This window comes from Tamandua tetradactyla, chromosome 16 (assembly GCF_023851605.1).
Source record: "Tamandua tetradactyla isolate mTamTet1 chromosome 16, mTamTet1.pri, whole genome shotgun sequence".
NCBI lineage: Eukaryota > Metazoa > Chordata > Mammalia > Pilosa > Myrmecophagidae > Tamandua > Tamandua tetradactyla.
Window position 1 is genome coordinate 10,842,977 of NC_135342.1, and position 284,603 is coordinate 11,127,579.

Consider the following 284,603-nt stretch of genomic DNA (forward strand, 5'->3'; position numbering starts at 1 on the left):
GCTTCCTATGAAACAGAGCTTGAACGATATTAAGGAATGGTGAGAAAGAAAGAAAGAAAGCCAGAAAGAAAGAAAGAGACAGACGGGTTCAGGGGGTCTGAAGCTTAGCCATAGCAGACAACAGACAACTTTATTCTTAACTAGTTCCTGCTTATATACTGCAGGGTTTAGGTGACTAAAAGCATGCATACATTTCATGAAAAAACCGAGTGCCTACTTATCAGTATATTACTCCCTACATACAAGAGATAGCTAACGAGATCTTGGGGCTTAAGAAAAAACAAACATTCTCTCCCTCTCAGACTGTCCTCCAATTCAGCAGATAGCAGTCTCCACAGTTTACTGCCAATGCCACTCTGAAGCCAGTTGCGCCCAATAAATTCCACAGATTTTCCATTAACCCTGGTTCCTACATCTCCCCCTTTTTATTTTATAAGCCAGGGTGACCGTGCCTGTCTTAGGTTGCCCTTAGGCTCTGAAGTAAGGGTCTTACCCGTCATTGGCTACCAGTGAAGCTCTCTGACTTTGATTCGGGAGGGAGCCAAGGGCTTTCGCCAGAAGCACAGTGTTAGCGCGGCTCTGCTTAGTGGCGCGGCTTGCTACTTTGAACACTTGTTGTTTGACACAGCTGAGGAGGAAGAGAAAGAGTATAAACAGCCCCAAACCTAAGCCTATAGTATTCAAAAAATGATGTGATTTCCACCAGTAAATAGGATTAAGATTTTTTAGCTCTTGGGTAAGTGATTGTATAACATCATCTCTGTTAGTTATATGTAAATTACTTTGAGATATTTCTAAAACCCGCTTTTGTAATTTTAAAATACCAAGACTTAAACTACCTGAATGCCCCCAAAGATGCCTCTTTATCTTTTCCCATTCTGTTTCAGAATGATTATATCTTAAAGGGATAATACAAAAATTGCTCTCATTCCAGTCACATTTTAAACTTCATAAAAAATGTAAATTATACATTTGATCTCCAATATGAACCAATGCTGTCTCTATATCATTTAGTCTATTATTAATTTGCTCATCAATATGAGATTGACTATGCCACAGTTCACTGGTGTTTTTATGCCATCCTTTAGCATAATGCTGCATCTGTAGAGTTTGATGCAATGCAGTTCCAGCGACCACAGTCACTGTGATAATTCCAATGATTTTAATAACAGCTGCAATAATGAGTCCAATTAGTCTCTTAGTCCTTTTCAGATATTCTTTTGCCAAATGGATCAGGATCTGTGTTTCTGGAGAGGATTGCAAAGATCTTGACATCTGCACCAGCAGCCAAACACCTCTTCTTCTCCTTGCCGCTGTAATCGTCTCATTTTCCTGTAACATAAATGCTTGGAGACAAGTGAATAGACAACAATTCTCACAATTAAAAGTTTTATTTCTTATATGCATATGACTTTTAACAAATACCTATGTATCTCTAGTACATATTTGCAAATAATGTTTATGGCTGCTATTTAAAGAGAAGTTATAGTTATTAGAATTTGCTATAAAAATTCATCCCAGTCCTAGGAAAATTTTCCATAAATTTCTCTGATTAATGTTATATTTATCATCCCATGGATTTGGCACAAATCGTCCTCTGTGTATTAAACTCTGATTTAGCTTGCCTGTCCATATAGTCTCAGTTATCTTCAAGTTAGAGATGGGAGGCCCCACAGGGGCTGCATCTCTTACAATTCCAGAGGAATCATTAATTATGATAACTGCTCAATCCATATGACATAACTGCCATCCATTCCAACTTTCTTTCCCATCTAACAGGCAAGTATCATTTGATTCCATAGAGTTAAAAGAGGAATATACATATAGGTAATTATGAGAATCATTCTGAATCTTAAACCATGTAGTTTAATTACTTATTGTCATACACAGTAATTCATTACCTATGCATATGGGTCTTTCTAAAAATGGAAGAGTTAAATTTGACACCATTTTTCCTTCTTAAGTAGTTTTGGAAGCATTACTGGACCTGGGAATCCTAAATTAGTATTCAGATATATTGGTAAAGTTGGATCTGCCCATGTTAGGGCCCATAGCAGAGGTGGGTTAGGAATATAAGCCCAATCAGTATAATTATGTCCCTGCCCTTCAGCAATTAAAATTATATGTTCTATAATGTACATTACCCATTTAGTTCTTTTCATCAGAGTCGACATGCCTGGGTTTTATTCTTCTCTAGGGAATGCAAACCGAGGTTCTGTCATCTGTAATGATAAGAGCAAATCCCCTACCCACACCTTTATCGTGCCTGGTTTCCATAGATCATCCTTAACATCTTTGCAATAGATTGGCTGCATCTGCAGTTCTGTTTGAGTCCTATCACTTTTCTTTTCCAAATTACTAAAATGTTGTTCTGCAGAAGTCTGTGATGAATTATTATAAATGTTTAAAAAATTTAAAGTAAACAATGCTTTTGCTAATTGATCTTTAGGTGTACTTATTTTCACAACATCATCCTCCTGATCATCATCTCCCCCTTTTTATTTTATAAGCGTAGACTTTAGCATCCGGTTTGTTCATTCAATAATTTATTGCCCAGAGGGATTATGCAGAATTCCTGATATGTGTAATATGAAAAGTAGTATAAAAAATTTATGAAATTGCTTTCATAAATTAAATAAACAGGACCATTGTCCATTTTATTAGATTGAGGGCATCCCATAACAGCAAAAGCATTAAGTAAATGTGATTAATCACGACAGAAACATTTTCCAGATTGTGCCGTAGCCCAGATGAAATGAGAAAAGGGATTTATAATAACATGTACACATATTGCATCTTACCAAAATGTGAAGTCTGAGTAACATCCATTTGCCATAATTTATTTGCTTTTTGACCTCAAGGATTAACCCCTGATGCAAATGGGAGTGCATTTAAACCTTCACATGTTAGACAAGTCTTAATAACTTCTTGAGCTTGCCATTTAGATAAAGGTGTAAATTTCTTTCTTAGCCCTTTGCTATTAATATGAGTTAATTTGTAAAATGTTGTGGGATCCTGAATTATTCCCACAAGAGTATCTGCTTGATGATTTTGTAATGACAAAGACCTTTAAGATTAGTATGAGCTCTTACATGCATGATAAAAAGAGGAGTAATTTGACTTTTGGCTAATGTTTGTAAATGTAAAAACATTTGGGACAATTCATTTCCTTTAAACAAAGAAGCTTTTTTAATGTGAGTAACTGGCAGACATACTCAGGATTAGAAACAATTTTAAGAGATTGCGGAAAATTTTTTAATATTTGAATTACAGCTGCTAATTCAGTGCACTGGGCTCAGGTGTAAGGTGTTTTTTATCTTTTGTTTTTTCTTGGGGTGACACATGTAACCTGCCTATTATTGCTACTATTAGTAAAGATGGTAATGGCTCTCTCTAGTGGGGAGGCACTAACTATTTTAGGCAAAATACATTGTGTTCTTTTTAGAAATTGTAAAAGTTTTATTCATTTATTTATTTATTTATTTATATTTATTTATTTTTAAGAAACTTAACAAACGAACAAAAACATTTCTAACATATCATTATTCCATTCTATATATAATCAGTAATTCACAATATCATCACATAGTTGCATATTCATCATCATGATTAAGAAATTATAAAAGTTTTGACACAGGTAAATGATTATCAATTTGTCCTTTAAAATTACTTAATGCTATTTGCCAAGAGCTATTGAAGATAAATAGACTTTGAACCTCTTCCTTTGCGAGATCACACATTATATGATTAGGATCATTTCCTTTTACTTGATAATATCTTTGGCGACCTTTGGCTAGTAAAGAAATGATTTTTTGCAAATACGTATCTAAACATTTTTGTTGATTGTTTGGTAAAAAAAATCTATTTTAAAATACCATCTTGCCAAAATAGGCCTGTGGGAGATTGCAAGGTAAAGAAAATAATAAAATCAACAGGTTTTTCTAAATCTATTTGAATAAGCTGTCCTTCCTGGATGCATTGTTCAACTAATTGTAATTCTTGTTCAGCTGCAGCTGTTAACTGCCTTTCGCTTAATAAATCAGAATTTCTTTGTAAAATATCAAACAGGTTCTGTAACATATAATCTAGAATCCCTAAATTGGCAGGTAGCAAAAGTGAAAGCAGAGTGTCAATAGTGACATGTACCCATAGTAAATGACTAGATTTTGTAAAATGGATTCATTGGATTGATTGAAAAAAGAATGCAGGAATGAGGATTTTTTATATTTGGCTGTGCATTTTTGGTAATTTTAAATTTATTGCATGCAGTTTTTATGATATTTTCCCTTAAAAGTGGTCAAATTCCAATTTGCTTACATGACCAGGCCCAGTTGGGTCCTCTGGGAACTGGCTAGGGACCAAGAGGAGCTTCCTGGGACCTAGATATCTTGATTAAAGTACACCTCCTTCTGGGGGGATAGCCAGTCCTCCCAGCTAGAGTGCACGTTTTAATTGTTTCTTACCAAGGTCATGTGATAGCAATATTAGGTGAACAGAACAGACTCCACAAGTAAATTTTTTCTTGCATTCAGCTCTTAAATTTGATTTGCTCCCAACATAAGCCGTGGTCATTTGGGGATAAATTTAGTTTATACATATGTAGTTTATATAAACACTGAACAAAGCATTAAAATATTTTGGCTTGAAGGAATTTAGGTATTTATATGATTTAAATATTATTTAGCCAGTAATAGATTCATTTACAGCAATATTACTTAGATTAATAGATTGAGCCACCTGGTTTAGGGCAAGAAAAGAAACAGTTTTTTGCCAGTATAATGATACTTAGGAGAAAATCAGTTCCTTTATACAGATAACGACACGATAAAAGTTAATATAAGTTATTGTTGATAAAACACAGACTCTTTGCTTTTTACACTGATTATTTAGAAAAGAGATTTTTAAAAAATCTTTTGATTAGAACAGGCTAAGAGTCCAAGAAAACATTGTCATTTTAGACTCATTAAATCTTTCTTGATTTTGACCATAATTTCCATTTTTACAAACTCTTAGCAATTATTATATTAGTCTAAGCTTTGTCCTATATTTTTCTCATTTTGTAACAGTCATTCATTTTATCTTAGGATAAAATGTTTTTTATTGTTTTTCTATTAATAAAAATACATCTTTCATATTTTTCATACTTAAATCATTATTTTAAACAAATATTTTACCACATATAATTATCAATTAAATTTGTTAAAATAATGTTAAATACTTAAAATACTTTAGTTATTAATACATATTTGAAGCATCAACATACAGTTTTTAACAAGAATTTTCAGTTTTAAAGTTCTGAAAATATATTTCCTTTTTAAATATGAATAGGAGCTAAACTCATGGTCAGTTTCTAAACTGCTGTTTGTCGAGGATCTAAGTTAACAAAAGGAGATGGGGCTGCCATTCCCATTCCTTGTCACAAGATTTTATTTGTAGCATTGGTATAAATTTCAGTAGAATAATTATTTAGATTAAACCAAGGTAACTTAACAGAACACTTTGAGTCAGAACTACAATCCTGAATTACATAACTTTTAGGAAACCAATCTGTTATAATTTTATAGGATCCATTAATGAGTACTGACTGTTGTTTGGCATGACATTGTTTTTATGGAATATTTTCTGACTCAGGTGTATATGAATTTTTATATAAAGGCAGCTCATTATGAACAAGCTCAGAAACTAATTTTTCTTTAATCTTGCTCTGCTAAATGTATGGTAAAGGAGCAATTTTTAAGATCTATTATAATAATAGAGCAGTTTTTAGGAATTATAACTGGTGTGGGCAAGCCAGGCTGTTATGACTCTATAGGTTGAATTACAGCATTAACTTTTATCAAATCAGTTAACATTCTCCCATTCCTTGATTTCTTTTTTATAATAAATACTGGAGAATTCCAGGGACTATGAGATTTTTCTATATGTCCTGCTTTAAACTGTTCTTGAACTAACTGAGTTAGAGCCTCTAACTTTTCTGTAGATAAGGGCCACTGCTCAACCCACAAAGGCTCATTTGTAGTATTTGTAGTGGACGTCCCTGGAGAGTCTCCTCACTTTATGCTTTAAGACCCTTTATCCCTATCAGACCCTTGTCTGGACACCAATTGTCAAGTCCAGCTCAAGCAACTGTCCAAACAAGGTTAGAAGGGACAGTGGGAGATTGAGAAAAAGCACAACTCAGAGTTTAAGAGAAAGCGAGGGCTAAGTGGTTCATTGCCTGACTGAACACAATGACCAAATAGAAACAGGAATATCTTCCCCGTTTGGTTATGCTCGCTGCAAAGCCTTCATAACTAATTTCCATTACTTAAGATTTAAAACATTACGGCCTTAAGGCTGAAACCAATAACAATGCTTTTGAATGAGATCAAATAAGCTTAATAATTCAGATGTTTTAACAGGCACCCCAGTAGCTTCTAACAATGTTTTCCATACACACACATACTCCTCCAGCCGCCTATTGTGATTACCCGTTACCCTGATGCTCCAAGGAAAATGCTTACTTTATCAATATGACTTACTTTACCAATATGACTCGAGTCCTCTTCTATCGGCTGGACATATGTCCCTCTAATGGAGACTTTTCCTTGGTTACTTAATATTGTTTTGGAGTCTTCTTTTTCTTCTTCGAGCCCCACATTGGGCGCCAGATGTTGCTTCCTATGAAAGGGAGCTCGAACGATATTAAGGAATGATGAGAAAGAAAGAAAGAGACAGACAGGTTCAGGGGGTCTGAAGCTTAGCCATAACAGACAACAGACAACTTTATTCTTAACTAGTTCCTGCTTATATAGTGCAGGGTTTAGGTGACTAAAAGCATGCATACATTTCATGAAAAAACAGAGTGCCTACTTATCAGTATATTACTCCCTACATACGAGAGATAGCTAACAAGATCTTGGGGCTTAAGAAAAAACATTCTCTCCCTCTCAGACTGTCCTCCAATTAAGCAGATAGCAGTCTCCACAGTTTACTGCCGACGCCACTCTGAAGCCAGTTGCGCCCAATAAATTCCGCAGGTTTTCCATTAACCCTGGCTCCTACAGGCCACCAAGGGAGTTTGGGGACGACCAGAATTCCCCGGCCAGGCTGTTAGTCTTCCTGCAGGAAGGCCACAGGACGGTTAGGATTTCATAAGGAAAAGGAGAGCCATTAGGCTGCTGTGACCATCACATGGCCACACTTAGAAGCTGCATGTTCAGCTATGGAAGAGGTCCTGGCTGCTAAAGCTGCAGTTTGCCACCTAGAAGAAGAACTGTAGTTAGAAAGGGATTTGCGTCTAGGCTAAGATTTGAAGATTGCATTGAATGAGAGGCTATGCCATGTAGATGAGGGTTTTAAAATACTGGCATGCTGGTATGTTAGAGTAAGAGAGTGTAAACTGCCCATGGGGCAAACGAGGCAAATCCTGACTTCCCCTAGCCGGGATCCAAGAATATGGGACCCTGTTGATTTGTCTTCAGATGATGATGAGCCCCAGTCTAACTGAGGCTAAGGAGGAAATGGGAAAAGGAAGCTTGTTTATCCACTGGTCCAACACATTTCATCAGAACATATTCAGCGCCTTCCTCACCACCACCAGTGGGGGAGGATAATGCTGAGGGGTCCCCAGCACCCCCCTAACCAAAGGATCTTAGTTACCCTGTGGGACTATACCACGGCTGAATTATGAGAAATTGGGAATCGATACAGACAACGGCCTAAAGAAGTTCTGCTAAATTGGCTACCATGGCTTTGGGACACTGATGCGGAGGGAGTGTTACTTTCAGGAAGAGAAATTAGCAAATTAACTTCAATTACTAGGCATCCCTTCCTCCACCAATGTGTATATATTCTGGCTGCCAGGCCAGAATCCAGTTTGTTGCTAAACTGGCTTATAATTCAATGTAGAGAAACTTGGCCCAACCTGGGAGATGCATTACATTCTGCTCCCAACTAGAATATGCTAGATGAATTGTAAGATGTACGGAGGGGGCTATGAATGAATCATGCCATTTATGCTGTTAGTTTTTTTTTGTTGTTGTTGTTTTTTATTAATTAAAAAAAGAATTAACAAAACAATTAGAAATCATTCCAATCTACATGTACAATCAGTAATTCTTAATAACATCACATAGTTGCATATTCATCATTTCTTAGTACATTTGCATCGATTTAGAAAAAGAAATAAAAAGACAACAGAATAAGAATTAAAACAATAATAGAAAGAAAAAAAACAAAAAAAAACAAAAACAAAAAACCTATACCTCACATGCAGCTTCATTCAGTGTTTTAACATAATTGCATTACAATTGGGTAGTATTGTGCTGTCCATTTCTGAGTTTTTATATCCAGTCCCGTTGTACAGTCTGTATCCCTTCATCTCCAATTATCCCTTCTCTTTTTTTTTTTAATTAACGGAAAAAAAGAAATTAACCCAACATTTAGAGGTCATACCATTCTACACATGCAATCATTAATTCTTAACATCATCACATAGATGCATGATCATCATTTCTTAGTACATTTGCATTGGTTTAGAAGAACTAGCAACATAACCGAAAAAGATATAGAATGTTAATATAGAGAAAAAAATAAAAGTAATAATAGTAAAATCAAAACAAAACAACACAAAACAAAACAAAAACCTATAGCTCAGATGCAGCTTCATTCAGTGTTTTAACATGATTACTTTACAATTAGGTATTATTGTGCTGTCCATTTTTGAGTTTTTGTATCTAGTCCTGTTGCACAGTCTGTATCCCTTCAGCTTCAATTACCCATTGTCTTACCCTGTTTCTAACTCCTGCTGAACTCTGTTACCAATGACATATTTCAAGTTTATTCTCGAATGTCTGTTCACATCAGTGGGACCATACAGTATTTGTCCTTTAGTTTTTGGCTGGATTCACTCAGCATAATATTCTCTAGGTCCATCCATGTTATTACATGGTTCATAAGTTTATCTTGTCTTAAAGCTGCATAATATTCCATCGTATGTATATACCACAGTTTGTTTAGCCACTCTTCTGTTGATGGAGATTTTGGCTGTTTCCATCTCTTTGCAATTGTAAATAATGCTGCTATAAACATTGGTGTGCAAATGTCCGTTTGTGTCTTTGCCCTTAAGTCCTTTGAGTAGATACCTAGCAATGGTATTGCTGGGTCATATGGCAGTTCTATATTCAGCTTTTTGAGGAACCGCCAAACTGCCTTCCACAGTGGTTGCACCCTTTGACATTCCCACCAACAGTGGATAAGTGTGCCTCTTTCTCCGCATCCTCTCCAGCACTTGTCATTTTCTGTTTTGTTGATAATGGCCATTCTGGTGGGTGTGAGATGATATCTCATTGTGGTTTTGATTTGCATTTCTCTAATGGCCAGGGACATTGAGCATCTCTTCATGTGCCTCTTGGCCATCCGTATTTCCTCTTCTGAGAGGTGTCTGTTCAAGTCTTTTTCCCATTTTGTAATTGGGTTGGCTGTCTTTTTGTTGTTGAGATGAACAATCTCTTTATAAATTCTGGATACTAGACCTTTATCTGATATATCATTTCCAAATATTGTCTCCCATTGTGAAGGCTGTCTTTCTACTTTCTTGATGAAGTTCTTTGATGCACAAAAGTGTTTAATTTTGAGGAGTTCCCATTTATTTATTTCCTTCTTCAGTGCTCTTGCTTTAGGTTTAAGGTCCATAAAACCGCCTCCAGTTGTAAGATCCATAAGATGTCTCCCAACATTTTCCTCTAACTGTTTTATGGTCTTAGACCTAATGTTTAGATCTTTGATCCATTTTGAGTTAACTTTTGTATAGGGTGTGAGAGATGGGTCTTCTTTCATTCTTTTGCATATGGATATCCAGTTCTCTAGGCACCATTTATTGAAGAGACTGCTCTGTCCCAGGTGAGTTGGCTTGACTGCCTTATCAAAGATCAAATGTCCATAGATGAGAGGGTCTATATCTGAGCACTCTATTCGATTCCATTGGTCGATATATCTATCTTTATGCCAATACCATGCTGTTTTGACCACTGTGGCTTCATAATATGCCTTAAAGTCAGGCAGCGCGAGACCTCCAGCTTCGTTTTTTTTCCTCAAGATGTTTTTAGCAATTCGGGGCACCCTGCCCTTCCAGATAAATTTGCTAATTGGTTTTTCTATTTCTGAAAAATAAGTTGTTGGGATTTTGATTGGTATTGCATTGAATCTGTAAATCAATTTAGGTAGGATTGACATCTTAACTATATTTAGTCTTCCAATCCATGAACACGGTATGCCCTTCCATCTATTTAGGTCTTCTGTGATTTCTTCTAGCAGTTTTTTGTAGTTTTCTTTATATAGGTTTTTTGTCTCTTTAGTTAAATTTATTCCTAGGTATTTTATTCTTTTAGTTGCAATTGTAAATGGGATTCGTTTCTTGATTTCCCCCTCAGCTTGTTCATTACTAGTGTATAGAAATGCTACAGATTTTTGAATGTTGATCTTGTAACCTGCTACTTTGCTGTACTCATTTATTAGCTCTAGTAGTTTTGTTGTGGATTTTTCCGGGTTTTCGACGTATAGTATCATATCGTCTGCAAACAGTGATAGTTTTACTTCTTCCTTTCCAATTTTGATGCCTTGTATTTCTTTTTCTTGTCTAATTGCTCTGGCTAGAACCTCCAACACAATGTTGAATAATAGTGGTGATAGTGGACATCCTTGTCTTGTTCCTGATCTTAGGGGGAAAGTTTTCAATTTTTCCCCATTGAGGATGATATTAGCTGTGGGTTTTTCATATATTCCCTCTATCATTTTAAGGAAGTTCCCTTGTATTCCTATCTTTTGAAGTGTTTTCAACAGGAAAGGATGTTGAATCTTGTCAAATGCCTTCTCTGCATCAATTGAGATGATCATGTGATTTTTCTGCTTTGATTTGTTGATATGGTGTATTACATTAATTGATTTTCTTATGTTGAACCATCCTTGCATACCTGGGATGAATCCTACTTGGTCATGATGTATAATTCTTTTAATGTGCTGTTGGATACGATTTGCTAGAATTTTATTGAGGATTTTTGCATCTGTATTCATTAGAGAGATTGGTCTGTAGTTTTCTTTTTTTGTAATATCTTTGCCTGGTTTTGGTATGAGGGTGATGTTGGCTTCATAGAATGAATTAGGTAGTTTTCCCTCCACTTCGATTTTTTTGAAGAGTTTGAAGAGAATTGGTACTAATTCTTTCTGGAACGTTTGGTAGAATTCACATGTGAAGCCATCTGGTCCTGGACTTTTCTTTTTAGGAAGCTTTTGAATGACTAATTCAATTTCTTTACTTGTGATTGGTTTGTTGAGGTCATCTATGTCTTCTTGAGTCAAAGTTGGTTGTTCATGTCTTTCCAGGAACCCGTCCATTTCCTCTAAATTGTTGTATTTATTAGCGTAAAGTTGTTCATAGTATCCTGTTATTACCTCCTTTATTTCTGTGAGGTCAGTAGTTATGTCTCCTCTTCCATTTCTGATCTTATTTATTTGCATCCTCTCTCTTCTTCTTTTTGTCAATCTTGCTAAGGGCCCATCAATCTTATTGATTTTCTCATAGAACCAACTTCTGGCCTTATTGATTTTCTCTATTGTTTTCATGTTTTCAATTTCATTTATTTGTGCTCTAATCTTTGTTATTTCTTTCCTTTTGCTTGCTTTGGGGTTAGCTTGCTGTTCTTTCTCCAGTTCTTCCAAATGGATAGTTAATTCCTGAATTTTTGCCTTTTCTTCTTTTCTGATATAGGCATTTAGAGCAATAAATTTCCCTCTTAGCACTGCCTTTGCTGCGTCCCATAAGTTTTGATATGTTGTGTTTTCATTTTCATTCGCCTCGAGGTATTTGCTAATTTCCCTTGCAATTTCTTCTTTGACCCAGTCGTTGTTTAGGAGTGTGTTGTTGAGCCTCCACGTATTTGTGAATTTTCTGGCACTCTGCCTATTATTGATTTCCAACATCATTCCTTTATGGTCCGAGAAAGTGTTGTGTAAGATTTCAATCTTTTTAAATTTGTTAAGACTTGCTTTGTGACCCAGCATATGGTCTATCTTTGAGAATGATCCATGAGCACTTGAGAAAAAGGTGTATCCTGCTGTTGTGGGATGTAATGTCCTATAAATGTCTATTAAGTCTAGTTCATTTATAGTAATATTCAGATTCTCTATTTCTTTGTTGATCCTCTGTCTAGATGTTCTGTCCCTTGATGAGAGTGGTGAGTTGAAGTCTCCAACTATTATGGTATATGAGTCTATTTCCCTTTTCAATGTTTGCAGTATATTCCTCACGTATTTTGGGGCATTCTGATTCGGTGCGTAAATATTTATGATTGTTATGTCTTCTTGTTTAATTGTTCCTTTTATTAGTATATAGTGTCCTTCTTTGTCTCTTTTAACTGTTTTACATTTGAAGTCTAATTTGTTGGATATTAGTATAGCCACTCCTGCTCTTTTCTGGTTGTTATTTGCATGAAATATCTTTTCCCAACCTTTCACTTTCAACCTATGTTTATCTTTGGGTCTAAGATATGTTTCCTGTAGACAGCATATAGAAGGATCCTGTTTTTTAATCCATTCTGCCAATCTATGTCTTTTGATTGGGGAATTCAGTCCATTGACATTTAGTGTTATTACTGTTTGGATAATATTTTCCTCTAACATTTTGCCTTTTGTATTATATATATCATATCTGATTTTCCTTCTTTCTACACTCTTTTCCATATCTCTCTCTTCTGTCTTTTTGTATCTGACTCTAGTGCTCCCTTTAGTATTTCTTGCAGAGCTGGTCTCTTGGTCACAAATTCTTTCAGTGACTTTTTGTCTGAGAATGTTTTAATTTCTCCCTCATTTTTGAAGGATAATTTTGCTGGATATAGGAGTCTTGGTTGGCAGTTTTTCTCTTTTAGTATTTTAAATATATCATCCCACTGTCTTCTAGCTTCCATGGTTTCTGCTGAGAAATCTACACAAAATCTTATTGGGTTTCCCTTGTATGTAATGGATTGTTTTTCTCTTGCTGCTTTCAAGATCTTCTCTTTCTCTTTGACCTCTGACATTCTAACTAGTAAGTGTCTTGGAGAACGCCTATTTGGGTCTAATCTCTTTGGGGTGCGCTGCACTTCTTGGATCTGTAATTTTAGGTCTTTCATAAGAGTTGGGAAATTTTCAGTGATAATTTCTTCCATTAGTTTTTCTCCTCCTTTTCCCTTCTCTTCTCCTTCTGGGACACCCACAACACGTATATTTGTGCGGTTCATATTGTCCTTGAGTTCCCTGATACCCTGTTCAAATTTTTCCATTCTTTTCCCTATAGTTTCTGTTTCTTTTTGGAATTCAGATGTTCCATCCTCCAAATCACTAATTCTATCTTCTGTCTCTTTAAATCTATCATTGTAGCTATCCATTATTTTTTCTATGTTTGCTACTTTATCCTTCACTTCCATAAGTTCTGCGATTTGTTTTTTCAGTTTTTCTATTTCTTCTTTATGTTCAGCCCATGTCCTCTTCATGTCCTCCCTCAATTTATCGATTTCATTTTTGAAGAGGTTTTCCATTTCTGTTCGTATATTCAGCATTAGTTGTCTCAGCTCTTGTGTCTCATTTGAGCTATTGGTTTGTTCCTTTGACTGAGCCATATTCTCAATCTTTTGAGCGTGGACAGTTATCTTCTGCTGCTGGCGTCTGGGCATTTATTCAGATTTCTCTTGGTGTTGGACCCAGCAAGGTTGTAATATTTTTCTGTGAAATCTCTGGGTTCTGTTTTTCTTATCCTGCCCAGTAGGTGGCGCTCGTGGCACCCGTTTGTCTGCGGGTCCCACCAGTAAAAGGTGCTGTGGGACCTTAAACTTTGGAAAACTCTCGCCGTCCTGGGGGTTCGCTAGCCGAAGCGGCTTGAGCCGGCCCGGGGTCCGAACGCAGGGAGGGTTGCTGGTCGCCGCAGCCAGGGAAAGAGCCCGTCCGAATTTCCTAGTCGGCCCTGGGCAACAAGCATGGCGGGAGGGCGCCAGCGGCAGCGGCCCGCCCGAGAGAGTGCACGTTCCCCGGGAGTCACGGGTTTGGAAGGGGCCTCCCCCACCCGTCACTGTTCTCCGCGGCCTGGGGGTTTCCGATCCAATTCTCTCAGTTGGTCCGGGGGCTGCGCGTGGTGTGGGCGCCAGCCGTCTTTGTTTCAGGGGACCGCCTCTCCAATTCTCCCAGCCGGCCCGGGAAGGTGGAAGGGAGTAACTCCGGCCGCTTGCCACCCCGCCCGGTAAGGCCCGCGCGCCTCGGCGATCTCACCCGAGCTGCTTCTCTCAGCCAGCCAGTCGTTCCAGGATGGGGTACGCTGTCTTTTTTATCTCTGTTGTGGCTTTGGGTGCTTTCTGTATCGTTTCTACTCCCCTAGTAGGTGTCCTGGAGAAGAAACTAAGATCCGCGCGTCTTACTAAGCCGCCATCTTCCAGGAAGTCCTATGCTGTTAGTTTTGTTGGGCCAGATAAAGAAACCTTCAGAACAGGCATAAAGGACACTATCCTTCACAGTGTCCTCAATCAGTGGTATGTAACTTTTAGTTTGCAAGCTGTCAGATTGCAATATACCAGAACTGAAACAGCTTTTTGAAAGAGGAATTTATTAAGTTGCAAGCGTATGTTCTAAGGCCATGAAAATGTCCAAATTAAGGTTAAAGCTATAAAAATGTCCAAATTAAGGCATCCAGGGAAAGATACCTTTCCAGAAGATTGATGATGTTTGGGGCTTCTTCCTCAGCAAGAAAGGCAAATGGCAACATCTGCTAGCTTTGACTCCTCGTTTCATAAGGCTTCTTCAATAGCTACCCTGGGGCTCTGTCCGTTCTGTTGGCTCTGTTGGTTCTGGTGGCTCTAAAGCTTTTCCCAAAACAATTCCCCCTTAAAGGACTCCAGAAAGCAACCCACCTGGAATGGGTGGGGACACATCTCCCTGGAAATCATCTAATCAAAAGTTACCACCCACAATTGGTTTGGTCATATCTCCATGGAAACAATAAAAAAAATTCCATCCAGCAATACTGAATGAGGATTAAAGGACACAGCTTTTCTGGAGTACATAAAAGCTTCAAACCAGGATAGTAACCTTTGTATCCACTCTTAGCCCAATAGTAGGGCAACCCATTTCAAGAACCACCCAAATTATGGCCGATTTAAGAGAGTCAGATCACCTGAGGCACACAAAAGTCGAAGTAAGAGCTACAGGTTATGCTTTAAGGGGCATGATGGTCCAAGATAAAAGTCTCTTGCAGGCAATAACAAAATGGAAAGCTCCTTAAGTGCAAAATGCATGATATCCTGAGACCACTTTCCTATATGGAGGAACAACACCTGCCGATCCTCCGAGGTGGCTGTCTCTCTGGCCACCGTCGATGGATGTGGCAGGATACCTGAGTCTTCTTGGTAAAGGTAAACTGATGAAGCAGCACACAGAGAGCCTGCCACCTGGACGGCAGCAGCTGTGCAACCTAGTATGGACCTATGTGGTGGGGAACCGAGACTAGGCAAAGCAGCCAATGGGCTGAATAAGGGCTACATGGAAAGTTACTGTTCAGGAACCAGGAGATGTGTTACCCATTTGTGCTGACAACTGGGCAGTGTGGATGACCACATGGAAACAAGGACAATAATGGACTGCTGTCACCCACTCCTTATGGGGAAAAGAAATGCGGGAAGACATCTGGACTACCTGTCACAAGCAAAAGGTAACAAGGTTTCGTGTCTCTGCCCATGACACTGATTCTTTACCTGGCAGATGCTTTAGCAAGAACTCATAGCCTAAAGCCCACATTGCACAAGGTTGCTGAAAGGTTGAATAGAAAGACCGGAGACCAATGCTGCAATGTGGTCACATCAGGTGCAAGCAGATTCTGGTCACCAGGTAGCAGGTAGATTATACTGGGCCCCTTCCCTTATCCAAAGATGCAAAATAGGCCTTTACAACCATAGATATGGCCACTGGGCTGTTGCTGGCCTGCCCAGTAGGGAAAGCTAACCAAAAAGCTACACTATATAGCTCAGAAAAGCTAAGTGCATTTTTTGGGGTCCCCACACATGTGGACATGATAGAGGGACCCCCTTTACGAAACTAACCCAAGCCTGGGTTACTGAACGTGATGCTCTATGGATATTCTATTTTCTTTACTACCGCACAGCAGCGAGGTTATTAAAAGAATGAATGAGCTTTTAAAGGGGTGGTTGGAAGATAATAAGCAATCTCTGCAGCAGCGGAAATACCAGTTATATCCAGCCCCCACCAGCTTTGAGTCACAACCCCGAGCAGCTGTTCCCGCCCTTGTTGAACCAGTAACTATGGGGCCCATGCAGGCAGGCCCTGAGAATTCAGGTAAAAAGACCAGCTATGCTCACAATGAGGTAATGAAAATACTTGCTCTTGCTTGTGCCACAAGCATTAGGAATTGGGGAAAATAAGGTCAACTGACCGTGGTCCTGGCTGATGCAGCTGCCTGCATCCTGAGCCCGTGGGGTATTAAGGTGGCCCAAAATTTAAATCCAAAAGTTGGAAATGTAACCAATCGGGGACACACACACACACATATACACACACACCATATCTCAAAACACAGTATGTGTGACTCTGTGGACACTTATTACGCCCAGGCTAACTGTGGATTTGATTCCAGAATGCTCCCTGCAATTGCAGGGAAGAGGTGTGTTATCTAAACCCCACCTCATACACACCTCATCCAGGGACACTTTTGTCTACTAATGGAAATTGTGCTTGTGCTCTTGTAAATCAACAAGATTTGTCTCTCATAGTTGTCCGTAATGTCTCTCTTTTTACTCTTAGCATCGTATCAAATATCTATGTGCACAATAAATGTGCACAATAAATCTCATTGCTGAGTGTGCACAGAACTGCCACCGTCAGGTGCCACCAACCTGCCTTGAACTGTGACCCTGTGAACTGGACTGCATGGAGTACCCTGCCAGCCCGGCAGAAATCAGCACATCGAAAAATAGTAATAACACTTACCTGAAAAAAAAACTTCTCATTTAAGACTCAAATAATAGGTTTTATCAAGTATCAATAGACTGGTTTAATCCCCTTTCTTGCCCATTGAGGCATCATTTGGGGGTGTTATCTCTGTGTGAGGGATTTCCAATGACCTGTTGTCTCTTACCCTGCTGTTGTGGAACATGGATGCAACGTCTCTCCTATGGTCAGCAAACTGCACCCAGGAGTCCCAACACGCTCCCTTAGGGTAAAATGAAGCCTTAAGCACATGGCAGCCAGTGTGACCAGAGCACTGCCATTAAAGATCAACAGTCTATTAAAACTCCTCATCCCCTAATCACTATTGGTAACCAAATCTTGCAAGACTCTGTTGTAACCAAATTTCGCGAGACTCAGATGAACTTTATTTAAGTCGCTCCCTTCCTCTTGCTTCCGCTAATCACTGACTTCCATTTCCCCACCAGTTGCCACTGGGAAGTATCTTCTCATGGGTTACCTCTGCCCGGCATGTTCTTTGTGCTGTGTTGGAACACCTGCAAGTCAGATAGTTATAAACAAGTTTTTGATGGACTGTTCAGTAGAACATTTGGGGTTTCCTTATGCCCACCATCCCCAACTTTGTCCATTAACTGCCAGCAGCTACCTCCAGTTGTTGTGGAAATAAAATAATGTGAGGGAGACACCTTTGTATGGACACATGGGGGAAGGCGCTGTTTCAGGCAGGGGGAATGGCAGTGCAAAGGCCCTGAGGTAGGAATAATTTTGGCATATTTAAAGAACAGCAAGAAGGCCAGACTGGCTGGAGCTGAGTGTGTCAGCAGGATTTCATGGAGGATAAGGTCATGGAGGCAATGGGGGTCAGATCTTGATGTCTCATAGGCCAGATATAGCTGACACAGTTTGAACATTCTGAAAAAATGGTCCTGCGTCTTTGGACACACTGTTGGACTACATTTCCCAGCCACCCCTATAGTTAGGCATACCCATGTGACTGAACACCAACCAATGGGATGCTAGGAAAGTGTCATGCCCAGGACAGCCAATTCAATAGGCAAGAGCCCTTGATCTTGGGTCCTGCCCCAATGAAACTTATTCATGCAGAAGAGAAGCTAAGCCTACTTATAATTATGCCTAACAGTCACACCCAGAGAACCTCTTTCATTGCTCAGATGTGGCCTTTCTCTCTAAGCCATCTCAGCAGGTGAACTCACTGCCTTCACCCCTACGTGGGACATGACTCCCAGGGGTGTAAATCTCCCTGGCAACATGGGACAGGACTCGCTGGATGAGTCGAGACCTGGCATCAGTGGATTGAGAAAGCCTTCTTCACCAAAAGGGGGAAGAGAGAAATAAGACAAAATCAAGTTTCAATGGCTGAGAGATTTCAAACAGAGTTGAGAGGTTATCCTGGAGGTTATTCTTATGCATTATGTAGCTATCCCTTTTTATGGTGTATTGAGTGGCCAGAGGGAAGTACCTGAAACTGTGTTCCAATAGCCTTGATTTGGAAGACAATTGTATAACTATACAGCTTTTACGGTGTGATTGTGTGATTATGAAAACCTTGTGTCTGATGTACCTTTTATCCAGGGTATGGGAAGATGAGTAAAAAAATAAGGAAAAATAAATAGATAAATAATAGGAGGGGATAAGGGGTTAAAAAAAAATGGGGCAGATTCCATAGTGGTCAATGAAAGGGAAAGGTAAGGAGTCTAGAATGTATGAGTTTTTCCTTTTTTCTTTTTATTTCTTTTTTCTGGTGTGATGCAAATGTTCTAAAAATGATCACAGTGATGTATACAAAACTGTGTAATGATACTGTGAGCCATTGATTGTACATCATGTATGGACTGTATGTAGTGAGATTGCTCAATAAAAAATATTTTAAAGAGAAAAAATGTCGTGTGCAATGTGCCCTGGGTATCTGGGTGGACCCCCAGGTGCCTCAAGCCTGACAGCGGATTCAAGTCCCTTGGGCTGGGGTCGGGTCCTCTCTGCACCTCCTTATAAGACGTGGGCGATCATCACTCTCTTGCCAGGCTGCTGGATGATTAAATAAATGGGGTTTGTGTTCCCTACGTGGGATATGACACCCAGGGGTGAAGGTCTCCCTGGCGACATGGGAGATGACTCCCAGGGATGAATGCAGACCTGGCACCATGGGATCAACAATTTCATCCTGACCAAAAGGGTGAAAAGAAGTGTAACTAATAAAGTATCAGTGGCTGAGAGACTTCAGATAGCGTTGGGAGGCTACTCTGGAGGTTGCTCTTACACAAGCTTCAGATAGACCTTGCTACCTATTGTAACCTGCCAACCCCAACCCAGGACTATTCCAGCCAATCCTAAAGAACACCTAGGGTAATATATAAGATCCCACGAAGGTTCCAGGCACTGGAGTAACATTTCAGAAACCTACAACCTCCAAATGGGTTCCTGGACCGGATAAGTCTTGAAACCTAGAGGGCCCAGCTTCTACAGAACATCAGCTGTTTCCATCCCCCTACCCCATATTAGTGACAGACCCTTCCAACATGACAAAGTTAGAATGGACATAGCCCAAATACCCCTGAAGAGTGGAAGAGAAAGAATAAAGGTGATGGTGGAGTTATATAAAGAAGGTTGGGTTTAACAAATGAATATGATGGCTGAATCATTAAGTTGATATTTCTTTTAGTCTCCAGTATCTTAGAGCAGCTAGAAGTAAAAACCTAAAGCTGTGAGATTGTAACCCATACCAAGCTCTGAAATCTGTCCTACAACTAATTATTGTGCTTTGCAATTTATTGCTTTTTTGTATATATGCTATTTTTCACAAAAAAGTCAATTGTGATGATAAAAAATACGTATTTACTCCTTCTAGCCTCCGATATTCTGGAGCAGCTAGAAGGAAAAATCTAAGAGGATGTATGGTAGCCCATGACAAACTCTGCAATCTGTCCTGTAACTACTTGTTGAAGGGTGCTTTGAAAACTATTGCTTTTTTCTTTCTTTGCTTTGTTTATATGTTATATTATACAATTTTTTTAAAAAAAGGGATTTGTGAATTCCGGTGATCATTTGTCCAATTGGCAAACGGGCCTGATGGGGGGTGAGCCGGATCCGCTGGTTGCGGCCTTGGTGGGGGCGGGACACCCCAGCTAGCTTGGGCAGCCGGCGGGCTCCTCTCGCCGGCAGCTGGAGAAAGTGGGCGCCTCGGCCTTCCAGGCAGCGGGAAGCGCAGGGGTAAAAGCAGAGGGTTCGCGAGGGGCCTGGGGTGTTTCCACCGCGCGATTCGGGAGGGGTGGGGGGCGACGGACGGAAGCTGGGAACGCAGCTCCACGTCGCCCCCGTGCGGCCGCATGTGACATTGCGGGCCAGGCCTCTCGGAAAGCCCGGGAGCGGGAAGGAAAAGGCTCAAGCTGGGCTTTGATGATGGGGGAGTGGACTGGGGGCGGGAGGTGAGGTGAGGGGAGGGCGAGACAGGGTGGTCCCGCTGCCGAGACGCGCGTGCGCGCGGGTGTAGTAAGATCATCGTAGAGACACCGACTGTCTGCTGTGCAGGGGAAGCCCCCGCCCCCCCATCCTCCCCACAAATGGGGCTTTGAAATGATTTGAGTGTTTACTAGCTGCCAGGCACTGTCCGAGACGCTGGCGACACCGCGGCATATGAGACAGACAGAGGTCCCTGCCCTTATAGAGACATTTGTCTAATGGCAAAATGGATGATAATAGTAATCAGTACATTACTGGTAGAGTCTGTCACTGCTTGTTAAGATACAAGTGCCTTGGTGCTGATGACATCTCTTATATATGCATTTTTTTATTGATAAAACTTAACATACAAACATAAAACATTCTTAACATACAAACATTCCATACATGGTATACAGTCAATGGCTCACAACTGTTGATGACATCTTACGTTTAAATTAGCTGCCTCCTTTTCTTCCACGTAGTGCACAGGAGAATGGCCTGCCTAACAACTGACAGCATCTCAGAGTCAGTGAGCTAGATATGAGGGGAAACTGAGCAGCGAAAAGGAGCTTGGAAACGCTGGGGTAGATGGTAGTAAAGTTTGACAGAGTTTCCGTAGTAGGCCTCACTGAGAAGGTGACGTTTAAGCAAAGATGTGGAGGTGAAGCAATGAGGCAGTTTTCTGGAGGGAAAATGTCAGGCAGAGGGTATACAGCTTGTGCAAAGGCCCTGAGGCAGGAACCTGTCTGGATCCTGTGTTTAAGGGACAGTGAAGAGGCGAACACCACTCCCCTCTTCATTCTCACTCATTCTGCAGAAGAAAACTAGAGGCAGTGAGAAGGAAACTTCCCTCTGGTTGCACAGGAGCACACTCGGAGCTCACTGGCAGATGCACGCGTGAACTGCTGCCCCCCACCCCTGACGAGGATGGACATGCTGTACCAGGCCAACCCCCGTCTTGGTCTCTCCTCTCCCCTGCTCCAGGCTTTCCCTCCTTAATGAAAATGTTCTACAATTGATTGCAGTGGAATGCAGAACTCTGTAATTATACTAAAAGCTGCTGATTGTACCCCTTGGATGGATTGTGTGGTATGTGACTCTACCTCAATAAAACTGCTAAAAGAACAACTCAATGATATGCCATTATTTGTAATAGCAAAAGACTGCAAATATGTCCAGTGACGACGCAATAGTTGAAGAGACGGTGGCACATCCACGCAATGGTGTAACACAAAGCTGTAAAATAGAATGAGAAGCCTCTCTATGCACTCATGTGGAGGGATCTTGGGGAGGTAGTGGAAAATGCAAGATGTACAACATGCCATATGCTACCCTTGAAGTTGGAAAGGAGGGAATGTATACATTCTCTGTATTTTCTACTCTCCCAGCTTTTTTGCATGTCTGGGAATTTTCATAGTAAAAATAGCACTTGTCTCTGTGTGTGTGTGTGTGTGTGTGTGTGTGCTTGTCATGCTGCTCCATACCTGAAAATACCAGGAAACTTTAAATGAGATATCACTTGGTTCCTGAACCCACAAGTTGTCACATGTCAGCTACTGGATAATTACTGCTGTAAAACAGATATTTGTATATTTTAATATTTTGTTTTAATTAAAATAAAGTAAAAATGAAGTAAAAAAAAAAGCTTTCCCTCTTGCAGTGGTACCTTTCCTCTGCTGCATCATTATCTGTGCAACCCCGGAGCCTTTCTCCCTTTGGGGTTCCCCTTCCTAGCTCGGCCTGGGGCTTCGGGTCCACTTCTCTGCCTGGGCCTCCCCTGGAAGTCCCCTTTCCTCCAGGGTCCACCTGGGGGACTCGCCTGCTGCCGGATCTTCAAGATAACTCAAGTACTCCAGCTGGGGTCCTTCCTCTAATCCCCTTCAACAAGCAGAGGGCACCACCTTCAGTCTCGGAGAGAGATGAGCGACGAGGTCATCAGAGAGCCCGCAGGAGGGGAGGGAACTTGAAGAAGACTGAGAGAAGCCTGCGATTGGTGGAAATATCAATGATTGACAGGCAGGGGAGGGCGTTGCCAGCACGTAGAAAGGGACCTGGGGCCATAATTGACAGTTAAGGAGGTGGAGCCAGCACAGTGATTGACAGGAGCTGGGATCCTAGCCTGGGAGGGCGGGGTTTGCGCTGCCAGGCAGCATCCCTTAGAGTGTGGCAGGTGCGGCTTCACCTGGGCGGGGGCCAGCCTCAGCAGCACGGCGTCCCGGCCACGCACACGCTTTACAATAACACACGGGCATGGCGCTGGAGAGCCGGAGCTGGAGGGGCTACGGTGATGCTTTGGATCCCCAGATTCCCTATAGAAAAAATAATGGACATTTGACCACGTGGGGAACATTTTTTCTATAGGATGGTACCGGGTTGGATCGTGCCCCTCCCCCACCCATGTCCACCCAGAACCTGTGAATGTGACCTTATTTGATAATAGGGTCTTTGCAGATGTAATCAAATTAAGATGAAGTCTGAATAGATGCAAATGCTCCAAGAAATGATCATGATGATGAATATGCAAATATGTGATGATATTGTGAATTACTGAATATATATGTAGAACAGAATGATCAAAAGTTACGAATGTTTGCATTTGTTTGGTGTTTTTTTTTTGGTATTTTAAAAAAATTTAAAAATTAACAACAACAAAAAATATATACACCTATTAAGGCTTTATATAAAACAGTGGTAAAAAAATTTTAAATGCCAAAAAAAATTTTTAAGGCAAAGAAATAAAAATGACCTAAGAAGTCCTCATACAAATGACGTGGATAAAATCTTTAAATAAAAAGTAACATTTAAACAAATAAAACTCTAAACCAATTTTTAAAAACTGCAGCTTAATTTTATAAGTTAACACATTCTTGGCATTGTTCTAGTTTGTTAGCTGCCGGAATGCAATATACCAGAAACAGGATGGCTTTTTAAAAGGGGAGTTTAATAAATTGCTAGTTTACAGTTCTAAGGTTGAGAAAATGTCCCAATTGCAAAAAGTCTATAGAAATGTCCACTCTAAGGCACCCAGGGAAAGATATCTTGGTTCAAGAAGGCTGATGAAGTTCAGGGTTTCTCTCTCAAGTGAGAAGGCGTATGGCGAACACAGTCACAGTTTCTCTCTTGGCTGGAAGGGCACATGGCAAACACGGTGTCATCTGCTAGCTTGGTCTCCTGGCTTCCTGTTTCATGAAGCTCCCCGGGAGGCATTTTCCTTCTTCATCTCCAAAGGTCGCTGGCTGGTGGACTCTCTGCTTTGTGGTGCTGTAGCATTCTCTGCTCTCTCTGGATCTCCCATTCTCCAAAATGTTTCCTCTTTTATAGGACTCCAATAAACCAATCAAGATCCACCCAAATGGGTGGAGACATGTCATCACCTAATCCAGTTTAACAACCCCTCTTGACTAAATCACATCATCCAGGGAGATGATCTGATTACAGTTTCAAACATACAGTATTAAATAGGGATTATTTTACCTTTATGAAATGGGATTTTGATTAAAACATGGCTTTTCTAGGGGGCATACATCCTTTCAAAACAGCACAGGCATTATTTAGTAGTTAAAAATGTTGTTAAAAATTTAAGTTTTTGCTAAATTAAACTAAGAGTTTTAAATATAAAAAAAATTTAAGTTGAAGTCATACTGAATTAGGGTGGAGCCTAAATCCAATATGCCTGGTGTCCATAAGAAGAGGGGATACAAGATGGAGGGGAAAAGGGTGATATAAACTGGGTAGATGGAAACACTAGTGTCAATGAGAGGGAGGGGCAACTGTATGCGTTTTTCTGTTTTCTTTATATTTCTTTTTCTGGAGTGATGCAAATGCTCTAAAAAAATGATCATGGTGATGAATACACAACTACATGATGGTATCGTGGGAGCCATTGATTGTACACCATATATGGAAAGTACGAGAAGATTTTTCTCAGTAAAAAAAGAAAAAAAGAGGGGACTTTGCACACAAAGACACAGACACAGGGGAGAAGTCCACGTCAACATGGAGACTGAGATTGGGGTGATGCAGCTACAAGCCAGGGAATTCCACAGCTGGTCCTACAACCACCTTGATTTCATACTTCCAGACTCCACAGCCATAAGATGATAAATTTCTGTTGGCTTACACCGCCCAGTTTGTGTTACTTTGTTACCATGGCCATAGGAAACTAACCCAATGACTAAAACTGCCATAAATACAATTCATAACTAAGTAACAACCAGGGAGAAATTATTTGCAACACATATAACATATATTTAATGAGAGCCACATTTCAATTGGCAGCCCAGAACTTTCTCCCGAACTTGAAACCTGTATGTTTAGCTGCTGACCTCAACTTGAGGGTATCTAAAAGGCATTTCAAGCTCAACATGCCAAAACCGGGCTTTTGGGATGTCAGTTTCCACTTCAGACCCTGGCCTCCGGGTGGGCACACGTTGTGAGTCAGGGTTGAACCACGTGACCACCAGGATACCGTGAAGGTAACAGGGCTGACTACCAAGGCTCACTCATAAAGCGAAATACCCTTCCCTCTTCATCACTTGCACTTTTACTCTATGGGAAGCCAGCCACCGCCCTATGAGGACATCATGCAACCCCCATAGACATAGTCCTTGGTCACCAGCAAGCAATGTGAATGCACCATCTTGAAAGCAAATCCTTCACCCTAGGGGAAGTCTTCGGATGATTGCAGCCTCAGCCAACATCTGTCCTCAATCTCATGAACCCGGATCGCCAGCCCAGTTTCCTCCACATCCCCAATCCAGAGAAACCAAGAACGATAATAAATGATTTCTGCTGTCTAAAGTCATTCAGCCTAGGAGTGTTTGTTATGCAGCATTCGATAACGAATACATGCTCCTAAGTCTGTTCCTCTCTAGGTTTTTCCAATCCTTGTAAATGGGAATAACATTTACATAGTCGTAATAATAGAACCATGGAAAATGTCCCCATAATTTATCTCTCTATATCTTTTTATATTGTTCCAAGATAAAACTTACCATTGAGTAAAAAGTAAAAACATTAGTGCACAGCTTGATGAATTTTTACTATTTTAAAGAATACACATATGCAACCACAACTCAGATCAAGGCATAAAACATCTCCAGCACCCCTGAAGTCTCCCTTTCTTGTATCCCCTCCCATTTTGATGCCCTCGCCCAAAGGCCACCACTATTCTGACCTCATATAATGGAATCGTATGAAAGGTACTCTTTTTGTTCCTGGCCTCCTTCCTTTATCATGATTTCCATGAGAGTTACACTTGGTGAGGTGAGTCAGCAGTTCAATTCCTTCCTGTTGCTGAGAATTCTTCCATGGAATGAATACACATTCATGTTTATTTTTGTGTTGATGGAAATATAGGTTGTTTCCAGTTTGGGGCTATCATGAATAAAGCTGCCATAAAATATCCTGTGTGTGTCTTTGGTGACATAGGACTCATTTTTGTGTGTGTGCAGAAGCAGAATAGCTGGATCTCTCATACATGGCTGACGGGAATTAAAATGGTAGCTACTGTGGAAAAATGCCTGGCAGTAAAGCTGGACATTTTAATTCCCATCAGCCATGTATAAGAGTTTCAGTTGCTCCATGTCCTTTCCAGCATTTGTCATTGTCAGTTCTGTAACGTTAGCCATTCTGGTGTGATTCCAGTGCACCAGATTGTAAATTTACCAAATTGTAAATTTCATATGCATCTTCCTAATGAGAAATGACAATAAATGCTGAATACTGAGCTAGCCAAACTTATGACAGTTATACAAAAGAGGCTGTAGGGACGGGAAGCATGCATGTTAAAAGTGTGGGCAGACCTGTCTCTCACAGCCCCTCTCCCAGTTCATATACCGAGTTGTCTGGTCAAGAACTCAAGAGTATGTGAATGATGTCTCCCAATATGAGAAGGAACAGAAACAACTTTTTCTCCTGCTCCATGGCATCTTCAGTCACCCCACAAATTTCTCCCCTTCAGACAACTATGCCCCATTTCAGCCAGAATCAGTTACAGAAAACGGGCTATTGCCCCATTCCTCTATTACCAAAAAGACCAAAATGTTAGGCCTGGAGGACAGGACCCTTTCCCCCAGGATGTAACCTATCTCTGACAAATATTTCAGAAAGCCACTTTCACCCCAACCCAGCATCTCCTTTACCCTCCATCAGCTGCCCTCTTGTGATAACCTCCCATTACTCAATCTCCACCCTTCGTCAGATGCATTCTTGTGGTAAACTCCCTTTACTCACTATCTACCCACCGGCATTTACAACCCTGCATGCCCAAAGGAGCACTTAAATTTTAAACTTCCCCAATGGGAAGCTGCCAACTCCTAACTTAGCCATCTATTTCTGAAAACTAGCCAATAGAGACCTGCCTAACCCTTGCCCCAACTCCCTAATCCCAAGCCATAAAAACCCTAACCCCTGCCACCTCAGGGCAGCCGTTTCTCTCTCTCTTTTGAAATGTTGCCTGGGTGCCTGTGTTTGTCCCTGACATAAAGCCTTTGCCTGAAAAAAAAAAAAAAGTGTGGGCAGAAGGAGGAAAGAGAGCTAAATCCTTATTTTTCCTAGTGGAAAGGCAAAAGATCATATCTAAAATGGAGAAATCAAGAAGTAGCAATGCACATGCATTACGTAGAGATGTGGAAATAAATGTCAATATCATCAGCCAACAGAAATGAAAGTGGTGCCTCTTGGGAGGGGAAAAATGGGAGAAGGAGGCATGGGGTGCGACCACTGGTTTTCATAACAGGACTTTGAAGAGACTTAAAGTGTTTGTATATGTGTGTGCATATTGGCAAGAGATAAAAGAGATTCCTGAAGGAAGAAATACAAATGGAAAAAAAAGGAAGGAAGGCAGGAAGGGAAAAATTCTCAACAGCATTACTAACTGGGGCAAAGAACATATTCAACAACAATGTAAAAGCATTTCACGCCCACGAGATAGGAGGGTTATTGCTACGCCTCCTCCTGGAAGCCCTCTGGAGAACTGTCAAGAACTATCCATCAAAGTCTACCACTTAGCTATAGTCATCGCTCTAGGAATTCCAGATCCAGAAATGGGCACACGGATATGAGGCAGCAGGTGTGCAGGACGGTATTTATAAATTCTGTTACTACGGCGCTGTTTGTAACCTTGGAAAGAGGGAGCAACCTCCATAGAGAATCGGTGATATAAATAGCATAGCGCTGGTGCCCTGGAAAGCTCCGCTGCTGTGTGAGTGGAGAGGCTGACACGCGTGGGGCTGCAGAGGCCTGAGGCTGGGGCATGGAGAGAGCAGGGCCTCAGAGCCTCCAGATCTCAGTGCTGCTCACATTTTAGGAGGATCATTCCTTGGATGGGTGGGGCGTCCTGTGTGGTGTAGGACACTGAATAACAACATCTCGAACTTCTACCCACCCTGTGGCAGGAGCAACCCCTCCTACCCCCAGGTGACAACCCAAAACACCTCCAGCCATTGCCAAATGTCCCCTGGGGTGGAGGGGGGAGCAAAAGCGTGGCCTTTGAGAACCCCTGGAAAAGAGGCACGGCTAGATGGATGCGATGCAATAAAGCAGACTCAGCAGACTGCCAGTGGCAGAGTCTAGGCGGTGGACTTGTGGCTATTCGCTGCATAATTCTTATAACTTTTCTGTGTTTTTGAAATTTTTCATAATACAACGCCTGGCGCCAAAAAGAAGAGGGGAGGCCATATGTTCTGCAACATATAACAGTGAGAGACAGAAACCAGACACAAAAGGGGTCTGGCTGCGTGACTCAGGTTACATGACATTCGGAGACGAGCAAGAGGAATCAGCGGTCACGGGAGTCAGAGGCTGAGCTGCCTTCGAGGGTGGGGTGGGGTGCCGGATTTGTTGTAAACCCGATGGGGCAGTGGTTGCCTGGCCCAGGGAAACATGTTCTTAATCTTAAACCACATCCTGTGGGCGTGAAACCATCTGTATATAGGGCCTCAGAAGCTCTTATTAGTTAAGTGTGTCCAAACCAAATGAGGGTGAGCCCCCCCCCCCAATATGGCTGAGGTCCTCTAGCAGCAGGGAAATCGGCCACAGGAAAAGCAGCCCCGGGGAGCTGGTGGGAGCTGGACGCGAACAGAAAATGGAAGAGAAAGTGGACGCTACCACGTGCATCGCCACGTGATGGAAAAGCCAAGGAAGCGTGAAAGAAGCCAAGGAACGAGCCAAAAGATGCTCACCCCAGGAGGATGCAAAGCCTCCCAGCCTCTGAAACCGTGGGCCAATTAAATTCCTGTTGTTCAGCCAACCCACCCATTTTAAGACACTGATTGGGCATCTCCATAAATAAACGCCATCAAGCTGATGGTGCAAATGCTGAAGTGCTTAGGAGTGAAGAATATGATGTCTAGAACTCATTTGGTTTATGTATACCAAAAAGATGAGCTGCTGGGTGGATAAAGGGATGGGCGACAGGTTAAACGTATTATGAGGAAAATTCAGCAAACTCTGTTCATTGTAGATTCTAGCTGGTGGGTACATTGTAGGTTCGTTGGACAAGTCTTTCTACTTTCCTATTTTTATTTTTTTGGTGCATGGTCCGGGAATCGAACCCAGGTCTCCCGCATGGAAGGCGAGCATTCTTCCACTGAACCACCCTGTACATCCCTTTCTACTTTTCTGTGGTTGACAATATTCATAATAAAATGTAGGGGGAAATAGAGACATAGGGCTGTCCACTTCAGATGCGTGCACTTTATTGCATGCAAGTTATATCGAAGATTTTTTCAAGTTCAAGGTATCTGGATAAGCAAAAGAAAAAAAGTTATGCACCAGTAGGTAAAAACTTTTCATTTACTTTTTTTAAAAAATGAGGTTGCATGCTGGTATCGATATGTAAATCTAGGCTAAAAAAATTTTTTTTAAGCTTGAATGGAGTTTCTCAAAACGGGTTATCTCAAAATGCAGATTCTTGGGCCCCATCCCAGACCTTCAGAATCAGAATCTCAGAATGAGGTCCGAGAAATCTACACCGTTAACTAGCTTTTCTGATGCTTGCTCAAATGTGAGAAGTCTCCTTAGGCAGCAGGGGGAACAATGGAGAGTCAAAAAGACACTGTCAATTCTTTTCATACTTTTTCGATCTTGGTGGGACTATGGATGATTTATTTATTTTTGTGTTTTTCGGTATTTTCCGAATAAAATCATAAATGAGTCGGGGGATCCTGACACACTGGCGGTCCCACTTGGGACCCGGAGGGGGCTTCTGTTCGAGCCCTCTCCCCCTTCACCAAAGTCCCTCCCCCATGTTCAAGGAAACCCTTGTGGTTAATGAGTTTCAGAAAAGTGAAGTGAAAGTTACAAGAAAAAGCGATGGAGGTTAAGGGACGGAGCCCCCCACCCTCAAACTGGGAGTAAGGGGCGCCAGTGACACAGGGGACGCCTCTGGAGACCCTACAAACACAGTCCAAACCTCCCTCCCCAAATGCCACCCTCCTGCCCCTCCCCACGTGTGCCCTCTGAGAGGCCACATGTCCTCCCCACCTCTGAATCCCGCGGTGGGCAGTGACCAGGGTGGAGTCTGCAGGGGAAGGAAATGCAGCCGCAGGACACTGGTTTACAGACGTGGGTCCCCAGAGATGTCGCCGTCACCGCTGCTGCTGTCGCTGCTGTTGCTGCCGCTGCTGCCAGCCGTGAACCCTGCCAGAGCCACGCTGATCCGGTACTGGGACCCCAAACCTGGGACTCTACACCTCTTGCCCTTCAAGTCTTGGGCCCCCCAGTTCTGTGGCCCCTAAACCTGGGACCCCGGGATCTATAAGCGTCCTTTCATGGTGTCCCACATCCCCACCCCCGATGGATCTACCCTGACACCTCTTCAAACCCCAGTCCTTTAAGTCCAAAATCTTCTAACCCTGAGGCCTCCCGGGACCCCTTGCCCTCCTCTTGGAATAGGAGCCTCCAGGTATGAGAACCCCCAGATGTTGGAGGCTCAGATCCATGAGCATTAAACCCAGACTCCCCCAGATTCACATTCTCCAAACTGTTTAGGTCTCAACAAGTCCAGTTTTGGGGACCCCAGGGATCTCCCCTTCTGGCCTCTGGCACCCTCCCAATCTCTCCCTCACCTCTCTTCTCCTCACTCTGTGGAACTCTTGATGGGGGAGGGGCCATTCTTCCAGGAAGCCTTATCCCCACTCCACACTCTTGAGGCTGTCAGAACTGAGTCATGGGGGGCCAAAGGTGTGAGTGAGGGGGCAGGGCTCCAAGGAGCGACTGCAGGCAGGTACAGAAATATTCCTTAACGTGCTGTTTGTTAAGCTGCCTTTTAAATCTAATATCCGGTAGACATATTGTCAATGTAGGAGCAATCGTCTTCAAAGCGTTGTCCGAGGACTTGGTAGAGATGCAATGCAAATTCTCAGGCCCCATCCCAGACCCCCTAGTTAATCAGAAACTCAGAAATCTGAATTTAACGACCCTTCTAGATCAAGGGTTGGCAATTATAGCAGCTCAAGAGCCAAATCCAGCCTGCCTCGTTATTTTGCAAATACAATTTACAGAAGGGTCACCCTTTATTTACATATCATCTATGGCTTCTTCTGTGCTATAATGATTGAGTTGAGTACCTGCAAAAGAGACCATACGGCCTATGAAGGCTTTACAGAAAACTTTGCCTATCACCCTTGCTCTAGGTGTTTCCATTTCATGCTAAAACCGAGAACCACTGGCATAGAGATTCACTTCATCCTTTTTAGCCATAACAGTGGACAGCATTTGTGTTGGTTTTCTGAGCCCCAGTTGCCTGTACATGCAATAGAGAGGAATCCTGAGCTTAGACAATCCAAATATTTTATACTAGTGAGCTTGCCTGCCTTTTACCCCAGAGGAAGACCTATCTCTATCATCCAAAGCTCTTTATTAAACAAACACCCTTGAAAAAATAGTCTGGAAAAAATGCAGTCAGTGTCTCTGTTTTTGCAAGACATGCAAAAATTCAGGATATCCATGGAGAATTGTCTCCCAACACCGGGCTGTTCATATACTTATTTATTTGTAGAAACTCTTTGCATATTAGGAATACTAACTCTTTGACATACAACTTGTAAATATTTCCCACAGATTTTTGGTTTTTAACTGCACCTTTGTGTGTGTGGAGGTGGGTATTGTACAGCGGTTTAAAATCTTAGAGTCACATTCATCAATATTTTCCTTTGTGACTTCTGATCTCGATGTCAAGTTTTGAAAAGCCTTCCTCTCCCCAGAATTATTTAAACATCTTACCACCTTCTGATGCTCTCATAATTTTATATGTCATATTAAGCTTTTGATAGATCTGAAATTTATTTTGGTGTAAAAGTGAAACTGGGGTTTGGTACAACATCATGAAGATTTTTGCAAGAGCTAGATTTAACTTCAAGTCTTTGGAGAAAGTGTGAAGGTAGACTCTCTACGGATGGCTTCTTTTAAGGTCATTGGATATTCTGTTATTGCAAGGCCTCTGGGATGGTCTGTTTGGGGTGGCTTGCTCTTCTGGAATCTTTGGGGGATATTAGTCATCAGCATATTTTCTGGAAGGTCTCCTGCAAGGTTGTTATTGTAGAGTTTCTGGTAATGACATTACTGCAGTCATACAGAAATTTAACTTGCCATTATATCCTATATGGGAAAGATTGCTATAGAGGGTCTAACAGGAAGGCTAACTTCCTAACTGTCCATATGTCCTCTTCCCCCATAGGATCCCTCTTCGCCGAGTCCATCCTGCACCTAGAACCCTGAATCCACTGAGGAGATGGGTGGAGCCAGCAGGCCTCCCCAAATGGGGAACCTCAGCCACTGAGAACAAGCCCATCTTTGTGCCTCTCTCCAACTACCTGGATGTGAGTCCCTGCCCCCCACAGCCCACACACCCCTGTGTCCCCAAGTCAAGCTCTTCATTCACTTCTCTCTTTTGTCATCAGGCCCAATACTTTGGGGAAATTGGGCTGGGAACGCCCCCACAAAACTTCTCTGTTGTCTTCGACACTGGCTCCTCCAATCTCTGGGTCCCGTCAAAAAGATGCCACTTCTTCAGTGTACCCTGCTGTGAGCTTTCATGGGGGAGAATAAGACAGAATGGGGATGAAGCGAGAATGGGGGACTGGGTCCTGGCTTCCCAAAGGTTTTTGAGGCACCAGCCACTTCTGACATGGCCTCAGGGGTGAGGTCAGAGGGGCAGGAGGCACTGAGGAGATTCCTACCCCCAATGACACCTCCCTCATCTCATCTTCTGCCCTAGGGCTGCACCACCGCTTTGACCCCAATGCCTCCAGTTCCTTCCAGCCCAATGGGACCAAGTTTGCTATTCAATATGGAACTGGGCGTCTAGATGGCATCCTGAGTGAGGACAAGCTGACGGTGTGTGACCTTTGAGCCCAGGAAGGCTTGAGTCTGGGAGAGCCCCAACATTTACAATCATTTGGCCAAGGGACGGCCTGGGGGAGGCGGGCTTCCTGAGGCAACGAATGGGGCTCAAGTCGGGGTTGCGGCTTCCTGAGTAAAGGGATGGGGCTTTCCAAATAGGGAGCTAGAATTTCCTAGGCATTTGGGCTTTTTCCCAGATGCCCCCAGAGCTGGACTTCATGCCTTGGTTTGCGGGATCTCAGGGACCTGTGGGTAGGGTCCCCTCCAGAAATAACTGGCCCCATCTGAATCTACCCCTAGATTGGGGGACTCGAGGGTACATCAGTGGTTTTCGGGGAGGCCCTGTGGGAACCCAGCCTGGTGTTCACGTTTGCCCACTTTGATGGAATTTTGGGGCTCGGCTTTCCCATTCTGGCTGTGGGAGGAGTTCGGCCCCCGCTGGACGTACTGGTGGACAGAGGGCTCCTGGACAAGCCTGTCTTCTCCTTCTACCTCAACAGGTACTGGTGGGAGGGGGGACATCCTACCTATCTAGGAGTCTATCCCAAGAAGGAAGCTCTGCTGTCCTTCAGGAAGTCTCTTACCTGCTGAAGGAGGTCCCATCCTCCACTCAAGAAGTCACCCACCCAATATTAGAAACACCTGATCCCTACTCAGCTGTCCCATCCACCAACAGACAGTTTAAGACGAAGTCAAGAAACCCACCATCTATTCAAAATGCCTCATGTTTCCAACCCAAATCAGGAAATTCCATTTCCTCTTCAAGCAAACACTAAAGTTAGGAACCCTCTTTTCACCATAAAGAAAGTTCAGATTCCATCCGGGCACAGCCACCAGAAGTCAGGAATTGCCCATTTTAATCCAAGAATCCCCACCCACCTCTTAGAAAGCTCAACCTTATGCTCGGAGAGACCCACCCAACCTCCCAGGAAGTCTCCACCTTGCCCTCAGAATCCATCACCCTGAGTCAGAAAATCCTATGCCCTCTCAGTTACCCTGACATCCATCCCCTCAGGAGTTCCACCAACCTTGAGTATTTCCTGCCCTCTTTTTTGAAATTCATCTTCTGCCTTCCAGGAAGGCTCCGCCCCCTCTCCTCTTACCATGGTCAAGAGCAACTCAGGAAGTCTTACCCCTCTTGAGATTGCATGGCTGCAATTCAGATAGCCCTGCCGCCCACCAGGAAGGTGCCTCTCCACCAGGGCTGATTCAGAAACCGCACGTATTGTGACCTTCAGCTCAAGAAAATCCCCACCCGCCACGCCAAAGTTCTACCTCCCACAGCCAAGCTAGGAAGTCCCATCGCCACTTTGGGAAGCTCTCAGAGCCCCCAAATCCCATTTTCCACCAAGAACATCCCATTTTCCTTCACTTATTGCCCGGTTTCCAGACCCTGCCTACATTGCACTCCCCCCTTAGATCCTGGAAGCCACCCCAATTAGCAGGAAGTCCGGTCCCCTCAGGGCTGGCAGGGGGAGTGGAAGTGATGCCAACAGCGCTTTGCCTCTGCAGGGACCCTCAGGAAGCCTATGGAGGAGAGCTGGTGCTGGGGGGTTCAGACCCCATGCACTATATCCCACCCCTCACCTTCGTGCCAGTCACGGTCCCTGCCTACTGGCAGATCCACATGGAGCGGTGAGGGGCTGGGGTTCCCGGGTCTGAGGGGAGAGGGGCTGGGGGTCTGGACCCCTTGGTCTGAGGGGGCAGGGGCTGGGGACCTGGACTCTGGATCTGGGGGAGGAGGGGCTGGGGGACTGGACGGACTCGTGGGTCTGAGGTGGGGGGTGGGGGGGGGCTGGAGGTCTGAGCGAGGAGGCTGGAGTCGTGGACTCTTGGGACTCTGGCTTCAATGACTGCATCCTCTATTCACAGTGTGCAAGTGGCCACAGGGCTGATGCTCTGTGCCCGGGGTTGTGCTGCCATTCTGGACACAGGCACGTCCGTCATCACAGGCCCCAAGGAGGAGATCCGGGCCCTGCACAGGGCCATTGGGGGATTGCCCCTGCTGGCGGGTGAGGTGAGGGCCAGATCTCTGGAGGGTAGGGGCTGAGGAGGCCACCGGGGCGGGAGGTACACTGGGCAGGATGCAGGGCTGTCAGGTGGGCAGCAAGTGGCCGGGAGGGCAGGAGGGACAGCCTAGGGGTTAGTGGGGGGAAGCAAGGACACCTCCCACATGCCCTGAGGGACACAGTACATGGAGGAACTAGAGGAGGAACTGGTTTTGGTGGCCGGGTTGGGACATGGGAAGGAGATGACGCAGGTGGATTCAGGACTGGATGAGAGTGAGAGGCCATGAGGGGAGGTGAAGAGTGGGAGAAAATTCAGGAGTCATATTTAGGGCCCATCAGCCCTTAGAAATGAGTGATGGGGTGAGGGAGCCTCCCAGGGAGAGAGAAGAGGCCCCAGGAGCAAAGCTCATGGAACAGCTTCATCTAAAGGAAAAGGAGAAAGGGCAGGAGCAGCCAGAGGCTCAGAAGAACCTGGACAGTGTAGGTTCTCAAAAGCTGTGCAAAAGTCTCAAGAAGCATGGACTGGGTCATGACGCTGAGAGCTGCCCACGGGGCTCCCACCACAGGAGCCCTACGGGTGCCTCCGCCGGCACCGCAGTTCTGGGCAGTGGTGGGGCCTTCTCAGCCCGAAAATCCATGACCCTGACTGTGCTGACGAACACTCAGCTCTTGAGGATCCGACTCAAATATGAGCTGTGTGGTCTCGGGCAAGTCACTAAGCCTTCCTGGGCCATGCTTATGGGTTGCTACAATGACCACCTCTCCTTTCAAGAGAATAACACACTCTCTAATTCAACATAGTTCCACCATTCCTTGATGCTCAATGAGGTGATTACTGTGGGTTATAAGGAAGATAAATTTCTTGGTAGTTATTAATCATAGACTGGTATTTATGGGTATGTACTTGGGAGTGGTGGGGATTGTGGCAAACTGGAAGTACATCGGCAGCTCTTTTCCTGTGAAGGAAAAGCCTGGTTTGCTGGCAGAAACTTGAAACCATTACTTGAAACCTCCTGATTTGTACATAGCTATAGTAGTATTCATGATGCAACAGGCATGCTTCCCAGTATCACGGCATCCCTATGAGGTAAGGACTATTATCATCTGTATTCTCAGAGTGGAAACTGAGGCCCAGATAGGTTAAGTAACCTGACTGAGGTTGCACAGCAGGTAAAGTGGGAGAACCAGGATTTGAACACAAAACACAGACCCCACACCTGTACCTTTTAGACGCTGTGAAACAAATGAAGTATACCAAGGTGTAGCCCAGTTTTTGATCTACACTTAGACGAGAGGAAAAGAGGGTTTGCCTGTACGGAGCGCGGGAGGTGGGGGTGTGGGTGAGGGAAGCGATGGCAACCAAAGAAAGCGGCAGGACCGTCCGGCCGGCAGTATGGAATACCTAGCTGCGGGATTTGAGCAATGCCGGAATCCTGTTTTCACTTGTTCCTCTTCTCCTCCAGTACCTCATCCAGTGCTCAAAAATCCCAGAGCTCCCGCAAATCTCCCTTCTCCTTGGGGGAGTCTGGTTCAACCTCACTGCCCAGGACTACGTCATCCAGGTAGGTAGACGTAACATTGACGTCAGAGTGGCGTGGCGTGATCGGGGCTTGAGAGAACGGAGCTGGGAGTTGGACAGCTCCAGGACAGGACAGGGGACGCAGACGCCCAGAGGCCCACCCCCATCCCCGGTCCCTTTGCAGATTGCTCGAGGAGGCGCCCGCGTCTGCCTGTCCGGCTTCCAGGCTCTCGACATGCCTCCTCCCGTGGGGCCCCTCTGGATCCTCGGCGACGTCTTTCTGGGGGCCCACGTGGCGGTCTTCGACCGCGGGGCCAACGACATCGAGGCCCGAGTGGGGCTGGCGCGCGCTCGGCCTCGCGAGGCAGGGCGGCGGGGGAGCTGGCCCGCGCAGGCGCGGTTCTCCGAGTGAACTCCTGGCCAGCGCATGCGTACTCGGGCCCCGCCGCCTAGTAAAACCCCACTATTTCCAAGGCACCTACCTGGGTGGCTTCTTTTCTTAAATGCGTGCTTTTTTTGGAGAGAGACATAGTGTCCGGACCTCCGGAGTCGAAGAAGAGAGGAAGGGGAAGGAAGGCGCCCTTCCCCGGGGTTCACAGTGATGCGGGACTCTAGTACTACGAATCCCATGAAGCCCCTCGCCTAGGCTGCCTCTGGTCAAGGGCGCCCGGTGCCGCGGGGCATCACGGAGGTTGTAGTCCACGCCGTTTCCACGCCCCGTCGGGGGCGGGCACAGTCACAACATTCGTGGGAGGCGACAAGTCGCGACGGCGGCGACAGGTGGCATGGGGGTGGTGGCGGCTGAAATCGGTAAAGGGTTTCCCAACCTTCGATCTAAGTGGAAGGGGCACCATTCCCACGGACGTCATCTCCTCGTTCCTCATCTATCCCTTTGGGACTCCCGGACCCCGGGGTCCGCCATCGAGGCGGGGCTTGAAGCCCCCGGGTTGGGGGGAGCGGTGCTGCCCCTCCTCCGGCGGTGATGTCACTCCCCCCTCCGCAGCCTCTTGCTGCCCAGAGCTGCTGGGGCTGGGTCACCCCTCCCCCCATCGCCAGTCCCGGATTCCCCCACCCCGCCCCGCCTCGACTTGGGGTGAGTACGGGGGAGGGGGCGAAAGCTCAGGGACCGGGGGCGGTGTGGCAGCCCAAATCCCACTTTTGGAGGCGGGTGTCTCGGTAGACGGGGACCCACATTTTACCGCGGAGAGATTCCCCTAATTCTGAGCGTTGGGGGATAAGACACTTGGAGGGTCTCGAAGGACCATGGCTTGTAGGCAGGGAGTCCCCATATTTTCGGCTTTAGTATTCTAAGACCCCTTTCCTGGATTTGGAACTGATGGGAACAGGGGAGGAGGAATAAAAAAGGGATCTTAAATTCAGGGAGGAGAAGCCCCCTCCCCAATTCCAGGGCTTTAGGAAATGGGGGAGGGAGCGTTGGGAGGGGCCGCCGGGGTTGAGGGAAGTGGGAGTTTGGAATTACAGGGATTCTGTGCCATGTGAACCTCGAAAAGGATAGACTGGGTGGGGGGTGGGGGGAGGAAGGGTCTGAGGACCGGACGAACGTTGGCCTCACCCCTTCTGTTTTCCGTAGCCGATAATCGAGTCCAGTTTGCCCTAGTCTGTGCGCATGTCTGAGGGTCCCATAAACCGAGCCCCTGTCAAGCCTCCAGAAGCCCCTTCCCCTCTAAAGGATGAGTGGTGATTTCAGGCTCACAAATCCCCACGTTCCCTGGTGGAGCCTGGGGAGGGCCACGAGGGAGTGACGGCATCCAAATTCCCGGGCCCCGCGGCGGTCTGGGTCATCCGTCCACCTTTGGGCCCCAGGTTCCTAAATGACGAGTCACATCCCTTATTGGCCCCTTTTCCAGCACCACCCCCTGCAGCCCACCTCCCACACCTTCGGGCCTCCCAGAAAATGCTGGTTTGGTAACTCGAACCCTCCCCTGGCTGCTGTCTGAAGTGCCGCAGAAAAGTGGAGGGAGGTGGGGCGGGCAGAGGGGAGGTGTAAGGAAGGGTGGCAGACTTAGGTCCTTAGCCTAGCCCCCTGCTGCCAGCCCCTGTAGCTATCCAACCCCGGCTCCCGGCTCGGCCCCCACCGCGAGCCCCAGCCCCTCACCTTAGACTCACTGCTCCTGCCCTGGGGTTCACCAGAATTTAGAGCTGATAAGAATAGGAAATTCCGATTTTGTTTTTCTTCCTGCCTTCCTGGGTTCCATCCGAGGTTTGAAGTTCCTGGATGCTGGATTATGGGGAAATGGGGGAGTCCAGGGTCTGGGATGGGGGCTGTGTTACTCCCTTGATCCGCAGGACAGGCCCCACTTCTGCAACTCTCTCTGCAGTGACGTAGCGTCGAGTCATGGCCAGGATGGGGGTTAGACGGGTGATGGGGGGGCGGGCAGACAGATGTTTGAGCTAAAAAGACATAGAGACCAGGAATGGAGTAACAGATCCTGGTGGTGGTGGGGAACAGAGGCCCAGAGAGAGGGGACACAGATCCAGAAAGAGAGAGGGGGACACAGACTGGGGGGGGCAGACAGAGACCCCAGAGAGAAGGGGACACAGACCCACAGAGGGGGACGGAGGCCAGGAGGGGGGGTACAGAGACTAGAGCGGGGGTCCCCAGACCCAGAGAGGGGGATCCAGACTCAGAGGGAGGGGTCAGAGACTCAGAGAGAGGGGGACACAGACCCAGAGCATGGGGTTCAGAGACCCAGAAATAGAAAAGGCAAGACTCGGAGATCTGAGACGGGGACGGAGATGGGGCGGGCGGGGCGGGGGAGTGGAGGACAGAGACCCAAAAGTGGGCAAAGAGGCCTGCAGGGGATGGAGACCCAAAAGAGCGGGACAGAGACCTGGGGCAAACAGACTCAGAGACACCGGGAAAGAGGGGAGACAGAGACCGAAGGCAGGAGAGGAGAAAGGCAAAGGCTGAGGAGAGGAAGGGGTTCAGAGAACTGAGACACAGAGGAGGGCGGAGACCTGGAAAAGAGGGAGACTCAGAGACCGGGGGACAGAGAACAGGGAAACAAGGAGTCCGAAAGACGCAGAAACGGGAGCGGGGGTGGGAAGCACCCTGCGGCGGTGGCGGCGGCCCAGGCGCGCGAGGGCGCCCGCAGCTCCTGACCCGCCCCCTTCGCTCCCACAGGCACCGCTCCTCCCGCCGCAGCCCGGGTCGCGGCCGCCGGCCCCATCCCACCCCCTGCGCCTGCGCCCTGACGCTCGGCGGCTCAGCGGGCCGAGGGGCGGGGCGGGACCCATTCTGGGCGAGGGCGCCTGATTCTGTCCCCGCCCCTCAATCCAGCTTCTCCCGCGCGGGCCTGGCCGACACGTAGCCCCGCCCCATTCCCTATGGGCCCCGCCTTCAGATTCAGCATGGACAGCGCTTCTCCCCTCCGCTAACCGCCCTTCCTCAGCGCCCCCTCCTCTCCAGTCCTTACCCACACCTTGGTTCTCCGTTCTCTAGGCCTTCTTCCCTTTTCCCACCCGTGGCACGTCCTCGCCCGGCCCTGTAAGGCCCCACTTGCCCTTGGTCAGGGCTCTCTCTCCTCTCTGTGCAGCCCGGTGGCTGTGTGCTACAGGTCTTGTCCCTCCCGTTCCAGCCGGGACGCTTACTCTGGACCTTATTCCCCACCTCCTCTTAGCCCTGAACCGCCCGCCATAACCTGGTTGCTTTCAAGCCCCACAAATCCCCGCCCCTCGCCTAGCCTTCCCACAGTCCTTTCGAGACATTTCTACCTTTTGTAGACTCCGCCCGCCTGCCTCGCCCCGCCCCATTCAATCCGGACCCTCATTCTCCCGGCCTGATCCTGTCTAACCAGGCCAAATATGCAACTTCCTTCAATCCTTCCTTTAGCCCCGCCCCTCCCTTAGTCCTCTCCAGACGCTCTCAGATTTCCAGGTCTCGGCCGGCTCCAACCCTCCCGCCAAGCCTCCTTCTCCATTGCCCTCTCCCCCATCCCCTTACAGTTCAGCCTAGTCGCCCCATTCCGTCCAGGAGCAATCTCCACGCTCCACTCCAGTTCCCGCCGCTACATCCCGCCCCTCACACCCTGGCCAATCAGAATTGTTTACAACTCCTCCGGCCCCGCCCACACCACCCTCCGCCCCGCCCCGTCTAAGAAACATTGGGAGCCCAACCCGGTCTTCTCCACCTGGCCATCCCCACCCAGGCCCGACCGCCCGCGCTCGATTCTCCCCGTCCCTCTCAGCCAATCAAAGCGTCTTCTCCCATGTAGCCCCGCCCCTACTTCCGTTCGCCACGGCTCGTCAGGCCCCTGTAGAAAGTTTGGACTCGTCCTGTCCCTCCGTCCCGCCCCACTCTCTTTTCGACTCCATCAGGTCTCTCTCTCTCATCTAGCCCCGCCACCTCGGTCCTCCCGGTGCTGTCAAAGCAGCCTAAGTCGCCCACTCCGCCCCTTTTTATGCTCTCCCCGCCCCTCCTCTCAGAAAGACCCAATTGGCGGGTCTCACTTCGGCTCCGCCCCGTCCAGCCCGGCAGCGGTAGGGCTCCAGCAGCTGTGCTCGGGACCTCGGCCCCGCCTTCTCCTGGACCAATCTGTTCGGTTCCTCCCCGCATCCCCGCCCCCTCCGTCCCTTCGCCTCCTCCCGCCCAATCACGGCCGCCCGTCCTCCCCGCGGTCCCGCCCCATCCCTCCATAGCCTCCTCCCGCCCAATCACGGCCGCCTCTCCGTCCCGCGGCCCCTCCCCCGCGGCCCCGCCCCGCCCGCCCCGCCCCCCGTCCAATGCTGAGCTCAGTCTGCGTCTCGTCCTTCCGCGGGCGCCAGGGGGCCAGCAAGCAGCAGCCGGCGCCGCCGCCGCAGCCGCCCGAGTCCCCGCCGCCGCTGTCCCCGCCGCCGCCGCCGCAGCCTGCGCAGCCCGGCCCCGCCGCGTCCCCGGCGGGCCCCCCGGCACCCCGCGGCCCCGGGGGCCGGCGCGCCGAGCCATGCCCCGGGCTGCCGGCGGCGGCCATGGGGCGGCACGGCGGCGGCGGTGGCGACAGCGGCAAGATCGTGATCAACGTGGGCGGCGTGCGCCATGAGACGTACCGCTCGACGCTGCGCACCCTGCCGGGGACGCGGCTGGCCGGCCTGACGGAGCCCGAGGCGGCGGCGCGCTTCGACTACGACCCGGGCGCGGACGAGTTCTTCTTCGACCGGCACCCGGGTGTCTTCGCCTACGTGCTCAACTACTACCGCACCGGCAAGCTGCACTGCCCGGCCGACGTGTGCGGGCCGCTCTTCGAGGAGGAGCTCGGCTTTTGGGGCATCGACGAGACCGACGTGGAGGCCTGCTGCTGGATGACCTACCGGCAGCACCGCGACGCCGAGGAGGCGCTCGACTCCTTCGAGGCGCCGGACCCGGCGGGCGCCGCCACCGCCGCCGCCGCCGCCGCGGGCGCCCACGACGCGGGCCTGGACGATGAGGCGGGCGCGGGCGGCGGCGGCCTGGACGGCGCGGGCGGCGAGCTCAAGCGCCTCTGCTTCCAGGACGCGGGCGGCGGCGGCGGCGGGGGGCCGCCAGGGGGCGCGGGCGGCGCGGGCGGCACGTGGTGGCGCCGCTGGCAGCCGCGCGTGTGGGCGCTCTTCGAGGACCCCTACTCGTCGCGGGCCGCCAGGGTGAGCGCGCTCTCAGAGCCCCCCTTTCCCTTGCCCCCGCCTCGCCCAGGCGCCTTGCAGATCCCCAGGAGCGCCCCATCCCAACCCACGGAAGCCCTTAGGCAGGTCACAAGCCTTCCTCCTGTCTCAGCTCCCCGGTCTCTTAGAAGTCTCCCAGACTCCTCCGAACACACCCCCTAAGCCCAGGCATCTCCCCTAGATCCTCAGAACCCCCTCCAACCCACCCCACTTCTCTCAGCCACCTCGGACCCTTAGAAAGTTCGTTCCCAGCCCTGAATCCCCCCACCCCGAGCTCCTCCGAATGATCTCCGCTCCTCTCCTCTCCTAGGCCCTCAGAGGGTCCCGGACCGTGCGAAGAGCTTCCTCCACCCCCTCCAGAACCCCTGAAGCCCCCCCTCTAACCCTTCAGTCTCAGCCCCTTCGAATAGGTTTCTGAGTCTCCCTTTTCCCTTCCCACCCCCCCAAAAGATCCCTCTCTCCAAGTTTGAGTGTTCGGGATAATATTGACACCTCGCCCCCCTATTCTGCCCTTAGAGTCTCAGAAGACCCCTCTCACCCCAATCTGAGAGTATCCTGAACCTCTCTGAACTCCTAAAGTGTCTGCTTCAGTCAGGACACTTCCCACTTGCCCTCCCCCTCACTGTAACACCGAGTCCTGGGCTGCCTTCCCTGTCGGGCCCCCTCAATGCTCTTGTCTCTGCCTGTATCCTCCACCCTAGCTCCCATCCCAAGGACTTTCCCTCTAAAGTTCCAGCCTCCACCACCCCCCCCAAGCTTTTCCTACTTCTCCATGTCCCTGAATCCCCACAATAAGCCTTTCCCCTTCAGAAGCCCCCACTAATCTCAGTCCCTGGGATCCCCCCATCAAGTCACCAGCCTCAAAACTTCCTTCTCAAAATAGCTCCCAGTTCTCTCTACCCTGCCTTGGGTGCTTTCTACACTCCCCGTCCCCATCCCTGGTCTCATTTCCAAGCCCCCTGCTTTCCTCCCACCCACCCCCAGTCCAAAGCCCAGGCTTGGGACTCTTGTCTCTTCTCCCCCCAAAAACACATGAACCAAAGAGCCCCAACAATGACACTTTGCCCCGCATACTTCCCCCTAGCTTTTTGTCCTTTAAAAACACCAGATTTTCCCCCCAAATCTCCCTCCGTCTCCCCTGAAAAACTTTCCTCAAAGATCTGCAACTTCCCAGGCTAAGTGACTACCCTCGCCCTCGTACCTCCTCCCTCCTCCTAACTTCCTCCTTGTCCCCGCGACCCCGGAATGAGACTGTGCTGGATGAGAGGGACAGTTCACAATGGGGGGAATTGGAAAGAGAGAAAGAGCGGCTGTCCCGGGCCTTCCTCCGCGCTTCCTAGGGACCCAAACTCGGGGAGGAGCCGTGCCCGGCCCCCTCCCCCCACCATGCCGCGTCCCGGGCCGGGAAGGACGCGGAGCCGCAGTGCCGCATTTGCGCCCAGGGAGGGAGCGAGAGGGTGGGGGCCCCGGAGGCACCGCATAAAGTTTGGTCCCCAGGAAGCGCTGAGTTGGCAAGATTTGGGGTGGGGTGGGGGGAGGTGGCGTGGAGGAGGTGCGAAGCGACGTGGCCGCAGATGCCCCTTCAGGCCTCTGGGCGGCCCCCCTCCCCCATGGCTTGGGGCGCCCTTCCCTCCTGTGACCCCATTGAAGGGTGCTGAGGTGAGGGGAGGAGGAGGGTGGAGTCCTGTGATGCTCAGGCTAGGGGGCCGGGACATCTGCGGGGTCAGTCCTTTACTCCCACAAATGCTTTTTGGGTGTTTGTGGTTTACCAGGCACTTTTCTATCCTCCAAGTGAGAATGCTGGAGACTTGGGAGCTGAGCCCAATGCAAAGCAGAGGGTCCGGTTCTACCTTCCCCTCGCTCCCTTCCTGGTAATCTCTCCTTTCCTCCTTACAGAGACTCCACTCCATGTCCTCTTACCCCTTCTACTTTTGAACCATCTGGGGGAAGGGATTAAACCTTCCCAACCGCTATCCACTTCTGCAGCTGCGCACTGCGACGGGTGCCCACCTCCCTTCTGTGCCCTGGGAGGGAGGGAGTTAATCAAGCTCCTGGTCTGCGGCCTCCCAACGTGGAGCGGCGGCACTGCGGCTGCGCGCTGCCTGCTCGGCTCTGGCCCGGAAGGGGTGAAGGCAGCGTCCAGCTTCTGCGGCTGCGCACTGCGGCGGGGGAGCTGTCCGTGGTGCTGCCCGCCGCGCGCCCCGCCCCCTCGGCCCGGCCGGCCCGCCCCCACTGCGGTGCCGCAGCCTGCGCTGCGCGGGCTCGGAGGGGGCGGGGAGCGCCGGGCATGCGCTCTACGGCGGCCTCTGGCCTCTTAAACCACTGCGGAGAAACGGAGAGGGGGGCTGGGAGGACCGGCGCTGACCCCTGCTCACCCCAAGGACCACGGGCCTCTTTCGGCCCGGCACTGGCCTCCTTCTCTGCTCTGCACCCCTGATTAAAGTCAAGCCCTCCTGAAACCCAGACCCCGCCCCCTCACATCTGTGGGGAAAGAATGGAGATAGAGAGGGCTGGCGCTGACCCCCATCCCACCCCATGTCTAAGGTCCCTCTTGGCCCTGCTCTGCACCCTTCTCCTCTACTCATATGATCAAAGCCCACACACCAACCTCATATCAGAGCCCATTCCTTCCCCATCCCCTCAGTGCATCTGAGAAAGCACCCGGCCCTCTCTGGGTTCCTAATCTTTCCCCTTCCTCCTAAGACCTTGACCCCGGCCTCTCCGCCTTAACACTATTGTTCAGCAGGACTCTGTTTCTCACCCCTTTTTCAAAATGACTCAGGTACCCCCTCCCCCCAGTTCTCTGCACCTCTGATTAAAACCCCTTCACCTCTTTTTGGCCCTGCCCTCTCCCTCAGCGTCCAAGCCCCTGACTCCCTCTTCCTCTCCAGAGCCTTAAACCTGGCCCCTTCCCCCTTCCATATCCTCTTCCCTTTCAGCAGTCTGAACCCTTCACCTCCTCCCTGCTATAGGGCCCTGACCCCTCCTCTGTTGCTCCACCTTTGCCCTGTTCTCTGTGTGAGGTCCTCACTCATCCTTTTTCTGGCTCCCAGACTTCCCTCTCCTCTCTAAGGATTTTAAACCCTGGCCCTTCTCTGAGGCCTTGACCTTGTCCCTGCGAATAGGTGCCCCCATTCCCCAATAACAGCAGGAGCCTTCTGTGTCCTAGGCACTGACGGAGCCCTGTTGAGAACCCAGCCCTTATTGCCTGCCTCTGATTTAATCCTCACCATCATCCATGAAAAACCTGAGGTTCAGAAAGCTTAATCTCCTGGCCCAAGTTGAGGAAGGGAAAAGCTAGATTCACACCCAGGCTGTCCAACTTTGAACCACCTCACGAGTCTGCCTCCTCTCCCACCCTCTCCCCTTCCCCTTCCCTGAGCTCCAAGCTGAGACCGAAGTCTCTGAGACACAGAGAGCATCAGATCTTAGCCACCCCCTCTTCCCCAACCGCCACCACCAATCTCCTATCAGAACCCTTGGACTCTGCCTCAGAGCTCTGAGATGGGAAATGGGGGACAGGAGGGAGTGGAAGGGGAGTCCAGCAGACAGAGCAAGGGGCCACAAATTGCTGTTTCCAGGAAAGAATTTCCCCATCTGTCACTGCTGGGGCCAGCTCCTCTCCCGACTTGGGAGAGACCCGCCATCGTTCCTTTCCTTCGCTTCCCCTTTTGCCAGCCCTGGAGAGAAGAGTGGGATGCAGCTATGGGCCCAGGGTGCCCGGATTCCCCTGGGGTTTGGTGCTGAGTGGGCGGGGGGCGGGAAAAGGGGCTCTGGAAGGGCTTGCCAGAATCGCTGGTAGACCAGATGCCCGGGTCACCTCTTGCCCTCTCTCCTACCCCACCCCACAGTATGTGGCCTTCGCCTCGCTCTTCTTCATCCTCATCTCCATCACCACCTTCTGCCTGGAGACCCACGAGGGCTTCATCCACATCAGCAACAAGACGGTGACGCAGGCCTCGCCGATCCCTGGGGCGCCGCCGGAGAACATCACCAACGTGGAGGTGGAGACGGAGCCCTTCTTGACCTACGTGGAGGGCGTGTGCGTGGTTTGGTTCACCTTCGAGTTCCTGATGCGCATCACCTTCTGCCCGGACAAGGTGGAGTTCCTCAAGAGCAGCCTCAACATCATCGACTGCGTGGCCATCCTGCCCTTCTACCTGGAGGTGGGGCTCTCGGGGCTCAGCTCCAAGGCGGCCAAGGACGTGCTGGGCTTCCTGCGCGTGGTGCGCTTCGTCCGCATCCTGCGCATCTTCAAGCTGACGCGGCACTTCGTGGGGCTGCGCGTGCTGGGCCACACGCTGCGCGCCAGCACCAACGAGTTCCTGCTGCTCATCATCTTCCTGGCGCTGGGCGTGCTCATCTTCGCCACCATGATCTACTACGCCGAGCGCATTGGCGCTGACCCGGACGACATCCTGGGCTCCAACCACACCTACTTCAAGAACATCCCCATCGGCTTCTGGTGGGCCGTGGTCACCATGACGACGCTGGGCTACGGGGACATGTACCCCAAGACGTGGTCGGGGATGCTGGTCGGGGCGCTGTGTGCCCTGGCCGGCGTGCTGACCATCGCCATGCCCGTGCCCGTCATCGTCAACAACTTCGGCATGTACTACTCGCTGGCCATGGCCAAGCAGAAGCTGCCCAAGAAGAAGAACAAACACATCCCCCGGCCCCCGCAGCCCGGCTCCCCCAACTACTGCAAGCCCGGGCCGCCCCCGCCGCCCCCGCCCCACCCGCACCCCGGCAGCGGGGGTGTCAGCCCCCCACCGCCCATCACCCCGCCCGCCGTGGGGGTGACTGTGACCGGGGCCCACCCGCCGGGGCCCCACACGCACCCCGGGCTGCTCAGGGGGGGAGCGGGTGGGCTCGGGATCATGGGGCTGCCCCCTCTGCCAGCCCCCGGGGAACCGTGCCCGCTGGCTCAGGAGGAGGTGATTGAGATCAACCGGGCAGGTGAGGATGGGGGAGGCGCAGGGGTGAGGCCTGAGGGTGGGGAGGTGCCGAGGGGGGCACGGGAGGGGCGGGCTGCTGAGGCTCAGAGATGGGGTGGGAGCAATGGAGAGGGAACAGTCAGGCCCAGAGAGACAGATTTTGTGTGAAAGACGCTGTGGGGGGGAGAGACAGACTCATAACCGCTGCTCTTGGAGGGTCGGGAGAGGCACAGAAATCTGCATACAGCCTGGGAGACTCGGGAGGAGGGGGAGGTCAGGATGGGAGACCTGCGGGCACTGGGCAGGCCAGGGGCAGGCAGCAGGGACAGTTACAGCCTCCGAGTAGCTCAGAGAGTCCCCAAAAAAGTCTCAAGTGGCAGAACCTGGGGCAGGGGTCAGAAATGAAGAGACTGTCCCTCAGAGTGGAGAGAGGTGGGACTGGAGTAAGAGGAGAGGAAGAGAACAGAGACTGGGCAGCAAAGCTGGGGTCCCAGGAGTGGTGGGACCAAGAGAGGCACTTCAGGACCAACAGGCAGGGGGGCCCAGATGGCAAGGGGGCCCCATGGTAACAGGGCCATCCGCAGGCCTGAGGGGTCCAGGAAGGGTGCGGAGAAGCTGCTGAGAGGAAGAGAAGGAAGCAGGGGAGAAGAGGGGGAGAAAAAAGGTGACCATGCTGGTGTGTGTGTGTGTATATGTGCACACGCGCCTGTCCCTCCCTGCAGGGGCGTGTGTGCCTCACAGAGGCAGTGATTTGGGTGTCCGGGAGGAGGCAGGGGTTGGGGGCCCCTCCCCCAGGCCTTAAGTAGGTCAAGGAAGGGAGCTGGGCTGCCTGGCCCCCATCTTGCTCCCTCAGCCGCTGACCCAGTTTCACACCAATTAAAAATATCTCGAGTCAGAGCCTGAGGGACCCCCCTCCCCCCTTTGTCACCTTTCCAACCCTTCCCCAGTGTCCCGACCCTTTCCAGCGCCCAACACCCCTCCTCAAGCAACCACTTCGCAGCCCTTAACATCTCCCCATGCAGTCCCCTCCAAACACCCTTTCCAGGCCCTGCTCTTAGCACCTCACACCGCTCCAGCCATCTGACCAGCCCCTTCCCCCTGCGCTCGCCTCAGCCGCCTTCCCAGCATCCAACGCGCTTCCCCCAAACACCTCGCCCCCGCACCCCCTACCTGGGGTGCCCCACAACAGTTCTGCTCTTCCCAGCACCCCACGCCTGGCCCAGCCACCACTTCCTACACGCCACACCGTCCCCGCTGGCCACCTGTGCCCAGTGCCCTGCGCTGGCCACCCTCCTCTTTCCCTCCCTCCCCCAACTACCCTCTCCAACACCCCGCAGCCTCCCCCCCACCTCCTCCCCACACCCCCAGCCGTGCCCTCTCCCAGCAGCAGCCCCCCCCCCGCTCACCACCCTCCTTAATTCCCCTACCTCCAACCTCCACCATCTTCCAACTCTACCTCTCCCAGCACCCCTCGTTGCTGATCTGTGATCCCCTCCCCTGGTCCCCCACCTCACTCTGCTTTGTGTCTCTGTCCGCCCCTTCGGGATGCAGATCCCCGCCCCAATGGGGACCCAGCGGCCGCCGCGCTCGCCCACGAGGACTGCCCGGCCATCGACCAGCCCGCCATGTCCCCCGATGACAAGAGCCCCCTCACCCCCGGCAGCCGGGGCCGCTACAGCCGCGACCGGGCCTGCTTCCTCCTCACCGACTACGCCCCCTCCCCCGACGGCTCCATCCGGAAAGGTGAGGTGCCCTCCGCGGGCCGCGACCCCCCTGTGCCCCCAGTCCTGGGAGGGAGGAGAGGGCGATGGGGGAGGAGGTGCTGGGCTTCCCTCCCTCCCCCTCTGGCCCCAACTACCTCCCTCCCAGCCAACACCCCCACGCCCGCCACGTCTCCCCACCACTGACCCTTCACCTGTCTTTATTCCATCTCCATTCCCCCCACCCCACCCCGGACCCTCTGGCCTCTTCCCCCACCCCCCAGCCACCAGTGCTCCCCCACTGCCCCCCCGAGACTGGCGTAAGCCAGGGCCCCCCAGCTTCTTGCCCGACCTCAACGCCAACGCCGCGGCCTGGATATCCCCCTAATGGACGAACCCCCTTCCCCCCGGGGTAAGTAGCCCCCACCCTCCCATCTCCTCCCCCGACTCCCCGTTCCTCCTGACTAACCCCTCTGAGAACGCGCAGCACCCCCCACTGACCGAGACACCCACCCCTCACCGTGACCATCCAGCTCACCCCCAGCCCCCGACACCGTGCCCCCACCTCTCACTAACCCGCGGAACTAACCCAGTCCCCAACCCGACGCCCGACCTCCCCAGCCCTCCCTCATGACTGCCCCCCACCTCACCCCCATCCACCGCTCTCCTGCCTCCCCCTTGGCTTCGTTATTCAACCAGAAAAACGGGGGTGCACGCCCGGGGCCCGCTTCCAGATGCAGACTGGGGTGAGAAAGGCTCAGCCCTCCATCCCACAATTATTCTGCTGGGGGGGGGGGGTGCCAGGCGCGGGGAATTCAGCAGAGACCAAAACTGGCCTGTAACCCCCCAGGAACTCCCAGTTGGTAGGGGAGGAAGGTCCAGACCCAGGCAGCCTCTCTGGGGGGGTCAGTGTGGGATGGAGGTGGTCCCGGCTCTGTGAGAGGAGCACAGGGACTCCCGGGCTAGGGCGGGGCCACCGGGCCAGGGGACAGCAAGGGCGAGCAAGAGCTACCCCGGCAGAGGGGGGCAAGGAATCCCATTGGGCAGAAACGACAAAGGGGAGAGTAGACGCAAAGTTCGGGAGTCTGTCTCACTGGGGGAGAGGCATGAGGAGGCAGAGAAGCAGGGCCCATGCTGACTCTCGAGTTCCTGGAGATCTGGGGTGGGGGGCAGGTCAGAGACCCTCCGGGGCAGCATGGGGACTGGGCTGGAGGAGCGAGGTGGAGGTCAGGAGGCAGGGGTGAGGTCCAGGTAGAGAGGTTGAGGCAGAGAGAGTCAGGGTCAGGAGGGACGGCTGGGGGCCGATGGGGAGGTCGGGGTGGGGGGGTATAGAGAGATTTGGCAGGTGAACCCTTCAGCAAACATAACCAAGCACGTGCTAGGAACTCACCATATCTTCTGTAATCCCCACCACAACCCTAGCTAAACTAACCCTTGGCTCCTTCCATCCATCCATTCATTTATTTATTCATTCAGCCACTAATTCTTGAGGGCGCGGCTTTAGATCCTGGAGATTTGGCAGTGACAAAGCAAAATCCCTGCCATCCAGAGCAGGGCTCACCAAACTCTGGCAAACCTGGTGGCCAGCTGTTTTTGTGAATAAAGCTTTATTGGTACACAGCTACTGCCAAGCTACAACCGCGGAGCCGAGGAGTTGTGACTTGGACGGCATGGTCCACTAAAACCAGAAATAGTTACCGTCTAGCCCTTTACGGAAAAGGCTTGCCAATCCCTGATTGGAGGAAGCAGAAAATAAGTAAACAAAAATGAAAAAAGAAAAGAGGAAGGGAGGGAGGAAGGGGAGGAGGAAAGAGAGGAAGGAAAAAAGAGGGAAGGGGAGCAAGAGAATTGCTCTGACCCCTGAAGTTAGAGGGGCTAGCGAAGGCTTAGGGCACATGGAACCTGAGGAGTGGAAAGAGCCAGCCAGGCATGAGCAACAGTCCATGCAAAGGCCCGGAGGTGGGTGAGCTTGGTTTGTTCAGGGAACGGCCAAGACGCTGGGGCTTAGTGGCTGAGGGGCAAGGGGGTAGGTTTTGTTTAAAACAGGAGGGGAAATTACCTGTAGGTATTTGATCCATCACACATTCATTGGACAAGCATCTGTGGACTCTTTCTGAGAAACAGAGACTCATCTTAAAGAATCCCTGCCCATAGCCAAGGAGACACCATAGTGGGGCTTGGGGAGACTCCAGGAGACCTCGTGGTGCCTCTTGCCCCCACCGCCCCCTCCTCCATCTTCATTTCCATCGCCCCCTCCCACACTCCCTGCTCCCCTCCCTCCCCCTCCCTGCTGGGACCTACTCCTTTACCGTCCTATTTTCCCCAAACCCAGGTCTACAAGGGCCCTGGTGGAATGGAGAGGGAGGGGGTGGGGAGATGAGTGAGGGAGGAGTTGGGGTGGGGTGGGGGAAGAACTGCTGCTCTTGCCTACAGTGCCGATATCCATTCATTGAACTCAAATCATGGTGGAGCTGAAGGGGCTGACTGAGTCCTCTCCGGGCTTCCTGGTCCCTTCCCCCATCTTTCCCCTCTGCTCTCCCACCACCAGCCCCCTTCCTCCCCCCCTGCTCCCGTCCTTGGCCCACCACCCTACCTTCCTTCTGGCCTGAACTCCCCAGGACCCTCCCTTTTCAAACTTCCCTCACCTCCTCCAACTCCCCTTACCCAAGTCCTTTGGCCCCCACTTCCGCCCCAGCCCTCTCCCTCCTCCTGCCTCCACCCCCAGCCACCCCGGAAGCTCCTTCCATATTTGATGTCTCTGGCCGCCCCCCATTTCACTGCTCCCCTCCCCCGGAAAACACCAGAGAGGAGGAAGAGATCCCGGCGTTTCTCCGTCCCCCCAACAGTGAGGCTGTGTTGGGGGGTCCCCCTAACCACCCTCCCCCCGCCGTGACTCTGTGTATTTCTGTCCCCAGCTCTTGTCACCGCCTGAGACCTCGCGAGACCCTCGGTCCCCCCCTGCCCCTTCCCCCCAGGTTAGCAATTGGGAATGGCTGGGAGGGGGTGTCCCCAAGATACTGGACTTTGAACCCCCAGCCCCTCTTCTCCTACCACCAAGACATCTCACCCAGACAGACCCCGTAGCACCACCGAGGAAAGCCAGAGAGCTGCCCCCAGACACTTGCAGAACTTCTAAGACATTCCCAGACTTTCAGGAAACCACCCAGACTGCTCCTGGGACATGCTCTCAGGCCCCGTTAGAGCCTCTGGTCACCCGCTAGAGCCCCCATGGCTCCTTGGGTCATTCGAGATACCCTCTAGAACCTTCTGGAGAAGCTTTGTCCCTCTCACACTACTCTGAGTCTCCCCCCCCTCCTTCCGTGCTCAGTGTAACCCCCCAAGGACATGACTTTGGACTCAGCTTAGACCCCTCACCCCCCTTTCACTCTCTCCTCCGCCCCTACTGCCACACTGTCCTAGCCCATGCCCCCCTCCCAGGCACCTCCCGTGGCTGCGCCCCCCACATGCATTCCACCCCAAGCCCCCCACCCCAGCACCAGAGCTCCATGCCCTGCTGCCCACCATGCTTCCTCGCTGCCCCCCACCTCTCTGCCTCAGATGAGGGGGCCACGGGGGTGGGGGCGGGGCGGGCCGCGGTTGGGTGGGGGTGGGGAGGCGGGGGCTCGCTGGGCGCCACCCGCCTTCTAACCCTGAGTCTCTCCCCCTCCCTGATGTCTCTGACCCTTTCTCTTGATGCTGACTCTTGGATTTGTCCACCTCTTTCCACCTCCTTGACCTGCCGCTGTCCGTCTGTCTCTGTCTCTGTCCGTCTCTCCGTCTCTGGCCATCTTGTCTTCTTCATCTGTCTGTGTCTGACTCTGTGTCCCTATCTCCCTGTCCTCCTTTCTCTCTCCCTCTCTCTGTGTCCCTTGCTGTCTTCTGCTTTTTGTCTGTCTGTCCCCTCCTCTCTGAGTGCCTCTTGCCCTCTCCTTCCAACTCTGTGTTGCTTTTTTTTTTTTTAAATCTCTGGCCATGTTTCTGTCTTCCTCTGTCTTGGGGCCCTGTTTCTGGCACCCTCCCCCTGCACCCCCATCTCTGTTTCTAACCCCCTACCTCCACCCAGGTTACGAGAAATCCCGCAGCCTGAGCAGCATCGCGGGCCTGAGCGGGGTGTCTCTGCGCCTGGCGCCCCTTGCCACGCCCCCTGGTTCTCCCCGGGCCGCCCGCCGCGCTCCCCCGACCCTGCCCTCCATCCTCTAGCGCTCCCCTCCCCCCTGTGGGGGGACTCGGGGGTGACAGGGAAGGTCAAAGGAGCTGGGGGGTGCGGAAAAGGGTTTTTTTTTAAAAAAAAAAAATCAAAAAGTCATTAATAATATGCAACCGAGACGGTGACGCCAGCAGACACCCCCGGGCCCCTCACCTCCCACCTGGACCCTAGGATGGACGGGGAGGGGCCAGAGCCTCCCCCCCCCCCCCGAACTCTCCCCCCCCCCCCAAAATAAAGCCTTCTCAGGTCTCCATGAGCCATAGGACACGCCCTCCCATCAACTCGTGTAAATACGTCCAAATTATGCCAGTTACATTTGGGGCACCTCCCCCTCACTCTGCATGCCTTCTCCAATCTGACACCCCTCCCCCCACCCCCTCAGCTCACCACAGCAATATGCCGCCAGGGGCTGCATGCCAAGCATTCGAGGGGAGGGGGTTGGGGCTGACCTTGAAGCCACAGGATGGTCTCCTCACCTCCCACCCTTCACCCCAGGAAGGCAACCCATCACATGTTGATTCACCGACAAAACAAAACCAACTAAAAACTACGCCGGCCAGCTAGCGCGCTCAGCTAGTGGGAGCGGGAGGCAGCGAGTGGCTGCGAGGTCCGCCCCTGGCCTCTTCGAGGCTCTCTGGGGGGATGTTACCTCCCGTCCCACCCCCGCCCCTAAGGGTCTGCTTGCTCTATTCTAGCTGCCTGGACTCAGACCGCCCACCCCAGAATTCCTGGGCTGATCTGGCCCCAGCACACCAAATCCCCCAGATTCCCAGGACCATGAGCCCTGCACCCAGAATTCCTTAGACTTGACCCTGGCACCTGACGTCCCGCAGCCCCCTAAGCCCCCTCCCTTCACAGATGTCGCTCCCAATCCCACCGCTCCCTGGACCGCCTCCCAGCAGCTCTCAGACCTCCAAAGGCCTGAGCCGGCCCTTCCGCTCATTTCAGCTTTTGGGATGCCCCAAATCCTTCTCACAGTTCCATTTCCTGGACACCCCAAATCCCTAACATCAGACGCATCCACCTCAGGTCCCCCCCCCCCCCCCCCCCCCCCCCGCCGCTAGAATTTCCAAGACAGGCTCAACCTGCCTGCAATCCCAGGGAACCAGGCCCTCCCTGCCCTGTCCTGTGCTCAGCTCTGTCCCCCCAAAGCTGCTTCATTGCAAGGGGCGCAGGAGGTACCCTCTTCACGGACACCCACGTGTTTCCCAGAGGGTCGTATTCGCCCCCTGGCGGCGGGCTAAGGTTTCAGGCGGTACCAGGGCAAGTGCTTTTTTTGAAAAGTTTTGTGTGCGCATTTTCGCACCTCGCTCTTCCGGCTGAGGCCGCAGTTTATTTCAGTTGCAAGTGTTCTCGTTTGAAGTAGCCGGCACTGAGGCACAGCCCCCAGGGGGCACTCAGGCGCTTGGGGAGTGATACCACGCCCAGTCCCCCTTCTTCCTCTTGCCGTCACGCTGGCGGGCGGGAACACATTTCTCAAATCCCATCCTGGCTCAAGGATGCGCTACCTCCCCCGAGCCCAGAGGCCACGCCGGTCCCAGAATCCTTAGAGCACCCCCCCTTTTGGAGCTGGGGGGGGCCACGGAATTAGCAACCTCCCTTCCTCTGCTCCCATGGCCTCAGGAATCCCCCCCTCCAAGGGTTGGGGGAGCCACTGAGCACGATTCTTGATGCAACGATTCCTATGCAAGGGGCATTTTGAGCCCCACCCCCATCCTTCCCTCGGACCCCCGAACCCTGGCGAATCTGGGGTGAGGGGTGGGGCGGGTTCTGGTGGGAGTGGGGTGGGGGCGGGACAAAGGGCTAGGGGCTCCAGTCACCAGGGTATGGGGGTGGGGACTGATCATATTGCCAAAGGGTTCACCTTTATAAAGCCCCCAGGTTCCCTTGACCCCCCACCAAAGCCGAACGGGGCGGGGAAAGGGGGTGAGAGTCTTTTCCAAAGGGTACTGACCTCCTCCCAACGTCTCCCCGCTGCTCGCCAACCCGCCACACGTACCCAGCTTTTTAGTTCCGCTTTTAAAAATAACCACGATCACTATAAACCTCTACAAAACGTGATTCTCGCCACCACCGCCCTCCCCATCCCCCCAAGTCAACAGTGTGGGATAAGGGGAGGGAGGGAGAGAGCTGAAGGGACAACCTCCGAGTTCCGCTCCCCCTTTTCCCCCCGGCCGCCAGGGTGCCTGCAACTACACGCATGCGCTGCATGACGCGCCCCCCGCCCACGCATGTCGCGCCCCTCCTGCGCTCCGGGAACGCACGGACACGGGGCAGGGGCCGGGCGACCGGGGAGGAATGAACGGGGGCGGGGTCTTCCCGAGTTCAGCGGCTCCCCCTTCCCAAAATACACACACAGCAATAAGTTTTTCTCACTCAAATGTGGGCGGGGCGGGCCTGGCCTGTCGTTGTGGGGGGGCGTGGCGAGGGGGAAGCTCTCAGGGACGGGGGCGGGGGTCCGGAGTCAGCGTGGGGAGGGGGGGTCTGCAAATCGTCCAACTGGTGCTAATGGCGGGTCTTCTCAGCCCACCCCCAGGGCAGGGAGGGAAGGGCCATGTCGGCCCCTCCCCCAGGCCCCCCCACGCCCACCCTGGGTGCATGAACCGCCCCATGCAAAAGCTGCCGCATGTCACCCCCCTCCCCAAAGAAAAAGTGTCATGCCCCCTTCCCACCCGCCCTCTCGCTCCCCACCAAAATAAAAGTTCCTTTTCATTTAAAAGTTGCCATCTGTCTGCCGGGGTCTCCTGACTGCGTCGGACATTTGGGGGTGGGCAGAGGGCTTGAGTCTTCCAGTGTGTATGGGGTCTTAGACTTGCTCACTGGGCCCACCTTGTCATGGGGTAGAGGGGAGTGCAAGTGCCTGCCTCAGTTTCCCTGATGGTAAAAATGTGGATCAATACTCCGATCTGGAAAGACTGAGGGGGCCTGGGGGAGTGAGGGTCCCCTAAGTAAGGGTGGCTAGTCCCCAGGAGTTGGGTGGGCCAGGGTCCCCATGTGGGCTCAGAGGTCGAAGGCTGACCTTTGGAACTGCCAACTCTGCAGCCAGCCAGCCTAGGTTCAATCCTGATTCAGGGTCTTAGTAGCTGTGTGGTTGGGCAACTCAATCAACCTTTCTGGGCTTGAAAGAGCAGGGATGGCTGCAATCACTTACCACATGCCAGACACTCTTACGTGCTGGAAAGCACTGCGGTCCCTGCTTTAGGGGTGATGCTAAGGGTCACACAGACCTGCATCACCCACTTAGCCTAGGGCCCAGCACTCAGGACGCTCCCCCTGCTCTTGCACCTGTCACTACAGCACACACACCTGAGTCAGTCCAAGGGCAGCACCGCCTCGGTCACTCCCTGGCTGGGAGGTTCCAAGCCAGGGATATCACGGCTATAAGCCTCAGTTGCTCCTCCGTAAAGTACAATATCTCAGAGGCTGACGGGAGGGTGACAGGGCTGGCACACAGGAGTCCCTGTTGTGTCTGAGCAGCCCTGATCAGAACCACAGCCGCCCCCACCCCACCCCCACTAGAGTCCCCTGCAGGCACAAGCACAGCCCCTCTGCGGAGTCAGTTGGGGGTTGGAGTTTATTTCTGCCGGAGTCCAGGATGGGAGGGTAAGGAAGACGCCCCCCTACCCCCAAGTCCCCACAGGAGACTCCGCACCTGATCACATGGGAGCAGCCAGAACAAGAGGGCACAGATGGGGTGGGGCTGGGGGAGCCCCTGACCCCACATCTCTTTGCAAGGATCAAAGGACGCTGGAGGCCCAGGCCCGGGCTTCTCATACCCAGGAGTCCAGGGATGGGGGCAGAAATGGAGGGGGAAGAGTGGCTAAGGAGATGACAGGGAGATAGGGAGAAGGAGACAAAGAGAAACAGGCCCAGAAAGAGAAGGCAGAGACCCGGAGTGGGGGGACAGAGACACAGAGAGGTGGGGACAGAAACCTGAGAGGCAGCAGGGATGAGAGAAGGGAAGGGCAGAGCCAAGGGAAATGGAGTGAGGGCCCCAGCTGCAGTGGGGTGGGGGGAGCCCGTTACCCCTTCCTAATAGGGACCATTAACAGCCAAGGAATGGTTGGGACCGGAGTTTGCCGACCTGACCTGAATTTCCCAGAGGCGAGAGAGCCCCAGTCCTTGCCTCCCTGCCTGCCCCCCCACTCTGCGTTGGGGAATCAGCTGACCGGAAGTCTCAGGAGGTCTCAGGAGCCCAGGGTGGGGGTGGGAAGTGCCGAGGTGCCGAGGAGGGCACCGGTTCCAAAGTGCAAGAAGCTGGAAGGGCAGGGTTCCTGGGACAAGCGCCTGTCGGGGCCAGGGAGGGAGGGGCCCGGTCCCCGTCCAGTTAGCGTGGCTGGCCGGGGGCAGCGGTCACTGGGGCTGGGCTGGCGGGGGCCCGTCAGGCTCGGGGGGCGGCCCAGACCCTGGTTCGGCCTCCTGGGCCTCTTCGTCCGAGGCCACGCCCTCCTCCAGCCGGAAGACCTGCCTCACCGTGCGGGTGGTGAAGGTGAGGGGGCCGCGCCTGTGTGGGAGGAAATGGGGAAGCAGAGAGGGAGACACAGGGAAGAAATGAGATGGGGGGCGGGGGGGAGAAGATAAGATTGGCAGAAATGGCGAGTGATGGGCAAAGAGTAATGGGAGACGGAGGGCGGTGGAGGGAAGGGGGACAGAGATGGGGACAGAGGGAGAGATGGACGGACAGAACGAGAAGTGGAGGAACAGAGGAAGAAGAAGGGACAGAGGGGCAGAGATTAAGGGACACAGGAAGACAGAAGGATGGGGACGGTGACGGGGACAGCAAGAGTATGGACAGAGAAGGGGGCGCAAGGAGTAAAAAGGGGGCACAGACAGGGGACGCAGAGAAATGGGGGTGGAAAGAAAAAGAGAAGTTACCTTGGATCCAGCACCCCCCACCCGACACAGCCCTGTTTCCACACACCGCTCCCCCACCCATGGGTGCTGTCTGCCCATTTTGACGGGGGCCGTACCGGAGCCGGTTCCTGAGCGTCGTCACCTCGCGGTTCATCGACTCAGCAGACTCCGTGACATCCTCCAGCTCCCGCTGCAGCCTCCGGCGGCCTGCCTGGGCCCGCGATGCTTCCTCCTCAGCCTCCTCCAGCTGCCGCTTCAGCTGCTTCGCTCGAAGGTTCCCTTTCTCCAGCTTGGTGGGGAAGGGGAGGGAGTGGCAGGGTGCCCAGGTCATGACCCCGCCTGCCCTGTCCCTCCTGCCTGCTGTCCCCCCACATGTGGTCCCCGAGGGGCTCTCTGCACCCAGAGTGGGCCCTGCCCCTCCCCAAGGATGTTCCAGGCTCTCCAGAGCTTTCACTCTCGGCTATTTCCCTTCTCATAAACCCACTGTCTCAACCCATATTCCCAAGAGCCTCCCTAGATAGATCCTGTCTTTCCTCTCTCTCTGGGGAGGGGACACATGCAATCTGACCTCATTTCATATCGCTCAACCCCAATCCCAAAGTTTGCTATTTGTACTGAACTCACAAGCTCACTTCCTTTGCACAAGCTATTCCTTCTAGTTTAGCTCTTTCTGGCCCTTCATGTCTCAGCTCAAAGCCTTCCTAGGAAGGTCTTCCTGACCTCTCTTATCTAAAGAGGTTTCCAATCCTCTGCATTTTCTTGTTATTACCTCCTTTATTTCTGTGAGGTCAGTGGTTATGTCTCCTCTTCCATTTCTGATCTTATTTATTTGCGTCCTCTCTCTTCTTCTTTTTGTCAATCTTGCTAAGGGCCCATCAATCTTATTGATTTTCTCATAGAACCAACTTCTGGTCTTATTGATTTTCTCTATTGTTTTCATGTTTTCAATTTCATTGATTTCTGCTCTAATCTTTGTTATTTCTTTCCTTTTGCTTGCTTTGGGGTTAGTTTGCTGTTCTTTCTCCAGTTCTTCCAAGTGGACAGTTAATTCCTGAATTTTTGCCTTTTCTTCTTTTCTGATATAGGCATTTAGGGCAATAAATTTCCCTCTGAGCACTGCCTTTGCTGCATCCCATAGGTTTTGATATGTTGTGTTTTCGTTTTCATTCGCCTCGAGATATTTACTAATTTCTCTTGCAATTTCTTCCTTGACCCACTCGTTGTTTAAGAGTGTGTTGTTGAGCCTCCACGTATTTGTGAATTTTCTGGCACTCCGCCTATTATCGATTTCCAACTTCATTCCTTTATGATCCGAGAAAGTGCTGTGTATGATTTCAATCTTTTTAAATTTGTTAAGACTTGCTTTGTGACCCAGCATATGGTCTATCTTTGAGAATGATCCATGAGCACTTGAGAAAAAGGTGTATCCTGCTGTTGTGGGATGTAATGTCCTATAAATGTCTGTTAAGTCTAGCTCATTTATTGTAATATTCAAATTCTCTATTTCTTTATTGATCCTCTGTCTAGATGTTCTGTCCATTGAAGAGAGTGGTGAATTGAAGTCTCCAACTATTACGGTATATGTGTCTATTTCCCTTTTCAGTGTCTGCAGTGTATTCCTCACGTATTTTGGGGCATTCTGGTTCGGTGCATAAATATTTTCGATTGTTATGTCTTCTTGTTTAATTGTTCCTTTTATTAGTAGATAGTGTCCTTCTTTGTCTCTTTTAACTGTTTTACATTTGAAGTCTAATTTGTTGGATATTAGTATAGCTACTCCTGCTCTTTTCTGGATGTTATTTGCATGAAATCTTTTCCCAACCTTTCACTTTCAACCTATGTTTATCTTTGGGTCTAAGATGTGTTTCCTGTAGACAGCATATAGAAGGATCCTGTTTTTTAATCCATTCTGCCAGTCTATGCCTTTTGATTGGGGAATTCAGTCCATTAACATTTAGTGTTATTACTGTTTAGATAATATTTTCCTCTACCATTTTGCCTTTTGTATTATATTTATCATATCTGATTTTCCTTCTTTCTACACTCTTCTCCATACCTCTCTCTTCTGTCTTTTCATATCTGACTCTAGTGCTCCCTTTAGTATTTCTTGCAGAGCTGGTCTCTTGGTCACAAATTCTCTCAGTGACTTTTTGTCTGAAAATGTTTTAATTTCTCCCTCATTTTTGAAGGACAATTTTGCTGGATATAGAAGTCTTGGTTGGCAGTTTTTCTCTTTTAGTAATTTAAATATATCATCCCACTGTCTTCTAGCTTCCATGGTTTCTGCTGAGAAATCTACGTATAGTCTTATTGGGTTTCCTTTGTATGTGATGGATTGTTTTTCTCTTGCTGCTTTCAAGATCCTCTCTTTCTCTTTGACCTCTGACGTTCTAACTAGTAAGTGTCTGGGAGAATGCCTATTTGGGTCTATCCTTCTTGGGGTGCGCTGCACTTCTTGGATCTGTAATTTTAGGTCTTTCATAAGAGTTGGGAAATTTTCAGTGATAATTTCTTCCATTAGTTTTTCTCCTCCTTTTCCCTTCTCTTCTCCTTCTGGGACACCCACAACACGTATATTTGTGCGCTTCATATTGTCATGCAGTTCCCTGATCCCCTATTCAAATTTTTCCATTCTTTTCCCTATAGTTTCTGTTCCTTTTTGGAATTCAAATGTTCCATCCTCCAATTCACTAATTCTAGCTTCTGTCTCTTTAAATCTACCATTGTAGGTATCCATTGTTTTTTTCCATCTTTTCTACTTTGTCCTTCACTCCCATAAGTTCTGTGATTTGTTTTTTCAGTTTTTCTATTTCTTCTTTTTGTTCAGCCTATGTCTTCTTCATGTCCTCCCTCAATTTATTGATTTGGTTTTTGAAGAGGTTTTCCATTTCTGTTCGTATATTCAGCATTAGTTGTCTCAGCTCCTGTATCTCATTTGAACTATTGGTTTGTTCCTTTGACTGGGCCATATCTTCAATTTTCTGAGCGTGATCCATTATCTTCTGCTGGCGTCTGGGCATTTAATCAGATATCCCTGGGTGTGGGACCCAGCAGGTTGAAAGATTTTTCTGTGAAATCTCTGGGCTCTGTTTTTCTTATCCTGCCCAGTAGGTGGCGCTCATGGCGCTCGTCTGTCTACGGGTCCCACCAGTAAAAGATGCTGTGGCTCCTTTAACTGTGGAAAACTCTTGCTGTAGGGGAGGGTCACCAGCCGAAGTGGCTTGGGGGAGTGCCAATCTGAATCTCCCAGCTGGCCCAGGAATCCGCGCGTGGGGAGGGTCGCCGGCCTCCGCGGCTTGGGGGAGCGCCTGTCCAAATTTCCCAGCCGGCCTGGGGCGCCAAGCGTGGTGGGGGGTCGCCAGCCTCCGCGGCTTGGGGGAGCGCCTGTCCAAATTTCCCAGCCGGCCCGGGGCGCCAAGCGTGGCGGGGGGGGCCAGCCACCGCGGCTTGGGGGAGTGCCTATCCACCGTTCCCAGCCGGACCGGGAAGCCACGTGTTTGGAAAGGACCCTAGTTGCCGGTCTCTGCGGCTTGGGGGATCTCCGATCCAATTCTCCCAGCTGGCCCGGGGGGCCGCGCGTGGGGGGGGCGCCAGCCGCCGCAGCTTGAGGGGATCGCCTGTCCAATTCTCCCAGCCGGCCCAGGAAGGAGGGAGGGAGGGACTCCGGCCGCCTGCCACCCCGGCCCGGGGAAGCACACACTCCTCGGTGATCTCACCGCAGCGGGTTCTCCCAGCCAGTCAGCTGTTCCAGAATGGGGTACACTGTCTTCTTGGTCTCTGTTGTGGCTCCAGGAGCTGTTCTGTACCGTTTCTACTTCCCTAGTAGCTGTTCTGGAGGAGGAACTAAGACCCGCGCGTCTTACTAAGCCGCCATCTTCTCCGGAAGTCCCCTCTGCATTTTCTTTTACCTTTACTTTGATCGTCATCTTAGCTCTTGTCACAATCTGCTATTCCCTCTTTTCTTTTTTTTTTAACAGCCTTATTGTATCTTTTCCTATGCCGCTGAAGGCACCTCTTCTGTTGCATTCAGAACCGCATCCCCAGAGCCTGGCACGTGCCAGGTGCACAATCATTGTGGGATGACTAGCAATTACATCCCAGCTGAGCTTTTAAAGGCACGGGGGCTCCGTCTAGACTCTGTCTTCAGATGTGATCAAGACTCTGTCATCTACTAACTGTGTGATTTTGGGGAAAAGTATATTCCCCCTTAGAGTTTCACTTTCCTCACCTGTGAAATGGAGATGCAGAGAACTGACCCAGTCAATGCGTGCACGTGTATTTTTAAAAAAGCAGTTAGCATGGTACTCGGGGCACAGTACCTGCTCAATGAACAATTAAGAGCAGACTCTTGAGCCAGAGTACTGGGGTTTGAACTTGGCTGTACCTTTTACTAGCTAAATAATTTTGATCAAGTTAATTCACCTCTCTATGCCTCAGTTTCCTAACTGAATAAGAGGGAAAATAATAGTTCTTTCCTCATAGGGAGGTAAGAAAGACTAAATGACCTACATGCCTTTAGCACAGCACATAGTAAGTACACAATAAACATTATCCACTCTCAGTTTATCCCTGGTCCAGCCTCTGCGTGGGGTTTAAATTCTTCCCTCACCCTGGCTGCCTGAGCTCCTTACCAGGACCCTTCCTAAATTCCAGGATTTCTGGATTGGAAAGTCACTAATTCCAAACTGCTGCTGATGCCTGGAGCCCTGTGTGACCGCTGCACTTAGTTCTAGTCCAGCGCCCACTCACTGCCTCCAGAGATGGCTAGTGCCCACTACAGCTGCTTACCTGGTCCCGGAGCTGGTCAGCCACCCTCCGCTCCTCCTCCACCTGGAGCACCACTTCTTTGAGCCGCTTCTCAGCTCTGCGCACCAGCTTGCCTGAGAGGATGCGCTCCCTGGAGAGAGGGGTGAGGGTTCAGGTCAGGAGAGGTGCCCATCTAGGGTTGTCCCTCCACCTTGTCGGGTGGCTGCCCTGCACTTACACCAACTACAGTCCTCTTTCCCACCCCCAAAGGGCTCCCACAGTCCTTGACTTTTTGCCAGCTGTTTCCTGGGGCAAATCCAGTTTTTAATATCCCTTTTTTTTTATCAGGCAATTAGATCTTTAATCAAGAAAAATCAGATTTTGACTAAATTACCATTTCAACAAATAGAATCACTTGGTGGAACATTAACATCAAAACAAAATGCATGATTAATGGAGAACTTGAATGTTTTATTGTTATTAAATGGTTTCTTCTTTTGCTGCAAGGCTGTTGCTTCTATAAAACAGCACCAGCAGGGTGGGCCACAGTGGCTCAGCAGGTAAGAATGCTTTCCTGCCATGCCCGAGGACCTGGGTTCAATTCTCGGTGCCTGCCCATGTAAAAAAAAAAAAAGAACAAAAAAAAACAGCACCAGCAAAAGTGGTATAGTACTGCTCCTCACCTGACAGTGTACAGCTAACAAAAACTTACCTCCACTCCCGATTATTTCCATTGAAAATTTGAGGGGATTTTGACTCAAATCCAGGGATTGATGTAAGTAAGACAGAATATCATGTAAGCTTCAAGTATCAGTGTTACCCATGCATTACATAATCTTTACAAGTGGTTTTTAACCACAGATAATTTCATGAATTCTGAATATAATAACTAGATTCTAGTCTAAATCACTGAGTTTGTGAAAAAAAGATGCAAATTGTGTTTCTCTGCTATCATTAGAAAGTTAAGGAGTATTTTTTTTTTCAGTCACATAGTTGGAATGAGTAGTTTGTTTTCCTATTGATACTGCTAAAAAGTGGCAATTATAAATTTTTATCCACCAGTAATTTAAAATATTGCTGGATAAGTTATTTCAGACTAGTTTATTTAGGGGTTCCATTTTTACTCTTCAATAGATTTTATGTATTTCTCATATGCTTCTTCACCCGTTAGTTCATCAAGTTCTGAAGGGTTACTGTCATCTCGATGAGCCAACCATCTTTGTAACAAGATTTGTTGACAAGTCCTGGATTTTCTGCAAGAGCTTCATTAATTTCTGTTACTTCTCCTGATAGAGGAGAATAAAATTCACTAGCAGCTTTCACACTTTCCAAAGCACCAAACTCCTCTTGTTTGTTCAATTTTGTCCCAACCTCAGGAAGACTACAGTAAACAACATCTCCCAAAGCTTCCTGTGCACAACTGCTGATTGACACTGTTCCAGTACCATTTTCTGTGGTTATCCATTCATGTTTGTCTGTGATTTTTCGCACCGAGAGCAGAGCAGGGTGGGTGCGCAACGTCCGGATGGCGGCCGCCCGCAACCCCTAGGGCCGCCGCGGGCAGGAGGTGGCGGCCGGCCTCGGAGGCCGTGCGCAGGCTGCAGACAGCGGTCCGCACGCTCCGGACCACGTGCAGCGCCATGTTCGCAGGGGTGCGCGGGGTTGCAGTATAGCGACTCGGACAACCGGCCGGTGGGGACTGAGCGGGGAGAGCCGAGGCGGGGGGAGGATGGCTCCGGACTGGAGCAATATATCCCATTTTTATATCCAATGAAACCAGTGTCTTTCTCCAATCGATTCTCCACCTCAGGGAATTTCCCCACTGTGCATCCAGTCACCAGGCCACACCACAGGGCACTACTCTTGCCCCCTTAACCTGTCAGAACCCAAACTCTCTCCCATCTGTCCTGTGGTTCTGCCCTGTCCCCCCTCTCTGTCCCCACAGGGAGGTCCCAGTGTGGGCCCCACCTGCTTCTGTTAACCACCATCCAAGCCTCTCCCATGGTCTCCCAGCTTCCAGTCTTTCTCCTCTAGTCCGTTCCCAACTTGGGTCCAGGGGGTCTTTTGATCCCTAGAGCTGATCCTACCCCTCCCTAGATAACAGCCCTGCAGATGCTCCCCATCACCCCCAAGATCCCTCTGCAGCCTCCTGGCCTCCTCTGCTGGGTCTCAGATGCACAGAGCCAGCCGCACTGGCCCCAGCCGCCAACACCTTCTCCCAGGTGAGGCTCTGCTTGGAGCTCCACATGCCGGTGGTCTCCTCAGCCTTCCCAGGCCCAGCTCAGATACTTCCTACTTCAGGCACCCTTCCCCAACCATCCCAGTATCATGTGATTCAGCTTCTCCGTCACCCATGTCCCCCCAGCCCTTCTAGCTCAAGGGCCTTCCCTTTGTGGCCATGTCATTTTTGAGTCTTTCTCCTGGTAGGACCAGGGGACAGGTCTGGGTCTGGAATGTGCAGACACTTGGTGACAAAAGTGATTTCCGAGTCTGGCCAGGTGGGAAATCCCATAGACTGTGCGCTCTGTAGCAGCAGGGACAGGTCTAATTATTCCTCCCTGCCCCTGCCCCCACCCCACACCTAGCAGGTGGGTACCCACTACATATTTATAGAATGAATGAAGGCAAAAGGGAACCTCATACCTTTTGGATACAACACTCCTGTTTGCTAGATGATGGTCCAGACCCTGAATTTTAAGTCAGACACTGTCATCTTATTGCCCACCCCTGTACCTCAGTTTTCCTATCGAGATAATAACTGCCCCTCCCTCACATAAGGGATGCCACCCTTTGCATAAGCAGGTAGTCTAGCAGCTGTACATAATAGTTCTTCAATAAATGGGTTCTGTTATTAATACTCCAGTTGCTGTTACTGGAGAGCCCTGAGCATAAGGAAACTCTAGCATGGAAGAGTGACATGACATTTTGCTATCTGTTCGGTTCCCTTGCTTTGGTTTTCTTTTTCAGGGGCTTCGATTATCCATGTGTTAGATCTTCTTTGCCTTTCTTCAGTATTTGCTATTTTCTTGTGAAATGTGCTTTGTAATACATATTCTGTTAGCTTTGTTCGCACAGTGGTTCTCAACTGGAGCTGTCGGAAGTGGGTGTTTCTGGTTGTTCCCACTGGAGCTGGAGACAGGGGTGCTGCTGCTGTTTGGTGGGAGAGCAGCTGCTAGGCGTCCTGAAACGGTGAGCCCCACCAGTGAAGACCTGTCCCACCTCTAGCAAAAAGCAGTGTCTGTGAGACAGCGTCTGAGCAAAGACAGAGCATGAAGTGTCACTGGATCTAGGCAAAAGAATGCTGTTCAAAGGTCTTGTAGAAAAACGGACCAAATGGGGCAGAGAATGTAAAGGAGGCAGAATCTACACAAAATGAAGGGAACTCAGATTTTGACTGGCTTCACTCCAGTGGAGCAGAGAATTCAGCACTGAGCCAGAGGTAATATTGCCAGGTACCCTTGCTACAGGCCTCGCCTCAAGATAACAACGTTATGATGGGAAAAGTCGCATCCCCAGGAAGTCAGTGTGGGGCGGAGCTGCAGTGTCCATGAACCAGAAGCATGGGCACCACCTGGCTGCCTGACAGAAATACAGAATATCAAGTCCTACTTCCAAATGGCTGAACAGAAGCTGCCTTTTAACAAGACCCCTGGTGATTCCACTGCACTAGCTAATGCCACTTTTGGAGAAGGTCTAGGAACTTAGGAGGGAGCTGGGCCTGGACAAAGGGTGAGCACATGTACACGAAAAGATCCGTGCAGAGGCTTTAACTGGAGACTTTCCTGGGGACTGCGGTCCTACTCAACCCTTTTATTATTTTTTTTCAGGTGCTGGTGCTCATCTCCTGGTCTCAGAAGGGCAGGTCTGCCACAGCCCAGTACTGACCAGTGGGTCATAAAAGGAAGACTATCAGGATGAGGTCTGCTGGGAAAATGTCCTTTCCCGATAGAAAGAAGACACTCTCTCAGCCCTGCACTTTCCCTGTTTCCTGGCCTGGAACGTGGATACGTGTGGTGTGCGGCTTTGGAGCGGATGCAGTCACTGTGTGACCATGAGGAAAAGACCAAAGGAACCTCCCAGATGCTGACCCAGAGCCCTGCTATCTTTCAGCTGCCCAGCTCTGGACTTCTTATCATATCACAGAAAGAAAGTCCTCTCTGTCACAGACTGATGGACAGAATGGCCCCAGTTCTCATCACTTCCTGTAGCCATGACTTAGCAACTCCTCCCATTAAGAGGTGGAATCGCATCTATTCTTTTGAATCTGGGCCGGCCATGACTTGCTTTGGTCAACAGGACCAAACAGATGGAAGTGACATCGTACCAGTTCTGCATCTAGATCTCAAAAAGCCTTTAACACTTTTGGAATCTTGACTTTGCTGTGTTAACAATCCTGGGCTAGCCTGCTGAAGAGTGAGAGGCCACATGAAGCAGAGACAAGTTAGCTTGGTTGTTCCACCGCAAGGCCTTAGACATGTGAGAGCCCAGCAACAAGCAGCAAAACCATCCAGCCGACCCTCAGCTGATCAAAGACACGAGTGAACCCCACCAAACAGATGAGCAGAACCTACAAGCCCACCCAGAGACTCATGAGCAATTAAAAAAAAAAAGGTCATTCTAAGCCACTAAGTTTTAGACTGGTTTGTTACGCAGCAATAGCTAACTAGTATATTATTGCCTAAATCATATTTTTAGTTATTTGCAGCTCACAGCATCCTAAATAATATAGGAAATCAGCAGATATGAGTATTAGGATGCCTTCTGAATGTTTCTAAAGCCAGCTGTTTGTGGCACAGCTCCCCTTCCCCATAATGGAGCAGAATGTGGGGGTTGCCCCCCACCCCCAAACCGCACCCCCACCTACCTGCTCTCCTGCTCCAGCTGCTCCTCGGCCTGGGCCAGCTTGGACTCAAGGGCAGCAATGACCATCTTCTGGCGTGCCCGGGCCCCAGCGTCCTCCTCCCCCAGGCGCCCCCGCAGCTCCTGGATTTGCCGCTCCAGTTGCTGCCGCCCGCTCTCTGCCTTGGCCGAGAAACTGCGCTCAGCTGACAACTCTGTGGTCAGTGACTCCACCTGCAACAGGTGGGGAGGCAGGATGTCATGGGAGGGCCCAGAAGGGAGGCGGGAAGTAAATGCAGGCGCCTTCTCAGATGACGCAAGCTGATGATGACGTACATAGCACAGAGCCTGGCATGCACTGAATACTCAGCCAACGCTGACTGCTGTTTTTAGCGGCTCGCTTATCAGCCAACAACACTGCCAGCCCCGCATTTCAACCTTTTGGCAGTGCTTTTGCTATTTTAATACGTCCAGGAGACTATCACGAGCTTGTTTAATTGCTATAAATTCTACCTCTGTGAATGAAGCTATTTCAAGGATTATCACACTTCTGCTTGCAGTAGAATCACCTGGGGAGTTTGTGAAAAAAAAAAAAAAAAGGAGACTTCAGGTCCTGTCCTTCAGGGATACTGACTCAGCAGGTCTGGGATCAGTATTTTTAACAAGCATCTCTGAGGTTTTGGTAGGAAGGATGCAGGGATAACTCTGGAAAGCACTGGCTCAATAAACAGGAGTTACTACACTGTGAATGTGTGAACACACCCCTAACAGCAGTTCCTGTTTCTTTCTTCAGCTCGTGTCTGAGAGCGGTCCTGTGCTCAGGACATGAAAATGAGGCAGAGCCAGCCTGATTCATACTTTATTTCATCTCATCCTCACAGGCACACATCCTTTCCAAAAAACAAACCCCTCCAATTTTGAAATGGCAAAATACAACAAGTGCCAACAGAAGTCAAACGAATCAAATGTATGGCTTAATGGATCAATAAAAGTCAAACACCCTCAGTACTCTCCCCCAGGTCAAGAAATAGAACTTGCCCCATCCTAGGACATCCTCCTCATTCCCCTCAAAATAACACGTTGGCCTGACTTTTAGGGTTATCACTTCCTTGCTTCTCTCTGGAGTTTTGTCACTTAAAGACGCATCCCTAGACTCTTTAGTGCTGTCTTTTAAAAATGACTATAAATGTCTTTGAGGTCTCTCTTAATCTACAATGTCCCCCCACTCCTTTAATTTCCTTACAATTTATCTGTTGAAGGACAAGGACCATCTGGTCAGATTTCCTCTCCATCTGGATTTTGATGATGATATACTAATGGGGTCTGTCTTCTCCAGATTTCCTACAAATTGGCAGCTGGATTCAGGGACTTAATTCTTTCCCTTTATTTATGAGTTTTCAAGACAACCAATTGGTTCCCCATCATCCTCCAGAGGTGACTAATTAGTATTTTTTAAAATACCAGTAAGAATTCATGGATTTAAACATAATTGACAGATGTCAATCAATCGCAACTGTCGTCCTCTTGAAGCTCGAATTGGGGGAACCTCTTTAGGTTGGCTTCCGAGCCCTCTTGACATAACCGTGGCAGCTTCCTTGCTAACTGGCATGACCCGATTGACATTCCAGGCTCACTTTGTCCATTTCTTGCCCTAAATCTGGAATCAGCCTTCTTTTCTGAAGAAGCTCTGGTTTCCTTAGCGGGAACTGGTATTTCTGGATTTCAGTCCCGGCACCAGGCAGGCTCACTGCTGCAGCACTGGTTATTGTCTCAAGAACTTTTGGGAGGACAGAACTAGGATGGAGCTACAAAAAACCCCTCATGAGTGCGTGCTCTGTTGATAACCTAATTTTCTTTTCCTTATATATCACTTGATCTTTTCTGCCTGGATGCCTAAGAGATTTTTCTTTTTCCTTTAAGGTCCCATACTTTTCTAAAATCGATCTTGGCATTAGTTATTCTGGGTCAACAGTCTTAGGGACCCAGTGTGCTTTTCTAATATGTTAGCATCAGAACGTTTTTTAATTTTAGGCAAGTCTTTTTGTACTATGATTTTTGGTTTTTGCTCTGTTTCCTTGCTTTGGTTTTCTCCTTCAGGGACTCCTATCACCCATAGGTTGGATCTCCTTTCTTCAATATTTGCTGTTTTCATGTGAGTCCCTTTTTAAAGTTTCATTTTGACTTTTTAAGATAGCTTCCTTTCTGCCTTCTGTTCCTCTTAGGGCCTTAGCTGATGTGTTGACTCCCTCGAGTTTATTTTTTCAGTTCTGAAGTGATTTTTTTTCTTTTATTTCAAATTCGTTCTGAGTTTTCACCTCCTTTCTGAATTTTCCTGATTGTTGTTCTTTCATGGTTTGTATCAATTTCTTATTGTGTCCCATCTCTTTTTGAAATACCGGGTTGTGGTTTTGGTATGTTTTGTGCCCGAGTCTCTCTTTGTGCCTCCACTATCTACAGGGATGTCATTTTGTACCTTATTCTCTTTTTTGCCTTATAACTTTGTAGGAATTTGACTTTACTCAGTTGTTTTGCTGTTACTCTCTCTCTCTCTCTCTTCTTTTTTTTTTTTTTTACATGAAATAACTTTTCCTGAACTTTCAGGAGGACACATGGGTCAGGGTAGCTTCCTTTCCTGTTACGTTGTGTGTGTGGGCACTATTCAAAACATCGTGGCTTGCTTCCGACGTTTTTCTAGCTCTGTTCCCCTCCCACTCTCATATTCTGATTTTCTTTTTCCTTTCTCTTATCCCTGTTCTGCCCAACATCCAATCCTCTCCCAGCAATTTCTCTTTAGTGCAGGGCCCTGTCTGGGAAGGAGGTTAGTTCTGAGAGTCCTTGGGGGGAGAGGACTGGCCCCTCCAGCTCCGACAGAGAACCCCCTCGTGCAGTCCGTATCGGAGGGAGCACAGCCTCCCGCTTTCAGCTGCCGTTTTCAAGGGGACCTTGACGTGAGATGGGAACCAACCACCCCACATTCTGACTGTATTCCCCACTAGCCTGGGGATTCCCCATGGGCCGACCTGGGATTTCTTTCCTCTCTGGGTCCCAGAAGTTCCAGGACATGGCCCATGAGAGGCCTCAAGAAGCTGCGATGTAACAAATTAATGACATAAGGTACACGTGGTCTCATTCAGGAAATCGATCCTGATGTTGTTTGCCTAGCAAACTCCTACACTTCCCACAAGACCCCTTAAGGCACCATCTCCACCAGGGAGCTTTCCCTCAGTGTCCACAGAGTCCAGGTTGGGTCGGAAGTCCCCTGAAGGCTCCCTCAGTGTCTAGTGCTTCCTCCGTTTTTACCTACGTCCCTGCACTGGGATGGCCCATTTCCCCCATCAGACTAAGATGCCCTTGAGGGCAGAGAACTGGAATGATTCATGTCCAGGTTCCGAGCGTTACCCAGAAGAGTATCTGGGCCTCTGGAAGCCTCAAAAATATTTGTATGCAAATAAAAACATGCTTTTCTCCTTCCAGTGAGCTCCCAATTATGCTTTAAAACCCTAGCCAAATGTCCCCTCTTCCAAATGCTTTCTTTGACTCCTCCAGAAAAAGTCTTCTCTCCCTCTAGAATATGACTCTATTACTCCTCTCTCCTCCAGGGAACCTCATAGAACAAAGACCCTCATGTAATTCATCTCTGGACCCAGCCATTGAGAAGCCTCAGAAATACAAGTGAATAAATACATCATCTACCCCCACTTCCCTGCCCAGAAAACTCCTACACAACCTCCAAAACCCAAATTCAAATATCCCCTTTTTCTGTGTTCCTCCTTAGGAAAGAGGGGACCTGGGCTGATGAAAGTGAACAGGGGAGGCAGGCTGTGCTCACCTGTAGGAGCAGCTTTCGGTAGCGGTCATTGAGCAGCTCTGCATTGCTCTGCTCCTCCTCCAGCTCCTCTTCCATCTGTCCCAAGCGTCCCTCCAGCTGACGCTTCTCCTCCAGGATGGCTGCCCTAGGGAAGGTACGAAGGGTGGGGTGAGTGGACAGGATGGCCAGAGAAGGGTGACTGCCCCACACTGTCAAGGGACACTCACTTGCCAAGGCTGCCACTGGCCACCTCGTCTGCCATCTCATCCCGCTCCTGCTGGGCCTGCCGCCGGGCTCGGTCTGAGGCAGCAAGCTCCTAAGGTGGTGAGGAGGTGGAGGGTGAGCGGGAGGGTGGGGTGATCTGAGCACCAGGCTGGCCCACCCGGGCCCTCGCTTTCCAAGTCTGTGGGCCTTTTCTTTACTGTGAATTCCATGCTGTCCCTGGGTATCTCTGGGTTGAACTTCCACCTGCAGGCAGGAGTCTTCTACATTGGCCCTGAGTCCCTGACCCCTGTCCCCTCCCTGACTCCAGACCCCAACGCTGATTGTGGCCTCACTGAGCTCAGGGTCTCCTGCTGCTCCAGGCTCCTCTGCCCAGGCTCAGCACCCCAGGCTCTCTCTTCCCTGTCCCCACTCCCACCCCCCACCCCACCGCTGGCTCTGAGGTCCCCTCCTGGCCACTCCGCCTTACCTCCTGCAGCCGCAGCACCTCGGCCTCCAGCCCCTTGAGGCGCTTCTCGCTCTCACGGTTCTGAGTGAAGATCTCCTCCCGGGAGGTGCGTGACTCCTCTAGCTCACGCCACAGCTCCTTCACCTGGGTCTGCGGGCAGCGGGGCAAGGGGCGTGCTCAGCTCGGTGGGGCCTCCTCGGAAAACCAACCCGCCTCCCCAGCACGAGCCTGACCTTCAGCCTGGGGCCACTTGCTGCTTAACAAACTGGCCCTCTCTGGTCCTCCATTGGCCTGGCCGAGTCCAGAAGGCAGCTGGAGGCCTGAGTGGGCTCTGTATGGGGTCAGAACTTGGCCATAGCTGGGCTGTGTGACCTTGAGCCAGCTGCTGCCCCTCTCTGTGTCTTCACTGCCTCCTCTTTAAAAATTATTTTAATTTAAAGCAAACCTAAAGGGCCTGTCACAGTGACTAACTGGTGAAATAGCACAGGTCAGGATACACATGCCAACACTCCATCTCGATTGGTGGCAACTTCCCTCAGCCCTGCTCCGTGGGGGTGGAGTGACCGTCCCACCAAGAACAAACAATAGAAAACTGCCAGAGTCGGAATTTGAACTCAGATCATGGGGCCCACAGTCCACACATTAAACAACTTTGTTGCCTGGCCACACCACTTCCACAACGAAGCTAGAAATAACACTCCCCAACAGTGTTTAAGATAAAGGAAAATCAAAAGCAGCCTACATGTCCCACGCCAGGGTACTCGCCCCCAGCCCCTGTGCCCCTGCACACTGGGGCCGAGCATGACACAGCTAAAGAGCGAGGGAAGTGGTGGCACGGGTGCCAGGCAGGGTGGCTGTCTTCGCTGAGTTATTGTTACTATTTGCTTGGGTCCCTCCAAAGTATAAGGACTTCCCACCGTGGTGAGACAGCTGGCAAGAGCTACTTCCTACAGCAGTGCCCCGTGAGAGCAATGCAGCGCCCTGCACATATGCTATTTGAAATGTTCTAAGCCATGTTAACAAACTAATAGAAATAAGGTGAAATTAATGTGTTATATTTTATGTGACCTCATGTATTATTATTTCAATTCAAATTAGCATCAGTCTAAAAACTCTGACTGAGAGCGGTCACACCCGCCTGCACACCGGATCTGGAAAGTGAAATCAGCCTCCGCTCCGGGTGCCGCACCACAGACGCCAGCGGCCACGGGGGCTCATGGCCCTGTGGTCCCTTTTTTTTTTAAAAACAACAACCAGGTATAGCTTTCATGACCAGAAAAAACGAGAAACCTCAAGCAAAGGTAATTCTATTTCAAAAAGAAAATAAAGGGTGCAGAGGTGGTTCAGCGATAGGATGCTCGCCTTTCATGCCGGAGACCCGGGTTTGATTCCTGGACCATGCAGCCCCCCCTCAAAAAAAAAAAAGAAAATGAGGAAGTTGGATCTTTTAAATTAAGTAAATTGTATAAAAGAGCTGACAGAGACTCTGTGGCCCAGATGTTTCTGAAGTCGCTGCCTATCTAGGGGGAGACGATGCTGGGGGGCCTCCCCTTCCGCCACGCCAGCGCCTGGTCACACCCCTCCAGCGCCTGGTCACACCCCTCCCATGCCCTGCCCTTGGCCACGCCCCTCCCGTGCCCCGCCCGGCCCCGCCCTTCCCGTGCCCCGCCCCGGCCCCGCCCCGACCCAGCCACACCCCCCTCACCTGCATCCTGCGCTGCTGCTTCACAGCCTCCTCCTTGCCCTGCCCGAAGGCTGCCATCTGGGCTTTCAGCTCCTCCAGCTCGGCCTCCAGCTTCTTGCGGGCGGCCACGGCCAGGGCCCGCTGCTTCCGCTCCTCATCCCGCTCCACCTCGGTGTCCCTCAGCTGGGGACGGAGGGCGGGAGGGGCCGGGTCAGGGACAGAGCTGCCCAAATCTCAAAGCCGGTCTCTTCTGTCCCCTCCGTGCCTCTCCGTCCCCAGGGTCCAGCTCAGGCCTGGTCCTCCGCCTTCGGCCCGAGCCCCGCCCCACAGCTCCTCTCCTCCTGCCTGACGCCCCCCCCGCTCCAAAAAGGTCTTTCTACTCCCAGGGCTGCCCATCCGTCCCCCACCCCTGCCTGGGCTCCCCAGGGCTCCCCAGTACCCCAGGTCTTAGACACTCCTCCGGGGCTGCGCCCATGGGGCCGGGGGACTCAGAAACCACCCTGACACCTCAGGACTTAGGGCACCCATTTCTCTTTCCTCCCTAGCCTTGGGTTTCCGATCTCACCCCCACATGGCCCCACAGGGGTCTTTGGGACACCCAGAACTGCCCCTACCCCTGGCAAGCTCAGGACTCAGCACCCAGTCCTTGCCCACTGTACCCCATAGAAAGTTTCTTGCAAGTGAATAATGAATGACTAGAGGAGGGAGGAGAGAGAAAGAGCAAGTGAGGGAGCAGGTGAAGGAGTGAATGAATGGCAAGTAAGGAAGTGGGTGAAGGCTGGAGTAGCTGAGCTCGCAGTGCATGAATGAGCACATGGCTGGGCTGGGGGAGTGAGGGGGGGTTGATGAATAGGGAGGGGTTGGGTTAGGGAGAGGAGGCAGGTAGGGGGAGCAGATGGGGAGGAAGACGGCCAGCCCAGCATGCCTTGGGACATGTGTGTCTCAGTGGGTGGGTCCTATGCCGGTGGAGGCGAGGCCAACTGTAGGGTGGGTGGGTGAGCAGAAGCCTGGCTTGGTGGGGGGAGCCGTGGAGGCTGGAAGAGGGAGGTGGGGGCGGAGTGAGTGGCCTGGCAACGGGTAGGGGAGGAAGAGGAGGGGGAGGGCAGGCAGACTGTTCTTTGGGGGGAGGATGGTTGGTGAGTGGGTCTGAGTTAACAGCGAGTGGGGAAGACCCTCGGGCCCCCACCCCACCCCACGGGCCGTACCTGCTTGGCCAGCTGTCGCCGCCTCTCCTCGCCGACCTCCTCCCGGCCCTGCAGGTCGCGCTCATGCTGGGCCTTCAGAGCTTGCACAGTCACCTCCAGGCGCAGCTTGACGTCCTCGGCTGCTGTCAGTTCATCCTCCAGCTCCGTCACCTGCGTCCGCAGGTCGTTGGCTGCCTGTTCTGCCACCCGCTGGGCTCGTTCCAGCTCATGCACCTGGGGTGGGGGGCAGGGAGCAGATACGCTCAGCCTAGTTTGCTTATTCTTAATTCATCCCACCTTCACTGGGCATCTGCTTATCCTGTGCCTGATTCAGAGTCATCTTGAAACCTATTTTTATTAATGTTCGATGTATGATAATCCTATTATCTAAAGCTCTTGAGGGTCCAACTCAGGAGTCTGTTGGGTCAGCCATCTCTCACTCATGGTGGCTTACTTCTGTGTGAGTTTTGTAACTCTGGGCAGTGAGCTCACATCACTGGGGTGTCATCTTTGCCCGGGTGGGCGGGCAGAGGCCTGGTGGAGGGGCTGGGTGTCTCAGTGGGACTGGAAGGCCAGGTGGGGTCTCCACATGCGTGGGCAACACTCTTGAATGGAGTGTGGTCCCTGTGCCGTGCGCCGTGGTGAGCGTTCATGCTTTATACCTGTGTGAGCACGCGTGCTCAAGAGGAGCCACCCCCACACTGTGTGCACAGGTACACTGCCACGTGTTTGGCAAGAAGCCCCCATGCCCTCCGTGTGTGAACACGCGAATCCTCGGCTTCCGGGAACGTGTGTGCACGTGCGCGCGTCTGTGCGCAGCGCTCGCGGCCCGAGTGGACCCCCGCTCACGCTCTTGCCGACGTCATCCTTGCTGCTGAGCAGCGTCTCCAGTTCAGCGCGCAGCGCCCGGTTCTGCCGCTCCAGCTCGTCGCGCGCCGCCTGCTCCTCTTCCAGGGCCCGCGCCAGCGCCAGGGTCCGCGCCTCGCGCTCCCGGCCCTCGGCCTCGGCCCGCTCGCGCAACTCGACGGCCCGCAGCACAGCCGCCTTCTCCTCAGCCAGGAGCTTTAGGAGGCAGGAAGATGAGGGGAGGGTTAGCTGAAAAGAGTGTGCCAGGGGGCGGGGGAAATGGGGAAAGCTGGGACAGAGAGACAGACAGACAGAGGAACAGACACAAGAGCGGGGAGGAGGGACTGAAGCCCCTGCCTGGTCCCACACCAGCACAGCTCCTGCCTTGGAGCCCAGCGCCTCGGTCTGGGAGGGAGGGGGGCACTCTCCTCTTGGAGCTGTGGTGGAAGAATACTTAGTTTTAAAAAGTGTACTTCCTAAGACATGAATATGAGTGCTGAATCATTATGTTGATATATCTTTTATTCTCCAGTGTCTTGCAGCAGCTAGAAGGAAAAACCTGAAATTGTGGAACTGTGACCCATTCCAAACTCTGGAATCTGTTCTATAACTACTGTTACAATGTACTTTGACATTTGCTGCATTTTTGTATATATGTTTTATGTTTCATAATAAAAATGTTTTTTAAAAAGTGTGCTATGGTGGCTCAGCAGGCAAGAATACTTGCCTGCCATGCCAGAGGACCCGGGTTCAATTCCCGGTGCCTGCCCATGTTAAAAAAAAAAAAAAAGTGTGCTTCAGTCTTTATTGTTTTTTTATTTTGGACATAGTGACCAGCAAATGACAAAAACTGTAACACGTGCAAAGAAGCAAGAAAAGGGAGCTCACAGTCAAGAGAAAAATCAGTCAATTGCAAAAGACCCACAGATGGCCTGGATGCTGGAATTATCACACAAGGACTTCAACTGTGATAAGTGTCAGGACAAGATGGATATAATAGGGGAGAACACAAGGTTATTTCAGGACAGATGTGAAAACTGTAAAACAGAACCAAATAGAAATGCCAGAATAGAAAAACACAATGTCTAGAGAAAATGGGATGAAATTAAGAACGGATCAGACACATCAGAAGAAGGATCAGTAGACCTGAAAATGGGTCAATAGAAATCATGTAAATGTAGCCAAATGAGAAAAAAAAATGGTGAAAATGACAAGCCAGTGACCTGTGAGTCAGAATCAAGCAGTTAAACATACATGTATTTGGAATCCCATAGAAAGGTAAAAAAAGAGTAAAGGAAGAAGGAAAACCACCTTTATCCACAGAAAATTTCTTCTGTGTAGAAAGTCTAATGGAATCTATAAAAAAGCTACTGGTACTAATAACTGAGCTTTGCAAATTTCAGGATACAAGCTCAATAGACAAAAATCAACTATTTCTATATGCTAGCCACCAGGAACTGAAACAAAAGGCCAACACCATATAAAATAGCTTCACAAACATGAAATACTTGGGAATAAATCTGACAATATATGTGAAGGATACATACTGATGTTATAAATATCCCCGAGTGAAATTAAAGAGGATACAAACAAATGGGGAGAGATTCACATTCTTGAGTCAGAAAACTCAATATTATTAAGTTGTCAATTAATCCCAAACTGATCTATAGATTCTACACAATCCCAACCAAAATCTCACGTGTTGGTTTTTTTTGGTAGAAATTAGTAAACTGATCCTGAAATACATATGGAAATGCAAACGACCTAGAAGACCCAAAATACTTTGAAAAAGCAGAAAAAACTGGAGGACCAACACTACCTGATTTTCAATATAGGTGTAAAAACAAGTCAGTGGAGAGAGTTTTTTTTTTTTTTTTTTTTTTAATGGTGGAACAATAAGAAGACAAATGGAAAAACCGGATATCCATATCCTCCCCAAAATGAACCTGGGTCCATCCATACCTAGCACTCTATACAAACATTAGCTCGAAATGGGCATAGATGTAAATACATAATCTAAAACTGGAAAACGTACAGAAGACTGTTGTGACCTTAGTTTAACAAAGATCCCTTAAATACAACACCAAAAGCATGAGCCATTTAAAAAAAAATTGGTAAGTTGGAGTTCATCAAAATTAAAAATGTACATTCTTTGGAAGACACTGCTACTAGGAGAATGAAAAGATAAGCCAGACTGGATGAAAACAACTGCAAACATATATCTGATAAAGAACTTCTATCCAGAACATATAAAGAACTCCCAAAGCTCAATGATAAGAAAACAAAGAACCCAATTAAAAAATGGACAAAAGATTTGAATACACACTCCACCAAAGAAGATATGTGAATGGCAAATAAGCATATGAAAAGAAGCTCACCATCCTTGGTTATTAGGGAAATGTGACTTGAAACTACCAAATATCTCTCAGAAAGACTAGAGCTTTATTCACAATAGCTACTGAAAACAACCAGTTGCTCATCAACAGGTTAATGGATATTCAAAATGTAGTATATTGATTCAGGAATAACACTTAGTAGTAAAGAAAAATAAATTATTACTACATAAAAATTATGTATTAAACCTTGAAACAGTCATTCTGAGTGAAACAAAAACAAAAAAGATTTATATAAGAAATATTTATATAAAGTTCTAGAAAATGCAAAAAAATTAGTTGAGCCTCGATAACCTTTGGTTCAGTTTTATACCATCAAGAAGAAGGGGAAAGAGAGAGAGTGGGAAAGAAAAACATTTGAAGAAATAATGGCTTAAATTTTCTACATGTAACTCAAAACATCAACCCATAGCAAGAAGCTCAATGAACCTGATATAGGATGACTACACTTAAAAAAAACACAGCTGGGCATAGCAGAGTAAAACTGTTAAAAACCAAACATAAACAGGAAATTTAAAAACCAGTCAGGGAAAAAACAAAACAAAAATAACAACAAAAAGAAAACCGACAAGTTTCCTGGAAAAAAAATGGCTTGAGTTTCTGCTAACTTTTCATCTGGAACAATAGAAGCCAGAAATAATGGAACGGCATTTTCAAAGAGCTGAAAGAATAAAACTGTTCACCTAGAACTCTACATCCAGTGAGAAGATCTTTCAAAAACGAAAGCAAAATAATCACTGCCTACTTTCCAGATGAAGAGAATGAGGCACAGAGAGTTTGAGCCAAAGACTTGCCCAAGTTGCACAGCCAGGAAGGGACAGAGCTGGGATTCAAAATCAGAGCTGCCTGACCCTAACCATGCACGTCTCTGTGGTTTTTTTCCTTCATCTTTGGATGGAGACTTGGCATAATGCCCGCTTTCAAGAGGCTAACTGAGCCTGAGATGGGCGAGCACTTGCATAGGGCACATGGGGAGGCAACAAGAGGCGTGAGAGGCATTATTTCATCGAACCCTCCTAAGACCCCCTGGGGTCCTGATAAGACATTCCTCTGTTTTATTATCCAAACTAGGACACCTCTGAGAGCAGAGGCAGTGCTACATATTATTGATGGGATGAAAATCACCAACTAGGATGGACAAGTGTCCTACTACCCGCCTGTCTTCACAGGCTTCAAGGGAAGAGGCATCTGGTCTTGAGCCCCACCCTACCCCACCCCACCCGTGGGGGGTCACCGCTGAGTTGTGAGGTGTCACGTGACTGATTCCTCTGTGATCGGAACCCCGGTTTCCCGGCTGGTAAAAGCGAGGGGCCCACCTGGTCGAACTTGCGCTGCTTCTTCTCCAGCGTGCTCACGAGCTGCCGCTGCTGCTCCAGGTCCACAGTGACGTCGTCCAGCTCCTGCTGCAGCCGGCGGCGGCCCCGCTCCAGACGCTCCACCGCCTCCGTCTTCTCGGTCAGGCGCTGCGTGAGGGTCTCGGCCTCACGGGCCACCCGGCGCCGTGCCTCCTCGCCTGCCTCCAGAGCCCCCGCCTCCTCCTCCTGGCGCCGCCGCCACTCGGAGAGCTGGGGGGAGAGAAGATGGAGTGGGTGGACGAGGCTGGGCTGGCAGTGCCCCCCTTCCCAAGATGAGGACACCAAGGCCTAAAGAGGGGAAGGACTCACTGCACTGGGCCCTGCTGGCGCAGAGGAGGCCTGGGACTGGGTACTGTGAGCCCCAGTTCCTTCGGGGGACTACAGCTACTTTTGCCGGGACAGGAGCTGAATCAGGCCCAGGTGCTGCTGATGGAGAAGACTGAGCATCCCAGCCAGGGTGATGGAGGCGAAGGCGGAGGAAGTATGGGAATCATGGGAGTCCACAGGCAGGGGTAGGATCTATTTACAACATTTAGGAGAGGTTTTCTAAAAGAGGGGATATTTGAGATGGGTCTTGAAGGATGAATAGGAGCTTGCCAGTTGGAGAAGGGTATCTGTGGGGATTCAACAGATATTTCTCAAGGACTACCACATACTAGGCTCTAAGTTTGACTATGCTGGGAACCATGTTCTAACATTGATTAGATCCCACCTTCAGGGAGCTCCCAACCTGGTGGAAAGACACATGGACACAGCCTCAGTCCAGGATGAGTAGGGGACGAGAGAAAGAAGAGTTGTGAGAGCTCAGAGTGGGCAGTGTGCTCTCTGCCTAGAGGCAAGGCTGATGGTGATCAGAGAAAGCTTCCCAATACTGAGTCCTGAAGAATGAAAGGGGCTTTCCAGGTGAAATGGAGACGCCAAGAGGAGAGAGAAGATGGCTGAAGAGGAAGAAGGACTAGAGAATCAAGGCCTGGAACACCTGGCAGAAGGGGCCTAGGCTGTGTCTAGGGGTGCAGAGTCAGCTCTGGGTCCAGAGAGACCCCTCTGGGCTGAGTGGGGATGGACTGGAGGGAGAACAGATATCAGGAGGCCAGGGAATGGGCTGGGACAAGGGTCCAGGTGGGGGACGACGAGGTTGGAGCTGGGACCAAGAGGATAAACAGGAGGGGACAGAACAGAGGGTCAGCGGGCCAGGATGGCACCCAGGGGCCTTGCCTAATGACCGAGTGGACAGTGGGACTGTGCCTTCTGCAGAAGCCGGAAGGAGGAGGGGCGAGTGGGGAGCTGGGTCTCACCCTCACAGCCTCCCTGGGGCTGCTCACCTGGGTCTGGGCAGCCTGCAGCTCGCGCCCTGCCCGCTCCCTGGCAGCCGCCTCCTCCTCCAGCTGCTCCTGCAGCCCTGCCAGCTCGGTCTCCAGGGCTCGCACCCGGGACCCCAGGGCCAGTTTTGCCCTGGTCTCCTCCTGCAGCAGTTCCTGTGGGTGGAGGGCAGAATGGAGGTTGGCTGCGGCCGGCAGAAGGGCGGTGGGGGGTCTGGTGGCTGGAGGGGGGGGCTTGGGGTCACCTGGGCGTCGTGCAGCTGGGCCTCTGTGCTGCTCAGCTCCTTGCTCAGCCTGATGGTTTTAGACTCGGCCTCGCTCAGTGCCCCAGATGCATGCTCGAGCTCAGCCTGCAGGGAGGGGCACCGGGATGAAGCCCGCCAACTGCGGCGCCCCCTCTCCCTACCCCGCCTGCCCCACCACCTCCAGCCCCCTCCACACACTGCTGGGGGTAGCGGGGAGGCACAATGGTGCCACCAGTTTGGAAACAGCCTGGCAGCTCTTCAGAAGGTTAAACGCAGGGTTGCCACGTGATTAGATGAATCATGATTAGAACCTTTTTGGAGTTTATATTTTGACCTGGCCCTGGCACCTCCTGGCTGTGTGACCTGGGCAAGTGGCTTCACCTCTATGGACCTTGGTTTCCTCCTCTGTAAAGTGGAGGTGACAACGGGATCTATGTCCCAGGGCTGCAGGAAGGTCCAAAGGAAGAGTGAGCATGAAGCTCCACGCCTGGCACATAGGCAGTGCTCATAAGTAGGAACATTACACAATTTCTTAGCTCTGACTGTATGCCCAGGAGCCATTCCAGGTGCTTTCTAAGTATTATTCCCAGTTTACATAAAAGAAAGCCAAGGCACAGAGAGGTTAAGCAATTTGTCCAGGATCACACAGCTTCAAGTAGAAGTACTGAGGTTAGAGCCAGATAGGACAGCTCCAGAGCTATGCCATCCGGTAGAAGGGTCCTTAAGAAGAAATGAAACAAAGGTAGAAATTCGGCTTCTCAGTGGAGGTAACACAGTGCTCAGTGGCCCGCATAACTAGAAGATAATGCAAATGTGGGTGTTTCTACCATGTAAAATGGAAGGAACCACCTGGGACTCAAACTGCCAACTGCTAAGCTCTACTTTGGGGATTGCTTTTATTTTATTTATTTTATTTATTTTTGCTTTTATTTTAGAACAGCAATCACTAGGGAGTAAACCTATGTGGGTGTCGACCCTTGTTGTCCCCCCAAATCCGTCTTCCCTGCTCTCACTGTGACAGACTACTGGCTTGAGTCTAGGGCTGCCCATGAAAACTACATTTCCCAGCCTCCCTTGCAGCTCACTACACTCATGTGATTGCCTCGGCCAATGGGATACAAGCAAAGTGACATAGGCGAGTTCTGTGTCACTTCCTAAACTGGAGCCCAGAGGCGCCCCAGCCCTGTTCCACCTGAAGACTCAGTGATTTCGGGGTGGATGGAGCAACAAGACCAAGGAAACTGGGTCTTGAGTGACTTCCTGGACCACGTACCCTGAACCTGTTGCCAAAGAGGGACATACGTGTCTTTTCCTTAAGCCAGTGAATTTGGGGGTCTCTTTGTCACAGTGGCTTAACTTCTACCCTAACTAATACACTATTTTAATCTAGAAATTAAAAACAGAAACAGCAGTTTTCCATGGGGAGGGGATGAAATCGGAGTTGGCAGGGACAGCCGGGTTGATGTGGACCAGAGAGGACAGGGCATCTCACCCAAGGTCACACAGCAGGGACTCCCGCCTGGGCTGCCCCACTCACCTGGGCCCGCTGCAGCTTCTCAGCCGCCTCGGCTCGTGCCCGCTCCCCGTCCCCGGCCCGGCCCTGCACCTCTTGCAGCTGGGCCTCCAGGCGGCGCCTCCGCTGCTCGCCCTCCTGCCGTGTGCTCTGCAGGCTGCCCAGCTCTGCCCGCAGCTCAGCCACCTCAGCCTCCAGGGCCAGCCGGGTCTTCTCCCAGGCACCTTTGCCCTGGCCGGGGAGGGAGAAGGTGAGCGGAGGTTTGTGGGTCTGACCCACTGGCTAGTGGGGGGCTTTCCCTGACACTCCTGGGGCGCCCACAGGGGTGCATCCCACCCTGTCCCTCCCCCGCCTAACCAGGAGCCTCTGGTGGGTGAGACCTGGGTCCCAGTCATTTCTGGGTCCCAGGATGATGACACATCCTCCCCTCCCCCACTCAATCGGCTCCAGCCACACTAGCCTCCTGCCATGCCTGAAGCCCCCAGGCCCTGCCCAGGGCCTCTGCCCGCAGGGCTCTCCCCTCCCCTCCGCAGTCCTTCACTCAGACATCTCCTGAGTCCTTCTGTGCCCACACTGTTTGAAACTGCAACCCATATCCCCGGTACTCGATCCCCCTTCCCTGTACATTATTCTCCCCAAAGCACACCCCGACTTCATATACTTATGAGTTTATGTAATTTACTCTTTGTCTTTCCCACTAAAATGGGAACACCCTGAGGGTGGAGCGTTAGCTGTTTGTTCACTGTCAGCTGTGCCTGGAATGTAGCACAGGCTCAGTGAATATTTGTCAAATGGAAGGGAACGTGGAACATGGAAGCGGACATGTGAGGAATGAACCCCAGAGGGAAGGGTTTGACCGAGCCAGAGGCTCCTTCTCCAGCCCAGTGCCCAGCCCTGCCCTCCCCACCCTGCTCCCCATGCACCCTGCGGGCCTGCTCCAGCTGCTCCGCCAGCTCCCCCAGCGACTGGCTGTGCCGCTGCCTCAGCTCCTGCACTGCTGCCTCGTGAACTCGTGTCTCCTCCTCCAGAGCCTTCTTCAACTCTGTCACCTCCTGTTCTCTCTTGGACCTTTATTTGGGGAGGGAGAAGGAAACACAATTTCAAAACAGAGGGGGAAGGCAGGGACTTGGGGGTGGGGGTCCCCCTCCAAGGATGGGAACTCACTTCATGTTCCCCAAGGGACCTGGATAGTAATCCTGAAGGAGAAGTGTGGCTTTAAGGGTGAACTCCTACTCATCTTTCAAAACCCCATTCAGATGACCCCTCTCAGGGAAGTCTTCTGAGACCCCCTCCCAAAGATTTGGTAAAGAACTTTCTCTCTTCACCCCCATAAAAGCATCCTTTACTCTGGACTGAACCCGTATTTGCCTGAATCTGCCCTCACTCATCTCCATCCCCAGTAGGCCCAGGCCGGGAACTGGTGTGCAATAAACCGCCTGGTGTGGATGGGCCCCAGCCCTGGGCCCCCTCGCCCGCCTCACCGGAGCTCCTGCTGTGCATTGGTGGAGTCCAGCGTGTCCTCCAGCTCCCCCCGCAGCGCCTCCAGCTCCTCGCCCAGGTCCCGGCGCTGCTTCTCTGCCTTGGCCCTGGCCACGCGCTCGGCCTCCAGGTCCTCCTGGGCCTCCGACAGCCCGGCCTGCACCTCCCGCAGGGACTTGAGCAGCTGTGCCCGGGCCGTGCCCTCGTCCTCCGCCCTGGGGGCCGGCAGGGTGTGGGTGAGCTCCGGGGGTGCAGAGGCCAGATGTGGGCCATGCGGGTGCCCTCCCCACCACCGCTTGGCAAGTGACTTGCCCCCGTGAGCCTCCGTCTTCTACACTGTGAATGGGGCGATGCCAGCAGCTGCCCCAGGTCCTGCCGCATGCCACCCTCACCCCAAATGAGGAAACTGAGGCCCAGGCCATAGGCCAGGGAGCAGCGCAGCTGACCGCAGAGGCCCTCCCTGTGAGCCCCGGGATGCGGCCTCTCGGGTAAAATCACTCCAGGGGCCCCGCAGGCCAGGCCTTGGATCCCTGATCTGTCCGAAGGGGTGACGCTGGCAGGACCCTGGCCCCTCGGGACTGTGGTTTCCTGGTCTATGGAGAGTCACGAGCAGCCCCCTGGCCCCCAGCTGCCATGAGGATGGCGATAAACATAGCCAGAGTGGGAGCGAAATGTCTAGCAAAAGTCCCAGCCTTCGCGGGGGGCGCTGCAGGGGCACTTCCTCACTTGGTCCCCACACTAACCCTGCAAGGGACGCCTGTCATAGCCCAATGTACAGATGGGGAAACTGAGGCTAGAGAGGTGACACCTCTTGGGGGAGGGGATGTGGTAGGACTCAAACCCAGGAGTCAGGCTTCAGGATGTGTGTTTCCAACTGCAGATGTGCCCGCAGACACACACACACACACACACACGCAAACACATAAATGCAGACACGTGCAGACACACACATGTAAACAAACGCTGACACAAGCAGACACACGTGCAAACACAAACGCAGACGCACATGCACAGACATGCAGACACACAGACAAACTGTGTCCATTGATTCTAAGGTGCACGCTTTTCATGTTTTACCAGCTCTGAAACGGAGCTGCATCTACAATCTATGACATCTTAGGTAGATGAAGGAGAAAAAGCATTTGATACACTGAGCGCTATGCCTGGCACACAGTAGGTGCTCAATAAACGTGAACTCTGCAGTAAACAGACTGCTGCACCTCGGGTGGTGCGGACACCTGTGCCACCCCGGCAGCTCCTTCCAGCCCCCGGCGGGGGACCAGCACATGCCGTGCCCCCACGCCCCGCTCTACACTGCGGGGACCTGAGCTGCCTGGGGGTCCTGATGGGCGCCCCCCACTGGCCTGCATGCCCCCGGCCTGCGGACCCCACCTGGCCAGGGCGGTCTGCAGCTCCTCCTCCTTGCGGCCCAGCTGGGCCCGCAGCTCCTCCGCCCGCTGCTGCTGCTCCACCATCTGCTCCTGCAGCTCAGAGCTCTCCCCGTCCAGCCGCCGCTTCAGCTTCTCCAGCTCCTGGCGGCCCTTCTCCTCCTTCCGCAGGCGGTCTGTGGGCGGGGCGAGGGGTGGGGGTGGGCACCGCTGTGAGGCCCCCCGGCCCGCGCCCAGTGCTTCCTGGCACCCGCGCCCACACCCCACCTCCCTTCACCTGACCCCAGGCGCTGCCCTCGCCCCTTGTCCGCTCATAGCCCGGGGCTGCTCCCTGGCTGCTCTCTGCCCTCCGGCCTCCTGCCCCCTTCCCCTTCCATGTCTTTCTAATTCCAAGTCAACAGCAAGGGACAGAGAGATGGAAAAAAACACGTGTCTAAAAGAGAGTTAGTAGGACTGTGAGAGAGAGGAAAGGAGGGAAGAAGAGAAGGGAGCTGAGGCGGGTGGAAAGGGGGAGGGAAGGGAGAGAGGTGGAGGAAGCAAGTCACCGAGGAGAGAGAAAGAGAACTTGATTCAGGGAGAGAAGTTGGGAGCACGCCCTGCCGTCCCGCCTCTCTGCTGTCCCACTCTCCCGCCTGCCCCCATTTAGCAGGCTGGACCACTGAGGCCCGCGGCCCTGGGCGGGGCTCACCCTCCATGTCTGCGATGGTGGCCTCATACTTGAGTCGCAACTTGTTGAGGCTTTTCACCTTCTCCTCCTCCTCGGCCGCCTGGGAGTGGAACTCGGCCAGGCGGTCCTCCAGCAGCCTCCGCTCCTGCGGGAGAGGGTGTCAGGGCACCACGGCCCGCTCTGGCGCTCTGGCGTCCTCCCCCCGGGGCTCCTGCGCTCCCTGGGGTCTGCAGACCACTCCACCCCGGGGCTCTCGCTGCTGACTGGGGCTGAGTCCTGGTATTTGAAGGTCACTGCTGTCACGGACTCAACTGTGTCCCCAAAAGACACATTCACACCCTAATCCCCGGCCCCTGGGGGTGGTCTTATTTGCAGGTGGAATTGGGCAAGTTACACTGGAGCAGGCGGGCCCTGAGTGCAGGGGCCGGGTGTCCTTGTGGGAGGAGGACACGGGGACATCGACAAGAGACAGGAAGGCCAGGGGGGCCCAGGACAGTCTCCCCAGCTTCGGGGCGGCTGGCCCTGCAGGCAGCTGGGTGTCAGCCAGACCAGCCCCCAGAACCCGGGACAACGCATCTCTGTCGCCTGGGGGCCTAGTTCACAGCCACCCTGGGCGGGGGAGGTGACCTGCCACCAGCCAACCCGCCCCCCTCCGCAGACACCCCTGCCAGGCCGCCCAGCGACTCCTGGCCCCGCCACCAGCAGGGGAAGGCCTGGAGCCTCGCATCCAACGGGAGCTTGATGGAAATGCAGACTTCCGGGCCCTTCCCAGCACCGCCAAAGCAGAACCTGCATTTTGAATAAGCTCCCTGGATGATTCCCGCTCACACTGCCATTGGAGAAAAACTGGCCAAAATAGTACTTTTCAAACTGTAAGGAGTTTTGGAAATCGAGTAGTTTGAGACGACCTTTCGAAGAGTGGTACAGAATGGAGTAAAACACAAGAGCAGGGGTTGGCTAGCGTACTGGCCTGCCTTCCTAGGTTTAGCTCTTGCTCCCTTCCTGTAATGCCCTTAGGTCCAGGAGCCCTGGGCTCAGCACGGCCTGCTGTGGCGTGGGTGGAGGGTCTGTCCCTGCCACATGGAGGCCAGTTCGTGCGACTTGCTTTGGCCAACAGCCTGCAGGATACTGCCCGCCTCTGTGTTTGGACACCATGACAAGGGCAGGCCCTGGGGCCCCGCAGGGTGCCACAGCCTGGCACAAGGCCAAGCCAGCTCACAGACCCACAACTGGAAAGAAAAACGTGGGTGTAAGCAGCCGAGTTGTGGGGCTGTTTGTTACACAGCATCATTGCGGCAAAAACCTAGCATGGTGTGCGTCCCGTGTGGGAAGGCTGATCCCATGGGTGATCTAGATAATTCCGTGGAAGCAGCGCTGTGTCAGGTACAGGCTGAAGCCTTTAAAAGGCCTGCCGGCTTCTGTGCCCCCTCCTGGAGCCCTGGGCCACCGCATAAGGAGTCCAGGATGCCTTGCTGGGCGGAGAGGCCCATGGGGCAGCGTGGCGGCTGCAGACACCCAGCTCTGCTGCCCTCTGACTGCAATGGCCTCGGGAACCCCCAGCAAGCCCCGGGGAGGGACTGCCCAGCTGAGGCCCAGCACGGTGGGACACAGTGAAATGGCCTTCAGGTGGTCTGGGAGGCGGCACTGGGCACTGGGCAAAGTAGCTGCTCAATAAACACCTCCTGGGTAAAGGTGTGGTGGAGGGCAGGAGGGAGAGAGCAAGAGTTAAACGGAGACGGCATCAAGACCGAGAGCCCCAAGACCCCCGGGGATGGGGGAGATATGACGCATGCCCCACGCACCAGCCAGTATGCCCCTGCCCCACCCCTCCGCTGCCCAGGGGCCCCCAACCTTGCTGAGCTTGGCGTTCTGGTCTTCCAGGAGCAGCAGGTCCTCTGCGAACTTCTTCAGCTTTGCCTCCGTCGTCACCTTCTCCAGCTGCAGCTTCTGCCGGGCCCCCTCCTCTGCCTCCAGGTGGGTCTCCAGTTCCTGCAGCCCGGAGGGGTGAGGGGTGAGGAGCCAGGGAACGGGGTGGGGGTCGGGAAGGACGCGGGGAGGGAGGGCTGGTGCACGGGGGCTCAGGCGGTCCCTGCCCGGGCGAGGCTGGGAAGGAGCCCTTCGCCCCTCCTCTGTCACTCCGCAGCCCAGTGAGCATTTGTTTGAGCGCCTTGCATATGCCAGGCACCAGTCTTGGCACTTGGGAAAGGGTAAACGTCTCTGTCTTTGGGTAGTTTACATCCTTGGGCATGTGGGGTCAGGGGACAGGCCAGCAACGAAAAAGAAACGTGATGAAACAATCGGGTGGTGGGTGCTGGACGCCCCCCCCACCCACTCCAGGGCCACTGAGCTCTAGAAACATAGTCACTGCGTCGGAAGACCTGGATTGTCAAGTTTATACAATTTTATTTCTTTAGAATTTAAAACCGGATACGCAGTCAATCTTTGGAAAACTTTTAAGTAGGTCTGGAACAACGAAGGCATAGGAATCTACTTTATCAACTGTAGACGCTGAGAAATGCAAACACAGATCAAATATTTCCAATGAAAGTGCATCGTCCAAACGGAAAGGCACCGGGCTGCAAAGTACCCGATGGGTTTCCAAGACTTGGTAAAAAAAACACTGGTACCAATAAATATCTCATTAAAACAAAAAGTGTAACGTAATTACATGCTTTAGTTAGTGACATTCATGAAATGTCACTAACTGTACATAATTCTCATAGACACATAATAAAACAACAAATATCCCAGAACAGTTTTTATATTGATGATATTTTTATGCCATCAATTATATATAACTCAATATAAAATAAAAGAAAATATCTTATTAACAATTTTTATACTGATTATATTCTGAAATGGTAATATTTCAGATATGCATTGGTTTAAAAATATAATATCAAAATCAATTTCCCCTGCTTCCTTTCAACTTTCTTTTTTAACATGGCTAACGGAAAACCTAGATTTGCACATGGCGCAGCTCTGGCATAGGATTAGGAGGTGATGAGGGTATGGAAACAAGGAGGGGGGAATCGGGTATCAGAACTACAAAGACCCAGGTGGCAGGGGTCAGGCAAGGTCTGCCTGAGAAGGTTCCACCAGAGGCAGGAGGTGAAGGACTGAGTCCTGCGGACACCAGAGGGAAGAGAGCTCCAGGCAGGGGGTGTGCTCCGTGCAGGGGGCCTGCACCATCTGCTCCCCCCTCCCTGCCCCTCTGCCCCCCTCACTGGGCCTCCTCACTCTCCTGCAGACACATCAGGCCCTTGCTGGCCTCAGGGCCTTTGGACGGTGGTACCCTCTGCCTGGAAGGCTGGGCTGGCCTCTTCTCTCCTCCTTGAGGCATGAACTCAGAAGCTGCCTGTCCCAGAAGTTGCCCCAGCCACCGTCTCCCCTGCAGACCACCCCTGACAGGCCCTTGTTTGGTTTCTTCACAGCACTCAGCACCATCTCTGCCTAGCATGCTGATTTGCTTACCCACTTGCAACCCCCTGGGGAACTGGGCCTTTGTTTTGTTCACTGCTTTGCCCTCAGTGCCTGTGCAGAGCTGGGGCTCAATAAATATTTGTTAAATAAATGAAAAAACCAACGAGTATGGTGCATCCTGGGCTTGTCTGCACTTTATAATGAAAACAGACACTTAGTGAGGGGATGGGACTTGTCCAGGATCACCTGCTTTAAGTGAGAAGCCAAGATTCCAACACAGGGCTCAGGTTTTCTCTCAGGACGTTTGATCCTTGTTGGTCACATTTGTGGGAGAAAGATTCTCACTCAGGCCCAGGTTCAGGGTTGGGGGAGAAGATCCTGACAGAAGTCCTCATAGCCTCTGCACATACTGCTTCTTTTCCTTGGAATGCCCTTTTCCGTTCTTTGCTGCCTGGCAAGCTCCTATGCTCCCTACACTGCCCCAAGGTCACCTCCTTTAGGAAGCCCTCCAGCCTGAGAGCAGAGCAAAGTGCTGCCCACCTCTGGGATCCTGCACACATCTGGGCCACCCCTGTCAAGGTGTACACCCCATGAATCCTGAATGTCCCCCCCACCAGATCGGGAGCCTTGTTCTGCCTGACCTCCAGCTGCCCGGTTTTGCCCAGCACGGGGCCTGGAACCCAAGCCAGGAGGGTACAGATCTCTCTTTTTGCCTGACAAACATTTGGTGATAGCAGCATGATTTTCCTTGTGGGAACACTCCCTCCACCATGTGGCTTAGGTGAGGCTGGCCCTAAGGTGGCCATAACTATCCCTTCCCTCCACTCTCATAAGCTCCCGAGGGTGGGCAGCGGCTTTTTGTGGCTTTATATGCTGCTGTGTCCCCCGCACCTAGAAATGGCATGGCACCTGGTGGGCGCTCAATGCACATTTGTGAGATTCTCAGCAGAGAAACTGGAACCAGCAGCTTCTGGGTTCGAATCCTGACTCTGCCTCTTACTAGCGGAGTGGCCGCGCGCCAGTCACTTTCTGCCTCTCTGTGCCTCAGTTTCCTCTTCTGAAAAACAGAGATGTCAGTAATATCTACTCCACATAGCTGCAGCTGGGTGTTTAGCACTTTGCACGGTGCCTTGCTCGCCCAGAGGCTTACATCCAGGCTGCCTACTCTTCCTTTCCTTACTGGTTGAATCAGTAGCTAGCGGTTTTCTGGGAGGCCCCCTAAACAAACCATAAACTTGACTGTGACTTTTACTTTTCCAGGCAAGAATTTCCTAGCTGAGTTCAGTTGTATTGAAGACTGCAGAATAATAAAGGCCAGGCTAGTGTAGATGGTGAGCTGGGTGGGTGTATTGGGATTTGTATTTATTCATAAAAGGGAAATAATAATATCATCAAGAAGGTGTTCGAATGGTGTTGTGAGTTGAATTGTGTCCTAAAAAGCGGTATGTTGAAGTCCTTACTACAGTAAAACACAAGCTTAGAGCTGCCCGCGGGCACCGTCTGCCTGAGAAGGTGGTAGGAGGAAGGCCACGGAGCCGGGAGATGGAGCAGAGTGCTGAAGACCTAGCCTGAGTGCCTGAATCGAGCCAGGCCTGATGCACATACTGGATACATATTCTGGACCCTCCCATTATCAAAATCAAACGTTATTCTCTTGTGCTTATGTCACTTTGAGCTGAGGGTTTTGCAAATTCATGGCCAGGAAAGACCACCGGGTCTGCAGAAGTCAAGGTGGGCGGGGTGGAGAGCGGGTGGGAGCAGAGGGCCCTAGTGGGCCCCACGGGGAGCAGACCTGGATGTGCTGCTGCAGCCTCTTCTTCTCCGACTGCAGCTGGCGGCTGCACTCCTCCTCCTCGCCCACCCGGGCCTCCAGCTCCGACACCACCAGCTCCAGCTCCTGCTTGCGGGCCGCCAGCCGCCCGCGCGTCTCCTCCGCCTCTGCGCACAGCTCCGACTCCGCCCGCAGCTGCTCCGCCAGGCGGGTGCGCTCCTCCTCCAGCTGGGGGGGGTCGGGGTCAGAGGTCAGGGGTCAGCAGGTAGTATTCCCAAGGCAGGAGCTCTAGGTCCCTTCTGCCCTCTGACTTGCTTTGGCCCATTTCCCCGAGACCTTGGGGGAAGGATGGATTGGAGACATGGCTCCCCAGCTGCGTCTCCCTTCTAGACGCCTCTCTCCCGTGCCCCTCCCCACAGCTCCACCATCTCCAGTCGGCCTCTCCTCTCCCCTCGCTCCTGTCTTCACACCCCCGCCCCCCTGCCTCATCCTTTCCCACAGGGACCTGTGCTCTAGCCCTCCCACTCCCCCTACCCCAGCGGCCAGGTCTCCCGTCTGTCCCCACGAGACTCCAGGGGGCCGACCCACCACCTCCCACTTTGTTTAAGGCTCCTACTCCTGGGAAATTTAACCAAAGGAAATAACGCAGAAAAGGCAACCAGAAAAAAATGCTCAAAAAGGAGTTTGTTTCAGCATTCCTTTAAGATGGTGAGAATACTGGAAACGGCGAAAAGGCCAACCTGAGGCAGCTTGAGCCTATTAAAAACGGTGGAGGGAAAGGGAGGGATGATAAGAGCAATGAGGATGTAAGATGTTTCTAGAAAAAAGGAAATGATCAGGCAAGGGAGTTGGTATTTTTACCACCAAGTTGTTCTCTGCCTCGTTTTATAATAGGGAAAAAACTAGAAGCCACTTAAGGATTGCCATATGTTCGTGAATAACTGTTCTTGTTGCTGTTCTTAAATGTCCTTAAATTAATGTGTTCATGAAGAAGCGGTTGCTTTGAAAAACAATGTCCTTGAGGAATCTTTATTGATGCCGAAGGCTCTCCATGACATACTGTGGCAGAGGCTGCCCTCTCAATACCCACTCCTTCCTTCCTTCTATACTAAAGCCCTGACACTACTTAGAGTGACAATACATCCAGTTAAAAAAAAACAAAACAACTTCCCCAGCTTCCTTTGCAACCAGAAGGCCAACAAGGTACAAGTGGAAGCTGGCAGGTGAAGTTTCCTATAAGTGACTATTCAAAGAAACCTCACTTAGCTGGGAGTCTGTCATTTTGCTCTTTCCCACAATTTCCCTTCTTCTCTCTTGCTGCCTGGAACCCAGATGTGATGGCTGGATCTCAGCTGCCATGTTGGATCATGAGGCAACCCCAGAACAAATGTCCTGCGCCGTAGATGGTGGAACCAAAGAAAGGAAGCCTCGGTTCCTGCTGTTCAAGAAGCCCCCATACTAGTCTTGGACCTCTTTTATGTGGGAAACATTTAAAATTCTTACAGTGTTCAAGTCATTTATTTTACGTTTCTAATATAAAGTGGCAGACATTAGCCTAAATATCTTTGCTAATTGAAAATTACATGCTGTCAAAATAGTATGTATCGTGAGACATCTTTGTAAATTTATTTTTTCACTTATTATAGATGCAGAAATGTACACAACATATGCAAAAATACACAGGCTTGTCAGTGTGTACATAAGTACTCCAAGTCTGGGTATAGGGAGAAAAGAATTGATAAGGCCTGTGTTTCACTGTCCACGCACCAGTATATATACAACTCTCCTCTCTCTATTTTTATTTATTTAACATAAAATCATTGTGTGATGACTTGCTTTTCTCATGAGCTTTTTCTTTTCAGTTCATCAAAATTGTACATTTCTCACTGTGTCTATTTCCTTTTAACAGTTTCAAACTTTTATAATAAACATTATAACAAAGGATACTTAAATGAATAACTGCAGACTTCCTTACATACACACATACGCACACACACACAGGCAGGAAAAAATTCCCTGGGAAAGAGAAGGTTTAGAGGGTTGTCCCACATCTAAATTTCCCATGACAGATAACTTCTGCCATCAGAAGAGAAGAGATTCAAGCCAATAAAAGTTAATTTTAAAAGTTAATAAAATAAAATCTCTGGTCCAGAAAAAGGTGGAGGTAGGGATGGGGAGGGGGGAGGATGAGGCGGTGCCTGGGCCAGAAGGCTGCATGCCATGCCTGCTGGGCCCTGCCCCTCACAGCTCTGCCCCCACCCTGACCCTCTCCCTGACAGGCCCACCCTGGGTATATCCTGGGGGCCCAGAACCCCTTTCAACACCCTCCCCTCTCCCCCCACAGCCCTGGTCCCCCGACATCCTGGCTCTGCAGCCCCAGCCCTGTCCATCCTGACCTCATCTGGGAGGCCCCGCCCTGCCACCAAAGTCCCGCCCCCTCAGGCCCTGGCTCCGCCCCCAGCCCATGTCCACACCCCTCACCTGCGCCAAGCGGCCCTGGAGCTCTCCCACCTCACGGGCGCTCTGCTGCTGCAGCTCCTGCACTTTCTGCAGCTCCTGGACCCGCGCCTGCAGCACCTCGTCCTGCCGGGTCACCTGCAGCAGGGGCTTCACCTAGGGGGCAGTGAGGGACCGGCGTGGGTTGGCTGGTGTCCTCCTGCCACCCTCCACCCCCTGAGGCAGGAAGCACCAGGCCCAGGGGCTCAGAGCTCACACTCCGGTGGGGCCTGGGGGCGTGGGTTCGAATCCCAGCTCCTCCAGCGCGAGCTGCCAGCCCTTAGGCAGGCACGTTCGTGCCCCCGTCTGTAAAGCGGGGACCATGACAGCCGCTATGTCACAGGGTTATTAGGATTAAGTGTTAACACTTATAAAGAGCCCAGAACAGCTGCCGGTGTGTGGCAATGGAGATCGTGGTACCCAAGCCTGGGGGTGAAAGGTGCATTTTGCAGCGTGTGAACCAGGTCCCAGTGGCAGACACACACAAGATAAAAGTTTCCCCAAACCAGCCTTGCAGTGGCTAAGTGGGGTGTGATCTGGTATTTTCTGTTCTGTTGTCTGCTACTCAGTCCCACTCAACTCTGCTGGAGTCTTTTCTGTGCAACTCAATTCTTTGTCTGTTCTATTATCTTCTGCTCGTTTCTGTCCTAATTCAGAGCATTCAACACAGCTATAATTTTACATTTATTTGTGGGATACATTAATTGGTACCTGCCAACCCTCCCCTGCCTCCCCACCAGGCCTAGCATAGACACGTTTTCTTAAAGGGTCACCTAGTAAATATTTGGGGGTTCGAGGGCCATATGGCCCCTGTGGCGATGACTGCCCTTGTGGAAGCGGTCCCAGATGACACGGCTACAAAAAGCCAGGACACAGCATCCTCTGTTTCTACACTATTTTATCCCCAGCCCCCAAAACACTGCTCAGCACATAGTAGGTGTTCAGTAAAACCGGGTGAGAGATGCAAGCTGACCTCTCTATTATCATATTCAGAATCACACTGAGCAGCTGTGCTTTCGCCTCCAAACCTCCCAACCGTTTGTTTCTCCTCTCTAACTTCCGGATGGGTGAGCCCCCTCCCCTTAGTTTACAGTGGTGGGGTGGGGGGCCGATGACTTGGCTCTTCCCCTCTGCTGTGGATGGGAGTGTGACCCCAGCCTGGCTCATCTGGCTGGTTCTGGGATGACCATGTGACCCCGGGGCTCTGACCCTCCCACTACTCTGGCCAAACTGGTGAGGGGTTGGGGGGCGGGGTGTGAGAGAGCCTGGATTTGCTGATGGCGCCATCTGAGAAAAGGCTGGCTGTGATCACCATGTCAGAAAGCTAGGCAGAAGTTTCAGAAAGCCAGGTAACTGATGTCCCTGTTTGGGTCTCCTGGATCCAGCTGTACCTGAAGCTGCCTGCCCCCTGGCTTTTACCCATGTGGTTTGACACAACTTTTCTGTCACTTCCTCCCTAAAGAATCCAGGCACAGAGGTTGCACTGATGGGCCCCATTTCACGGATGCAGACAACTGAGACCAAGCAGGCGTGGCACAAGGCCCTGGCCCCCCCACTGCCCCAGGCCACCTCCCCCTGCTGCCCTCACCTTGGTAAAGAGCCGCCACCACTGCCAGTGCCGCAGCTTCAGGTAGGCTGCGCAGTTCCGCTGCATCACCCGCAGGGCGCTCTGTTGCTGCTGCCGCTTCTGGAAAGCCCTGGGCAGGGAGACAGCAGGAGGGTGGGTCTCGGCTGCTCCAGGCCCTGAGCCTTAGCCAAGGGGCCCCACTCCTGCACTCAGTCAGCCATTATTAAATACCTACTGTGTGCAGGCACTTTCCTTCTGCTGTTGGATCCTGTTGGGCCCGGCCCCCAGCCCCGGCTCTCTGGACCCCTGGCCCTCGGCTCTCTCTGTCTTGCCCGGAGCTCAGCCCTTTTGCCGTCCCCAAGGGCCGGGCACTGGGGGCCACTGGGCCGACTCCTCCCTAACCCAGCCTTGGCCAGTGGGAGCCTGGGAGGCATGCCACCCCCACCTGCGGGCCAGGTATCCCCGAGCGGCTGCCTGGAAGGACACGATGATGTCTGTGACCTTCAGATCCCGCTCCTCCTCCAGCTGGGCCAGGACCCCCGCCCGGAAGAAGATCTTGCTCTGCCCCATGCGGTAGAGGTTGGGGTCCAGTTCCAGGGCCTGGATCTGTGGGGGTGGGGTGGGGGCGATGAGGGGTGAGTGGGGGGTGGGGTGGGGGAGGGTGATGGGGGAGGGGTGAAGAGGGGGAGGGGGAGGCCCAGCCCCCCTCTCCTCCTGCGCCCCCGCCCCCACACTCACCATCTTCTCACAGGCCTGCTTCCCATCCATAAAGCCCTTGGGGATGGCATTGGGCGTCAGGATCTCATACCTGGGGGGCGGGGGGCGGCAGGGGTTAGAGTAGAGGGCCCTAGTACCCACCAGGGGAACCGTGACAGCTGCAGCCATCTCTGCGATGTGACAAAAGAGCCGGGGCTTGGGGACGGGGATGTGAGAACAGCAGCAGCGGCGACAGCAGCTAACTTTTCTGGAAGCCCGTCATGTGCTGGTCCCCCAGCTAAGTGCCCTACGGCAGTTTCTTTCAAACTTTTGAGTACAACACAGGATAAAAAATCCATTTTAGGATCCCATACATGTGTACCCTTAGAGCCTTTGTCCCTGCCATTTCCTCTCCTTGGACCTTGACATTTCATATAAAATAACACACATATAATATATATATACACACACATGTCATATCTATATACACACACAGCATACACAGAACATATGGCATACACACGATATGCGTTATGTTATCCGGTCAGTAGCTGAGAAACTTCGATGTGCGTGCATGTGGCAGTTTCTGAGCCACCAGGGATCTTGTTAGAATGCAGGCTCTAATTCAGCAGGACCAGGGGGGACCTGAAACCTGCATGTCTACAAGCTGCCAGGGGCTGCTGCCACCACCTGCCCAGGGAGGCCACGGCCACGGCCCCGGGCAACACCCAGCCTCTGAAATGCGGCCAAGTGCCATCAGGGAACGGAATCTATAACTTTATTACATTTTAATTAGGCCAAGTTTAAATTTACAGACTGAAGTGGAGTGCAATGTTTCTCTGATAACCGCAACCCCAGAGTTCTGATAAGACTACACTTGACTTCGACCGGTGGAAATTTAGCATCCAAACTGAGATGCACTGTGGGATGAAATGCACATCGGACTTCGAAGACTTGGGGTGAAGAATGTAGAACGGTTCCTTAATAATTTTCATACTGATATATGTCTAAATTATGGAATATTTTGGACATATTGGGTCAAATAAAATACCCTGTGAAGATTCATTTCTCCTGTTCCTTTTCACTTTTTAAAATGCAGCCACTAGAAAATTTAAAATTGCACACCAGGCTGGCTTTATATTCCTAAAGGGCACCGTGGCTCTACGCTGCGAGTGTGAAACGTGGCTTTGGTTATATTGCGTATTATTTAGAACAAATACACTTTGGTATTTTCTGTTCTTGACTGTTTTACTCCACTTCTTAAGAAATGCAACACGCGGAAGTGATTTCACAATCCAGTAAGGATTGTGACTTGGAGACCAGCTTAGATGCGAGGGCAGGTCCGGTGCTTAGCGGTTTTGCAGCCCCTCTCCCGGGGAGCGCTTTGGGGGGGTGGGGGGGGGTCCCGTTCTCCCACGTCACAGGGGAGTCTCTGGGGAGCCGCGTCCCCCGTCTCCCCCCACCGCCCCGCGCCCAGGCCCCCCGTCCCCGCGCACTCACCGCTGCCGGAACTCCTGGAAGAGGATGCGATTGGGGAAGCCCTGGCGACAGATGCGGATGCCCTCGAGGACGCCGTTACAGCGCAGCTGCTCCAGCACCAGCCGCGGCTCCAGCTTCCCCGCCTGCGGAGGGCGCCCAGGAGGTGCGGGTCAGCCCGGGGGGTGGGGGCGCCGCCGGGCTCGGGCGGAATGGATGGTGGGGACGGCTGCACAACAGTCAGTGCCACGAATGCCACCCCCGGGGACGTCCCCCTACAGGAGCTGACCCTCCAGTGGGAGAAAGTGATGGTGACCAGGTAAGGAAGTCACTAATAAATGCCACAAGTAAACAGGAAATAATAAGAGCTAAGGAGACAAGCGGTGCAGGGAAGGGGGACGGAGAGAGCGTAACAGATGCAGAGAACCCGCCCTGGGAAGGTAAAGGGCGAGGAAGCCCGTTGGGTGGCCGACTTTTCCTTTTCCAAAAAGTAATCCATAAATGGTACAATCCTAAACAGTACAGAAATTCAAAAGGGACATGGGAAAATAGAACCCTCGCCCTGCCCAGGTCCCCGGAGTAGTCAATAGAGTCATCACTTTCTTACGGAACCTTCTAGCCTAGCGTTCTCAACCCTGGCTACACGCCAAAAGCCCCTGGGAACCTTTCTTTCTTTTCACTTTTTTTTTTTTTTTAAATTTAAAATCAATGCCCTGGCCCCTCCTCAAGGCAAGATCTGAGGCTCCGGAAGTTGGGATCAGATATCAGTATTTTAAAAAAGCTTGTTGGAGAATTAAAGATAAGGAATCACTGTTCTGGGGCTTTCTCAAGGGCTCTGTAAGTATATATATATATATATATATATATTCCTTGTATTGATGCATTCAACCACCAAGCAATTATTTACCACCCGCTGTGTGCCAGTCACTCTTCCAGGCACTGGGGACTCTGCAGTGAAAGGGGCACACAAAGCCCCTCCCCTCGGGTCGCTGGTGTTCTGGGACCGACAGCTATACCTACGCCTGCGCCTTGGTAATGAAGCATCAGGGTTTCCAGGGCGGCTGCCCCACCTCCTCTGCAATCAACCTGTGAGTGGGGGTAGTGGCCTCACCCCTGGCACGTGATGTGATCCAGGTCTGGCCAACCACAGTTCAGGGGTGGGCATAAAACCCATCCTGACCAATGAGAGCCAGCCTTGGGACTTTTGCTGGAGCCACTGAGCAAGAAGCTCACCTTTTCCCATTGGGTTACTGAACTGGGAGGAAGAAAGCTTGAGCCACTGGTGGCCATGTGGCCATCCTGAGGAGAGTAAAAGTCCTTACAGTGAGGGCAACATAGAAAAGCAGTGTCAAACAGTAGACAAAGGTCCCTGACACCACCATCTGAGCTCCTGGATCCAGCTATACCTGAATGCAATGGTGGCTTTTTTTGATTATGTGTCTATACACTCTTGGGTTTGCTTAAACCACTTTAATTGAATCTTTTACTTGGAATAAGTTGAATTTTTTACTTGGAATAAGAGGACCAAGGAAATGACTGGAAATTAGAGAGTATACATAGGTTGTCTCACAAGCTTTCTTCCTCCCTTCCTCCCTCTATTTTACCCTCCAACAAAATGTTAGGCAGGCTTGAGTTGGGGATTTGCCCAGCAAGGTCAGGAAATTGATTACATAAAAAGGGACAGAGGAAACAGGTGAGCATGTAGTGAAAACTATGAGCCAGGTTTCCCAAGGTGGAAAAGAGAGTTATAAATCTGTGAAGGAAAAAAAGTTACAGTGAACCCAGTGATGCTGGGATGGAACTGGACATATTGGTGTGATTTCACGGTTTTCAATATAAAGATAATTATAGAAATAAATGTAGATGTACTGTGTGTATACAGATGTAAGTACACGTGTTTCTGCATGTAGGTCTTCTGTCTGCTTGTAGAGCCACAGCTCTGTGTACAGAGAGTTCCTGGGAATGACATGCCAAACCCTCTGAGCACACCTAGCACCCAGGTCTTGGTCTCTAAACACCATTCTCCATGAAAGAGAACTAAGGCTCCTTAGAGAAATGGTGAGTCTTTGTTCACCATATTTCATCAAATATAAGCCACCATCAATAGTAAAACACAGATATTTTACATATCATTGAGAAAGGAAAAACTCTATAAAACTCTGACAGGCCAGTGATGGCAAGCCACATCCCGACTTTGGAGGGGTATGTGTGGGGGGGAGGGTAGGGACATTCTTCGATTTGATAAAATACGGCATTTGCAGACACCAGAAAGGAGATCTGCACAGATCTACCCAAGAATCACAGCTCCTGCTTTCTGAGGACATTTTAAGCCTTGGGCACCTCATTTTCCACTCACATTGGCTTTTCTTGGTAGGGCCCATTCTGATTTCCCCAACAAGAAAACCTATGAGGCCTGGTTTGTCTCCTCCCATATCTACCACATCCCCAGCCCCAATGCCTTGCTTCCCATTCCTTGGACCTTCCATACTATGACCCACCAGTAGACCTTTGCACAAACAGGTCTCTACTCAGAATACCACTTATCCTTCAGAGTTCAGTAGTCACCTCCTCCAGGGAGTCTTCTCTGATTTCACCAACCCAATCATGCCCTTGGCAACAGTTATTACTTCTGCAGAGTCAACCGGACTTTCATTTTAGGTGGTTGTTTTGAATGTCTGTCTTCCCCATTAGGTTGTGAGCTCCTCAAGAATAGTGCATGGCTGTTTTTTCTCTTTAACATATCCCTACAACCTGACACCAAGCAGGTACTCAGTAAATATAAGTCAAATGAACAGGCAAATATTCCCATATGGCCTGGGGCCAGAAGCTGACTTTCCCCAAGCCTGGCAACTGGACTTTGATCCCCTGCCAGAGCTGCTCCCTGTCCCCAGACTGAATCACTCACCCTCTTCTCATGGTTGGGGATGATGCAGCGGACAAAGCTGGGGTTGGTGTTGCTGAGTGTGGCCATGAGGCGGCTCAGGGACTCCTTGTAGAGCTGTCCCACAGTCCGGAACATGCCGCGGCGGGGGCGGCCACCTGGTGGGCCATCCCCGAGGCTGCTCACCTGCTCTAGCCCCACGATGCCCTCCACTGTCGAGGGAGGAAACGGATGCACAGAGAGAGAGAGGGGTCAGGGATCAGTTTCAAGGAGCTGGATTGGCCAAAGGTAAAGAGTCTTGTCATTTATAGGATTGTCCACTTTACATATGAAATATCTCACATAGTCTGGAAAGGTAAGTATTACCAGCCCCATTAGACTGCCAGGCAAACTGAGGGGTCAGGAAAGCAGAGAACCATGCCCAAGGTCACACAGACTAGAAATGGAAGGTCCAGGATCTAAACCTCCTCCTTTCCTCAAGGACATAATATCCATTTTCCTTATGAATAAACGATGATGATGATGAAATAGCAAATGCTGACCTGGCACTTATTCCATGCCAGGTTCAGCTCAAAGCACTTTACATCCTTCAGCTCATTTGATCCCCTTTAAAACCCTATGAGAATCATGCCCATTTTAGAGATGATGAAACTGAGGCACAGAGAGGGGAAACAGTGATAACCCCACAGTACAGCTGCATTTAGGAACCTGAAACAGTGCCACATTAAAAAAACATATTGTCAGGTCTTGCTTTTATGGGCAATATTTGAAATAAGGCAAACCGCCTCCATATGAACCGGGTTTTCCAGAACCGCCTGAGTTCTTGGCTACTAGAATTGTCATCTGTTCTCTCTTGCCACTAGTGGTGCCACTTTGGCTGGTGAAAATACCCTCTCCTTCCTTCTGCCTCGTCTAAATTCTATATGTTGAAGCATACCTGGGTTCTCAGACACTCGCAGGTGGAACAAATATGTCCTGCAATCCTCACTGCACCTGAGGGTCATCAGGGGGTCGGTGAGAAAATCCATGCTTGGGGCAGGGCCTTGTGCCCTGTGGGGGCTCAGTGAGGGCATTTCCCTCCCCCGGGCCAAGTGTCCCTGCATGCCTAGTGACCACCAAGGTGAAAATGACCATCGACAAAGTTCTCCTAGCACAGGGACGAGCTGGGGTCCAATATTCTGGGCTCTAATGTCCAGCTCTGTGACCTCAGGCAAGTTACATCATCTCTCTGGGCCTCAGTTTCCTCATGTGCAGGATGGGAATGCTCCTACTAACGCCACCCTCCTTGGACTGTTCTGAGAGTGACTGTAAAGGGGCTGCAGGGAGCAACGGCACTTAGTACGTGCCCAGTAAACGCCAGCGGAAATGATCACATCTGTCTGAGCTTTCCACGAGGTTTAGTTGGAAGGAAGGGTTCTGCAGCTGAGAAGAATCTAGAAAGTGCTGAGGGAGCCCATGAGGAGGGAGAGGAAGGGTGCGAGACCTCAGCAGAGAGAGGAGAGGGGAGAGGTGTTGAAAACCAGGTCCAGCAGATGCTGCCACCAGCAGCCACGGTCGACCCTGCCAAGTTTTTTGACATCACCGATGATGGTGAGCCCTCCAGCCACGTTCCCTTTGAGCTGCTTGCAGACAAAAAATTCCAAAGGCAGCAGAAAAGGCTCGTGCTCCGGGCACTGGGGAGAAAGGACGTGGTCATCGGGGCTCCCGCCTTCTCAGACGCGCCCCTGGATGGTGCGCGGGGCGATGGCCTCACACGCCGTAACGGCGCTGCTGCAGATCCACCCACAGGGAGCCCGTGACGACGAGACGGTCCTCCTGGAGCCCCCGGGGCCTGGCGTCTGGTCTGCGGCCAGGGCTGGACCCAGCACGAACGGTGCCAGGCTTTCGTCGGCACCGTGCAGACGGGGTGGCCGCGTGGAAGCACGTGGCCTCTGGCAGGGGAAGAGGGTCCGTGGACATCGCGGGGGCCACGGAGGGCTTTGGGTCCAGGCGTGGCGAGACAGTGAGAAGCTCACTGCCGCCAACTGCGGACACGCCTACCAAATTCGATTTGTGTTTTGTCTTGGCCGCCAGACCCTTCCTTCTGGAGCCCAGGAGAGCGCCCCACCTCCCCTGCTCTGCTCGCAGCACTCCATCATCCTTGGGCTCAAGCTGCAGGTCTTTGATTATGAAATAAAAAACTTAAAAAGCCACCACAACAACAAAAACAAAACCGGGTCCAACAGGCTCGTGCTCCTTATCCAGCACATCTCACCCGGCGATGTAGACACCCACCCCGGGGCGGAGAAATGGCAGAGCTGCACCTCCCTGCAGATCCTGAGGGCGATGGTGGGAAGGAGCCAAGGAAAGAGAACTGCTGGAAGCCCCCGTGTTCTGGGAGGCAAAGGGAGACAAGGAAGGTGGCAGAGAGAGGAGAGGGAAGTGATACAAAGGGGGCAGCATGAGAGGAGAGGAGGGGGAGAAGGTGGCGGGAAGAAAGAAAGAAAGAGGAGAGGCTTGTTAGTCGACAGCACAGCACAAAGCAAGAGGAAAAATCTGACTTTTGGCCATGATATTTAAAGCCAGGGAGCCTGTCCTGTTCACCTTTGTATCTACCCACTGTCTAGTATCAACAGCAGCTGAAAGGATGAATGTCTCCTGTGAGAATTTACTGCAAGGGAGGCTGGTCTGCATCTGTTCTACTAGGTGCCCCTCTTCGCCTTGGCTGCCAGGAAACCCAAGGACAAAATTGATGCTCCTAGCCAGCTCCTTGTTTTTGCCTCTCTGAGGGAAGTTGATCTCATTTGCCTTTTCCCCTGGTTGCCAGGGTGCTGAGCACCCAACATCAGACTCAGGGGAGCTGTGGTAGAGACTGATGCTAAAACGGCTGCAATTGTCCACCCCTCCCTGTTCTTACTACCCTTTGCCTGTGATCTGCAGCTCCTTGAATCTGGGATGGCTTGTGACTTGCACTAAAAGAACTGTGAAGGATGTGATACTGTGCCAGATTAGACTCACAAGGTCTGGCAATCTCCACTTTCTTTCAGGGAAACTTCAGAGAGCCTGGACACATGAGGCAGGACATATGATGACCACTGAGCATCAGGGAAGTCCATGGGTGGGGCACGGATTTTAAAGAAGAGGGGTTAATTATGTGCCTGGAACAGAGGATTCTCTTAGCCAAATCTAGTTGCTACTGAATAGCCAACACTGCTTTTGAATCTCTTTGTGTTAGCTACATGAGACATAAAAATCAAAATTTCTTTTCTAAAATAAGCTCACAAAATGAAGGCAACCCCTGCCTCTTTGCTCTGTGAGCTCATTTTGGGAACCACTCATCCTGCTTATCTCATTCTCTTGTCTAACTACATTGTTCGATGCATCTACAACTATACTTCCTATCGTAAGGGAAGATGAAGCAAAATGACAGGTAAATGCTCTACAGTCTTCTGGAATCAGAAAGAGCCAAGATGCTGGTTTTGCTAATTTTACGAAACATCTCACAAACCTCCACTGAGGGAGGGGAGCAGCAGACAGGACTTGGAAGGGGTTGGGGTTCTACCATGGAGGTGAGTGGCTTTTCTATCCATGCCTCCTAGAAGTATCAGTCCCTAAAATCTGATGGCCCAACTCACATAGGCCTTTGTTGGAACAGAAAAACTCTCCAAAACTGTATTCAGCCTGTGGTCCCTTTTCCCTTGCCTGGGTACTTTTTGAGAGAACAAAGAAAGCAAAGCCTAAAAGTTAATCTCTAAAACATCACCTTTCTGAATTCTCTTGTTACTATTTTTCAGTTGAATCTCAGTTTCGGGGAAAGGGAATCACATGCCATCTACACATGATAAGATCGCCTCTTCTTTTACAGTATTCAAATGCTTATTTATTTTTCCTACCTGATTGCACAGGCCAGTATTGCTAAAACAGTGTTTAACGGCAACGTTGACAGTGGACCTCCTTGTTTCTGACTAAGGGAAGTGTTAGTCATTGATTATCATGCTGGCCTGAGAAATATATATATATAAATATACAAAGTGACACACCATTCAGGAGCACGTCTGGCCTACTTACGTGAGTTCTCAGTCTGAGCAAGAGCTCAGGTTGAGAACGTGGCCTCTGAAACAAAGGTGCCTGCAATGCGGGTTGGGGATAAGGGGCAGAGCCCCAGGAAACTGGCCCTCACCATCTTTCCAGATCTCTGCCGTGAGCCGGTCTGTGCTCTGGTGAAGCAGGGCTGCGACGCTATCATTCAAAGGGTCCATGTTTTTCATCAGCCACTCATTGGCCTTGTAGTCCACCTAGAAGAGGTCAGGAAGAAAAGGGAGGTCAGCTTCCCCCACCCCCAAAGCTGGCGCCCAGAAGCTCCCAGACTCCCAGTTCTGGGCATTCCCAGGACGGAGAGCGCTGGCGCCACCTTGTGTCCATGCCCTGAAGGGCGGCTTCCATCCACATTGCCCCTCTCCCATTTTTTCCCCCAATCTGGCCCCTTTCCCCCTCTGGAACCTCATCTTCCAGCTCTTTCCCCCTTATTCATGCCTCCTCTCTGTGCCCCCATTACAGCAACTATCAGCCTAATAGTCTAATGATGTGTATTTGTTCCCCTCCCAGATAAGGAACTTTCTGAGAGCAGAAGCCATGTTTGTCTAGCATCTCCAGTTTTCCTCAGCACAGGGCTGGGCATGTAAGAGGACTTTGATTGTGCTTGTTGAATGAGTAAATAAAACGCACACTTCACCTCCTGGAGTACTCTTACCCATCCCTCAAAACCCACTGTCAATATACCCTCCTTGAGGAAGCCTTTTCTGACTTCATCAGACAGACTCCTTGTTCTTTCTAAGGCTCTCCTATTCCCTGTCCTATCCATGTCCATCCCCAGTGAACACCAGGGCGTTAGCCCATGCTTTCCCTGTGTACCCTCCCCCAATCTGCACGCCAAATTCAGCCCTGGCTCCCTACCTTGCCTGCATAATGCAGGACACTGAAGTCGGCCTGGTCCCGCAGCTGCCGTGGCCGCTGGAACTTGGGGTGGCCGCCCTGCTCCTGGGCCACCTTTTCCACGAAGGACTTGTCAGTAGCCTTTGGGAACCAGCACTCCTCATCCAGTAGGGCCAAGAGGCCAGGGGGGTTGGCCTGACCATGAAAGGAGGGGAGAGTAAGCCAGATCCCCAAATTCGCAGCCCTTAGGCTGCTGCTGAGCTTCAGCTCTTATCCATGATACTGTGACATCAGCCAGACACCTGAGCAGTAGTCGCAGTGACAGCACCGAGGTGGGCTCTGCCCTCCGCCTGGTCACCTAACGCGTGCAACCAGCTCCTGTGGCAGGTGCTGGAATTTCCCCACTTAGATTGGCAACACTAAGGTCCCGGGGAAGGGGAGGGACAAGATGTGAGGCTGGGGGGCCTGAGGGGCAGGGGTTAGAGACAAGCACCCAAGGGGTGGGGGTGGGGGTGCGGGCTCACCGGCCGCTCGATGAGGTCGATGCAGGGCTGCAGGTCGAGGCCAAAGTCCAGGAAGGTCCAGGGGATGCCCTCGCGCTGGTACTCCTCCTGCTCCAGCACGAACATGGTGTGGTTGAAGAGCTGCTGCAGCTTCTCATTGGTGTAGTTGATGCAGAGCTGCTCGAAGGAGTTCAGCTGTGGGTGGAGAGGGCGTGTGAGGGGCGCCAGAGACCTGGGGGGGGGGGCAGGGATGGAGACTGGGGGGACGGAGACCCAGGGAGGGGTTCCGAGATCCACGTGGGCTGTGGGGACAGAGCACAGACGGGAGGTCCCGCAGGGCCAACGTGGGGCCCCTGCCCGGCCGGGCGCAAACCTGAAAGATCTCGAAGCCGGCGATATCCAGGATGCCGAGGAAGGAGGCGCCCTGGCGGGGGCTGCGGTCCAAAGCCCGGTTGAGGCGCTGCACCAGCCAGCGGAAGAGGCGCTCATAGGTGGCCTTGGCCAGGGCCTCGAGTGCGAAGTCAGCCTGAGGACCGGGCACACAGTGAGGCCACAAGAAGACTCAGGGTGGCCGCGGCAGGCAGGGACTCGCCTTCCCGCCTCCGCCCCGAGGGCCCCGTGCTCCATGCTGGGGCCGCCAGCGCCTCTGGCTGCTCCTTGGGCGAGTTTTGACAGCCTTGCGGTTCAGAGCACGGACTCTGGAGCTTGCCACCTGGGTTCAAGGCCCAGCTCTGCCACTCAGAGGCTGTGTGGCCTCAGGCATGAAAGTAAACCTCTCTGTTCCTCAGTTTCATCTGTAAAAGGGGTCACAACTCTGGCTCTTGTCTCTCCACTGGGTCTCACTGTCCAGGACCAGGAAAAGGCTCAATTCTGAAAGCTCCCTGGCGTATTTCCACTTTCCTCCACCCCCACCAACCTGGCCTGAGCTGCCACCTCCCCCATATCTCTGCCTCTGCCCTGACTCCCTGGACCCATTCTCTACACAGCTGCCTGGGGGCAGAGAGGGTTATAAAAGACAAATGGAGGGCGGGCCGCGGTGGCTCAGCGGGCAAAGTGCTTGCCTGCTATGCCGGAGGACCTCGGTTCGATTCCCGGCCCCAGCCCATGTAACAAAAAACAAAAAAACAAAATACAATAAAAACAAGAAAATGTTTAAAGATGTTTCCCTTTCTTAAAAAAAAAAAAAAAAAAAAAAAAAAAAAAAAGACAAATGGAATCAAGTCACTTCCTGGCTTAAACCCTCACTGGCTTCCAGCTGCACTGGGAATAAGAATCACCTCCTACCTTGACCACTAAGACCTTGCATGATGTGGCCGCTGGTCTCCTGGAATACTGTTGCAGCCACCGTTCCCTTGTCCTCACGTTTCAGTGCTCCCTTAACGTTTCTGATTCCCCAGACTTGTCCCAGCCCCGGGGCCCTGTGCTTATCTTAACCTGGTCGGCTCCTTCTCAGCCTCAGGTCTCACCTCCTCCTAGCGACTTTCTCTAGCACCTCACCCTGGGCCCTGAAGTCTGTGGCCCCGCTGGCTGAGAGAATGAAAAGGGGACGAGGGCCGCTCCCCCTGCCGCTGCCTACCTGTTCCTTGCTCTGGGCTTTCTGCACGTAGTCTCGGCCAACCTTGATGCGGGGGGTGAGCAGGGCCCGGGAGAAATCTGTCACCCCCAGGCCCAGGAGGCGGCAGAGCTTCTGAGCAGCTGTGGGCGAGAGGTGCCAAGATCCCATCAACACCACGCATGTGTGCATGAGTGCGTATGTGTGTGTGTGTGTGTGTGTGTGTGTGTGTGTGTATGTGGCTCTGGCTGGGGAGGGGGAGAGGATGCCATCCCCCATTGCTAGAGGAAGAGGATGGGCCTCGCCCACCCCACGAGAGGCACAGCCATTCCTAAAGGCGTGAGTGACCTCTGGCTGAACAGTTCTCCTCCCCAGAAACTGGCTAAGGTCACCCCAACGTGAGCAAAGGCTGTGCTGCAAGGATGCTCGGCAGTGCTGGTAAAATGGGGAAAGACAGAGAGTAGCCAGGATGCCCAACTGCTGGGGATCAGGTAGCCGAGGTGGGCTCCACCCGCTTGAAGAGGAATGCGCTGCAGTCATTACAGAGCACGTTGGAAACTTGATGCCCAAGATATTCACACACATCTCCCCTCAAACAGCAAGACCGCTAAAAACAAATACTGACCCAAACCAATGTCTGCCGCTTTGAAATGATCCAAAAAAAGAAAGAGGGATGGATGGACAGATGGATGCATGGATGGACAGAGAGATGTGATGCAGTAAATGTAGTAAGAATGGTAAGATCTAGGCGATATCTATCTGGGTATTTGCTGTAACATTCTTTCAACTTTTCTGTAAGTTTGAAAACTTCATAGTAAACTGTTGAGGGCGAGGAGGTTTTGTAGAAAGAGTTCCCTGAGATGATCAAACACAAAAATATTTTTAAAAGCTAATTGCTCTTCTGCATTATAGAAAAGGGAAGAGAAGAATAAAGAACAAGTAAATTAAAAGACAGTATATACAAATACAACACAAGTAAAAAGAAGGGACAGGAAAGAAACTCTTCACAAATATAACCAAAGAATATAACATATTTCTAGTGGGCCATGGTGGCTCAGTGGCAGAGTTCTTGCCTGCCATGCCAGAGACCCAGGTTCAATTCCCAGTGCCTGGCCATGCAAAAAAAAAAAGAAAACGAAACATATTTCTAGACAAATCCTTTCAACTTTCTTACATGTCTGAACATTTAAAAAGTAAAAGACTGAGAGGCAATGGAGCTGTGAGGTGTTTAATGAAATGGAACAAAGTGTATAATTCATTAAAAGGAAACACTTGGGTTACAAACTATAATATAATCTCTGTCCTATTTTTATAGAAAAAAAAATTTGCCTAGAAAAATGCCTGGATACCAAAATGTGAACAAAGGTTTTTGTAGAAGACGCAGATGGGGATATACTGTGCAAGTGTACAGATTTCTTTTTTCTACTCTGAATTAACACAACAAGAAAGAAATGTTTCCAAGCACCTATTACGTCCATAACGGGAAAACAGTTATTACAAAGACTCAGCTCCAGCAGAAAAGAAAAAGGAAAAGAACCATCTGGAAAGAAATAGACCAAAATGTCAACACTGATTATTTCTGGGTGGTGAGAGTATAAGGATTTCAATTTCACCTTTTTTTGTGCAACTCTAGTTTCTAATTTTTTCTACACTGACCTTGCATTATTTCAGAAGTATTTAAGAACCAAAAGAAGTGACGTGAGCACACAGCGTGTCACGTGCAATGGAGTGGTACAGGGCCAGCAGGGGACAATGTTTCCATGGCTCGAAGTCTTTGTTGTGCCCTTTGGCATCTGGTGAAGCCCAAGGCCTGCTTCTCTGATGAATGTTTGCAAACACAACATTACAATAAAACACATAAATAAAAATTAAAACATGGGATTTCAAAGGAGACCAATTTTGCTGATATTCAGTTCTAGCCACAGACGTCAGATTAAGAAAACTCGGTAGAAGATAGAAAATGGTGCAGCCATGGTGGGAAACACTGTGGCGTTTCTCAGTAAGTAAAACACAGAATTGCCATATGACCTGGCAATTCCACTCCGAGGTATTATACCCAAAGGAATTGAAAGCAGGGACTCAAACAGATACTTGCACGGCAATGCAGAGGCAGCTTTCACACTAGCCAAAAGGTGGAAGTGACCCACGTGTCCATGCCCAGTTGAAGGCATAAAACAAAAATGTGGTCTGCGCGCACTGGAATATTACTTGGCTGTAAAAAAGGAACGGAGCGCTGGTACTTGGTAAAGCTGGATGCTCCTTATGCTAAGTGAAAGTCGAACACAAAAGGACAAATGTCATCTGATTCCACTTATATGAGGAACCCAAAGCAGGCAAATTCATGGAAACAGAAGCAGGTAAGGGGGTTGGGGAGTTATTTCCTAATGGCTGTGGAGTTTCTGTCTGGGGGACAAAATGTCCTGGCAGCGGAAGGTGGCGATGGCAGCATGTCGCCATGAGGGTAATTAATGCCACCACCAAGGATGGCACTTGAAAATGGTTACGAGGGCAAATTTTATATCATAGATAAAATTTAAAAATTTAAAAACAAAAATAAAATCCAGTAGACTTGGTGTTTAGTAACCTGGAAAGTGAGCCCCAGTGCTCTAAGAGAAAGAAGTCGGTTTCAAAGCAGTTTCTAAATTCTGACCCCGATTTTGTAAAGTGATTGAATGAATGGGCGCAGCACTCCTGACCTGCAGGTAACAAGAATTCCAAATGCACCAGGTGGCACCTCCCATCAGCAGCATGTGGCAACGCTCCCCCTGGCTTCACATTTTCTAGGTGATATGACCTCTGGGTTCATAAGCAGGACAGAAAGCTTCTCCGGCTCTAGAGGAGGGGCTGTGGAGTATACTTCGCCTCTCTATTTATGTATATATATATCTGCATTTATGCAGATGCAGAACAAAGTCCCGGGAGAAACACCCAAAGCTGTTAGCACTAATTATCTCCGCAGAACATGATTATGGGTAATTTTCCCTTCCTTTTGACTTTTCCGGCTTGTAAGATTTTTTCCCCTATCTAGCCTGTATTATTCTATCATAATGAAGCAGCATAGCTAGTTTCATTTCTCTATATATGCATATAGAGAAAAAAGGAACACTGACTATAGTCCTGTGTTTGTTAAAAAGACTAATTCTGTTCTGTGACAGGCAAGTGATTATATTCGTACGCAGAGCCCAGAGGCTGGGGGGGGGGGGGCGCCCTTCCGGTCCCTCTTGGCCACACTCCGGGCGTGAGAACCCCATCAGAGCGCATGCGCTTTATAAGCAGGGAAAAAGCGGGAGATGCTGATTTGATGAACCAGCGATAAACCACGCCGTGGGGTCCCCAGGGTGGTACCTGTGTTGTCGGGCATGGTGGCCTGATCTGAGTTCCGCTCCTTCTTCAGGACGACGTTGCCAAACTGGAGAACCGCCGAGACCATCCGCAGCATGGCTGGGGGGGGTGGAGCAGAGAGGGGGTCACGCGGGGGAGGGGCGCCAAGAATTTTAGGGTGGAGAAACTCTTCTGGGAGACGCTGTCATGGGGAGCACAGGTGGGGCCCCGCGGGGCTGTCACGGCATGGAGCGCCCCGATGCCGCGCCCACAGTGGCTCCTCCACCGTGCTGGGCGCCGCGCCAAGGCAGGGGGTGACAGCGGGCTGCATGCTGGGGACAGGAGGAGGGGATGGGAGCCCAGTGTACTTCCTGCTCCATTTTTCTGCAAAGCTAAAATTGCTCTACGAAATTAAATCTATGAAAAAAAAAAGCCAGACAGGCAACCCTCATATGGACCAGGGACTAGGGTTAATAGTGCGGTAACAATGATGTTCTTTGCTCAGCTGCGTTAGTGCACCCCGCAGGGCGGCCGGTAATGAGAAGGGGGAGGGGCATACGGGAGCTCTATTTTCTGCAAACCTGTAACTGCTCGAATTAAAAAAAAAAAAATCAGGACCCTGATTCATAATCTTAATTAGCCCCTTAAAAATTTAATTAAAAATCCTAAATCAAAATATACCAACGCCCCTTTGCTTAAAAGCCCCCTGTGTCACTGGGTGGCCTTAAGATATGTGAACAGATCGAGGAGCCCCACTTATCTTGTCCCCGGAGGCTATTTTATAAAGCGATGTGTGTAAAGTTACAAGGGGCTGACCGAGATGCACTGGGGAGGTCTGTGGCGACCTGGGGAGGTTTCCAAGCTATTGGCTGAAAAATGCAAAGCGCAGAACACTGTGTGCCGCTTGTTGTTGCTCGGGGCGGGAGAAAGGGAGGAGATGGAAAGTGTGCTGGGCTGCGCAGGGAGCTCGGGAAAGCGCCGGCCAGGGGCAGTGCTGCCCCCTAGAGGGGGGACGAGGAACTGGCCCGGCTTGGCTGTCCCTGGAAGGGCAGCAGTGTGGAGGGGGTGTCTCTGGAAGTGATGGGGGGGGGGTGTCTCTGGAAGTGACCGCGACCAGGCAGTGGAGGCCTGGGATACAGGAGCGTGCTGTACCTCGCAACCCATGTCCACTGTGCCTTAAGCGTCCCCCTGCATGTCCTCGTCAATGAAAACTACATTTGTCTGAGACGGAGTCCCAGCCGTTTGGAAGGCCGTGCACAAAGCGCCTTCTGCGTGGCCACCCACCCAGAGAGCTGCGGGGCCACAGCACTAGTGACGGAGGGAGCCGCTGACGGTGGGGCTCGCTGCACAGCAAGCACGTCCCGGAGGGTGAGGCCGCCGTGGTACGGGACGGGCCCTGGTGCCCCGTGGTGATTCTCCATCGGTGCAAGCCCCTGGCTACCTCATCGCCTGCTCACCCTAGATCAGCGCCCACTGTGTACAGACTCAAACGCATCCCGGGTTATTGCCACGCCCTCTGGGCCGGATCCTGTCCCAGATACTCTACCCAAAACCAAATTCATTTACTGTCCCTAAAACATCTCCATTAGATAGGTCCTGCCAGGATCCCTGGTCTACCAGATGGGGAAACCGAGGCACATTCAGGCTTGCCCGAGACTTGCCCGAGACCACACGGCTGGGGAGCAGCAGAGCTGGGACTTGAGTCTGTCTCTCTGGAGCCTAAACTTCAAATGTGAATACACACGACAAACACGGGTACAAAAGTGCGCACAGACCGCATGCCCCTGGCCCAATGGGCCTTTACAAAGTTGTCACTTCCACGGGCCCAGCTCTGCTGAAGCCACTCCCGGCCTCAGAGACCTGCACAAACACAGGACGAACGGAGGACAGCGCAGGTGTGCGCGTGCTGTGGAACTCCATTTATACAAAATTCAGAACCGGAAAGACACTTCCATGCCATCAGCAGTCCATTAAGGGTGACTTCTGGGGGGTTCAGGTGACAAAAACGGGTGCAAACGGGGGGCTCCTAGGTGCTGGTTATAGGGGTGTCGTTCGCCAAAATTCCCTGAGCTGGATGCACGCTCAGATATCTGGGTACAGTTTTTCGGGGGTGCAAACTACGCTTCCACGGCAAGCTTGCTTGAAGTAAAAGTGGAGGGCAGGGCACGACGTCACTCTGAGATATGCCCACCAGAAATGTGACACCTGAGTCCAGTCATGAGAAAACACACCCCAAATGAGACAACACAAGTAGTGTGTTATCTTCAAAAGTGGCCAGGTCACAAATGATAAAATTTTTTAAAAAAGACTGAGGAACATTCTGGAATGATTCCAGAATGCAGGAAAGCAAAGAGACATGACGACTAACACCTGATCTCGGGCTGTGATATACACACACAAATACTTAAAAACACTTATTATCATTTCTTGCTAGAGAAGGACATTGTGGGGGCAGCTGGCATGGGGGTGAATCTCCTGGGGAGACTCTCAGGAAACACACTGACCACCTCAGGCCTGGGGTCGGATAAAGGTCCCTAAAAGCCCAAGTCCTAACCCCAGAGCCCATGACTGTCACTTAAAATGGCAAAAGGGCCTGGGGGCTGATATTAAGGGCGTTGAGCTGGGGGTGATCCTGGGGGGTCCCATGTCATCACATGTGTCCTCACAGCAGGGAGGGAGAGGACACATGCAGAGCAGAAGCCTGTGTAGGCAGAGAGAGTGTTGCACTTGGAAGGTGGAGGAAAGGTTGGCTCTGAGCTGGGGATGTGGGAAAGGTGAGGAAGTGGCTTTTCCCCCAAGCTTCCAGAAGGAGTCCGCCCCGCTGACAGCTGAGTGTAGCCCAGAGAGGCAGATTTTGGAGTTCAGACCTCCTGAGCGAGCTGCAAGAGAAGAGCTTTGCCCTTTAAGCCACTCAGTTTTGTGGGTGCTCGGGACAGCGGCTTTAGCAAACTCATAAGAGGGGTTAGGGGTTATCGCATCTGTGCTTTTGTTCCCGAATGGTTCAGAATAAACTATTAGACAGATGGAGAGAGTTAAGGACAAAGCAACTATATTAGGTGTTAATGTGGGGGAATCTGGGAGATGTGCAAGTGGCAAACGCATATTTTTGCAACTTTCCTATAAACCTGAAATAATTTAAAACAAAAAATTTAAAAAACAACCCAACCCTGAGAACAAAGAGGTGGGGACCCGGGTCCTGACAGTTTCAAGAAGCCCTGCTCTGCAGTGGGGACAACACAATCAATAGGCTGAGCCCTTGATCTTGGGGTTCACCCCTATGAAACTTATTCCTGCAAAGGAGAGGTTAAACCTACTTAAAATTATGCCTAAGAGTTACCCCAACAGAACCTCTTTTATTGTTCAGATGTGGCCCCTCTCTCTCTAAGCCAACTTGGCCAGTGAACACACTGCCCTCCCCTCTACGTGGGACATGACTCCCAGAGGTGTGGACCTTCCTGGCAACGTGGGACAGAGATCCTGGGATGAGCTGGGGCCCAGAATCATGGGATTGAGAAAACCTTCTTGACCAAAAGGGGGAAGAGAGAAATGAGACAAAATCAAGTTTCAGTGGCTAAGGGATTTCAAACAGAGTCAAGAGGTTATCCTGGAGGTTATTTTTATGCATTACGTAGATATCCCTTCTTAGTTTATGGTGTTGTGGAGTGGCTGAAGGGAAGTACCTGAAACTGCAGCGCTGTGCTCCTGTAGCCTAGATTCTTGAAAGCGACTGTAGAACTATACAGCTTTTAAACAATGTGACTGTGTGATTGTGCAACTTTGTGTCTGATGCTCCTTTCATCCAGGGTGTGGGCAGATGAGTAAAAAATATGGATAAAAAATAAATAATGGGGGGATAAGGGACAAAATACATTTGGTAGATTGAAAGTCTAGTGGTCAATGAGAGGGAGGAGTAAGACGTAGGGGATGCATGAGTTTTTTCTTATTTCTTTGAGCCACTGATTGTACAGCATGTATGGACTGTATGTGCGTGAAGATCAGTCAATAAAAATATTAAATAAATAAATAAATAACCATTTTAAAAAAAAGGAAGCAGCAGCCCTGCTCTGGAGGGCACGTAAGGAGCCCCCAGCAGTGGCTGTTGCCGGGAGGGGACCTGGAGAGCCGGGACGCTCTAACGTATACCCTCTGTTCTCTTTAAATTTCAATTTTTTTTTCAAATGTAGGCCCTAGTTCGAGAAATGGATAGACAGATAGACAGATGATGGATGGATGGATGGATGATAGAACGATACAATAAATGTGGCAAATGTTAGAATTGGTGGCTTTGGATTCCGAGAACAGGGTATGGTGGAGTTTCTGAGTAGAGTTTGCGTTATTTTTGCAACTGCCTTGTAAGTTTGAAAGTATGTCCAAATAAAATGCTAAAATAAAATAAAATAGGCCAAGCGTAAGAGTCCAGGAGTCAGAAACAGGGTAAGATAATGGGTAATTGGAGCTGAAGGGATACAGACTATGCAACAGGACTAGATACAAAAACTCAAAAATGGACAGCACAATAATACCTAATTGTAAACTAATCATGTTAAAACAGTGAATGAAGCTGCATCTGAGCTATAGGTTTTTTTTGTTTTTTTTTTACTATTATTACTGCTTTTATTTCTTTTCTCTATATTAACATTCTATATCTTTTTCTGTTGTGTTGCTAGTTCCTCTAAACCGATGCAAATATACTAAGAAACGATGATCATGCATCTATGTGATGATGTTAAGAATTACTGATTGCATATGTAGAATGGTATGATTTCTAAATGTTGTGTTAATTTCTTTTTTTTTTCCGTTAAAAAAAAATAAAATAAATAAAATAAAATAAAATAATAAAATAGGCCAAGGTTACTCAAAACCAACCTATCTCTGGGGTCAGGGGCCCCAGGCCCACACTGTGCATGTGTGTATGTGTGTATGTGTGTATGTGTATGTGTGTGTGTGTGTAACTTAACTTCTTTTTAGGAGAACTCCCAAACAAAGATGAGAGTACCGCAAACCCCCATGCACTCCTATCCCAACCTCAAAAACCATTTGCTGCATTCGCACCCACCTCACCTTTCCTATTGAAATTTTTGCCAGAATATTTAAAAGAAAATTTCAGTCATGATCTTATTTTACTCCCCAGAGAGTCGCTCATAATGCACCTCCAGAGAAATAAGCAAACACCAGCACCTCCTCTCATCCAACTGAAATGCCACTGCCCCCAACAGCACGCCCAGCGACAAGTCCCTAACATCCGCTGACATCACGGCCCTTGCTCGCGTCTCCCCAGTGGCCCTGGAAACGTCCTTTCCTGGCTGGCCTGAAGCCTGGGCCGGGTGCCCTGCACTGGGCGCGCCTCTCTCGCTGCTGACCTCAGGGCAGCTTACCCAGGCAAGCCCCGGCTCGAGGAGGCGCAAAGCTGGCTGCAGGGTGTCCTCCCACGCTTAAAACGCCCGCTCGCCTCCCCACTTCCCAGGCACAGTGCTCAACCTCACAGTGGAGAGGGGCTGTTGGGGTGGGGGTGGGTGGGTAGGCTCTGCCTGGACTGTTCCAAATGCCTGGGGCTGCCCGTGGTGACACCGACACGCCCACCTCCTCCCTGGGAACTGGCTTTGTTCAACTGCCACTCTGCCTCCTCATCCTCAGCTGAGTCCTGGGGCAGGACACCCCACCTCCCCAAACCTCTTCTTCTTTTGTGAAAAGAGAGTCTATGAAAAGGGCACTGGTCCCACTCCTTGTAAGTGAAACACAACTAAACTATCACGAAATACCATCCACCTACCACACCAGCAAAAATGCAAAACAAAACAAAGCTTAAAAATGTGGTGCTGGCAGGGATGTGGGGTAACGGGCACTCCACATACAAGGTCGGCAGAACTGGAAATGAACACCACCCCATGGCCAGCAACTTGTCTGTTCTCTACAGTTTAAAAATGTTCAAACTGGAAGGGAAAACCTCAAATTGTGGAACTGTAACTCATACCAAACTCTGATATCCATTCTATAACTATCTGTTATCATGTACTTTAAAAATTCATTGCTTTTTTGTATATATGCTATGTTTCACGCTCAAAAAATATTTTTTAAATGCTCATACCGGAGACACAGGGGTGAGGAGTGGGGTGGGGTGTAGAGGTGACATGCAAGGTCACAAGTCGATGAGCACTGAAGCTGGCAATGGGTCCCGGGATTTCATTATGCCCTGCTCTCCACCTGTGTGCATGGTTGCAATCTTCCATCCTAAAATGTCACACATTAAAATGAAGCACTGATACCTGCTTCAACATGGAGGAACCTTGAACAGCTGATGCTGCGTGAAAGGACCATATGTTGTATGATTCATTTATACAAAATATCAGGAACAGACAAGACTAGAGAGATAGAAATTAGGTCCCTGGTTGCCTGGCGCTTTGGGGGAGTGCTGGAGATGAGAGTTAGGGGGCCCGGGGTTTTCTCTTGGGCTAATAAAAATGTTCTAACACTGATACCGGTAATGCAGAACTTCTGTGAAATAAGAAAAACCACTAAATGGAAGAAAAACCACTCTAAATGGAAGAATTATATGGTATATGAATTATATCTCAAAGTAGCTGCTAAAAAAAATTTTCTTAAGATAGAAAAAAAACCAAAACCGCACGTCCTCTCAGCTCTAGCACTTCTAGTAACTGACCCCACCGCGCTGCCTCCACCTGAACTCAAAACCTTCTTTCAAGGAGGTCCCCGAGAGCCTGCTGGTTTTTTTTGTTATTCCAAAAGCAAAAAAACAGACCTAAGAGTCTATTCTCCAAGGGACCAGCTAAAAGAATAGAATTCATCCAATGAAACGCCAGGTTCCCCTGGGGAGGGGGTCAGTGGGCCTCTGGCTGAGGCCATGAGCTGATGGGGAAGGAATCGTGGCCCCCACGGAAGTTCAGGCCTTACTCCCCGATCCCTGAGTGCAGTCGCATACGGAGAGGCTGTGGTCAGCTAAGGAGCGGACGCATTTGCGAACAGCACGTAGGAAAGCTGTCATGCCATGAGGCCAAGCGGAGCCACAGAGAGAGGACTGGGGGGCAGATGGCTGCGGAAAGCTGTCCTTGGACAGGGACAGGCTTTGGAGAGAGCTCAGCCTTGCCGACACCCCCGCCGGTGAACCCCCAGCCTCCCACACTGTGAGCCCATAAATGCCCCTCGCAGGAGCCAGCCAGCAGCCGCCTGGAACCCAGGGTAGGGCATCGGAACAGAACCTGCGAGTGGAAAAGGTGGGGGTGGGGGGTGAGGCCTGGCCTGAGAATTAATCCCACCTGTGCCAGGGGCACCTGTGCCGGGTTCTGGGCCTACCAGCCAAGGGTTGGCCTCTGGGCTGCTGCATCTCCGAGGTCTGGGACGGTCCTGGGGACTCGCTCAGCCGGGCCAACACTCGGGGACTTGAAAACCAGTACAGAGACATTTTAACATGTTGACCACCTATAGGGCTAAGCAGCAGCCATGGGGCTGGGAAAGCCTCCTTTTGCAGGGAAAAAAACAAAAAGCCTCTTCTCCAGACCCCAAGTATTTCTGGAAGGCGACGCTGGAAACTTAGTGGGAAACTGGGCATCGGGGGCTGGCGGGAGACTGATTTTTCACCGTGTGGCCTGTGCCGTGTCCGGATTCTGTTACTAAAGGCATGCATTGCTTCAATGTAAGAAACAGAGGCCGCGTCAGCGCCCACGGCCCAGCAGGGAGGCCCCCCGGGCGGCAGAGGGTGGGGGCCGGGACTCGGGCCAGGAGGCTGAGCCCGCAGCCGGGAGTGGGGCTGTTTGTGGCTGGGTTGACAGCCAAGCTGGCACCCGCTGGACCCGTCCCCAGGCTTCCCAGCTCACTCCAGGGCCCACGTGGCCCCGGCCTCCTGTAGCGCCAGGGACACAAAGAGAATCCAACCGGACCCAAAAGGCCTCAGGGTCTGTCTCTAAGAGATCAGTTAAAAGAACCGCAGTTCATCCAAAAGGTCTGGAAAAGCCTGAGGTCCGTCAGCACTGCTGAGTGGAAGATGTTGGGGCCAAAGCACGGCCGGACCAGTGTGGACCCCTGGGGGACTGGGGCCCCTGGATGCTGGGTGACGCCTCCTCCCAGCTTCCCTGCCTCACTCTCTTCATTCCAGCCTGCGCCCCCTCCCCAGGCCCAGCGCGGTCTTTCTGCTTCTAGAGCTCCCACTCTTCTGCTCCTGGCTGCAGCCCCAGCCCATGGCTCCTCAGGCCCCCAGAAGAAGATCTCACACTCTGGGTGCAACCCAAGCCTCGCTCCCAAGTCCTGGCCCCAGGAGGACCCCACCTTCCACCAGGTCAGCCCCCCACCCCAACTCACCACCCCCATGGCCCCAGCCTCAGCCCCTCCAACACCCAGTCCATGCTCTACCCAGCTGCAGAGCTGACCTGCCCCTGCTGCCAGCCCCCCACAGCTTGACCCTGCAGCCCTGGCTCCTCGTCCCCCATCGCCCACTTGACTGAACCCACCAAGAAGTTCACCTCTCAAACACACCACACCTTTTTTTTTTGCCTCTGGGCTTCCGCACAGGCTCTTCCCTCTGCCTGGAGCTCTGTTTCACACTTGCTCCCTCACCTCCTCCAGGCTTCTGCTCAAACGTCACCATCTCAGCGAACCCTTCCCTGACTTCCCAACCTGAAGGTGGGCCCTTGTGTGCATTTTACCTCAATTTAATAAACAAACCCACACGCTGTTCCTCCCCCCGTCCCTGCTCTGCTTTTCCCCGTGACGCTCGAGCCTGTGTCCGGCTCCCAGGGCGGGAACACCTGCTGGCGCAGGGTAGGCCCTGGATAGACACCTGTGCCAATGCGCAGAGGAGTGAGTGGCCCCCCTGGTGGGATCCCGCCGCACCCCCCCAAGCCCCCCGGGCTTCACTCACAGGTGATTTCCTCGTGGGTGAATCCCAGGACCCGCAGTGACTCCAGCGTCTCCTGGAAGAGCTCCCGTTCCTGGCCGGAGGACGCGGCCGGCCCGTGCGTCAGGAAGCGGTAGTGGGAGTACGGCTCCAGGAGGAGGTCAGCTGCGGGCACAGAGAGGCAGCAGGGCCCGGTCAGGCTGCGGGGGCGACCCCGCGGCCGGCACTTGCCCACCCAGGGCCTCAGCTGTCTCCTGGGCTGAGCGGGCAGGGGGCATGATGCGCCAGCCCAGCACCGCCAGCCCGTTCCTCTGTTTGGCTTCCGAGTGGTCCTTGCGGTGTGGGGCCAGGGGCCAGGGGCCAAGGGGTTAGGACCCCTGAGAGAGCAGACTGGGGAGGGAGCAGCGGGCGAGGAACAATGGGGGCCGCGGGGACCACTGGCTGCAAGGACGGCAGGACCGCGGGCTGCAGGGGCCAGAGGATGGTGGCGTGGGGACACAGCAGGAGCCGCGGAGCTGCATGAACCAGAAGAGTCAGGAGCCCCGATAAGGCCGGGGTGAGGGCGCGGGGATAGGGTGGGGGTGAGCAGGAGCTGCCACACATGGGTGTCCCAGGGCTTCAGAAGCAATGAAGCCAGGAGCCAGCGGGGCCACAGCCAGGGTAAGTGGGAGCCAGGCGGTGCAGGGCAGTGGGGCCATTCCTGGGAGGCAGCTGGACCAGAGGGCAGCACAGCCCAGGGAGTGGCAGAATTATCCAGCAAAAATCAGGAGACAGCAGAAGCCGGGAGGCGACAGAATCCACTAGAAGGCAGAAGCCGGGAGGCGACAGAATCCACTAGAAGGCAGAAGCCGGGAGGCGACAGAATCCACCAGAAGGCAGGACAGGGGCAGCAGACATCGGCATAAAGGAGGCGCGTGACAGTGGCCAGTGCCCCCCGCTCGCCTGCTCCCCCAGGGCTCCCGGCCGGACGCCAGCACTGACCCTTGAGCTGCTCTCCGGCGCCTCCGAGCAGCTGGTAGAAGATGTGGAAGCTGCACTCGTCCCTGGCCTGGCGGATGGCCCGCGACTTCTCCAGCAGATCTGTGTGCCGGCGAGTCAAGGTGTGGGAGACGAGGGGCCCCGGGACCCCACCGGTGCCACCCCCTTCCGCCCTGGGCCAGCCGCTTGGCCGCCGACTGCAGTAGTGGTGCAGCGCTAACTCCCCTCTCGGGCAGCTGCCGTGTGACTCGCCCAGAACAACATCTGGTTCGTGGTCAACCACAGGGAAGAGCGTCTCCTATGGCTGTTATTCTTTAGCCTCAGTTTACCCGCCTGGACACCGGTCAAACTGGGTCAGGGGGACCCATGGCCAAGGAGACGCCACCTCACCACCCTTCCTGGAGAGTCATGAGGCCTCAGAGCAAAACAAGGGCGCCTCATGTATCCCTCCACTCCCATGGCCGTCCCGCCACCCACAGCACATGCCGAGGCCCGTCTGACCGGCCTGGAGGAGCGGCCACTGTGGCTGGATCGGAAGCCCGGGCCAGAGCACGTGGGCAGCGGGAAGTGGGCAGAGAAGACAGCACGTGTATAAATGGAGGCTGCAGGGCGTGGGGCGGGGAGGGTCTGAGCAAGCAGAGCCTCCAGGAAGCAGGGGCCAGGGCCACCCAGGCAGCCCATCACCAGGAGGTGGGAGCATCTGGGGCCTGGCAGCCAAGATCCCACTTTCTTATTTCTTTGTCAGTCTGGTGAGAAACGCTTTGTGGACAAATGCTTCTCAGCCTTTCTCCCCAGATCACAGAAGACAGTGAGTGTATCTGACTCCCCAGGGGATGGGGATGTGGCTTGTTGTTAATAATTGCCAATATCACGATGAATAACTTCTAAAAATACTAATGTTCATAAGGACAGTGCTAGCTAACTTTAATCGTATGTTATTAATGATAATGGCTCCTTACTGTGTTCACCACGTGGCAGGAGCATCGGGCTAAGCAACTAATTCACATGAGTCTACAGAGCTAGCCAAACCCCTCGAGAGGAGGTTCTATGGTCCTCTCCCTTGGACGGAGGGTGAAACTGAGGCACGGGGAGTTCAAACGACTAGCCCAAGATCCCACAGTCTCCAAGTGGCAAGGCTGGGACTCGAACCCAGGTCGGTGTGATTTCTGGGCCTGTTCTCTCAGCGCTCTCTCGCTGTTTGTCTTCTAAACTCCAGCGGTGCAGGAAGGAGCTAATGCAGAGGCCTGGCAGGGACTCCAAGAGAGGCTGCGGGCAAAGAGGCCCCTGGCGGGCATCTGGGAACCTGGGCTTCAGGGTTTCCCACCATTCTAAGAACTGTTAAAAAGGGCTCGCTGCACCTAAACTGTTGGTGCAAACAATGAGGGTTATTCTGGACACCTGCTTCCCTTCTGGGACTCTGGAATCTGGGAACTGCCAGGTGGAGGGTGCCTAAGGGACCAGCCCCCAATGAAATCTCCCAGCTCCGGGTCGCCAACGAGCTTCCCTGGGAGACGACACTTCACACGTTCCTTGCGTGGAGGAACTAAGTGTGTCCCGTGCAGCAACATGGGGAGAAGACTGTAGAAGCTCGGGCCTGGCTTCCCCACGCCCCTGCCCCTCCACTGATTTTGCTCTGTGCCCTTTGGCTGTTATAAGCTGCAACCACGAGGATGATAATCTGCTAAATTCTGGGGATCCCCTAATGAATGGCTGAACTTGGAGTGGCCTTAGGGACCCCAAACTGCCACCCCATAGCAAGGCTGTGCCAGCCCTTCTTTAGACACAGGTGGAGATGCTGCGAGGGGCTGTCCGAGCCCCGGGGTCGGGGCCACAGGGCTCCCTGTGTGTGAAACCCCGAAGGGCCCCCCTTGGCCACCACCCAGCTGACCCCAGGGCCGAGAGAGGATACAGGTCTCGATGTTGGCGCCCACGATGTAGCCGGCCACGTCAAAGTTGATGCGGATGAACTTGCCCTGAGCGGGAGGGGCGGTGTCAGCGGAGGGGTCCCCTTCCTCCCTCGGGCCTGAGGAGCACCCCCACCCCACCCGGAGCCGGAGGGGCCCCTCGGCTTTCCTGCCCCTCCACCTGAACCCCACCCCAACCAAGAGGCCCCAAGGAGGGGCTCCCTGGGAACCCATACCCAGACCCCTTCAACTTCTTCCTCAGAACCCTGTTTCCCGGCCCCTCCTCCCCCAGACCCGGGGGTCCCTTAGCTCCTCCTCCCTCAGACCAGGGGGTCCAGACCCAGCCCCTCCTCCTCCAGACCCGGGGGTCCCCCAGCCCCTCCTCCCTCAGACCAGGGGGTCCAGACCCAGCCCCTCCTCCCGACCCAGGGGTCCCCCAGCCCCTCCTCCTGACCCAGGGGTCCCCCAGCCCCTCCTCCCCAGACCCAGGGGTCCCCCAGCCCCTCCTCCCCCAGACCCGGGGGTCCCCCAGCCCCTCCTCCCCCAGACCCGGGGGTCCAGGCCCAGGCCCTCCCCCCTCAGTGGATCCACACATCTTGCCCTGTCCGAGCCCAGTCCTGCCTCCCCGGGGCACACAGCCGGCCCCGCCCCAGCACTCACGAATCGGGAGGAGTTGTCATTCTTCACCGTCTTGGCGTTGCCGAAGGCCTCGAGGACGGGGTTGGCCTGCAGCAGCTGCCGCTCCAGCTCTCCCTGCGGGGTTGGGGGGGGGTCTCAGTGAGAACCGGGGGGCGGGGGCCTGGCTCGCCGCTGCCTGTGGGGTCTGGCGGGGGGGGCACCTGTCCGCTCCCCCAGAGCCGGGTCTGGCCCATCCTTCTTTTGTGAGGGGAACAGGGAAACATCTCCCAGACGACGCATAGTGCAAACAAAACGAGAAACAAAAAACAAGTTGCAGGACAACATTTGCGATGTGGTAGTACTAATAAAAGACAAATTAAGGAGAAAAACACAAAACAAGACTCTCACTTCTACCAGCATGGAAATGGATCTATTTGGCCCTTTTCTTGGTAATGCACCTGGAACGCACATGCTTGCAAGTGTGCAGAGAAAGGTCTGCAAGGGTCACGCCAGACTGCTGGTGGTGGAAAGTCCCCGAGGAAGGAGGGGCTGGGCCAAGAAAGGGGGTGCCACCTGATCTCATTTTTCCTTACGGTGAGCAGGTACACACAGATTCACTTGTGGGGTTTCTGACAAAGGGGAAAATGACGCCATCCACCCAACGGGCTCCCCACTGGCCCAGAGTAGGCTTTCAGGAGGTGGTGATTTCCTCCCCAGCCAGGTGGTGCCAAGAGCAGGGCCCCTGCTCCAAGCTCCCTCAGCCCCCAGGGCATCAAGGCTGTCTGTGGGGGGTCTCTCTTAGCCCCCATCTGGCTGGGTCAGGGTAGGACAGCCTCTGCTTGGGGAGCAGCTCTGCTGCATGAGCACATGTCGTGGAGCAGAGGGCAGGGGCCTGGCCGCAGAGAGGTTCAGGGACCCTCCAGCTGCATTGTTGACCCGTTAGGTCACACAGCAAATATTCAGAGGGTGGCTGCTGCGTGCCAGGCAATACACAAGGCTTTAGAAGCAGTAGGCCAAAGGGCAGACTGATCCTGCCTGCCTGGGGCTTGTATTCTGGTAGGTGGGAGCCAAGGGGCAGGGTCCTATTATTCCTGCATCTCAGCCTCTGCCAGCACCGGGCAACCAGAATGAAATGAGAGGAGAAGAGTTTGGGAACTGGGAGACCTCTCTTTCTTTATATCTCTCTGTCTCTGTGCCTTTCTATCTTTGTCTCTGTGTTTGTCTCTCAAACACAAGTGCTTCTGGGGGCTTTGTGATAATGAAATAAAATATCCCCCAAAACTCCCCACATAGAGTCTAGCACACAGGTCATCCATCCATCCACCCATCCCTTCAATCAACACCGAGCTCCTCCTGTATGCCAGACTCTGCCCCAGAGCCTGGACACAGCAGGGACCAAGATGGACGGAACCCCCTGCCCTCCTAACGCTTATGTTCAAGAGGGGGCGACAGATGAGATGGTAACGAGATAAATCAGAGGCACAGAGCGGGTGCTGGATGGGGACGGGGTGGGGGGAGGATGAACGGTGAAGGTGAAGGGAGGGCTGGGCAGCGACAGAGCTCAAACAGGGAGGGGCTGGCAGGCCTGGCTGGGAAGCTGATGTGTGTGCAGGCATCTGAGGGCAGCAGGAGGGGGAAGCGCGTGGATGTCTGGGGGGAGAGCGCTCCAGGCAGAGGGGACGGCCATGCAAAGGCCCTGAAGCAGGAGCCAGCCTAGCGTGCCGGAGGAGCAGCGAGGAGGCCAGTGTGGCTGGAGCTGAGGAAGTGAGAAGGTGAGGGTGGGAGGAGAGGCTGGGGAGGTGACAGGCTGGGTGAGCCATGGTGAGGGCACTGCTGTTTCTCAGAGTGAGGCAGGAGCCACGTGGGGGTTCTGGGCAGGAAAGGGATGCGATCCATTGTTCTTGGAGGGGGGAGCACTCAGTAAATGGTGTCCCTTTCCCAATTAGGCCAGGTGCCCCACAAGTGCATGACTCAGTGGCTCAGCCTGTCATCAGTTTGCCTTCATTCTCTCTGTGCCTGGAAAGGGGCCCAACAACAGCACATAGTAGGTCCCCAGTCAATGGTAATCCCGTCCCCTCCTTCCTGGCCAGGTTCTCTGGCATTGGAGAATATTTCTTTCAGCGCTCTCTGAGCTTAGCCTGGGCTGGGTGCACACAGTAGGATGCAATAGAAATTGGAGTGTGGATTCTGGGCTGCAGGCAGGCAGGGCATCTGTGGGCTTTAACTACAGTTACTTGGGAGGTCAGCAATAAATAGTAGTTTTGGCTTCTGGGTTGTCTGAGGTTGGTACCTACAGACCAGTCTGCGTGTGCACCATAAAGACACCATAAAAACAACAGGGGCCCAGGATGCAGGCACACAGTAGGACAACCATTAAGAAACAGCATGAGCCCAGGCTGCAGGTGCACAGTAGGACAACCATTAAGAAACAGCATGAGCCCAGGCTGCAGGTGCACAGTAGGACAACAATAAAGACAGCATGGGCCCAAGCTGTGTGCACACAGTAGGACCACCATAAGTGGCAGTGTGGGTCCCTGGGAGGGGTGACAATCAGTGCCTTGGGCCCCGACTGCCAGGAGGACAGTGGGAGGGCGGCACGGCAGCACTCGTATTCCCTGCTACTCACATAAGACATGGTGCTGGCGGAGGCCTGAGGACGCCACGGGACGCGAGACACGGAGCAGCACACAGCACATGGAACGTGGACAGACACACAGGTGAACAGGTGGTTTTGAGGAGGGAGGGGGACAGGGGCTGCAGAATCTGGGATGGTGGGGTGGGGTGGGGTGCGGGGACCACGAGGCCTGGGATGGCCCCCTTCTCCCCCTGCCAGGGGTGAGGCCTCTGTTTTCCCATCTTTAATGCAGGAGGACAAAACCTACCTGTGCCAAGGGTTCAGAGAAGCAAAGGGCCTAGCACAGGGCGCAGAGCTATATAAACAAATCTGGGTCCTGTGAGGCCAGACAGAGGCAGAGGAAGTCCCGAGTGCCCATGAGGTCAGGAACCGGCCCCCAGGGCTACACAAGTATGTGGCAGGTGCTCAGAGGCAACCAGGAGAAGGCCCCACACTGGCGGTGGCCCTCCGTGAGGGAGGCAGGGAGTTCTGGGGAGTGGGGGGATCCTGAGGTGGGGTGCGGGGGCACAGATGGAGGGGCCGAAGGGTGCCCGGGGCTGGGGCCGCTTACCGGGACGCCAGGCTCCTTCCTGCCCTTGGGTGAGGACGCCACGTGGGCAAGGTACTGGATGACCTTCTTGGTGTTTTCTGTCTTGCCAGCTCCAGACTCCCCACTAAGGGGGACGGGGGTGCAAGGGGAAGCAAAGGGGGTCGGCAATGATGTCAGCCCCCCATACCCACCCCTCCCAGTAGAGCCACGCCCAGCCAGGACCCCTCCTCCTCTAGGAAGTCCTTCTGGATTACTCACGTGCACAGAATGGACTGATCCTCGCGATCTGTAGAAGACAGAGGGGCCTGTCACCCAGAGGCCCATGATACTGGCTGCCCCTTTTCTAAAATCATTCCCCAGGGTAAAGGAAAAGCTTGCTTGGGTCTGAGTGTGTGACACTCCCAGATTTCAACACCCCACCCCAACTTGTCCCTTGGTCTCTTGCTTGCTGTGTGATTCAAGGAAAGCAGCTGTCTCTCTCTGAGCCTCAGTTTCCTCATGTGCAAAACAGAGACTGAAATCTAAACTCCAACTGAACAGAGTAATTAACTTGACAAATGCCTGCGGGAGCCCTTGTCATGGGCCACCCCACGCTGGGCCTACCGGCTCCTAGGCCCGGGCTCAGCCCCGGATACACAGCAGGCCTGGCTGGGGACCGGGGGACCCTGAGGGTGGTCATTGACTGGGTCCCCGATACCTTCCCCAGCACCCAGCCCTGGGCCCAACTTGACCACCCAGCAACGCTGATCCCTCCTGGATGCAGACTGGCTCCCGGCCCTATCACAGCTTCTGCTTGAGCAGGAAACCGAAAGCTCATACACCAGAGCAGATGATTTCTATATGCAGTTAGAACCGGGAAGAAAACCAACCAGGTCACAGGCAGAGATAGTGGCTCTCAACCCAGGGGACACTGTTCAGTGGTCACAGCTGCTCCTGGCCTCTAGTAGGCCGAAGTCAGGGGTGCTGCTAAACACCCCAAATTGCACAGGATGGCACCACCTTAAGAAACTGTCCAGCCAAATGCCAACAGTGCTGAGGCTGAGAGAGCCCGCTGCAGAGTAGGGGAGGGGCAGGGGGTGGAAGGGGACTTCTCAGTGCAGGGGACACTCCAGCTCAGCCCCGAAGGTCTTGGGGCCACATGGATACAGCTTTAGGCCCAGCTGCCCCTCTGCCTCGCTGTGAAACCTTGGGCCAGTCTTTGAGTTGCTCTGGGCCTCAGTTTCCCTGTCAGGAAATCGGGGCTAATAAGAGAACCTACTCCATGGAGTTGCTAAAATCTTAAATGAGTTAATTCCTGAAATGCGCTTGGCACGGAGCAGAACTAAGCCTTGCTTTATAGGATAATTTATTCGTAAGATGTAATAATAGCTAAAGTACTATAAAACCAGATAAAGGCAGGGCCACCTATTATTATGTATCTTGCATAAAATTACCATGCACATGTAAACACGCCACAGAGAAACAGGCTTTGTTCCACGGCGCAGCCACATTAGTCACTGCACAGTGTGCCGGGGGGTCTCACACCTGCGCCTGCATCAGCGCCACCCGGGGAGCTTGTGAAGGCAGAAAGCCCAGCCTTTGAGGGTCTCAGCTGGGAGGGCTGGGGCCTGAGGATGTGCTTTTCTAGAAAGTTCCCAGGGCATGCTGAGGCCACCACAGAGAAACAGGCTTTGTTCCACGGCGCAGCCACATTAGTCACTGCACAGTGTGCCGGGGGGTCTCACACCTGCGCCTGCATCAGCGCCACCCGGGGAGCTTGTGAAGGCATAAAGCCCAGCCTTTGAGGGTCTCAGCTGGGAGGGCTGGGGCCTGAGGATGTGCTTTTCTAGAAAGTTCCCAGGGCATGCTGAGGCTGCTGGTGCAGGGACCCCAGTTTGGGAACCGCTGTGTCGCACCACACAAAGCTGCCATTGTGAGATGCAGCAGAAGTATCGTAAACGAAATAAATGCAAAATGTGTGCCGTAAATATATGGCTGGATACAATTGTACGTCACGTGATAGGAACAGGTGTTAAAATTTTAATGTTTAACGCACATTTTAATCTGTATTAAATATTTATTAAAATAGACAATGTATATCCAGACAGAAAGTCGATGTGACTTCCTCTGACAGTTTGCCCCACTGTGCTCCAGATGAAGAGTTTGGGGCAGAGGGCAATGTGGGGCTCTCCTGCCCACGTCACCCTCCCTCCAAAAAATAAATAAAATAAAAAGAACCTATACACAGGTGGTAAATGTATTTAACAAAAATAGATGGTATATAATGCACATATATGGGCCAGCTGTCTGTGATGGAGTTTAACGTGTCCGGAAGGTGGAAGGAGCAGATGCTGTCTTGAGAAGTCTCTGCTGAACTCGTGGGGGCACCACTCGGCACCACCACCCCACAACGATAACTTACCGAGAGGAGGGCTGAGTGTGCAGAGACAAAGGCGATTCCTGGTAAGACCAGGAACCTTCTCTCAGAACCCCCTAGGGCCTGAACCCCCCCGCCTTGTCACCGAGCCTGGCTCCGGGCACCCCCCCCATGGGGCCCCCCGCCCCGCGGCCCCGCGCTCACCCTGCAGCATGCTCCGGTAGGCGCCCTCGGTCACCGCATACACGTGGGGCGGCACCTCGTGGCGCTTCTTGCCCCGGTACATCTCCACGATGGCCTCGGTGTAGATGGGCAGCTGCTTGTACGGGTTGATGACCACACAGAAGAGGCCGGAGTACGTCTGCGGCGGGCGGGAGGGGAAAGGGCCTCAGGCAGTGCCCGGCGGGGCAGGCTGGGCACTGCCCGGGGACAGCCGTGTGCGGGGTCGCTGTCCCCATCCTGACCACGGTGACCTGAACATTTGTCGCGCACGCAGGGAGCAGACCCTGCGGCAGGGGAGCCTTTTCCAGACCACCCCACGGCCGGGCTGCACGGGGGCTCGCCCAGGCTCACACATGCTACAAAGGGCCACGTGCGCGGTCATCCGTCACAGTGCTGTCACCGCGCAGGACTGGAATCCTGAACGCCCAGCACCGGGGGACTGGGTAAAAGACCCCGTGACTGTCTACACAGCAGCTTTCTACCAAGGTCCCAGAGCACTGACGTGGATGGAGCTTTCTCTGAACCACCACCGAGTGAATATTTTTATGTATTTGCTTTGAAATGCACAGAACATCTTTGGAAGCTGCTCCAGGTACCTGCCATAGCTGGAACGCGACAGAAACATCTGTAATTTCTACTGATTGCAGGCTCACAGGCCTGCTTATCCCATTGTGGTTTGGGGTACACTTAATAGAAGAAATGCTAAATTTCAGGGAGGCTCATGAAAATAAATATGACAAATGTGCTTTTTTTTTTTTGCAGCTAAGTTCATAGAGGCCCTGATCCTATTTATGCGCTCCTTGGGCCCAGATCAAGGGCTCAGTAATGGATTAAGAGTGCCCAGAAACTGAGTTAATGCAGGAGAAACCAGCACACACCCTGCAGGCAGACGCTAGAGAACTAGTGAGATGTTTAAACTAGACAGACTGCTAACTGTTTAGCTAGTTATCAGCATAGCTGATTAAACCATTCAGCTAGTTAGTAGCTTAGCTAGATAACGATGCACCTAGTTAGCAGCTTACCTAATTACTCATGTACCTACTTAGCGGCTTAGCTAGTTAACCATTCAACTATTTATTTGCTTAGTTACTCATTTAACTAGTTAGTCACTAGTGAGCCGGCTGGCCAGTCAGTTACTCTGCTGGTTAATTCTTGGGTTGCATAAGCTCCGGGCACCCTGGGCCTGTGCAGCCAGCAGGGTGTGGCCCACGGCGATCTGCCCAGCTCCCAGGTGCATCGCTTTCACGGGGAGCAGGGTGGGTGGCCGGCCAGAAGCAGAACAACCGGTTTGCTGGGTGCCCCTCCCCGCCTTGCGGGGTGCTGAGGGCGGGGCGGCAGGGCCACATTCCCTCGGAGGGTATCTCATGGCTGCCGGCGCGCCGGCCCCCAACCTGGTTGGCGGGGCAACCCACCCCCACTCCCTCCTGCGCGCCACGCCCGGCTCCCAGGGCGACACCCCGGGAATGGAACCTGAGCTGGTTGCCAAGACTAGGGGGCAAAGGGCAGAGGCTGGTGGACCCAGAGAGCACTGGGGACGCCCGGGTCTCCGGGGTGTGGCTGGTGGGGGGTGTGGCTGGCCGGAAGGGTCCTGAGTGGCTGCCGTGTCCCCTGGGGCTCAGAAGGCAGACGTGGGCCCCAAACCCGCCTCAGCCTCGATGCAGCGGTGACTCTCAGGGCTCCTCCGTGAGAAAATGCGAGGCCCCGCCCCGCCTCATTGCAGAGGCTGTGGGGATTAGGGGAGACGATGAAGACGAGCTGGCGGCCAGAGAGGCAGGGCCCTAAAAAGGCGCTCAGAAGCCGGGCCCGGCGTGCCCGCATTACCCGCCCCACCTTGCCGGGACCCTCCCTGTGAAGCCACGTTGCCCTGGTTCGAATTCTAATGAGGCATCTTCTTTGATCAAGAGACTTGCCCTCTCTGAGCCTCAGTTTCTAACCTAGGAAAATGGGGCTTTTAAGCTGTGCCACCTAGAAAGCTTTCTGATTTTAATTTTTATTGTGCTAACATATATATATCATAAACTTCCCATCATTTGAGCCGCTTTCAGGTATACCAATGGGTGTTCATTACGTCCCACTGCTGTGCTGGCAACACCCCCAGAACCACAGCTCCCCCCCACCCACCCCCGTAACTCCCCATTCCCACCCTACACTGGGCCCTGGGACGCTGTGCTCTATTTTCAGCGTTACTTCCTACAAGTGAGCTCACATGGTGTTTGTCCTTCTGTGCCCGGCTCATTGCACTCAACGTACGGGAACCGCTGGGAGGGCCTTCGATTTCACTAGATTAGAGTGAAATCTAATAAGGCACCTCCCCGATGGGCAGCAGCATTGAGTGCTCCCAAATAAATGGGGTCCCTCCCTGTCCCCGGAGGCCAACGGGAGGGACCGAGACCCAGAGCAACCCAAGGCCAGATAGCAAAAGTTGGGTTTCTGGGACCCCAGCATCCCACTGCTCGCCGCCGCCCCACCACCGGAGGTCAGCCTGTAAACACTCGAGAGACCGAACCCCACAACCAGCGGCCAGGCACTTCCCAGCTGGGTGGCTGGCATGGCAGCTTAACCTTCCAGATTCCACTCTCCTCATTAGTCAAAGAGAAACGGGAACAGAGCTTCCCACTCGGGGCTGCTGGGGATGAGGGGCAAGTTCACAGAGCACGGCCAGGGCTTAGGCTGGGCCCTGGACACCGCAGGCTTAGCACACGTCAGCCATAATCAACCCACAAGCTGCAAGAAAGGGGCGGGGTGGGGGGAGAACCCCTACCTCACAGCCTCACGGGGGGGGGGGGGCAGCAAAGTCATCCTGAAAACAAGTTTAGAACAGCATCTGTCAGAGCAGGCCTTCGCTAGGTACTAGGGATTATTATTAAGGCCCACGTTTCCAGCTGGGCTTTTAGAATCTTCTATATTGCTGCCATCTCTCAGGCCCTGATGCTCTGGCTTCCTGGCCACAGCCTTAGTCCAGGCCTGACCATTCCCCCCTCCCCCACCCCTACCCTGGACTTTCTCAATAACCTTCCTAGTGCGGTGGATAGGGCAAGATCTGGAGTCAGACCGAGTTCAAATCCCAGCTTAGCCAGTTCCTAGCTGTGAGGCTTTGTCCAAATTGTGTCCCCCTCATGGAGTCTCAGTTTCTTTATCTGCAGAATAGGAATGTCTATAGATATCTGACAAGGCTGGTGCATGGGTTCATAGGCCTGTGGTAGCTATTTATTAAAAGGCAAAAGGTGGCTCAACGCTTCTTGTGTTAACCTTGGTCTCCTTAGCTCTCACTGAGAGCACCTTCAGGGGAAGAGAAATGGCAGAGGTCCCTCTCCCAAGGCTTGTAAAGCCAAAGACATGGGAAGAGGTGGAAGGGGCCAGTGCAGCCTGGAGAAAGTGCCCTCCACAAGCTGGAGCCCTGAGCCAGGCACTGCCCCACTCAGAACCTCAGTCTCTTCCTCTGTCAAAGGGAAGTCAGACTTTATAAAATGCTCTAAACTTGTGCTTTGTGACCTGCAACAGGGTGGAGAGTAGGACCAATTGAAAGGAGCAAGGCTGTGAGACCCCACCAGTCTAAGATAGCGTGAGCAGCATGACTTTGGTGTGTGAAATCTTTCCTAACTGGGCTGCGCGGACTGAAGACACTTAACATTCCTGAACATCAGGTGCTACCAGCAGTCCCTGATAAGTTACGGCCTGATACTTAGAAGAGTGCTTAGCACATCACGAGTGCTCGATAAATATTTGCTAGCCTCCCATTATTATTATTTTTCATTACTGTTGTCCACATTCCTTGATGATCCTGCGAATCCTCTTTGCATTTGTATTAAATGGAATTAATAACCCCTAGGAAGCTTCTGAAAATGGAGGACCAGGTCACACCCCCAAGGGGGCCTGATTTACAGGGTCTGGGGGTGGGGCTTGCGCAGGATTGGGGGGGGGTCTCTCAAAATTCCCCAGGGCATTGCAACATGGGGGCAGAGTGAAGACTCTCCCCCGGCCCCTCTGTCTGTGCCAGCATGGATGAATGGATGACACAGCATCCATGAAAGTCTCGGCACCGAGCGGAGGAGCCACAGCGACCCCTCTGTCTGCAGAGGCCGCACAGCCCAGCGGTGAGGCTGGATTAGGGCCTGGGTGTCTCTGGGTTGCAGTTTCTCTATCTGTAAAATGGGGGACAAAATGCTCCAGAATTGTGATGACGTACTGGGACATTTCAGAATGCCTCGTAAGTGCTTAACAAATGCTGGCTTTTGTTCTTGTTAAGTCTCTCTGGGTTTCATTTTCCTCTTAATGATGGGAATAATAATAACACTCCACTTTGTATAAGGTGAGATTAAATGAATTAATAGGTGGCGGCACTTGGCACAGGGCCTGGCCTGCGCTTTCCGCCCTCAGAGGTTCCTGTTAACTATTATTTCGGATCCGTCCTCCCTTTCTCATAACCCCTGGGATGAGTCACACGTGAGCATCCAGAATCTCTCCTACTTGAGGAAAACGACACGGTCCCTGGACCACAGGTTACATGTCACCCCCACGAGGGTGGGAGGCAGTGCTCGGAATCCAACGCTTAATGGTGTGGCAGGAAAAAGATTACCAACAGCCCACGTCTCGGGTGGGTTTTGGCGACATCCTGGGAAAGCCCTTTTGCTCTCCGCAGCAATGTGGACTTTGGGACCACGTCCACAGTCATCTTAGCCTCTCCACATTCCAGGGAAACGGTGACAAGATTCATATGCCCTCCCGGGGGGGTGTCCTGAAGGGTTCCCCCACCCAGGCAGGGGGCTGGCACCCCCCACCTCCACCCCCGCAGGCTCTGCCACTCACGTAGATGAGGCCGGAGTAGTAGCGCTCACGCAGGTTGTGCAGCACCGAGGCCTCGTTGAGGCAGGTCAGCTCCGCCATGTCTTCGGCCTTGCTGAACTTGGGTGGGTTCATGCGCTGGACCTGGTCCCGGGGCAGCCGCAGCCGCCGCCCGCTCTCCGCCAGCTCCACCTCGGCTTCCTCCTCGCCCTCATCCCGCAGCGCCGCCGCCTCGAAGCCGTGCAGCTCCGAGGGCACCCACACCAGGCGCCGGGCTGTCCACTCCACCTGCGGCGCCGCGCCCACGCCCCCAGGGCCCCCGCCCGCCGCCGGGCCGCGGGGCACGAACAGGAAGGGCTGGGCAGCCTCGGGCACCGGGCCCGGCTTGGGGGGCGCCTTCCGCCCGGGCACGGACAAGGTCACTGCTGCCATGGCCTGCGGGGGGGAGGGGGAAGACAGGGAGGTCAGGGGGGGTCTCCGTCCAGGTGCACCATCCTCGCCCCCCTGACACCCCAAAGCTGCCAGGCAGTTCCCACTGCCCTTCTCCACCGGCCTTCATTTTACGCTTCTGCAGAATGGGTCAACAGACCTCATTTACTTATTCCATCCACCTGTGCATCCATCTGGTGATTATTTAATAAGCACTGACGTGGGTCAGGCACTACTCTAGACAGGGTTGATACCGCAACAGCCAGCCAGAGGAAGAGCCCTGCCTTCGGGGGAGCTTCCTTGCCAGCCCTGCGCTGGTCCCTAGGGGGGGCTACTCGCCCCTTGTGGCTCCTGACCGCTTGGAATGTGACCAGTGCAGCTGAGGAAATGAATTTTTAAATTTTAACCAATGAAAAGTAAACATAAGTTGCCATGTGCGGCCAATGGGCGCTCAGGACGTGGCGTGTCCCCAGCAGCATGGGCAGTAACTGTGAGACACCCCAGATTCCCAAGGCTTTGTCCAACGCCTAAGATACCGCCTCAACTGTGTTTTTGTGGATTACATCTTGAAATGATCGTTTTTGTATGTATCTGACTAAATAAAATATATAATTAACATTAATTTCATCCTTTTTTCTTAATGTGGCTATTAGAAATTTTTAAATTACACATCTGGTTGCATTCTATTTCTAGTGGACAGTGCAGCTCTAATCCTAGGAGACAGATGAGACGATAAATAAGCAAATTATATGGCGTGTTAAATGCTGCTGAGCACTGAAGGGAAAATTAGACAGGTGATAGGGGCTGCTAGGTTTGTGGACTGCTAGATCCTAATGGGCTGGGAAGAGCTCGCTGATCTGCCATCTGAATCAAGAGCTGGGGGAGCCGGAGGGAGCAAGACATGGGATGACTGGTGGGAAAGCTTTCCCAGCAGAGGGAGCAGCCATGCAAAGGGTCTGCGGCACGACTGGGCAGTATTTCTGTGGTCCAGTGAGGAGGCAGGTGTGGCCAAAGCCAAAGGGGACAGGGTGGAAGATGAGGGCAGGGAGGGGGCAACGGGGCAGACCCTGCCAGGTCTTGGTGTGTTGGGGGGTGGGGGACACAGTGAGGACGTGGCTTTTACTCTCAGTGAGATGGGAGCCTTGGGAGGGTGATTTACGTCACTCAGGTCCCTGACTACCACTGGTCTGCCCCCGCCTGCAGAGCAGATTTGTCTCATTGCCTCTGGTTTCCTTCTCTGTGAAATGAGTAGAATGGTTCCATTCATTCACTCCTTCATTCATGCATTCATTCAAGCTTTGCCTATACTTCTGAGGATCAGACTTTGCCTCGAGAATCTTGGGACCCAGAGATGACTCGGACCAGGGCCCTACCAGCAGGAGCTCCTGGTCTGGGGGAGAATTCAGCACAACCCAATGTGCTCTGATTTGTAATGGACACAACCCAGGGCCCTGCGTGAGCCAGAACATTCTAGACTCTTTCCTGGCCTCAAAGAAGCCAGAGACAAATGAGCAGACCACACCAGCTCTAGGGGAACCCACGCATTGGTCAGGAAAAACATTCCCCGGTCCCTCTCTGCATCCCGTTCCTAAAGAAACTGGCCCCTATTCTCTTCCACCACTTCAGATGCCCCCATCGCTGGCCTCATACACATACCAGGCTCAGTAAAACATTCTGACATCTCTGTACCCCCAACTTAGTGCCACTACCCCTGCCTACCAGCTCTAGAATAGCCTGCCATTCCCCCACCCCAACACACTCCTCTAGAAGCCACTACACCCAGCTCAGACCTGGAACCCATGGGCCCTTGTCTTTCCCACGGAGGCACCTTTCCCTCCCACCTACACACTCAGCTCTGGCTCACAGATGCCCCATTTCCTCCCATCCTCAGCAGTCCCAGCTCCCAGTGATTAGACCCCAAGGCCCTGGCCCTGCTCTCAGACAACAGCAGGGCCCAAACCCCACAAATGGCGCTTCTCCTCCTTTCCAGCCCCAAACTCCCAGGGTTCACTCTAGGCCTCCCGTGTGGCCTACATCCACCAGGAGCCAAGCTCCATCCCTGGGACTTTACCCCCTACCCCACCCCCTTCCTCTCTAGCCCTGCGGCCTTTGACCAGGAAGAGTTTGGGAGTTTTTCCCTCACCTGCCCCTCCAGCTGGAGTTGGGAGTCCAGGCCAAGGCCTCTCCTCCTCCTCCGGACACAGGGGTCCCGATCCTTTAAGACCTAGGCGTCTGAACACCCAGCCCCCACCTCCCCTGGACCCGGGTGTCCAGGACCCTCAACTCACTACAGCCTGACGGGAACGTGCCTGCAGTTCCCGGCTGCAGACAGCTGAGCCCCTCTGGTGCCCCACCCTCCCTCAGCCCGCAGGACGGCTTCTGCCAGGGCTCATTACTGTCACCCGGGCAGGTGAAAGCACCTGCCCTGGGAGGAGCCAGAGTGCTGGGCTCGGAAAGGAAAAGGAGCCAAGGATCAGCCCTAGGGCAGAGGTTGGGGACCTTGGCTTCTGGTCCTCTGACTTCAGCTTAGCACTACGTTTCAGGAATCCTGGTTCCCAGGCCCTCCTCCTTCAGACCCCGGAGTCCAGGCCCCCAGCCCCTCTCCATTCAGACCCAGGGGGTCCAGGCCCCCAGCCCCTTCCCCCCTCAGAACTGGGGCTCAGGCCCCCAGCCCCTGTCCCCTCAGACTCAGGGGTCCAGGCCCCCAGCCCCTCCTCCCTCAGACCCGGGGGTCCAGGCCCCCAGCCCCTTCCCCCCTCAGAACTGGGGCTCAAGCCCCCAGCCCCTCTCCCCTCAGACTCAGGGGTCCAGGCCCCCAGGCCCTCCTCCCTCAGACCCGGGGGTCCAGGCCCCAGCCCCTCCTCCCTCAGACCCGGGGGTCCAGGCCCCAGCCCCTCCCCCTCAGACCTGGGGGTCCAGGGCTCCAGCCTCTTCCCCCTCAGACCCCAGAGTACAGGCCCCCAGCCCCTCCTCCTTCACACCTGGAGATCTGCACCCTTGTCCCCTTCCTTCTTCAGATCCAGGGTCTGAGCCCCCAACCCCCTCCACCCTTAAACCAGGAGTCCAGGCTCCCAGCCTTCTCCTCTCTGAAACCCAGTCTAGGTGGTCAGCCCCCTCCTCCTTCAGACCCAGGGGTCCCAGCTTCCAGGCTCCTCCTTCCTCAGGCCCGGGATTTCCGAATCCCCACCCTCCACTCCCCCTTCCCGGATCCAGGAGTCGGAGCACCCAATCCCCACCTCACTGGGACCCAAATGCCCATGTTGCCCCTTTTTCAACCCGCGGATCCTTGGGGGTACCTGGAGGACGGCGACTGGTCCCGGGAGTGGAAGGCGGGGAGGGGGCACCGGGATCCCGCGTCCGCTTGCAAACCCTCAGGTGCGGCTACCTCGGCGGTCCAGCGCGGGGCGGGGCCACGTCGCGTCCCTGGGCAGGACCCCAGCTCTGACGTCACCCGGCACCTGCTGGGCTTGGGCAGGGGTTGGGTCCCGGAGCTTCGGGGACCGGGACGTGTGAAGGCGGGGTGAGGGTGGATTGGGAGCGACGGGGCGAGTTGCCAGGTGGGCGGCGGCGGCGCCAGGGTCCCTCCCTCCCCTGGGTGAGCAAAGGTCAAGGAACCACGGCAGGGATGGCTGAGGATTCCGGGGTTCAAACGCCGCTCAGGCTTTCTGGGCCTCAGCTTTCCTCTGTGTAAACTGGGCCAATTAAATAAATAAAGATGATGTGGAGGAAGTGCTTCAGGAAGCACCGCCTCACGACAGCATTTCATCTCCCTGAGCCTCAGTTTCCCCAACCCTGGAAATGGGACAAAATCCACGGAGAGTACAGCGAGTGCCAGAGGAGATGATAAAATGTTGTTTTAACTAATTGAATGACCTCAACGACCCATGCAATCGGGACAATCAGCACCTCTAGTTCTTAGACGGGGAAACTGAGGCACGGAGAGGCCAAGTCAAGCGCTCAAGCCTACACAGTAAGGGGGAAAGCCGGGATTCCAAGCCAAGAGGTGTCTGCCATTCAAAGAAGGGTTTGGGGGGAGAACGTGCTGTAGGTCCTCAGAGTGCCCCCAGTATTAGGGGTACAATAACCCTCTAATACAATTATTGAAGATTATTAGCGGTCATTAAACAATTAACAATATGATTATTAATCGTTATCAATATGATCATTAAAGTTTAATTATGCCAACGAAGGCGCCCGAGTACGTGGCAAGTGCTCCAATACGCCTTTCTGCGCTCCTTTGCCTCTGCCCGGCGAGACCCCTGTGTCTGGGCCACAATTTCCGACGTGAAAACGGGGACCCTGCTCTCCGGGGGGGGAGGGGGATTGGAGGCGATGACTCAGGTATTAAAGCGCGCAAAGTCTCAAAGTGAGCCTCAGTTTCCCCGACCGCGGAGGGGGCCCGGGCCCGCCGCGAGGACCCCGACCTGGCCGCGCAAGCGATAGGAACTCGAGCTGCGGAGAGCGCAGACGCCCCTCACCCCCACCCCCAGCCGCTGTCCCGCTGAGTCCCGTCCAAGGTGAGTGTCCACGTCCCCGCCCCGCCCCCGCCGCCCGCGCCGGCCTCCCCGGCCCCGCCCGCAAGCCCCGGGCCCCGGCCTCCGGGAGCTCAGTCCCGCCCCGCCGTCCCGGGGTGGGCGGTGGGTCTCAGACGCTCACCGGCTTGCAGGGCTGTCGGGACGCTCGGCCTGGGGAGAACGAGAGGCGGGCCCTCCCTGACAGCCCCGCCCCCATGGGCGCCGTAGCGGCCAATCGGCGCCGGTTGCGGCCAGGGGCGGCCCCGCCCATGGTGGAGGACCTTCCCGCCAATCAAGAAGAACGGTGGGCGGGCGGGGCCAATCAGAAGTTGCTGAAGGATGCCAGCCGTGGGAAAACAACCGGGAGCTTGGGGAGCCGGGCTGTGCCGGCGTGGGCGGAACTCGAGGCCTGACGGGCAGGGGGCGCGACCAATGGTGAGGCGCGGGGGGCGGCCTGGGCGGGCGGCCCGGGGACCTGGCTGAATGGACCGCTTTGTGCGCCGGGAGTGAATGGGGCTTTTGTGCACGCGGACGCGGGGAGCGCGGCGGGAGGCCGGAATGCCTGGGTCCCCCGGGAGCAGGCGGGCAGGAGGGACGGGGTTGGGGGGGCGCGGGGGGCGGGGTAGAATTCACTTTTATCGTAGCTCGACTTTGTACCAGGCACTCTCCAGGGGCGAGGCGTGAGCGATGGCACCCTCAGTATTCATACTTCAGGGAGCGCAGTAGTCATTTTTTGGGCGTTGTGCTCAGCGCTTTACCTGAAGGGTCTCATTTAATCCCCCCACCTCCCGCCCTTGGAACTGCTACTATTAAGATCTTCGTCTTCCAGACGAGGTATACCGGAAGCCACAAACCGGGCGAGCGCTCTTATCCCCCGCACCTGACCCCAGAACTTGTGCTCGGGAATGGGTCCCCAATGTACAAATGGGAAAACTGAGGCTCAGGAGAGGCAGGCCCAAAGTCACGAGGCCAAGCGAACCTGGCGCTGGAGATCTCGTCTCCCTGCCCTCTTCTCGTTTGGTTCCAGCCTCCCTGACCTCCTTTATTCCTCAAACACTGCCCAGGTGTGGTCCTGCCTCAGGGCCTTTGCATTTATTGTTCCTTCTACCAGGATTCCCCTCCCTCTGGTTTCGCATGACATCCACAGTTCTGCTCCAATGTCACCTCTTCTGGAAGAACTTTCCTGACCATCCTCTATAAACAGTTCCCTTCGACCCTGTTTACTTCATCTTCATAGCACTGATATTTATCTGCTTATTATCTTTCTACCCACTAGAATATAAGTCCCATGAGAGCAAGGATCTTTGCTTTGGCACACAGTAGGTGCTCAATAAGTGTCTGGTGAATAAATAGTAGCAAGTCCTTGTAGTGTGTGGATAAAATGAGTAAGGCATGCAAAGCACTTAATACAGCCCTGGCATTGGGAAACGACTAAAAAATCCAATAATGATTATTATTACTGTATTATTTATTGCCTGATGGCATGTGGATGAGGAACAAGACAGAGAGAGAAGGAGCATCTAGAACAGGGAAAATAAGCCTAAAGAAGGGGAGGGGAAAGGTTGGGAGCTAAGGGGTAGGGAAATGCGCTGGCGGCGAGGGCAGACACAAGGTAAAGTGTCCACCTTTTGGGACTGCTTGGCAATCCCAAAGCCACATCACAGAACTCTCCCTTCGGGTAAGAAAGTGCAAGCTCTGCAGCCGCTATCCATTTCTTTGCAGATAGGGAAACTGAGGCCCTGGAGAGGTTCTTTCCAAGTGCACCTGCAGTGGTAATAAGCCGTCATTAAGGAGGCCTGACCGTGCACTGCTGCGAACGTGACTGTCATCGTCTCCAGGCATCCCCACGCCGGCCCTGTGACAGCACTATCGTGACCCCATTTTACAGATGGGTTCCCAGGGTCTCCCAGCGGGTGGCAGGTTTGGGCTCTGAGACTGTCTGCACTCTTAACCAAGACGGAGCAGGGAACCCCCATCACTTTGGCCAGAGTGGCCTCCATAGACGCTTCTGGCAGTGAGGATGGCAAAAGCTGCTGTTTATTGGGCACTGATAGCGTGCTGGACATTTAACTCATTAAATTCTCTCAATGACCCTATGAAACTACTTTTATTATCCATTTGATGGGGGATAAGAAAATGAGGCTCGGGGACATGAAAAGCTCCTGCCCAAAGGCACCAGTGAAGAGTGTGGACTAGGACACGACAAGAAATTCAGATAGAAAAGAAGGCTCTGGGGCCTGCGTTCTGACCTTAATCTGCCTGGTAACTGATAATGTCATCAACCCTGCTCAGCTCTAAATCTGCCTGGTAACTAGTGACATCATCAATCCCACCAAACTCACTGGGCTGTTGCATATGACTCGAACAAACTCATTGTTAATTTGGCTCAATCTGTGGGGTAACTGGCAACATCACTGAGGAATATAATGAGCTTCCTTATGCTGAGGACATTCTATGATCTGTGCTAAACACTTTAATAATCATTGATATTTATTGAGTGCTTGTATAATAACTGTGCCAGGCACAGTTCCAAACCCTTTATATGTATTATTAAATCCTACAATCTTCCCAGTAATTCTGAGTGGTAGGTACTCATGTCATACCCATTTTACAGATGTGGAAATCGAGGCAAGGCTGCCCTAGGGCTGCATAGATAGAAAGTAGCGGTGTCCGGTTTTGAATTCAGACCTCCTAGTTCTGGAGCTTGGGCTCTGGATTGCTACATGAAAACACCAGAGAGAGGACCTGCCTCAGAGCTGTCCACCCCCACCCAAGCCTGCCCTCCCGGCACCTATCCATCTTTTCACTCTAGCCACTGGGATTGTCCCTACTAAACTTGTGAACCTTGGCTGTCAGGAGCCAGGTCTGCTCCCTTCATGAGTCCCAAGAGTGCTGCACCAGCCTGCAGTAGAGAGGGACCTCAGGAAATGGGGTAGGTGGTCCAGGGATAGATAAGTGTGAGAAAAGGAAATGGGAAGGTGGGAGCATTCTGAGGCTCAGCGGAGGAGAAGGCTTCAGGCACAGACTTGTTATGCAGAATCTGGGAAATGGATGGCTGAGGGTGGAGGAAGAAAGAACTGACAAGGCTCTAAATCGATCCACATAATAAAACATTGAACCTGATAAGTGAAATAGGGCAGACACAAAAGGGCAAGTATTGCACGGATCTACTTACAAGAAGTGTGTACAACAAACAAATGTGTAGAGACAGAAAGTAGATTCGAGGCTACCGGGATCAAGGGGGAGTGGAAGATGGGGTGTTAGGGCTTCATGGGGACACAGTTTCTGTTTGGGGTGATGGGAAAGTTCTGGCAATGGATGGTGGTGATGGCGGAACAACACTGTGGATATAATTAGCGTCACTGAATTGTGTACCTAAAAATGGTTAAAATGGCAAATGTTATGATGTGTAGTACGATACAATAAAATATGCTGGGGGCTAAGAGAGGAGGAGGTGGGGGAGAGTGAAGAGTCAGGGAGGGGTCTGCTTTGTGAGAGTTTGAGGGTTTTTTGAGTGAAGAAATTTGGGGAGCAGCTTCCATGTCTGAGATGAGTTGGGGGTACAGATCTCGACAGAGAGAAGAGTTGGAGAACGAGGATGCTGAGTTCTTGCCCTGGGTCCTGACTGCCGTCCTGCCTGGACATTTGTTCCGTAGCAAAGATTTGAATGGTTTCCAGTATTTTATTTTTGGTCACTGGGCTGTTGTTTCCTTGCATATGACTCGAAGCTGGAACTGGCCCTGAGTCAAGCGCAAGCTGGCAGCCTCGTATGGGTCACAGAGGAGCGATGGGCTCAGTTGTGCCGCAACAAATATTTATCGAGTCCCTACTATATGCCAAGCATTGCTTGAGACCAGAAGTTGGCAAACCTTCTCTGTACATGGCCAGACAGTGGCTATTTTCAGCTTTGTGTCCACACAGTCAGTGCTGCAGCTACCCCACTCTGCCTTTTTTTTAGGGGTAAAACAGCCATAGATAATACAGAATGGCTGTTGTGGTGTTCCAATAAAACTTTATTTAAAGAAACAACCAAGAGGGTTGGAGGATTGGGCTACAGTTTGCTGACCCCCGTTCTAGCTGCAGAGCTGGCAGGGAACAGCGACAAAGCCCAGGCCTTCGTGGAACAGACATTAATCCCTGACTACGCAGCAAGCAGAAGAAAACAGATCTTATCCGTCACTGCTCAGAACGCACCCCTGGCTCTCCTTTCACTCGGAGTTCAAGCCACACTCTCGCTGGGGCCCATGAGCCCTGCACAACCTGCCCACTTTATCCCCTCTCTGCCCTCACCTCCCCCCTCTCCCCATTGCTCATTAGAGCCAGCCACAACGGCCTCCTCACTGCACATCATGTTCACCCCGGACCTTTGCACAGGCTATATCCTCTCTGCTTGGACCACTCTTCCCCCAGCCAAAACATCACCTCTTCAGCGTGGCCTTCCCTTACTACCCGATTTAGAATGATGCCTTTCCTCTGTACCCACCATCCTGTTCTACTTTTTCTTTTTCCAAAGCACTTATCAGCCTCCAACATGCCAATTAATTATTACGCTTATTGCTTATTGTTTGACCCCTCCCCTCACCTTAATGTCAGCTCCTTGAGGGCTGGGATATTGTCTGTCTTGTCCCCTGATGTATCCTCAGTGCCTAGAACAGTGCCTGGTATACAGTAGATGCTCAATAAATACTCATCAAGAGAATGGATGCATTCTACTGGCAGACAAAGACCCAAATGAGTCACAAATAACTACAGAAGGCAATGTCAAGTTGGCATGTACACTGGGAAGGGAAAAAATAATGAGGGTAAGAAAGGGAATGTGGCCAGGGAGTTATTTTAGAAAGGGGGTCAGGGAGGTGACATTGCGATGGATTATATGACAGTTGACATGACATATGATGCTGATGAATAAGCAAATGAGTGGATGTCTGTGAGCCTAACTGAATAAAGAAACAAAAGAAGGAGTGGACAAGTCAATGGATGAAGGGAACAGATGGCTACTTGAATAGATGGATGAATGAATGAATGAATGGAGGGTGTTCAAATAATTGGGCAGATGGACAGAAGAATCAGTTAATGAATAAATGGATGGACAGATGGATAGAAGGATGGATGGATGGATGGATGGATGAATGGATGAATGGGTGGATGGATGGACAGATGGATGGATAGAGATTGATGAATGGATAGAGACTGATGAATGGATAGATGAGCGGATGGATGGATGGACAGATGGATTGAAGGGCGATCCTTCATGCCTCTGTGCCTTTGCACATGCTATTCCTCCTGCCTCTCACTCCCTCTCCACCCTTCTCCACCCCGGGAAACTCCAGGTCCATTTTCTGAGGCCCCCTTCATGCTCAGAGTGTGCAGTGGGTGCCCAGGTCTCACGTGGCATGCCCTGCCTCAGTTCCCTCGCTCTCTGGCTGCTGCAGTTACACGGATCTAGAATAAGCTGTCCGCGTGCACCTTTACACTCCAGGGGCCCCTCAAGGCTGGGCCTGAGCCTGAGGCGTGTCTGAATCCTGAGCGGGGCTGAGCACAGGGCTGGGGTGCCGGGGCAGGGAGGGCCGCAGGGGTGTGTGCTATGCACGTGGGTGAGATCCCCCAGGACTCTGAGTCGGAAGTCTGGGGAGTGGATGCCTCTGACCACTCCTGTGTGGGTGGGTCCATCTGGTGGGTCTGGGGGTCTGGGCGTGGGGGGTTTGGGGTGTGTGGGTGTCTGGGACCTGGCACGTCCCTGAGTGGAGAGTCTGTGCATGGACACATCTGTATCTCTGGCATCTCATCAGACCCTCAAATCCCCAGGCTCAGAAATTACAGCATAGATCCCAGGGATGGGGGAAGGGGGTGATTGGAGAATCAATGCTTAATGGAGACAGAGTTTCTGTTTGGGACGATGGAAAGGTTTGGGTATCGGATGTTGGTGATGGTGGCACTGCAAATGTAATTAGTGCACTGAATTGGATACTTGAAAGTGGCTAACTTTAGGTTTGGATATCTGTTACCAGGACAGAACTGGACAACACAATGAGGGAACCCAAAAGTAAACCATGAACTATAGTCAATAATATAATTATAATCATAACATTTCATCAATGGTAACAAAAGCACCATACTAATGGAAAATGTTAATTAGAGAAAACTGGGGAGGGGTAGTATTGGAACGCTGTACTTTCTGCATGATTTTTCTACAACTTATAACTGCTCTAATAAAAACAAAAAAATCCCCAGGCCCCAGAATCAGGAGACCCTCCATGCTGTGTGACCTAGGGCCAATCCCTTCCCCTCTCTGGGCATTAGTAAATGGAGGGAGGTGGTTTAGAGCAGCCATTTCCAGCCCTTGTTCAGGGCTGACCTTTTTCCATGACCGGCTCTGCTCCCCCTTCCATTGCTGCCCTGATAACGCTGAATCATATCCCTCTCTGCCTCCCCTTCCAGCTTGGAACCACACCCCTGCCCCAGAAGGCGGGGCATGGGTCTGATGCATTTCTGGGACCTCAGCATCACATCAAAAGATCAATGTGTATAAGTCCACAAGCTAATCCACATGACATCCTTTCTCTGAAAATCCTGTGCCCTGCTCTCTGCCTGGAAAACTCCTATACTGCCTACCAGATGCACTTCCAGCATTGCTTCTTTGGAAAGCGCTCCTTGACTCCTCCAGGCCTTGTCTGAGTTCCCTCAGTGCCTGGACTACTTCCGTTCCAGCTTCGATCACGCCGTGGTTGCCATCTGGGTTCAGGTCTAGCACCCTTATGAGTCTAGTAGCTCAACAAAGATGGGGGATCTGGAACACAAGGTATGGAACACGGGAAGCCGAGGGGAAGTTGTTGACTGAGAAATTGAATGAAAGTGTGACTTGTACTTCCTGGTGAGCACCTACTCATATTTCAAAACCCAACTCAAAAGTTGCTTCCTCTGAGAAACCTTTCTTGATTCTGGCAGACTAAGCAATAATAAACATTTTTATAATATCTTGTTTTAGCCTAGGCATCCAAATTGCTTTTTGATAGATATATACTGAATCATTTAGCTCACAGCAAGCCTCTGGGTCAGGTGTTACTGTTTCCCTTTATGAATGGGAAAAATTTCTAACTAATTGAATAAGGAAAAAGTAATGGGATGTCCCTTCCGTGACTAGGTCATAAAAGACAGTGACTTCTGTCTTGCCAGCAGATTCCCTCTTTCTTGCTGCCTTTGCTAAAGCAAGCTGCCATATTGGAGAGGCCCATGTGGCAAGGAACCGAGGGTGGCTTCCAGCCAACGGGGAAGCTGATCCCTTCTCCAGTCAAGCCTTGAAATGAGACTACAGCCCCAGCTGACACTTTATGGCCTTACAAGAGACCCTGAAATGGAGGCTCATTAAAGCTAATTTTAAAGCATTATTTTCATGTTGAATTAAAATAATTTTAATTGCACAAGATGGGAAAGAGTCAAACAAGAGGGTGACATATCTCTTGACCAGCATCTTCCATCTCACTTCCCAACCAGATTTGTCCCTGATAATATTTTGGTGAGTATCCTTCCAAAAACATTGGCTGTGCAATTCTTTAAGCTTCCAAGACTGTGGAAACCATGGGATCAATAGACGTGTGTTGTTTTAAGTTGCTAAGATTTTTCCTGCTTTGGGACAATTTGTACTCAGCAATATATGACAAATACAGGTTTTGTTATTAAGCGCAGAGTGGTAAAGCAATTGGCCCCAGGTCACACAGCTGGAAAATGGCAGAATTTGAATCCAGGCAGTCTGGCCCTGGAGTCCATGTACTTAAGTACTCTGTTGTGCTGCTTTCAAGCTTGTCACGCTTGCCAGAACATTCCAGGCACCTCACACCCTTGCAGTTGTTTGCAGCACCCTCCTCCTGCATACTCTTTCTACCTGAAAGCGTCTGTTCCCGTCATTCTCAGATCAGGGGCCACGCCCTCCGAATTCCCAAAGTGGGGGGAAGCAATGACATAAAATGAACAAGTCCTGAGGAAGATTCTGATCCGAATTTCTTGCCCTCGGGTGAGTCTGAGATTCTGCATGACGATCGATTGTTCCTCCCCCAAGTATTTCTCCTTTTGGAAGAGGATGCTAATTAGAGCTGCCCTTTATGGGGAGATGGTATGTGCCGGCAGCGTTTTAAATATTTTATACATATTGACTCATTCAGATTACAAACCAGCTCTGCGAGGCTGGCACAGTTGATATTCCCATATCGCAGACTAAGGGGTTGTGGCTGGGAGAATCTGTCTTCCCGGGTCGCACAGGGAGGGGATGGCAGGGCTGGAATTCGAACCTGCGGAGTCTCTCAACCACTCGGCTGTTCTGCGCCTGCGCAGAGGGAGCACCCGCGGTCTATGCTTCCCAGGCTTCACCGCGTCAGCTCACGTCCCTGTGCTGCTCAGACCCTGCGGAGGCTTCGTCTCGCTTGGAATCAAAGCAAAGTCTTGCCTGCAGGCTCTGCCCCCGCGCCCTTCCCGCCCTCACCTCGGGGCCCTCCCTGGTTGCCTCACCTCCAGCGCCCCAGCCTGCTCCCTCCTCCCCTAGCCCGCAGGGCGCGCGCCTGCCTCTGACCCATGTCCAGCGAGCCGCAGCTCGCTCTCTCCATGCACCCAGGCCTTTGCTTAAATGTCCCCTGTGCAACAAGGACCCCCCTCAGCACCCTGTCTCATTCTGCAACCAGTCCTGGAGCCGCCCCGGGGTCTCTGCTCCCGGCTCTCCTTCCCCGCGCCCCGCACTTTTGGCCTTCTAACATGTTATACTTTCTACTCTTTTACTGTGTCTGCTATTTCTTGTCTGTCTGTTCTGCAGAACATAAGCCCTATAGAGGGCGGGGTCTCTCATTTACTCCTCCGTGCCCAGCACCTAGGACAGTTCCTTGCACATGGTCAGTGCTCAGTCAATATCTGCTCCGTGCATGCAACAAACACCTTGAAAAGTTCTGCTCTAGCTGGGGGAAGGCAGGGGCACTTCTACTCATCTAAAAGCCTGGTCCCTTTTACACATTTTCTGACATGATCTACTGGGGAAGAGCTGCAAAGCTATTTTTAAGACATTATTTTCTTTTTGAATTAAAACAATTTGAATTACGCAGGATGGAAAAACAAAATTTCAAACAATAAGGTAACGATTTCCTGGATCAGCGCTTTCCTCAGTTCCTCTTCCAGGTGTGCCCCTGATAATATTTTGGTGGGTATTCTTCCAAAAATATTTCCTGGTTATTCACAAACAGGGTTCAGCAGGCTCACAGGCTGAATCCGGCCCCCTGTTGTTGTTTTTTTAAAATAAAGTTTTATTGGGACACATCTGTGCTCACTGGTGTACATACTGACTACGGCTGCATTCGCGGTACAGTGCTAAGATGAGTCATTGTCACCGAGACCAAAATGCACACAAAGCTGAAAATATTCACTATAGGGGCTTTTACAGAAAAAAGTTTGCTGATCCATTATTTACATATATTATATATAAATAACTGAGAACTCTTCCCTATGATTTCTTGTGTTTAGGGAAATGGGATGCTATTCAATATTTTGAGCTGAAACTTGCTTTTCTAAGCAGCTTGTCTGTCTTGGGGACCCTCCCTTGCTCCTTCATTTAAATTCACCTTCATTTCTTTCACACCTGTTTGGTTTTATCTAGTCACCATCTGTAGCTTATCTGACCCCTCCCCTACTGAGGGAGCTGTGAGTGGTTCTCCATTTTCCACTTTTACTAATGGTGTTACAGCATCCATCCTGCTTCCTGCTTCCTTATGGGTACGTAGGAATATTGCTAGGTTCAAAGAGTATATGCAATTACAGTTTTAATAGACATTGCCACTCCGCCATCCACAATTGTACTGTTTTCCTTTATAGGAAAAAAATAAGGAAAAAATGACCAGTCCAGCCAGGTATTTACTACACGGCTGTTCTGGGTAAAGTCTCAGCCCCTGGGACACTCCATGAACTTTCTCAGCCCTTTGAGCTACTATTACTTCTCCACCCTTCTGGGCCTGGTGAAATGCTTCAAGACCCACCTTAGATGACTCGGCAGATTTTTGTGTGATGAAGTCAGCACTCACCCTGTCACCTGGAAACCCATTGCCAATGGGTAACGTAAGATAACGTGTATCATGGTGAGAATGGGCAAATGAAGCAACCATGGAGTTGGGTATTTGGAAAATAAGAAGGCTGAAGGTGGTGGATTCCCCCACGGTATGTTCTAGAAGCAATATGTCACAGTTGACACATGGCAATGTGGAGAGACCTTAAAAATACAATGTTGAGTGGGAGAAGCAGGAAAACAATCAGTCTATTTATACAAGGCCAAGGCCAGCTATGTAAATTTACAAGATATTATTACGATAAGCACTGCTGTATGGTCTACAACTGTTTATACGTTTCCAAGGAAGCATGACAGCCAAATGTGTTGGGGTTTGTCCAGAGGGTTGCTGTGGAAGAAACAGGACTGGGGCCGGGCGATAAAGGGAAGCATAAAAAGCAAAGCAAAGCAAAGTTGGAATGTGGACAAATGATAAAGCGATGGGAACTGAAAACTGACTCAATTCCGTGCACCCAACCCTATGTCTACCAAAAAGACTCCATGTTGGAAGCTCGCCTGCTCTCCAAAGATTTCCTCCAGCCTCCTCTCCCACCTCCCCTCCTTCCCCAGCCCCCGTGGGGCTCTCCCCAGTCTCTTCCCACCAATGCCTCTGGGACCAGCATTAAAGCACAACTTCACCAGATTGAGACTTCCTGCGTCTATGCCTCGCCCCATCCCAGAGTAGAAGCGTTTCGAAGGCAGGAGATTGCAAACTGGGTCTGTTTCCCTTGTGTGTGCCTCGATTTTCCAGCATACAGTTCTAGAGCAGGGATAAGAGCCGTATCTACCCTGCAGAGTTGCTAGGGAGTTAAATTGATTCACGTCCCATGCTTGGCACTCGGTGAATGTTGGCTGCCGTCGCCATCATTGTTCAAATCATCATCATTATTCAGATTGGCTCCAGGAGAGCTCTAAGACCTCACCCCAAAGCCCCCTCCTCCAGGAAGCCTTCCCTGACTACTGCCATAGGAGCCTCTTCCCCCAGCTTGGAGAGTGCCTGCTCACCTGCTGGGGCTGTGCAGTGGGCCGGGAGCTCTGCAGAGGCCGGGACCAGTGTCCCTGGGCCTTGGGTTCCTCTGAGCGCAGCATAGCAGCTGGCAGGGTCCCTCGGGGCCTCCAGCACCGTCTACCCACTGCACCGGGCTGCAGGCTGGGAGGGCAGATAAGGCAGGTGTATAATTAACGAATATATGGCAGGCAGGTTATGATAACTCCCTGGGAAGATGGTATGGACAGAATATGCCCAGAGAGTCCCCACCCAGTCTCAATCCCTCTCCCGCCTCCTGCCTGAGCCCTGCCCAGCACCCCCCACCCCACAAACGCCCTGCATTCCAGCCTTGGTTTTGGAGGGCACACCTGTTCCTGGACCCACCTCTGAGCCTTTGCCCCTGTAAGGGCCTCTCCTCGGAAGGCCCTTCCTTCCCGTTCTTCCGCTCTGGTTGCAGCAGGAAGTGCAGTTCTGCAAATGAAAAAAACACCATGCCCGCGACTAACGTGCCTTCTATCCCAGAGGACCAGATTCCAAACCTCTGTGTTTGTGCCACTGAGCCCTTTGGCATCCAATACAACCCACAGACTCTGCCTCAGAATAAGGCTTTGCTTTTAAGCCAGATGCATTGAGGTATGATCTATCTACAGTAAAATTCACCCTTTTTTTTGATACGTGGGCCAGGAATCGAACCCGGGTCTCCTGCATGGCAGGCATGGTGGTTTGCCACTGAACCACCCATGCACCCAATTTCACCTTTTTTAAGCATCTAGTTATATTAATTTTGACTAGTGCTTACAGCCTTGAAGACATCACTGTGATTGCAATACAGAACAGCTCTACCACCCCTGAAAACCCCCCATGCCCCTTTGTAACCACTCTCCTCCCCCGAACACACACACACACCAGCAACCACTACTGTTTTCCATCCTTATAACTTTGTCTTTCCCAGAAAGTCATATAGACGGAGTCACGTGGTGTCTTAGTTTGCTAAAGCTGCCAGAAAGCAATATGCCAGTAAAGGGAATTTATTACATTACTAAGTGTACAGTTCTAAGGCCAGAAAAATGTCCAAACTAAGGCATCCAGAAAAAGATACTTTGACTCAAGAAAGTTCAATGTCTCTTCACATGGGAAGACGTGTGATTGGCGTCTGCTGGTCCTTGTTCCCGGTTCTGTTGCTTCCAGCTTCTGATGCCAGTGGTTTCCTCTCTAAGCGTCTGTGGGCCTTCACTTAGCTCCTCCAAGACGCGTGGCTGGATCCTGGCTTGCTTAGCCTCTCATGGGAAGTCATATGACAATCTTTGCTGGGCTCTACCCACGCCTAGGCATGGGCTCGCTCTGTCAGCACTCCGAGTATCTCCAGAATTCCATGTCTTTATCAGCTCTGAAGTAACTGTCCTCCAAGTGTCTGCATCGGAAGTTTCTCCAAAATGCTTCCTCTTTTAAATAGCTCTAGTAAACTAATCAAGACCCACCTGGAATGGGCAGGGTCACAGCTCCATCTAATCAACAGGCCACACTCACACTTGAGTAGATTATATCTCCATGGAAACAATCTAATCAAAATGTCCCACCCTAAACAATAGCAAATGAGGATTCAAAGAGGCATGGCTGCCCCCACAAGATCGGATCAGGATTAAAACATGGCTTTTCTGCAGTACGTAATAGTTTCAAACAGGCACACATGGTTTATAGCCTTGTGAGTTTGGCTTCTTTCATTGGGAAGAATGAATTTGAATAATTTATGTTGTTGCGCATGGGGAGTTTGTTTCTTTCCATTGCTGGGGAGTATCCCATCATATGGTCATAGCTCAATTTGTCTATCCATTCCCCAGCTGAAGGACATTTGGCTGTTTCCAGTCTTCAGTGCGGCAATAATGAATACAGAATATTGTTTTTTTTTTTTTTTTTTTTTAGTAGTATTGGTTTATTTTTTTTTAATTTATTTTTTATTTTTTTATTAACGGAAAGAAAAAAAAAATTAACACAACATTTAGAAATCATACCATTCTACATATGCACTCAGTAATTCTTAACATCATCACATAGATGCATGATCATTGTTTCTTAGTACATTTGCATCGGTTTAGAGGAACTAGCAACACAACAGAAAAAGATATAAAATGTTAATATAAAGAAAAGAAATAAAAGTAGTAGTAATAGTAAAAAACAACAACAACAAACAAACCAACAAGCAAACAAAAACAAAAAAAACCCTATAGCTCAGATGCAGCTTCATTCAGTATTTTAACATGATTACTTTACAATTAGGTATTATTGTGCTGTCCATTTTTGAGTTTTTGTATCTAGTCCTGTTGCACAGTCTGTATCCCTTCAGCTTCAATTATCCATTGTCTTACCCTGTTTCTAACTCCTGCTGAACTCTGTTACCAATGACATATTTCAAGTTTATTCTCGAATGTCCGTTCACAACAGTGGGACCATACAGTATTTGTCCTTTAGTTTTTGGCTGGATTCACTCAGCATAATATTCTCTAGGTCCATCCATGTTATTACATGGTTCATAAGTTTATCTTGTCTTAAAGCTGCATAATATTCCATCGTATGTATATACCACAGTTTGTTTAGCCACTCTTCTGTTGATGGAGATTTTGGCTGTTTCCATCTCTTTGCAATTGTAAATAACGCTGCTATAAACATTGGTGTGCAAATGTCCGTTTGTGTCTTTGCCCTTAAGTCCTTTGAGTAGATACCTAGCAATGGTATTGCTGGGTCGTATGGCAATTCTATATTCAGCTTTTTGAGGAACCGCCAAACTGCCTTCCACAGTGGTTGCACCCTTTGACATTCCCACCAACAGTGAATAAGTGTGCCTCTTTCACCGCATCCTCTCCAGCACTTGTCATTTTCTGTTTTGTTGATAATGGCCATTCTGGTGGGTGTGAGATGATATCTCATTGTGGTTTTGATTTGCATTTCTCTAATGGCCAGGGACATTGAGCATCTCTTCATGTGCCTCTTGGCCATCCGTATTTCTTCTTCTGGTAGGTGTCTGTTTAAGTCTTTTTCCCATTTTGTAATTGGGTTGGCTGTCTTTTTGTTGTTGAGTTGAATAATCTCTTTATAAATTCTGGATACTAGACCTTTATCTGATATGTCATTTCCAAATATTGTCTCCCAATGTGTAGGCTGTCTTTCTACTTTCTTGATGAAGTTCTCTGATGCACAAAAGTGTTTAATTTTGAGGAGCTCCCATTTATTTATTTCCTTCTTCAGTGTTCTTGCTTTAGGTTTAAGGTCCATAAAACCACCTCCAGTTGTAAGATCCATAAGATATCTCCCAACATTTTCCTCTAACTGTTTTATGGTCTTAGACCTAATGTTTAGATCTTTGATCCATTTTGAGTTAACTTTTGTATAGGGTGTGAGAGATGGGTCTTCTTTCATTCTTTTGCATATGGATATCCAGTTCTCTAGGCACCATTTATTGAAGAGACTGTTCTGTCCCAGGTGAGTTGGCTTGACTGCCTTATCAAAAATCAAATGTCCATAGATGAGAGGGTCTATATCTGAGCACTCTATTCGATTCCATTGGTCGATATATCTATCTTTATGCCAATACCATGCTGTTTTGACCACTGTGGCTTCATAATATGCCTTAAAGTCAGGCAGCGCGAGACCTCCAGCTTCGTTTTTTTTCCTCAAGTTGTTTTTAGCAATTCGGGGTACCCTGCCCTTCCAGATAAATTTGCTTATTGGTTTTTCTATTTCTGAAAAATAAGTTGTTGGGATTTTGATTGGTATTGCATTGAATCTGTAAATCAATTTAGGTAGGATTGACATCTTAACTATATTTAGTCTTCCAATCCATGAACACGGTATGCCCTTCCATCTATTTAGGTCTTCTGTGATTTCTTTTAGCAGTTTTTTGTAGTTTTCTTTATATAGGTTTTTTGTCTCTTTGGTTAAATTTATTCCTAGGTATTTTATTCTTTTAGTTGCGATTGTAAATGGGATTCGTTTCTTGATTTCCGCCTCAGCTTGTTCATTACTAGTGTATAGAAAAGCTACAGATTTTTGAATGTTGATCTTGTAGCCTGCTACTTTGCTGTACTCATTTATTAGCTCTAGTAATTTTGTTGTGGATTTTTCTGGGTTTTCTACATATAGTATCATATCGTCTGCAAACAGTGATAGTTTTACTTCTTCCTTTCCAATTTTGATGCCTTGTATTTCTTTTTCTTGCCTAATTGCTCTGGCTAGAACTTCCAACACAATGTTGAATAATAGTGGTGATAGTGGACATCCTTGTCTTGTTCCTGATCTTAGGGGGAAAGTTTTCAATTTTTCCCCATTGAGGATGATATTAGCTGTGGGTTTTTCATATATTCCCTCTATCATTTTAAGGAAGTTCCCTTGTATTCCTATCTTTTGAAGTGTTTTCAGCAGGAAAGGATGTTGAATCTTGTCAAATGCCTTCTCTGCATCAATTGAGATGATCATGTGATTTTTCAGAATATTGTTTTTAAATGCATAAAATCCAATGTACCTTGTTCCCACAATGAGATACTGCCCCATAACGACTGGAATAGCTAAAATTAAAAAGACTGATAACATTAAGTGTTGGTGACGATGCTGGCCAACTGGAATTCTCACTCGCTGCTTGTGGGAATGTGAGATAATACAGCTTCTGTGGGAGGCAGAACAGTCTCACACACGCCCCCAAATACACCCACATCCCCAGCTCTGAAACCTGTGAATATGTTCCCTTAATGGCCAGAGGGACCTTGCAGAAGTTGATTAGTTTAAGGACCTTGAAATGGAAGGATTAGCCTGGATTATGCTGCTGGGTCCAATGTCATCACAAGGGTCTTTAAAAGAGTCAGAGGAGGAGATGTGGTGATGAGAGCAGAGTCACACGCTGTGATGTAGATTTGAGGATGGTATGCGCTAGCTTTGCAGCTGGAGGAAGGGGCTGCGAGCCAAGGAATGAGGGCAGCCTTAAGTAGCTGGAAACATGAAAGGAAATGGATCCTTCCCTGGAGCCTCCAGAAGGCACACGACCCTGCCCACACCGTGATTCTCGCCCAGTGAAACCTATTTGGGGCTTTGTCCCCCAGAACAGTAAGATAATTAATATGGGGTATTTGAAGTCACGAAGTTTGCGATTAATTTGTTTCAGCAGCAAAAGGAAACTGACACGACCTTCTGGAAAAACATCCAGGGAGTTTCTTATGAAACGAAACATACTTCTACCTCATGACCAGCCATCCCCTTCCTGGATATTTACCCGAGAGAAATGAAAGCACATATTCACACAAGGACTTGCACTTGAATAGTTGCAGGCGTTGAAGCGTTGCCTGGTTGGATTGATTAAAGGACCCCACCCCTCCAGGGCTGCTGTGATGTCAAATGCTGCGAGTTAAAATGCGTAAAGTGCTTAGAATTGCATCAGGCATGCCCGAGCCCTCTGTGCTTGGCAGCTGTAAACAGTAACGATAATATTAGTTACTGATCTCCTTTAGGATGCAAAGCACAGCAAAGGACAAGGAAAAACCCAAGGAGAGCAGCTGTTTCCTGAGGCTGGCAGCGGGCAGGGAGGGAGCGCTCCAGCTTCCATGGGGCAGGGCTAGCACTGGGGGCTTCCCGGGCTCCCCAACTCTGTCTCTCCAAGGAGCAGCAGATTCAACGCGCTGGACAAGTGGAGGGGCTGGGCAGCCCGAGTGCACACCTGGAATTCCCAGGGCGGTGAAAAATGTTCCTCTACTTTCCCTGAGAAATCTTCCTTCAGTCCAAACAGAATAGAGCTCAAGAGGATGGCCAGAAAATAAAATAAGTTAAAATAGTACAATATAGATTAAAAAATAATGTGACATTAAAAAGTAAATAAGACAAAGTGTCAATGGCTGAGAGATTCCAAACAGAGTCGAGAGGTTATCCTGGAGGTTATTCTTACGCATTAAATAGATATCACCTTGTTATTCAAGATGTAATGGAGAGGCTGGAGGGAACTGCCTGAAAATGTGGAGCTGTGTTCCGGTAGCCACGTTTCTTGATGATGATTGTATAATGCTATAGCTTTCACAATGTGACTGTGTGATTGTGAAAACCTTGTGTCTGATGCTCCTTTTATCTGTCTTGTCAACAGATGAGTAGAACATATGGAATAAAAATAAATAATAGGGGGAACAAATGTTAAAATAAAAAAAGTAAATAATATAATACAAAATAATATAAAATATAGATAAAATAATATAAAATACAATAAAATAATGCCTAGGAATCCTCTCTCTCCTTCTCTCGCTTGCTCTCTCTTTCTCTGCTCTTCTTTCTTCTCTTCCCTTCCTTCCATCCTTTTCTAAATTAATTTTTCTATATACTTATTTGAGTCTGCGTCATCAGGAGTGAATGTGTGATCCCAATTTTTTGCTTTTCTGGCCTCCATTCTTAACATAAAATGCCCCCAAGGGTTCTAGAATTTTGATTTGGAGGTTCATTTTGAATGGGAGGGTTTTTATTAAGTGTTCGGTTATTTCTGTCCTTTCTTTCTCAGTCCCTCTATGCTCACCTCTCTTTGTCTCATAAGTGGGGGTCGCCTCCACCGTCTCCAGGGCCCACCGTGGATTTGGGGGGCTCTCACCCTTCTGCGTTGCTGCGGGGTAGGGGAGCCGGGCTGAGCCTGGGACAGCAGGCAGGTGCATTTCAGCTCTGGACACAGCGCCACCTCTCTGTCTTCCAAGCCGCAGGGCAGGGCTGCATATCACAAGTCAAAATAGGCGAGAGGCATAAATTAAGCCAGTGAGTCAATTTCACTTAATATATTCTCTCCTGTTCCTTGGCCTCTGTACCTGCCTGACAACATTTGAAAACATGGCTTTACTTGGTTATTATGAAAGAGCAAAGTAGCAATGACAGCTGCATTTAATTCATCTCTCCTCTTACCCAAGAAGTTCATTGTCTCAAATCCTCCGTTTGCCCCAAAGCGGGGTCCATCGGACACCCAAACCTTCTTGGTCTTTGAGTGCAGAATTGTTTATTCCATGGACTAAGGCAAAGGCTGTGCAGCAGCGTGGCCGGGGGCGGGGGTCTGCTGAGGCCCTTAGGGACACCCAAGAGTGACCACGTAGCGTTTGGGGTCAGGCTGTGTCAAGTGGCAACGATGAGCATGTCCTTTAACAATTCCACTTTTTGTGCATTTGTGATAAGTGAGTGTCCCAAAAACCAAGGCTCAGCTCAGGGGTCCTGTTTCCGGTTGGGTGAACAGAACCGCCCTCCAGAGTGTGTCTTAAAGATTTCTCCGTCTCAGAACATTCCTATCTTTCTCATCAGGGAGCAAAAACAAAACAAAAAACCAAACCAACAAACAAAAAAAACGGCTTTGCAGAATTCCGTGGCATGCACGTATCATAGTTTAACAATCCACAGCTGCTGGGTTGATAGGCACTTAGATCATTTCCAGTGGTTTGCCTGTGCAAATGAGGACATTAAAAGTAATAGAATATGCTCAGGCATCCCTCCTTGTGAACACCAGGCCAATTAATTCCCCCCTCAGGCAGACACAAGTAAGTACTTCTGCTGGATCTTAGGGTGTGTGCATTTTGCTCTGATATTTTATTGCAAAATATTTCAAACACATTTTAAAAAGTTGGAAAACGTATACCATGAACATGCAGGGAGCTAGATTGTGCCCGTGTCAACATTTTGTTGTATTTATCGCATATCTTCCTCTTCATCCTTTCCTCCATCTCAGCGGAGCTGAACCTGGGACAATTTTGCCCCCTGGGGGGACAGTTGTCAATGTCTGGAGAATTTTGTGACTCTCACAATTGGGGAAGGGTCCACTTCCATTGAGGGGGTAGAATGCCGGGGGACACTGCCCATACCCCTGCCATGCACAGGACACCCCCCCCCCAGGAATGGATTATCCCACCCCAAATGCCAACAGTGCCCAGGTCGAGAAAACCTGCCACCTCACCAATCATTAAAACAGTTTGCAGCCATTGACACACTCCATTCCTAAACGCTTCATCACTCACATTGTTGGTCTTTAAGTTCAATATTTGTTTACAATTCCTTTCTTCTGAGAAACAATTTACGTGTAACAAAATGTACGAATCCCAAGTACACTGATCAATGAGTTTTGATCAATGGACATAGCCAGCTGTCAAAATATAGCCCATTTACATCCTCCAGAAAGTTATCTCATGCTCCCTCCTTCCAAGCCCCACCCCACCCCTTACCCAGCCTAGGAAACTCTGGTCTGGATTTATATCGCTGTAGATCTGTTCTGTCTGTCCTAGAATAGAGTCCCACTAGGGAATCTTCTAGGTCTGGCTTCTTTGACTCCGCCTAATGCTTTTGATACTCAGCCATGTTGCTGTGTGAGTTGGTGCTTTGTTTCTTTTTTATTGGTGCGTAATATTCCATTCTAATGATCAACAGGAGTTTGTTTCTCTCCTGCTGATGGGCCCCTGTGTGGCTACGGTGAATAAAGCTGCCGTCACTCCCCATGTGCCTGTCTGTTTGTCAGCTTATTGGTCATTTCTCTCGGGTGAATATCTGCCACTAATGTCTTGGCCAGACAGCAGGTGTAGGTTTCATTTATAAGAAAACGCCAGACCTTTTCCCGAAGTGGTTTTACTAGTTTCTTATTGCCGTGGTGACAGACTACCGCCGATGTCGTGGCTTAAAACGACACAAATTTACTAGCATGTCCTTCTGGAGGCCAGAAGTCTGAACTGGGTTTCACGGGGCTGAAATGAAGGTGTCAGCAGGGCTGGTGCCTTCAGGTTGCCCAGGAGAGAAGCCGCCTCCTTGCCTTTTCCGGCTTTTAGAGGCTGCCATGTTCCTCGGCGCCCAGTCCCTTCATGTCCTTTGCCTCCGTTATCTCGCCTCCTTCTCTGACTCTGACCCTCCTGTCGTCTCCTATAAGAAGAATCCAGGCTGATCCACCCATCTCCGGGTCCTTAAAGAATGAGCTTCTGCAAAGTCCCTTTTGCTTCGGTAGAGTGTCCTCTCACGGGGTCCAGGCTGAGGGCCCGGCGCCTTGGGGGGCGGTGTTGGTTACTCTGCCTCTCCTACGGGCCGTGCCATCTCCCAGCCCCACGGGCCACTGGGGGTGGGGGGTGGGGGAGGGGTCCCAGTCACTTTACGCCTTCCCCACTGTGCCAGTTTGAAAGGATGTTTGTACCCTAGAAAAGCCACGTTTTAATCCTAATCAATCTTGTGGGAGCAACGGTTTCTCCTAATCCCTATTCAGTACTATCAGTTGGAGACGAGATTAGGTTATCTCCATGGAGATGCAACTCAATCAGTTGTGGGGATTAAACTTGATTGCATGGATTCTTGATTAGTTTACTGGGATCCTATACAAGAGGAGACATTTTCTGGAGGGGATGCCTTTTGAGAAGGACAAGAAAGTCACAGCAGAGCCCAACAGAGCCACGAGGCTGAGAGAACCACAGAACCCACCAACCAGAGACCTCTGGAGAAGGAGAACACCCCTGGGGAGCTTCATGAAAAAAGAGGCCTGGAGAGGAAGCTAGCAGATGACACCACGTTCGCCATGTGCCTTTCCAGATGAGAGAGGAACCCTGAATGTCATCGGCCCTTTTTGAACCAAGGTATCTTTCCCTGGATGCCTTAGATTGGGCATTTCTATAGACTTGCTTTAACTGGGACATTTTCTCAGCCTCAGAACTGTAAACTAGCCACTTATTAAATTCCCCTTTTCAAAAGCCATTCCGTTTCTGGTATCATTCCGGCAGCTAGCACACGAGAACACCCCCCATTTCCCACAACCGTCCTTTCGGTGCGTGTGTGAGCTGCATTTCCCCAGGACGCTGGGGACCGTGCCCTGCACCCCTGGGCCTCTTGTCTTTCCTCTTTCTCAAGTGTCTGCTCAAAGCATTGCTCGTTTTGCAGAGGGAAAGACAGAAGACGCCATTAGGTAAGGGGAGGCGGGACTGAGGCAGGAGGGCCTTTAAGCCGCTGTGGGGCGGAGGCGGGATGTGGCTTACAGGGGTGTCGGGATGTCGCCAGCTGCCATCGGCTTCAGAGACAGCCGGCCCTGCCGACACATCCAGCCTCCAAAACGGTGAGACAATAATTCCATGCGTTTTTTTTTCTAAGTCCACTTGTCTGTGGTTCTTTGTCTCAGCAGACCTGAAAAACTAGGACACTCACATTTTAATTGGCCTGTCCTTTTTTACTATCTGGTTCTAGAAAGGACGTGTGTCTTTTTTTTAGATATTTTTTTTTTTTATTAATTAAAAAAAGAATTAACAAAACAATTAGAAATCATTCCAATCTACATGTACAATCAGTAATTCTTAATAACATCACATAGTTGCATATTCATCATTTCTTAGTACATTTGCATCGATTTAGAAAAAGAAATAAAAAGACAACAGAATAAGAATTAAAACAATAATAGAAAGAAAAAAAACAAAAAAAACAAAAACAAAAAACCTATACCTCACATGCAGCTTCATTCAGTGTTTTAACATAATTGCATTACAATTGGGTAGTATTGTGCTGTCCATTTCTGAGTTTTTATATCCAGTCCCGTTGTACAGTCTGTATCCCTTCATCTCCAATTATCCCTTCTCTTTTTTTTTTTTTTTTAATTAACGGAAAAAAAGAAATTAACCCAACATTTAGAGATCATACCATTCTACACATGCAATCATTAATTCTTAACATCATCACATAGATGCATGATCATCATTTCTTAGTACATTTGCATTGGTTTAGAAGAACTAGCAACATAACCGAAAAAGATATAGAATGTTAATATAGAGAAAAAAATAAAAGTAATAATAGTAAAATCAAAACAAAACAACACAAAACAAAACAAAAACCTATAGCTCAGATGCAGCTTCATTCAGTGTTTTAACATGATTACTTTACAATTAGGTATTATTGTGCTGTCCATTTTTGAGTTTTTGTATCTAGTCCTGTTGCACAGTCTGTATCCCTTCAGCTTCAATTACCCATTGTCTTACCCTGTTTCTAACTCCTGCTGAACTCTGTTACCAATGACATATTTCAAGTTTATTCTCGAATGTCCGTTCACATCAGTGGGACCATACAGTATTTGTCCTTTAGTTTTTGGCTGGATTCACTCAGCATAATATTCTCTAGGTCCATCCATGTTATTACATGGTTCATAAGTTTATCTTGTCTTAAAGCTGCATAATATTCCATCGTATGTATATACCACAGTTTGTTTAGCCACTCTTCTGTTGATGGAGATTTTGGCTGTTTCCATCTCTTTGCAATTGTAAATAATGCTGCTATAAACATTGGTGTGCAAATGTCCGTTTGTGTCTTTGCCCTTAAGTCCTTTGAGTAGATACCTAGCAATGGTATTGCTGGGTCGTATGGCAGTTCTATATTCAGCTTTTTGAGGAACCGCCAAACTGCCTTCCACAGTGGTTGCACCCTTTGACATTCCCACCAACAGTGGATAAGTGTGCCTCTTTCTCCGCATCCTCTCCAGCACTTGTCATTTTCTGTTTTGTTGATAATGGGCATTCTGGTGGGTGTGAGATGATATCTCATTGTGGTTTTGATTTGCATTTCTCTAATGGCCAGGGACATTGAGCATCTCTTCATGTGCCTCTTGGCCATCCGTATTTCCTCTTCTGATAGGTGTCTGTTCAAGTCTTTTTCCCATTTTGTAATTGGGTTGGCTGTCTTTTTGTTGTTGAGATGAACAATCTCTTTATAAATTCTGGATACTAGACCTTTATCTGATATATCATTTCCAAATATTGTCTCCCATTGTGAAGGCTGTCTTTCTACTTTCTTGATGAAGTTCTTTGATGCACAAAAGTGTTTAATTTTGAGGAGTTCCCATTTATTTATTTCCTTCTTCAGTGCTCTTGCTTTAGGTTTAAGGTCCATAAAACCGCCTCCAGTTGTAAGATCCATAAGATATCTCCCAACATTTTCCTCTAACTGTTTTATGGTCTTAGACCTAATGTTTAGATCTTTGATCCATTTTGAGTTAACTTTTGTATAGGGTGTGAGAGATGGGTCTTCTTTCATTCTTTTGCATATGGATATCCAGTTCTCTAGGCACCATTTATTGAAGAGACTGCTCTGTCCCAGGTGAGTTGGCTTGACTGCCTTATCAAAGATCAAATGTCCATAGATGAGAGGGTCTATATCTGAGCACTCTATTCGATTCCATTGGTCGATATATCTATCTTTATGCCAATACCATGCTGTTTTGACCACTGTGGCTTCATAATATGCCTTAAAGTCAGGCAGCGCGAGACCTCCAGCTTCGTTTTTTTTCCTCAAGATGTTTTTAGCAATTCGGGGCACCCTGCCCTTCCAGATAAATTTGCTTATTGGTTTTTCTATTTCTGAAAAATAAGTTGTTGGGATTTTGATTGGTATTGCATTGAATCTGTAAATCAATTTAGGTAGGATTGACATCTTAACTATATTTAGTCTTCCAATCCATGAACACGGTATGCCCTTCCATCTATTTAGGTCTTCTGTGATTTCTTTTAGCAGTTTTTTGTAGTTTTCTTTATATAGGTTTTTTGTCTCTTTAGTTAAATTTATTCCTAGGTATTTTATTCTTTTAGTTGCAATTGTAAATGGGATTCGTTTCTTGATTTCCCCCTCAGCTTGTTCATTACTAGTGTATAGAAATGCTACAGATTTTTGAATGTTGATCTTGTAACCTGCTACTTTGCTGTACTCATTTATTAGCTCTAGTAGTTTTGTTGTGGATTTTTCTGGGTTTTCGACGTATAGTATCATATCGTCTGCAAACAGTGATAGTTTTACTTCTTCCTTTCCAATTTTGATGCCTTGTATTTCTTTTTCTTGTCTAATTGCTCTGGCTAGAACCTCCAACACAATGTTGAATAATAGTGGTGATAGTGGACATCCTTGTCTTGTTCCTGATCTTAGGGGGAAAGTTTTCAATTTTTCCCCATTGAGGATGATATTAGCTGTGGGTTTTTCATATATTCCCTCTATCATTTTAAGGAAGTTCCCTTGTATTCCTATCTTTTGAAGTGTTTTCAACAGGAAAGGATGTTGGATCTTGTCGAATGCCTTCTCTGCATCAATTGAGATGATCATGTGATTTTTCTGCTTTGATTTGTTGATATGGTGTATTACATTAATTGATTTTCTTATGTTGAACCATCCTTGCATACCTGGGATGAATCCTACTTGGTCATGATGTATAATTCTTTTAATGTGCTGTTGGATACGATTTGCTAGAATTTTATTGAGGATTTTTGCATCTGTATTCATTAGAGAGATTGGTCTGTAGTTTTCTTTTTTTGTAATATCTTTGCCTGGTTTTGGTATGAGGGTGATGTTGGCTTCATAGAATGAATTAGGTAGTTTTCCCTCCACTTCGATTTTTTTGAAGAGTTTGAAGAGAATTGGTACTAATTCTTTCTGGAACGTTTGGTAGAATTCACATGTGAAGCCATCTGGTCCTGGACTTTTCTTTTTAGGAAGCTTTTGAATGACTAATTCAATTTCTTTACTTGTGATTGGTTTGTTGAGGTCATCTATGTCTTCTTGAGTCAAAGTTGGTTGTTCATGTCTTTCCAGGAACCCGTCCATTTCCTCTAAATTGTTGTATTTATTAGCGTAAAGTTGTTCATAGTATCCTGTTATTACCTCCTTTATTTCTGTGAGGTCAGTGGTTATGTCTCCTCTTCCATTTCTGATCTTATTTATTTGCATCCTCTCTCTTCTTCTTTTTGTCAATCTTGCTAAGGGCCCATCAATCTTATTGATTTTCTCATAGAACCAACTTCTGGCCTTATTGATTTTCTCTATTGTTTTCATGTTTTCAATTTCATTTATTTGTGCTCTAATCTTTGTTATTTCTTTCCTTTTGCTTGCTTTGGGGTTAGCTTGCTGTTCTTTCTCCAGTTCTTCCAAATGGATAGTTAATTCCTGAATTTTTGCCTTTTCTTCTTTTCTGATATAGGCATTTAGAGCAATAAATTTCCCTCTTAGCACTGCCTTTGCTGCGTCCCATAAGTTTTGATATGTTGTGTTTTCATTTTCATTCGCCTCGAGGTATTTGCTAATTTCCCTTGCAATTTCTTCTTTGACCCAGTCGTTGTTTAGGAGTGTGTTGTTGAGCCTCCACGTATTTGTGAATTTTCTGGCACTCTGCCTATTATTGATTTCCAACATCATTCCTTTATGGTCCGAGAAAGTGTTGTGTAAGATTTCAATCTTTTTAAATTTGTTAAGACTTGCTTTGTGACCCAGCATATGGTCTATCTTTGAGAATGATCCATGAGCACTTGAGAAAAAGGTGTATCCTGCTGTTGTGGGATGTAATGTCCTATAAATGTCTATTAAGTCTAGTTCATTTATAGTAATATTCAGATTCTCTATTTCTTTGTTGATCCTCTGTCTAGATGTTCTGTCCCTTGATGAGAGTGGTGAGTTGAAGTCTCCAACTATTATGGTATATGAGTCTATTTCCCTTTTCAATGTTTGCAGTATATTCCTCACGTATTTTGGGGCATTCTGATTCGGTGCGTAAATATTTATGATTGTTATGTCTTCTTGTTTAATTGTTCCTTTTATTAGTATATAGTGTCCTTCTTTGTCTCTTTTAACTGTTTTACATTTGAAGTCTAATTTGTTGGATATTAGTATAGCCACTCCTGCTCTTTTCTGGTTGTTATTTGCATGAAATATCTTTTCCCAACCTTTCACTTTCAACCTATGTTTATCTTTGGGTCTAAGATGTGTTTCCTGTAGACAGCATATAGAAGGATCCTGTTTTTTAATCCATTCTGCCAATCTATGTCTTTTGATTGGGGAATTCAGTCCATTGACATTTAGTGTTATTACTGTTTGGATAATATTTTCCTCTAACATTTTGCCTTTTGTATTATATATATCATATCTGATTTTCCTTCTTTCTACACTCTTTTCCATATCTCTCTCTTCTGTCTTTTTGTATCTGACTCTAGTGCTCCCTTTAGTATTTCTTGCAGAGCTGGTCTCTTGGTCACAAATTCTTTCAGTGACTTTTTGTCTGAGAATGTTTTAATTTCTCCCTCACTTTTGAAGGATAATTTTGCTGGATATAGGAGTCTTGGTTGGCAGTTTTTCTCTTTTAGTATTTTAAATATATCATCCCACTGTCTTCTAGCTTCCATGGTTTCTGCTGAGAAATCTACACAAAATCTTATTGGGGTCCCTTGTATGTAATGGATTGTTTTTCTCTTGCTGCTTTCAAGATCTTCTCTTTCTCTTTGACCTCTGACATTCTAACTAGTAAGTGTCTTGGAGAACGCCTATTTGGGTCTAATCTCTTTGGGGTGCGCTGCACTTCTTGGATCTGTAATTTTAGGTCTTTCATAAGAGTTGGGAAATTTTCAGTGATAATTTCTTCCATTAGTTTTTCTCCTCCTTTTCCCTTCTCTTCTCCTTCTGGGACACCCACAACACGTATATTTGTGCGGTTCATATTGTCCTTGAGTTCCCTGATACCCTGTTCAAATTTTTCCATTCTTTTCCCGATAGTTTCTGTTTCTTTTTGGAATTCAGATGTTCCATCCTCCAAATCACTAATTCTATCTTCTGTCTCTTTAAATCTATCATTGTAGCTATCCATTATTTTTTCTATGTTTGCTACTTTATCCTTCACTTCCATAAGTTCTGTGATTTGTTTTTTCAGTTTTTCTATTTCTTCTTTATGTTCAGCCCATGTCCTCTTCATGTCCTCCCTCAATTTATCGATTTCATTTTTGAAGAGGTTTTCCATTTCTGTTCGTATATTCAGCATTAGTTGTCTCAGCTCTTGTGTCTCATTTGAGCTATTGGTTTGTTCCTTTGACTGAGCCATATTCTCAATCTTTTGAGCGTGGACAGTTATCTTCTGCTGCTGGCATCTGGGCATTTATTCAGATTTCTCTTGGTGTTGGACCCAGCAAGGTTGTAATATTTTTCTGTGAAATCTCTGGGTTCTGTTTTTCTTATCCTGCCCAGTAGGTGGCGCTCGTGGCACACGTTTGTCTGCGGGTCCCACCAGTAAAAGGTGCTGTGGGACCTTAAACTTTGGAAAACTCTCGCCGTCCTGGGGGTTCGCTAGCCGAAACGGCTTGAGCCGGCCCGGGGTCCGAACGCAGGGAGGGTGTCCGAACGCAGGGAGGGTTGATGGTCGCGCCGCAGCCAGGGAAAGAGCCTGTCCGAATTTCCTAGTCGGCCCTGGGCAACAAGCGTGGCGGGAGGGCGCCAGCGGCAGCGGCCCGCCCGAGAGAGTGCACGTTCCCCGGGAGTCACGGGGTCACCGTTCTCCGCGGCCTGGGGGTTTCCGATCCAATTCTCTCAGTTGGTCCGGGGGCTGCGCGTGGTGTGGGCGCCAGCCGTCTTTGTTTCAGGGGACCGCCTCTCCAATTCTCCCAGCCGGCCCGGGAAGGGGGAAGGGAGTAACTCCGGCCGCTTGCCACCCCGCCCGGTAAGGCCCGCGCGCCTCTGCGATCTCACCCGAGCTGCTTCTCTCAGCCAGCCAGCCGTTCCAGGATGGGGTACGCTGTCTTTTTTATCTCTGTTGTGGCTTTCGGCGCTTTCTGTATCGTTTCTACTCCCCTAGTAGGTGTCCTGGAGAAGAAACTAAGATCCGCGCGTCTTACTAAGCCGCCATCTTCCAGGAAGTCCTAGATATTTTTTAATGAGAAATAGCCCCACACGTAGAGTCCAACCGTATCATGCAATCAATGGCTCACAATATCATCACACAGTTGTTTATTCATCGCTGTGATCATTTTTGGAACATTTGCATTGCTCCAGAAAAAGAAATAAAAAGGAAAAAAGGAAAAGAACCCATACAACCCATGCCCTTTACCGCTCCCTCTCATTGACCCATAGTATTTCAATCTACCCAATTTTTACTCTTCATCGCCCCCTATTATTTATTATCCTTAATTTTTTTTTACTCATCTGTCCATATCCTGGATAAAAGGAGCATCAGACACAAGGTTTTCACAATCACACAGTCACATTGTAAAATCTATACAGTTATTCAATTGTCTTCAAAAATCGAGGCTACTGGAACACAGCTCCCCAGTTTCAGGTACTTCCCTCTGTATGTGTCTTTGTTTATTTGTCTGTTTACTACCAAATTGTTACCATTTGCACTCCCATCATCCACGCAGACTGGGCCCACCATTTGCCCCTCTCCCCTCTATTCTCCCCTGCCCCCCCCCCCCACCCCCAGCAGAGGCTTTTGGACTTTTTGGAGAAGTTCTCAAGTCTGAACTTCTCGGGGAGCAGGCTTTCCTCTAGAACTTCACTGTCCGACCTGGTGCCACATTAAATGGGGCAGTTTAAATTTCCTTTTAGTAAAGCTAAATAAAACCTTAAATTCAGTTCCTACGCGGCACTGGCTGCATTTCAAGCGCTGAGCGGCCCCGGGGGGCAGGCGCACGCCATGAGGATGCTACAATGTAGAACTACTTCCGTCATCTCAGAAAGGCCTTTTGGACACTGAGCTCCAGAAGTATCCACAGGGAAAAGAACCCGTCTCTTGCGGTGGCGACTGCCCTTCCAAAGATTACACAGACGTCTTCTTCTGTTTTCCCCACCGGGCCTGAGCGAAGGAAGAAATAAAGGAGAGGAGAGAGAAAACCCATCCACCGCGAAAATAATTGTCTGGCACTCTGTAAGTACTCATTATAGTGATGAAACACACACAAATTACCATTTAATGAGCTCCCACTGAGTCACGGGCACTTTCTTGACTACATTATCTGATTTGGTTTCTTCCCAGAGCGACAGCGCGAGCCAGAGTGAGAGTGAGCGGACACTCAAGCCAAGCTCTTCTTTTCCTAATAGCAGAGAGATTGACTCTTTCAGCACCACGCGCCTCTCGGGGCGAGGCATCTTGGGAAAAAAATCGCTCTGAAATGTGTCCCACGGTTATGCGAAGACAGGACTCACTGCGTTCCCTGCCAAACCTGCTCTAATACCCGATTTTCCAACATGGTGAAAGGCTCCTCCATCCTCACTCCCTGCCCTCCTGCCCTGGTCTTCCAACCCCTGTCTCTGCCTCATCCCCTCCTCTCCAGCTCCGTTTCAGACCTGTCCTCTCCCACCTGGGCCCTCCCTGCCGACCTCCAGCCTGTCCCCAAGAGGAGATCTTTTGACACCCAGAGCTGCCCCTGCTCCCAGCCCTCCCCCAGCTCTCCTGTGCTTCCAGGATGAAGTCCCAGCCCTCAGCACGGCACTGGAAGTGCTCTCCTTCATCCCTGCACAAGCAAGATTCCCTTTACCCAGAATTCTCTTCTCCCCTTCTTCTCTCCTTGGTGAACTCTTACTCATCCTTCAAGACCCAATTCAGATATCCCCTCCTCCATGAAGTCTTCCATCGCCACCTCCTACAGGCCTGTGTTCACCCTCCTCTGAGCCCCCACTGTACCTCACGAGACCTTGGCCACCCCTTCTTCCCAATGTTGTGTGTTTCTGACCTATTGGTCTCCCCTGTGAGAGTAAAGCCTCCAGAACAGAAAACGACTTACCCATCCCGGTCACCACGCCATCTTGGCCAGGACCTGGCCCATACGTGGTGCTCAGTAAATGCGTACTGGAAGGAAAAAAAAAGTTAATAATAGTTAAAGTCAAAAGAGGGGAAATAGTCACTTTACAGTGGGTAAACCGGGTAGACAAAACCTGAAGCAAATGATCAAACGTTATATCACCAATGACAAGATGCCGCTGCTGATGTGACACCCCAGAGGGACACGGCAGCCTCTGCCCACGCGTGTGACATGAATATAACCACAAGAAAGAGGTCAGACGGACCCAAAGGGAAGGACGGCCCACAACGCCACTGACCAGGGCTTTGCAAAGAAGCCAAGGTCACAAAAAGCCAAGAACCCTGAGGCGTCATCGCAGATCAGGGAAGACTCAGCAACGCACACCTAAATGCCATATGGGATCTCAAGATGGATCAGAAAAAGGATGTGAGTGGGGAAACTGGAGAACTTTGCATAAGGCCTGTAGATGAGTTAAATAGGAATGCCACGCTGTTAATTTCATGGTTTTCATCATTTTACTGCAGTTGTAGGTTATGAGCTGAAGGCTCCCCAGAAACACACGTCGCAGTCCTGAGCCCCTTATTGGTGAGTGGGACCTTATTTGGAAATAGTTGCGGGTGTGATTAGCTGAGATGAGGTCATAGAAAAAAAACAAAGATGAGGTCATACTGGTTAGGTGGGTCCCTCATTCAACAGGACGGTGTCCTTATAAGGAGAAGAGACTCAGAGATGGAGAGAAAGCCACGTGACCATGAAGGCAGAGGTTGAAACGCTGCAGCTGCAAGACAAGGCATGCCAAGGGATGGCCAAGAAACTCCAGAAGCTGGAAGAGGCAAGGACGCGTTCTCCCTACAGGGGTGGAGGGAGCGCAGCCCTGCCAACGCCTTGATTTCTAGAACCACGTGCAAATCCATCTCTCATTTCTAGCCACCCACTTTGTGTTCCTCTGTAAAGGTAGCCCTAGAAAGCTGACCCAGCCTGCACGGCAGTAGCTCTTGGAGGAGCTGGGATGGAGGGTACGTGGGTCCTTTGCACTATTTCTGACACCTCTTTGTGAAGTCTGAAATTATTTTAGAATGAAAAGTTCAAAAGAAAGTGAGCCACGTGTGGCAAAAGCTGTACTCGCGCCGTCGCTTGGCATCATTAGCTCAACTGAGCCAGTAAAGAAATGGGCACAGAGAGAGAAGCAGGTAAGGGGCAGAGCTGGGGCTTGAACCTGTGTCAGTCGGCTCCCCTGTTCGGATTCTAAAAAAAAAAACCTCACAGATTTATTGAGCACCTACTGTGTGCCAGCCACAGTTCTAAATACCGAGGACAAGGTGAAGTTCCTATCCTCCTGGATCTTACTTTCTAGTGCAGCAGACAGACAACGAACAAGCAAACCATAAAATAGAGGATAAATGTCACGTGATGATAAGTTGGTTTTTTGTGGGTTTTTTTTAATGCCCAGTAAAGGAACAGAGAGGACAGAGGGCAGGGTGAGCTTTAGAAGCAGAAAGCAGGAGGTGCGGGGAAGGCAGGAGCTGTCCTCCCTGAGCCTTGGCCAACTGTCCTCTTTTCTTTTGGGTCTAATCCCTTGCACAGGTGCCAGCAAGGACCCTTTCCTTGACTCAGGGCGATATTACAAATATCTGGCACTGAACCTGCAGTCATTGGGCAACGTCCCGTAGTCCAGGACTGCTCCCCATTTAACATGCTCTGTAAATGCGTGTTGGGAACAAACCATAAAAAATCTAGTTAAGAGTCAGTTACTAAGCTCTGTGGAATCCAGGTGACTCTTCAGAATGTGGATTTTGACCAGCACAAAGGATACATTACGGAAAGAAGCCCGGTGAAGGAGAATTGTTTTGAACCAGAGTCAAAAAAAATCCTTGAAGCAAGCTGTCAGTGTAACCCTTACCCTGGTACCAGGAAACAGCTAGCCAAAGAAATTGGTATTCCCAGAGTCTAGAATTCAGGTTTTGTTTCAAAAACCACAGAGCCGGACAATTAAAGGCACGGCGACTGAAATCTGAAGATCAAACGCAGACTATTTAGCAGCAGGACAAAGAAGAAAGCAGATTCACATGGCAAGATCTCAAATCCCAGTTCAAGCCTTTGAGAAGAGTCAATTCCCTTAATTGCTACTAAGGAATAAATGGCTAAAGAAATAAGCATTCCAGAATCAAGAGTTCAGCTAGGGTTTCAGAACCGATGAGGAAGGCACTCCGAAGTGGAGCAGAGGGGAACCCATGAATTCCTTGGCAGACGCTCCAAATCTGAGGAAAGACTTGGCTGCTCACAGCTCCAAAACATCCATTGGACTGTCCCACGCAGGTTTCACAATTTTCCTCCTTCCAGTTCTTTCAACATCAGTCAAAAGTCTTGTCTTCTATTTTACACATCCTTTGCTCCTTTGGATTTCCTTGGGGGTTATGTGAGCCAGGCCCCCAGTGCAGTGGGGGTCCAGCCCACCCAGACTGCAGTGGGGAGAGAAATGTCACCCACCGTCGACACTGGCGAGTCTCCTGCCAGCTGCACTGCCTCCAGGAAGGGGTTCTGAGAGCCTCAGACACCTTTCTGTCCCCAGGTCCAAGGAAAATGCCAGGATCACGATGAAAACACTGGCCTCGAAGTTCTACAGTCAAAGAACTATTTGCTGCATGAACCCGATCATAAAAAACAATGGCAGGGGTGCAAGGTAGTTCAGTGGTAGAATTCTCGCCTGCCATGCAGGAGACCTGGGTTCGAGTCCCGGTCCGTGCACTTCCCCCAAAACAAACAAAAATTTCAACAAATGGTGCTGCAATAACGGGATACTCACGTGGAAAAATAATGAAATGTGACCCTGCCATACAGCATACAAAAGATAATAATAAAAATTAAAAAAATAAACAACGGAAGGATCTAGGTCCACAAGCAATAACTTTCTTAATGCCGTGGTGGGATGAGTGGTGCCAGGCTCGGGCTGCAGAAGTTGACCCTCCTGAAAGGACACTGACACCCGGGACCCACTGAGCTAGCCCTGGAGTGGCATCTGGGCCAGATCGCTGAGGACCCTCTCTTCTATCTGACCAACTGCACCCGCAATATCTCTGAAGAGCAGATCGTTACATCAACGTCTGTCAAGCACAGACTGAAAGTAAGAGTACAACTTTTCCCGAATCCAGACCCGCAGGAGCGGGGCTCTCTAGGACCCCAACCACCCCTCAGGGGGAAGATTTTCAGGCTGTGGAGCTCACCAGAGCCTCAGCTGCAAGCAGAGAAGGAGCCACGTGGGACATGACTCCCGGGGGTGTGGACCTCCCTGGCAGCGTGAGACAGCAATCCTAGGAGGAACTGGGACTCGGCATCAAGGGACTGAGAAAACTTTCTCCTCCAAAAGGGGGAAGAGAGAAATGAGACAAAATAAAGTGTCAAGGGCTGAGAGATTCCAAACAGAGTCGAGAGGTTATCCTGGAGGTTATTCTTATGCATTAAATAGATATCACCTTTTTAGTTAAGGTATAATGGAGAGGCTGGAGGGAAGTGCCTGAAACTGTAGAGCTGTGTTCCAGTAGCCATGTTTCTTGATGATGATTGCATAATGATTTAGCTTTTGCAATGTGACTGTGTGATTGTGAAAACCTTGTGTCTGATGCCCCTTTTATCTATGGTATGGACGGATGAGTGAAAAATATGCATAAGAAATAGACAAACAATAGGGGGAACAAATGTTAAAAATGAATTGAGTAGATTGAAATGCTAGTGGTCAATGAGAGGGAGGGGTAAGGGGTGTGGCATGTAGGAGTTTTTTCCTTTTTTCTTTTTTTATTTCTTTTGCTGGGGAGAGGCAAATGTTCAAAAAAATGATTATGGTGATGAAGACACAACTATGTGATGGCATGGTGAGCCGCTGATTGTAACCATGTCAAGAATGTTTGTATGTTTGTGTGATAAGGTTTACAATAAAAATATTTACAGAAGAAGGGGGGGGAGGGGAGGAGGAGGAGAAGGAAAAGCAGATGTCATTCTCAACATACCCTAGTCCAGGCCCCTTTTCCTTTGAGGCAGAATCAGTGGACTTTAAAGAATGGTCAGCAAGGAAGTCCCCATGTTCTGAAGCAAGACTAACGTGCAAAGAAAAATAAAGCACTTGGTTCTATTGTTTGTTTGTTTTGGGGGGTGGTGGTGGGTGCAGTGGATGATCCAGGAATCGAACCCAGGTCTCCCGCATGGGAAGGGAGCACGCTTCCGCTGAGCCACCCATGGCCCCTGCTCTGGGAAGCCCCAGTGCAGCTCTTCACCCTGCCCCTAGGCCGCGCTCAGTTATTTGGGTGATTGATATGTTCGTGGGGATTATGTGGGTGTTGCTGCTTTATATAGTCATGGTTGGTGGTTGGTGGTCTTGGCTGGGTGAGCTTTGTTTATTAGGTTTTCTAGGATGCCTGCTAATGGTATTAGGATTAGGATGATTGAGAAGTATGAGATTGAGGCTACTTGGCCGATGATGATAAAGGGGTGTCTCTCCTCACATCACTGAGCAGATGTTCACTCAGTGAAACACAACCTCGGGAGGCACCACGGACAGACAGTGGACAGGTTTGCTGAATGCTTGATAAACAAAAGGATTTCCTTGGCACATACGACCTCCTTCCTGCCATCATCATTTCCTCGGGGCGCTGGGCAATCCACAGATGGTGAATGGACACGCGGTAGGAGAAAAGCTCTATCTGCATTTTATCCCCCTTCTGGCCCACAGGACAGTCAAACTTGAAATGGGGTTGACGTGTGGGAAACGAGGGTGTCCTCTATTTCCTCATGATGCACATTCATAAAATGAGATTTTCCCCTAGTGTGAGGGCTGGAATTGGGAACTGGAAACTGCCTCGGTATCCAGTTATAAGAGAAAGATGTAAACACTTTATGATGCATTTTTGTACAATTTTATTTTTTCCTTCACCCGTTTAAAACATACAGAAAGTTGCAAGGAAAATTATAATGGTAACATCGTACAGTCACAGAATAAAGTCTATTGACATTACTATTTCCACTTTTTTAGTTTTTCATTTTTACCTGTATATTTATCCATAAAATTCCAAATTTTATAATAAATTCTATGTATAACTAAAAATTCTAGTTTGTCCCCCTTCTGATACTCAGTTTACTCCCTGCTTTTGAGTTGTTCACCCTTAAAAATACGACATGGTATAGCAAGTTGTATGGCATTTATATTGGTGTCATAAACATATCTTTGGGAAAAAAAAAAAAACCTAGTTAAGAATAGTTAACATTGAATGAGCCCTGTGTGGGAAACAGCAAATTCACAGAGGGGAAATTGGGTAGACAATGCCATAAGCGAGTGATCAAATTTAATGACAGCAGTAATGGGACGTAACGACACAACACTGTGCCTCCCCAAGTGACACACCTAGAAGGGCGCAGAGTGGCTTCCGTGGGTCATAAAAGTGTTCAGTGTGGGGAGGAGTCTTGTTCAGATGCAGATTCTGATTTGGCAGGTCTGGGCTGGGGCCAAGGGTCTGCACTTCTAACAAGTTCCCTGGAGACGCTGATGCTACTCATCCATGGACCCCATTTTGAGAAGCAAGGCCAGTGCTTCTCATACCTGGGCAGGTGAGAGGTCACCCGGAGGACTTGAGAAAATAGAGAGTGCTGTGGCCCGCCCCCGGGGTTCCTCTAGAATGCTCACAGCTTGGCTCTTCAGCTCTTCCATCCCCCATGTCATCAATCCCCTATATTAAATTACCTCCTGTTGAAAGACCTAGGGCGCTTTTTGTTTTCCTGGCCAGAGCACATAGAAGCATCTGGCACTGAAAAGAAGGAAATGGGCATTTTTTTTAGTGTCCTGGGGATGTGGCACCCTGAGACACTGTTGTATAAGAAAGAACTTGGGTGGTCTTTGTCCCTGTGCCCTGAGAGGGGACCTCGATGTCTTTGGAATTTCCTGTGATAGGTTGTCTTTTGTTACTCAGGTTGGACCCCAGACCACACCTGGTGGTTCATGCTAAGGAGAAGCTGGGGTGGGGGGAGGACACCTGTAGACTTAGGGTCAACCACGTGCCCGGGGAATGGGGACTTCGAGCCACTGTGATATCAGCCTGAGCTCTGGAGAGAGGAGGGGCTGGGGGTTGAGTTCAATCACAGCGGCATTGATTCAATCATGCCCACTTTGGGCCATAATCATGTCTCCCAAAACAGTAACAACTATGGATACCAAAGCTCAGGGGAGCCTCCATAACCAGTGATGCACAGAAATGAATACCTTCTGACTCCACGTGGAGAGGACGCGGAAGCTTTGTGTTTGAGACCCTCCCGCACTTTGCCCTACGTGCCTCTTCTTTTGGTTTTGAATTTGTATCACCTTTTTTACTATAATAAAACTGTGAACATAAGTGTTATGCTTTGATTCATTCTGTGAGTCACTCTAATGAATTTTCAAGCCAGAGGATGTAGTGGGGATCTCCGAATTTGTAGCTAATTAGAAGTGCAGGGGAAGCCAGGGACCCCTGAACCTGTGGCTGGTGTCTGATGTGGGGGCAGTATTGTAGAGGACTGAGCCTTAACCTGTGGGGTTGGACTGGACTCCAAAAAGTTAGGGTCAGAATTACATTGTAGTTGCTGAAAATACTGTACGTATGCCGATTTCCATCAAATTCAACTGTGCTTTTTCCCTGTAGAAACCCAGTGGTTTCCTGCCTCCTTATCTTTGGCCAGGCTCCTCCCTCCACCTCCAATGCCTCTGTCTCCACGTTTCTGAATTCTGTACCTATTTGTCAAAGCCCAACTCAAATCTTCATTCCTCTTTAAATTGTCCCCTGATTGCCCAACTGTCACTCCTCCCTCCACCAATCTCTGTAGCTTCCTCCTCCATACTGATTACAAGCAGGCTTGCAGTCTAGGTATTTTTGTCTGAGTTTTGTAATTGTCCTCTTAGAAGATGAACTTGCTGAGGGCTGCATCAGTACCTTGGACACCCTTTCTGCTCCCACAGTGCACTGATAGAGGAAAGTCCTCCCTATAATCTTCAGAATGAGCAAATGAATGAATTCTACAGCATGTATTGAGTGTCTACTAACGACAAGCCCTGTACTAGTACCTGGGGATACAGCAGTGAACAAGACCGACAAAAATCCTTTCTTGTCCTTATGGATTTTGCATTCCAATGGGGAGAGACAGACTATAAACAAGATAAATAAGTCTGATGGTGATTCTTGCTAAACCAAAAGGAAGTGGTGGGGTGAGGGGCTGCTCACTCAGGTTGGGTGGCTTGGGAAGGCCTCTCTGAGCAGGTGACACGTGAGTCATGGCACGAAAGAGAGAAGCCAAGGTCACGCTCCTTGAGTAGAGACCGTGAACTTCATTACCTGGCATTTATGACATTTCCTTGGGCATCTCAGTGGTATTTAATTTGTTTGTTGTTTTTTTTTTCTTTTCCCCTGCTCATTTCCTGGTTTGAAACTGGTGAAATGAAGAGCAGAGCCCAGAGCTGGTGAGGCAGGGTTCTCACAGGAATCTGAGAATGTTTCCACCGCGTCGAATCCACTAAATCGGTGGCCCTAAGAAGCCCCAGCAGCTGTGAGGCTGAGAAGCCGTCAGATCCCAATTCCAGCGAGGGATTCGGGGCCTCCACTGTGCACCAGCTGCTGTGCCAGCTCTCAAACGGTCACATTCAATGCCCCTGCTGCTTTTATTTAAAAGACCATCCAGGCCAAGAGAGACACACGTCATAAGCATGTGGCTCAGCGTGTGGCTCAATACAATGGCACCGAGCAAACATAACCATGAAGCCACCACCCAGATGTTAAAAGCAGAACATCCCCAGTCCCCAAAACGGCAGCCCCCGGTTCCCGCTGCCTCCACCTTCCCTCATCTTTCCCCAAGTGTAATCTGTCTCCTGAATTTTAACACCGTAGATTAGCTTTGCCTGCTCTTAAATTTCATACAAACGGAATTATCCGGTCTGTACTCTTTTGTCTCTGGCTTCTTCTACTGAATATAATATATCCATGTGGCTCTGTGTTGTTGTAGATGTTTTATTCTCACTGGTGTGTTGCAGGGAACAGCAAACTGCAGCAAGGGGCCAATTGCAGCCTGTTGCCTGTTTGTGGAAAGTTTTACTGGAATGCAGCCAGGCTCATCATTTACAAACCATCTGGCTATTTTGGTGCTGCAGTGGCTGCAGAGGCCAGAAAGGAAATATTTTAGGCTTTGTGGGCCACGTATGACCTCTGTCACCTACTCTTCTTTGTTTCTGGTTGCCCATTTTTTTAAAACAATCTTTCAAAAATGTAAAAATCATTTTTAGCTCTGGGCCACAGAAAAACAAGCTGCAGACCAGATGTGGCAGCATAACCCATCTTATTCTGACCACTTTGGGCTTGATTACTTTAGAACAGATTCTCAATCGGGGACAGCCGTGCCCCCCAGGGGATATTTGGCAGTATCTGGAGACAGATTTGATGGTCCCAACTGGCAGGAAGTCAGAACGGGGTAGGTAGAGGCCAGGGAGGCTGCTACATACCCAGGGGTGCCCGGAACAGCCCCCTGCAAGGAAGACTGGCCCAGCCCAGAATGTCAGTGGTGCTGAGAATGAAAAACCTCCTCTAGAGACTTATTCCTAAAGTGTGGTCCCTGGACCAGCAGGGTCAGCATCTCCTGGGAGCTTGTAAGAAATGCAGAATCTCAGACCCCAAACCAGACCTCCAAAATCAGAGTCTATGTTTGAATGACACCCCTGGGGGACCAGTGTGCCCACTAAAGTCTGAGAAACACCGACCTAGGATGCATAATGTAGTAACCAGGGTTTGTTTCAATATGACAATTGCCTCAAAGGCCACAGCTACCAACCCGGCCACACTAGGGGTTTGTTCATTCGCTCAGATGCCACCAGCAGCTCTGCTGTCCTCAGAGACGTGCTTTTTTCCAAAATGGCGCTCAACTCTTGATAATTGTCCCAAGCAAAATAGACTACAAACTTCTCTCAATTTATAAGCCAGCCGCACACCTGGAACCTCCCATGCATGCGAAACCTGAGCAGGCAATAGCTTGTGTTTAGGTGTAAAACAGGATTAGATTCCAAGGCCAAATTGTTATAAACAGGTGTTTCAACTCCATGATTGTCTGCTGGGACACTGGAAAGTTTTCATGGCTCGTCCATGCAGTCACTCACTCTTTCATCCACCAACTATCTATTGGGAGGGTCTCATGTAACATGAGATGTCTTAGCATTCCCGGCCTCTGTCCACCCAATTCTTGTAGTACTAACTGTCGGGACAGCCGACCCCCAGGTAAGGACCCAACAAAGTGGGGGATGAAAAGGGTCCAGGAAGGTGATATTCCGCACCCAAGTCACACAGCCAGGATCTAATGCTCCCCTCTTGTCTCCCAGGGTCAAGCGCACATCCTGGCTACATCGTTCATGCATTCATTCCTTTGTCCATGCATTCATTCATTCATCACTCATCCAACAAATGTATAGTGAAACACCTACTGTGTGCCAGGCACTGGGGATGCCATGGTAAACCAAACAGAAATCCTTGCTTGGGGCTCATCCCTTCATGCCACCCTGCCTTTCCCTGGGACAATGCTGTCCAGAAGAAAAAGAATGTACACATGTATGTAGTTTTAAATTTTCTAATTGCCACATTAAAAAAAAGTCTCATTGAAGAAAAAGATAGATAAATAGGAACTCCTCAAAATTAAACACTATTGATGATTGAACAATGATATAGCTTTCACAATGTGACTCTGTGATTGTGAAAACCTTGTGTCTGATGCTCCTTTTATCTACCATATCAACAGACGAGTAGAACATATAGAATAAAAATAAATAATAGGGGGAACAAATGTTAAAATAAATTTAGTTTGAAATGCTAGTGATAAATGAAAGCAAGGGGTAAGGGATATGGTATGTATAATCTTTTTTTTTTCTGTTATCGTTTTGTTTCTTTTTCTGTTGTTTTTTTATTTATTTTTCCAAATCGATGCAAATGTTCTAAGAAATGATGAATGTGCAACTATGTGATGATATTAAGAATTACTGATTATATATGTAGAATGGAATGATATGTTAATATTTTTGTTTGTTGTTAATTTTTTAAAATTAACAAATTAAAAAATTAAACACTTTTGTGCATCAAAGAACTTTATCAAGAAAGTAAAAAGACAGCCTACAGAATGGGAGACAATATTTGGAAAAGACATATCAGAAAAGGGTCTACTATCCAGAATATATAAAGAAAGACTTGAACAGGCACTTCTCAGAAGAGGAAATACAAACGGCCAAAAGGCACATGAAAAGATGCTCAACTTCCCTGGCTATTAGGGAAATGCAAATCAAAACCACAATGAGAAATTATCTCACACCTACCAGAAAGGCCATTATCAATAAAACAGAAAGTGACAAGTGCTGGAGAGGATGTAGAGAAAGAGGCACACTTATCCACTGCTGGTGGGAATGTCAAATGGTGCAACCACTGTGGAAGGCAGTGTGGTGGTTCCTCGGGAAGCTAAGTATAGAACTGCCATATGACCCGGCAATACCATTGCTAGGTATCTACTCGAAGGACATGAGGGCAAGGACACAAACGGACATTGGCACACCAATGTTTATAGCAGCATTATTTACAATTGCCAAGAGATGGAAAAAGCCCAAATGTCAATCAACAGATGAGTGGCTAAACAAGCTGTGGTATATACATACGATGGGATATTATGCAGCTGTAAGACAGAATAAATTCATGAAGCATGTAACAACATGGATGGACCTTGAGGACATTATGCTGAGGGAGATTAGCCAGAAACAAAAAGACAAATACTGTATGTTCTCACTGATACGAATTAACATTAATGAGTGAATTTGGAGAATTTTTTCTTACACATTATATAGATATCCCCTTTTTAGTTTATGGTACATTAGAGCGGCTAGAGGGAAGTACCTGAAACTGTAGAGCTGTGTTTCAGTAGCCATATTTCTTGAAGATGATTGTATAAGGATATAGCTTTCGCAATGTGACTGTGTGATTGTGAAAGAAAATAAAAATAAAGATAAAACAAACAAACAAAACAACAGTGGGTTCTCTGCCTGATAAGCTCAATTAACCAACTCCTGAAACACCAGGGGTTTGAAAAGAGTTTATTGTTAAGCACAGAGCAGGATCTGGATGACCTATAAGCATAAAAATCTGTCTCCCAGAGCTGCAGTAATTCTGATAGTTATATACTATCAAAAGATGGGCATGTTTTAGGATAATGAGTACAATTGGAAAAAAAAATACCTCCCTTCTATTGCATTTTAATAATTCATTCATTCATTTTAATAATACATTTTATTTTAATATTCTACTTAAGTAATATTCATTTTAATAATATATTTTATTTTATCCAATATATCCAAAACATTATCGTTTCAATATGCAATCACTAACAAATTATAAAGAGATATTTGACAGTCATTATTTTTTTTCGTACTATGTCTTTGAAATCTGGTACTTAGGGCACACTCACAGCAAATCCCAGTTCGGACCAGCCACATTTCAAATGCTCAAGAGCCACACACAGTCCATCCTTTAAATTCAACTTTCCTAAAACTGGAATCCCTTAAGATCTGCGCTAAGCCTCTGCCCTCCTACAGGATTTCTTTCTCTCTGCCAAGGCTGGTGTCTTTTACCCGAAAGCTTCCCTCCTCTAGCATCTCCTCCCCTCCATTTTTTCTTTGCAACAGGCTTGCATTTGCCCCTTTCTTTCCAAGCCCATGGCTGCAAGCGTGCATCGTTGTTACTTGGTTTTTCATACATTCACTCGTTCATTTATTCATTCATCCAACAATATTTATTGAGCACCTACTGTGTGTCAGGCGCTCTTCTAGATGCTGGGGGTGGAGCAGGGAAGACGTTCCTGCCCTCATGGCGCTTTTTTCAATGGGGAAGATCATTATTAACTAGACAGTCACACCGACAAAGGAAAACCCCCATTCCTGCTGAGAGCTGCCATTGAAAAAAGTGCATGATTTTGCAAGACATATAACAGAGGAATCTGATCTTGTTGGACCATCTGGAGGGCTCCCCTGAAGAGGTGTCCTCCCCGAGCTTTGATCTGAAAGATAAATAGGAGTTACTATGTAAAGAATAGGAGGGAAAGGTGGTCCAAACAGAGGATGACACATGCAAAGGGCCTGTGGCAGGAGGATGCAAATTGTATGCAAAGAACATAAAGAAGGTCAATGCACCTGTAGCGGAGCAAACACGGGTGAAGCTGGCAATGTGGGCAGGTCCCCACCAGGCACGATGTGATTTTTGTCCCTGGTGGAAAGCGCCTCCCCCTCCTGCCGCCCTCAGATGCCTGCTCACAGGTCAGCTTCACGGCCAGGCCTGCCAGCCCCTCCCTGTTTGAGCTCTGTCGCCTGCCCAGCCCTCCCTGCACCTTCCCTGCTCATCGTCCCCCCACCCTGTCCCCATCCGGCACCCGCTCTGTGCCTCTGATTTATCTCGTTACCGTCTCGTCCCTCCGTCGCCCCCTCTTGAACATAAGCATTAGGAGGGCAGGGGGTTCCGTCCATCTAGGTCCCTGCTGTGTCCAGGCTCTAGGGCAGAGTCTGGCACACAGGAGGAGCTCGGTGTTGATTGAAGGAATGAAGGAGTGAATGAATGAATGCATGGGTGACCTCTGTGTTAGACTCTGTAGGGGGTGTTTTGGGGGAATATTTTATTTTATTTCATTTTCATAAAGCCAGAAGCACTTGTGTTGGAGAGACAGAGACAGAGAAGGGGAAGGGAGAGAGGTGGGGGGAGAGAGGCCCCGCAGTGTCCCGCTCCCCTCTGGCTCACAGCGCCCTCTGCGGAAAAGCAGCGACCTCGCGGCGGTCCCCAAGGCCCCACACTCTTAGCCCATCACCCTGCCGGCCACCGGGCCTTCTACCCTCCGCCACCTCCCCCCACCCCGCTCTCAGGTGTGTTGGCCTGGGTCTCTTCGCATCTCTGCATTCCTGGAGCAGGCCGGCACATTTCCCCCTCAGGGAGGCTTGTCCTGAGCTCCCCTCTGCCCTTCCAGACCTTTCTTAAATGCCACCTCCCTTGACCGAACATGGAAACTCGCAACCCTCTCGCCTCCCTTCCCGTCCTCCTTTCCTGCTTTACCCAGAATACAGGTTTGGTCCGCTTGTTCCTTTCCCTGCCCACCTCCTCCGCCTCCAGCTCCAGGCGTCTGGGTCATAAAATCCCATTTGAAAAGCTCATTATGCCCCGGTGTCCATAAGAGCCTCCGCCACAAGGCCGGCTCTCACTGTCTCTCTCAATGAATGAATGAAGGAAGGAATGAATGAATTCAACCAACATTTCCACCGCTTACCTAGGACAGGGCTGGATTCTGGAAACCGAGCTAACACAGATAGAGCCCCTGGCCTGGGTGAGGGACAGGCTGGAGGCCTAAGCAGAGAATGGTGGGTTGGGGCGGGGGCCATGCCGGGCAGGACCCGGAGGAGAGGGGAGCGGAGGGGGGCGAGGGGCTCAGCGTCGGGCAGAGCCCCAGAAAAACCAGGGTCAGGAACGCAAATTCCTTGGAAACGACACGTAAGCTGGATTTTTATTTTTAATTTTTTTCATTTGCATTCTCACTCCCCTCTTGCTTTGCTTTGCTCATTGAGAAAGCAGCACATGCTAATATTAACCCTACAACTGCCCCAGGTGCGAACCTCCAGGCTGTCCTCAATCTCTGAATTACATGAATTAAAGAGACCTGGTTCATCACGAAACCCCTGCTTCACAACCTTCGGGTCTTAACTTTTAGACTTTGAATAGTCGATCAGTTGTCAACCACCAGTGAGAACTGATTTTTGAGGAAATGAAATATTACTGAGAGGCTTTCTTTTCACACGAATTTTTTTTACTTATTTGTCTGTTTGAAATGGAGGTAAAATTCACACACAGTGAAGTCCACAGATCTTGTGTGGTCCATTCCGCTATCGATGGGCATTTGGGTTGTTTCCAGCAATGGCCATTATCAACGAAGCTGCCAGAAACTTCTGTGTGCAAGTCTTCTTGTGAACATAGGATTTCATTTCTCTTGGGTAAATTCCTAAGACTAGGTTGGTAGGTCATACATAGGTGTGTGTTTTCACTTCACGAGACTGCCAAATTGTGTTCCAGCACGGTGGGCCCTCCCGCCCTCCATCCAGTTGTGCACAAGATTTCTGGTTGCGCCACATCTTCGTCAACACTTGGAATTGTCGGTCTTTTTCACTTTAGCCATTCTGGTGGGTGTGTAATAAATGATGACAGTTCACCAATTCCATAAAACTAATGTGGGCGTTTCAGAATACAACCAGTTATTAAATCCAGACCACTCCCCGAAACTGACTTTCTTGTGGAAATCGTTCTAATATAACTTTTAACAGCCAAACTCTCTAACTATAAACCACATTTGAAAGTTCATTATGCCAAATGTCTAATGTGCATTTTATAGCTGACTTTTTTTCAGGTTGGGATTATAACCTTTTGTCTTAGAGGCATAGATAATAATTAGCTTTTCATAATTGCATGATGCCTTACAATCTTAATACTTGCTGATGCAATATCATGCCATAAAAGGACTTCTAATTTTTTACCAAAAAAAGTAATAAATGTATATGGTATTAAAAATTAATTAAAAGAGAGTACAAGAGGATGCACAACAAAAAGTTTCCCACCTACCTCAAACCCCTAGAACCTGTCTCCAGAGGTGGTTGTAATATCTTGCAAATACAGTCATGATATTTTGAGGCATCCGAAACTTATAAAAATAAATAGCACTTTTTTTTAACCTCTAATACAGGATCAGCAAGCTATGGCCCATGGGCCAGCTGCCAGTTTCGATAAATAAAGTTTTATTGGAACATAGCTGTGCACATTCATTTCCATATTGTCTGGACTGTTTGGGGTCTACAACACAGAGCTGAGAAGTTGTGACAGACTGTTGAGAAGTTGTAACAGAGACTGTATGTCTTCAAAGCTGAAAATATCAACTGTTAAAGAAAGTGTTTGCTGACCTCTGCTCTAGTATTAAACGTTATTTATTGAATGCTTACTATATGATAAATATCTTTACAGCTATTGTCATTTAACCTCATAGAAATCTTTCAGATTATGAATACTCCCAGTTTATAGAGAAGAAATTGGAGGTTCAGAGAGGTGAAGTTATTTTTGAAAGGTCACACAGCAAGCAGTGGAGGGGCAGAATATAGAGTACACTTGGTTTTTAACTTGCATTGTTTTTTATTTTATTTTATTGTGGATATATATATATATATCATGCATTTTCTCACTGTAACAATTTTTAAGTGTCCAGTTTGGTGGCATTAATTACCATCCTTACCATCCATTATCAAAATTTTTTCATCATCCCAATCAGAAACTCTGCACCCATTTAGGAATAGTCCCCCCTTCTCTACACCTCCAGACTCTGGTACCCTCTATTTTACTTTCTGTCTCCAGAAACTTGCTTATTCTAGACATTGCGTGTAGGCAGACTCATACAATAGGTGTCCTTTAGGGACTGTCTCCTTTCACTTAGATCATGCGGCTTCGTCCATGTGGTTGCATGTATTATAAGTCCGTTCCTTTTTCTGGCTGAATAATATTCCATTATACAGACGGACCACATCTTGTTATCCACTCAGTTGCGTATGATATGCCTTGCCTTTTTCACATAGTGATCACACTTGGAGAGCATTCCACCTGTAAGTATGCAGATCTACCTCCTTCATTTACTTAACATCCCCTCCTGCTGGACACTTAGGTTGCTTCCCCCCTTTTGCTGTCATCAGCAGAGCTGCAGCAAACATCCTTGTGCTTCATTCTTTAATCTGTGCGTGTGTCATCTGAAGACGAAATTCTAGAATTGGAACTCTGGGGATCAGAGAACATGTGCCCACCGTGCCATGTGAGCTGGAATTGAGTTCACTGGGCAGGTGGGGAATGGGGAATAGCGGGGGAGGGTGTTCTGGGCAGAGGAACTTACAAGGACAAGGGCATGGAGGTGTGAAGGGGAGGCAAGGGAGGGTGTGGCCAGGAATCCCTAGTGCCAGGTTCCATCTTGGAGCCAGTCCAGGGACCCATCTGGAGGTTGTAGGTTTCTGGAAAGTTACTCTAGTGCATGGAACCTTTGTAGAATCTTATATATTGCCCTAGGTGTTCTTTAGATTGGCTGGAATGGTCCTGGTTGCAGGTTGGCAGGTTATGATAGGTAGCAATTCCTAACTGAAGCTTGCATAAGAGTGACCTCCAGAGTAGCCTCTCAACTCTATCTGAACTCTCTCAGTCACTGATACCTTATTCGTTCCACTTCTTTTCCCCCTTTTAATCTGGTTGGCATTGTTGATCTCATGGAACCAGGGCCAGGCTCATTCCTGTGAGTCATCTTCCACGCTGTCCTTAGCCCATATTCTTTAAAAAAAAAAAACAAGTTTTTAAAACATATAATTCACATCCCATAAAATTCACCCTTTTGAAGTGTATTATTCTGTGTGTTTTAGTATAGTCATGGCTTGTGCAGCCACCGCCACGAACTAATTCCAGCATATCTTCATCGTCCCCCCAAAAAACCCTGAACCCATGAGCAGCCACTGCCATTTCTCCTCCCCTCCCCAGGCCCTGGCCACCACTCATCTGCTTTTCTGTCTCTACGGATTTGCCTATTCTGGACGTTTCATATACATAGAATCGTATACTATGTGGCCTTTTGTGACTGCCTTCTTTCACCTAGCCTCATGTTTTTGAGGCTCACCCACGTTGTTGCATTTAGGAGAACTTCATTCCTTCTGTGGCTACATAACATCCACTGTAAGTCAGACCACATTTCACGTGTTCATCAGTTTACGGATGCCACGGTCAAGTTCATGTGTCAACTTGACCAGGTGGTGGTGCCTATTCATCTGGTTGGGCAAGTGCTGGTCTGTCTGCTGCTATGAGGACAGTTCATAGAATTAAATCATGATCACGTGGGCTGCCTCCACAGCTGATTCCATTTGTAATCAGCCAAGGGGAGTGTCTTCTGCAATGAGTGATGCTTACTCTAATCACTGGAAGCCTTTTAAGGAGGATTCAGAAGAGACAGGCTCTCTCCCTGTTCAGCTGGTGAGTCTCTCCTGTGGAGTTCATCCAGACCGCCATCGGAACCATCAGCTTCACAGCCTGCCCTGTGGATTTTGGACTTAATGTTCCCACGGTTACATGAGATACTTCCATAAATTTTATATTTATGAATATTTCCTGTTGATTCTGTGTCTTTAGAGAACGCTAACTAATACAATGGACATCTGGGTTGCTCCCACTTTGGGGCTGTTATGAATAACGCTCTATGGACATTGGCATGCAAGTTTCAGCAAGGACATCCATTTTCACTTCTCTTGGGTTAGTAGGTAGGAGTGGAATCGCTGGGGCCGGTGGCTCTTCTGTGTTTGACCTTTTGAGGAGCTGCCAGGCTGACTTCTGAAGCAGCCTCATCATTCTACCCTCCCACCAGCTGTGTTGGAAGAGTCTACTTACTCCAGGTCCTTGTCAACACCTTGTCCGTCTTTTTGAACCTAGCCATCCTTGTGGGTGTGAAGTGGTCCCTCACTGTGGTTTTGATTTGCATTTCTCTGATGGGTAACGATATCATGTGTCTTTTCATGTACTTATTGACCATTCATAGATCTTTGGAGAAATGTAGGTTGAGATCTGTTTTCGTTTGTAAGCTGCAGGAATGCAATATACCAGAAACGGGATGGTTTTTTAAAGGGGGAATTTATTAAGTTGCAAGTTTACAGTTCTAAGGCCATGGAAATGTCCAAACTAAGCATCCAGGGAAAGATACCTTGATTTTAAAAAAGCCAATGGGTCCAAAACACCTCTGTCAGCTGAAAACGCACATGGCGATGTCTGCTAGCTTTCTCTTTTCGTTTCATAAGGCTTTCCTGGGAGCGTTTTCCTTCTGCATCTCCAAAGGTCTCTGGCTGTGTGGGCTCTTGTGGCTATAAAGTTTTTTCCAAAATGGTTGCCTCTTAAAGGGCTCCAGTGAGCAACCCCTCCTTGTATGGATGGAGACACATTTCCATGGAAACAATCAGAAAGATCCCACCCAGCAATATTAAATGAGCATGAAAAAGCATGGATTTTCTGGAGTGCACAACAGATTCAAACCAGTTCAAGGTCCTTTGCCCCTTTTTAAGTTGGGATATTTGTCTTTTGTTGTTGACTTGTGAGAGTAATTTATATATTTGGGACCCTAGGCTGGCTCCTCACAGGATGTAGGGTTTGCAACACTTTCTCCCACTCTGTGGGCTGTGTTTTCACTTCCCTAGAAGTGTGTCCTCTGGTGCCCTGGTCTGTAATGTCGAGGCGTCCCCCCACCCCCTACCTCCAGCCTAAACTCCACTTCCACGCTCTACAGCCAGTGCCCTTCAGTAGTTCTCAACCTGGGGACCTTAACCCACGGGCATCTTCAGCTATCACCATTAGAGGATGGGGTGGTGGGTGATGCTGGCACCCAGCAGGTAGAAATATCACTGAACAGCCCACAGTTCACAGCATGGCTCCACAACAGAGAATCACCTGGGTCGAATTCGAGCCACACCATGGACTCACTGTTTGATTTGGGGCCAGTTCTCCGACCTCCCTGTGCCTCAGTTTCCTCATCTGGGATCTGGTGATGGGGTTGCCACATCTGTCGCCGGGTGCTGTGAAGAATGAGCCATGAGGTCTTAAGCCAGGGTGGGGACAGTCTGTGCTGATCCCTCCGCCCCGTGGTGGATTCCCACCCTCTGGCCTTTGTGACTGAGGCCACTGTAGACGCTGGTGGACAAGCCCCTATTTGAGACCCCGAGGTCACCTTCTCTGGGTTTACTCCAGGAAGTGCCACCGTTGGGGCCAGCGGTCACCCCACACAGGCCTTTTAAAGACCCGCAGCCCTCCTTCCGTGGTGGCCTGGCCATTTCACATTGGCACAAGCAGCAGCCCCACATCCCTTCCAACTCTTATTTTCCTTTGTTTAAATGTTATTTGAGTAAGAGCCGTTCTAGGGAGTGTGGGGTGGCACTGGCGGGGTTGCACTGGCATTCTCCTGCAGTGTCCAGGGCCATGCGGGTACCATCTCCTGAGGGATTTCCACGCGAGTCCGTGGCCCACCCTTTGATCCGCCTGTTTTCTCCCTGGTGCTGTTGTGAATTTCATACCCACAGAAATTCCAGGGGTCTGTCCTCACGGGCAGCCGCCTCTTCCGTTCCCCGCGCTGAGCCTCACGGCGGCGCCTGGGACGCGGCAGGCAGAGCCGTGGGACCCCCCTCGCGGGGCGGACGTGGGGGCGCCTTCCACAGCAGGCCGCTGCTCCCGCAGCTCTGCGGCCGGGGGAGGGGGCTGGGAGGGGGCACGTTGGGAAGGCACTCCTCACCCCACCCCAGCCCTGGAGCCCCTCCCGCAATCCCCCCACCCACCTCCTCCATGGACCGAAGCCAAATCCCGCGAAGCATCTCCCTGGCCTTCTCCGCGCCCTCAGCGGGACTCTCTGGCAAGTCCCCTGGCCCCACTCCCACCCCTGTCCCTACCACTACAACCCGGAGCAAGAGGCTTCACCACGCTCAGCTTCAGTTTCCTGGATTTAAAACGGGGTGGGGGTGGGGGTGAGGGTGCGAGGTCTGTGTAAGAAGGCACTGCGCTGTTGCCGGCAAGACACACTTTATGGAAATTGCTTTAAATCCTCACAACATATCAAAGAGGCTGGTGCAGTTCTTTACTGTCACCAACTCTGCTGCGCATAAAACATAACACCTGTTACAAGATCGCGAGGCAGTCAAAAGCCTGGTCACTGAAAGCAGACTGCCTGGGTTCAAATCCCAGCTCGCCCACCTACCTGCTGTGCCACCTCAGGCTAGTTACTTAACCTCTCTGTGCTTCCGTTTCCTTCTAGGTCAATAGGGATAATAACAGTACCCTGAGTTGTCCAAGGATTAAATGAGAGACACTTGTAAAATGCTAGGAAAGTGGCTGACTTTTACTAAATGCTCAACACATGTTAGGTGTTACTATTACTTTATTAACCTGGTAAGGTTGTTTCGAGAAATCACATGAGTTAAGCCCTATAAATTCCAAGTACAGTGTGTGGCACTTAGTAAATGCTTGTTCACTGTTAGTTACTATTTACTTTCTCTGCCTCATTTTAATTTCAGGCTCGAAGGCTCCCATTTTGCCTGATCAAGAGAACTTAATCCAATTGTGATGCTCAGGCAGACATAATCAATTTCAGTGATTTCTCATCCATTTCCAATTTTTTAATTCAATCCTATTCAGGGTCCCTCCTCCCATTCCTTTTCTCCCACGTTCCAGGAAAACTTACCCAAAAAGATATGTTGAAGTCCTGACCCCTGGAACCTGTGAGGACAAATTTATTTGCAAAGGGGGCATTTTGCAGATGGAGTTAGTTCAGTTTAAATGAGGTCCCACTGGAATAGGGGGGAGTTTTAATCTGCCATGACTGGAGAGAACTTCCATATGGCCCGGCAACCCCACTTCTAGGTATACACCCCAAAAAATTGAAAGTCGGGACCTGAACAGACCTTTGTGCAGCGATGTCCACAGTGGCATGATTCTCAATTGCCACAAGATGGAAACAACCCAAGTGTCTATCTGTGATCTGTCCATACGATCAAGTATCATTCAGCTGCAAAAAGGAACGAGGTCCTGAAACATGTGACAACACAGATGAACCTGGGACACATCGTGTCGGGTGAAAAGAAGCCAGTCACAGAAGGACAAATATTCCAGAGCAGAAGTCATCATGGCAGGGGCAGCCTTGGTTCGCCTGGGTTTCCGGTCTGCTAAGCAGGTTTGGATTCAGCTCTGTCCCTTCCAGAAGAAAGTGGAGTTGACAAGGACCTTCCTCCAGCGGGCAGCGAGAAAGTCCACTCCACCAACCTCAACTGCTCGGACGTGACACCCGACGGCTCCGACCCCTGCGGGCACATCCTGCTGAGAGACGGGCAGCGAGCGCACCGCCCAGGAGACGCTCACTGCCTTCGCCTCCCACACCCGGGCCAGGGGGGGTGGTGGGGAGCACAGACAAGCTCGGCGCTGGTGCCGGCCAGAGCTGATGGTGCAAACGAGGCCAACAAGACTTTTACCTTGGGACGAGGACATTCACCTAAGAAGAGTCTGACTTACTCACTCCCATCTGGAGGGCCGTGCAGCCCCAAGACCAAAAGAAAAGAAATTCTGCAACCGCAGCCAGGGTTTCTGGGGCAAGACGACAGCAGGGAGGGGTCGGGATGACCGTGAATTTATTTCACTTTCTTACCATTCTCACTGCTTAACCCTTTACATTTGGCTTCTCCCATCACTCAGCAAACGTGATTTGCTCATTTCAGTCAAATTCAGTGCTGTTTTATGAGTCCACATCTTTCCACCTCAATTGCCACTCGTAATCCACCCCCCATGGAACTTTTGTCCCTCAAGTCCTTTTTCTTCTCCTAACATTAAGTTGCATCTCCCTCATTCTTCTTTTTCTTCTCTATATTCTTTCTTGGGCCCTCTCATCTTCTCTAATAACTTGAACTGTCCTAGCCCAGGTTAACCCCTTTAATTTTTGCTTGGCTCTGAAACCAACTTCTGTGTTTCAGTTTCGTTTACCTGCTATCAGTTTCCCCCAAATCTCACCAACACTTTGTCCAAAATAGAGTCGACGCTGGTATGTACACATATGTTTATTTCTCTCCAGACGTACCTTTCCTTTGCAAGCGCTTCAGCTAGGTTTGAAACCATAGCATTATCTCGGGTTCCTCTCTCTCCCTTTCTCTGTATATCCTAATAAGTACAAAATATTCTGTTTTAAATAAGGCTCCTGAGATGTTTTCTCCATTTACTCACTATCTTGTGTCACTGATGCACTCCCCCGCCCGGTCTCTTAATTATTTTTGCTTCATCGTATCTTTCCAAAGTACATCTCCGATTTCCACATGTTTGAGAAAACAGTGACAAAAATGGTGTTTTTCATACTGGGTTACCACTCATTAGTGTGGATCATGAAATCAATTTAAGACATTAAAGCAACCTAAAAAAAAGACGTGAAATAGAATAAAAAGTATCAAAGTGCATGGCAGAAAAAAAAAAAGGACAAATATTGTATAACCTCTGCAGTGATCTAATTAGAATCAGCACATTTAGGGAGTCAGAAATGAGAATACAGGTTACCAGGGGCCAGGTGAGGATGGGGAATGGGGAGTTAAGGCTTAGTGTCTGTTTGGGGTGTGGGACTTAAGGCAGAGTGTCTGTTTGGAGTGTGGGAAAAGTTTTAGCAATGGACGGTGGTGACAGTAACACCACATTGTGAATGTAATTCCTGCCACTAATAATGTAATTGGATGCGATGAAAAAGTGAAATTTGAATGTGTATAAATGTTACTAGTATAGAAATTTTTAAAACATAGACTGTACCACACAAACACTGGACGATAGTTACTGGTATAATTATAATGATGTTCTTTCATCAATTGTGGCAAAGGTACCGCACAAATGCCAAGCATTAGTGATAAGGAAAGCTGTGCATGTGAGGGGATGGTATATGGGAACTCTGCATTTTCTACATGATTTTTCTGTAAACCTAAAACTTCTCTAAATGAAAAACTGAAATATATATATATATATATATCCACAAATCCTTTGATCCTCCTCCTTTTGAAAGATAGAGCTTAATTCCCCTTTCCTTGAACATGGGCCAGATTTAATGGCTCACTTCTAACAAATAGAAAGTGGTAATGGATGAAACATGACTTCTGAGACCAGGCCTTACAAGACATGGCTGCTTCCTTCTGGCTCTCTTGGAATGTGCGTTGTGGGGAGAGCCGCCCACTACAGCTGGAGGACACTCGAAAGCCCATTGGCAGCTCCACCTGATAGGAAATTGAGGCTTCTACCAAGAGCCAGTACCAACTTACCAAGGCGCCATCTTGGAGGTAGACTCTCCAGCCCCAGTCTTGCCCCCAGATGACTGTAAAACCTGCCGACATCTTCACTGCAGCCTCTTGAGACTCTAAGCCAGAACTGTCCAGCCAAGCTGCCTCCAACCCCCCAACCCACAGAGACTGTGAGATGATAAATTATATTGTTGTTGTAAGCCATTAAGTTTGGGGACAATTTGTTACGCAGCAGTAGATAACTGTTATGCTGTCCCACCCTGAGGGTGTGAGGGAATTTCTCCGACAGGCTCACCTGCTCCCTGAGCCACCCCCAGACGTGAGGTATGTGTCATCTCAGATCCCTGAACTTTAAGAGCCATCTCTTCTGGCTCTCTCCTTCCAGGTGCATGGGGGCTCGCTCGTCCTCACTCTTCCGAAGTTGGATGTGGCCATGGGACTCTATCTGCTCAAACAGCAGGTATCCTTTGTGGGCAGAAGCACTCAAGAATGAGTGTGGCTGGTGTTTCTGGTGGCAATATTTGAGATTCGCATCAGATCGAGGTGGCCTAAGGGTACAAAGACTGCAAAATGGAAGGGGGAGCTGTGGTGTATACCTACAAAGGACTAGAGAGTGGCTGCAAGAAGGAATGAAGTTGTGAGGCATGAAACTAGGTGAATGAACCTTAAGGACATGTCATGTTGAATGAAATGTCAGGAACAGAGAGACAAATATTATCATGCCTCACTCTTGTGGATTAACTATAATGTACAAACTCATAGACTGGAAGTCAAGAGCATGAGTTATCAGGTGGGGGCCTATCATAAAGCGTCTAGATTTTAAGCTCCTACAACAGTCACGTATATTGAGGAGTTGTAACTGTTATTTCTAAATCCTGAGATACTGAGCTATTGGTATATAACCCGGTCGTTCCCAGAAACGTTGGGTGTTTATGTGACCCCTGAGACTCAGAGTTAGAGCATGGAAGCTTTGAAAGTCAGAATTACCCCATATAGCAACTGTTGAAAAAGTTGAAAAAGTGGTCAGACTTCGACTAGAGATATTAATGAAGCTGATTTGGATAGGACTAAGGTAAATCAGAATACAGGGTAAAGGATGATATAATCCATATTTTAAAATTTCAAACTTCTGTGTGAGACCAAAGGGAAAGATGTTTATTTGGTGGAAAATTTATTTTTGGGGTAGCAACTTACCTAATTTAACATGTACGGTCAGTTTAGTTGAACACCATAAGTACATGGAATCTTGAATAGGGCGTGAGACTTTGTCCAGATTAGTGTGACGTCCTGATTTATCCCACAGTAATTTGGGCAGTGAATAAAGAAGTTTTTGAAAGTCCCTGTGCGGGTTTGAAAGGATTATGTACCCTAGAAAAGCCATGTTTTAATCTTGATTCATCATGTGGAAGCAGCCATTTCTTTTAATCCCTATTCAGCACTTTAGGATGGAGATTTGATTAGATTATCTCCACGGAGATGTGACTCACCCAGTTGTGGGTATTAACTTTTGTTTACAGGGAGATGTGACTCCACCCATTCCAGGGGAGTGTTGATTAGTTTACTGGAATCCTTTAAAAGAGGAAACATTTTGGAGAGAGCGACAAAACTAGAAGAATCACGAGAGCCCACGTAGCCAGAGACCTTTGGAGATGAAGAAGGAAAACACCCCTGGGGGAGCGGCATGAGACAAGAAGCCTGGAGAGAAAGTCAGCAGAAGTCGCTAATTTGCCATGTGCCTTTCCAGTTGAGAGAGAAACCTTGAACGTCATCGGCCTTTCTTGAGTGAAGGTAAACTCTTGTTGGTGCCTTAGATTGGACATATCTATAGAATTGCTTTAACTGGGACATTTTCATGGCCTTAGAATTATAAACTTGCAACTTAATTAATTCCTCTTTTAAAGCTCCTCAATTTCTGGTGCATTGCATTCTGGCAGCTAGCAAACTAGGACAGTCCCCTGGGGGACTGGGGAGAAAGGAGGGAATATTCAACTTCCCCATTTGGGGAATTCCTGATATTCTCACAAGCAGTGGGGACAACAAAATCAATAGGTTGAGCTCCTGATCTTGGGGTTCACCCTTTATGAAACTTATTCCTGCAAAGGAGAAGCTAAACCTACTTATAACTATGCCTAAGAGTCACCCCAGAGAACCTCTTTTGTTGCTCACATGGGGCTTCTCTGTCTATGTCAACTCGGCAGGTAAACTCACTGCCCTCCCCACCACATGGGACATGACTCCCAGGGGTGTAAATCTCCCTGGCAACGTGGGACAAGACTCCTGGGATGAGCCAGGAGTCTCATCATGGGATTGAGAAAGCCTTCTTGACCAAAAAATGGAAGAGAGAAATGAGACAAAGTAAAGTTTCAGTGGCTGAGAGATTTTAAACACAGTTGAGAGGTTATCCTGGTGGTTATTCTTATGCATTATATTGATATTCCTTTTCAGTTTATGGTGATTGGAGTAGCTGGAGGGAAGTACCTGAAACAGTAGAGCTGTGTTCCAGTAGCCTTGATTCTTGAAGTCGATTGTATAATGATACAGCTTTTACAGTGTGACTGTGATTGTGAAAACCTTATGCCTGATGCTACTCTTATCAAGGGTATGGACAGATGAGTAAAAAAATATGGATAAAAATAAATAATAGGGGGCATAAGGGGTAAAATAAATTGGGTAGATTGAAATACTAGTGGTCAATGAGAGGGAGGGTAAGGGTAAGGGATATGTGAGTTTTTTCTTTTTATTTCTTTTTTCTGGAGTGCGGCAAATGTTCTAAAAATGATCACGGTGATGAATATACAACTATGTGATAATATCGTGAGCCACTGATTGCACACCATGTATGGACAGTATGTGCATGAAGTTTCTCAATAAAAATTAAAAAAGAATGAGTATAGGTTTCCCTCTCCTTTCCCCCTTTATCTGCCACAATTACAGGTCCTGACCACCAACCATAATGATATGGAGGGAACAAATTTGCCATTTGAAACAGCTGAAGCCACTGAAATATTGAGATTGTCTATTGTAGCAGCATAACCCAGCCCAGCCTGACTAACAACACAGACATTTTTCATAGCCTCTCACTCCTGGTTGAGTTGTGCCCAGGGGGGCAGGGCTGGACAGCTCAAGCCTCCACGGTCACTTTCAAATCTATCCTTCTCTCTGTTTCTTGAATCTCTTCTCCCCACCACCACCACTGCCCCTGTCCCAACTCAGAGGGCCTTGCTTTCCCCTTCCATGTTTAATAACCTCAAGTTCAGATGAGTAAGGTAATCATAATCCTCAGATCACAAAAATCAGAAAAAAGAGCCAGCATTTCAGTAATGCTTGCTATATACTATTCTAAACTCTTTATGCATTTTGTTATTTAATCCTCGAGACAACCCTGTAAGTGTAAGTTCAAACATGACCCCATTCTATGGATGAGGCAAACAAGGCACAGAGAAGTTAATTAATTTGCCTGAGTTGGCCCAGGCACAGTCTGATCCTGGCATAGGTTCACACCCAATTCCGTGCTAATTTTATGAGGTTTCACTTACCCTTTTTTATACCTGTAGCTTTTTTTTTCTGCAGATGCTCTGTGCAGATTGTGCTTTTGTTTGAGATGCATGAGTTTTAAATTTACCTCAATTGCAGGAGTTCCAGGCCTGCTGTGTGTGGTTTTCACTCAGGTCCACTTGCGCTGCTGCGTGCACAGTTCCATCTATGGCTTCTAGCAGCTGCAGGGCTTTCTCCTGCGGGCGGGCACGGCTCCTCTGCCTATTCCAGGAAGGACACCCAGATTGCTTTAAGCTCTCCACCACCGTAAACACTGCTGGAACGAACACCTTCGCTTCTGGTGGGCAAGCGAGGGAATTTGCTCCGCCTCTGTACCCAGGATGGTGGAATCGCCGGGTCCTGAAATCTGGGAATACTTCATTTAATCCGATTTTACCAAATCGCTCTTGAGAAATGGCTGCAAAATGGAAACAAAACCGGGAGTACTTCCTACTTCTTCCTGCCTCACAACCGGACCTGGGGCTCTGGGAATTAGAAGCTGAGGCATCCACAGCCTTTGTTTTCCCTCCCATTCTGACAGTTCCATTTTAGAGCAAATACCGGCTCTGGACTTGCTGCCAGAACAGGGGACGGTAATGGGGAAAGAGGAAAAGGACACGCAGGTTAATTATCTCAGGTGCATTTCTCAAATTATCTCCACTGCATTAGCTAGTACTACAACGGGGAAGGGAGAGGCGTCCAGAGACCATCTCAGGTGGGACGCAGGAGAGAATTCACTCGGGCAAGCCCCACCCCCTTGTGGTCTGAAGGGAGGTCATTTTCCCAATTAACCCTGGCTAATTGAATCACATCCGGTCCAATCCAAATGCTCTATACTGGGTACCTTCTACACCAATGCTGCCCAATGGAAATACAGTGGAAGCCCCAGAGGCCATTTCAAATATTCTCCCAACCACATTTTAGATTTCGTATTTTTTTGTTTGTATGCTCTATGGCAGGATCACATTTCATTCTTTTGCCACGTGAGTATCCCCTTCTTGCAGGACGACTTGTTGAATTTTTGGTTTTGTTTGGGTCATCGTTTTGTTTGTTTTGGGGAAGTGCATGGGCCGGGAATCGAAACTAGGTCTCCTACATGGCAGATGGGAATTCTACCACTAAGCTAAGCTACCCTCACACACACACACACACACACACACACACCGCCCTCCCCCGCCCCCACCCCCGCCAACCACATTTTAAAAAGTAAAAAGAAACAGGGCAGACGACAGTGGCTCAGTGGCAGAGTTCTTGCCTGCCACGCTGGAGACCCGGGTTCTATTTCCAGAGACTGCCCATGCAAAAAAAAAAGAACAGGTGACATTAATTCTAATAATACATATTATTTAATTCAATACTATCCGAAATATCATTTTGAAATGAAATCAATATAAAAATTATGTGAGCTATTTTACCTTTTTTTAAAAAATGTTTTTGTGTTATTTCTTCAAAATGTTCATAGGACAGCACGGGTCAAAGCCGAGGCTGTTTTCATTACAAATATTTTATCTAGATGTAGTTTTCATAAAACATACTTAACGAAGTAGATTCGCACCCCCAAGTTTGTTCCAAACATGCTTAAAAGTTCCCCAAGAAGGGCGGGCCAGGGTGGCTCAGCAGACAGAGTTCTCGCCTGCCATGCCGGAGACCTGGGTTCGATTCCTGGTGCCTGCCCATGCAAAAAAACAAACGAGCAAAAAAGTTTCCCAATAAAATAAGTCAAGGATCTATTTTTTAAATTTTTTAAATTAATTAAAATTAAAAGTGCAGTAGCTCGATTGCACTTTCTCCCCATTTCAAGGGCCCAGTAGCCACACGTGGCCAGTAATCCCATGCTGGACAGCACTGGGCCAGACAAGATTCCCCCCATTTTACAGAGGATGAAACTGAGGCTCAGAAAGGGGGACTGGCTTTTTTTTCAAAGATTTGTGGAACACCTACCATGTGCCAGGTTCCCTCCCAGGTGTCAGAGATACACTGGTGAACAAGATACGCTCAGTCTCTGGCCTCAAGGCATTTATTGATCTGGTGTGGGAGAGAGGAAGAAAAAAAGAATTAATTATAAATTGTAATTAGTGCTGTGAAAGAAACCAGCAGGATACTGAATGAGAGCAGGAGCTGGCAATCTGTGGACCGTGCACTAAGAATGGTGCTCACATTTCTAAGTGGCTGGAAAAAATCAGAAGAGTAGTTTATGATGTTTGAAAATATGTGAAATTCAAATTTCAGGGTCCAGAAATGAGGTTTTATTGGAACACACTCCTGCTCATTCATTTCCATATCATTGGTGGCTGTTTTCATGGCTTAGAAAGACAGAAGATGTATAACCCACGGAGCCTAAAATTTTTACCATGTGGCCCTTTAGAGAAAAGGTTACCAGACCCCTTAGATGGAGAATAACCAAGAGAGATGGTTGACAGAGGGCAAGCTGGGAAGGCTTCTCTGAGGAGGCGGCATTTAAGCAGAGCAGAGTTAGAAGGCATCAGACGGCATTGAACCAGTCTTAAATTTTTTTGCTGGTGACAGTTGTGACATCTGTAGGAGAAGGTCCTTGTTCATAGGTGCTGAATAATTTAGGACAGCAGGGTCATGATGTCTGCAAGTTATTTTCAAATAGATCAGAACAAAAATATACAGAGACTCCATGCAGCATAGAGATAAGGACTTATGTCCACATTTGGGGCCTCCATTCTTACCTGAATCTCCACAGCACAGGAGTAAGTGCCTGCCCTGCCCAGCCTGGATTAGACCCTATGGCTGAAGAGAAAAGTGTCTCCCGAGAAAACTCAGGGATAAAAATGGAGGATCCGATGCTTCAGCCTGAAATAACTAGAAACCCCCAGGAAGGAAAGGAAGAAAACACTCGGTAACCAAAGAAGCCCTCAGGTCAGCTAAAGTCTCCTTGGAGTGTTGAGGAAATCTGGAGTTTCATTCAGGAACGGGAATTCTTTAACCGTGCGATGAATCCCAAACAGAGGAAAAAGAAACACGTGCTGTCGAGACCCATTTCCCAGGGGCTCAGGAAGAGAGGTATAAAGAAGAGCCGGCGAGAAGGTCTCCACACGTCGGTAAGTTTGACAGATTTATATTGGATTGTCCAGGCGGCCAACCAGAAGCCAAGAACTGAACCCTCGCCTTGCCCTTTTGGAGAGGCCCTCCATAGACTTATGGACCACAGCCGGAAGGACATAGTCGCCTCACATCGTCCGCGTGCGGCATGGCCAACCTTCCACCTCCCGGGTTCCGGCTCCAAGCCTGCGCCGCCCTCACGCCCTGTGAAGAGCTGATATGAACTCCACTCATGTGATCCACCTGGAGAGCCCTGAGGTGCCAGGTTGGGCACCCTGGCCCCCGAGCCCGCCATGGTTCCCTCCATTCCCGTATCCTGCCGTCGTCCTGGAGGAGAGCGTCCCCCAGCACAGGTCGGCCTCCTCCGAACCTGACACAGGTCCTGGGCTTAACAACAACTTGGACCTGTACCCCAATTCTGTTTGAGAGATTAACAGAAGATCGCAGATCCGTTCATTCATTCAGGATCCCCTCCCTTCGCCAAATCCAACGTAATGAAAATAAAATTTGAAGTTGAATGAGAAAAAAACATATATATATATAAACATAAAATATGATACATATATGTAAATATAGACACACACACACACATACATTGGGGATACACGGGCGAGCAGGAAGTCCTTGCTTCCTGGTCTGGTATGGGAGAAAGAAAAAAACTAAAATAATTATAAATTCCAATTAGTGCTAGTAGGGAAACCAAGAAGAAAATATGAGAGAAAAAAACAGAATTCTATATAAGTGTGTCTTTCCTTTCCTCCCCTCCATTCCTCTCCCTTCCCTTCTCCTCCTCTCTCTGTATGTATTATAGGTACCTATACATCTATAGTTTATATAGATTTATAGCTGTATCTTTATAGGTTTATAGATTATAAAGATGTAGTTTAGATAGATCTCTCTATATGTATCCCACTTGATATCTGTCTACCTGTCTATCCACCCATCCATCCATCCATCCATCCATCCCTCCATCCACCCACCCACCCATCCATCCATCCACCCACCCACCCACCCATCCATCCATCCACCCATCCATCCATCCATCCATCCATCCCTCCATCCACCCACCCACCCATCCATCCATCCACCCACCCACCCACCCATCCATCCATCCATCCATCCATCCATCCATCCATCTCTGTTACTCTGTCCTCTCCAGCCTGTGCCTGTGGGTTTATCGAATTGGATGAATGGCTATTGGGTACATGGTCCCTGCATGGGCTACAGCAGAGAACCAAGCAGCGGAGCCCTCTCCCAGCCTGCCAAAAACTCAGCCTACAGTCCAGCCTATTTGCTTCCCAGCTCTTCAGGCAGCCGGTCATTCTTTTATTTGACGAGTTGTTTACCAGGTATCACCTCCCTCTCCCCCGCCCCCTCTCACCCTGCTGTCCTGAACCCCAGTAGCAGGCCCTGTGAAAAAGGTGCTCAGTAAGTATTTGTGGTGTGGATAAATCTAAGTTCCAGGAGGGAGGATCCGTCCCTACCGCCCATGTGTTTCCTGACTGTCCCCAGCCCCCAGCCTCTGGAAATTACCCCGCACACAGTAAGCGCTTAATAAGTATTTATGGCATGGATAAGCATAAGTTCCAGGTGGGTGGATCTGTCCCTACCGCCCCTATCTTTCCTGACTGCCCCTACCCCCACCCCAGGCCCTGGTACCTGTCGGGTACACAGTAGGTGCTTAATAACTATTCATGGAGTGGATAAATGTAAATCCTGGGAGGGCGGTTCTGTCCCCACCGTCTGTGTCTTCCCCCATTGGCCCACTCCCACCCAGCCCCAGGCACCTGCCAGCACACAGTAGGCGCTCAGCACGTGCGCGCCGCTCGCCTTTGCGGGGGGGCGGGGGGGAGTGCTCTGTGATGTCACAGCGGGCGGCCATGCCTGCGGCCTGGGCGCTGCTGCTGCTGCTGCTGGGGCTGAGCGCGCGCGGGCCCTGGGGCTGCCTGCACTGCCTGCCGCCCGTGCTGGAGACCCTGGAGCGGCTGCGCTCGGCGCTCGTCCCCGGGCGCTTCACCGTCGAGAGGCTGCAGAGGCGCGCCGACGCCCTGCTCCTCGGCATGGAGGGGACGTTCTTCCGGGACTACTCGCTGAACGCCTTCGTGGGGAGAGTGGGTGCGGCCCCGGCGCTCGCGAGGCAAAGAGGGCGGCCCGGAGCCCGCGTGGGAGGGGATACTCTGGGGTCCGGGGGTGGGGGGATGTCCCCCACCCCCGAAGGGGCAGGGTCTGGCCTAGGGGAAAATGGAGAGGAGCGCGCCCCTGGGCCGTGCCAGGCACCCGGGGCATGTGCCAGGCACCCGGGGCATGCTCGTCCCCTCTCGCCCCCTCTCGCCCCCAGAGCCCGCCGAACTGGACGTCGTGGCGTCCTTTACTGAGAACCAAGCACAGAAGATAAAGGCTGGTTCCCTGCGAGGTAGGCGCTAGGGGTGCTGCGGATCACAAGCGGTGGGTCCTCTGCCTGATGCCCTCAAATCACCAATTCCTGAGACACCCGGGTTTCAAAGCGAGAGTTCATTGCTAGGCCCAAGCCGGAGAGCACATGGCTTATGGGCGTAAAATATATCTCCCTGAACTGCAGTAACTCTGATAGGTTTATCGTGGTCATAAGATGGGCACGTTTTAGGATAATGGTCACAGTGGCTCCAGATGAAGAGGTTAGCTTTGAAAGTGGGGTGGATTCATTCTGGCTTGACTCAGGACCCTTCATTAATCAATATTAGGGGCTGTCTTTAGTGATCATAAGACCCTGAAGTTGAAAAACAGGATAAGGGGGTACATGCAAGTGGGGGTTGGTCACAGGGTTTTTATAATCATAAGATAAAGGCTAGAGAGTTATACACTGGTCATCAGAGATCAGGGCACCTAGATTACAGCTCAGAGATTTCCTGTATTTCCCTCTGACCACTTGAATATACCAGAAGGTAAAAAGGAATATCTATATAATGATTAAGTAACCATAATCATCCCCTAAATCGTAACTTCTCAATTACAAGAGGGAAAGCCCTCTCCCAGCACCCACCTCCTCCCCCCTCTCCGCTGGTCACACCGCATTGCCTTTGAAACACAAGCACACATACAGGTGACCTTTATTGCATGTCTGGCACGCTTCCAAGTGCTCAACATATGAGAATTCACCCAGATGGGTCCTACCATAACCTCCATTTTACAGAGAGGAAACAGGCTCAGAGAGGTTAGGTGACAAGCCCGAGGTCACACAGCTAGGAAGTAACAGAACTGAGGATTTAAACGTGAGACGAATGGCTCAGACATTGGAGTCCTCAGTGATGGTTACACTGCCCAGATACGTCTTCTATTTCCTTCTGGTGCCCGGGGCACCATCCACAGGGGTAAGTCATTGACCATTTCTATGATTATTCTGACAGTTCTCCAGCAGAGGGCAGTAGAGGGTCTGGTGGACTAATGAGGTGTTGTCCGAGCCCCAGCAGCCTCACTGCGCCCTGAGGGATGGTGCTTACCCAGAGCGCCATTTCTTTAACATTTAAAAATGAGTGAGTGTGTGTGTTTAGTTTGCATAAAGCAATGCCTCAGAAGAGGAGCACCAAAATACTGAGGCTGTCCTAGGGTGAAGAGACCTAAGCTTGTTAAATTGTTATCTTCCACTTCTTGTCCTCCTCCCCACCTTTTATACTGAGTATGTGATAGTCAAGAATTAGGAGGAAATAATTATTTGAATTATGTAAAAAAAATTAATTTATCTCATTTTTTGAGATATAATGAAAACCTACCGTATAATGAATAGTAAAAAAGAAAAGGAAAGGAAAGAAACAGTACAGGCCAAAGTTCAAGGTTTCTTTTGGGGATGATGAAACTAGTCTAAAACTGATTGTGGTGATGGTTGCACAACTCTGAATATCCTAAAAGCTGCTGGATTGTAAACTTTAAGAGAGTGAATTGTGTGATATGTGGATGATATCTCAATAAAGATGTTCTTTTAAAAATACAGATGTATGTAATCCCCTCTGACCAGCTTCAGGCCCCTACACAGAGAGATAAGCACTAGTCTCAGTTGGGGAGGGGGTTATTCTCTTCACTCCAGACCTTTATTGAGAAATGGTGGAGGTCAGGTTGGGGACCTAAGAACAAACTGCTTCTGGGTTCAAATTCTTGCTCCATTACTAACTAGCCATATTTTAAGCAAAATAGTTAACCTCCCTGTGCCTCAGTTTCCTCGTCTGTACATGGAGAAATAATAGCACTCACCTCATGGTCAGTGCAAAGAATAAATGAGTTTGTGCATAGACTTTTTATTTACTTATTTTTATTTTTTTGTGTGCATGTGCTTTCAAAACAAAGCCTGGCACACAGTAAGTGCTCAATAAGTGTTCACCATTAAGGTTATTATGCTTGTCTTGCCTCTGTCTAGAACAGAGGTTGGAAAACTGTAGCCTGCCGGCCGATCTGCCAGACCCCTAGGTTTTTTTGTTGCTTTATGGTGGCTTTTGTGAAATTTTTATTGAGCTAACATATAAAATTCACAATTTCCCATTAAGACCACAATTCAGTAGTATTTATTAACACCCACAATTTTGTACCACCACCACTGCCATCGATTACCCAAACTTTTCCATCACCCCAAACAGAAACTCTGCCCCCTTAGGCAGTAACTCTCAGTTCTTTCTACCCCCCCCCCCACCCACCCCCTGCCTCTGGTAACTGCCAATCTACTTTCTGTCTCTATGAATTTGCCTAGTCTAGATATTTCCTCTAAGTGGAATGTGGAATAGTTTTGCTTTGCAATCTCTAATGACTAATGATGTTGAGCATCTTTTCACAGAAGATGTGGAGTACAGGCTTTATACTGGTGTAAGACGGAAAGTCTGACCCTTATTTTTGCAGAGGGAAAAATGAGGTTTCCTTAAGGACAGTGACATGAGAGACCTAGGAAGGGAGACCCGGCCCCCTAAGCAGGGAATCCCTCTGCCCTGGGACCTGGGAGGCTCCTGGCCCACCAGCATGGCCTGCAGTGGTGCCAGTGAAACACAGATGGTCCCAGAAGTTTAACTGGCACGGAGCTTAAAAAGTCATCCCGCATGCTCATTCAGTGTATTTATGGAGCATGTACTCTAGGCCAGGCAATTTGCTACATGCTGTTCTAAAGCTGGGGAAACGTCAGTGAATAAAATGCAAAAATCCTGACTTTTGTAGAAGTTATTTGCCAGAGGGAGAGAGAGAGAGACAAAACAAGATCAAGCAATTAAATGTGTGTGTGTGTGCGTGTGTGTGTTTGGGCGCCACAAAGACCACACTCAGGTTCAGTGATTCGCTGGAAGGACTCATGGAATTAAGCAAAGCTGTTATACTCAGGATTACGGTTTATTATTACAGCAAAAGGACACAGATAAAATCAGCAACAGTAGAAAGGCACAGAGGGCAGAGCCCAGGAGGGATCAGGCATGATCTTCCACGAGTCCTCTCCCAGGGGAGTTGTGTCAACAACTTAATTTTCCCAGCGATGATATGGGGCAATGCACATGGGGGGTATTGACAACCTGGGGAGCTCACCTGAGCCTTGCGATCTGGGTTCTTACTGGGGGTCAGTCTCATAGGTATAGCCTTGAGTCCTTAGACTTCAGCCCTTCCAGGGGTCAAGGTGATGCCCCATGGCGCCCGAGCTCCCATCATACATCACGGAGCTAGTCTAGGCTATTTGCCAGCCCACCCCACCACCCCCCGCCAAGTCCCCAGGTGAAGAAAGATGCTCTTCTCAGGTGAACCTCTCCCAAAGGGATAATGCTTGGCATATTCGAATAAAGGCCAGGAGGCCAGAGAGGCTGGAGGGGAGTGAGGGGGTGGGGGCAGATGAGGGGCTAGAGGTGGGAGGGGGCGGGTAGATCTGTAGGGCCTCTTCAACCCTTGGAAGGTTTTTGGGCTTTCATTCTAGGTCTGGTGGGAGGGTTCTGAACAGAAGAGTGATGCAGACTGACTTAGGTCTTCCCTTCGGCTGCAGCGAACAGACCTTAGCAGGGCAAGGAGGAGAAGCCAAGAGATGAGTGAGCAGGTGGTGGTGATGGTCCCACCAAGAGATGATGATGGCTTGAGCCAGGGTGGTGGCAGTGGAAGGGGTGAGAAGGACCTGATTCTCAGATCTGATCTGAAGATGGAACAAACAAGATTGTCTGCAATTGCATGGGGGATGTGAGAAAATGACAGGAGTCCAGAGTAGCTTAGCTGGAGGAGACTGGGGAGCCAGAAGTGAGTTTGAGGGAAAAGATCCAAAGTTCCATTTGGGACTTACTGAGTCTGAGATGCCTGGGAGACATCCAAGTGGAGGCCTGGGGTGGGTGGTTAGAGAGAGGTATCGGGACTGTGGAGGTCTGAGCCAGGGATGGAAATGTGGGAGTTGTGCGCATGTAGAGCAGTGCTGTCCAACAGAAAGATCATGAATGAGGTGGTTTGTCAAATCCCAACCAAAACCACTCCTGCCAACCCTAAAGGACAGAGAGAGCCTGAGGAGGCTCTATCTAAAACTCCGCAAAGGTTCCACGCAGTATTACTTTCCAGAAACCTACAACCTCCAGATGGGTTCCTAGGTCAGATAAATCTTGAAACCCAGAGGGGCCAGCCTCTCCAAGAACGTCAACTAGTTCCATCCCCGCTAGCCCATAATATTGACATACTTTGCATGCTGGGTCTTCGAAGTCTGGTGTGTATTTTATACTAACAGCACATCTCAATTCGGACCAGCCCATTTCAAGTAGCTCAGTAGCCGTGGGCAGCAAGTACAGGTCAAGACAGTATATAAAGCCGTGAGGCTGGATGGAAGTGATGGAGAGTGTAGATAAAAGAAGAGATGGGAAGGGAGGGAGGAGAAGAGAAGGAAAGGGATATTGTCAGTTTCTTCTGCCACTGACCAAATGTGGAAACTGAGGCCAGAGGAAGGTAACTGAGGTCCCACCGTGGTTCAGAAACTAGATCCAGGGTTGCTAGGGCCATGGATTTGCCCAGTGGACCCTGATAATAACTTGTCTCAGTTACTTCTGGTGGGTGAAGAACAAAGAGCTTCATTCTCCTTTCTCTTGGAAGCTGCCAATGGGAGTGGGCCTACTGGGTGCCTCCCCTACCCCCAGCCCCAAAAGCATGTCTTGTTCTCCTCAGATGAGCCTCTGCTGGAAGAGCTGGTGAGCTTTAGGAGAAGCGTGATCGAGGAACTCAAGAAAGTTTTGAAACAATATGAAGAAAAAGGTGTGGCCCCAGCTCTCTGCTGAGCTCTTCTCCCCTTCCCCTTTTGAGCCCTGCATTCGCTCCTCCCACTTCTTCTCCCAAACTCCTTCCTCACCTCCCCAAGACTCGGCCTTTTCCATTTGCCCCCATTTTTCTCTTCTCTCCTTTCCCAGAATCACCCCTTCCTCCCAAATGAACTCCTCAAATCGCCACCCAAACTTAACTCACCTCGGCTCTTTTTCTCTTGCAGCTTGCAATGCCACAGCTTGCCGTGAGTCCTGGATTTGTTCTCTCTCTCTCTCTCCCTTCTCTACCCTCCTACACCTCCTAATCTCATGGCCCCCTGCCATCACACCTACACCGTTCAGTGGTTCTCCCACCCCAATGCCATAGTACCCAGGGAGAGCTGGTTTTTCAGCACTTGGAAAAATGGTCACGACCTGCAAAACAGTTATTTTGGGGTATGCAAGTCAGGCTAGGCTAGGCTGTAGTAATAAATAACCCCTTACATCTCAGTGGTGTAACATAACGAAGGTTTATTTCTCTCATATGCAAATTCCAGGGCCCAGGCTCCTTGTAGCTTCCAAGGTTGCTTCAGAAAGGGAAGAGAGAATGGGGGCGGGGCGTTGATGGCCAGACCCGGAAGTAGCGCTCGTCCCTCTTCCCACTTCCCATTGGTTAAAGCTCAGTCACGTGGGTGCAGCCTACTGCAAGGGAGCCTGGGAAATGTAGTTTTTCTGTGCATAGGGGAAAGGAGGCAGGTGAATGAACACGTGCCTCCAGTCTTTCCCACAGTGGGGACTGCAGAGTAGAAATAGGAATGTGCACAATCAAAATGCACAAATGTTGACTTAAATGTCTACAAACAGAATGTGGGGTCAACACAACTCAGCTCTTAAATAAGTATAAAAAGTTTATTTTTAATGTTCATGGACCATGCCTTTTACTGAGCTGTGGAGCAGGACCTCCCAAATCAAGAGGACCAGGGGACCCCGACTTTTCTTTTGCTTTCTTCTTTCCCACCCATTGCCCATCCTCTGAGAGACACTCTCTCCCTCTCCTCTGGTCCAGACACACTAGAAGGAGATGTCTTGGATTGTTTCCTTTGCCAGAATATCTGTTCTCGGTGCATCAAGCATGAAAACTGCTTTGGTAAGGTTCTAGGGATGGGGGAAGACATGGCACTGGTGCGTGAGAGATGAGGACAGCTGTGTCCCAGTGAATGTGGGTTTGGAGGTCTCCCATACACCACCTCGAATCTTGCCCTTATCACTCAGTGACAGTGTGGCCTGAGAAGTCACTTCCACCTTCTAAGACCCTCCTCTGTTAAATGGGAAGACTCCTCTGTGACTTTATAATGCTCCTTAATCCCAGAATGGTAGGTTCTAGAGAAGTTTTCCTCTTAGCCAGTGCCGTTCCTGGAAAGTCCAGAGGTTATGCTGAATTTGCACTCACTCAAGCACTTCTCATTCATTCATTCAGAGACTTAAAAAAAATATTTTGTAAGTTCCAATATATCCTTATTATAACAGAGAAAAGAGTATAATCAAGATTGAACAATTGTGCTGGATCTCCTCACATGCTGTTCTCTCTGTCATTCATGCTGATCCTGTCACTCCCTCACATCATTCAGGCCTCAAGTCACCTCCTCTCTGATCACACTTGCTGTCAAATTAGGTTGACAATGACCATTTTCCCACATGCACTTCACCTATTTTATTTTTTTTTGTGAAAGTATCTAAAAATAAATCACCGACATCATGAGATTGCACCCATAAGTAGTGTACACCTCTAAAAATAAGGACACTTTGCTACATAAACAACATGCCCTTGCCACACCCGAGACTATTCTCAAATAATTCCAAGTTCATCTCCCACCTTCCCTAATCACCCCCGGAGTATTTTTCGCAGTTGTTCTGTTCAAACCAGGACCCAAGGAGGGGAATTTTCATATCATTCAGTTGTTCTGTCTTTGACTTCCTTTTTTAATCTAGAAGAGTTTCTCCTATAGTTTTCCCCCATGACATTAATTAGTTGAAAAGAAGGCGCGTCCTTGTATCGAGTGGGCCACCTTTCTGGATTTACATGTTTTCTCTCTTGGGAAGGTATTTACCTACCACACATATTGTGAGTGCTCTCCAATGGCCCTCAGGGGGAGATGATGGAGTCCCTGCCTTTGTGAAGCTCACAATTTAATGGGGTGAGGTGTTAGACTAGGGTGTCTCAGCCTTGGCTCAGCTGACCTTGGGGCCGGATCTTTCTTTGAACGGAGGGGGGCTGCGCTGTGCATTGTGGGAAGGTTCGCAGCATCCCGGCCTCTACCTGCTCGGTGCCAGAGCACCCCTCCCCAGTCGTGACAATCAAAGCTGTCTCCAGACATGGTCAGATAACAACCTTTCTGGGAGGAGTAGGGGGGATTGGGCAGGGACAAAATCATCCCCAGGTGGGAACCAGCAATTCAAGGATAATTATGTGAACAAAAAGACTAATTTCAGATAGCAATAAGTGCTGCAAGGGAAACAAATGTGAACATGTGATGGAGAGTGCCTGGGGGTGAGGGGGCAGTGCTACTTTAGAGAGCGCAGTTGGGGAGGTGTCTCTGAAGAGGTGACCTTTGAGACCTGGAGGAAGTGAGAGAGTGAAGGGATCAGTGTGAGTGACAGAGGGAACAGTGCCTGCCAAGATCCAGCATGACTGAGCCGCAAAGAGAAGGCTAGTGTGGCCAGAGCCCAGGGAGGGCAGAGGAAAGGGGAGTAGTAGCTGGCGGGGGCCAGGCGACATGGGGGCCAGGTGAGGTCTCTCCTGTTACCCCGAGGTGGGAACCACTGGAAAGCTTCAAGCAGGATGTGAGCTGATTTAGGAATTATCCCGCGCAGGAGCAGACTGTAGGGAGCAAGTAGAAGCCACGGGTCCAGTGAGATGAGTGAGGCTGGGGGTTGCGCCAGGGAGGTGGGTTCTGCAGCCACAAGGCTCTGCTGACAGTTTAAAAGAGTGAGGGCGAGTGGAGGATGCAGAAAGGGGCCTCACGGCCACCTCCCAGGTCACCAGCTAAGCTGTGGGCGGACTTTTCATCTTGGCGTGAGGTGGCCAGCTCCTGGCCTCCCTCGCATGCTGTCTCTTTTCTTGGTTTTTGAGGTGAACTACCCCCACCCCGCCCCCATCAAGCGAGACACGCAGTTAGTGCCTGGCTCTTAGCTGAGATGCCTGTGGGCAGGGAGGTCTGCTGGTTGGGTTCAGAGCTGGGTCCTGGGCTCCGTGCTAGATGCTTGGGATACAGAATTTGGATGGATGGATGGAAGGATGGAAGGATGGATGGATGGATGGATGGAGAGTCAGATCCCAGAAAAGGGAAGAGGGAGCCTGGCGCAGACAGCCAGGTGGGCAGGCGGGGGCAGGAGGCAAAGGCGGGGGCTTACTTTGAGGTTGTGGTCCCCCCACCCCCACCCCTCAGTGGACCGGCAGCCCCGCCTGGCCCTGCGGTATGACACCTCCCAGGAGCGGTACCCGAGGAGCCAGGCGGTGCTGGGCGCCGTGACATCCGTGGGTCTGGCTCTCTTCATCTTCGCTGTCATCCTCATCTCGTGAGTCATCCCTGCCCCTCCCCAGGCCAGGCCCCCTGGGACCCCACAGTCCTGCCTGGACTGCTTGCTCCCTGGGTCCTCCTGGGCCTCCCCGTCCCTCTCTTTCTGGGTCTTGTCTCCCTGCATTCCTCTCCTGGCTCTGTCCCTTTCCAGCCCCTTCCACCGCCAGCAGCCCTCACCTCGGCGCTCACCCCCTGCGCCTCCAAGCCTGTCTCTGAGGCTGCCGCTCCTGGCTCTCCCCGTGCCTCTGGCCTCTTCCTTTTCTGCTCACCCATCCCTCTTGTCCCCTCTTTGGCACCCTCTTCCCCAGGTCTGTCTGTCTGGTCTGTCTCCAGCTGTCTGTCCTTTCCCTCCCTGCCCCCCTCTCTGCCTGTCTCGCCCCTCTTCCACTCTCTTCCTCTAGATATGGTCCTATCGGCCTCAGTTTCCCCCTCCCTCTCCCCTTCTCTCCCCCTTCCTTGACGTCTCTCCCTCTAAGCTGTTTCCCACTGGCGTCAGCCCCGGCTCTCTCCTCCTCTGCCTCTGCCCTGCGCATCGAGCTCCCCCTGCAGGCCGGACACCCCCCCTCCAGTGTCTTCCACCTGTCTGCCCTCTTGCGTCTCTCCAACCCCCCCCACTCCCCCCCACCCCGGGGTCTGGGTCCTATTTGGTGGACTGCGGTGTTGATCGAGGGCCCTCTCTCCTTCTCCGTCTTCCGGTCTCTCCTCCTGTCTCTGTCCCACAGCCCCTTACCTCTCCTCTTCCCCGCCCCACCCCTCTTCCACTCTCTCTGCCCCCTTTCTTCCCCCTCCGCCTGTTCTTTTCCATCCCCCCAAGCCCCCACCCCCATTACCAGCTCTCAGTCTGGCCCCCCTCCCCCACCCCCCCCACCCCCCGCCCCTCTGTGGGTCTCTGAATCTCTCTCACCTCCCCCCCACCCCAGGGCTGAAGTGTAACTTCCATGCCTCTTGGCACTTTTTCTTTCATGGGTCCCTTTATATATATAGTGGCTGTGACTATATAAAGATGGATATAATCCCAGGCTGGATTCATTATTATATTTTCATTTATCTCCTGCTTTTGGCCGCTTGTGCCCCTCAGGCCCTCTCCTCCTGTCTCTATTCCTGCCCATCTCTCAGCCTCCTCCCATTGCCTCCTCCCCTCCTTTCCCTTATATCTCCAGGCCTCAGTTTCCTCAAAGGCAAAAATGGGAGGTGGCGAAGGCCTGGGGAGCACTCAGCGTGCTGTCAGCTCCGGGGTGGAGCGTTCCGGCCCCTGTCAGCCTCTCCTTCCATCTCTGACACCCCCACCCCCACCTCTAGCCCCTGTTCTCCCCGAGAATTCCCGCCCCACCCACGGGGCTTCTGGGCTCTTCCACTGTCCTGGTCCCAATTCTACCATCACCGCCCCCCCAGGTTGCCTTTATGTCTCTCCGTCTCTCTCTCCCTGTCTCTGGAAGTCTCTCCCCGTCTCCCCGGGAGCACCCTCACTTCTGATCAGCTGGCTACAGATTGAGGGGTGGGGGGCTCAGACTCCATCAGGTTCAATAATTTGCTAGAACAACTCACAGAACCAAGCAAAGTGCTTTACTTACCATTACAGTTGTATCAGAGTGAAAAGCCACAAGCCGGAAGGCGTCAGATGGCAGGTGGGGGTAGGGGTGGGAGTGGAAAATCTAGGAGGGGCCCAAACGCAAAGCTTCTGTCACCCTCTGGGCATATGGATGCGTGAGGCCAACCAGGGAGCCTCTCCCAGAGTGGGTATGGAGGCTTCACCGAGTTAGGGCTTTGATGGTTGAATCCTCAGGTCTGCTCCATCCCCAGTCCCTCCTTCCCCCGTGTCACCTGGCTGGAAGCCGCCCCTCCCCCATCCTGAGTCCCCTTGTTAGCATAAAGTCCCTAGGGAGCCACCTCTTTAGCAGAAACCATCAGGTGTGGCCCAAAAGCCTCCCCACAACCCACCCCTGTGAATAAGCTCCTACCACGGGAAATCTCCCAAATTTTGGAGGTTATCTCCCAAGAACCCAGAAAAAGACCAGCCCTGTTCTGCATCCCTGACTCTCTCCTCCTTCCGCTGTCTCCCTGCTTCTGCCTCTCCCTTCTCTCTCTCCATCTCTGTCTTGCCTCTCTCTGTGAGTCTCTCCCTCTGTATCTGTGTCTCTCAGATGCTTTCCATTTCTGCATTTTACCCTCACTCCAGCCCAAACTTCTCTCTTCTCTCCCTCCTCTCTTGTCACGTACCAACCCTGGGAAACCCAGAGACCCCTGCCGACTGACTCCCCTAAAAGGCTAAGCCAAATCAGGCCGGTGATCGATGAGGAGTTTGGGGGTTGGTTAAGTGGAGGGGCCTGAGGTTCTCTTTCTAACCTCTGGACTTTTCCTCTCTGACCAGGGCTTGTACGTACAGGCAAAACCGAAGACTCCTGCTGCAGTAGGGGGTGGGGAAAGGGGAAGGAAAAGAAGTTTAATAAAATCGATTACAGATTCCTTGATGTCTCTTTTGGCTTTGCGGTGACCCTAACTCCAAGCATCTCGTTGATGACCAGCTCCTTTTCCCTGTAGGAAACTGCTGCTGCTCGGTGGCTGGGACCAGGTCTCACTCATCTGTGGAAACCAATTACCTTAAAAGGTGATTTGGAGGGGACAACCAAATCAATAAGTCAAGCCCTTAATCTTGGGGTTTGCCCCTATGAAATTATCCCTGCAAAGGATAGGCTAAGCTTACTTAAAATTAGGCCTAAGAGAACTACTAGTGGTCAATGAGAGGGAGAGTTAAGGAGTGTGGTATGCATGAGTTTTTTTTCCTTTTTATTTCTTTTTCTGGAGTGATGCAAATGTTCTAAAAATGATCATGGTGATGAATACACAACTAAGGGATGATACTGTGAGCCAATGATCGTATACAATGTATGTGTGTAAAGATTTGTCAATAAAAACATTCTTAAAACTGAAAAAAAATTAGGCCTAAGAGTCACCCCTAGAGACCCTCTTTTGTTGCTCAGATGTGGTGTCTCTCTCTAAGCCAACACGGCAAGTGAACTCACTGCCCTCCCCCTCTCTATGTGGGACATGTCTCCCAGGATTCTAAATCTCCCTGGCAACGTGGGACCGAAGTCATGGGATTAGCCAGGACCAGGCATCAAGGGCTTGAGAAAAACTTCTCGACCAAAAGGGAGTAGAGAGAAAACAGGCAAAATAAAGTGTCAGTGGCTGATAGGTTTCAAACAAAATCAAGAGGTTATCCTGGAGGTTATTCTTACACATTATTTTGATATCCTTTTTTCAGTTTATGGTATATTAGAGTGGCTAAAGGGAAGTACCTGAAACTGTAGAGCTGTGTTCCAGTAGCCATATTTCTTGAAGATGATTGTATAAAAATATAGTGTTTACAATGTGACTGTGTGATTGTGCTCCTTTTATCTAGGGTATGGACAGATGAGAAAAAATATGGAAAAATAAATAATAGGGGGACCAAAGGTTAAAATAAATTGAGTAGATTGAAATACTAGTGGTCAATGAGAGGGAGGGGTAAGGGGTATGGGATGTATGAGTTTTTTCTTTTTTCTTTTGCTGGAGTGATGCAGATGTTAAAAACAAAAAGGTCATGGTGATGAAGATACAACTATGTGATGATATTGTGAGCCATTGATTGTACACCATGTATGGAATGTTTGTATGTCAAGAATGTTTGTTGTTTTTACAATAACAATATTTTTTAAAAAGAAGGTAGTTTGGCCTTGGAGAGGGACGGCCAGTCTATCGTGAGAGTTTTCAGGGACAGCCATTCTGACGTGGAAGGAGAAATGTATCCCAAAGAAGATGACATAATAATTGGATCTTCAAGGATGGATAGACAGACATGGTGTCTTGATCTGCCCGAGCTGCTATAAAAACTCAACCCAATGCGTGTCAACCCAATGTGTTGGCTTCAACAACAGGAATTTATTGGCCCACAGTTTTGAGTCTCGTAGAAGTCCAAAGTAAAGATTTTGGCAAGACTTGCTTTCTCCCCAAAGACTGGAGCTAGCTGCTGCTGGCTGCTGGCTGTACTCCAGGTTCCTTGGCTTTTCCATCATTTGCAATGCCCTCCCCTTTCTTCATTGTGTGACTTCCCAAGTCTTTTAAAAGGCCTCCAGTAATCCGGATAAGATCCTCCTTCTCCCAGTGGGCCAGACATTAAATAAAACATCTTCTAGGTATCCTATTTACAGTGGATTCACACCCACAGGAATGCAGATTAAGAGTAAGAGGCGTGTCTACATGGGGTGTGCATAATCATCCTCTCACAGTGGCTGAGACGGCATTCTAGACAGAGGGGAACAGCAGGGCTTGCTGTGGGGTTTTCAGGTATCCCGGTCCCAGCTCCCATTTCAAACCCTATGTGTTAATAGATTTGGGTACATTGTGAGATAAATCCTTTGCTCCGTGAATTTTTCGCTACTCGCTAACCCAGAGTAGGCACCAAACGGATTTCGATCGAACGGTGTTGCTTCCTATTGAAATGGAGCTCGAAGGATATGGAAGGAAGGAAGGAAGGAAGGAAGGAAGGGAGGGAGGGAGGGAGGGAGGAAGGGAGGGAGGAAGGAAGGAAGGAAGGAAGGAAGGAGGAAAAAGAAGGAAAAGGAAGGAAGGGAAGGGAGGGAGGGAGGAAGGAAGGAAGGAAGGAAGGAAGGAGGAAAAAGAAGGAAAAGGAAGGAAGGGAAGGGAGGGAGGAAGGAAGGAAGGAAGAAGAAAGAAAGAAAGAAAAAGAAAGACACAGACGGGCTCAGGGGCTCTGAAGCTTCACTTTACATCAGACTTAAGACAACTTTATTCTTATCCAGATCCTGCTTAAATACTGCAGGGTGACAAAAGGCATGCGTGCATTTCTTGAAAGAACAGAGAGCTTATTTTTCAGTGCTCTCTTCCTTCATACTTAGCATAACCATTTGGGGTAAACATTTTCTTCCCAGACTACGCTACATAACAATCTCCACAGTTTACTGCTGCCATCCTGAGGCCAGCTGCTCCCAACAAATTCTGCAGGTCTTCTTTTAACACTTGGCTCCTACAGAACGGGTCCCTTCAGTTTCTGAACGTTTTAGAATTGTCGCTATCTAATTTAGGATTCAGTTAACGAGGAATTTATAGGGTGGGAGGATTGGTTAAAAAAAAAGAAAACACACTGAACTTAGCTGAAGGTTCACTGCTTAGCACAATGCCTGGTCCAGAGGAGGCTCCTTAAACATTTGCAGAATAACCGAGGGTGGCAGTGCTGGGAAACAAGCCAACAGAGACAGTTTTGATCCCTAAACTGAAGGGCTTCAAACTCCAGGGAAAAGAGCTTGGCCAGTTTTCCTGGGGTCTGGGATTGAAAACTCAAGTATCTTATGGGTCCGGACAGATAAACGGTTACAGGGCCCAGGTAAATGGGATAGAAAATACTCATTTACAGCCTATTATGGTCATGGTGACTATAACCCCAATATTTTCAAATCCCCAGATTTCAGGCAACTTTTATGTTAAAGCTCTACATAGTGTTCATAACTAATTTACTTCAAATACTGCAAGCCAACGAAAACACATTTATTGACCTCTGTTAGGTGACGGGAAATTTTTCATATCAGAGACTAGCAAAGTAAAAGTTACGAGTTGGTGGGCGCCGCTAGATTTCCTGATAAACTACACTTCCCAGAATCCTCCAAATCCCCGCAACTGCATCCGTTGCCATAGACACTGTGCTCCGACTCTTTAACGGCTGGAGGTGTGCGGATAAACGAGTTTTGATTGGCCAAACCTTGACTTCCTTTTACCCCGTTGCTAAGATACCAGATACAACATGCGCACTAGAGAGCGCTGTTCACCGGGCGCCTTTGAATTAGAGCAGAGGACCCCATGGAAGGGATTCTGGGAACGGTAGCGTCCCGCGGCCCGCCTGCGCAGGCGCACTTCCGTGAGAGGAGCTATAAGGCCCTGCGCCCCTCTCCCCGCCCGGCCCCTTCCCTCCGCAGCATCGGAAAAGTCAGCGGAAACCAGGCTCCGGTCCTGTCCCAGAAGAAGCCTCGGCCTCCATCTCTGACCGAGCACCGTCTGTCCCTGTGCCCCTCGCCTCTGCGAAGAACCCACGCATTTCTGCCGGGGGCGTGGCTAGGTAGAGGACGCTGGTCGCCGTGGCGACCGCCCGCCCGGCGCGCCCTACTCGGGGGTCGGGGCTGCTACACCGAAGTCCGCAGGCGCGTGAGCAGGTGCAGGCCCTCTGGCCCTTTCCGAGGCGGCTGGGTAAACTGAGGCCCACCCCGGTGAGGGGTGCGGAAGGGTGGGGCAATCTGGTGCTTTTTTCCTTGACTAGTAGTGTTTTTGTTTTTTTTAAATCTGTCTTTACGTTAAAGGTCCACCCACTCCCTTAAATTCCTGGGACTTTCCTGGGAGAATAGTAGAAGGATAATTAAATTGTGCGTAATAGGAGCGTGATGGGAGCTCCCGGAGCGCCAAAGTCTGGGGCGGAGGAAACAGGCAGTTATCAGTTGCATCCCAGCAAGATCGGCTCTAGGATACTGGGATATTCAAAGACCTTTGGGAGCCCAGGGGACGTTGTTCTCAACTTCTGCTGGGCGGGAATGTATTAACGCAGCATTGACAAGCTGAGATGGAACCCAGGTGGAGGGAGCAGAAGAGAACTGTCTGAAATCAGAGAGAGATTCAAGTCTATCAGGCAAATAAGAGGCAAAAATCAAAGTAACTCCTTTTTCTCATTAGATTTCTCATCGTTCATCTTTGAAGAGAAAACCTATTGATATTTATTAATTCTGTACACAGCCATTTTATTGAATTATTAATGTTTGCATTAGTGTTTAGAAGATCTCTTTGATCTTCAAGATATAAATCATGGCATATGCCAAAAAGATAACCCAGAGTTCTCTATTCCAATTGTCTTTTACTTCTGCCTCGTGTCTAATTATATTGCTAGTTCCTCTGACAGTGATGACGGGGGACACTTTGTATTGTCTCTGACTTTAATGAGATTTCTTTTAGTGTTTCATCATTAAGCCTGATAGGGTGTTTTAACTTATACATATATAATTTTTAAAAATAATAGATTTAGCTGTAAAAAGGAATGATGTTCTGATTACATGCTGCCACGTGGATGAATCTTAAAGACATTCATTTTGAGTAAATAAGCCAGACGCAAAATGACACATACTGGATGATTTCCTATATGAAATGCCTAGAATAGGTAAATTCTTAGAGACAGAAAGAGGATTACAGGTTGCCAGGGGCTGGGGGGAGGGGAAAGGGAAGGTAACGCTTAATGGATGCAGAGCTCCTCTTTGGGGCGGATAAAAACTTCAGTAGATTCAGAGAAAGCAGAGCAGAATGACATAGCCACGAGAAGCCGAGTCCACCAGCCAGCGACCTTTGGAAATGAAGAAGGAAAACGCCTCCCGGGCAGCTTCATGAAACCAGAAGCCAGGAGAGAAAGCTAGCAGATGATGCTGTGCTCACCATGTGCCCTTCCAGCTGAGAGAGAAGCCCTGACTGTGTTTGATGTGCCTTCCCACTTGGGAGAGAAACCCTGAATTTCATTGGCCTTCTTGAACTAAGGTACCTTTCCCTGGATGCCTTTGATTGGACATTTCTATAAACTTGTTTTAATTGGGACATTTTCTTGGCCTTAGAATTGTAAACTATGATGAATATGCAACTAAGTGATGATATTGTGAATTACTGATTATGTATGTTGTTTTATTTTGTTTATTTTTTAATTAATAAATAAAAAAATTGTAAACTACAACTTATTAAATTCCCCTTTTTAAAAGCCAAAAAAAAAAAAAACTTCAGCAATGGTTGGTGATGAGGGAGGCACAACATTGTGAATGTAATTAATACCAAGGAATTGTACACTTGAAAGTGGTTGTAAGGGGAAGTTCTGAGTTGTATGTTTTTTACCACAATAAAAAAGTTTTTAAAAAAGTGAATCATCTATTGTGAGCCATTGATTGTACAACATGTATGGAATGTTTATATGTTAAGAACGTTCGTGTTTGTATGTTGTTTTGGCGTGTCAATTTAAAAATAAACAAATAAAATTTTTTTAAAAAGCAAATTGTCTGTCATTAATAAGCGTTACTATTATTTAATATTTACAATCATCTTAGAGCCATAACAGAAACGAGAATAGGCTGGGAAATCCTTAGCATGTTGATTTATTCTTAATTTATTATGTGTACTCAGAAATGTATGATTATCAAATGATACCAAAGCCTTTAAAAAATATATATAAAGTGAACGTGTTATTTTGATACATCAATAGATGAGTCCTAATTAGGATGGATCAATCCTAAAATTGGGCAGTCTTTGCATCCCTAAACATACAACTCCTAGCTCCTGGCACAGGACTCTATTTCCTCTACCACACTGCCCTTTAAGAAGACATAGGTGAAACTGAGGCAAACAGGAAGATGGAAGCCCAGGGAAATGGGATAATTATGTGGTAGGGGCTCCATTCCACCATCAGTTTTTATGGGGCCAACTTTTATCTGTCCCGAAGCTTTAGCTCTATTAGGAGAAATGGACTATGGCATCGCCTCCTGTGTAGCGCAGGCAAAAGATTCTGGCTCAAATGGATATGTTCACGGGGCCAGTGCAGCCACACATTTCGCAAACACTAGGCTCCCTCCAGCTGTAAAAGCAGCTGTGTATTCAGAACACTTGCCATTTTCCCGCTCTAGATCCCACTCCCTGACTCCATTTCCCAGCATTCCCCCATCCTCAGAAACCTTAGCTTGGGGGAGCGTGAGCCGCTGTGTTTTCTGGGAAGTGTAGTCCATCCGCGGGGCCTGGATTTAAAGGGCCGAGGTGTCGGCCGCGCATGCGCACTCCGAGGTCCCCGAGGGAGGGGAGGCCTGGTGCGCCCGGGAAGCCTCCGGGACCCCTAGGTGAGTCCGGAATTGGCGTCCCATGGAGGCCTGGGCGGGAGTGGGGAAGGGCGCTGAGGGTGGTGCCCAGCCCCCTTCTGTCATTCGCGAGCTCGGAGCCCAGCCAGCCTCGTCCTGCACCGACCCTGTCAGCGCGCAGCAATGGGGCGCCTGCTGCATGCCAGGAGCGAGACTGAGCGCGGGAGGGCTGCCATCTCCCAGGAGGGGATTATCTTTCCCCACTCTACAGGTGAAGATACAGAGACTCGGGTGGGCCTCTCGGCTTCTCCCAGGTCCCGAAGGTAGTGAGTAGTACAGGTGGAATCACCTGAGCGCGGGTCAGGGCGCAGCACTGACGGCCACGCCCCGGCCTCTGTCCCCCTCTCTCTGGGCCTCTGTTTCCCCCCCTCCCCTCTCTGTTCCCCTCTCTGGGCCTCTGTTCCACCCCCACCCCACCCACCCCCGCCCGGGTCTCTTTCCCCCTCTCTGGGTCTCCGTGGCCCCACCTCTTGGCCTCCATCCTCCTTCTCTGGGTCTTTGTGCATTTTCTAAAGCAAGGTCATTTTCTTACATGACCGCAGCATCATGATCACAGTTAGAAAATTCTCTTTGATACAGTACTATTAGCTCATGTACAGACTTAATTCAAATTTTGCTCATTATCCTGATAGTGTTCTTAATGACAAAAGAAAAGCCTATCATGCGTTGCATTAGCTGTCGGTCTCTATGGTCTCCTTTAGTGCGGAATAGCCGGCCTTCCTTTCCCTGACGTTCATGTACAGACCACACCCTTGTCGACCACCCCTTGGCGTGGGACCCTCTCGATTAGATTCAGGTGATATGCTTTGGGCAGGTGTACCCAGAAGTGACGCTGTGTCCCCCACATCAGATCAGGGCCCAGGATGGCTGCCTACCCTGCCCCCTCCCCAGTCTCATCCACCTCGATTGCTGCGCTATGGTGGTGGTGCCAGTTTCTCTACTCTAAAGCTACCTTCTTTTTATAATTAATAAGTGACTTGTGAGGAGATATTTAAGACGGTAAATACGAGGTGCTGAGTCTATTCATTTCTGGACTGTATTAGTTTCCAAAGGCTGCTGTAAGAAACTACCACAAGCTCAGAGACTTAAAACAATGCAAATGTGTTCTCTCACTGTTCCAGAATGAGTCTCACTGGGCTAAAATCACGGTGTCAGCATTCCCTTCGAGGGCTCTGGGAAAGAATCTGTTTCCTACTGTTCTAGTTTACTAGCTGCCGGAATACAACACACCAGGGACGGATTGGCTTTTAATAAAAGGGGATTAATTTTGTTAGTTCTTTAGAGGAAAGGCAGCTAACTTCCCACTGAGGCTCTTTCTTACGTGGAAGGCACAGGATGGTCTCTGCTGGTCTTCTCTCCAGGCCCCTGGGTTCCAACAATTTTCCCCGGGGTGACTTCTTTCTGCATCTCCAAAGGCCTGGGCTGAGCTGCAAGTGCTGAGATGAGGAATGCCGAGCTGCTTAGGCTGTGCTACATTGCATTCTCTCATTTAAGCACCAGCCAATTAAGTCAAACGTCACTCATTGCAGCAGACACGCCTCCTAGCTGACTGCAGATGTAATTAGCAACAGATGAGGTTCACGTACCGTTGGCTTACATCCACAGCAACAAGACTAGGTATGCTCACCTGGCCAAGTTGACAACTGAATCTAACACAGCTACCTTCTAGAAGTTTTCCAGCCCTGAGACGCCACCTGCATCCCTTGGCTCGTGGCTGCATCACCTGTCTTCCAGCCAGTGACACAGCACCTTTTCTCTCTGTCTGCTTCCCTCTGGTGACCTTCTCCTCCAGTGTCACTCTCCCTCCTGTAAGGGTCCTTGTGGTTGCATCAGACCCCGAGACAATCAGGATAACCCCCCGCCTCTAAGACCTCAACTCATCACACCTGTAAAGACCCTTTCTGCCTGGAAGGTATTCATAGGCTCCCGGGGTGAGGACCCGAGTATCTTTGGGGGGCGTTACTCAGCCTCCCATGTGTTTGGTGGCCAGGCCTGGCTCCCCCACCATGCAGGGAACCCCTTAGGGTAGCACTGTGACTCACCTCTGTGCTTAGACCCCCTGAGGGGCTGGAACATGCCGAATGAATGAGCGGCTGCGCAGTCCACATGCTCAGCCCCCCGTGGCAGGGAGGTGTGAACTTTATTTTAGCAACTGGACGTGTACTTTTTTTTTTTCATCTGGGCAGGCACTGGGAATCTAACCTGGGTCTCTGGCATGTCAGGTGAGAGCTCTGCCTGCTGAGCTACCGTGGGCTGCCCTGGCTTTTTCTTTTTTTTGGACCTGCACTTTAAACGTCTTAAGCCAGCATCCGGTACACATAGACAGAAGGGGCCCTGCGGAGTGTGGTCTGTCTACACGGGAACCCTCAGCAGCCGTGACAGGGAGCTAGAATCACGGTGTCATGCTTCATGGATGGACCTCGAGTGCATGGTGCAGGGTGAGAGGGACCACACACAAAAGCCACACATTTTGTGTGATTCCGTTTTTATGAAATGTCCAGAGAGGCAAAGCCATGGAGACAGAAAGCAGATGAGTGGCTGCCAGGGGCTGGGGGCGGGAAAATGGGGAGTGACCACTAATGCGTGTGGGGTTTCCTTTTGGGGTGATAGAATGTTCTGGAGCTAGATGGGGGCCATGGCTGCACAACATTGTGAGTGTACTAAATGCCACCAAATTGTACACGTTAGAGAGCCGCACTGGCAAATTCTGTGATGTGTGTATTTTACCACGATAAAAAAAAAATAAGTAAAAGGAAAAAGGTGGACGGCAGAGGGGTGTGTTCTGTGGACAGACTTTGGTTTCAGTTCCGCTTAGCCTCTTGCTACTGTGTGATGTTGAACAATATCCTTAACCTCTCGGGCCTCTGTTTCCTGTCTGGAGATGATACTAGTTCTCAGAGGGTGTGGTGTGGATACAGTGGCTTTTTGGGCGGTTTTATGCAGCCTGTCTGGAGCCTTTGCTTTGGCTCGTGGCAGACCAGCCCATCTAGAATCCTCTGTCATGCAGCGTCTTTGGAAAGCTGTCTTTCTGGGCCGGGACAGACCCCTCTCTGCCGTGGTCTCCTCTGCCAGCTCCCTGGACTCAGCCCTGGCCCTTTCTCCCGGAGTTGGGTGCCCGAGATCCAGCAATGGCCACTAGGACCCTGACGGCTGAGGGCCAGGTGAGTGTGGGCTCCCTCTTCCCTGAGACGACCCTATGGACCCCAGTACTGGGACAGGGGCGATGGGGGGAGGGGAGGTACAGGGGTGAGGGTACAGGGGTGGAATGTCCTGAGCTGGGGCCTTGTGACATATCTAAAGACCAGTCCACCTCACACTCGGCTGCCTTTTGTTACTGAGCGAATGGGCGGTGGACGGTGTCGCTTCACCCCTGAGCCTTCTCCCCGGTCAGCAATCCCAGGAGGCAGGGGGTCGGAATTAGGATTGAGGTCCTGGATGAAATGGGGCTCAAGGACTGTCACTTGCAAATAATGACTTGACAGTTAAGTTTTTCTTAGGGTTGCCGTGTACTGGTGTACAAGTTACACACTGCACAAGGGCGTCTCACTGAAGGAGCAAGATTCTCACCCTCCAGCCGTACATCGGTAAATTTACTAAGGCAGACTTGCAACAGGTGGCAACAAAGGGTCGTGTGCAGGGGGCGTCTTGTTCTACTTTCTACCGAGGTGCCCCCCGGCCTAGCGGCTGCTCTGGACGGGTTGCATTCAGTGGTCCCATATTGAGACATTCCAACGTAGGGAGGAGTCACAGGCTTTTAACCCATGACATTTGCGCCCCTGAGTTCTGGGAGGACAGGTCCTTCTGCCATGTAACCCTGGCCCTTCCAGGACCTGGTGACCTTCAAGGACGTGGCCGTGGACTTCACCCTGGAGGAGTGGGGCTGGCTGGGGCCTGGCCAGAGGGAGCTGTACCGGGACGTGATGCTGGAGAACTACCAGAACCTTCTCTCACTGGGTGAGGCTCCACCCCCGGCCTTCCCCAGAGAGAGGCATGATGCCCCTCTCAGCCCCCTCCGCCCCCGCTTAAATGTGAGCGTCCACTGGGGCCTTCGGTGCCCTCCCCCCATTGATCCAGCACCCTGGAGTATTCCCTAAAATGTGGGTGTATTTCAGCCTGTGCCCGCCCTTTTTCATGCTTTCTTCCCCATAGTGACCTCCCGAGTCCAAGACTTCAGGTTCCACTCTGGGGTGCCCATTCTGGAATCTCTGACTCCACGTGCTCCCTGGATGGCCTCTCAGTCAGTAGTTTCCAAAGGAAGCACGACAGCTCCTCCCCAGAGTGCCTAAATGCTGTCCCCTGTGTTCCCCCAGACCCTACACCCGGCCACCCCCTGTCTCCTGGCACACGCCCCCCACCCCAGGACCGTCACCCTCACCAAATCCCGCATGCAGCTCAGCATCTCCCCACTCACCTGCTCCTCCTGGGTCCCCAGCTCCGGGCAGCCCCATGTTCCCCCAGTCACCAGACCAGACCCCAGGCTCCGTCCTTGCCCCCTTTCTCCCCTTCACCCCAGAGCCTGTCTCCCCACTCTGTCCCCGACTCTCTCCCCTGTCCCCTGCTCTTTGTCCCCACACTTCCCCTGCTCTGCTCAGGCTCGGCCTCTCCCCCTGGACCCTCCCTCCAGCCAGCTCTCTGGGCCGTATCTCCTCTCCCTCCATCTCTTCTCAATTTCTTTTTCTGCCTCCTCTGTCTCTGCTTTTCCCTGCACCCGGTGGCAAGCTGAAGGCTCCCTCCTCAGCTTTCCTCCCTCACACCCTTTCACTGGACAAATGCCTCCAAACTGTGACTTAGACTTCCCTGTCAGGGTCCCCGAGGTCACCCCCAGTTCCGTGATTTGCTTGAAGTGATGGCCCCCGGGACAGCTCATTAGGGACCCAGCATCCAGGGCATTTACTAGTGCTCACATGGGCACCCATTTGCCAGCACATACCCAGCTCCCAGCCTCCCAGGAAGGACGCAGGTCTGGCACAAACCCCGCTGTTTATATAAACAGCTTAGGCTGAGTGAGCCCCCTTAGTAGGGGTCGGTGGGAACCCCTGAGATCCTAGTTCCCCAGTCTGGCAAGCAGGCCTTTCTGAGGAGAGCTGTCCCAGGCCCGCTGTCTGACCTCGTCGCCCTGTCCCCAGAGTTCAGCCTTGGGCCACCAGCAGCCCCACGCTCCTGGGTCCCCACTGGGCTCCTCCCAGGCTCTCCATCTTGGGGATGGTCCCCCACCCACCCGGTCACCAGGCCATCCGTGCACTGTCTTGATTCTGCTTCATGCAGTGTGTGACCCAAACCCGGACCCCCTCCATTCCACGCCCTCCGCTCTCTCCTCCAGCAGGGCAGGGGAGGTTCGGTTTCAAGATGGGGCCGTGGCAGCACATCTGTCCCCCTGTGGGAACTGTCAGTGGGGAGAGGAGGAATGAATGATGGCAAAGGGAGCAGGAGAGAGGGAAGGAGCCGGTGAGAGGGGGTGAGCTTGGGACATAGGGAGAAGAGACACAGGGAGAAAGGGGAGAAGGGAAAGATTCCGTCATCCCCTGGCATCTCCGAGTGACGCGGGAAGGTGTAGGGAGGAAACGAGGGAAATCATTTTGGAGAGCTGGGGAGAAAAGATAGAATAATGCACTGTGACCTCGGGCTCTGAGTTGGAGGTAAAATGCTTTCCAGCTTGGGGAGAAGCCCTCTGGCTTCGTGGGTGCTTGCGTGACGGAGGAGGGCTGTGGGGTCTATCCACTGGTGGGGTCCATTTCTGTGCAGGCCGAGGAGGACGGGGAGGCAGGGGTGCAGGCAAGAGGCGACTGGAGGGAGGACAGTAAGTTCCAGGCTGGAGGGCCATGCAGTGTGGGCGAGGTAGGGCCAGTAAGGGGTGCAGCTGGGGCAAAATGCACGGGTCTCTGCTCTCCCTGCCCCCGGGTTTCCCACCCAGGACAGCCCCATGCTTCCCCCAGCCACCAGGCCAGACTCCACCGAGGACAGCTGGGAAGCGGGGGAGGTGGTAGAAGCATGTTGGGGACGGCTGGGAGGGAGTAGAGGTGTTTCACAGGGACAGTTGGCTGGTGGAGCCATTTTCGGTGATGAGAGGGTGGAGGGAATGAGCCAGCATGCAGGGAGAGAGGTCCTCGGCCGGAGTAGGGACCATCTGTGTGCTGGTCTGCTGCCCCCTTCCCACTGGGAGCCCCTCAAGGGTAGGGCCATGCCCAGCAGGGGCATGGGAGGCCCCAGGGCATGTCCTCACCCTCACTCCTGGTCACCTTTTGTCTTGCCTCCTCCGGGAAGCCTCCTTTGATTTCCACGACCCTCTGTGCCTTCCTACAGTACCTGGTCTTTCCTCCATTATTGCCCACACAATGCTCAACTGTGCCTCAGTTTTCTGTTTTGAGAACTTAACAAGCTTAGAAGCATACACTAGAAAGTGCCTAATGTTAGTTTTTAAGTGTCACTGTTACTGTTGTTGGGACAGTCTGCTCTTTTCCATGACTGTAGGAATTCAAGAACAATTTATTTAAAATGTTTGGTGCCTGTATCTTCATTCATATATCTAGGAGGATTGGAACAGAAGGTTTCAGGTGTAGAAGGATCTCAAGCAGTGCTACCCAACAGAAATAGGAAACAAGCCCCATAGTTAATTTTTAATTTTCTAGTGGCCACATTAATTTTAGTAATTTTACTTACCCCCAAGTAACCAAAATAGTCATTTTGACTTGTGTAATCAACTGCACATTAGGGATAAGAGATTATTTTACGTTTTTGTCCCTACTGAGTCTTCAAAATCCAGCCTGTATTTCACACTCCACAGCGCATCTCAATTTCACACTTACTGCTTGTCAAAAACCCAAGAGTCACACGTGGCTGGTGGCTGCTGGGTAGGGCACACAGCTCAGGGCCTGGAAGGGTGCTGTCAGGGCTCATTCTCTCTCTGGTATGCAGTAGGTGCTCAATAGAGTCTTGCCTTGGCTCTTAGCTCTTCTGTTTGTGGGTGCACCGTGCACACATCCCCCGCAGCCAAGTCTCGTGTCTCTTCTCAGGGGCAGGGCTTCTGAGGACCAAACCCGACGTGATCTGCCGGCTGGAGCGAGGGGAAGAGCCAAGGATGGAAGAGCAAGGAGCATGGTGGGCCACCTGTCCAGGTGGGTGCGAGAACGTCCAGCAGGTGCCAGCCCTGTCCCTAGCCCTGCCTTTTGGGTCAGTGATGGTCAGGTAAGAACAAGACAGTGTCAGGCCTGGGCTCTTCAAATGGGCTGCCTGGGTTCAAATCCCAGCTCTACCACCTCCTGGCTGAGTCACTTGTCTCTCTGTGCCTCAGTTTCTCATCTGTCCCTGGGGTGTCAGGTCAGCGAGTGACAGCAACCATTCTGACCGTCCACTGGGATCCCTGGGTGGAGACCCAGTCCTGGGACCTGGCCTAGCTCATGGGGGGACAGGAAGAAGCCAGGTTTGGGCCTCCCCTGGGCTGTGAACTCCATCAGAGGAGGGCATGGAAGCATCTTTGTCTCCATCACCATCCAGTCCATCCCTTCAGCCCTGACCACCTGTCAGTCCCAGCCCCGTTCCTCCTGGCTCAGGCCTTTTTCTCTCCCACTTGGGTCCTCACCCAGCCCTCCTCCCCAGCCTCCCTCCCTCCAGTCTCTCCCTACCCAGGCCAACTTACACAGCCCGAGCCGATCCCTCCCTCCCCTACTCATAGCCCTCCCAGGGCTCCCCAGCACTCCTGGGAAGAGTCCCAGCCCCTCTGCCAGGCCCTTGACGGCCTGTGTGGTCTGACTCCACTGTGGCGCCAGTCTCTTCTCCTGTCATCATCTACCCCTCATATTTCACACCCTCACCCCAAACACCTGCCCTTACCTGAACCTGTCCCTGTTGGCCTACCTTAGTGCTGTTTCCTTTGCTTGAATACCTTTCCCTGCTTTGTCTGTCTGGCAAATATCTTCATATTCCTCGAGATGAACCTTACAGGTCACTTCCTCCAGGAAGTCCTCCCTGACTTCTGGACTACCCCATCTCAGTGCTCAACTTGACTGAGTTGCTTTTTTGGCACTTGTCTGTGTTGCAATTAAGAGTGTGGGCTCTGTTCAAATCCTGGCCCTGCCACTAACAGGCTGTGTGGCTATAAACCAATGACTTAAGTTTCTGGTGCCTTTGTTTCCTTGTCTGTAAAATGGGAAAAACAAAAGTACCCATTTCATTGAATTTTTTGGAGGATTAAATTAGCTAATATATGGGACAAACTTAGACCAGCCTGGCACATAGGAGGCACTCAATAAGTAATAGCTATTATTATTTTCTGAGGTATTAGTCAGTATTCTTTTTTTTTTTAATGCAAGGGTAATTCATTATTTTCAACCAGATCCAAGAAGAAACTAATATATTTTTTATTGTATGCCTGTTATAATTGCTCCTCTAATCCTTATGTATTAGCTCACATAATTTCACAAACATTAGCTTTATTGAATCAACAGGTGACATTATATCCCTGTTTTAGCAGATGGAATACAAAATTTACAAAGATAAAGCTTAAGTAATTTAGCCAAGGTCATTACAGCGGTTAAGTAGTAGACCAAGATTTAGACCCAACATAGGTATCCTCTCTCCAGGAAACCTTCCCCCAGGGATTCCTCAGCAGGTTTAAGTGGCCTTCATCTGCACTATTAGCATTGTATACTCACCTTTCTTTTAGCATTTACTGTAATAATACTACTGTGTGGCAGGTTCTGCTCTGCGTGTAATATGGTCATTAACTCCTTTAAGCCTCATAAATCCCTTTCAGGTAAGTGATACTGTTAATCATAGCATTTTGTTGTTGTTGTTGTTATTCTATGTACCTTTACTGAGTCAAGAAAGTTTCCTTTAACTTTTATTAGGTTGGAGTTTTTATCATGAAAGTCTTTTTTTGAAAAACAATTTTTTAAAATGCTTATTTTCCAATCTATTAAATAATCATTTGGGTTTGCTATTAAACCAACCTTGCATTCTTGAAATATAGCCAACTTAGTTATGAGGGTTTACATTTGTTAAATATCCTGTTACATTTGATTTGATGATCTTATATTAGGATTTTTTTTTAAAGTCTAAGTTTGTGAGATAGAGTGCCCTGAAATTTTACTGCCTTCTACTTTCCTTGTCTCAAAAAATTAGTTACAGATTTTTCCCTGTAAGATTAAGCTTTTAAATTTTTTCTTGAGTCAGTTTTGTAACATATTTTCTAAGAATTTGATTTTTCTAATAAAGTTTTCAAATTTCTTCATATAAATTTGTCCAGTTTTCTTTTAATATAAGCTGAAACTTTTTCATTCATTCCCAGTATTGCTCATTTGTACTGTTTCTCTGCTTTCCTTTCAAGAACTTTTTCAGTTTATTAGTTTTTATAAAGAAACAATATTTGTTTTTCCATTTCATTATTTTTCTCTTATTTTTGTCATGTTCTACTTTTGATGTTGAATCCCTTATGGTTTGTTTTTTTTTTTTTTTTTTAACTTTTTTATTGTATAGTATTATTTATAAATAAAGCAAAGAAATAAAAAAGCAACAATTTTCAAAGCGGTCTTCAACAAGTAGTTACAGGAAAGATTCCAGAGTCTGTCATGGGCTACCCTAAGATCCTCTCAGATTTTTCCTTCTAGCTGCTCCAGAATATAGAAGCCTAGAAGGCTTAAATACTTTTTCATTACCACAATTAACTTTTTTTTCCTTTTCTTTTTTTGTGAAAAATAGCATATATACAAAAAAAGCAAGAAATTTCAAAGCATAGCACCACAATTAGTTGTAGAACGTATTTCAGAGTTTGACATGGGTTACAATTCCACAATTTTAAGTTTTTACTCCTAGCTGCTCTAAGATACTGGAGACTAAAAGAAATATCAATATAATGATTCAGCAGTCATATTCATTTGTTAAATCCTATCTGTATATAAATCCACCATCACCTTTGATCTTTCTGTCCCTCTCTTTAGGGGTGTTTGGGCTATGGCCATTCTAACTTTTTCATGTTGGAAGTGTCTGTCAATAATACGTGGTAGGGAGATGGAACTTTCTGATGTTCTGGACAGGCTAGGCCCTCTAGATTTCAGTACTTATCTGGTCCAGGAAGCCATCTGGAGGTTGTAGGTCTCTGGAAAGTTACTCTAGTGCATGGAATCCTTGTGGAATCTTATGTATTGCCCTGGGTGTTCTTTAGGATTGGCTGGAATGGTCCTGGTTGGGATTTGGCAGGTTATGATAGGTAGCAAGGTCTACCTGAAGCTTGCATAAAAGCAACCTCCAGAGTAACCTCGTGACTCTATCTGAACTCTCTCTGCCACTGATACTTTATTAGTTATACTTCTTTTCCCCTTTTGGAGTCAGGATTCTTTTGTATGTAAGGATTCAAAATAGAATCCTTACATACACAATTAGATTGTGGGTTTTTTTTTTAATTTTTTAATATTTTTATTGTAAAAACTTCACATACAAACATCAAACTTTCTTGACATACAAACATTCCATACATGGTGTACAATCAATGGCTCACAATTAGATTGTGTTTTGACCTATATACCTGGGAAATGTTTAGGTGTAGATGGAAATAAAGTCTTAAACCCTGCTGTCCTGGCTCACTTGTTCTCTCTCTGTCTTCCCTTTCTTCCCAGAACATTTTGATTTTTTTTTTAGCTCCATCCTATCTATGGACCTTTTCAAATAGCTGTCAATATGGCTACCCACAGCCTCAGACTTATATTCTGCCTAGCAACCGCATATACCAATCTCAGGGAAGATTCTGATTGGCTTCATTTAGATCCTGAACCAATTACTATGATGTGGGGTGTGGATCTTATGGCTGGCTACTCTGGGTCTCACACCCACCCTGAGTTAGGGAGTGGGAAGACTATGATTATACAAGCCCACCAGGGCCACATGGAGAGGGGAGTAGTGGTTCTTCAAAGGCAGGGATGCTGAGGAGGTGAGTTGGATGTATCCAAAATTTGGTGTACCAGCCTGCCTTGCCCACTCTCTGAGGACAAGGTTCAAATGTCTTGTTCAGTGCTGTGGTTGGAACATAACAATTACATATTTAATGTGTGTCTAAAGAAAGGTCTATGAGCAAAAAGAAAAACAAAAAACCAGTGCCCCCCCAGCAAATTCCAAATGGTTTTGCTTCCTGCTCACCATTGCTTCTCTAAACCTCTTTCTGCGTTAACTCTTTCCTTGCACAATCCTACCAACAAGGCAATGGGATGTCCCTGCTCTGGTTTCACATCAACCCTGGATATTTATGCGTTTTTTAAGCATTTTTCCTATCTGAAAAGTATAAGGTGGTATCTTAGGAATTTGATTTTTTAGACTACTACTGATACTGAGCATCGTTTCATATATTTGTCAGCTACTGGTTTCTCTTCTGTAAATTGTCTACTCATAATTTTGCTTCACTCTTTTATTAGATTGCTTCTATTTTTGTATTAATTTAAAAAAATTCATTATGCATTATGGCTAGTAAACCTCTATATACATATACTGTTTTGCATCTTGCTTCTTTGCATTTCTTAGAATATTGAGACCACCATTCCATGTCAGAACATGGATCTATCTACTTTATGCATTATAAAATAGCATGAAATCCTAAACCAGAATTTGAAGTCCTTCATTTGAAGTTTACAATGCCAGTCCCAAATAACCAGCTCCCTTTCTCCTGAAACAGATGATATTCATATTTTCCATTTCCTTCAGACTTGGAGGTGAGCACTATACCTTCTCAGGAGACAACTCTAAAAAAGAACATTTATGAAGAATCAGCTCCCCCAGTAGGAAAGACGGAAGGAATTACAAGGGCTATGACTGGAGAGGCTAAGTTAGGAGAAGCCGAAGCATGTCACCACTGGTTGGTGGACCAGAGAAACCAGGAGAGGCATTTGAGGTGTTTATTTGCTCCTCCCAAGGAAAGACCCTCTGGGGAGAGAGGCCTTGGATATAATGAACTTGGGAGAAGTCTCAGGCTGACTTCAGCCCTCGTCGGGAAGCAAAGAGTACCCAGTGGGGAGAGAACCTGGAAATGGAAGGGGCCAAGAAAGAGCTTGAAACGCCAAAGGACCTTTCTAGAGAAGAAATCATTTCATTGCACAGAATGTGAGAAAGCTTTTGTTTACCATTCGGACTATATTCTACATCAAAGAATTCACACTGGAGAGAAACCCTACAAATGTAATGACTGTGGGAAGGCATTCAGCAGCAGTTCATATTTCATCCAGCACCACATCATTCACACTGGAGAGAAGCCCTATGCCTGCCATGAATGTGGCAAGACCTTCACTCAGAGCTCATCGCTTACTGAACATCAGAGGATTCATACTGGGGAGAAACCCTACAAATGCCAGGAATGTGGGAAGGCCTTCACCCAGAGCTCTTCCCTCATTAAACACCAGCGATGTCATACCGGGGAGAAGCCCTACAAATGCAAGCAGTGTGGAAAGTTCTACTCGCAGGTTTCTCACCTCACACGCCACCAGAAAATCCACAGTGGGGAGAAGCCCTACAAATGTGGTGAATGTGGCAAAGCCTTCTGTCACACGTCCTCCCTGACACAACACCAGACAATCCACACCGGAGAGAAACCCTACAAATGCAATGAGTGTGGGAAAACCTTCAGCCACAGTTCATCCCTGACTCAACATCAGCGAGTCCACACTGGAGAGAAACCCTATGAATGCTTAGAGTGTGGGAAAACCTTCAGTCATAGCTCTTCCCTGACTCAGCACCAGAGGATTCATACTGGCGAGAAGCCCTATGAGTGCAATGAGTGTGGGAAGGCTTATACACAGATTTCCCACCTTATGAGGCACCAGAGCATTCACTTGGGGGAGAAACCCTACATCTGTAACGAGTGTGGCAAGGCTTTCAGTCACACCTCATCATTTACTCAACACCAGACAATCCACACTGGCGAGAAGCCCTACAAGTGTAATGAGTGTGGGAAGACTTTCAGCCAGAACTCTTCCCTCACACGTCACCAGAGAATTCACACTGGGGAGAAGCCCTATGAGTGTCAAGTTTGTGCAAAGGCCTATACCCAGATTTCTCACCTCATTCAACACCAGCGGATCCACACTGGTGAGAAACCGTACGAGTGCAGTGAGTGTGGGAAAGCCTTCAGCCGGAGCACCCACCTCACTGAGCACCAGAAAACCCATACTGGTGAGAAGCCCTATAAATGTAAGGAATGTGGGAAGACCTTCAGTCACAACTCGTCCCTCACCCAACATCAGAGAATTCATACTGGCGAGAAACCCTATGCCTGCGAGGAATGTGGGAAAGCCTTCAACCAGAGCACCCACCTTATCCAACATCAGAGAACCCACACGGGAGAGAAGCCCTACAAGTGTGAGGACTGTGGGGGAGCCTATACCCAGATTTCACACCTCATCCAGCATCAGAAAGTGCACACAGCTGGCAAACATTGTACACATAAAGAGTGTGGGGAGGGTTTCAGCTGGGGATCCCACCTTGCTGAGCATCAGGGACCTCACACTGGGCAGGAGGGCTGCATCCATGAGGATTTTGAGAAAGTCTTTGCTTGGACAGCTTGCTGAACATTCTGTGGACTAGAAAGCCCGAGAGTGTAGTTAGTGGGTGGTCTGCCATTCAGTTCATTTCAGCTTTCGTCTGCACTAGCGACTTTGTCCCAGAGAGGAACCCGGAAACTATATAATGAGATCGATTTTTTATTTCCTAGAGGGAAAAATGGCACAGATTATCAGCAGCTGGGATAGCTTCTGATTGTTTGGGGGCTCCCCCCCCCCATGTATTTCTTCAATCCTATGATGTCCCCTGATGGTGGTATAGTTAGAGGGTAGCCCAAATGGGACTCAGCCTCATCTGGGATCTTTAAAAAGAACAGCTGCTTTGAGCTTTTTCAGTTTATTAATCATTCCTTAAATTGGAGGCTGAATATTCAAGGGAGAAAAAGGAAACAGCTGTAAAGATTAGCCCTTTTGAGTAAAAAATATGTGTAGCTAAATATAAATGCTAATATATTTTAATTTCCCTTAAAGTTTTTAAACTACGAATTTCACAATCTGATGTTGGCTAAAACACTAAAAATGTTTCACATATTTTCAACCATATTTATGTCCTATTCTTTTTGTTTGTTTGTTTGTTTTGTTGCAGGCAGGAAATGTGTTGAGGGGCTCCAAGGAGGGGGTCTGAAGTATAAACTCCAGCTCGTGTAGGGAGGACAAGGGAAGATCTTTTATAGTGAAGAGATGGAGGGTTTTGGCGGGCATGGGGAATTGTCAGGTTCTCATTGGCTGTCTTAAAAAGCAGGAATTGGCAGCTCTTCGTTGGCGGCTTTAAACCAAACTTGGGGGTAACTGAGGCCGGAACTGGGTGAGGCGGGAACTGGTTCTGTCCAGGGTGTTGCCCTCTATGGTGACCAAATGGTGCAGTTTGAAAAGGGGCCCCCTTGAATCAACCCAGGTGAAGGGGGCCTCTACCCACCCAAGGGATTCCCTGACATCCCTGACTTTTTGTTTTTATAACATATGGAAGCGGACAAGTAGGTGACAGATGGGGAATGGGGAGAGAGTCGGGGCTTCGGTCTGTTCTAGCAACTTCCTGCTTTTAGGGGGCAGTTAAATCTGTTTTCACCCGACCTGATATCTGGAATCTCCATCTCGTTTCGCAGGGGCTGGTATTTGTATACCTGCAGCAGCATTTTTGACATGTTCTTGGGTTAAGGTTTGCATTGTTCTGCGAATGATGGTGGTAAGTTGTTTAAGGAGAGATGGACCAAAAATTAAGACATAGGGAGTGGCTGGTACTGATACTCTGGCCAGAGGAGTAGCCTGTTGGCCAACAGCCTGATTTGTTATTGTTTGAATTGTTCTGTGAATAAAGCCAGTTAGAGTTTCAAGAGACAAGGCTTAAACATGAGGAGAGGGCGGCCACAGTGGCTCAGTGGCAGAGTTCTCACCTGCCGTGCTGGAGACCCGGGTTTAATTCCCAGAGTCTGCCCATGTGAAAAAAAAAAATAGGCAGAATATCTGGGTGATGACTCTTTCACTGCTCCAAAGCTGAAAGGGGGTATTGTCATCAAGGGCAAAGGGATAATATGATGAAATGGATTGCTTTTCTTGGAGAGCTTGGCATCTCTGGGTTTTAGAGCTTTTCTGGCATTGGAACAATCTTGAGGTTCTAAGTCTCTGCAAAACAAACTTAACAAGTAAAATTTTATAGAACACAGAATACTTTTCAGGGTTCTCAGAAACACTGTAGTTGGGTTTGCTATATTGTGGCAGTTTGCAATATTTGGCTGAAATTTGCGTAAGAGTAAACTCTAAAATGATCTTTCAACTCTATTTGAAATATCTTAGCCATAGAAACTCTATTTCTTTTCCCCCTTTTGTCCAGTTTATCTACAATGCCAGGGCCAGGCTCATCCTCGGAACTTATGTCTCACAGTGCCAGGGCCAGTTGTGGTCTACGCTGCTAGGGCTAGGCTTAGAACGCTGGAAATCATGTCCTACGTTTGAGGGGAAGTTCAGACTTTACCTATATTTGAGAAACAGCAGAGATTTTCTGGAAATGACTCTTAGGCACTAATTATAAGTAGATTTAGTTTGCTGTTATAGAAATAAGTTTCATAAAGGCAAACTTTGAAATTGAGGTGTCAGCTTATTAAATTAGGACCCCTCTTGCATCATAGTTAAAACTTACAATTTGAGCTTTAATTTTCATATGCATTTTTTTTTTAACATGGGCAGGCACCAGGAATCGAACCCGGGTCCTCGGGCATGGCAGGCAAGCACTCTAACCTGCTGAGCCACCGTGGCCCACCCTTCATATGCATTTTTAAATGAAGCTACTTTCAGAAATAAAAACAATAGGCAGTTGTTTTATACTAAAAAAATACAGCAGAGTTTTTGTTCTGTTTCACTTTTACACCTTTACTAGAGTTAGGCTAATAAACAGATAGAATATTATATATATAATATTAAATATATATTTAAAATATTAAATATATTTTAAAGAAGTAGAGCAAAGCAATGCAACTGATAATTTGGCTGTTTCTATCATGTAGCTTTTTAAGAATAATTAAAACTATAACTAACAACACCATAATCCTGCTGAACATGGTATAGATTAGTATTAGAGTATAACATGGATAGTGAGAATATTGTTAGATTCTTAGGAATTTTATACAGTCTTTAAATATATAAATATTAGTTTACTTATACAAATTTAACCAGCAACAGGATAGAAAATCTTTTTTTAATTAATTAATTTGTTAAACATAACCACACGCAAACACAAACATTCTTACCATATGAGCATTCCATTCTTGATATATAATCAATAACTCACAATATCATCACATGCTTGTATATTCATCATCATGATAATTTCTTAGAACATTTTCATCAATTCAGAAAAAGAAATAAAAAGAAAACAGAAAAAATTCGTACATACCATACCCCTTACCCCTTCCTTTCATTGATCACTAGCATTTCAATCTACTAAATTTATTTTAACATTTGTTCCCCCTATTATTTTTTTATTTTTAATCCATATGTTTTACTCATCTGTTGATAAGGTAGATTAAAGGAGCATCAGACACAAGGTTTTCACAATCACACAGTCACATTGCATAGAAAATCTTTTTAACCACTGTAGTATTTCTCAAACACTACCTAGGCAATAGGTTAAACTATTTTAGTAACTTATTTACAGGTGAGAGAACAAATTATTTGTAACAATTTTTCCTAAACAGTGAGAAGACTTGTTTTCGGAAGTAAAAGATGAGAAAGATACGGATATTAACAAGGATATTATTTTGATGTAAAATCTTTTTCTAGGCAGAGTACTAGATGATTAAGAAAAAACTTTTTTTTTCTTTCTGAGGCAGGCTTTTAGCAGTTTTCTGCTGCTTTAGGAAAATTCCAGGGGTAGTTTCCTTTTAAGTCCAGGCTTGTTTGCTGTAATTATAAACTAAAGTTTTTGAATCTTGCCTTTCAGTGGGTTTTTTCTCTTTTTATTTAGAAGTATCAATTTATATATTTATATAAAACACTTAATTATTTCTAAGCAATTCAAATAGAGCTTTTTAGCTACTCTTGCTCCTTTCTGATTGTTATTTGCATAAAATATCTTTTCCCAACCTTTCACTTTCAACCTATATTTATCCTTGGGTCTAAGATGCGTTTCCTGTAGACATCATATGGATGGGTCCTGTTTTTTAATCTATTCTGACAGTCTATTTCTTTTTTTTTTTTTTTTTCACCTCAGGAGACCCTTTATTGCCGGTGAAGTGTTTTTTTAAGGTAATTTTGCATTTAAAAATATATGCTGATTATAGAGGCAAGTAATGTTTCTTGTGGAAATGATTGAATATAGAAAAATGCCTTCAAAAAGGAAATGAAAATCACAGTCTACTCAGAAATGACACTTTTAAACATTTCACTTTCTTTTTACAGAAAGTTCTAGGTGTGTGTGTGTGTAATTGAGTGTGTGTGTGTGCGTGTGAAGCCTTCTGGTGTCCTAGAGCACATATAATTTTCTAAACAGGACTTTGTGCAGGGACCCCTAGGGCCAATGTTTCCGGCGCTTTCAGCTCCCTCAGCCCCTGAGTCTATTTCTTTTGATTGGGGAGTTTAATCCATTAACATTTAGTGTTATTACTGTACAGGTAGTACTTTCTTCTACCATTTTGCCTTTTGCATTTATATGTCATATCTAACTTTTCTTTTTACCTTTACAGATTGTCTTCATTTCTGCACTCTTCTCCACACCTCTCTCTCCTGTCTTTTTGTATCTGTCTCTAGTTCTCCCTTTAGTATTTCTTACAGAGCCAGTCTCTTGGTCACAAATTCTCTCAGTGAAATTTTGTCTGAAAATGTTTTAATTTATCTCTCATTTTTGAAGGACAGTTTTGCTGGATACAGAATGCTTGGTTGGCAGTTTTTCTCTTTTAGTAATTTAAATATATCATCCCACTCTCTGCTCACCTCCATGGTTTCTGCTGACAAATCCATGCATAGTCTTTTTGGGCTTCCCTTCTTGTGATGGATTGCTTTTCTCTTGCTTCTTTCAAGATTTTCTCTTTCTCTTTGACATCTGTCATGGTCAGGTTCATGTGTCAACTTGGCCAAGTGTTGGTACCTGTTTGTCTGGTTGGGCAAGTGCTGCCCTGTCTGTTGCAATGAGGACATTTCATAGAATTAAATCATGATCACGTCAGCTGCATTCCATTTGGAATCAGTGAGTGATGCGCAGTCTAATCACTGGAAGCCTTTTAAGGAGGATTCAGAAGAGACAGTCTCTCTTCCTGCTTCAGCTGGCAAGCCTCTCCTGTGGAGTTTGTCCAGACCCTCCATCGAAATTGTTGGGTTCACAGCCTGCCCTGCATATTTTGGATTCTGCATTCTGGCGGTCATGTGAGGCACTTTTATGAATTGTATATTTGCAAGTGTTCCTTGTTGATTCTGTTTCTCTAGAGAACCCTAACTAATACAACATCTGACATTCTGATTAGTAAATGTGTTAGAATATGTCTGTTTGGATCTATTCTGTTTGGGGTACGCTACACTTCTTGGATCTGTAATTTTAAGTCTTTCCTAACAGCTGGGAAATTTTCAGTGATAATTTCCTCCATCAGTTTTTCTCCTCCTTTTCCCTTCTCTTCTCCTTCTGGGACACCCAAAACACATATATTCATGCCCTTTATATTGTCATTCAATTCCGAGTCCCTGCTCATGTTTTTCCATTCTTTTCCCTATATTTTCTTTTTCTTGTTGGATTTCAGATGTTTCATCCTCCAGTTCACTAATCCTATCTTCTACCTCTTGAAAAATCTGATATTGTAGTTTCCATTGTTTTTTTTTAAATCTCTTCTACTGTGCCTTTCATTCCCATAAATTCTGTGATTTGCTTTTTCAGACTTTTGATTTCTTCTTTTTTTCATTCTTTGCCTTCTTTATATCCTCCCTCAATTCATTGATTTGATTCTTGATGAGGTTTTCCATGTCTGTTCAAACATTCTGAATTAATTGTTTCAACTCCTGTATCTCTTTTGAATTGTTGGTTTGTTCCTTTGACTGGGCCATATCTTCAATTTTCCTAGTATGATTCATTATTTTTTTGCTGGTGCCTAGGCATTTAATTGCCTTAATTAATTTTTTCTGGAGACTGTTTTCGCTCTTTTTTTAACCTAGGATTTTCTTGCTGGATGACTTTGTTGTCTGTCTGTTTTTTGACATTTAGTTCAGCTTATTCTGGACCTCTAGCTTAGGTTTTGTTTAACAGATCAGAATTTTTCAGTTCTTGTTTTCTTATTTCTTGCCCTGCCTGTATGGTGCCTTTTTTCCCCCTTAGGAGGGTCTACTTAGGTATTATAGACTCCAGCCAGATTTTCCCAGACCAAACTGGCCTCCTGTCAGGAAGAAAGAGTCATCTGTGTCGGTTTTCCCTGAGGATGAGACCCAGCAAGTTGAAAGACTTTCCTGTGAAGTCTCTGGACTCTGTGTTTTTCCTATCCTGCCCAGTATGTGGTGCTTTTCTTCCTGTGGGTTCCACCAGCATAAGATGATGTGGTACCTTTAACTTCAGCAGACTCTCCCTGCTGGGGTGTGGTGGAGACAGAGGAGAGGTTGTAGGCTGGCTTTAATCGCTTCACTTTTCCAGACCCTGGGGTCTGAATTCCTTGAGGGAGGGATTCCACCTGAGCTGCCCCCCCCCCCCCCCGGGTTCTGGTGAAGGAGCAGTATTTGGAGCACAGGCTCCAGACAAACACTCAAACAAGCTTAATTGTGCCTGTGCCTGGGGCAGTGGAGCCCAAGAAGCCCTACCACTGTATCCAAAGAGCAGTCAAGCCGTAGAAACACAGCCACCAAAACAAAAGAGAAAAATCCTTTTCAGAGCAGGACCCCTCTTCCTGGGGGTTGCCAATCAAGAGCTTAAGTTGGTACGTTGCTTTGTGTACCTTCCTTCAGGTCCTATGTGCCCCCTCCTTTCCTTCAGGACCCAGACCCTTTCAAGTATTATGTGCTATCCAATCCAAAAACACCTCTGTTTTTTTTTTTCTTTATTGTTTTTCTGTCAGCCCTGCTCCCTCTATACCAGGGCCAAAACCAGCAACCATTGCTTTTACTCGAGGATCAGCTGAGCTGGGGGCCTATTTTCAGTAGTCAGAATTTGTGAATTAATTCCACAATTGGAGCTTGGTTGTGCTCAGCCCTGCTGCTGGTAAAGTCCCTTTCCTTTCCCCTCTGGGAAGCAGCCTGTGGGGGAGGGGCGCCAGCCGCCGTGGCTTGGGGGACTCTCAGTTCTGGGGGGTTTCGCAGCCGGTCCAGCTGGTCCAGACTGGGGTACGCTGTGTGTCCGGTCACTATCGTGGCCCCAGCAGTTGTTCTGTACTGTTTCTGGTTATTTACTAGCTGCTCTGGGGGACGAACTAAACTAAGCTGCCATCTTGGCCCCTTTGCTTTTTAAGATTTTTAAAAATTAATTTGGTATTACCATCCAGAGATATGAGAATAAACATTGAACAGGTAGACAGATACAAATAGAAAGTTAGGTACACAAGAAACAGAAACACAGAAGTACTTCTGAGAGGGATAATTAAAGGATTGACTATATGATATCCCAGTTTTATCTATTTCCAGAATAATTTTAACTGTAATATTGTTAATTTTTAACTGTATTGGAAGTATTTTTATTTTAAATTATTTTAAGCCAGATTATGTTACAGCAATAAGCCCTTTTTTATAGACTCATAACTAAAATTTTTCCCATTTTTAATACATCCTAAACGTTCCCCTTTTAAAGATTTTTCATAATCAATAACTAATTAGGAGCATTTGACCAATACAAATGCAGGAACACACTAACAAAATGAAACAGACATTTTACAGTTATTATATTTAAGTAACACACCAATTAATAACTAAACCAAATACACCAGCTAACAAATAGGCACTAAGTCCTTAGAAAGGGAAAAGGGGACATGGCAGCGGTTTGGGATGGGTTAGGAGGGACTGTGTAAGGAAGAGGAGGAGGAGGGGAGGGCTTGGAGAAGGGCTGAGGTTCCCTGGTGGGATGTGGAGATGGGGAGGGTGTCGTGGGCGGGGAAAAGCCTCTGCAGGGGTTCTGGTGAAGGAGCAGTATTTGATATGAGGAGCAAGATTAGCAGAGGGAGGGACGATTGTGAAGGTAAAGGAGAGCCTGAACTTGTAAGGAACCTCAGACCATTTGCTGGTGCACTGGATGAAGTTCTCCAGGTCTCAGAGAACTTGACTATCGAAAGTGCCACCTTTTAGCCATTGACTCCTGGAACCAGGCAACGGTGGGGTGAGAGAGGTTTTTTTTTTTGCCAGATATCTCCTTCTGGGTGTTAGAGGGAGACACCCTAATGGGGTGGTTTTAGGAGAAGCTGACTGAAGATAGCCATGTTGTGTGTGCCTGGCGGGGGGGGGGGGGGTGTTCGGGTGAGTTCTAGAAACCCTGGGCTGGGGGACAATAGGCTTGAGGAAGCTGGGCACCCCAAGACCATCACAGCTGATCAGGAGGACAGAAACCAGAGCCACACCTGGGCTCCCGAGGCTGGGAAGTTCTGGCTTCAGAAGACCTTGTACCTTTGTGAAGCCAGAGAGGGTCACTGACCTTGTGCTAGGATTTTTCGGCATGTTTTTGCCACGTTGTCCTGGATATCAGAGAATGACAGGATCCTCCAGAGAGGTTTGCACTCACCCAATTAGGAATCAGCGTCCAGTGCTGGGCGCTGTGGTCAGCAATGGCAAGGTGGAGGCTCCTCACCATTCTCAGTCTCAGTGTGAGCCCGGTCCTGGGTTTTGGCACCAAATGTTAGGGAAAAGGTACTCGAACCAGGAGGCAGAGTCTGACGACTACAGGAAAGAAATTTATTGAGAGGCTCCGCAGAGGGGTTCTGAAGTCTAAGCTCCTGCCCCTGTCCTGTCCTTTTTATCTTTCCATTTCTAGGACTTATGCTTCACAGAGCAATTGTCCTATTAAGCCGCATTATCTGATTTTGTATGTGGAAGGAGGTTTTTCCTTCCCCATATTTTTTGAAACAAAATATAAAAATAATGCGCTGATGCTTTTATAAAGGGAAACATTCAGATAAAATAATATATGCTCATTGTAAAGGATAATTTGGAAAGCATAGAGAACTATAAATGAAAATACAAATTCCCATAATCCTAATATCCAGGGAGGCCAACTATTCATTTTTCGGTGTATTGCTCTCTGGTTTTGTTTCACTGCATTCCATGTCCATATTTTTAATTGTCAGATATTTTGGATCAAGAAATGAAAGTCATATACTCACCCTTTGGTCACCCTCAGAAGTCATATTGCTTTTATTTTTCCATGTTTACTTCCAAATCTCACTTTTAAACAAACATAATTTTTTAAATACTTAACAAAAATTCATCATTTCACAGTTCTGGAAGCTAGAAGTCTGGAATCAAAGTGTTGGCACACTCAGTGTCCCTCTAAAGTCCATAGAGGGGAATCTGCTCCATGCCTCTCTCCTGGCTTCTGGATAGATTGGCCAGTATGGCATGGTGTCCTCTGTTCCATCGTCACGCAGCCGCCTCCCCTTGGTCCCTGTCTGTGGCTAATTCTCCCCTTTTCATGAGGACATGAGTCATATTGGACGAGGCTCACCCTAATGCAGTTTGGACTCAACTAATCACATCTTCAGAGACCCTGTTGCCACATTCGGTCATAGTCACAGGATGAGGGTTAAGGCTTGAACATGTCTTTTGGGGGGACACAGTTCAATCCATAACACTGCTGATGAGAGGACAGACTATTATGAGTCACCTCCAGGGCATTTATCAATACACAGATGTAATTTTATTTCATTGTAATCAGAATGTAGTAACAGATTCAGCATCTGCATTTCGCACTCATTTTCCTTTGTCCCCACCTACACACCGTAGTTACTAATTCTAGGGCTAATGATACTTCATTGAGGGGGTGTAGAATAATTTACAAATCCACCCTCCCACCTTGATTTTGTCCTAAGAGCCTGCCTGATATGGGCTGTCTGCAATGATTATGAATAATGTTATAACTAAGCACATCGCTGTGCTTAGTCCCTCTGTCCTTTGAGGAGGATTATTTCTCCAACTCCAGTTCCCAGGTCGGAATGATGGAAACCATGCCTGCAATCATTCTCTTTATTCTCAGAACGTGTTGCCAAATTGCTTTCCAAAGGGGCTCAATGTAATCTGCCTGCCACAGCTGGCCTGGGTGTGAGGACCACAGTTTCACTACAGTTTTACCAGCACTCAGTGTGAATCACTTGTTATTATTATTATTTTAAATTTTACACATGTACACTTTCAGTGCTCTCATCATGGGCCAAGGTCTGTTCAAAGCACCTGGCATGTGTGAATTCCTCTTATGTTCCTAACAGCCTTATGTGCTCAGAGCTGTACTATCCCTTTTTACAGGTGAAGACACCCAGGCAGGAAAGTCTCATAACCACGAGGTCATGGAGTCTGGATACAAACCCAAGAGTTCAGGCTGCAGCGTCTGTGCTCAGAGCTGTTACCCACTGTATTGGAATTGAGCATGTTCCACCTATAATACAGTCAATTCTTGTTATTAACTGTAGCTATGTTCTATAAAGTGCTGCAAACACTGGGTTAGCAAATACTGAACCGTTGCCCCTGGAAGAAATGCAGGGCTAGCCTCCTCCAAGCCTCTGGTCACATTTCAGTGATCCCCTAGAAGGTTCTTTGCTTCACCAGCCTCTTTTGGTTTTGGTTTTAGTTTTTATTTATTTATTTATCTATTTTTAAAATTTTAACAACAAAAGAACACAAACATTCTTAACATATGATCATTCCGTTCTACATACATAATCAGTAATTCACAATATCATCACATAGTTGCATATTCATCATCATGATCATTTCTTAGAACATTTGCATCAATTCAAAAAAAGAAATAAAAAGACAACAGAAAAAGAAAGAAAATGAAAGCAGAAAAAAAAAAGATTATACATACCATACCCCTTACCCCTGCCTTTCATTGATCACTAGCATTTCAAACTAAACTTATTTTAACATTTGTTCCCCCTATTATTTATTTTTATTCCATTTGTTTTACTTGTCTGTTGACATGATAGATAAAAGGAGCATCAGACACAAGGTTTTCACAATCACACATTCACACTGTGAAAGATATATCATTATTTAATCATCATCAAGAAACATGGCTACTGGAACACAGCTCTACATTTTCATGCAGTTCCCTCCAGCCTCTCCACTACATCTTGACTTATCTACTTAATGCGTAAGAATAACCTCCAGGATAACCTCTCGACTCTGTTTGGAATCTCTCAGCCATTAACAATTTGTCTCATTTCGCTCTTCCCCCTTTTGGTTGAGAAGGTTTTCTCAATCCCTTGATGCTGAGTCTCAGCTCATTCTAGGATTTCTGTCCCACGTTGCCAGGAAGGTCCACACCCCTGGGAGTCATGTCCCACGTAGACGGGGGAGGGTGCTTCACCAGCCTTTTAGAGACTGCCCCAACTTAGCCCCATCTAGCAATAAAACAGTATCTATCATTGCCTTCAGAACATTTTAGGGCATATAAACAAAAACTCTGAACATAAATTTAAGCAAATGTAATCATAAACCACATTGGGATTGCGGAAAGAAGGCAGAGTAAGAAGCTCCAGAAATTAGCCTCTCCACCAGAACAACGATTGAATAGGCAGGAACCATCTGAACCAGCTATTTGAAACCGCAGAGTACAGGATAACACCATATGGCATCCAGACAAGAGGAGGAAGAAGGGGCTGATAAATTATGCTGATTATAAACTCAAAAAACAAACATCTCATGGAATAAATCCTATAGTTAAACAATTTAAAATATTAAAATGTACAGTGTGCAACAGAAGATTACAAGACAAAGAATCAGGAAATGATGGCCCAGCCAAAGGAAGAGTCCAAAAATTCAGAAAATATCAACAAAGACCAGATCTTGGAATACCAGAAAGAAAAACAAAGTGATGTTCAATATGCTCAAGGACATGAAGGAAAATGCAGATAAAAAATTAAAGGGTAGCAAGAAAGCAAGGAATGAACACTTAGAGTCACAATAAAAAGACAGAAATTTTAAAAAGGAACCAAACCGAACTGCTTGAGTTGAAGACCACAATAACAGAAGTGAAGGAGTCCCAGGAGGGTTTCAGCAGCAGATTGGAGCTGGCAGAAGAAAGAATCAGTGAACTCTAAGACAATACATTTGAAATGAGTCAGGCTGAGGAACAGAAAGAAAAAAGGGTAATGAAAAGTGAAAATAGCCTAAACGACCTGTAGAATCAAAACTTGTGGGATGCAGTAAGAAAAGGAAAATTTATAGCTCTAAATGCTTACATTACAAAAGAAGAAAGATTTCACATCAGAGACCTAACCTCAAAACTGGAAGAACCAGAAAATGAAGATCAAACTAAACCCAAAGCAAGCTGAAGGAAGGAAATAAGAAAGAGCAGAGATCAATGAACTAGAGACTTAGAAAACAATAGAGAAGAGCGAGAGGGAGAGTGCTAGCATGAGAGAGTGAGTGATCAAGTGAGTTGAAAAGAGGTGGAGATGGGGGGGGAGATAAGAAAGAGAAAGGAGGAAAGGAGAGAAGGGAGGAAGAAGGCAAGGGACGATCCAACCATGCTGTGCTGTATGAGAACTAAACAGGTTGAAGAAAATGATGAGGACCAGGCAGGGTGACGGTGACTCAGTGACAGAATTTTTGCCTGCCATGCCGGAGACCCAAGTTCAATTCCTGCTGCTTGCCCATGCAAAAGAAAAAAGAAAAGAAAGAAAGAAAATTCTGAAAAATAAAATGATGAGGACCAAAAGATTGAACAAGATGGCATCAAACCAGAAGATAAAGCTCATAAGGCTGCCACCAGAATTCAGGCTAGCTTCTGTGGACACATATACAAGGAAAAAGCTCAAAGGAGAGAAGAAGGAGGATGCCCAAGCTGCTGAAGCTGAAGCAAATGAAAAGGATAAAGCCCCTGTGGATGGAGTAGAGAAGAAGGAGGGAGAAGGCCCTACTACCACTGAAATGGCCCTAGCCACTGGCCCCAAGCCTGAGGACACCAGCCAATCAGGAGAAATTCCTTCCGAGGAGAAGAAGGGGGAGGGTGCCCCTGATGCTTCCACAGAGCAGGAAACCCCAAAGGCTACTTCCCCTAGGAGGAGAAGGTTGGCTCTGCTGAGATAGAAGGTGCCACTAAAGCTTCCACCGGTAACGCCGAAGGTGCCCCAGCCAAGGAGGAGCCTAAACTAGCCAATGTGCCAGCTGCTGTCACTGTTGCTGCCACCACTCCCCCTGCTGCAGAAGATGCTGCTGTCAAAGCCACAGCCCAGCCTCAACGGAGACTGCAGAGAGCAGCCAAGCCGAAGAGAAGATAGAAGCTGTAGATGAAACCAAACCCAAGGAAAGTGCCCAGCAGGATGAGGGTAAAGGAGAACATGCCTGAACTTTCAGAAATGGCTCTCCACGTCCCCATTCTCCCCTCTCCTGATCCCTGTCTCTCCCCACCCTCTATCCAGCTCCACTCTGAAGTTTCCTTTCCTGTCCCGCTCACATCTGTGAGTCTATCCTCTCCCTCCCACTAGCCCTCTTTCCCTCTGTGTGGCAAACATAAAAAAAAAAAAAAACAGGAAAGATCCCAAGTCAAACAGTGTCACTTAAACATTTTTTGTTTCTTGGTGTTGTTATAGTAAGTTTTTGGTAATGATGATCCAGTCATTTTGGGAAATTCTTGCACTGTATCCTAGTTCTTTGATCTGGTGTGTGTGGCCCTGAGAGTACTCTCCTCTCTCTGTGTTCCAAATGTGTGTGCAATGTTCCGTTCATCTGAGAAGTCCAAAATATCAAGTGAATTCAAAACCATTTTTCTTTCCCTCCTTTTCAATGTAATAGAATGAATAAAAAGGAAAAAAACTTAAAAACCCAGTTTGTTAGAAAAAAGAAAAGAAGAATCAACAAAACCAATAGTTGGTTCTTTGAAATGATCAATAAAATTGGCAAACCTTTAGCTAGACTGAGAAAGAGAAAAACAGAGAGGGCACAAAGGACTAAAATCGGAAATGAAAAGGAGGCATTACTATCAACCCCACTGAAGTAAAAGTACTATAAATGGATACTATGAATAACCTTATGCTAACAAGTTAGATAACCTGGATGAAATGAACAAATTCCTAGAAATTTGTTAACTACCTACACTGTTAACTACCTACACTGACTCAGGAAGAAACAGAGGAGTTCAACAAACCAATAGCTGGTTAAGAGATTGAATCCCCAATCAAAAACCTCCCAACAAAGAGAAAAAGCTTGGGGCCAGATGGCTTCCTAGAAGAATTTTGCCAAACATTCCAGAAGAATTAACACCAATTATGCCCAAACTCTTCCAAAAATTTGAAGAGGAGGGAGCACTTCCTAATTTATTCTACAAGGCCAACTCTCGCCCTACCAAAGCCAGATAGAGATATCAGAAGAAAAGAAAATTACAGACTAATGTCTCTTATGAATACAGATGCCAAAATCCTTAACAAAATACTAGCAAACTGAATCCAATAGCACATTGAAAGAATTATACACCATGTTCAAGTGGGATTTATCCCAGTATGCAAGGGTGGCTCAACATAAGAAAACCAATTACTAAATATGCCAATTAACAGAATGAACAAAAAAATCACATGATCATCTGCATTGATGCAGAATACACATTTGACAAAATCCAGCACCGCTTCTTGATAAAAATACTTATAAAACTAAGAATAGAAGGAAACTTTCTCAACATGGTAAAGGATATTGTTTTGGTTTGCTAAAACTGATGAAATGTAATATACTAGAAATGGATTGCCTTTTACAATGGAGGTTTATTAACTTACATTTTACAGTTCGGAGGCTGTTAAAATGTCCAGCACAAGACATCAACAGTACGAAATTTGGACACTGAAGACAGGCTGCCAGCATCTGGGGCTCCTCTGTCACGTGGGAAGGCACATGGCCAACATCTGCTGGTCCTTCTCTTCTGGGTTTGCTGCTTTCAGCTTCTGGCTCTTGTTCTCGCAGGCACTCGGGACACCTCTCTGGATTTGATCTCTTAGCTTCTGTATGTGTTCTAACCCCTTATAAAGGACTCCAGCAAGACAATCACGACCTACCCCGAATGAGGCGGGTCACATCTCAATTGCAGTAACCTAATCAAAAGGTCCCATCCACTAGAGGTCTACACCCACAGGAATGGCTTAAAAGAATATGGTCTTTTCTGGGGTCCATAGCAGGTTTAAATTACCACAGGGATATGTGAAAAACCTACAGCTAACATCATACTTAGCTGTACCATGAAAGACTGAAAGTTTTCCCTCTAACATCAGGAACAAGACAAGGATGCTCATTGTCACCAATGTTACTCAACACGAACCGCAAGTTCTAGGCAGAGCAGTTAGGCAATTTTAAAAAGCACACATTTAAATTGGAAAGGAAGAAGTAAAACAAGCTGTTTGCAGATGACATGTTCCTGTAGACAGAAAATCCTGAAAAAATCCACAATAAAGCTGCTAGAGCTAATAAACAAATTCGCCAAATAGGGGGTACTAGATCAGCATCCAAAATTCCATGCACTGGCAATGAACAATTAGAGGAAGAAGAAATCAAGGAAAAAAGATTCCATTTTGTCATGGTTAGGGACAGGTGTCAACTTGGCCAAGTTGTGGTACCTGTTCATCTGATTGGGCAAGCGCGGGCCTGTCTGTTGCAATGAGGACATTTCATAGGATTAGGTCATGATCACGTCAGCTACATCCACAGCTGATTCCATTTGTAATCAGCCAAAGGGAAGTGTCTTCTGCAATTAGTGATGCTAAATGCAATCATGGGAAGCCTTTTAAGGAGGACTCAGAGGAGACAGATTGCATTCCTGCTTTGGCTGGTGAGCCTCTCCTGTGGAGTTCATCCAGGCCATCCATTGGAGTCATCGGCTTCGCAGCCTGCCCTGTGGATTTTGGACTCTGCGTTACTAAGGTCACGTGAGACACTTTCATAAATTTTATATTTGCAAGTGTTCCCTGTTGATTCTGTTTCTCTAGAGAACCCTAACTAATACACATTTACAATAGCAAATAAAAGAATCAACTATCTAGGAATATGACCAAGGATGTAAAGGACTTATACACAGAAAACTATAAAATATAACTAAAAGCAAATCAAGGAAGAGCTAAATAAATGGAAGAACATTCCATGTTCGTGGACTGGAAGACTAAATATCGTTAAGATGTCAGTTCTACCCAAAGCTTACTACAGACAACTTGGAAGATCCAATAAACTATGAAGAGGAAAACAGAGATCGCCCAAAGTCTCAAGACTTCCCAGAGATAATTGTTAACATTTTAATATACTTCTGCTCTTTTTAAAAACTAATATATATTAGACATTCTTTAATAATTCCAGGGCACATTGAATATGTAGGTTAGTAGACTTCTGTGTTTATTTAACTTTATATCACAGGCATCTGCCATAGCATTAAATCATGTTTAACAACCTAGTGTTTTAGGTCTTCCTATAGTATATATTTGTTCAATCAATATATTAGCCAGTTCCCTTGTTGGGCATTTTAATTGTTTCCATTTTTTTTTTCTTTTTTGCATGGGCAGGCACCAGGAATCGAACCCAGGTCTCTGGCATGGCAGGCGAGAACTCTGCCTGCTGAGCCACTGTGGCCCATGCTTTTTTGACTTTTATAAACGTGGCATGGAGTTCCCTTGTGCCAAAGTCTTTGGCTGACGCCTGACCCTTTCTTCAGTGAAATCCTGGCAGACGGATCACCATCAGTTGGCACCCTGGGCGGCAGTTTATGGTAGTGTGACTCCTGTGATAAATACCCCACAGCGGGTTGGTTTAAACAACTTAATTTATTGGCTTACAGCTTCCGAGACCAGAAATCCCGAGTCCAGCCATTGGTAAGGCCATGCTTTCTCCCGGAAGACTGCATTGTTGGGGTGTCGGCTTGCTGCAGCCTCTGGGTTTCTTAGCTTGCACTGCTGCCTCCCGCCCCATGACCCTGTCTCCTGGTGCTCTCTCTTGTGGTTTTTGCTGACTTCTGGCTTCTCCCTGTGGCTTTCTCTCAATGAGACCTCCAGTTATACAGGTCCACCTGTTTCAGTTGGGCCAGACCTAAACAGGAGCTTAGAAGACCCTATTCAAAAATGGGTCCACAAACATAACTGATACTGCATCTTCTAAAGAGCCTATTTACAGATGGGTTTGCACCCACGGTAAGATTCAGAGCATGCCTTTTGTTGGGTACATAACTCAACCTGCCACCCTGACCCTCACCCATGCAACTACTATCATGTTTAAAAGTCTTTGCTCAGGCATTTCTTATATTCTCCTGGAACTTCTTTTGCTGGTGACTGAAGTTGTGCACGGTTACGTGGCACAGCTGTCTTGAGTGAAGTATTCACACAGTCCATGGCTCCCCGTAATTCTTCATGCTAAAAATTCTAGATTTTCTTTGCAAGATTGCATACCTCCCATTTTATTTTTATGAAACTGGCATTCTCTATGTACATAAAAATATAATGTAAAAATACAAATATGATTATATATAAATATTTCAGTACAAATAGGATATGATATATTCCCAGATACACTTTTATGGGTTATTTTTTTCACTTGGTATAATGTGAATATTTTTCCATGACAAGACAAAAATACATACATATTGTACAAAAATATACTCATGTATTCTTGTTTTTAACAGCTGGGTAATATGTCAGGCTCGAGTTCCTTGAATTTATTTAACCAATCCCTATTAGGAGAAATTTATGTTCTTTTCACTTTCTTTTCCATCACTGGACATGTATTATTTCACACTTGTGCAAGTATCTTCATAAGATGAATTACCAGAAGTAAACTCATGGGATCATAGTGTACCCACATTTTAAATTTTGACAGTGATTGCTAAATAGTTCTCAAAAACAGGGTGAACCAAGAGCACAACTCCTGAAAGTATATGACTGCCTAATCCTTTGCTTCCTCCAAAAATACTTGATATTACTTTGGCAGACCCCCTATGTAACATGAAAACTTAATATTGGCCAGTTAGGACATTTCTTTACTGGCTTCCATGCTGCCCTATGTAAGCTCCACATTTGCACATGTGATTGGATGCTGCCCAATTCATGAATTGTAAACTGTTCCAATAAACTCCCATAAATAACAACAACAAAAAAAAAATACTTGATATTAGGCTCTTCTTAAAAAACATTTAAAAATCTAACAGGTAAAAAAATGTCTTAATGATAGTGAGATTAATGATGCTTTTATGCTTTTTTGATGTTTTGTACCCTATGAATTGCCTGTTTATATGTTTTGCCTATTTTCAATTGGGCTGCCTTTTTGTATTGATTTATATAAACAAGTCTTTTTATATCATGCATATTAACCTTTGGCTATATGTTACTATTCTTTTCTCCCAGTTTGTTACTGGTCCTTCAGTCTTGTTTATGGTATATTTTGCAAAACAGGAACTTTAAATTTTCAGGTATTCAAATCTATTTGTATTTTCCCTTATAGCTCTTGAATCTACTATTGTGCTAAGAAAGACCTCCCTCACCCCCAAGATAATTTTTAAATCCCCCCATATTTTATCATTTTGTAGTAATTAAATCTTTATTCTATCTGGACTTTATTTTTGCTATAGGATGGAGTAGATATTTATTATCAGCTACAAATATTTGCTTGCTAAGGAAAAGAAAATTATTGGCTTATGTAATTAAAAAGCTTCCCTTTCAGGGGCAGCTGGCTCCAGGTAATCAAATGTCCTTGTCATCAATCTGTGGTCTCTTCACCTCTCAGTTCTGCTAACTCCTTAATTAGGTTCATTTTAGGGTAGGCTCTTCTCTCATGCTCCATGTCTGTCTACTTTCTACATGACAGCGCAAACAGAAACAAGCACCTCTTTCCCCTAGCCCCAACAAAAGACCTGAGCCCGTCTCTCATTGTCCCATCTGAGTTCTGTCCCCATCCCTAAAATAGCTGCTGTGGCCAGGGAGTTGTGACTCTCTGACGACATGTTCGCCTCTGCAGCCGTGGATGAGGTCTGCCCAATCAGAATCACGTACACTGAGAGTGGATGCGGTGATTCCCCAAAGGAGAATTTAGATTCTGTTACCAAAATCAGACAGAAGGAAGCCAGTGGAAACCCCCCAAAAAACAATATAAGATCTAGCTTTATGTCATCCAAATAATAACAAGCTAATATTTATTGTGGAATCCATACTTTCAGAATCCATTTGAAATGTCCCATGTATCATACAGGACAATGTATTTATTGGTCAGTCTTGCCGGGGTTGCAAATGATCCCTATATCTCAGCAGTTATGACAGCAAGTAGTTCTTTCTTATGGACACTGCCATATACATCAGTGGAGGGTCTGATCTCCACTGTGCTCCTGTGCCACATGTCACCTTCATTCCAGAACCCCCACGGAAGGAGCAGCTCCCATGGCATCTTTTTGGCAGTGGTGGACCAACCACACAATGGCTCTATATAAGTTTCTGCTCAGAACTCGCACGCACATCCGCTCATGTTGCCTTGGCCATAATAAGTCACGTGACCAATTCTGGAGTGGGAGGTGGGAGTCTGCTCCTCCTGCAAGTCACATGACAGTGCCATCTTCTTACAGGTAGGGCTAGTACATCTGGGATCAATAATACAAGGTAGCACAGTAGATATGCTGACTGAACTACATTTTCCACTTGCTGGTGGAAAGCAAAGCTGTTGATTAAGATATCCTTATATATTTCTCATTTTTGTTATGATACTTAATTTCAGAAATAGTGGCTTCTACACTATTCTGTTCTCTTCATCTTCCTATCTCTTCTGATGTCAATATCATGCTGTTTGATTACTATTTCTTTATATCTGGTAGAGCAATGCCTACTTTGATCTTTTTATCAAAGTTTCTTGACTATTGTCTCCAATAACTCTTCTGAATAAACTTTAAAGTCAATGTGTCAAGACCCTGCCACCCCCTCTTCAAATTCTCAAAAGAAAATCATTATTTTCATCAGAATTATAGTAAATTGATATATTACTGTGGGAAGAATTGATATCTTTTGAAAATTGAACTTTCAACATGGAAACACGGTCAATCTCTCCATTTATTGGTATTTCTTCTACTCTTCAGGAGTTTCATCATTTTTTTTTCAAGTAGGTCTGGCACATTTTTTGTTAAATGTATTTACTGAGAAGGTGTATATATTCTGTCCCATTGTGAATAGTATCTCCGTCCATCCACTGCCTGTCTGCACTTTCCACCTGATTCTTGCTAGTAGAAACCAGAGCTGTTGATTGAAATATCTTCATATAGTTTTCATAGTTTAAAATAATATCTCTGAATTTGTGGCCTCTATACTGCCAGTGTCGGAAGTGAAGAAAGAGTCACTAAACTTTGCCAACTCCTGACAAAACCCTCTTCTTCCAGGATCTCCCCTTTTCCAATAATTCTATTCTCCAAGATACCTTAGTTACTCCCATGACCATACCCAGCAGTCCTCAGCCTCTATGCATATTAGAATCCCTTGCCAATCTTTTAAAAAATACTGATGTCTGGCCCCTCTCCAGACCAACCAAATCAGCATCTCTGGGCTGGGGCTTAGAGGCAGTTACTTTGAAAGTTTCCCATTTACAACGGGACTTGCGAACTGGTTAGACATTGTTATTACCAGTGACTGCTCCCCTCCGTAATTTCAAGCCTTCCACATGCCCCCTACCACTTTCTATTTTTCCAGCTCATTCACTCCAGCATCCTGATTCTAATGATTCTTCACCCACTGCAGGACGGATAATCCATTGATTTAACCACTTGTTTCTGAACCCTAACCTCCCTCGTGTCACATCCAACCAATACAGATCCCATGATCCCTCATGATAATCACTCCATGCACAAATTCTCATTTTCCTCGCTACTCTCTCCCTACAACTGGGCAATCAAACCCAACCCCATCCCCAACTCAGCATCAGCAGCCACACAGCTGGACAGAGCACAACTATGTTGATGGGTCTCACGCTAAGTGGGTGATTAGTGCTGCCTGGCCATCATACTGCATTTCTCTGGGAGTCCATAACCCTTCCTTCTCTGGACCAGTATTTCTCCAATTGGAGCATGCTTAAGATTCCCTTAGATTTCAGATTCAGTGGGACTATCAAGCCCCATCTTCTGTCCTCTTCCATCTTCTTATTGTCTGTCCCATTGCTGCTACCAGTCCTGACACCACACTCTGAGTAGCAAGGTGCTAGAACTGCACTGTCCAGTACAGCGGCCCCTAGCCACGGGTAGTATTTCCATTTATTTTTAACTAAACTAAAATCAAATTAAATTAAAAATTCCATTCTTCAGTCTCACTGGCTACATGATGAATGCTAAAGAGCCATCAGTGTCTGGGGACTCCACTGGGCAGTGCAGACACAGGCCCTCTTCATCACTGCAGGAGGTTCTACCGGGCTGTGCTGCTCTTCGGCAATACTTCTCAAACTCCCACCTGCATACGGCTCACTCTCAGCCCCTTTTACAACATAGTAACAGGGAGTCACGAGAAGTACCTGGGATTTAAAGTCTGACAGAGCCTTATTTTGAACCTCGCCTGTCTTGCTCTTGGACCTAGTTTCTGTAACTTTCAAATGGGAAAAAAATAAAACTATTTTTAGAATGTTCTGAGCTGCAAGTAACAGGAAAGGTAACTCAAAATAGCTCAAATAAGAGAGATAACTTGCTGGCACGAGTAGCCAAAAGTGCCCCAAGCCTGGCATTTGTCCTGTTTGTCCTAGATCATCAGGTGGCTTGAGCTGCAAGTAAAATAAATAAACAAAAAACAAAACACTAGAAGAAGCCTACAGACAACTGCTACACATTAATACCTACTACAATTATCTCGAGATATATTTGATTTTTATACCACATTTCTGCTCTCAAAGATTATATTTCCTGATCCTATATTCCCTCCTTCATTTCCCATCTCTCAGCCCTATACTTGTATCTATCATAGCATTTACTTTTATTTCCAATTACACGTGTCTTATTTACTCCCTAATCCCTTAAAGGAAGGTCCAGGTGTATCTTTTGCCACTGTAACATAGTAAGTGCCCAGAAAACAGGCCCTGACTGACTGACTCCCTCAAAGGCTGAAGCCATTCACGCTCCCATCAGTATAGGGAAATAGCGTCTTGACACCCTTAATAAGACTGCTTGCCATAAAGCTTTTAATTTTGGCCAGATAACTATATAGGTGAAAAGGTAATTTTTTTTTCTTTTCTTCTTTTCTGGGCGACCTTCTAGTCATCCCTCAATGCCTTATTCAAAGACCCCCCCTCCTCTGAGACACCCTCTCCACATCAACTCCTTCGGTTCCACCCTGCCCAGTTTTTCCTCCCTACTTTGAGCTCTAGCATGCTTCCCATCAATTCTTATGACCAGATCACGCATTTTTGGAAAGCATCCCTGCCGCTAATGAGGTGGCCCTGGCTTAGAGGCGGCCTGTCGGCAGTTGCCATGGAGACAGACTCCGGCGTTTCCCGACCCGGCGGTTGCCCTGGAAACGAATATTCTAGGGAGCCAAGCGGGGAAGAGTGTGGACGTGGCCCGTAGTTGGTTTAGAGGGAATGCCGGATGTAGCCGCCTTCTCCTTCTCCATTCCGCATCTGGAAGCCAGGCCAGGGCTCCGGCTTCGTGCATCCCAAGCACCGGCCGCCCGGGACGCCAAGGCTCCCGGGTCGCCCTGAGGAGTCCGCATCCCGCGGCATTCTGGGTGGAGCCTGTCGTCAGGGAGTCCGCGCAGGCGCAGCCGCGCCACCACCCTGGGGATTGAGCGTGGGGAGCGAACTCCGCGTGGGGAGCCGACTAAGGTCCTTGGCCCCAGTTGACAGGTATTTAAGGGCCCGAAGGTCTAATGACGCTTATCCTAACCCTGCCCATCCTTGGCTACAGGAGCGGTCCTGAGAATCTCGGGGGGCTTAGGCCACGGAAGGAGCTAGAGAGGAGATGAGCACCTAGCCCGGCCAATAACGTGGCAGGGGCGTGGCTTGTGCGCGTTTGGAGGTGGTGCGGGGGGAGGGGTTAAAGGCGGGGCTGCGTCCAGGGGCGGGGTTTACGGAGGGCGTAGCTAAAGGCCGGAGCAGCGTGAGGATTGGTTGGAATAGGAGGGATGGGTGTGCTGTAAGGGAAAAGGCAGAACCTCAGGTGGTGTTGAGCCAATGAGGCCGGAGTGGGCGGAACCAAGTGAACCTTGTTCTGGGAACTCTCCCACCCGAGAATCCTTGAGTCCAGGGTGGGAACTGAAGCCGAGAGGAGAGGGGGCTGGTCTAGCTTGGTCCTCCGAACTTCCCTTCCCCTCGGTTCAGGAGCTCGGTGGATGGAATGGACCCAGCTTAGTGTATGAGGAGGAAGATGTTTAGTAAGAAATGTATCGGTAGTTTTTTATCAGTGATACTCCTTTCATTCACTGATTACTTGGAACGTTGCTATGCTAAGGTCGAGTGGAAGAGCTAAGGTTTCAAGATGATAAATGTTAATGTTGCTAAATAAATCATTAAAATTTGTAATCATAAAACTGTCGATGTATTGAGTATTTCTGACATTAAATACATCGACGATATTGTATCATCTCATTGATATGAAATTATTAAAATAAACAAACTCATAGAATCAGAATCTAGAATATAGGTTACCATGGGTGGGGGTTTGAGACGGGGAGTTAAGGCTTAAAATGTACAGTTTCTAGTTGGAATGATGGAAAAACATTGTGAATGTAATTGGCACTGAAATCATACATTTTAATGTGGTTAAGGGGCAGTTTTAGGGCATATGTATTTTAGGTTTGTGTAAATGGTACTGGAATAAAAACCTAGAAACAGAATCCTTGGAACTGCGCAAAACAAACAGTGAACCCTAAGTTAAACCGTGAACTATAGTTAATAGTATAATCATAAAAATGTGCTCTTATCAATTATTACAAATGTATCACACATTTGTAAGGTGTTAACAATCAGGTGGGATATGGGAATCTTGTATTTTATCCATGACTTTTCTGTAAACCCGCAACTTCTCTAATTAAAAAAAAAAAATCAGCTGCTCTAACAGATACTTTAAAGAAAGGCATAAGTTTATTTCTCTTGTCTGTCCCCCAGATTTATCAGGGGTCCATTTTTCTTCGATCTGATTTCCCTCCTCAGCCTGGTTCATGTCTGTTATATATATAAGGCCCATCCCATTGGCCAGGCTTAGTCACCAGACCACAGCCAGGAATGAGAGGCTGGGAAAGGTCCTCTTTCTCCTGTATTGGATCATGGCCATGATCCCAGTAAACTTGGGGTTCTATTACTAAGAGAGGAAAGGGGACAGTGGGGGATATTGGAGAGCAAAACCAGCTGTTTCTGCCATAGGACCTTTGTGTACTACGGACAAGAACATTCCTAATCTGCCGTGACCCATTTGGGTATTCCAGTCCTCTTTACTTGAATGTTTTTGGCTAGACTCACTCAGCATAATGTTTTCTAGGTCCTTCCAAGTTATTACATGCTTCATAAGTTTATTCTGTCTTAAAGCTGCGTAATATTCCATCGTATGCATATACCACAGTTTGTTTAACCACTCATCTGTTGATGGACATTTTGGCAGTTTCCATCTCTTTGCAATTGTAAATAATGCTGCTATAAACATTGGTGTGCAAATGTCCGTTTGAGTCTTTGCCCTTAAGTCCTTTGAGGAGATACCTAGCAGTGGTATTGCTGGGTCGTATGGCAATTCTATATTCAGTTTTTTGAGGAACCGCCAAACTGCCTTCCATAGTGGTTGCACCATTTGACATTCCCACCAACAGTGGATAAGTGTGCCTCTTTCTCCGCATCCTCTCCAGCACTTGTCATTTTCTGTTTTGTTGATAATGGCCATTCTGGTGGGTGTGAGATAATATCTCATTGTGGTTTTGATTTTCATTTCTCTAATGGCCAGGGACATTGAGCATCTCTTCATGTGCCTTTTGGCCATTTGTATTTCCTCTTCTGGTAGGTGTCTGTTCAAGTCTTTTTCCCATTTTGTAATTGGGTTGGCTGTCTTTGTTGTTGAGTTGAACAATCTCTTTATAAATTCTGGATACTAGATCTTTATCTGATATATCATTTCCAAATATTGTCTCCCATTGTGTAGGCTGTCTTTCTACTTTCTTGATGAAGTTCTTTGATGCACAAAAGTGTTTAATTTCGAGGAGCTCCCATTTATTTATTTCCTTCTTCAGTGCTCTTGCTTTAGGTTTAAGGTCCATAAAACCACCTCCAATTGTAAGTTTCATAAGATATCTCCCTACATTTTCCTCTAACTGTTTTATGGTCTTAGACCTAATGTTTAGATCTTTGATCCATTTAGAGTTAACTTTTGTATAGGGTGTGAGATACGGGTCCTCTTTCATTCTTTTGCATATGGATATCCAGTTCTCTAGGCACCATTTATTGCAGAGACTGTTCTGTCTCAGGTGAGTTGGCTTGACTGCCTTATCAAAGATCAAATGTCCATAGATGAGAGGGTCTATATCTGAGCACTCTATTCAATTCCATTGGTCGATATATCTATCTTTATGCCAATACCATGCTGTTTTGACCACTGTGGCTTCATAATATGCCTTAAAGTCCGGCAGCGTGAGACCTCCAGCTTCGTTTTTTTTCCTCAAGATACTTTTAGCAATTCGGGGCACCCTGCCCTTCCAGATAAATTTGCTTATTGGTTTTTCTATTTCTGAAAAATAAGTTGTTGGGATTTTGATTGGTATTGCATTGAATCTGTAAATCAATTTAGATAGGATTGACATCTTAACTATATTTAGTCTTCCAATCCATGAACACGGTATGCCCTTCCATCTATTTAGGTCTTCTGTGATTTCTTTTAGCAGTTTTTTGTAGTTTTCTTTATATAGGTTTTTTGTCTCTTTAGTTAAATTTATTCCTAGGTATTTTATTCTTTTAGTTGCGATTGTAAATGGGATTCGTTTCTTGATTCCCCCCTCAGCTTGTTCATTACTAGTGTATAGAAATGCTACAGATTTTTGAATGTTGATCTTGTAATCTGCTACTTTGCTGTACTCATTTATTAGCTCTAGTAGTTTTGTTGTGGATTTTTCCGGGTTTTTGACGTGTAATATCATATCGTCTGCAAACAGTGACAGTTTTACTTCTTCCTTTCCAATTTTGATGCCTTGTATTTCTTTTTCTTGTCTAATTGCTCTGGCTAGAACCTCCAACACGATGTTGAATAATAGTGGTGATAATGGACATCCTTGTCTTGTTCCTGATCTTAGGGGGAAAGTTTTCAATTTTTCCCCATTGAGGATGATATTAGCTGTGGGTTTTTTCATATATTCCCTTTATCATTTTAAGGAAGTTCCCTTGTATTCCTATTCTTTGAAGTGTTTTCAACAGGAAAGGATGTTGAATCTTGTCAAATGCCTTCTCTGCATCAATTGAGATGATCATGTGATTTTTCTGCTTTGATTTGTTGATATTGTGTATTACATTAATTGATTTTCTTATGTTGAACCATCCTTGCATACCTGGGATGAATCCTACTTGGTCATGATGAATAATTCTTTTAATGTGTTGTTGGATACGATTTGCTAGAATTTTATTGAGGATTTTTGCATCTATATTCATTAGAGAGATTGGTCTGTAGTTTTCTTTTTTTGTAATATCATTGCCTGGTTTTGGTATGAGGGTGATGTTGGCTTCATAGAATGAATTAGGTAGCTTTCCCTCCACTTCAATTTTTTTGAAGAGTTTGAGGAGAGTTGGTACTAATTCTTTCTGGAATGCTTGATAGAATTCACATGTGAAGCCGTCTGGTCCTGGACTTTTCTTTTTAGGAAGCTTTTGAATGACTGATTCAATTTCTTTACTTGTGATTGGTTTGTTGAGGTCATCTATTTCTTCTTGAGTCAAAGTTGGTTGTTCATGTCTTTCCAGGAACCCGTCCATTTCATCTAAATTGTTGTATTTATTAGCGTAAAGTTGTTCATAGTATCCTGTTATTACCTCCTTTATTTCTGTGAGGTCAGTGGTTATGTCTCCTCTTCCATTTCTGATCTTATTTATTTGCATCCTCTCTCTTCTTCTTTTTGTCAATCTTGCTAAGGGCCCATCAATCTTATTGATTTTCTCATAGAACCAACTTCTGGTCTTATTCATTTTCTCTATTGTTTTCATGTTTTCAATTTCATTTATTTCTGCTCTGATCTTTGTTATTTCTTTCCTTTTGCTTGCTTTGGGGTTAGTTTGCTGTTCTTTCTCCAGTTCTTCCAAGTGGACAGTTAATTCCTGAATTTTTGCCTTTTCTTCTTTTCTGATATAGGCATTTAGGGCAATAAATTTCCCTCTTAGCACTGCCTTTGCTGCGTCCCATAGGTTTTGATATGTTGTGTTTTCGTTTTCATTCGCCTCAAGATATTTACTAATTTCTCTTGCAATTTCTTCCTTGACCCACTCGTTGTTTAAGAGTGTGTTGTTGAGCCTCCACGTATTTGTGAATTTTCTGGCACTCCGCCTATTATTGATTTCCAACTTCATTCCTTTATGATCTGAGAAAGTGTTGTGTATGATTTCAATCTTTTTAAATTTGTTAAGACTTGCTTTGTGACCCAGCATATGGTCTATCTTTGAGAATGATCCATGAGCACTTGAGAAAAAGGTGTATCCTGCTATTGTGGGATGTAATGTCCTATAAATGTCTGTTAAGTCTAGTTCATTTATAGTAATATTCAAGTTCTCTATTTCTTTATTGATCCTCTGACTAGATGTTCTGTCCATTGATGAGAGTGGTGAATTGAAGTCTCCAACTCTTATAGTATATGTGTCTATTTCCCTTTTCAGTGTTTGCAGTGTATTCCTCACGTATTTTGGGGCATTCTGGTTCGGTGCATAAATATTTATGATTGTTATGTCTTCTTGTTTAATTGTTCCTTTTATTAGTAGATAGTGTCCTTCTTTGTCTCTTTTAACTGTTTTACATTTGAAGTCTAATTTGTTGGATATTAGTATAGCTACTCCTGCTCTTTTCTGGTTGTTATTTGCATGAAATCTTTTCCCAACCTTTCACTTTCAACCTATGTTTATCTTTGGGTCTAAGATGTGTTTCCTGTAGACAGCATATAGAAGGATCCTGTTTTTTAATCCATTCTGCCAGTCTATGCCTTTTGATTGGGGAATTCAGTCCATTAACATTTAGTGTTATTACTGTTTGGATAATATTTTCCTCTACCATTTTGCCTTTTTTTTTTATTAATTAAAAAAATTAACTAACACAACAATAGAAATCAATCCATTCTACATATGCAATCAGTAATTCTTAATATCATCACATAGGTGTATGGTCATCATTTCTCAGTACATATGCATCGATTTAGAGAAAGAAATAGCACTACAACAGAAAAAGAAATAAAGTGATAACACAGAGAGAAAACACAAATAAAAATAAAAAGTACAAAAATATATAAGAGAAAAAAAAACAAAACAAACAAAAAAAAAACTATAGATCAGATGCAGCTTCATTCAGCATTCCAAGATAATTACATTACAATTAGGCAGTATTGTGCTGACCATTTTTTTTTTTTTAGATGTCATACCATTCTACATATGCAATCAGTAATTCTTAGCATCATCACATAGATGCATGATCATCGTTTCTTAGTACATTTGCATCGGTTTAGAAGAACTAGCATTATAACAGAAAAAGATATATAATGTTAATATAGAGAAAAAAAATAAAAGTAATAATAATAAGAACAAAACAAACAAAACAAAACAAAACAAAAACCTATAGCTCGGATGCAGCTTCGTTCAGTATTTTAACATGATTACTTTACAATTAGGTATTATTGTACTGTCCATTTTTGAGTTTTTGTATCTAGTCCTATTGCACCGTCTGTATTCCATCAGCTCCGATTACCCATTATCTTACCCTGTTTCTAACTCCTGCTGAACTCTGTTACCAATGACATATTCCAAGTTTATTCTCGAGTGTCGATTCACATCATTGGGACCATACAGTATTTGTCTTTTAGCTTTTGGCTAGACTCACTCAGCATAATGTTTTCTAGGTCCATCCATGTTATTACATGCTTCATAAGTTTATCCTGTCTTAACGCTGCATAATATTCCATCGTACGTATATACCACAGTTTGTTTAGCCACTCGTCTGTTGATGGACATTTTGGCTGTTTCCATCTCTTTGCAATTGTAAATAACGCTGCTATAAACATTGGTGTGCAAATGTCTGTTTGAGTTTTTGCCCTTAATTCCTTTGAGTAGATTCCCAGCAATGGTATTGCTGGATCGTATGGCAATTCTATATTCAGCTTTTTGAGGAACCGCCAAACTGCTTTCCACAGTGGTTGCACCATTTGACATTCCCACCAACAGTGGATAAGTGTGCCTCTTTCTCCGCATCCTCTCCAGCACTTGTCATTTTCTGTTTTGTTGATAATGGCCATTCTGGTGGGTGTGAGATGATATCTCATTGTGGTTTTGATTTGCATTTCTCTAATGGCCAGGGACATTGAGCATCTCTTCATGTGTCTTTTGGCCATTTGTATTTCCTCCTCTGAGAGGTGTCTATTCAAGTCTTTTTCCCATTTTGTAATTGGGTTGGCTATCTTTTTGTTGTTGAGTTGAACAATCTCATTATAAATTCTGGATACTAGACCTTTATCTGATATGTCGTTTCCAAATATTGATTCCCATTGTGTAGGCTGTCTTTCTACTTTCTTGATGAAGTTCTTTGATGCACAAAAGTGTTTAATTTTGAGGAGTTCCCATTTATTTATTTCCTTCTTCAGTGCTCTTGCTTTAGGTGTAAGGTCCATAAAACCACCTCCAATTGTAAGATTCATAAGATATCTCCCTACATTTTCCTCTAACTGTTCTATGGTCTTAGACCTAATGTTTAGATCTTTGATCCATTTTGAGTTAACTTTTGTATAGGGTGTGAGATATGGGTCCTCTTTCATTCTTTTGCATATGGATATCCAGTTCTCTAGGCACCATTTATTGAAGAGACTGTTCTGTCCCAGGTGAGTTGGCTTGACTCCCTTATCAAAGATCAAATGACCATAGATGAGAGGGTCTATATCTGAGCACTCTATTCGATTCCATTGGTCGATATATCTATCTTTATGCCAATACCATGCTGTTTTGACCACTGTGGCTTCATAATATGCCTTAAAGTCAGGCAGCGCGAGACCTCCAGCTTCGTTTTTTTTCCTCAAGATGTTTTTAGCAATTCGGGGCACCCTGCCTTTCCAGATAAATTTGCTTATTGGTTTTTCTATTTCTGAAAAATAAGTTGTTGGGATTTTGATTGGTATTGCATTGAATCTGTAAATCAATTTAGGTAGGATTGACATCTTAACTATATTTAGTCTTCCAATCCATGAACACGGTATGCCCTTCCATCTGTTTAGGTCTTCTGTGATTTCTTTTAGCAGTTTTTTGTAGTTTTCTTTGTATAGGTCTTTTGTCTCTTTAGTTCAATTTATTCCTAGGTATTTTATTCTTTTAGTTGCAATTGTAAATGGGATTCGTTTCTTGATTTCCCCCTCCGCTTGTTCATTGCTAGTGTATAGAAATGCTACAGATTTTTGAATGTTGATCTTGTAACCTGCTACTTTGCTGTACTCATTTATTAGCTCTAGTAGTTTTGTTGTGGATTTTTCCGGGTTTTCGACGTATAGTATCATATCGTCTGCAAACAGTGATAGTTTTACTTCTTCCTTTCCAATTTTGATGCCTTGTATTTCTTTTTCTTGTCTAATTGCTCTGGCTAGAACCTCCAACACAAGGTTGAATAATAGTGGTGATAGTGGACATCCTTGTCTTGTTCCTGATCTTAGGGGGAACGTTTTCAATTTTTCCCCATTAAGGATGATATTAGCTGTGGGTTTTTCATATATTCCCTCTATCATTTTAAGCAAGTTCCCTTGTATTCCTATCCTTTGAAGTGTTTTCAACAGGAAAGGATGTTGAATCTTGTCAAATGCCTTCTCTGCATCAATTGAGATGATCATGTGATTTTTCTGCTTTAATTTGTTGATATGGTGTATTACATTAATTGATTTTCTTATGTTGAACCATCCTTGCATACCTGGGATGAATCCTACTTGGTCATGATGAATAATTCTTTTAATGTGTTGTTGGATACGATTTGCTAGAATTTTATTGAGGATTTTTGCATCAATATTCATTAGAGAGATCGGCCTGTAGTTTTCTTTTCTTGTAATATCTCTGCCTGGTTTTGGTATGAGGGTAATGTTGGCTTCATAGAATGAGTTAGGTAGTTTTCCCTCCACTTCGATTTTTTTGAAGAGTTTGAGGAGAGTTGGTACTAATTCTTTCTGGAATGTTTGATAGAATTCACATGTGAAGCCGTCTGGTCCTGGACTTTTCTTTTTAGGAAGCTTTTGAATGACTGCTTCGATTTCTTTACTTGTGATTGGTTTGTTGAGATCATCTATCTCTTCTTGAGTCAAAGTTGGTTGTTCATGTCTTTCCAGGAACCCGTCCATTTCCTCTAAATTGTTGTATTTATTAGCGTAAAGTTGTTCATAGTATCCTGTTATTACCTCCTTTATTTCTGTGAGGTCAGTAGTTATGTCTCCTCTTCCATTTCTGATCTTATTTATTTGCATCCTCTCTCTTCTTCTTTTTGTCAATCTTGCTAAGGGCCCATCAATCTTATTGATTTTCTCATAGAACCAACTTCTGGCCTTATTGATTTTCTCTATTGTTTTCATGTTTTCAATTTCATTTATTTCTGCTCTGATCTTTGTTATTTCTTTCCTTTTGCTTGCTTTGGGATTAGCTTGCTGTTCTTTCTCCAGTTCTTCCAAATGGATAGTTAATTCCTGAATTTTTGCCTTTTCTTCTTTTCTGATATAGGCATTTAGAGCAATAAATTTCCCTCTTAGCACTGCCTTTGCTGCGTCCCATAAGTTTTGATATGTTGTGTTTTCATTTTCATTCGCCTCGAGGTATTTGCTAATTTCTCTAGCAATTTCTTCTTTGACCCACTCGTTGTTTAGGAGTGTGTTGTTGAGCCTCCACGTATTTGTGAATTTTCTGGCACTCTGCCTATTATTGATTTCCAACATCATTCCTTTATGGTCCGAGAAAGTGTTGTGTAAGATTTCAATCTTTTTAAATTTGTTAAGACTTGCTTTGTGACCCAGCATATGGTCTATTTTTGAGAATGATCCATGAGCACTTGAGAAAAAGGTGTATCCTGCTGTTGTGGGATGTAATGTCCTATAAATGTCTATTAAGTCTAGTTCATTTATAGTAATATTCAGATTCTCTATTTCTTTGTTGATCTTCTGTCTAGATGTTCTGTCCCTTGATGAGAGTGGTGAGTTGAAGTCTCCAACTATTATAGTATATGAGTCTATTTCCCTTTTCAGTGTTTGCAGTGTATTCCTCACGTATTTTGGGGCATTCTGGTTCGGTGCGTAAATATTTATGATTGTTATGTCTTCATGTTTAATTGTTCCTTTTATTAGTATATAGTGTCCTTCTTTGTCTCTTTTAACTGCTTTACATTTGAAGTCTAATTTGTTGGATATTAGTATAGCCACTCCTGCTCTTTTCTGGTTGTTATTTGCATGAAATATCTTTTCCCAACCTTTCACTTTCAACCTATGTTTATCTTTGGGTCTAAGATGTGTTTCCTGTAGACAGCATATAGAAGGATCCTGTTTTTTAATCCATTCTGCCAATCTGTGTCTTTTGATTGGGGAATTCAGTCCATTGACATTTAGTGTTATTACTGTTTGGATAATATTTTCCTCTAACATTTTGCCTTTTGTATTATATATATCATATCTGATTTTCCTTCTTTCTACATTCTTTTCCATATCTCTCTCTTCTGTCTTTTTGTATCTGACTCTAATGCTCCCTTTAGTATTTCTTGCAGAGCTGGTCTCTTGGTCACGAATTCTTTCAGTGACTTTTTGTCTGAGAATGTTTTAATTTCTCCCTCATTTTTGAAGGATAATTTTGCTGGATATAGGAGTCTTGGTTGGCAGTTTTTCTCTTTTAGTATTTTAAATATATCATCCCACTGTCTTCTAGCTTCCATGGTTTCTGCTGAGAAATCTACACATAGTCTTATTGGGTTTCCCTTGTATGTGATGGATTGTTTTTCTCTTGCTGCTTTCAAGATCCTCTCTTTCTCATTGACCTCTGACATTCTAACTAGTAAGTGTCTTGGAGAACGCCTATTTGGGTCTAATCTCTTTGGGGTGCGCTGCACTTCTTGGATCTGTAATTTTAGGTCTTTCATAAGAGTTGGGAAATTTTCAGTGAAAATTTCTTCCATTAGTTTTTCTCCTCCTTTTCCCTTCTCTTCTCCTTCTGGGACACCCACAACACGTATATTTGTGCGGTTCATATTGTCCTTGAGTTCCCTGATACCCTGTTCAAATTTCTCCATTCTTTTCCCTATAGTTTCTGTTTCTTTTTGGAATTCAGATGTTCCATCCTCCAAATCACTAATTCTATCTTCTGTCTCTTTAAATCTATCATTGTAACTATCCATTATTTTTTCTATGTTTGCTACTTTATCCTTCACTTCCATAAGTTCTGCGATTTGTTTTTTCAGTTTTTCTATTTCTTCTTTATGTTCAGCCCATGTCCTCTTCATGTCCTCCCTCAATTTATCGATTTCATTTTTGAAGAGGTTTTCCATTTCTGTTCGTATATTCAGGATTAGTTGTCTCAGCTCTTGTGTCTCATTTGAGCTATTGGTTTGTTCCTTTGACTGGGCCATATTCTCAATCTTTTGAGCGTGGACAGTTATCTTCTGCTGCTGGCGTCTGGGCATTTATTCAGATTTCTCTGGGTGTTGGACCCAGCAAGATTGTAAGATTTTTCTGTGAAATCTCTGGGATCTGTTTTTCTTATCTTGCCCAGTACGTGGCGCACGTGGCACACGTTTGTCTCAAGTGTTTGGAATGGGTCTCCCCCAGTCACCGATCTCCGTGGCCTGGGGCTTTCGGATCCAAATCTCTCCGTTGGTTCAGGGGCCGCGTGTGGTGGGGGCGTCAGCTGCCGCGGCTTGAGGGGACCCTGTGGCTGGTTGCGGGCCGCAGCGGGCCTGGGGGATTCCCCACCGGACCAGGAAGCCTCCCGTGGGGGGGGGGGGCTTCCGCGGCTTGGATAGCCCTCCTATCTGAGACTCGTATCCGCGGACTCGAAGCAGAGACTCGAAGCCACCCGCAAAAGAGGGGTGCCACCTGCCTCAGCTTGGTAAACTTGCTTCTCCAATACTCTCAGCCGGCCCGGAAAGGGGGGAGGGAGTAGCTCGGACCACCGCAGCTGCCGCTGATCAGGAGATCGCATGCCGCTCGGGGGTCTCACTGCAGCCGAGTCTCGCAGTCAGTCTAGCCAGCCCAGACTTTGGATAGCCCTCTGATCCGGGACTCGTAGCCGCGGACTTAAAGCCGAGACTCAAAGCCGCCCGCAAAAGAAGGGCGCCGCCTGCCTCGGCTTGGGGAACTTACTTCTCCGATACTCTCAGCCGGCCCGGGAAGGAGGGAGGGATTAGCTCGGACCGCCGCAGCTGCGGCCGCTCGGGGGTCTCGCCGCAGCCAAGACTCGGAATCAGACTTGCCAGCCCAGACTTTGGATAGCCCTCTGATCCGAGACTTGTAGTCGCGGACTCGAAGCCGCCCGCAGAAGTGTGGCACCGGCCGCCTTGGCTGGGAAGCTTGTCTCTCCGAGTCTCTCAGCCAGCCCCGGAAGGAGGGAGGGATTAGCTCGGACCGCCGCAGCTGCGGCCGCTCGGGGGTCTCGCCGCAGCCAAGACTCGGAATCAGACTTGCCAGCCCAGACTTTGGATAGCCCTCTGATCCGAGACTTGTAGTCGCGGACTCGAAGCCGCCCGCAAAAGTGTGGCGCCGGCCGCCTTGGCTGGGAAGCTTGTCTCCCCATTTTGCCTTTTGTATTATATATATCATATCTGATTTTCCCTCTTTCTACACTCTTCTCCATACCTCTCTCTTCTGTCTTTTCATATCTAACTCAAGTGCTCCCTTTAGTATTTCTTGCAGAGCTGGTCTCTTGGTCATAAATTCTCTCAGTGACTTTTTGTCTGAGAATGTTTTAATTTCTCCCTCATTTTTGAAGGACAATTTTGCTGGATATAGAAGTCTTGGTTGGCAGTTTTTCTCTCTTAGTAATTTAAATATATCATCCCACTGTCTTCTAGCTTCCATGGTTTCTGCTGAGAAATCTACACATAGTCTTATTGGGTTTCCCTTGTATGTGACAGATTGTTTTTCTCTTGCTGCTTTCAAGATCCTCTCTTTCTCTTTGACCGCTGACATTCTAACTAGTAAGTGTCTTGGAGAACGCCTATTTGGGTCTATTCTCTTTGGGGTGCGCTGCACTTCTTGGATCTGTAATTTTAGGTCTTTCATAAGAGTTGGGAAATTTTCAGTGATAATTTCTTCCATTAGTTTTTCTCCTCCTTTTCCCTTCTCTTCTCCTTCTGGGACACCCACAACACGTACATTTGTGCGCTTCATATTGTCATTCAGTTCCCTGATCCCCTGTTCAAAATTTTCCATTCTTTTCCCTATAGTTTCTGTTTCTTTTTGGAATTCAGATGTTCCATCCTCCAATTCACTAATTCTAGCTTCTGTCTCTTTAAATCTACCATTGTAGGTATCCATTGTTTTTTCCATCTTTTCTACTTTGTCCTTCACTCCCATAAGTTCTGTGATTTGTTTTTTCAGTTTTTCTATTTCTTCTTTTTGTTCAGCCTATGTCTTCTTCATGTCCTCCCTCAATTTATTGATTTGGTTTTTGAAGAGGTTTTCCATTTCTGTTCGTATATTCAGCATTAGTTGTCTCAGCTCCTGTATCTCATTTGAACTATTGGTTTGTTCCTTTGACTGGGCCATATCTTCAATTTTCCGAGTGTGATCCGTTATCTTCTGCTGGCGTCTGGGCATTTAATCAGATATCCCTGGGTGTGGGACCCAGCAGGTTGAAAGATTTTTCTTTGAAATCTCTGGGCTCTGTTTTTCTTATCATGCCCGGTAGGTGGTGCTCGTGGCGCTTGTCTGTCTGCGGGTCCCACCAGTAAAAGATGCTGTGGCTCCATTAACTTTGGAAAACTCTCGCTGTAGGGGAGGGTCGCCAGCCGAAGCGGCTTGGGGGAGTGCCAATCCGAATCTCCCAGCCGGCCCGGGAATCCGCGCGTGGGGAGGGTCGCCGTCCTCCGCGGCTTGGGGGAGCGCCTGTCCAAATTTCCCAGCCGGCCTGGGGCGCCAAGCGTGGTGGGGGGGGCGCTGGCCTCCGCGGCTTGAGGGAGCGCCTGTCCAAATTTCCCAGCCAGCCCGGGGCGCCAAGCATGGCGGGGGGGCGCTGGCCGCCGCGGCTTGGGGGAGTGCCTATCCACCGTTCCCAGCCGGACCGGGAGGCCACGTGTTTGGAAAGGACCCTGGTCGCCGGTCTCCGTGGCTTGGGGGATCTCCGATCCAATTCTCCCAGCTGGTCTGGGGGGCCGCGCATGGGGGGGTGGTGCCAGCCGCCACGGCTTGAGGGAATCGCCTGTCCAATTCTCCCAGCCAGCCCGGGAAGGAGGGAGGGACTCCGGCTGCCAGCCGCCCCGGCCCGGGGAAGCGCGCGCCCCTCGGTGATCTCACCGCAGTGGGTTCTCCCAGCCAGTCAGCCATTCCAGAAAGGGGTACACTGTCTTCTTGGTCTCTGTCGTGACTCCGGGAGCTGTTCTGTACCATTTCTACTTCCCTAGTAGCTGTTCTGGAGGAGGAACTAAGACCCGCACGTCTTACTAAGCTGCCATCTTCTCCGGAAGTCTCTGAGAATTTTTAAAGCGCAAAATAAAGATAGCCATCAGAGTGAAAGAAAAAGGAGCCAGCTATAATATATAGACTCCTTTAGACTCTCAGAACTCTTAGCAACCTTACATTTGTATTGTTTTCAGAGTTAATGAACGTTTTAATGAGGAGTTATTGCTTAAGGGGAAAGAGTTTCTGTTTGGGGTGATGGAAGAATTTTAGTAATGGATGGTGGTGATGGTGGCACAACATTGCAGAAGTCATAAATTTGACTGAATTGTACACTTATAAATAGTTAAAATGGCAAATTTTATGACATGTATATAATACATGCTAAGGTATGGGAGAGTAGGTGTGTGGAGAGAAGAAAATAATCTAAGTATGATTTACGATTTGTCCCAGGTTAAAACACACACACACACACAGAGCAGCAATAACACAAGCACTAGAAGAAAGTGTGAGATTATATTTATACACTGGGGCCAAGAAGTGCTTGCCCAGGTGTGGCCTCCTCAGGATAAGACGTGGTTGGAAAGGAGGCACCTGCAATGAATTAAAGAGCCCTGAGGGGGTGCAAAACATCTAGTCTTACTGACTCCATGCTGCAGGGAAGGCTAGGTGGAGGCAGGTGAGCTAGGGATGAGAAGAAATCTGGTCCACAGGCCTAAGGGGACTGCAGGAGGCTACACCAGACCTGCGACCATGGGCCACCAGCCCACTGTCCTCAAGGTAACTGTATCCGGGCCTTCAGGGCTCCGATCCAGGAACCTTGGCTCCAACCAGGGGTGGGGCTAGCATCCAGGGCTGGCCAATCAGCTCATCCCGCCTCCAGGCCCCTGATTAATTCAGCAATGGGCACATGACAGTCAGGCCAATGGGAACCAAGGTGACCCATTTTGGGGACTGGAATGTTATTTTTGACTTAGGGCAGGGGTTAGGAAACTTTCTGCCTGATGGTCAATATTTGAGACTTTGCAGGCCCAACCGTCTCTTTGCACCTACTCAACTCTCCACTTGTGGCAGGAAGGCACACATCGGCAACACGCGAGTGAATGAGTGTGTGCCGATAAAACTTTACTTGCTAAGACAGGCCTAGGCGATAACCTGCACATCCTGCTCTAGAGCTGCAAAAATCCCTTATCTCAAGTCTAAAATCCAAACAGCTCTGAAAACGTGGTGTTTTAGTTTGCAAGCTGCCAGAATGCTATATACCAGAAATGGAATGGTTTTTGAAAAGGGGAAATTATTAAGTAGCAACTTTACAGTTCTAAGACTGTGAAAATGTCCAAATTAAAGCAAAGCTAGGAAAATGTCCAATTAAGGCATCAGGGAAAGATACCTTGGTTCAAGACAGCCAATGACATTCAGGGTTTCTCGCTCAACTGGAAAAGCACATGGCAAACATGACAACACCTGCTAGCTTTCTCTCCAGGCTTCTTGTTTCATGAAGCTCCCCTCCCCCCTCCCTGGCTGTTTTCCTTCTTCTCCAAAGTTCTCTGGCTGCCTGGGCTCTCCTGGCTTTTTCCAAATTGGTTCTCTCTTAAAGGGCTCCAGTAAGCAGTCCCACCTTGAATGGAAGGAAATATGTCTCCACGGAAACCATCCTATCTAAAGTTACCACCCACAATTGGGCGGGTCACTTCTCTGTGGATAATTGAAAAGCTCCCACCCAGGAATACTGAATGAGGATTAAAGGACATGGCTTTTCTGGGGTCCATAAAAGATTCAAACTGTCATCAAAGTGTCTTCATAATTCTCACTTGGTAGCAAAATCTGATCTGACCTGAAATTGTCTGGTAGAAATTTTGGCTTGAGCTTCTTTTCCCCCACTTGAAAAAGATCACTATTTCATTTTATTTTCAGATAAAATAAGCTCTACAAATTGATCATGAGGGTATTACATCAGCTGCCATTTTTCAATCTATAAGTGACAAGATAAACATAATAATAGAGAAATCTTCACACTGATTTATGTAATTCTTTTTCTTTTGAAAATCCAGGTTCACATGTTTAGAAGCTGCTAATAACTCATTAAATGGTAGTGTTGAAGAAGTTATTTCAAACCATTAGAGTTCATGGGCTGCTTTGAGACTGAAACAAATCCACTACTGCTGTGAGAATTAACAGGACATGCACAAACTCATGCTCACAGAAAAACCAAAACTAGGTGAAAACAAAGCTAAAAACAAACTTCAAAGAAAAGGAGACTCCTGTAGTTATCTATTTAATAAGTTCCATAGCAGAATAACACAGCATGTTCACACACAGGGGATTTAAAGATAACTAATGTGCTGGTCTGAATCTGTGATGGACCCCAGAAAAGCCATGACCTTTGATCCTCATTCAATATTGCTGGGTGGGAGCATTTTGATTGTTTCTATGAAGATCTGACCCACCCAATTGTGGGTGGTAACTTTTGATTAGATGATTTCCATGGAGGTGTGTTTCCACCCACTGAAGGTGGAGTTGCTTGCTGGAATCCTTTAAAAGAGGAAACATTTTGGAGAGAGTCCCTTTTTGGTAAAGCCACATGAAAGCCAGCAGACGCCACCATGCTTGCCATGTGCCCTTCCAGCTGAGAGAGAAATGTTGAATGTTGTTGGCCTTCTTGAACCAAGGTATCTTTCCCCGGTTGTCTTAGATCGGACATTTGTATATACTCAATTGGGACATTTTCTCAGTCTTAGAACTGTAAACTAGCAACTTATTAAATTCCCCTTGTTAAAAGTCATTCTGTTTCTGGTATATTGCATTCTGGCAGCTAGCAAACTAGAACAACTAGCATCAGCCTAAGACAGGGTTCTATAACTGTCGGGGGATAAATGTGATTATCAGACTTCAATGCCAAATTAAAAATATGGACGAGGATTCACATGTTTCTTGCATTCTCTAAAATAACTTCTGTGATATGCAATGTGGGCTCACTAAAGGTTTTAATTGTAACACTAATATATTATTCCCTTCTAACTCCTCACTGAACACCTCCCAAAGCTGAAATTTCTGATATTTGATAAGTTTCTGCATTAACTGCTATACATTTCTTACACTAATAAATTCTCCTTTTGTGGGTTTCATTTGAATAAAAGACTAGAACATTTCTTACATTATTGCAAAGATAATCTTTCTAATGTTGCTTATCAATATTGAATTAAAATTTGTATTCATATTGGGAAGGTTTTCCCACAATTCATGAGCCTCCTTTGAATTTTTCTTGTTTAGTAATGTCTGAGCTTCAAATTAAACTTTCATTGTAAAAATTAATATTTTCTCCCTGGTGTGTGTGTATATGTGTGTGTGTGTATGTTTCAATGTAGTACTAAAGTTGAACATTAGTTAAAATCTTTTTCATTGTCGTCAATAACATCCATAGGACTTTTTTCCAGCATGGTGTCTCTGGTACTAAACAAAGCTGGTGTCTACGCTAAACATTTTCCGTATTCATCACATCACTACTGTCTTCTCCAGGATGGACTTTCTCATGATCAATAAGATCAGCTTCTTGACTAAAACTTCTGCTGCACTGAACACACCAGCAGTGTTTTTCCCCAGTGTGGATTCTCAGATGTTCCATAGGACCTAAGTCTGTGCTGAAGGCTTTTCACACAGACCACATTTATATGGCTTCTCCCCAGTGTGGATTTTTTGACGATTAATGAGATCAGAGCGCCGACTAAAACTTTTGCCACATTGGTCACATGGATATGGTTTCTTCCCAGTGTGGATTCTCTGATGTAGGATAAGAGTCGAGCATTGACTGAAAGCCTTCCCACACTCATTCCACTTAAATGTTTTTTCCCCAGAGTGGATTCTCTGGTGTTCAGTAAGGTCAGAATTCTGACTGAAACTTTTCCTGCATTGTGTGCGTGGGCATGGGTTTTTTCCAGTGTGAATTAGCTTGTGAAGATTAAGGTCAGAACTCTGACTAAAGGCTTTCTCACAGCTATCACGATGATAAGGCTTTTCTCCAGAGGGCACTCTCTGATGTTCAGCGAGGTCTGAGCTTTGACTAAAACTTTTGTTGCACTGATGACGCGTGTAAGGTTTTTCTCCAGTGTGTGTTCTTTGATGTTTAACAAGGTCTGAACAATGACTAAAACTTTTTGTACAATCAGTACACGGGTAGAGTTTTTCTTCTCTGTGGATTCTCTGGTGTAGCATAAGGTTTGAGCTCTGTCTGAAGGTTTTCCCTTCTCATCACATTCATAGGGTTTTTCACCTGCATGAATTCAATGATGTTTAATAAGATCGGATCTTTGACCAAACATTTGATTGTACTAATTACATGGGTGAGGCTTCTCTCCAGTATGAATTCTTTGATGCAGAATAAGGACCGAGCTCTGATTAAAAGCTTTCCCACATTCATTACATTTATAGGGTTTCTTGCCAGTGTGAATTCTTCAATGTTTAATAAGATACTAATTCTGACTAAAACTTTTGCTACACTGATTATATGGTTTCTTCCCAGGGTGGATTCTCTGATGTAGAATAAGATCTGAGCTTTGACTAAAGGCTTTTCCACACACATCACATTTATATGGTTTTTCACCAGTGTAGATTCTTTAATATTTTATAACACCACAACAACATCTAAAATGTTTGTTACACTGACTACATATATAAGGCTTCTCTCCAGTATGAATTCGCTGATGATTAACCAGTTCTGAGCACCAGCTAAAACTTTTACTACAATGATTACACTGGTAGGGTTCTTCTCCAGTATGGATTCTCTGATATATAACAAGATCTGAGTTCTGATGGAAGACTTTGCCACATTCATCACATTTATAAGGTTTTTCATCAGTCTGGACTCTCTGATGTTTAATAAAGCTTGAGCTTTGACTGAAACTTTTAATACACTAATTATAAGGATAGGGTTTCTTCCCTGTATGATTTCGCTGCTGGAGAATCAGGGCTGAGCTCACGCTAAGGGCCTTTCCACACTTATCACACTCACAGGATGCTCTAGTTTGCCAGCTGCCAGAACACAATATACCAGAAACGGAATGGCTTTTGAAAAGGAGAATTAAATAAGTTGCTAATTTACAGTTCTAAGGCCGAGAAAATGTCCCAATTAAAACAAGTCTATAGAACTGTCCAATCAAAGGCATCCATTCAGGGAAAGATAACTTGGTTCCAGAAGACTGATGAAGTTCAGGGTTTCTCTCTCAGCTGGAAAGGCACATGGCGAACACGGTGTCATCTGTTAACTTATTCTCCTGGCTTCCTGTTTCACGAAGCTCCCTGGGAGGCATTTTCCTTCTTTATCTCCAAAGGTCGCTGGCTGGTGGACTCTGCTTCTCGTGGCTATGTCATTCTGCTCTGCTCTTTTTGAATCTCTCTCATTCTCCAAAATGTTTCCTCTTTTATAGGACTTCAGAAACTAATCAAGACCCACCCAAATGGGTGGAGACATGTCATCACCTAATCCAGCTTAACAATCACTCTTGATTAAATCACATCTCCAGGGAGATGATCGATTACAGTTTCAAACATACAATATTGAATAAGGATTATTCTGCCTTTATGAAATGGGATTTCGATTAAAACATGGCTTTTCTAGGGTCCATACATCCTTTCAAATCAGCACATAGGGTTTCTCCCTATGGGTTCTAGTAAGGCCTGTACTCCAGGCAAAGGTTTCTCCACATTCATCACAGTTGTGCTGTCTTCTTTTAAGAGCTTCTGATACTTTTCATTTAATTTATTCCGCAATCCACAGAATTCTCTGGAGAACATCCTCTTTGGAGGTGCTAGACCCTTCAGTCATTGGTTCAATTTTTGCTATGAGTTCCTCATTTGAAGATGACTCTCGAACCTTAGTCTCACTATCTGAGGGCAGACGGTATTCTCCAGATTCATAATTGAACTGGATCTTCATGAGCTGCAACTGGACTTGACACCCCAGGGAGCAACCTGAGAATTATCATTTTATCTATATGCTTTTCTCGTCCACGTAGGGGTCTGACACCTGGAGGCAACTGGGCACCAGTGGGTTCTGAAGGGAACCACTGAGAATGGAGACGCAGTTTCTGAGGCTAGACAAATTCATGCTGCTCTTTCTGTCACGGTTGGCTGATTCATGTGTTCAACCATGCTTCCCTCCTGCCCCCCACAGCTTCTGGGGTTCATGTGGTTGACGCACAGCCTAGCAAGGGCTGACCCGGCCCTGAGAGAATAGTAGGCCAAGGACCAACAAGCTCGCGGGTCCAGGCGTTGCGCTCAGCGGCAACGTCAGTGGCCTAGACACCTCATGGACCCAAGAATCTGCAAATGACTTCCTGGGGGTGCCATGTGGCTCCACAGGAGGCGAGATCTTCCTTGGCCTTCCTTGGGCCAATATCACTGACACCTCAACATGTTCTCTGGGTTCCTCAAAGTGAGGCTTTTTTACAGTTTATATCCTTCCTTGTAAGAAAAGTCAAACTGTTTGGCTGCTGAACCATTAGTGTTTAAGTACAGGGCGCTAGGAGATTACAAGATATGTAGGCAATGCCCCAGATGACCTTTCTAGAATTGGAAAAATTCTAAATTCCCAAACACTTATGGCTCCAAGGGCTTCAAATGAGGGGCTGTGAACCTCTCCGAGAAGAGGATCTGGTTTCCCTTCTGGAATTGAGCCCTGGGAGGATGTGAGTGTTGAAGTTGTGCCTTCAATCTCCCAACCGCCAGAAGCCAGAGAAAAAGCCACAATGCAAAGAAGAAAGTACAGAGTGATGGGAGAACCCAAACCTGATGCCCCAGCCTGAGCCCTGCATCCAGCCAGACTTGAAGCCTGATTAACCCTCAGGCTCTTCAGTTTCCTAAGCCAGAAAGTTTCTTTTCCCTTATGCCAACTTGGATTGGGTCATCTATCCAAGGAGTCCGGCTGTTGGCCAAAATTTTTAGTGTGACTTTTCAGACCCAACCACAGGGCATTACGACAGCTTTCCCTGGAGGCCTCCCAGGGACAGTGCTTTGCAGTCTCTGAAGGGAGGGCAGTCAAAGACTCAGGCCCCCTGGCCAGTCTGGTTCTTACCTAGATCTGCCCTCCCAACTCCAGCCCTTCCCCAAACGGCCTCTGCTAAGACCTGCTTATTCCTGGGGAGGAGGGGGAGCCCTTGAAGATATGTTTCTTGGCTCTGACTCAGTACTCGGGACTTGCCCACTTCCAGCCTCTCTCACCTTCTTGCAGTTCCCAGGTCCATAAAACTGTGGGAGCCTTTTGCTCGGGTTGCCCTCGGCAGTGTAAGGACCCCCATCCAGTCCTTATTCAGTGGTGGTGTTCTATGGGGGAAAGTGGAACAGGGGGAGATGGTGCTTTTTTTTTTTTTTTGCTTATACCATAGCAGTGAGGAAAGGCTTGACTGCTGTTTTCCTTTGGGCGTGTTGTCTTAATAGGTTATTTTCAACACCTGGTAGCTCAGCTCAGCCCTCTCAGCGCAGCTCAGCTTCTGACACTCTAATTTGAAAGAGATAAATCCTCAGGCCCACCACCTGCTAAGGGCAAGGCATGGCAGATAAAGCTCCTCTGGCTCTTGTGTTCCGAGTCATTGACCCAGATTCTTTGAGCTGGGTTGGACGGCCCTGCCTCCACATGGGAAACTCCCAGCTTTCTCCAGGGTCATAAGGGCCACGTATATCTCCATGTGGGAGGTCTCTGGGCCTCACTCTCCTTGGACCCAGAACCAAACTCCTGCTCTTCCTCTCCAGTCCTTTCCCTCCCCTTGGCTCCTCACTTAGGAAAGAGCACCACTCTCCAGCCAGCACCTGGGGGTCAACTCATATCCTTTCTTTCCAACAACCCCCAATATATCCAGTCAATCAAGACACTTTGTCAACCCTGCCTCCAAAATACAGCCAGACTCTGACCTTCACTTACTACCTCCACTGCCATTGCTTTGGCAAGAGCCACCATTGTCCCTGCTCCCTGCTTCCATAGAGAGCCCTGGCTCAGGCTTCATCTTTGCCCACCTGGACCCTTGCCCCAGCCTCCTTCCCACCTTCAGTCTCTTCCTTCCAGTCCTCTTCCCAAGTGGCCCTAGAAGGGTCTTATATTGACCCTCTTTCTTCCCAGTCCTGCTGGGACTCCCCAGCAGCCTCTGGAGAGAGCCCCAGCCTTTGTAACTGGTGTCCGAGGCCCTGCATGGCCTGCATCCCACAGACCACTAAACCCAATCTTGTCCTATTCTCAGTACTGCTCCTGCACCACCCCCTCTATGCTCAATGCCCTAGCCACGATGACTTTCTATGTCCCCTCCTCTCCATTGCCACAGAGACAGAGCCTTGCCCTCTCCCACCTGTACCACTTCCCCAGCTTCCTCCCTGGCCTCCCTGCCTCCAGTTCATCTTCAATACTGCTCTCTATATTTCTCCCCTTACCAGCAGCCGTATAAAAGCAGACACTACATCGCATCAAAATGCTTCCATGCTTGACAAACATTAGCTATCAACAAGGGACCAAAGGGCTTGATAAACTCACCAGGAGAACATGGCAGCACAGACTTGAGCCTTATATTCCCAAGAGATCACAGGAATGAATGCCAAAATATGACGCATGCATCAGTCTTGACATCTTACTTTTTGCAGAGGGAAGGATTTTGAACCTGCTACTTTCTAATATCTCCCTTAGAAAACAGAGGAGATGCAACTCATGGGACCCCACATGGGAAAGGATCGGATGTCATCACTGTTAATCACCTACAGTGAGTGAGGGAGGTGGGTCATCTCGCAAAGGGGAGAAGCAGCGACTAGAGGTACCCACAGTGCTCTGTATGGTCCCACTGATGTGAACCGACATTCGAGAATAAGCTTGGAATATGTCATTGGTAACAGAGTCCAGCAGGAGTTAGAAACAGGGTAAGATAATGGGTAATTGGAACTGAAAGGATACAGACTGTGCAACAGGACTAGATACAAAAACTTAAAAATGGACAGCACAATAATACCTAATTGTAATGTAATTATGTTAAAACACTGAATGAAGCTGCATCTGAGCTATAGTTTTTTGTTTGTTTGTTTGTTTGTCTTTTGTTTTTTTCTTTTTCCTTTTCTTTTTTTATTATTATTATTATTTTTATTTTTTCTCTATATTAACATTCTATATCTTTTTCTGTTGTTTTGCTAGTTCTTTTCCTAAATCGATGCAAATGTACTAAGAAATGATGATCATGCATCTATGTTCTGATGTTAAGAATTACTGACTGCATATGTAGAATGGAATGATTTCTAAATGTTGTGTTAATTTCTTTTTTTCTTTAATTAATAAAAAAATTCTCAGAAACTTGATGAAAAGTCAATTACGGTTTCTCATTTAATAACATTTTTTTTTTCCAGGAGCAATTAATCATACTTTATTATTAATTAGCCACATAAAGAGTTCTTTCTCCATCCATGTCACCTAAAGATCATTTCACCCACTGCTCTGTTTTGCTGCCAGCCTCTTGTCTCTCTCTTCAGCAATTGTGAGGCGGATACCTTTTCCTCGTGGAAGAGAAATCCACGGCTTGTTGCCTTTGCCAATAACAAAAATGTTGGAAAGCCGGGTGGCAAAGCTGTTGCCGTTGGCATCTTTCACGTGAACCACATCAAAAGAACCAGGATGTCTCTCTCTGTTGGTGATCACACCAATTCTTCCCAGATTAGCACCTCCAGTAACCATACACAGGTTACCAGTATCAAATTTTATGAAATCGGTAATCTTGCCTGTCTCCAAATCAATTTGAATGGTGTCATTCACCTTGATGTGGGGATCAGGGTAGCGGATGGTACGAGCATCATGGGTTACCAGATGTGGGATTCCTTTTGTGCCTACAAAGATCTTCCTCACTTTGCACAACTTGTACTTGGCCTCCTCAGGTGTAATACGATGAACAGCAAAACGACCCTTGGTATCATAGATCAGACGGAAATTCTCTCCTGTCTTGTCAATGCTGATGACATCCATAAAGCCAGCAGGATAAGTTATATCAGTTCGGACCTTGCCATCAATTTTTATGAACCGCTGCATACAGATTTTCTTTACTTCATCTCCTGTTAGGGCGTACTTAAGTCTGTTTCTTAAGAAAATGATGAGAGGGAGACACTCTCTCAGTTTATGGGGGCCAGTGGATGGACGAGGAGCAAACACACCCGTCAGTTTGTCCAGCATCCAATGCTTTGGAGCTGCTACACGCTTCAAATGCTTCTTTGGACCACGAGCCATGGCTGCGCTAGGCACGGAAAGAGTTTTTCTCATTTAATAACATTTTATTTTAATATTATCTAAAAAAATAAATATTATGCAAAGTTGTTTTACTGAAAAAATACTCCCCATTCCTCCCTTCCCTCAGCCCCAGGTAAACTCCATTCTTCTTTCTGTATCTGTGAATCCACTTATTCTAGGTTTTCATGTAAGTGGAATCATATACTATTTGTCCTTGTGTGTCTGTCTTCTTTAGCTTCTTTCTTCTTGAAAAAATGTCTTCAAGATTCGTCCATGTTGTTGCAGATATCAGAACTTCATTCCTTTTTATGGCCGAATAATATTCCATTGCATGGATAGACTACATTTACTTTGCCATTTGTCAGTTGATGGATGTTTGGGTCACTTTCTTTTGGTTCTCCATTTTATAAACAAGGAAACTGAGGCAGAAAGAGGTGACGTAACTTGCCCAATGCTCTCTCTCCCTCTTTTTCTCTTTCTCTCTCTTTACTGTTTTTTTAGTCCCTCTCTTTTGACATTTATGAAGGACTGTACTTGGGGAAATTGTCCCATGAAGGCTGAGCTGCCCTGCCACCCTCATATAATAGTTTTTCCCTCTCAGAGGACTAAGCATGATCATCTGGAAAGGCTGTGTCTATAGCTTCCATTCTAAGGCAGGTATTTCCTGGGCTGGTGCCCTCTTCCTTGAAGTGAGCTGTGTGTCTTCAGGAGAACTTGCCCATCTGCAAAGCCCTGGCTTGGAGCCTTTTTGCTGTACTCTGTTTTGCTCACAGTCCAGGCAGAGCTTGTCACCTTGTTTCCCAAATGACGCAAAGCTGTTCAGCGCCCTGCTCTTTTTACTCAGCAGTATGTCTTGGAGGTCGTTCCATGTCAGCTCACTCTTTATAATGAGCATTGCATGGATGCCCCTTTCTTTACTTAACCAGCCCCTTTGGTGGATACCTGGGTCGTTTTCACCATTTGCTATTTGAAACAGTGAAGCAGTCACTAGCCATGTTGCAAATAACCCTCTATGCTAGTGTATTTAGAGGATGCATTTCTGGAAGTCAAGCCAGTGGACCCAAGGATTTCCACTTGGGATTTGGATGGCATTACCAAGGAACCCTCTCTTGTGGTTCGCCTAGCACGTGGCCCCATAAGTGACTAGGAGTGCCTGTTTCCAAACAGCCATGCCAGCACGGGGTTTTTTTATTTCCTGAACTTTGCCAATTTGGTATGGAAGCACTGAGCATCTTAGAACACCTAGTAAGATGCTCAACATACATCTCTCCTCAACTCTACAACCACATCTCTGACCTTGAACCCATGCCTGATCCTATGTAGAATTTCGGAGTCAAAGTCTATAGTCTTATTCAAAGCGTCTGTAATACTAAACCAAGAGGATGAGTAACATTTCTCTTTTTCATTTCCTTCAGGTTGGAAAACCAGGATGGAGGCCATAGTGTCACCTGCAAAGGAAAGCCCTTCTGAAGAGCCCAGGGCAGGGACCATGGAGATGAATGTGCCCTCACCCCATCCCAGAGGCCAGAGTGGAAATTCTAAAGGTAAGACCAACTGGAACCATTGTTGGAGGGAAAAGGTTGTAGATGTGATGAGCTCAAGGGAGGCAAAACCATGAGAAGTACCACCATGCACCCAGTCATCCACCTAGGATCCCGGAGTCCACTCCACCTCTGTCCTTTCTTCTTTCCACCATATTCAATGCAGCCCCTTAAGCAGCACTGTCCTATGGAACTCTCAGCAGTGATGGAATGTCCTAGATCTGTACCATCCAACATGGGCACCACCAGTCCCGCGTGGCTGTCGAGCACTTGAAATGTGCCCAGGGCCACTGAGAACATGGATTTTTGTTGTTTTTACTTGTTTAAAAGTGAGGAATGTGATCCCTTTAAAAGAAAAAATTGTTGTGGTAACATATAACACAAACTATTCCATTTTAAACCACTTTCATGGGTACAATTCAGTGATATAAATTGTATGTACATTTATTGCTGTTTTGTATATAGGTTCTTTTTCACACAAAAAAAGAAAAAATATTCTATTGTGATGATTAAAAAAATTTTCCTTCTAGCCTTCTATATTCTGGAGCAGCTAGAAGGAGAAATCTGAGAGGATGTATGGTAGCCCATGACAAACTCTGGGATCTGTCCTGTGACTCCCTGATAGTGTCTTGAAAACTATTGCTTTTTTCTTTCTTTGCTTTGTATATATGTTATATTATACAATTTTAAAAAGTTAAAAAAAATTGCATTTACAGTATTTTGCTGCCATTCCCGCCATCCACTACCAACACTTTTTCAGTTCCCTAGACAGGAACGCTCCCCTTTGAGTGATAACTTCTCATTCTTACCCCTCCCCTAAGCCCACTTAACCTGTTATTTGTTTTCATTATGAATTTGCTTATTCTGTTCTGTTTCTTATAAGTGGAGTTATAGAATATTTGTCCTTTTACTTTTTTTTTTTTTACATGGGCAGGCGTACCGGGAATCTAACAAATATTTGTCCTTTTGTCTCTGGTTTATCCCATTGAGCATGACGTGTTTGAGGTTTGTCCATGTCATAGCACGTATCAGAACTTCATTCTTTTTCACAGCCAAGTAATATTTCACGGTATGGGTCAACCACATTTTGTTGATCCATTCATCTGCTGACGGACACTTGGGTTGCCTCCACCTTTTCGCTGTGATGAATAATTCTGCTATGAATGTTGTTGTAGGGGAACTGGATTTTTTTTTTTTTGGCTCTTAAAAAAGGGAATTTAATAAGTTATAATTTTACAGTTCTAATCCTATAAAATTGTCCGAACTAAGGCATCCAGGGAAAGGTACCTTAATTCAAGGAAGGCTGATGATGAGTCAGAAACACCTGTCAGCTGGGCAGTCACGTGGCTGGCATTTGCTGGTCCCTTGCTCCTGGGCTCCGTTGCCTTCAGCCTCTGTTCCTGTGAGGGTTCCTCACTTTGCTTCACCAGGGCTGGATTTCATCTCTTGGCTTCCCTCGGCTCTCTCCAGGTTCTGGCTTGCTTCACATCTCATGGCAACATCTCCTGGGCTCCAAGCATCTCCAGACATCTGTGTCTCTGCTCTCCAGGTGTTGGCATCTGTGTCAGCTCTGGGCTCTGTTGGCTCTGTCTTTTCTGGCTCTCTCCAAAATGTTTCCTCTTTTTTTTTTTTAATTTTTTATTAATTTTAAAAAAATAACAAGAAAGAAACACTAACATTCTGAATATATGCTCATTCCATTCTACATATATCATCAGTAATTCACAATATTATCACATTGTTGCATATGCATTATCATGATCATTTCTTAGAACATTTGCACCAATTCAGAAAAAGAAATAAAAAGACAACAGAAAAATAAAATGAAAACAGAAAAAAAAATTTTACATACCATACCCCTTACCCCTGGGAACTGGATTTTTAATTGCCATTAATTTAAATAACCACCGGTGCTCAGCAGCCACCAAATTGGACAGGGAAGACTTGAGAAGACAGGGTAGTGAGAGCTTGGACTCTGGGGCCCGCCTCCCAAGTTCAGTTTGCAGCTCTAGCACTTTCTGTGCCCTTTCTAAACACAGCAGTTTCAGGCCTGTGCTGGTAACCCATACACCCACTCAGTATGTCACCATACTTCCTAAGAACGAGGACTCCCTCTTACATAACCGCAGTCTGGTAATCCACTTTAGTAAACCTAACATTGATGCAGTACTTGTTAATCTATGGTGGGTGAGGCAATTTTATCACTTGACCCACTAATATCTTTTTACTGTTATTTAAAAGTATTTACCTTTCCTTCTAGGAGGGTGGCACTGCCAGGGTCAGAGCTACATCTGTCTTGTTCATCCTCATGTCCCCAGGGCTATGCAAATGGCATGTCATAGGCCATTAGGCAGAAAAGGACTCGCACCCAAGGCTGCGAACTTGGACTTCGGGGCTTCCTGTCATTCCTTGGACTGATAAGCCTGGATCACTGTCCCCAAATTTTTGTGCTGAAAGTGTGGTTTGTGCTCAATTCCTGCTTTCCTTCCAGGATTCTGGAATCTGGGTAAATGCCAGGTAGAGGGTGCCTCTGTGACCAACCCTGAATAAAAACTCTGGGCACTGGGTTTCTAGTGAGCTTCCCTGGTAGATATTTCACACATCTTGTCACAACCAGAGGAATTGAGTGCCGTCTGCGTAACTCTCTGGGGAGAGGTCTCTTGGAAGCTTGCACCTGTTTTTTCTGGACTTCATCCACCTGTGTCTTTTCCCTTCACTTTGTATCTTTTCAGTATAATAAATCATAGTCATGGGTATAACTCTGGGCTGAATTCTGGAAGGGGAGTCCTCCTGGCAAATGAGTGAACTTAGGGGTGGCCATGGGGAACCCAACACCATCCTTAATCAACATTCGTGGCAGGAACTAACAAATCTTTTTTCCACAGGAGAGCAGACTGCCCCCTGCGGGCCCTGTGAACAAAGCCCACGACAAGTTTCAGACCAAAATGAATCCCAAGTGAGTAATGTGGATGCAGAAAGCTTTGAATGTCCAGACAGTGGGAAAACCTTTGCAACCCCTTTGAAGCATTTGCGACGATGTCAGAATGCACCTACCATCCATGGACCCCCTAGGGGTCGTGACTATGGGAAACTCCTGGATCAGAGCTCACCCACTGTCCAATATCCATTTGCTTCCCCCAAAGGGAGGCCCTACAAGTGTACTGAATGTGGCAGGGCCTTTAGCCGGAGCTCCAACCTGACAGCCCACCAGCAGATCCACACAGACGGGAAGCCGTACCTGTGCGGTGAGTGTGGTAAGGCCTTCCGCCGCAGCACCTACCTGGCCCAGCACCGGAGGATCCATAGCCAGGACAAGCCATTTGTGTGTGGCGAGTGTGGGAAAACCTTCCGCCTCAGCACCTACCTGGCCCAGCACCAGAGGGTCCACCTGCAGCAGAAGCCGTTTGCATGTGGCAAGTGCGGTAAGACCTTCTGCTACCGCTCGGCCATTGCCCAGCACCAGGTCACTCACTTGGGCGAAAAGCCCTATGAGTGTGTGGAGTGTGGTGAGGCCTTTGGCCGCAATGCCCACCTCAGGCGCCACCAGCAGACGCACACGCAGGAGAAACCCTACACCTGCAGCGACTGTGGGAAAGCCTTCAGCAACAGCTCCACCCTCATCCAGCACCAGGTCACCCACACAGGTGAGAAACCCTTCGAGTGCAGGGAGTGCGGTGAGGTCTTCGGTCGCAGTGCCAATCTCAGGCGCCACCAAAGGACACACACCCAGGAGAGACCATATGAGTGCAAGGATTGTGGGAAAACCTTCAGGCACAGCTCCACCCTCTTTGGTCACAGGTCTACCCACACGGGCGAGAAGCCCTACAGGTGTGACACGTGTGGAGCAACCTTCAGCCGGAAAACGATCCTCAAGCAACATGAGAGGCTCCACACTGGTGAGAAACCCTACACATGTACCATGTGTGGAAAGTCTTTCCGCCTTCGCTCCAAGCTCAACCAGCACCTCATTGTGCACACAGGTGAAAAGCCCTACATGTGCAGTCAGTGCAAGAAGGCCTTCACTCAGTCATCAACCCTGATTCGACACCAGCGAAGTCATGCTGGCAGGACATCGTAGCTGCTGAGCAAATGCCCAGAGGTCAGTATGGTTGTGCTCTTTGAACCAGATAGCCTGATCCTCTCGCTTCCACAAACTCAGTGTGTGTTTGTGGGTAAACCATCTGGCAGCTCTGGGCATAGGTCTTGCCCTGTCACACAACTTTAATGGACTTGGTGACCCAGTGGGTCTCAACAGTGTCTTACAGTTCATGAAATGCCAAGAAGTTTTTAAGCTTGGTGGAAGCCTTGCAAGATCCCAGCCACATGACCCACTATTGATTTGGACATGAACCTGGAAACCCTGACAGCGGCTGAAGCTTTGAGAGGCCAGCTACCTACCGCCCCAACTCCAGTGGCATCTGGGTGGGGAGATGTGGCCACCGAGTGCCAGGACATTTCCTCTGTGTAGCTGGATCTGAGGTTGCTGATGGTGGAGGACTCCAGTGGGGCCTCTGAGTTCCAGCCTTTCGTGAGGTGCTCTTAGCAGGAGTTTTGCTTCTGACGAGGCATTCCTACTGCTGAACCATTGGGGAAGGACTTGGCTGCTGCCTTATATCTCAACTCCACGTGACTTGAATCAGCTGTTGAGCGTCGGGTTTTGCCATCCTATTCTTCCTTGGCATGGGTTCCTTTAGCTGATTTCTTGCTTTTATTACATTTAGTCTTCTACCTGTTGTTGAAAGTGGCAGATTGGAAGGGTAATTCATGTAGATGATTGCCAGCAGTCCATGACCTGAGGCCTGAAAGTCCGTGACCCCTGACCCCATGAGAAAAGGCTGATAATATTGCCATATTTAACTACCACGATGAAAAATTCAGAAAACCTCCCCACTGAGCTGAACTGTCCCCACATCCTGTTGGTCCCAGCAGCAGCGGTGTATCTCATCTCAGTGCTTTATTTTCCTGTGACAAAAGGCATGGGCTGAAATTCATAGTCTGTCCTCCATAAAGGTTTGGTGTCACGTGGCGGACCGAGCCACCTGCAGAAAAGTGGGAAGTGGTGGGGTGCAGGGAAGCAGAGTGGGATTGGGGCCCGGAAGAGCAGCCCTTTATTTGGTGCTTGTGAGGGTGTCCCTTGGCCTCACAGAGCCTCAGGCTCCTTAGCTGTCAAGCTGGGATCATGATACCTACGTTGGACATGAGGTTCCTAGAAGAAAGAAGGAGGTGGAGCTCAGGGTGACCTCTTAAGTCTCACCAAGACCAGTGGGTCTCAACCGTGATGGTATTTGAGGGTCCTGGGGCTGCCGTAACAAAGCGCCACAAACTAGGTGGCGTAAAACAATAGAATTGTGTTGTCTCACAGTTTGGGAGGCCAGAAGCCAGAAATCAAGGTGTGGGCACAGCCAGGCTCCCTCTGAACCCTGTTAGGGAACCTCCTTCCTTGCCTCTTCCAGTGGTGATGTTTGCCAGCCATCCTTGGCTTCCTGCATCACTGTAGGCTCTGCCTCTCTCTTCACATGCCCTTGTCCCCTGCACTTGTTTTTTAATTCCCTTCTCATAAGGATACCGGCCATGTTGGATACAGACCCACCCTCATCCAATTTGGCCTCATTTTAACTCGTCACATCTTCAGAGACCCTATTTCCAAATAAAGTGGCATTCACAGAACTGGGGGGTTAGGAGTTGACCTTGTCTTTGGAGAGTATATAATTCAATCCATAAGAGATGCCTCTAAGGCATTGGGGGTCCTGGTCAGTTTTGAGGTGTCCTCTGTGTGGTTCTGATAATGGTACCAAAGATTATAGTAATTTGTTTTAAAATGTAAACAAGAATGGATTTAGTCCTCTCCCCCCTCATTTGATTTAAGTGGAGACTTAAATCAACTAGTTCTTAATTTTAACGACATCTAATTTGTCTGTTTTCTTTTTTCTTTTCTTGCTCATGTTTTTGGTGTCTTATCTAACAGCCGAAGAGAATAACTTTTCTCACTGTGTGAGAAAAGTGCATCTGTGCATCTGCGATATTTAATATAGCATCACCTTCCAGTATGTTGGTGTGTGTGC

At 48.3% G+C, this 284,603-nt stretch overlaps 6 protein-coding genes, 3 long non-coding RNA genes and 3 pseudogenes across 14 annotated transcripts; 6 read left to right on the plus strand and 6 right to left on the minus strand.

Moving 5' to 3' along the window:
* The first annotated feature begins 29,955 nt into the window (after positions 1-29,955).
* On the plus strand, positions 29,956-36,786 carry NAPSA (napsin A aspartic peptidase). The gene is made up of 9 exons (XM_077130990.1): positions 29,956-30,100; positions 32,117-32,258; positions 32,340-32,463; positions 32,657-32,775; positions 33,082-33,281; positions 34,294-34,416; positions 34,654-34,798; positions 36,254-36,352; positions 36,494-36,786. The coding sequence occupies exons 1-9, from the start codon at positions 30,018-30,020 to the stop codon at positions 36,719-36,721; spliced, it is 1,263 nt and encodes a 420-aa protein (XP_076987105.1). The 5' UTR covers positions 29,956-30,017; the 3' UTR covers positions 36,722-36,786.
* Positions 30,554-40,882, minus strand: LOC143658803 (uncharacterized). Its single transcript, XR_013163331.1, has 3 exons — positions 40,780-40,882; positions 38,426-38,721; positions 30,554-31,961 (listed from the first exon to the last, which is right to left on the minus strand). It is a non-coding gene; the product is annotated as an uncharacterized LOC143658803 (long non-coding RNA).
* A 170-nt stretch (positions 40,883-41,052) lies between these two features.
* On the plus strand, positions 41,053-53,504 carry KCNC3 (potassium voltage-gated channel subfamily C member 3). 2 transcript variants are annotated; one of them, XM_077130946.1, is made up of 5 exons: positions 41,053-41,925; positions 45,795-46,902; positions 47,684-47,686; positions 48,432-48,623; positions 52,644-53,504. In XM_077130946.1, exons 1-5 carry the CDS (start codon positions 41,053-41,055, stop codon positions 52,778-52,780), a joined length of 2,313 nt encoding a protein of 770 aa, XP_076987061.1. In that variant the 3' UTR covers positions 52,781-53,504. The 2 variants fall into 2 exon arrangements, with proteins under 2 accessions (XP_076987061.1, XP_076987060.1); XM_077130945.1 differs by lacking the exon at positions 47,684-47,686.
* A 2,839-nt stretch (positions 53,505-56,343) lies between these two features.
* On the minus strand, positions 56,344-157,010 carry MYH14 (myosin heavy chain 14). 3 transcript variants are annotated; one of them, XM_077130915.1, is made up of 46 exons: positions 156,868-157,010; positions 155,776-155,960; positions 149,628-149,714; positions 149,261-149,405; positions 133,268-133,678; positions 128,444-128,600; positions 126,142-126,169; positions 125,905-126,007; positions 125,346-125,369; positions 122,762-122,854; positions 122,107-122,170; positions 120,201-120,299; positions 119,244-119,384; positions 110,399-110,494; positions 107,078-107,196; positions 105,875-106,027; positions 105,523-105,696; positions 105,020-105,193; positions 104,247-104,361; positions 102,362-102,460; positions 100,112-100,299; positions 97,231-97,352; positions 95,773-95,842; positions 95,480-95,640; positions 95,056-95,164; positions 93,453-93,584; positions 90,993-91,199; positions 87,629-87,766; positions 85,799-85,922; positions 85,115-85,286; positions 83,725-83,937; positions 83,167-83,311; positions 82,268-82,474; positions 80,731-80,835; positions 80,489-80,641; positions 79,128-79,376; positions 75,422-75,634; positions 74,594-74,806; positions 73,410-73,571; positions 71,726-71,854; positions 71,262-71,350; positions 71,056-71,179; positions 67,252-67,460; positions 62,430-62,538; positions 57,758-57,930; positions 56,344-57,291 (listed from the first exon to the last, which is right to left on the minus strand). In XM_077130915.1, the coding sequence occupies exons 4-46, from the start codon at positions 149,342-149,344 to the stop codon at positions 57,141-57,143; spliced, it is 6,201 nt and encodes a 2,066-aa protein (XP_076987030.1). In that variant the 5' UTR covers positions 149,345-149,405; positions 149,628-149,714; positions 155,776-155,960; positions 156,868-157,010; the 3' UTR covers positions 56,344-57,140. The 3 variants fall into 3 exon arrangements, with proteins under 3 accessions (XP_076987030.1, XP_076987029.1, XP_076987028.1); XM_077130914.1 differs by lacking the exons at positions 102,362-102,460; positions 149,261-149,405; positions 149,628-149,714; positions 155,776-155,960; positions 156,868-157,010 and adding an exon at positions 138,329-138,390; XM_077130913.1 differs by lacking the exons at positions 102,362-102,460; positions 149,261-149,405; positions 149,628-149,714; positions 155,776-155,960; positions 156,868-157,010 and adding an exon at positions 136,969-137,100.
* Positions 62,546-64,029, minus strand: LOC143658785 (glycine cleavage system H protein, mitochondrial pseudogene; annotated as a pseudogene).
* Positions 157,011-168,446: 11,436 nt separating the features above from the next.
* LOC143658798 (uncharacterized) lies at positions 168,447-174,119 on the plus strand. The gene is made up of 4 exons (XR_013163325.1): positions 168,447-168,593; positions 172,267-172,434; positions 173,239-173,353; positions 173,939-174,119. It is a non-coding gene; the product is annotated as an uncharacterized LOC143658798 (long non-coding RNA).
* Positions 174,120-189,042: 14,923 nt separating this feature from the next.
* On the minus strand, positions 189,043-199,053 carry LOC143658799 (uncharacterized). Its single transcript, XR_013163326.1, has 4 exons — positions 198,915-199,053; positions 196,128-196,211; positions 194,189-194,604; positions 189,043-189,543 (listed from the first exon to the last, which is right to left on the minus strand). It is a non-coding gene; the product is annotated as an uncharacterized LOC143658799 (long non-coding RNA).
* Positions 199,054-199,135: 82 nt separating this feature from the next.
* On the plus strand, positions 199,136-210,483 carry IZUMO2 (IZUMO family member 2). 2 transcript variants are annotated; one of them, XM_077131062.1, is made up of 7 exons: positions 199,136-199,370; positions 199,594-199,668; positions 204,372-204,458; positions 204,688-204,708; positions 205,509-205,589; positions 207,889-208,018; positions 210,389-210,483. In XM_077131062.1, the coding sequence occupies exons 1-7, from the start codon at positions 199,136-199,138 to the stop codon at positions 210,429-210,431; spliced, it is 672 nt and encodes a 223-aa protein (XP_076987177.1). In that variant the 3' UTR covers positions 210,432-210,483. The 2 variants fall into 2 exon arrangements, with proteins under 2 accessions (XP_076987177.1, XP_076987178.1); XM_077131063.1 differs by lacking the exon at positions 204,688-204,708.
* A 6,330-nt stretch (positions 210,484-216,813) lies between these two features.
* Positions 216,814-284,500, plus strand: LOC143658730 (uncharacterized). 2 transcript variants are annotated; one of them, XM_077130949.1, is made up of 6 exons: positions 216,814-216,911; positions 219,937-220,090; positions 220,757-220,883; positions 223,940-224,041; positions 278,416-278,544; positions 281,427-284,500. In XM_077130949.1, the coding sequence occupies exons 2-6, from the start codon at positions 220,058-220,060 to the stop codon at positions 282,617-282,619; spliced, it is 1,584 nt and encodes a 527-aa protein (XP_076987064.1). In that variant the 5' UTR covers positions 216,814-216,911; positions 219,937-220,057; the 3' UTR covers positions 282,620-284,500. The 2 variants fall into 2 exon arrangements, with proteins under 2 accessions (XP_076987064.1, XP_076987063.1); XM_077130948.1 differs by lacking the exons at positions 278,416-278,544; positions 281,427-284,500 and adding an exon at positions 228,612-233,912.
* Positions 240,478-248,313, plus strand: LOC143658792 (neuromodulin-like; annotated as a pseudogene).
* On the minus strand, positions 270,150-272,698 carry LOC143658733 (uncharacterized; annotated as a pseudogene).
* LOC143658768 (small ribosomal subunit protein eS4, X isoform) lies at positions 276,135-277,022 on the minus strand. The gene has a single exon (XM_077131043.1). It carries the CDS (start codon positions 276,998-277,000, stop codon positions 276,209-276,211), a length of 792 nt encoding a protein of 263 aa, XP_076987158.1. The 5' UTR covers positions 277,001-277,022; the 3' UTR covers positions 276,135-276,208.
* Positions 284,501-284,603: the final 103 nt, after the last annotated feature.

Coding starts and splice junctions, on each gene's coding strand:
- NAPSA (XM_077130990.1), top strand. CDS start 30,018: ATGTCGCCGTCACCGCTGCTGCTGTCGCTGCTGTTGCTGCCGCTGCTG. Junction 32,776..33,081: donor TGAGTGAGGACAAGCTGACG/GTGTGTGACCTT, acceptor ATCTACCCCTAG/ATTGGGGGACTCGAGGGTAC. Junction 34,417..34,653: donor TGGCAGATCCACATGGAGCG/GTGAGGGGCTGG, acceptor CTCTATTCACAG/TGTGCAAGTGGCCACAGGGC.
- KCNC3 (XM_077130946.1), top strand. CDS start 41,053: ATGCTGAGCTCAGTCTGCGTCTCGTCCTTCCGCGGGCGCCAGGGGGCC. Junction 41,926..45,794: donor ACTCGTCGCGGGCCGCCAGG/GTGAGCGCGCTC, acceptor CCCACCCCACAG/TATGTGGCCTTCGCCTCGCT. Junction 48,624..52,643: donor CGACGGCTCCATCCGGAAAG/GTGAGGTGCCCT, acceptor ACCTCCACCCAG/GTTACGAGAAATCCCGCAGC.
- MYH14 (XM_077130915.1), bottom strand. CDS start 149,344: ATGCTGCGCTCAGAGGAACCCAAGGCCCAGGGACACTGGTCCCGGCCT. Junction 110,495..119,243: donor CACCCACGAGGAAATCACCT/GTGAGTGAAGCC, acceptor CACCCCCCCCAG/CCATGCTGCGGATGGTCTCG. Junction 95,165..95,479: donor CGGGGATACCTGGCCCGCAG/GTGGGGGTGGCA, acceptor CTCCCTGCCCAG/GGCTTTCCAGAAGCGGCAGC.
- IZUMO2 (XM_077131062.1), top strand. CDS start 199,136: ATGCCTGCGGCCTGGGCGCTGCTGCTGCTGCTGCTGGGGCTGAGCGCG. Junction 199,669..204,371: donor AAAGGCTGGTTCCCTGCGAG/GTAGGCGCTAGG, acceptor TGTTCTCCTCAG/ATGAGCCTCTGCTGGAAGAG. Junction 205,590..207,888: donor CAAGCATGAAAACTGCTTTG/GTAAGGTTCTAG, acceptor CCCACCCCTCAG/TGGACCGGCAGCCCCGCCTG.
- LOC143658730 (XM_077130948.1), top strand. CDS start 220,058: ATGGCCACTAGGACCCTGACGGCTGAGGGCCAG. Junction 220,091..220,756: donor CCCTGACGGCTGAGGGCCAG/GTGAGTGTGGGC, acceptor TGGCCCTTCCAG/GACCTGGTGACCTTCAAGGA. Junction 220,884..223,939: donor CCAGAACCTTCTCTCACTGG/GTGAGGCTCCAC, acceptor GTCTCTTCTCAG/GGGCAGGGCTTCTGAGGACC.
- LOC143658768 (XM_077131043.1), bottom strand. CDS start 277,000: ATGGCTCGTGGTCCAAAGAAGCATTTGAAGCGTGTAGCAGCTCCAAAG.